The sequence below is a fragment of the Falco peregrinus genome, chromosome 2, assembly GCF_023634155.1.
Source record: "Falco peregrinus isolate bFalPer1 chromosome 2, bFalPer1.pri, whole genome shotgun sequence".
NCBI classification, from domain to species: domain Eukaryota; kingdom Metazoa; phylum Chordata; class Aves; order Falconiformes; family Falconidae; genus Falco; species Falco peregrinus.
In genome coordinates, this window is record NC_073722.1 from 125,508,007 (window position 1) to 125,787,189 (window position 279,183).

At 55.1% G+C, this 279,183-nt stretch overlaps 8 protein-coding genes and 2 long non-coding RNA genes across 24 annotated transcripts in view; 4 read left to right on the plus strand and 6 right to left on the minus strand.

Moving 5' to 3' along the window:
* Positions 1–18,103: 18,103 nt before the first annotated feature.
* Positions 18,104–75,206, minus strand: LOC129783813 (uncharacterized). The gene is made up of 2 exons (XR_008745755.1): positions 74,989–75,206; positions 18,104–19,028 (listed from the first exon to the last, which is right to left on the minus strand). It is a non-coding gene; the product is annotated as an uncharacterized LOC129783813 (long non-coding RNA).
* Positions 49,408–55,093, plus strand: LOC114012204 (uncharacterized). The gene is made up of 3 exons (XR_003554510.2): positions 49,408–49,894; positions 53,150–53,299; positions 54,319–55,093. It is a non-coding gene; the product is annotated as an uncharacterized LOC114012204 (long non-coding RNA).
* A 14,762-nt stretch (positions 75,207–89,968) lies between the features above and the next one.
* SLC39A11 (solute carrier family 39 member 11) lies at positions 89,969–188,418 on the minus strand. The gene is made up of 10 exons (XM_055795633.1): positions 188,340–188,418; positions 187,308–187,421; positions 186,259–186,297; positions 178,537–178,695; positions 160,394–160,538; positions 135,013–135,183; positions 115,827–115,896; positions 93,174–93,272; positions 91,885–92,043; positions 89,969–91,734 (listed from the first exon to the last, which is right to left on the minus strand). The coding sequence occupies exons 2-10, from the start codon at positions 187,413–187,415 to the stop codon at positions 91,656–91,658; spliced, it is 1,029 nt and encodes a 342-aa protein (XP_055651608.1). The 5' UTR covers positions 187,416–187,421; positions 188,340–188,418; the 3' UTR covers positions 89,969–91,655.
* A 6,435-nt stretch (positions 188,419–194,853) lies between these two features.
* SSTR2 (somatostatin receptor 2) lies at positions 194,854–202,188 on the plus strand. Its single transcript, XM_055797908.1, has 2 exons — positions 194,854–194,975; positions 195,457–202,188. The coding sequence occupies exon 2, from the start codon at positions 195,516–195,518 to the stop codon at positions 196,629–196,631; it is 1,116 nt and encodes a 371-aa protein (XP_055653883.1). The 5' UTR covers positions 194,854–194,975; positions 195,457–195,515; the 3' UTR covers positions 196,632–202,188.
* Positions 202,189–203,998: 1,810 nt separating this feature from the next.
* Positions 203,999–213,178, plus strand: COG1 (component of oligomeric golgi complex 1). 3 transcript variants are annotated; one of them, XM_055794734.1, is made up of 14 exons: positions 203,999–204,636; positions 205,056–205,237; positions 205,613–205,783; positions 205,884–206,037; positions 206,927–207,137; positions 207,306–208,094; positions 208,413–208,559; positions 209,566–209,727; positions 210,046–210,173; positions 210,750–210,858; positions 211,333–211,442; positions 211,548–211,623; positions 212,004–212,043; positions 213,004–213,178. In XM_055794734.1, exons 1-13 carry the CDS (start codon positions 204,011–204,013, stop codon positions 212,019–212,021), a joined length of 2,883 nt encoding a protein of 960 aa, XP_055650709.1. In that variant the 5' UTR covers positions 203,999–204,010; the 3' UTR covers positions 212,022–212,043; positions 213,004–213,178. The 3 variants fall into 3 exon arrangements, with proteins under 3 accessions (XP_055650709.1, XP_055650707.1, XP_055650706.1); XM_055794732.1 differs by lacking the exon at positions 212,004–212,043 and having other exon boundaries at positions 203,999–204,316; positions 204,392–204,636; XM_055794731.1 differs by lacking the exon at positions 212,004–212,043.
* A 551-nt stretch (positions 213,179–213,729) lies between these two features.
* FAM104A (family with sequence similarity 104 member A) lies at positions 213,730–222,245 on the minus strand. Of its 8 annotated transcripts, none has more exons than XM_055794738.1 (5): positions 222,066–222,245; positions 220,306–220,402; positions 216,380–216,421; positions 216,042–216,104; positions 213,730–214,381 (listed from the first exon to the last, which is right to left on the minus strand). In XM_055794738.1, exons 1-5 carry the CDS (start codon positions 222,110–222,112, stop codon positions 214,139–214,141), a joined length of 492 nt encoding a protein of 163 aa, XP_055650713.1. In that variant the 5' UTR covers positions 222,113–222,245; the 3' UTR covers positions 213,730–214,138. The 8 variants fall into 8 exon arrangements, with proteins under 8 accessions (XP_055650713.1, XP_055650714.1, XP_055650715.1 ...); XM_055794739.1 differs by lacking the exon at positions 222,066–222,245 and adding an exon at positions 218,464–218,576; XM_055794740.1 differs by lacking the exon at positions 216,380–216,421.
* A 60-nt stretch (positions 222,246–222,305) lies between these two features.
* On the plus strand, positions 222,306–225,954 carry C2H17orf80 (chromosome 2 C17orf80 homolog). Of its 3 annotated transcripts, none has more exons than XM_055794736.1 (4): positions 222,307–223,628; positions 224,039–224,146; positions 224,350–224,466; positions 224,988–225,954. In XM_055794736.1, exons 1-4 carry the CDS (start codon positions 222,392–222,394, stop codon positions 225,011–225,013), a joined length of 1,488 nt encoding a protein of 495 aa, XP_055650711.1. In that variant the 5' UTR covers positions 222,307–222,391; the 3' UTR covers positions 225,014–225,954. The 3 variants fall into 3 exon arrangements, with proteins under 3 accessions (XP_055650712.1, XP_055650711.1, XP_055650710.1); XM_055794735.1 differs by having other exon boundaries at positions 222,308–223,628; positions 224,985–225,954; XM_055794737.1 differs by lacking the exon at positions 224,039–224,146 and having other exon boundaries at positions 222,306–223,628; positions 224,985–225,954.
* A 1,235-nt stretch (positions 225,955–227,189) lies between these two features.
* CPSF4L (cleavage and polyadenylation specific factor 4 like) lies at positions 227,190–229,486 on the minus strand. The gene is given in 6 exon segments (XM_055795122.1): positions 227,190–227,307; positions 227,671–227,764; positions 228,050–228,145; positions 228,410–228,562; positions 229,034–229,084; positions 229,384–229,486. Coding segments are annotated over 6 exon segments (615 nt in total).
* Positions 229,487–232,177: 2,691 nt separating this feature from the next.
* CDC42EP4 (CDC42 effector protein 4) lies at positions 232,178–239,505 on the minus strand. Of its 3 annotated transcripts, none has more exons than XM_055797582.1 (2): positions 239,391–239,505; positions 232,178–234,131 (listed from the first exon to the last, which is right to left on the minus strand). In XM_055797582.1, exon 2 carries the CDS (start codon positions 233,994–233,996, stop codon positions 233,112–233,114), a length of 885 nt encoding a protein of 294 aa, XP_055653557.1. In that variant the 5' UTR covers positions 233,997–234,131; positions 239,391–239,505; the 3' UTR covers positions 232,178–233,111. The 3 variants fall into 3 exon arrangements, with proteins under 3 accessions (XP_055653557.1, XP_005237563.2, XP_055653558.1); XM_005237506.3 differs by lacking the exon at positions 239,391–239,505 and adding an exon at positions 238,386–238,675; XM_055797583.1 differs by lacking the exon at positions 239,391–239,505 and adding an exon at positions 238,081–238,345.
* Positions 239,506–245,066: 5,561 nt separating this feature from the next.
* Positions 245,067–279,183, minus strand: part of SDK2 (sidekick cell adhesion molecule 2) — a 51,292-nt gene continuing 17,175 nt past the window's right edge. Inside the window, exons 2-45 of one of the 2 annotated variants that reach the window (XM_013299209.3) lie at positions 274,926–275,085; positions 267,166–267,272; positions 265,614–265,761; positions 264,639–264,772; positions 263,461–263,572; positions 263,109–263,299; positions 262,849–262,932; positions 262,583–262,777; positions 262,270–262,386; positions 261,898–262,065; positions 261,511–261,613; positions 261,075–261,251; positions 260,852–260,988; positions 260,498–260,645; positions 260,287–260,427; positions 260,012–260,193; positions 259,609–259,724; positions 258,725–258,920; positions 258,377–258,475; positions 258,057–258,248; positions 257,846–257,967; positions 257,667–257,776; positions 257,427–257,577; positions 257,045–257,282; positions 256,845–256,960; positions 256,417–256,606; positions 256,104–256,202; positions 255,575–255,769; positions 255,285–255,486; positions 254,958–255,061; positions 254,783–254,853; positions 254,536–254,671; positions 253,791–253,847; positions 253,448–253,549; positions 253,134–253,249; positions 251,432–251,618; positions 250,802–250,939; positions 250,561–250,722; positions 250,296–250,421; positions 249,295–249,459; positions 248,810–248,950; positions 248,015–248,153; positions 247,558–247,684; positions 245,067–246,440 (exon numbers count right to left, since the gene is read on the minus strand). In XM_013299209.3, coding sequence (XP_013154663.2) covers positions 246,087–246,440; positions 247,558–247,684; positions 248,015–248,153; positions 248,810–248,950; positions 249,295–249,459; positions 250,296–250,421; positions 250,561–250,722; positions 250,802–250,939; positions 251,432–251,618; positions 253,134–253,249; positions 253,448–253,549; positions 253,791–253,847; positions 254,536–254,671; positions 254,783–254,853; positions 254,958–255,061; positions 255,285–255,486; positions 255,575–255,769; positions 256,104–256,202; positions 256,417–256,606; positions 256,845–256,960; positions 257,045–257,282; positions 257,427–257,577; positions 257,667–257,776; positions 257,846–257,967; positions 258,057–258,248; positions 258,377–258,475; positions 258,725–258,920; positions 259,609–259,724; positions 260,012–260,193; positions 260,287–260,427; positions 260,498–260,645; positions 260,852–260,988; positions 261,075–261,251; positions 261,511–261,613; positions 261,898–262,065; positions 262,270–262,386; positions 262,583–262,777; positions 262,849–262,932; positions 263,109–263,299; positions 263,461–263,572; positions 264,639–264,772; positions 265,614–265,761; positions 267,166–267,272; positions 274,926–275,085 — 6,455 coding nt within the window. In that variant the 3' untranslated portion in view covers positions 245,067–246,086. Of the gene's footprint in view, positions 246,441–247,557; positions 247,685–248,014; positions 248,235–248,809; positions 248,951–249,294; positions 249,460–250,295; positions 250,422–250,560; positions 250,723–250,801; positions 250,940–251,431; positions 251,619–253,133; positions 253,250–253,447; positions 253,550–253,790; positions 253,848–254,535; positions 254,672–254,782; positions 254,854–254,957; positions 255,062–255,284; positions 255,487–255,574; positions 255,770–256,103; positions 256,203–256,416; positions 256,607–256,844; positions 256,961–257,044; positions 257,283–257,426; positions 257,578–257,666; positions 257,777–257,845; positions 257,968–258,056; positions 258,249–258,376; positions 258,476–258,724; positions 258,921–259,608; positions 259,725–260,011; positions 260,194–260,286; positions 260,428–260,497; positions 260,646–260,851; positions 260,989–261,074; positions 261,252–261,510; positions 261,614–261,897; positions 262,066–262,269; positions 262,387–262,582; positions 262,778–262,848; positions 262,933–263,108; positions 263,300–263,460; positions 263,573–264,638; positions 264,773–265,613; positions 265,762–267,165; positions 267,273–274,925; positions 275,086–279,183 lie in introns of both variants that reach the window. The other variant, XM_027786940.2, reaches the window with a different exon arrangement.

Consider the following 279,183-nt stretch of genomic DNA (forward strand, 5'->3'; position numbering starts at 1 on the left):
AGTCACAAAGCTAATGCAGGATCTTCCAAAACGCCAATTTAAACTGCCCAGCAGGAAGCAGAGGCATCCTGCAGCCCATCTGCGTAGGCTGGAAGAGCTGCTTGGCCTGCCAGCAAACCCTCTCCAGCTCAACCCAAGAACCTGCTGGTATGAAGCTTCAGAAAAAGCGGCTGTGAGGGGAGGAGGAAGGACCCCACTTTCAGATCACCCAAAGGCATCTTCCTTGGGCACATGAACTCAAAACAAGGAGGAGCTGAGCCCTCCCTGCCAGGGCTGGCCAGGCTTGTTAGTAAACCCAGTGCTGGGTGGAAACACAGCTGGGAGAACAATTAAGCAGCAGGCTGCAGAGAAACCAGCCTGCTCATTTCTGCAAACAGCTCTCTAATAGACCACAGAAAGATTTCCTTGGGGAACAGGGAGCACGCACATCACCTAAGGCGCCTCAAACTGTACGGAAGTAGGATACCTCAGAGAACAGCAGAGTTGGGCTGGATTTAGATGGCCAGATAGGTCTTTTCCCAGATTTAATCTTTTTAATTCATTTGTCATTCCCACAATAATGCTCTGTTTTTAATTAAGTAAACCACAATATCATTTCAAGGAGACACATGAACAAAGGGCTGGCTTGCTCTCAGCAGAGCTGACGTGTGTTCCAGCTCCCAGCTGGATGGTGATGTTGGAGATGCAAATTGCTGACAACCTGGCAGGTAGCTGCTGCAAGGGGCTTTTCCTCATTGCCCACACACTCCAGCCTGCAAGCTCCTCCAAATCAGCCTTGGGAAGCTGACAGCAACCTATTCCATGAGGGCTGTCAGCATCCCCTCGCATTGCTAAAGCGAGCTCCAAAACACAGTGCCAGGCACAGGACAACAAACATGAGACAAAGAGGGCCACTGGAAGATTCTGACCCACAACATCCCTAAACCCCCACGGTGGGTAACCCAGGAGCGCTGGTGGCAGATACCACTGTTCCCCTTTCTATCCTGCTCCCATTTGGACAGCACTGGGGAAGAACTGCACATACTGGTTTCTTTGCCTGCCTGGGGCTTCCCTTCACCAGCTGATTCCTGTTTGGTTTGGAGGTTTTTTTGCCTGTATCATGCCTTGAGAACTCCTGGAACTGGAGGTACTTCAGCAGCTTCTGCTAATAAAGCTTTGCATCAGTTTTTGCAAGGTAAGAGCTTGAAAAGCAGCTGCATCTCTCTACTAGGTGGCCCTGGCAGCAGCAGTAGTAGGGGAAGGAAGATGAAGAATGACATGTCCCTGCTCAAGCTGCCATGTTAAAGCAGGAAGAAAAAAACCACAACTGAGCGTGATTCAGCCTACTGCGAGCTAACGTGTAGTCTGTTACCAAAACCCCATGGGATCCACAGGGGCTTGGAGCAATGAGGTCTTCCGATTCACAGCTCCATCCAGAACTACTTTTTACACAAATTGCTCCATTATGCATATTCTTCCTGTGCCAACATACCTTTTGATTAGCAGTTTACGGTACTCTGTGTAAACAACTGCTCAAAGGAGAAGCGATCTTCCATGCTACTTACAAACTGCAAAGAGACTTGCTGTGAAGCCACCAGCCAGAGGCATCCCTACATCAAATGGTAATGCTGCACCACACCATCTCCTTTCCTGCCCTGTATCCACTGCATTTTCCAGGCTCCTTTCCCAAGGAGTAGCTGGTGGCGTAAGTCATGAGCAACAGCCTACTCAAGGCAGCACATGCCAGCTCAAACAACCATGTACATACTCATCCCCTTGTGCTCAGGGTCTGCCATGGCCTGTCCAGCCTGGTGCCAACACGCATTGATTTCCCTAGAGAGGGGAAAAGCCCCCACACACCAGCACTGATAACCAAGTCTTTTTTTTAGTCCTATTATAGACCATATATTTCAGATACTGCTCAGCAGAACCATCTGACAGTTTTCCCATTGCTATGATCTGTGGAAAGAGGAGAGAAGGGATATTAAGACCCGACCATACTATTTTAGCAAGTATCTGTGTGCCGACCCAACACTCCCCTGCCTGCATGACCTAAGCACAAATCCAGTCAGCTCTCCCAAAAGACAGGAGACAACAGCTTCCTTCTCTCTAACGTCCAGACGACAACTAGAAACAGGGGAAAAAAAAAAAAAAAAGAGGGGGGCTAAAGGGAATGATAAAAACAAGTCTTTACTCGGTGATGCACCTTCCTAAATAGTTTGCTTTAAAAGCAACACTCCCATAGAACTGGTGAGCTCTGCAGCATGTTTAAGGTTCTTTTCTAGGTTGGTTGGTTTATGTAATTATTTTTTTAAAACAAACAAAAAAAAAAAATCACCCTTCCCTCATTTAATGACTACAAAAAAAGTAAGCAATTAGTCACAGAACTATCTGCAGGTCAAAGAGATGCTCCCTGGTCAACCAGGTTAGAAGCCACCAAAAGCATCAACAGAGCAATGAGGGAAACCCAGCAGTCCTCTGGGCTCCTCTGTTAGCTGGGAGCGATGTGGGGAACCGAGCGTCCCAGCCCTGGGATTCAGCAGCACCTTCACCTCGGGCACACACCACAGCAACAGTCAGATGGACACCAAGAAGCACCCAGCTGGCTGCACCACGCTATTGCTTTCCCCAAAGAGCAGCCAACCTTCGCGCTTCTCATCCCAAACCCCTTCCTCCATGCTATCAGAGGGGCATCAAGTTTTCAAAAATCCCTGTTTTTCTAAAAAGAAAAAAAAAAAAGAAAAAAAAGGGGGGGGGAGGGGTCCAGAAACATTTCTTCATTCTTCAGGAATGATTAATTATCTGCCTTGGCAAAGTGTAAAATACCTCACTAGAGCTGTAGGCTGGGCTGAGTTATTGAGTGAGAGCGCTCTGAAAGCTCCCCCCGCCTCCAGATTACACAGCGAGGCTGCAGTCAGCATGCTGCTGAAAGGTAAGAGGCACAACACCCCTTTTGTGGGGAAAAGGGTTTGGGGACTTGCCCTGTAACAAGGGGCCAGTTTCTTAAAATAAAAGCAGTTCTTAATAATCTACAATTAAAGCACATGGTGGCTGTGTCAGCAGAAACACCTTGCTTGAAACTGGGTTTGGTCCCACATACATCTCCCCAGGCACCGGCATGGAGCAGCTTTCCAGACCCAACCTGCACCCCAGGGTTGCTCCACCACCAGCTACCATCCCACCAAGAGGGAAGGATGCTTCCCACCTCCTGGCACCCAAGGGGTGGGCTGGGATAAGGGTGCTGCCCCTCAGGAGGATGTTAAAATGAGCATTTTTAAAGCAGAAATGCAAAACACTGAGTAGTCTGGGAAGTCAAGCTTGCATTGGGTCATGGCACTTGCTTCGCTGCAGCACTTACCAGACGAGATGTGGCTCAACTCAAAAAGATGATGAGAAAACAGGTGTCTCACTTCTCCTTCCCTGGAATCACTCACCAGGGCCCTGCAGCACTGCCCACTGCCCTCACCCCAGCATTGCTCAAACCACCGCTGCCGGACTCAGATAGGTGGGGATTTTAATTTCTCCTTCTGCAGAAAGGCTCCCAGACCTCCCAACCGCACAGAAAACAAAAAAGCTCAAATTTAAGCTTAAAACCCATAAGTTAAACAAAAAGAACCTCAAAATATATTCTGGGTTTTTTTTCTTTAAAACTTTGTGGTTTGGAGTGCCTGGTCTGTGATTTGCACATACCCAAGCCTGGCAGCACTGCTTCAGCCGTGTCAGGGGAGACCTCTCAAGCATGTGGGGGTGCAGCTCAAGGGCTGCCCAGAACACCCCTCTCTATCGCATGCTCCAGCCTGGCCCCAAAGGCTGACAGTCCAGCGTGGGAAGTCACAGCAGGATGCAGAAAGCACAGAGGCAAAAGTTCCAAGGAAAGCCACATGTAGGGGAACCAGGATACAAGAGATGATGTTTCTCAGGAGAGGAGGAAAGAGATTTCTCCATCAGGATCCAGCAGCTGCAGGAGAGACAATTCATGGGGGAGCGTCACTGTGCAGAAAGTCAAGACAACCACAAAGCAGGCATGGCCATCGCCTCACGCAGACCATGCCCAGCCCCACTCCATCCTGCACATCCAACCCCAGGCTTCCAAATCCCAGTTACCAGTCCTGAACAACCCAGGCAGCAGAGGCCTCAGGGTTTGCAGCGCTTGCAAATTGCAAACACTATCCGCTATATTTCTTCCCGAGTGCAACCTGGCCAGCAAACAGCTGGGGCAGCATCTCAGCCCCTTCTGGCAGCTCCACATCCTCCAAGGACGTTCCTGCAACACTCGGCATTCAAGGCAAGAGGCCACCACATCAACTTCCCTGCAGTCAGCCCTGGCCCCTCTTAGTCCCCAGCAGTGGCGATGCTGTCCCCAGAGGCGCGAAGCTCTTCAGTAAAGCCAGGATGCTCTTACTCCTCGAAAGAGAAGAGCAGTCAGTAGGGGGGGTTGAGTTTGAGGTTGTTTTTGTTTTTTTCTTTTTTCCAGACCCAACTTGCTGACACAAGCTTCTTTTTCAATCACTAAGGAAAACAGCTGTTCCAGTCCTGAGGAAATAAGCCTTCAAGGACCAAAAGGAGCCAGGCAAATTAGGTTAGAGGTATCCCCGGGACAAAATCGGCAACACTGCTCTACATTGCACACCTGAGCTACTGCAGGAAAGGAGTGTGATTGCACAGAGAGGGGAAAAGCACCCTAAACCGAGCAATTTCACGAAAAACCTACATTGGTAGCAAAACACACCAGTGCCCAAGCAAACAGCGGCCAGTGAAGAATGTGCTGCCCCTGCCAGCACCACATGGGCCAAGCGGAGACGAGGCTCCAGAGCTGTCAAGCCATCACCTTTCACCAGATCCTTCTGCAGGATTTACAGTCCCCTCCCACACACTCCTGCCCTTATCCAAAATCTTCCTTGCCAGCCTTTGCAGGATCTGGCCTTGGCTTCTCCTCCACCCCAGGCTGGGTGTGTTCTCGCCCTTGCCAGCTTCAGACAGGGTGGGAGGTGACATTTCCACTGGTCTCCCTGCCACCCCAGGAGCTGCAGAGCAGTAGGCTCCTGCAGGGGAGTAGGTGTGGGAGCACTGGGGGAGGGCAGTGTGGTCAGTGGACCATTAACCCCCAACATCCTGAAAAACACCAGTGCCACCAAGAAGCAGGTCCTTTTGCACTGGCAGGAGGGGAAGCCCAGTCTGGGTAGATACAGGATGGAGTTCATCTGCTGGACAAGCAGGTCATCACAAGGCACCAATAAGAATTTTACAATTAATTACTGCATCCTTAGGATCTTTTATTTTCTCTGCCAGACCAGAACATCCTACTTTACATGAAAAGCTGCGACCCCCCACCCTGTACATTACCACAGGTAGCCTGCAGACCATACCAGGTGAACGTGAGGCATGTCCCTCCCTCCCCAAAGCTGCCACGTAGGGGGAACCACTACTCTCCCAACTTCCTGTGCCTTCAGTCTTATCTAAAACCTGTCCCCTTTTGTCACCTTTGAGCACCCAAAGACATCCACAATCACATAGGAGAGGGACAGGAGACCTGCAGCCAAGGTAGCTCTCCACGCTGCTGCACCAGCTGATGTGGACCATCCCTTGGATGACAGGAGCATCTAGAAGCCAACATCCCACTGGCAGGTGTCAGCATGTGGGACAGTTTTCTCCTTGAAGCAATGGCCTTTCTCTGTTACGAGACAACACTTGCGAAGGAGGAAGCTGGGTGACAGTTACACTAAAAGCCCAAGGCAATCTGCTAAGGTTCAGGACGGGGAATCCCGAAGGGCACATTTGCACAGAGCAGCTTTGCAAGTGGAGACACACCAGAGTACGGGGCTCGAGCCACCGCGGCAGGAGCATGGTACCCAGAGGAGCCCTTTCCTCGACAGACACAGAGCAAGCTGCGGGAGCCAGGACCCATTTGTGCCTCAACTCTTTAGGATGTCTGGAGCTAATTATTTCCCCCCCACACACACATTTATTTGCTAGAAGCAGTTCTTTCATTTGGGCTTAATAATGTCTAATCACCTTCACACTGTGCAGCTGCTTCTGACCTGCCCAGAGCTCTCTGGCTTCCTTGGGACACCAGACACATCACTCCCAACCAAACCACCTCTTTGCCTCAATCCCACCATCTCCAGAACTCCCAAGCAGCTCTCTGCAGCAAAAGGCTGAGGACCCCACCCCTCTCCTATCGCCAGGACCCACCACCCTGGGTGGGCAGCTCGGGTCCCCCCATGCCGCTGCTGGAGCGGCCTGCGCCTGGTGCTGCCCTAAGCCCATCATGTGCGGCAGGCGCTCATGCCAGTGGCAGCCGCTGCACCGCCTCCCCTCTCCAAATCAGATTAAACCCACCGAGCCGCTGGGGCCATGCAGGTTGTGTCATTGTAATTAAATCAGATTTACTCCCTCCTCACCCTCTCCCCTTTCCCAAAAGGAATCCTAATGGCTGGGCAGGGGGAAGGGCCGCTAGCATCACACCAGCCTGCTGAAAAGAGAGAAATCAGGAAATGCAATGCTTAATTCTTCACTTCTAATAATCCTCCACAGGAGCTAAAAACACCCAGCTGGGGCCAGGACTCGTGGCGCTGCTCACCCACCAACGCAGGCAGCAGTGGCTACGGCCAGGCTGGGGTTTCACGCTGGGTTTGATGCCAGCGGAGCCCAGAGCATCAGCAGGTTTACTTTGGGATACAGGGTAACGCAGACTAGTGAAGGATGGCTGCAAAGCAAGAAGGGTGGGTTGGTCCTGGTCCACACACACCACCCTCTCACTTCTGCCGTTGACAGCAGCGTTCCCACCTCCACGTGGCTCAGCAGCCCAGCGGCACACAGCGCTTTTCAAGCCTTCGTGGCGAATTCACACCCAGCTCAAATTGCTCAAGACCAAAGGCAATTACAGGTTTGGTTTTGTTGTTTTCTGATGGCGGGTTAGATGGATCACGTTCCAGAAACCACCAGCACTACTTTTCCAAAGCAAACGCTGGTACAGGGCAGGAAAGCTGGAACAGCAGATCTGGCTCGTGAGGACACACGCGCTCCTGGCAAAGGAGCTGTTGCCCAAGCGCAGCTCAGAACACCCCTGTGCATGGAGGGACCTCGCTTTGTTGCTCTTCCAGGAACAGAGGCCCTGAGCCAGGCTTTCTGCTGGCATCACCAGGTGACCATCGAGACAGTGGGTTTCTTTTTCTTTCCTGGGATGAGAAACACAAAGCCAGGAGCCCTCCAGGATCTCAGGGATCCAAGGTCCTGCTGTCTGATTTATTGCCAGCAGAGCTTTGGACTTGCTTTTGCTACAACCACCTAGATGTGGACAGGGCTGGGACCAACAACTACTGCAAAAGGGAGACCAGAAGCATAAGCCCAGCAGGAGCAGTCCTGCCTCATCCCACAGCTTAATTGATGGGTCAGAAAAACCCAGCCCTGCTGAGAACTAAGAGCCAGCTATCCTTCCCTTTGCTCCTCACCAACACAACCACGCTGGCAAAACCAAAGGGCAGACCAGACTCAGAGCCTCAAGGTTCATCTCGGTCCCACACCTCCAGCACCTTTGGCACCAAAGGTGAGGTGACATTGCTGCCCTCCTGTGGGTACAGACATCTCCCCAGCCTGGGCAACCCCAGCTCACGCTCCTCCAGGTGGCCAGCAAAGCTCTTTTTGGAGGCAGAGGGCATTGAACTGGGCAGGGAGGAAGAACACCACATGCTCTGAATTGCCAGGTTTGCCTGGGGAGGTGGTGGTGGGCAATTATACCAATTAACATTTAAATATCCATTAGGCTGTGTTTTAAGCCTACAACAAGGAGATATGTTTGGTTTTCTCATCGTTCTTTTAGCACATGAGCCCAAACCCACAGTACAAACCAGTTACCACCATTATAACCACAGAAGCACCCTCCCCTTACCGCAGGGGCTCAGCGGGGAAACATTCCTCCATGCATTTCCACACTGGCAGCACACACCCACAACCCTGGGAGTGGGAAGCCAGCCTTCAAATTACAGCAATTAACGTTATGTATATTAATAAATTAGTCTGGTTTTCCTAACAGGATAACCTGCAGGGGCTTGTTGGCAGAACCGGGAGGCCTGAGCCCTTTTTGCAGCGGACGTGTGAATCGTTGGCATTGCAGGATGAGACCACGGAGGGCTCCAGAGGTCCTGGGAGCACATCCTGCCCTGGTGCAGGGAGAGATGGAAGGGACCATAGGTGTCCTCCCCTGTCCGAGAGCACCCGGGAAGCATCAGCTGCAAAACCTTGAACCTAGGGAGATGAAGCTCCATTTCCAGCACACAGATACCTGCAGGGACTTTGGAAGCCCCCTCTGCCCTGCGCTCAGCACTCCCTAACCAAACCAGAGACCACCCCAATCCCCGGCAGCCCCGCACGCTCCTGGCACAAGCTGGCTCTGGCAGCGATCAGGCAGCAAGAGGAAGGGAGGGAGACAGGTAATATTTGCAATAACTAAAACACTAATCGGCAGGCCACACGCCTCTTTCTGCCTCTCCTGGGGCCAGACCAGCTCTCATCCCACTCCAGCTGTTTCTTTCCAGGCTGGGAAGGTTTTGTCTATTTCTTAAAGGCACAGGGTGGATGCAGTATAAAAGGAGTCATTTACTCCAAGCCCTGCCCTTCCTCATCCCTTTCCAAATATTTCACAGCCTGTTTTCCTTTTCCAATCAAGAAAGAAAATGCTCAGCAAGCAAGACTAGACACAGGGAGAGGAAACAGCGGTTTACTTCGTCATCCAAGGCAAATTATGCCACCTATTATGCAAGCCACCCATTCCCATTGCCAGTTGCATGCGAAGGATGGGGTAATTTCACCTTCCCTGGAGCACCAGCGAGCCCTCCTGCCACAGCCCCACAGCAAGCAAACACCATGCAAGTCTGCAAACCTCTTATCCCACCGAGGGGAATTAGGGCAGGAGTTTAAGGAAACATCTGAAATTCATCCCAAAGGATTTTTCTTGAAGTCAGTAACTTGCCACCATGCCCGCAAGCATCCCGGCTGGGATTCCCCATCTAATCCCTTAGGCCACCTCAGACCTGCCACCCGCCGTGGGGCCGCCCGTGCCGGTCCCCTCCGCTTGGCAGGCTCCCTCCTGGGCTGGGCTTTCCAGCTCTTATTGCCCCCCAGAGCACAGACAATAATATCACATTTTATATGGAAAACACTAAAATGGGATCACACCTTTTAAAAAGATATTTCCACCTCGCTGCCTACAACCAGGCTTTGCTTTTCCCTCCCCCCCCCCCCCCCCCAGACTTCACTATCAGGCCTCTAAGCCTGTTTAATTGAAAAAATGTGATTTAGGCTAATTGACAGCAGATGAGTTACACTGCTAAAAAGCAAGGGAACATTTGATCAATTTGATTTATGGCAGCAGAGAACCAACCATCCTGGGTCTTTGCATCCTACTTGCAGCCCTGCTGCCAAAACAGTTCAGCTGGCAAAAAAAAAAAAAGTAATTAGTGTTTAATTTCTTAACAATTTTTTTTACCTTCCTTTTAATTGTGCTACATAAAACTGCCCTAGAATTTTACAGCCTCCAAAGCTATGTCCCGGACCAGTCCTCTTTGCTGGTTTTAATTAGGGTGAGACACGGCTGGCACGTTAATGTAAAGAGGAGGGGGAGAACATCAGACCATGCTGGTGGAAGGTTTCGCCGTTACAAGCACCCAGCTAACGTCACCAGGCACTGTGTGAGCAGGGGGGAGCAGGGCCACCCACCCCCCCCCACCCCACCCCCACACACCCCCCCCCCCCCCAAGCGCAGTAACTAACTGCTGTAGCTGGGGCTAATGCATCCTGCTCACAACAGCAAAGTTTGGCTTCTGCGCACCAGAAAACTGCTCTGCTGGAAGGGAGCAGAGATCATAGAACCGTTTGGAAAGGTTGGGAAACACGTTTAAGACCATCAAGCCCAACTGTTAACCCAGTGCTGCCAAGTCCATCACTAAACCATGTCCCTAAGCACCGCATCTATGTGGTTTTTAAACACCTCCAGGATTCCACCACCTCCCTGGGCAGCCTGTTGCAACGCTTGGCCACCTTTTTCAGTGAAGTTTTTCCTAATACCCAATCTAAGCCTCCCCTGGCATAACTTCAAGCCATTTCCTCTTGCCCCGTTATCTAGGAAAAAGAGGCCAACCCCCACCTGCCTACAACATCCTTTCAGTTGCAGGCAGCAATAAAGTCCCCCCCCCCGAGCCTCCTTTTCTCCAGGCTAAAGGCCCCCAGTTCCCTCAGCTGCTCCTCATAGCACCTGTGCTCCAGATATCCCCAGCAGGAGAATTTCCTCCCCTTGAAGGTAACCAAAGCACAAAGGCTTAGAGGGAAAAACTGGCTTAGCTTTGAGCATTTGCTACCAAGCCGCTTCCCAACTAATCAGCATTCCTGCAGGATTGGGTCTGGAGGCACCCCAGCGCTGCTGCTCCCTCCATGGAACGGGTTTATGGAGATGCACAGCACTGCACGCCAAGCCCTGGGGTGGGGGGGACTGTGCAAAACATGGTCCCAAAACACACCCACCCAAAGCAGAGGGAGCTCACAAAGATGAGCCAGACTGTGTTCTTGACCATGGTGGGTACCAGAGGAGGAACAGGAGGGGAGGGCTGGGCTGCAGCCCACCCAGTCCCACACCATCCCAGAGGAATGGGGGTATGGATGGGATTGCAGCCTCAGCTCAATTTGTCCCAGTTTGCAGCCGACTGCAGAGCCACCAGCTTGGTGGGAGCAGGACACAAGGCACCACCCAGAAACGGGTAGAAGCCACCAGCAGCCACCTTCCCTCTGCTGTCTGGTGGTTTAAGAGTTGAGCGCACTCTGCTCCACTCCATGTCAAGTCTCCAGTTGGAACAAGAGTTCCCACTGCTGAGCAAAGGAAAGCAGAGGAAAACACCAGAGGGAACGATCCACCCCATACTCCCACGCAGTTCACACGTTGGCCGCGTATTTACCTCCCTTCGCCCCGGCCATCCCAGCAGAGCCGTGCACCAGCAGGGACACAGCAGCCAGGGCAGCCTGGGGCACAGAGCGGGGCCAGCTCAGCACCATACACACGGGGCTTAGGGCTGTAAAACCCTGTAGTTATTACAATTAAAAACATGGCTGGGGAGCGTCTTCCTAGGAAGGCGTATTAGAATTAAAATAAATGAGAGGCATCCCCACGGCAACACCTCAGCCTGTTCATACTCTGTGATTATTTCCAGAGGCGAGGGGGGAAGAGCACACTGCAAATGTCATCAGTTTGTGTCAGGAGATAAGTGGGAACAGACCACCTTTCCCCAGCCTTTGACTTTTTGGGAAAGCCTTGGCTGGTCAGCTGCAAACAGGGCAGGGATCTTTCATCAGCCCAGTTGCCTGCCCCACACCCCTCCTAATTTGACAAACTCGTTACTACAGGTTTCAAGAAAATCTTCAGCAGGGTAGAGGTGAGAGACCTTCCCGGGGGGCAGTGGAGACATCAGCTTGTCCCCCTGTAGGACACCAGGCCTTCCAGAGTCCTCCGTGCAGAAGGTGGAAGAGGAGAGAAGCACATGTGGAAAAGCAAGAGCGGGGAAATAATTGAAGAAATAGCTGAGAAATACCTGACGTAATGGGAAAGGGGCATATTTTCCTCCATTTTCTAAGACTAGCCCTACTTAGAAAATCTTGGGATTCCTGGAAAGGATTTTTCTAGGGGAAAACAAAAGGATTAGCCCTTAATGAACAGACAGCAGGCTTGGATTTGCTCAGCTGTGTTGTCTGAAGAATGAAAAACAATAATCAGCTATTTTCATATCCTGGGTTCAGCCCTCTTCGCACACTAAATCCCTTGGCAACATCACACCGACGTGATAGCTGAGGCATGTAACCCCCAACCCCATTTATCTGCAGCTTACACAGACCTCAGTCAAGTCCAAGAGCCCAGTACAACATGCAAAAACCAGAAGAGGTTCAACATCACTTACATCCTCCAACACCTTCCTCCAGTGCACAGAACACTGCTCGGGCTCCCCGCATCAAGCTGCTGCTCCTCCTGCAAAACCCACCACATAAACAGGGCTCACCCTCTGCAGGGAACTTGTAACTGATATGAGAATTATGGACACCTGGATGGGCTTTGAGAGTTACTAAGAAAGGTGGGAGACTGCTGGGGGGGGGGGAGTAAAAAATTGCTCCCAGGTGCTCTGTCTGGCTCAAAGGTGTGGTTTGCTCCAAGCAAGAATTAAACAAGTGAGCAATGCTATGTGTAACCCAAAAGTGCATCTTGCAGAGGGGGGAAACTGCTGTTCCATAGACAGCCCCTGCAACCAGGACTTGTTTCAAACTCATATGGCAATCACAAATATTCTTATTAGTTAGTTTTGTTTGCATAGCATGACTGCAAGAAGCTCTTAGGCACCGAATATATCCGGTACTAAGCAAGCACAGGCAATGTGGAGTCTCCAGCCTAAAGAGCTTTTGACCTCCCTGCAATACTCCTAGCAAGGAGCTATTCTAGCAAGGCCAAAGAACTTATAAAAGAAAAAAAAAAAAAAAAAAAACCTCAACAAAAAATGTACAAACAGAAAGCAAGAGCCTCTTTCTCATGGGCCATGAAAAATACCATGCACCATTCATGTACACGAACACACCCTTTTTTTTTACTTTAAATGAAGAAAATTCTACTTACAAACTAAAAACCACTTTCTGAGCCTTTACACAGCAGTGGCAAGGGAACACAAGTCCCCGTCACAGCTCAGCCTGCTGAATGGGACAGAGCTCTTCCTCCAAGGAGGTGGGAGAAGTCCAGTGCAGAGACCGAGGCTCAACTTCTGAGCATCTTCAGACTACGTTTAAGCCCAGTTTGCATCAGCACGCTTTCTCCTAGCAAGGAAACAAAGCCAGACTTTCCCCTTCTGCTTGAAGCTAAACTAATGGTGAAATTCGGCATTTTAGAGAGAAAAAAAAAAACCAAAAAACAAAAAACAGATGGCAGGTTAAAACATCTCCCCGGGCAGCAGAGTAGCCCCTTTCCCAGACAAGCCCAGCACATCTCTTCCCTGCTCCATTGAAAGGGTAACCCCCCCACCTTTGGCCACTGCAAAGGGGCACCCTGACCTCAGGGAAAGGGGGGTCCCAAGCACTGTAAAATATACAAATGTGAAAAGTGTCTCGGGTCCTCCTGAGCAGTGCCAGCTCCTGGGATCCCACTGCCAGGGAGTGATGGTGTCTGCATGACGGCAGATGTGGGGAGGAGGAAAGACAAGAAGTTCTGGCCTGACCCTAAACAAGTTAATCGAGAAGTTCCTCTTCACTTTAATAGGCTTTAGATCTGGCCTTTAAATCCTAATTTTCTGATGGGGAGGTAACACCCACACCCTTTTTAACAAATTAAAAAAAAAGAGGTTTATAGAAATTGCACCAGGGAGGTTTAGATTGGATATTAGGAAAAAATTCTTCACCAAAAGGTTTATCAAGGACTGGAAAAAGCTGCCTAGGGAGGTGGTTGAGTCAGCATCCCTGGAGGTATTTAAAGGATGTGTAGACATGGTGCTTAGGCACATGGTTAGTGATGGACTTGGCAGTGCTGGGTAAACAGTTGGATTTGACGATCTATGGTGAATGATGGAAAAGTGGCTGAGAACCAGCATCCCCTCAAAGAGCTCTGGAGGCTTTTGCTGAAGGCGCAACCTGTTAGACCAGGGGTATCTTGAGGACAATTACAGAGGGTCCAGTGTCAGCACTCCCAGCCTCTTCTATCCCTACTTTTCATTGGGGAAAAAGTACCCAAACCAGGCATGAACAGGATTGTTAGAGCTGCAGAAACCACCTGCACGTGGATGTGGTGAAAGACTTCCATGGAGCCGTAACCTGGCCCAGCCCCAGCAGCAGTGCAGGGGGACAGTGGGTCCAGACAGCACCCCCAGTCCTGCCCAAAAGCTGCATTCAAATGTACAACTCAATGCCACCACCGCTGTGGCGGTGCCTGAGAGGAGCAGTGGTGGGTTCACCCAGCTCTAACCATAGCCATCATGGCCCCAGCTGCACAGCCCAGAGGTTTAAATGCTTTAATTTCCCCCAGGGTTCTCCTGGACGATGCATCATCACAGAGGAACACTGGTCTGGCACCTCCGGCAAACTGTGGGACCAGAGCGGAAGAGCCCTGGGTCACCTTGCTGCCGTGCTCGGGGCCAGCATCTCGAGGCTGAAAGCTGGAGGATGCCAAAGGGCTGTGTCCTTGGCTCCCTGCTTGCAGGGAAGCCTTGAGCTCTCCCCCCTTGAACTGCTCGAGCAAAGGGTCCATGTCTGACACACACATGCACACTCGGAGAAGTATGTAGGAAATGAAAACTGGTATTTCCAGCCACTGTTGTACAGATTTCTGATATTTTGGGAGTTTTTCACTCTTTCAGGGGAAAGGGAGCAAGAAAATTTAAATAAAATGAGATATGGGAAAAACTGCATCTTCAGAAAAGCCCATGCACCTGCAGCCCAGCCATGATGGAGTTTGCTAGAAGCCTCTGAGCACTCTGCTCAGCCCGATGCTGGGTCCCTGTCCACATGCCCCTGCAGCATCCCAGGTGGGATGCATCCTGCGCACACCTGCAGCCGCAGCCCGACACCGCTAAGCTGTCAAAACAAACACGGCAACGAAGCGCACGCAGCTTCCAAATCCGCACACCATCGGTTCCGGGACCAAAGCAGGGCCTGGAAATTCCCCCCAAGCTGGCCGGCAGCTCCAGCAGATGGGATTTACAAGCCTCACAGGAAAAATAACATCTAGACGAGCATCTCTAACTGCCTGTAAATACACACCAGATGATGCAGGGACAGATGAAATGGGGCAGAGACAGGGATGAGAATGGAAAACAGCAAGTGGGGGTGGGTGGGGGTGGGTTTGTTCTGTGCTACCCCTCCCAGCTGCTCACCTGGCTTCTTCTCCTCCTCTTCCTCCTCCCTGCAATGGCTCCTGGCTTCTAACTTTGTATTTATTCAACTTCAAGCAAACAAAATTAACCACCCACTGTCCCCAAGCCCTTCCCATCCCAGCTGGACTCTGCTCCCCCTTTTATCCAAGCAGCAGGATGAAAGCAAGCAAGGGGCCTTCCACTCGCTGAGCCTTCTACAGAACAGGATCCTCACGTTAGCAACACAAGGAAAAACAAATCTGGCTTCCCCAGGCCATTGCTCACATCCCTTTGTCCCCAGCAGCATTGCTGCCAGGCTTGGTACCCTGCACCCTGGGGCGCATCCCTGCCCTGAGCCATCCCTGCTCCTAACAGCATCTGCACCTTGGTCCATGCCTGGTGTGGTCATGGATGCTCTTCTTTGGAGATGGAGCTGGCCCAGGCTCAGGGCTTACCCTGCAGGGAATTACTGAACCGCACACTGGGCTTTTTGCTGATGAAGGAGCTGGCTGCAAAGCCCCCTCTGCCTCTGGTGCACCCAGGGATGGAGGCAGCTGTAAAGGTGCTCTAAGCAATGCTCAGGATGAGTGAAAGTGAAGCAAGCACTAAAGAAAGCGGACAGATGGGGAGGGGAAAGAGGCAGTAATTTGGCACTGGGGTAGCAAAAAGGTGCTCTTTAAAGCTGGGCTGGCACGGCTGTAGGTGCAAGCCAGGCTGGATCAGAAGCTTTTCTTGCAGCTTTCAATGCAGGAGTAAAAGGGCCGTAATTGATGGGGCAGGATCATGCATTACCCTTTACAGTGAAAATAAGCACAGGGAAGTGTCCGCCTGCTCCAAGCTGGCCCTACAAATCCAAACGTCATCTGAAAACTGTCCCAGGGCCCACGGCAGGTCAGGGCACGCTGGTGGGGAGCTCACCCGGCACAGGGAGATGCTGCAGGTCAGGGCTGGGGAGGCTGGGGCACAGCAAAGCCAGCCAGTGCTATGCCCTGCATCCCTGCCAGGTGCTCAGCCCCTCACAGGACCAGGCCTGAGCAAAAAGGACACAGAAGCAGTTCAAAAGACACTCCTTGAGCATAACTGGCTAAGCATAGAGCACACCCTTATCAGCACCCATAGGCGCCAGACGCTGCAGCACACACAAAAGGCAAAAGGCAGCCCTTGGGCCAAACCAGCTAGTCTTAATATTTACATTTGGTAAAGCAAACCAATAAATCCCCATGAGTTTATCCATGCTTCCAGTTTGTATTTATTAGGAAGAATGACAGGCAGGTTTTCCTCCTGGTTACACAGGTAAATAGCAATACAGCTCCCACACCCTTCCCTTTTCAACGGCCTGGCTTTCTGTTTGCTCAGTCTCTGAACAAGCTGGGACTGTATGACTGACCGACACTAAAGGCAACCAGCCTTTGAAGTAAATATTCATTATGAATTCCAAAAGGTCCTCATCCAAGCACTGAGCTTCCCCCCTCCATCCCCAGAGCAGGGTCTGCAGCCGCAGGGCAGAGGACAGGCAGCACCAGTGCCCATCAGCAGGTCCACGCAGGCTGGGATTAGCAGGCTGCTCCCAGGAGGGGGGATTGCTGCTAAAAAGGATGCCACAGCATGAGCATTGGCTGTGGCATCGCTGGTGTGCACTGGACTCCTCAGGTCTGAATGGCCCAGAGCCTCTGCTTTCCCCATGGGAATTCAATCTCCACACGCCTCAGCTCTCCTACACGGACATCGAGGCAATTCACACACGTAGCTTAACACAAAGTGGCAAGGAGAGATGTAGGGAATACTGCACCTGGCAGCACCACGTCAGCCAGCATCACTTCTGGCACACTGCCTGGCAGGGGTGACCATGGGACCATCACTTGGGGTGCCCCCCGTAGCCACAGCCTGTATTTCCATCTGGAGAGGTACACTGTGGCTCCCCAGCAAGCCGAGACAACGGGTGTCACAGCCAGCCCAAAAACCCAGGTTTGACTCACGGGTGAGAACCCCATAATTTGCCCGAGGACTGTTCCTACGCGCTGCTGCTGTCTGGGGCACAGCCCCAGCTCCACCGCAGCTCCCAGACCTGAGAGGAGAAACTACTAGGGAGAGAGTCCAGGGGAGCTCAGGGCACCCAGTACCACCAGCCTTACCCTTGTGCTGGTTTGCTTGCCATGGCTCCGCTCTGCACAGATGAGCAAAGGCACCGTGTGCGGCACAGTAACTGCATCCTAGCCTCCTCCTACGCCCGCAGGACCCACTTTCTACCCAGAGAAAAGGAAGAGCAGGGTCACCCTCTGCTTTGGACCTACCTTGAAAAGAGCAGCGGCGAAGGGCAGACCATCACCTCCATCCCACCACGCTTCAGGGTGTCCGTGCTCACCACCAAGGCTCTGCTGGCCTGCAGGAACCAGCTTTGGCTGCCGGCAGCTCACCTGTGCCTCCAGGGTGTCATTTAATTGATGCAAATTAGTTTGACATTGGATTTTGTTAGGGCCTCCCCAAACCCATCATCACCACAACAAAAATCAAGTGAAGTTTCATGCATTTCTGGGCTTTGCTGTTCTCTCATAGTTTTGCCCAAGGGCATAACATGGCTCTTAAACTCTCCGAGGTGCTTGTGAGCTGAGTAATGGATTTCAAAGGAAAGGACCCAAGATTCCATGTTTCTGACCATGTTTCCGCAAGTTTGTCCCAGTGGGGACTCACCATGCAGAGAAAAGAAGCCAGGGCTATGCAGAGAACCTACCAGTTACAGCAGTGAGTTTGACAGAGTCACCGCGGTTGCACACCGAACAGATACACTGAATCCATGCTCATGAGGCTACTGTGCTTTTTAAATGAAAGGACACCTGTGGTTCTTCCTCAATCTTAAAAAAAACAATAACAGGCTATTTCCATTACATAAATATCCTTTTTATGTTGCATTTCCACACGGCACCTTCCGGTGCTTCGCATCAAGTCTGCAGGGTGGGAGGGAACACACGGCCAGAGACATGGAGCAACACGATTTAAGGGGAACTAATTTGGGTTTCAGTCGCTTTCAGAGCAGGAGGCGTGCTAGGGGAAGCTCAGGCGGTGATGGTTAAGGGTTGCAGAAAGTGGAGGGGGAAAGGACAGGGGAGAAATTTTCTGCAAAGCAAAGGCATTAAACTCCTGGCCTGGCTTCGTTAGGGCAGAGCCGTTTGCCAGAGCGCTGGTTTCCTGTACAATCAAACGCATCCCCTCGATAGGGCCATGATGTAAGTGTGGCTGAGCCAAGGCAAATGGAAAAGAACATCAAGCACTCACAGAGGCAACGGGTTTTATTAAGAAGTTTGTTTCTGAGGGTGACATTTTCCCCCATGTTGACGTTCCCCTCGCTGTGGTTTGGCATGCCCCGCTCCTGCGCCCACTCCCCAGCACCATCTGGGCTGGGGTCCACAAAGGATCTGCTGGGGCCGAGGGGGCTCAGTCGACTGCAGCAGAACGACCCTCCCCGAGGCCACCCAACACCCATGACACAAGATGAGACTCTGCCAGACAGTTTTAAACCCCGGAGCACCACAATCACCAGCTCAGCTTCTGCCCCATGGCTCTTCCGAAGGGTTTCACCCCTCCAGTTCCCACCACAGGCATCAGCACTTTGTGACGCCACGTGCTGTGGGCTGGGCCCAGCCATCCTCATGAAAAGCCCAAAACACCAGCAGGCATCAAAAAAAAGAGCAGAGAGGTAAAAAAAGAAAAAAAATCCACAGCTGGTTCCCTGGAATCAGGCAAGCACTTAGTCCTTCACAGAGAAAAGCATGGAGCTACTGTTTGACCCACGAGCATTTCGCCAGTCATCGCCAGCACTTCCCAGCCAAAAGGATAATTTCCAAAGCCCAGCAGCTAATTAAGTTCTTTCGGCTCTGCATGGGGCTGGGAGCGAGGTCAGTGCTGGGAGGAAACCGCCCTTGCTGGGCTGGGGACATAGAGCCCAGTAAGTGTACGAGGGCAGCTGGTGGGGAAGCTGTTTTCGGTGGTGGGCACTGGGTGAAGGAGCTCCTGATGCTCCGTTGCTCCCTGGTGAGCTCAGGGAGAGCTGCTGGTCCCTGCTGTCCCTCTCTCTGCCCTTGCAGCTGAAGTGCTTATCCTCAGGAGGATGCTCCGGGGTGTTCTGGTCATGATGAGCGCTGCAGCACCTTGCTGTCTCCTCTCAGGTCCCCACACCCCGAGCCTTCACCAGGGACCCTGTGAAGGAAAAACACAACGTTAATGGAAGGTCCCAGCTGGGAGGCAGCTGGTTGTGATGAAGCAAGTTGTGGTTCCTCTTTGCCAACAAAATAAATGTTTGGAGCAATGCGTAAAAGAGGAGACACGCCAGCAGCCCCAGCGCCTCCCCTAAAAGCACCTTCAGCACTGGTGCCTTGGAGCTCACCCTATGATCAGCAGCACCGATGGCCCCATGCTTTGGAGGCTGAAGCCCATCCCAGGCCCTGGATCTTGGGACTGACAGGGACCAGTTGTGGCTGCAGGGGCCACATCTAAGCAGGCTGGGAGGAGCTCTGCATCCACAGCAGCTCTCAGTGACAGCTGAGCTGCCGGCGCTGCCATCCAGATGCCGAGAGCAGAGGATGTGCTGACAGCACCCATGGCAAAAGCAGCATTACTCAGCCACGTCACTCCAGAGAGCCCAAAAGCAGCAGCAGCCCCAAGGCTGGGCTCCCATGGGATCAGCAGACATCACATGGGGCTGTGGGATAGCACAAGGGTGGATAAGAGACATAGCCGGGGGCTGATGGAAGAAAATCAAATGGCCATTTCCTTGCGGCCAGCAAAACAACGGCATCTGGGAACACAGAGGAAGGGAAAGCAGCTCGTCTTGTTTGTGTGTCCGTGGGCTGCACTACGCGGTCCAAGGGATGTGCAGGTCGCTGATTTAACATCCCAGCGCTGAGCTGGGTGAGCAGCAGTGAGACCACCGAGGACTGCATGGGGAGGGGGGCCACAGGCAGCTCGGGTAGCTCTGCCTGAGCTCAACCTCCTCTACATACCGGGGGGGCTGCAGCCGGCCCATGCCCATCCCTGTGGCCTCACTGCTGTCCTGGGCAGCCCCAGAGGAGCCGGCAGAAAGGGGGTCCTCTTCCCAAGCTGCCACAGACGTTTGGAAGGAGACAGGGAGAGGAAAACAGTCAGACAGCAAAATGAGAACGGATCTCATTTGTCCATCTCTGTCCACGGGCTCCTCACTTACAACCTCTCAGATCAGCTGCAACATACTGGAGGATCCAGACTCCACCATTAACTGTGGCACAACCAGGTCCATTTGGCTCAGACAAGCTCTTGGCCCATTTGGGGAGGTTAATCATTTCTCTCCTCTTTGGTTCTGACCCTGCTCACTCCGTAGGATCATTAAACAGCTTTTCTCCCAGTCACACCCCACCTGACTCCCCGTTCTGCTCCAGCATTAACTAGAGGCACACAGAAAGAAGGATAGACGTTTATACTCATTTATCGTGCAACACTTATCATCTGTTTGCTTTGGACTTCTCAAGGAATATGTGGAAGCAAGATTGGTACCTCCTGGCCAAGATATCACACCCTCAGCAGTGCAGTGTGGAGGTATAAACCAGCCCCCAAGCCCCTTCCCCAGGGGAAAGCCTGACAATCAGCTTTGGGCTTTTGGAGAAGAAAGAGCGCAGCGTCTCCGAGTTTGCAAAACCCTGTGTGCAAGTGTCCCTGGCTCTTGTAAATGTGTTAAAAAATAAAACCCTTTAAGAGCTTCCAGATGTTCTGTTTATGTTGTGGTGTTACCCAGCTCCATCCTCCGGAGGCCAATACACAGCCTCAATGAAATTGCAGCAGCCAAGGGGAAGGCAGGGGGAGTGGAGGAGGTCGGAACCCTTTTCCTCCTCTTTCCCCCAACTTCCCAACTTTGCCTGTTAACTCCCATGCCACTGGCAAACATGCCGAGAGTGGCTGCAAATCCTCCCTCCTGCTGTGAGCATCTCCCTGCCTCACAAGCATCACTGGGGTTTGCAAGGCACTAACCCCAAACACCCAGACTCTGGGGATCACTGCACAGCGGGGTCTGGGACAGGGCAGGGAGCTAAATGCATCGGTGGTGCCATCCCAGAGGCACCCAGTGCCCACCAAGAAGGTCCAGAGGGTCCAACCCCACTGCATCCATCTACCCAGCCACCTGAGCAGGCCTTGAATGTCTACCAAAAACTACCTGATGCTGGTGTCAAGATGTGACAGGGCAAAAAGCCTTGTCAACGAGCCTTGGGCGTAGCTGAACACACGTAGGTGTGTGTGCAGAGAGCCCAGCTCAGGACTCTTTGCACAGGGCGGTGCAGGTCCAGCGCACTGCTTTTGAAGTTCCCTTGAGTGAGCTGCATGGTTAGTAGCAATCAAAGCTCCATAAAGGAGCGATAGCACAGCTATGCGCGCAGGCTCTGATGTGTTATCTCCCCTCCCCAGCGGGGAGGAGGGCAGTCATTTCTGCGGCTCATTTGAAAGCGTGTTAGTGCCCAGAGATCAAAGGCGCTTCCTGATGTGCTCCACCCCAGCGAAGCCTTTTGGCCAGCGCGGTCCCTCCTCGGGTCGGGATGCAGCTGAAGCAGCGCGGGAGCATGGCGCGGTGCAGGAACCGCCATACAGCCACACGGATGGGAACACCAGCAAGAGAAGCATGTCCAGCCCGGGCAGCCGCTGCAGGATGTGCTTCTGCCCACGTCGGGGACATTAGCACATCCTTCCTGCATGGATTAGGTACTTGTTTGTCTTCAGCACTTCAGAGCCCAGGCAGGTTCAGTGCTATGTGGGTGCCCCAGTTTAATCACACAGAGCACTCCGTTTTGTCCCAGAGACACCCTCAGTGAAGGACCATCCTCCCCAGACTCTAGTGATCTGAACAAAACCAACTCGGGACAAACCTCCCTCCTTCCCCCCTCTGCACATCTCCCAGCACTAAACCTAAAAAGACAGTAACGTCGCAGGTGCAGTTTATTTTTTTCCCTGGGCTGGTTGCCTCCCACAAACCCCATGCTCCCCAGCGAGGCATCATCTGCTTCCCCGCACCCTGGACCGCTCCAGCCCTGGGAGGACGAGCAGCAGCACAGCCAGGCCACACACTTCGAGCCCTGAGGCCACCGGTGCCTCCTGGACACCAGCCCCCGCGCTGCTGTTGTTCTCTCCATGAGCCCCGCGCAACGCCCCGGGAGAGCAGGGGCGAGACAGCAGGCGCTGGAACCAAGGCACGAGCTGCCTCCACGCACAGCAGCAGCCTGGGAAGAAGAATTCATCTGTCCAGAGCAAACAGAGGAGGAAGCACCGAGTTTGCAGCAAGAACGTTGATCATGTGTGCATTTGGAGATGGGGATCTGCCTCCTGCCCCATCCCCCCAAACACATGTTTGCAAAGGAGCAGAGCAGAGCACAGGAATAGAAACAGGACTTTCGGCTATGGAGGATGGGAGCATCGCGTCTACAGACAGCTTGAGCACAAACTGTGTGGGCAGCAAAGCCAAACAGGAAAGGAAACCAAGAGGCAGGGAAACTATTCTGGCAGAGCTCACGTTATGGCTCGCTCGGCACTCATACCTCCCTGCTGCTGCCTCTCCAGGGTGTCCCTCCCTCAGACCCCTCGCCCTGCTCAGACATGCCCCAATTCCACTTATACTGTCAAAACACTTCCCATCCAAAGAACTGGATTTAGAAAAATGCAGCTGGAGAGCTAGAGCCTGTTTGCAGGAACCGGTCCCAGCACCGCCGCGTTAGCACCTCGCTGCGCTGTCCCCGTGCATACCCGGGCAGGGCTCAGCCTGGCCCCAGCCCCCGCAAAGGGCAAGGGCAGCTCCGACGTGGCCAGGGCTGTGGAGAGGAACGGGGACCTGGACACGTTAAGGGACCTGCAAAGGGATGGGGCTTCAGACCGACACAGCCAGGTTGGTCTTACCACTTCCAAACTTCCAAACTGTGGAGGCGAGGGGCGGCAGGAGGGACACACGGGGCTGCGATGTGCCCTTCGCATCCCAGCCAGCGGTTTGGTACCGGCTTTAAAGCGATTTACAGTTTGGAGATGCAGGTTTATTCACATGCCCCAACGTGCTTAATGACCAAAGCGCTCTTCAGTGAACCCAGCAGTGGATTGTAAAATAAAGTCAATGAGGCAAGTGGATTAAAGAAAAAAAAAAAAAAAGGCAAAAGATCTAAGAAAGATGAAACGGACCCGTTGAGTCACAGCCTTCGCCTGCCAACGTGCCGTGTCCTCCCGAGCCTCGGCAGCCTCCTGCTAGGGGACAGCCAGACCTCCTGCAAATGGACCCCCGCTGCCACCATCCCCCCCTGTGCAAGCAGCCCCCCCAGGCAGGTCAGGGCAGGGTTTGAACCCGGTGCTGCCGAGGGGACCCATCCATCACTCCCTGCTTGTTTTGCACGTGTCCCATCTCACACGGGGCTCCTTGCAGCTCGTTCCTCCTCTCCTCCTACCCACCGGCTCTGCCGAGCCAGCCCCGCGCCAGTGTCAGCAGAGCCCCCCACGATGGGCCATCCCACGTCCACAGGCCAACAGTTATTGTCAGGAAAAGACAAAGCTCGACAGCGCTGCTAACTAACCCACGGCTGTGCTTGAAACACAGCAGGGGCTGCAGGAAAAACTGGACCTTTGCAGGGTGCCTGCCCCATGCCCTCCCCGCGCCCCAGCAGGATGCAGCCTTCCCAGTGCAGCCACTGCCTGGGAGTGCTGGCTCAGCACCGCTGCAGAATGACTCCCAGCAGCATACCATGGGCACACACTCCATTGGGGTCTCTCCAGCTCCACCACCATGGCACAGCAGAGGTGACAACCCCAGGAGGTGACCTGGGGTGGGAACCTGGGATCCTTGGGGAAAAAGTATCCTTGCCATGCTGCTCATTCCACCACCAGCACTGTGAGATGTGCTGCAACCCAGCATGGCACGTGGCAGGACATCCAGCACCCCCCTGTCTGAAACTGCTGCCTCCAGCTACCTGCTCACACACAGTGGCAGCGTGGCCACTGGGCTCCACAGAGGGCTCAGACTGGTCCTGGGGACCCCTCAGCCCCGGTGGCATCTTGCAGCTTCAGCTGGTGCAAGCAGCGCACTCCCGCCATGGACCCCACCAGGCACTCCTGCCAAGGGGTGGGTGAAGCCCATCCGAGCGTGGGTGGGTGGGTGGGCATGCGTGGCAATAACCCACAAGCACCATGCCAGGGGGCCACTTCTCCCAGTGAGGAGCCAAGCTGGCCACAGCACAGGCACCAAACCCCAGCCTGGTGTCCCACGGAGACCCTCAGGTGGTAGAGATAAGGACCCCAGCAGTGACCAGCCTGTGTGACCCCATCCCACACTGTCCCCAACCTGCAAATGAACATACAAGATTTCAGCATCCAGAGCTGCGTGAAAACCACACTCAGAAGGGATCATTCTTCTAAGAAAGCCGAGTGATCCAGAGGGAAAAGTGGGGGGCAGGAGCGGGGAGCCCAGCCTGCCCCCAGCTCTGCCTGACCTTGTGCACCTCAGCAAATGGCTTCTCCCCATCTCCCCATCCTGCCCCCTTGGACACATCTTTGTCTCACTCAATGTGGCTTTAATCTGGCCACAAAGAAGCCCCCAGGCTTGGGGTGACCCTTCGACACCGCTGCAAGACAAATGAACCTTCTCCTTAAACCGCCAGACTCCGTTGCCCCGTTGCCAGAGCCAACCTAATTCCCAGAGTTTCAATCCAAAGAGATTATCTTCGTTTACTAACCTAAGCATGCGATACAAAAAGCCTTGCCAAAATCCCAGCCAGCCTCAGGAGCGATGTCATTAAAACTCCTTCAGCCAGAGGAAGCGAAGCAAGTGTTTTGTTCCCATGCCGCCCTTTCTGGTAACGTGTTAATAAATAACTGTGGCCCAGACAGGTGCTGTCAGCTTCTGCCATGAGTCATCGACCTGCCACGGTGCAAACCACCGTGAGTCATGGGGAGACGGTCCCTTTAACCAAACGCACATCCACGTGCCTGCCGAGTGCCAAGGGCTGAGGGGGGATGCTCTGTGCTGGAGCATGGAGGGGTCAGGCTGTATGAGATGCCTCTCTCAATACTGGCTGTTTAACCCAAAGATAGCAAAGGGTATTTGTCCAGAGCTCGCTGTAAGATGCAATGCCCCAGAAAAACTTGCAAGGTTGAGATGCAGCAGGTTGAATTTGCAGAAAGGGTCCCGTAGCTGCTCCCAGCATCACAGCAGCCTCCTGCTCTCTGGAGAAATGAAAGGCAATAGCTGCAATTACCAGCGTGCACCGGCTGCATCCCGGAGGATCAGGGTCCAGGAGAGATGCTGCTGTTTGCTGACCCCACCAGGATGCACTCAGAGCACAGCATCTGCTGCAGCCCAGAAACATCGCTCCCAGCACCAGGTGCAGGTTTCCTCCTCAAGTAACACCCTGATCAACACCCTGAGACCTAAACACAGGCACTCACCCTAGAATAAGTAAGACTAAAAATACAACTTTTAACCCCCCCCAACAGAAACACCTCTGAGGAATTTCTTGTTGCGCACACACTCCAACCTGTTCTGCATGTGGGATGAGGCTGCCTCCTTCTCTGGCTCTTTCTAGCAATTTTCCCCCCTCCTTCCCCGCAAGAAAAGGCCACTTTTTTTTTAAAGCAATGTGTCATGTTGAGACTGACAGGCAGCTGAAAGAATGAAGAAAGTCCCATTCTCCTTCATTTTTGCACCAAGACGATAAGCACAGAACGGTGTTGGGGCTTGGACAACACGGACTCCCCGGAGAGGCTGCAGGCAGGTTTCGGGCAGGCTCCAGCACCCGGTGACAGTTCTGGCTCCTTTATTAAAAGCATCCCCAAAGTCATAACCCTCTGACAGACTGATCGATGGGCCTGAGCAGCAAAACGATGTTCCCCGAGCATGAACTGTTTACCTCCCAGCATTTTTGCTTCTCCTGCTGAAATCCAGCAGTCCCCACTGTGGGCCAAGCAGCTACCCCTTGGTTTCTGCCATCAGCGGGAGCCCCTGATGATACCATCAGATACCATCCGATACCTGGGTTCTTCCGAACGACGTGGAGGGCTTTTTCCCCTCCTCTTCTCACCAACAGGGAGAGCAAAGCCTGAACCCCCCCTCTGGCAAAGGGGATGCCCGAACCGCAGAGACCACATCCCGATCGACCATGGGGTGGGTGATCTCCAGCACAGACATAAGGGCTTCCCACAGCCCCAGGCAGCCCCACATTGCTCCCCCACCACCTAAACCCTCCTTTATTAGGACCAAACTAATTCAGCCTTAACGCACAAATGCCTTTGGATCTCACTTAATCCTGTAGCAAGCTCTTCCCCATTGCAGGCTACAGGTGTAACCCACCACACCGGCTGCCTCCCTGCACCCTCACCCGATTTGGGCACTTTGATACCCACCAGGCTGTGGTGGGCTTTGCAGGCAGGGGATGGGGCAATCTGCCAGGAATCACCCTCCGGCTGACCGGCAGAGCCTGGGGAGAGGGGCCACGCGCTCTCTCCTTCCCACAGCAGCCCCCTACCACAGCAGAGCTGCTCTCCCAACTTCCCCGAGCGGCTCCTTTCCATCCCCCAGGCTCAGCCTTGCCATCCTCTGGGTTCTCACACTGAAAGAGACACAGATGCCAGTGCAGCATCACACAAAGGCACAAAGCAGCATTTGCTCTCCACCAGCACAGTATCTCCCCATATTTTGGGCTGCCTAATCCTAGAGAGAGAGAACAGGGAACACTCAGACCCTGCATTCGGGCTCCTCTTGAGCATGCTGGGGTCCCCTCGGAGCAAGACCTCCACTCCCTGCCTGCTCCAGCAGAGGCAGAGGACGGTGGAGGAGCTCCTGGACATAGCGGGTGGGATAGGACAGCACCGCAAAACCAGTCCTGGTGCATTAATCCCAGACTATTTCCAAGGCAGTTTGTGACCGCTGAGCTGCCCCCCGGGCTCTTCCTGGGGCTCCACATCCCACGTTTGTGCAAGACAGGCCTGAACTGGCCCGGCTGTCCAGGCAGGGGTTGCACGAACTGCCCGCCCCCCACCGCCCCCCCAGCACTGCCAGCGTCCCCCCGGGCTGCTCTGCAGCACCTCATGCATCCAAGCAGAGGCAAGCAGGGATGGATCTCCAGGATACAAAGGATTACAAGGGGGTACCATCCTCATTCCCACACACCTCCCTGCACACCCATGCTGGTGCAGCATTGCACTGGCTCACAGGATGGGAAAAGTGCTGCAAAACCTTCTGGGTTGGCTCCAGGGAGGTGATGCGTTCAGCCACGCAACCCACAGGGTCCCATCTTGAGGATGAGCTCCTCTTCTCATTGCCTGGTGATGTTCAAAGTCCTCACATCTGGGTCAGGGTATTTTTTGGAAAGCTTTGAATCAGGGAGTGAACGTAGACAAGGGTGCAAAAGCCTCCACACTGGATTCCTGCCCTTGCTGGAGGCAGGATCCCTGCCACAACCCCCTGCCCTCTGAGAACAGCCCCGTCAGGGAGGCAAGAGAGGAAAAACCATCCGGCTGCACATTTATTTTGTGGCTTTGAGCTGATTTCTATCCCCAGGGATTACCAATTTAAGCAGTGTTTTTTCCTGTTCTGACCCTAAGCTGATTAATTCTCTGTGCCCCTTTCTCCCCCCATTCCCCTGCTTCCTTTTGCATGAAAAAATGAGGATATGAAATGCTGGCAAAGTGTGCCACGGCAGTGCCATGCACGCGGGGAGAGCAGGGCTGCAGCCGCTCAGTGCAAGCCCAGCAAAGGCAGGATGCTCCCCCAGCCTGCGGCGGGCCAGATCCTTCCTCCCCTACAGGGCTATCAGTCCTCTGGCTCTGGGTGTGCAGTCAGGTTCAAACCCCAGTTTTACTGTCTTTATCTTCTTAGCGCAAAGGAACAGATATCCCCGAGGGAGGGGAGAAACCTCCCCATCCGCTGATCCTAGCCCGTCAGGGTAAGGCCCATCGGCACCAGCATCACTCTCCCAGCGCAATGGAAACAACTGGCTTGTACCAGAGACGCTGGTGCGGACTCATCCAAGAGGAGTGCAACTTGCCCTGGCATGATCCAGCTGCTGCTTTCCGACTGTGGGAGCCTCCTCTTCCAAGTGCCGTTGCTCACGGCGGCACGTAGCCCAGCACACCAGCGAGCCCCATGACACACCGGGGTTTGCTGCTCTGAAGGAGAGGAGTAGGGGATGCTCCGTGACTCTGGGGTGCAAAAGCTGCAATTCTTGGGGAGCCTCCAGGGTGTTGCCTTCAGGGCTTGTCTTTGCTGAGGTGATGCAGGAGCTCAGGGACAGGCTCCGATGGGACAAGCCACCTCCCATCGCCTGCCAGCACCATGCCTACACAGGGGCTCCTCACCCATTTGGCTCTAGCAGCCACAGAAAAGGAATTTTGTTTGCAGAGTCTCTGCATGAGAGTGTGGTCCCTCATGGGGGACAGCTCAGGTCACCCTTTCCCCGAAATCCTGTGCTAAGACCGGCTTTCACTCCCAGAGCTGATCCATCACACCCAGCTAACCGAGGCGGATTAACCCTTTGCCACCTTAGGGCAGCTCTGCAGCCACAGACACTCCCACACCCTTCAAAATCCAGATGCCATCCCACGGGAGCCACCAAACACTGACCCATCCACTGCTCCTCTTTGTGGTACCACCTCCACAGCATCCCTGGCTCCACCGAGCCCCAGCACCCCTGCGCTGGAGGGAGATCTGTAACAGACGATAATCCCCAGCTAATTGTCTCCAATCGCCCAGCAAACCCAGAGCAGATGCCAGGTACGGCAGAGCATCTCCTACGCACCGACACAGGCACCGCCAGCTCTGCCCCACGGTAGGAAAGCCCGGCACACACCCATCCCTATAAAAAGATAATTATACAATCTGCGGTGGTAAATTAGCACAGCAAAACGCTGTTTAATTCTCACAATGGACCTCAACACCGGATCAAGGGGTAAAATTACCTCTCACCTGCAGTGAGATGGGCCCCCGGGTCAGGATTAGGGCTTATAGCTGAGGCAGGGTGGGAAGATTCAAAAAATGCCCTCACCCAAAATTTGGCCTTTGGAGAGGAGCGAAGTTGGGCAGTTTGTCCTTTCTGGATGCTTGAAACTGGTGAGCAACAACAACAACAAACCTTCGTGGGCATAAACTGAGGCAGAAATCTGAACCACGGTTTCACTGGTCTTTTGGTTTCAAATGGTCAGGCATAAAAGTTGGAGATGTTGGGTTTTTTTTAAATCACTACATTTAAATAACTTCCCTTTAAGTGGAACAGAAAAAATGCATAGAACAACCAAGTCTCACAGTTGGTCCAGTCCAACCCAAGGACATGCGGCCAAAAGAACAAAATAACCCCGTTTCAGATACACGCACAACTCACAAACCATCCTCAGGGGACACAGAGCCCCATGTCCTCCCTCGGCGTGACAGCCCTGCCACCCCCCCACTCCTGCCCTGGGCTCTCCCCATCGCAAACAGGGACAGAGAAACAAATCTGCCACCTCCTGCCCTTTGGGGCCTGAAGCGAAAGGGAAAAAGTGTAAGAAAAAGGTCTTTGTTTTAATTCAAATTTGTTGAAAGTGGGAAAGGCTCTGGGGGGAAAGCAAGTTTTTAAAAAATAATTTTAATGGATATTAAAAAAAATTACTCTTATTACACCCTCACTAACACAAATCTATTGCTGATAATTCTGCAAATGGAACTGAACCACACGTGGCCGCGTTTGGGATGATTTGGCATCACCCAGGGATGCCATGCTGTGTCTCTCGTGGGCAGTCCCACGTGGTAACATCCAACATTGACCCTCAGCAGGGGACTTCTGCACTGCCATGCTCGGCAAGAGAGCTCCCAAATTCAGTTCCTGGGATGGAGGAGGTTCACGGTGAAGGTTTGGTGACCCCTGGAAATCCCTCGGGACCATTCCCAGCAGAAGGAAAGCAAGCAGCACCCGCCAGCCGGGCCAGCCATGGGGGTGACCTCGGCAGAGGGCACACAGAAATGTACTTTCAGCCCAGCGTTTCCTAGAATTAGTCAGGAATTTTTTGAAACTGTTACTGGCTGAGAAATGCCAATTGGTTGAAACTTAAACTTAATGCAGGAACATAAAAATGTAGGTCAGTAAAAAAAGCATCCAAGTGAAAAGCTCCTTGTTCCTCAGCGCAACACCTCGTCCGACCAGCCCTGCGGTGCCATCCCCAGGCAAAAGGCGTGGGGAGGGCTCGAGGTGAGGGGCACCTGGAAAATGCCTCAAACCTCAGGGTTTTTACAGGGCACAGCAGCCGTTCCTGTGGTGCCTGCGGCCAGAGGACAGCAGCAGTGCCATCGCAGTGGGGCTCGTGCTGCCAGGGCATGCTCAGCCCGCCCCGGCTTGCCCTCAGCCACAGGGCAGACATGGATTTCGCACAATTTCTATGTTTTTCTTAGTTATTGCAGGTACTCTGCTCTTCAGTTTAAAGCACAGACTGCAATGGAGCAGTAAATACCTGCTCCCATCATCGGGACAAAATCAGCCTGGGGTTTTCTGCATCCCCTGGGGCAAAGCAGGGAGGGGAAAGCCAAAAGGCAGCAATTTCCCAGCACAACGTTAAATGCCACCAGAGCAGTGCTACCACCCCTCGAACAGCGTCCTGACATTTGATCCCAAAAACCCACCAGCTAGGGTATAAAGGCAGTGCAGTTTCATGTGCCCCGTGAAAGAGTCCGAAAGCATCCCAGAGTCAAATGGGGTTTGCTTAGGCAGGGGCGCATCCGAGGATTTGTCATCCAAACCCTGGCAGCAAACAGCGGCAATTCTGTGCTGACCTCTGGGATAAACCCCTTCGGCTCAATCGATCCAGCCACACGAGCATCTTCGCCCCCTAATTGATATCCAATGGGAGATCGACACAGGAACGGATCTTCAGGAAAAATCCATCTTACAGAAAAAAATGGATGATTACCCCAGCAATCGTGGGGCACCCCCCAGCCCTCTCCCCTCCTGAGCAGGGAAATAGCTGATCCCTTTTCAACACTTCCACATATCCTAGCTGTAATTTACAGAGCTAACTTAACCACACGCAGCCGCGCCTGCGCCCAGCACTCACCATGCAGCACTGAGCTGAGCCCTCTGCAGCACGCCGCAACAGCCACCTCCTGCAATTTGATTTTTGTTTGCTTTAATTGAGAAAGCGGAAAAAAATAGAAAGAAGGAAAAACCCCTCTCCCAACCCCATGGTTTCATTTTTCAGGTGCCTTGATTTATCGATTGGCCTATTCCCTTTTAATAGGCGCTCCCTGTCCGGAGCCAGGGTGTTTCCTGCGGGAATGCTGCATGCACTGTGGCTCGAGGGGGTCCTGCCACATGCAGCCCAGGTTAGGGCCTCTCCTGCTCCCAGCAAGGAGACCAAGTCCCCAGCATCATCACTTTGATTTGAGGAGGAAGACAGCCAGGTGCAGCTGCATTCCTTCTGGATGCTGCTGTGGCCTCCATCCCTCCATCCCAAGCAGGCTACGGTCCAGCCCTGCTCAGCCCCAGAGGTGGGTCTCCCCCCTTGCAGGCAGCAGGCACCTTTCGGGTCTCTGACCCCCCTCTTCCCAGCACCCAGACAACAAAAGCAAGTCTACAGCAAAGAAAACTTCCAAGAGAAACACTTTCACGTGATAAGGAAAGAACCACAGGCACAAAATGTGATTTTTTTCAAAGCTACACCCACTGCTATGTTGGTTTAAAATCCATCCTGTTTCCTCAGAGACAAAACGTTGCCAGTGCTCCAAGAAACCCAACTGCTCGTCCTGCAGCCAGCGGGTGACCCTCACCCCATGCTCACCAGCATCACACCAGTAAACCCACGGCATCACCTATCGGGGTGATGAGACCTGAACAGCTGAGGCAGCCGAGCAAAGCTGAGGCACCTGGAAAGTTTGCAAGAGATGCTTCAGATTCATATTTCTTGAATTTTCTTGAGTTCATTTTGTTTCGGAATACAAACGTGCGCTTCTGCATATAACATAGAAAATTAATGGGGTTAAGCTTTCAGAGCTGACTCTCTCTCCAGCACATAACCATTCTCCTTTAAACACCTCAGAAAACCAGAGCAGCACTAACTACGCCACACCAGCACGGAGCTCATGCTCCCCTAGGCACAGCACGCTCCCCCAGGAACCAGGACCAGCACGAGCAAGCATCTCCCCAGCAGCCCGGTGCAGGATGCGGGTGAACCCCTCACACTGGAACGTTACCCCCTTCCTCCCGGGTGCAATTTTATGGCTGAAGCCACCAAGCCAGGGTTTGGGAGGGGAAGCCCGAGGGCAGAACAGCTTCACCTCAGCCCCATCCTTAGGGCAGGCAAGGAGATAAACCCGGCTAGCGCCGGGCGGAAGGTGAGATGAGCCTGGCACTGCCCAGCTTTCCTCCCACCACCCTCCTCCCCCAGCTCCCTTTGTTGCCTTGGGCATGATCCACGGCACGGTGCCCACAAGAAGAATTCCCAGCGGATGAGATCTACATCTCATTTAATTAAATTTTTCCTTTTAGATGAAATAAGAGGACTCTGCTGAGCCAAGGGCTGGAGGAGTAGAGCTGGCCAGCCGCCAAGCCCTGAGCCCACTGGGTTTTCCCTCCCAGGTTGGATGCAGAAGCCGGAGGAGAGGCTGACCCAGCATCTAGGAGGGTGCTCAGAGGAGCTGGAGACCTTTGGATACATGGCCAGGGAAGATGAGTGAAAACGCATCCTTTAGCACTGGAGATCCACATGCAACCCAGCTAACCCATCCCATGCGCTGGGTTGCTGAGGGCAGGGAAGGACTCGATGAAATGCATCGTTTGGGGGTGGGACAGCCCCCGCGGTTTTCCAGCTTTTCGGACTCTCTTCCACAGATTATCCCCAATTCCAGACCTGGGCCAGGCAGTCATTTGGGAGCCAGATCCCCACCCTGCTACCCATTAAGAGCAGTCAAAAACCACACTGCAATGTGCAGGACTTCAAGCAGCAAAACTAAAGGGGAAAACTGGACACCTACCCCCACCTGCACCCCTTCACCAGCCCCTGTGACAAGGGGGAGAACCACCAGCTATTCAAGGCTCCTTGAAGCATCTCACTGAAGATGGTGATGTTAAATCTGCTGCTGCACCCTGCGGAGCAGCGGGTGCATCCCCCAGCTCCCGCCTGCCCACTGGCACAGCTCCACCAGTTCAGACTGGGTAAAACTGCTCGAAGCCGCATTTTTCATCAGCACAGGGAGCAGGCTTGGCCTCTCGACAACCAGAGCTTTTTTAAATAATATATATATCAGTCTAGCTACGCTACTGGCTGAGCCCCAGATGACTGCAACTGGGGCCAATCCCCAGGATAAACACAGCCTACCTGGGTTTATAAGTGCCAGAAGCATGTAGGCACCATGCACGATCTCTTATATAAACAGCACTGCAAAAACAGCCCTGAGCACTGTAGGAACACTTGTAGTACGCACCGTACACGAGATGAAGTGTTTGGGAACATTACTGCAATGGATCCCGGGGGGGAGATGCTTTCCCTCCCTCCTGCCTGCCCCATGCATCAGCCTTAAAGGCAACCCTGAGCACGAGGCTCGGTCAGAGGAGGAGGATGGTGTGCTGCAGCCCAGGATGCTCTCAGCCACCCAGGGGTATGCGACATGCAGGTGGAGATGCCTCCACATCACTTACACCTGCTGGGGAAGGTACAATCCTGGGCAACCAGCACAGCAAGGGGCTGGGATGCCGCGGAGCAGGCAAGGTTGGAACCAGCCCTTTGGATGGGCACAAAAGGAAAAAAAAAAAAAAAGCTGCAGAAAAGGCCACAGGCTATGGGAAACCCAGGACTGAGGTCTCAGGCACACTGGCCCTGCACGAGGTGCAGCTGCTCTGCGTCTGCACTTACAGAATGAAGGCTCCTGGCTCCAGCAGCGCTGGTCCCCACCGTAACACCTCATCTTGCAGAAGGAGCGAGGAAAGGTTCCTGCCCGCCAAAACTTCACAAGCAGGTGCAACAGTTCAGGCTGTGCCAATGTTTTCAAAGCTATTACAAATATCTGTGCTTCCCCACCCTGTCTCCTTCTACCTGGGCTTGCCCTCTAACCCTTCATTTTCAAGCCAGCCGGCAGCTTTCAGAGGGTTAAAAAGGTGTGTGCACCCGCAGGGCTGGGTTCCCCTCCCTCCTCGCCCCTCTCTTCCCGGCATGGACTTGGAGACCGAGGCTCTCCAGATTTAATCTCCAAGACAAACACACTGTAGCTGGAGCCTGCTCCATTTGCACTTACACCACAGATATTAAACAGCAACAGCCAGGCTCCCGGCTCTGCCCACCTCACCCCGCAGCATCTCCTTCCATGCATGCCATGTCAGTGAATTGTCATCAGCTTTGCAATGAAGCTGGGAGGGATGGTCTGTGGCTGGGAGTGAAGAAATACCCACCCCAAGGGCCACCGTGCCTCTGGGGGGCGAGGAGCTGGGGCTTGCCCAGGGTCCCCTCTGCCCAGCCTGAGCCAGCAGCACGGCCAGGTGCAGGCGGGAAGGGTGGAAGAGCAGCACAAACCATCAAATGTGACTGACAGCGTGGCTCAAGGTGCTGACCCGGGGAGGGCCACGCATCAGTGTTTTGCAGAATCAACACCCTGACGAGGTGGTTCATCTCAGAGAAGCCACGGTTTCATTCCCTTTCCTCCTGAGGTCCTGATGCGGTACCCAGAAACATCAGGTCCCCCCACCAGACACCAGGAGGAGGAGGTATGGAAGCTGCTAGAAGACACTGGATCCAATCCAGTGGTTTGTACATTGTTCAAGGCAGTTATTACTGTGGCAAAGGTGAAAACCTCATGTCAGACCAGAACGTGCTAAGCACTGCATCTCACAGAGACGCAGTTAACACCTGGACCGTCTCGTTCAGAGGAGGAGGAAGGAAAGGGTCTCCAGGCTATTTGGCAACAGGAGCCTTCCAGTAAACACTTATCTCACATCTTACATTTCAGTCGGAAGTTGAGCGATTTGGTTCATTTTCCATGGGGAATGAGAGAGGCGAGTCTGGTGGCGCTGCCAGGCTCAGCCCCAGAGCTGCACGACAGGGCAATACCCAGCCAGGCCATACCAAAAGCCACCTTCTGTCCTTAAAACCTCCAGGCAAAAACCTGCTGTGCGTGAAGTTGGTCTGGTTTGCTCTGTGTGCTGCCTTTCTGGGCAGGTAACTTATTTCACCACTGAGAAATGTATTTTCCTGTGACAACATGGGACTTCGAGGAGAGAATAACTCACCCAGCCAAGCTTACAGCCTCCACCACAGCCTGGAAAACAGGAGCCTGAATTAGCTCCGAACAGGGTGAAAAGCTCAAGATCAGCCCGGAGCTGGCACGGGACAGCGCAGCAAGGGGTCCGATGGCAGTCAGGATCCCAAGCACCGTCTGCCGCTGCCCAAAATCCAGCTATAAAAATCACTTTCTGAAGATGATGCATGGATTAATCACACACACATACACACTGATGTTTTCATGAAAAAGGCTATTATATAAAAATTGTGGGAGCAATAAAAATATAAATAGTCCTCAAGGCACCGCAAAATGATGCCATTTTAAGTGCATTTATTTTTTCCTTGAAATCTGTGGGATGGTATTTAAAGATGAAGGGAGGAGGAGGAATACGTGCTGCTCTGTCCAAATGCCAAATAACCCCGCAGAGCTCTGGTGGTCTCCCAAAGCCAGCCAGGGGCTCCAGGTCCCCCATTTAATGACCTCTCCACACCTTTTATGTGCCACCCCACTGACATACATCAAGCATTTCGTCCCAACTGCAGGCTGTGCGCGGTGGCTACAGGCACCCGAGAAATGCCCAGCCCTGCTCCCCCCCACCCAAAAGGGTTTCTCAATATTTGCCTTTGCGATATCAAAAGGTGGCCACAGCCCGATTCCTGAGGTGCTCAGCAACTCGCTGGTGGTCCCTAAATAAGCAGCCAGATGATCTCACACCAAACATCCTCAGGTCCTTGCGGGCAGCCTTCATGCAGACCACAGAAACCTTCAAACAAGCCCTCTGAACAGCAGAGGCACAGTTCCCTCGCAGCCACCATCCTTCTCCAGCTGGATCCACCCAGGGGGACATTTCTCGAAGTAAACTCAGTGTTCTTGGGGTTTACCCAAAATACAAGCCAGGCAGGGCAGACAGACGCTGGGAAGGCAGGCAAGAGGGAAAGAAGGAAAACCCACAAGCCCTGTTGCTCCATCCAAGTCACGAGTCCAGTGAGTTCCCTGTGGTTCGGTCAAGGGGAAGAGGATTTTTCCCAAATGGTACGATTCCCTGCTCACATCCCCTCCTGAGCCCAAGGAGGCGCACAAAGACAACAGTGTCCCTCCACTCCCACCTCTCCAGGAAAGGGGGGACTGACCAAACACTTCTGATACCCCACGGCAGGCAGAGTGCCCCGGGGCCAGGGGTCCCCCGGTTCAGGGAGCTGTGGCTTGGTGGACCAAGAAGTTCCTGTGTGTTTCCTCATCCTCTCTGGGACAGAGCTGCTCATGTCCACAGGGTCTAGGAGGGATGGACTTAGGAAAATGAAAGCAATTGTGTCTCCTGCAGCAACAGTGATAGTAAGCAACTGCCACTGATGTGCTGAGATGTCCTTGAATCAGGTCAGTGAGAGGGGTACCACCAGCCAGGATGAGGGAGAGAGCATGGAAACTGCCGTACAGCCCAGAAATGGCAAAAGCCCTCAACCTTTTACTGTGTCCCAGTTAATTACTGCTGGAAAAATCATCAGCAGACCCTGCAAGTCGTTCACCTCTGTTTATCCTGGCACATGGGGCACCCTGAGCCACAGCCACAGGGGCCACCGTGCCATCCTGCAGCCTCCACTCACAAGTGGCACAAGGAGCATGGAAACCCTGCAGCAACATCCATCTCCGTGCTGGGGAGAGCACGGCGAAGAGTCTGCTCTTGCCTCCAACTCCACGAGTGGAGAACACGTCTCAGGATGGAGTTTCACCCTCCACACCTTCAGGTCAGGAGAGCATGCAGATGAGAGCAGGCTGAGGCTCCCTGAGCCATCACTTAGTGGTGGTCTTTCTGAAATAACTGAATACCTGCCCAGCAGCTGTCATACTTTAAGAGGTGGTACAACAAAAATCCTTCTCTCTTCCCACGGGTTTGTTTCCTTCCAAAACACTCAATCCAGCTTTTTTTTTTTTTACCTTCCTCCACTATCACTGAACTCTCTAGGTTTTCACATGGGCAAAGGATAGAACTCCAGCTCTTCTCACTGCTTTACAAAGCAGCAGCCTCACTGTCCATGTCACCCAAGTGGGGAAACTGAGGCACAGGGAGGTGGTCGACTCCAGAGCATTTGCCCCAGACCCCGAAAGGCTGCCCGGGGCTGCAGTGCCATCAGCTCATCCCTCTCAACCATGCTCATCACCAGGGAAAATGCCGCCAGCGTGATGGACTTGTTTTACCCCAACTCCCACGGGCTCCAGGGAAGCTGAGGAGTTTTACGAGAGCTCTCCTAAAGCAAACAGCTTCACCTCATCCCATGCATGCAAGCAATAACCTCGTCATTAGAAACTGCAGCGCTTCCCTGCTACTTCGTCAGAGCTCGCCCCAGAGCGATGCTGGCTCCGCACACGCCCCGGCTGCCCTCTGCGCTCCCCCTCCACCGCGGCACTTTCTGTCCAACCGGTTCTGCGCTTTATTTTTGTTTCAGGGAGGATTATCGCCCCATCGATCTCCAGCTGACAGGGGCAGAAAACCCACCTGCCACCCCCGGCAAGCGCGCGTGGCCAGAGGCGGGAGCGGGGCAGTTGTCCCAGGTCCCACATGAGATCGACTAAGGAACAAAATCACCTCTTGCAAACGGAAGGCACTTACCAGCTGCGCTTTTTTAAGGCCAAGATAACAAGAGACCAAGCTGCTTTTTCCATTTGAAGTCTCAGAAACCAATGATCCAGGAAGGAAGAGTTTCTGCACTGGACAGAGGGGACAGCTTTGCGGTCTTTAAGCATCTGGTTTGCAACACCCAGGAGCCTGTTTTGGCCAGCAGCCTCATGGCTGGAGCACAGGGGGTCTTTAAAGACTTTGCAGCTGCTGGGGAGAGCCTGGCTGTGCTCCTGGCGTCCTGTGCCACACCGCAAGTCCCCAGTCATCATCCACGGTAAATCTGCACAAGGAGCCCAAGATGCCATTGCAATTAGTCCCTACCCCAGATTACCTGGCCTGAGAGCCGGGCTGGCTTTTCTTACCTCCATTTACATGTAAAAGAGTGATGGCAGGTAACAGTTTCATCTCAGCACTTGACCCTACTGACCACGCAGCAGCCCTGGGCTGGGGTAGAGCAGGCAAGTGCCCCGTCCCTGCCCACGAAGACTCCGGGCACCCAGGTTGGGAGCCCGCGGGCAGCAGGATGGCATGGATCAGCCCACGCAGCAAGAGTCCAGGCTGCCTCACCCAGTCTGAGCCTTCTCTCCATCACTGCTGGAGCAAAGGGCCTCCCGCAGCCTGAGCTGTTCAGCATGATTCGCCACCCTTCAGGCACTGGAATACACTGTCAACACATGAAATTTAGAAGAAACTCCAGCCCACAAGGCAGAAAGACACCCAAAAGCCAAATTAACCTGGGACCCCCGCACCGTCCCGTGTCCCTTGGGTGTACGAATTTCAGTCTTGCTCCATCCTGGCCTGGGGACAAAGTGGAGATGGATCTGCAGATCCAGGCACTTTCCCTCCTTACCTCAGGGAACACACATGAATTTTAAGATTTCCTGCCAAGTATCAATTGTGCAGATGTTGAATTCTTGGCAGGGACCTCGAATGTGCTCCCTGAGGTACTAAAGAAAACTCTCCCGAGCACAGGCTTTGGCCAAACAGATTTCTGAAGCCCTGTACCCAGACACTGGGCTTGCACAGATGTCCATGCAAGCAACACTGTGCACAGGAGCAACACCCAGGAGTGGAGCACAGCAAGTGCTTGCTGTCTACAGGATTTCCATCCTGTAGCACTTTGCTTTCCAAAGGTGTATGCCTGCTAATTAACTTGGTCCTGGCCCCACATGAGGAGGCATGATACAGAGCCAGAGCATCACCTCCAGGGACCCAGCTGGCTGGCTGAAATCCGTCACACACCTTGACGGTGCACATAACCTGAGCAGAAACCACCAGAAATGCATGCAGGCAAGCACGCACGTCCACGCACACTCCCTCCCCACGGCAGGGTGACCCCAGCTCCCAACGCTCCATTTAGGAACTGTAGGAAAGATAAAAGGGGCTCTGCAGTAAGGCAACCTGCTCGGCAGGTCGACTTAGTTTGCATAAGCACACCTAATTTTCCTGAATAATCAGCATGAAAACCAAGAGCAGAAGCAGCACACGAACAGGACAGCAGAGGCATGGAGAGATGGCTGGGCTGTGGAGGGGAATGAGCCCGGTGTGGTGGCTGTGAGCAGTGCCAGGTGCCCAGGCTGGGGGCTGAGCTGCTGCCCGGGGCTTAGGGCACATCCTGCAACTCGCAGCGATGCCTGTGACGCTCTCCCAGACCCAGCACGCACCAGGGATCACCGCAGCCATCGGAAGGGCAGAAAACGATCCTCTCGTTATGTCAAGCTCTTGGCAAGCTCCCCCCGATGCATCCTGTTCACCGCTTCGTATCCGGCTTGGGAATTCCAGGAACATCTGCACGCCTCCCTCGCCCAACTGCACATCTGCGTGTCCGTACCTGCAGCGCAGGCCATGCTCCCATCCCGCCAGCACGGTGCTTGCCCTGCCGTGCCCTCCCGTGCCTGCAGCAGGCATCCCCTGCACCAGCCCCACCGGCCCTTCCTGCTCACCAGGGGTGCAAAAAGCAGGGAGCCTTCCCGAGCATCACGCCGACTCCCTCAGGAGCCAAAATGTTTTGTCCCCGGCCAGTCCCCTTGGGTAAATAAATAAATCAGCTAAGCCGAAATCATCACTGCTCATAAAACATCGTGCAACATCTGGAGAGGAGCCCCCACACAACTGGGGTCGCTTGCAGCATGTATGGCCATGCATGCAGCATCTTCCCATCGCCTGAACAGATCTTGTCCTCTCCAGGAGAATAACTAGCAAAAATATGAGCATCACCCCCAATCGCCAGCAAGGAAGGGGCAGAGATGATGTGGCTGGGGATGCAGTGCACCCCCACGTGAGCCACCCTGCCAGGCATGCAGGATGCTTGCAGCTCTTGCGCAAATCAGATCGGTGATTTTTGAAAAGGAGCCTGTAAAACACCAGTAATCCTGCCCCGAATGCTTCATGGCACAGCGGGTAGAGCAGGAGGGCTCTGGAAGCCATCCACCGGCACACCAGGAGAAACCTGGGAATTACTCTCCTCACCAGGAAGCAACAGCACCGGCCCTCCCATCCTGCCCCTCTTGCTAGGTGGGAGAAAACTCCCAGTGGCAGCACTGATGGAAAAGGGGCCTGGCTGGGGCAAAGGAGAAGGAACAGCTCTGCCCCTCCGCCCCAGCACTCGCCATCCCCTTGCCCAGAGCAGATGGACCTGGCAGAGCCATGTTTTCCTAGCGCCTGCCTGAGTTTTATGGAGGAGCAGAGCTCACCTGGCATCTGCAGGCTGAATAATAAACCCTTTTAGGAGCAGGCTGGGTGTGTGGGACGGCGGGGGAGGCAGATCCCAAACCCACACGCCTGAGTGACTTACACACAGCCCAGCAGCATCGCAGACGCCGTGCTGCAGACGTGGACGGGACTGCAGGGCAGTGACTGCCCCATGGTGGGGTTCAGCATCCCACCCTGCTCCTGTTCAAACCTCAGCACTGGACTCTCCCAGTCTTCCCTCTAAGCCAGCCCGGTCAGACTCACATAGCTCCAAATTGTGCCCAGCTGGGAGGACAGGAAGGTCTGACCCCACAGCCATAAGCCATGCTCCTTCATTTTTCCCATGGGCATCCCAACACCCCTCTTCTCCATGGAGGTTCTCCATCCTTCACATACTTAAGGAAAACTTTATGCCACCCACCCCACCAATTTGCCATTCTTCATTCCTGCTGTCCTGGCCCATGCGCGGCATTAAACCTCTCCAACTCCTTTGTCCTTCCTTGGTTGATGCCCCTTCCCCAGCTTGAACCGCCGCACCGCAGGGATTCCCCCAGAGCTCCCACTCCCAGCACACACACACATCGCTCTGTCTCCACTGTCAGCAGGAACAGCCCAAACTGCAGAGGCTCCACTCCCCCCCTCGACCCCCACCCCGCAAGGGTTTGTACTCCAAGGCCACATCCACTTTGTCGACACTGAACAGTACATCCCTCCATCCCCAGAATTAAGAGGGCAATGAGAAGCTCGGGGGGGGGGGGGGGGATCGGGAGTCTGCTCAGGGGTACATTAAGAAGGAAAATGTCCACTTGAGATGTTGCAGGCTGCAAAAGTAGCCTCATCTCTTCTGAAAGCCAAAACATGAATTTACTGTCCCCTCCACAGAGCAAAGCAGCCGTAAGACCTGCCCCTTCCCCACGGCTCACTGCCGCCAGCATAGCACGCTGGGGCTGGTAGCAGCTCACTACAGACCTGGCAAGCAAAGGATGCGCTTTGGCACTGAGACCCAGGACCTGGAGCTGGTGTGAACAGGGCTAAAAACTGCTGGTGTGAAAATATATATTAAAAAAAAAAAAGTACCCAAATTCTGGGGGGTGGCGGGGAGAAGCTGTGAGCCAGAATATCGGTGATGGGGTGTGAGCAGCTGCCTGCAAAGCGAACACCTGCAGGTACGTATGGACTCACCCTCCCTGTGCCTGGACAGATGCCCCTCTGCAGACACACTTTCATACCTTTAAGGCACGCGCCTGCCCAAAAAAATCTGACGCCACATTTTCTATTCTCTTTACACAGCAGCTGAGCATGGTTTCATGCGAGCAGCAGTTACCCTGTGTTTATTTTAGCACTGTAGAAAGGTTCAGTTTTAAAAGGAAGGACTGTTTTTGGTGGCTCCAATTTGAAATTTTGTTTAACAGAGAAGGAGCAAGGGGGGAAATAAGGCAAGAAGGGGAAGAAAAAAGTTTGGGTGATATTTAAGGAGTCCCATAAACTTTGCTGAGTCCTGTAGAACATCCCTTGCAGCCCCACACTCCCACTGGAGCAGCTGAGGCTGCCAAGGGAGTGAACAGACCCCGTCATTATTAGGTAGGCCAGACCCTGCAAACACTTCTGCTCACAAGTTCTCCTCCAAATTGCAAGGGCTGGAGCAGTCACATCCCTGCTGCCCGTACATGCATGGATAGGTACAGGTGTCCTCTGCCCCACCATTCAGGAGAGGAGTGGGCTGAAGGGAGATGGGTTCATCGGCATCAAATACACAAAAAACTGCTACAAAGAGGAAGGAGAAAACCTGGCAGAGGCAGGACACAGCGGCACCAGCCTGGGCTGCAGCAGCAATGGGGTGGACTGCCAGGACGGTGCCTACAGCCTCCTTGGAGAAGCTGGATGAACCCACCAGGGCTGACACAAGTAGAGCAGCTGGACCAGAGCTGGGCAAATACTAAATGCCACTGAGCTCCTTCCCAACCCTGTTTTTATAGTTTCACATGTCTCTGCTTCCATCATCCATCAGCAGGGATGAACCCCACTGTGCAGAAGAGCATCAGGGCTGCCCACAGGCTCTCCACCCTCATCCCATCAACACAGACCAGTGCCAGGGACAGGCACAGAAAGCTGGGTTTGGTTCCCAAGAAAGAAAGGAGGGTTTGGCACGTGGCACACCTGCTACGAGGAACAAGGCTTCTCATTTCAGAGCTCATTTGGCTGCTGCAGGTAAATTAAGGGGAACAGGGAGATAAGAGGGAGGGCAAAGGGATGCGCAGCCCTGTGCCCCTGCTCCACCCCGGCCACCAGTGCGGCTCAAGGGCAGGCGATGCACGCTCCCGCGCTTCAGGAATGAGATGGAGAAAGACAAAAGGGACGCTTTGTGGAGAGGCTAAATTAATTCAGTTTCATGCAAAAGGAAATTTGTTCCCTCTGCCAGAAAGAAAACAAAATGGAGCAAGCAGCGCAAAGGAGCGGCTCGGCACGGCATGGCTGCCTGCAGCACCCCGACGGCAAAGCGGCTCCTTCTGCCGAGGCAGCCGGCGCTGACCCTGTGCACCACGCCAAAGGCACCCGTGTCCCCCCCAGACAGCCGAGCAGGGTGCAGCGCCTCCAATTAGGATGCCAGGGGACAGGGAATGAAAGGCAAGAGAAACTCCGCTTAATTGAGAAACGGCAGCCAGGCCATGCTTGCCTAAGATTATACAGAGGAATGCAAGTCTCCTTTACAGCGGGTTCATTCGCTTGAAACAGAAATGAATAGAGCAGACTCCAGGCGGGAGAGGAAAAGAAAAATAAAGATTCATATGACCTGGATTTAGGGTTGAGATGAGATCTGGTGACTGCCTGAGGACCGGAGAGCGGTTGCATGCTCCTGCCCCATCGCAGCCCCATTTGGTGTCTTCCTCCAAAAGCCTCAAGCCTGGCCACAAAACCTGCTGGGTCAGGAGCACCGAGCTCCTCACAGGCCCCCAGGCACACAGAAGAAAGCCATCTCGTTTTCTCCCTAGTCCGTAAATCCAGACAGTCACCAGCTGGAAGGAGCCAGCTCCAGCTGCAAAGCGACACACTCCTGTGCCTATCCTGCTGCAAAGGGAAGGCAAAAAGCACCGGCATCCCCCTCTCCCAGGCAGTTTTACCAGGTCCCCATCCCAGTCAGAAAGCCGAGAGCCCTCAACCACCCTGCAGCCCCACGTGCCGCCCCGACAGCCCAGGAGGCACTTGCTTAACCCTGCATCCATCTAATCTCTACTGGATTATGCCCATGGGGGAAAATTCATCCTCAGCATGGACAGGGATCACAGCATCTTTGGAAGAGATCGCTACTTAATGCTGGCCAGCAGCCACCTTGCACCCACGAGCCGGATCCCCAGAAAAAGGCTCCTAACTCCTCCTTCAGCACTTGAGCTCCCAAGGAAATCAGCGCAAAGAGCCCAAATCCTTCTGTGGATCTTGGCTGAAGGGACTATTATCCTGGCCCAGGCTCGGCAGGCACAAGAAGGCCATGTTCTGTGCTCTGGCAGGGAGGGCAGCCCCCAGTCTCCCCAGCAGTGACCCTGCACTGCTGCATTCCAGCAGGATTCAGGATCTGGAGCAAATCATGCCATGTATTTGCATTTCCAAATATGATCTTTGGTCCTCGATATCCCTACCCTGAGCCAGGCAGGGCCAGGAAAGCTGCCTGCAGAGACACACTCAGGGGCTGGGGCAATGCCTTGGAGGAGGGAGGGCAAGCACAGCATGGGACTGCATTTTCCTACTCTTTACCTGCCCCTCTATTCTATTAAATACTGTTTTGTTTTGTATCAGGAGGTTTGCAAAGCTTCCCCTTCCCACAAACCTCCTCATCACCAGCAAGGCTCCAATGCCAAGGAGAACATCCATTATTGTCCACAACCCTTCTGCCCTCCTTCAGACTTCAAACCCACCAGATTTCTCCTTCAGAAAAAAAACCCAATCATCAGAAAGAGAGGGACCAGCACACAAGGGCATGCAAAGAAACAGCGGCACCAAAATCTTGCAAAACTGCATTTCAGAGAAACTGATGGGGAAAGCTCTTGGGGTGCCGGGTTTGGAAATGCAATACACAACGATCCTGCATGACAGAAAAACCCACGAGCATTTGGCACTTGCACAGACTGGCTGCAAAACCAGACTTTTTTCCTTTTGTTTTGCAAGTCTTATCTTCCTTGGAGGAAAAAGAAAGCGCAGTCACAACATCCCATCGCCACCAGTACTATGTACACAGACGTCATGGCTCAGGAGGCAGCCAGGCTCCTCCCCTCACGGATCCTGCTCACCTGTTTCAGTGATGCTTGTGGGGATGGAGAGCAAGCTCACACTCCAGAGCAATTATCTGCATGGCTTCCAGCTCCCACTGACGATACAGCAGCATTTAAGGCTCTCACTGGAGAACACTGAGCTTGTTCTACGCTTGTAGGTGTAACAGCAACATATTTCAAAACTGTCAGCAATTTTGGCTGTGAAAAGTGCTCTCTCCTGTCTCCCATCCTTAGCTCTGAGAAAAATTGCAGAATCATCCTAAAAATTGGTTACCTGATGGCATCTCAGGGCATCGCGTGCCTGCAGCAGCAGGAAGCCAAGCCCCACGGAGAAGCCTCCCCTACCCTTGGCCACACCACACTCAAGCACATCTTGTTTTAATGCCATCCACGCTGGGATAAAGGCGCTTTGTGTAACGCTCATCTCTCACCACATTCCCATATGGAATTTGATCAAATTGGACTTAGCAGAACTTTGAAATCCCCCCTTCTCCTCTGCTCCTGGCACAACCGCGGATGTCAGCTGTGACGCTGAGGGGAGGCTAGCACCCCGGCAGCCCCCGCACCGCCAGCAGCGAGCGGTGCTCCTCCGTGGAAGGTTAAGCCCAGCTTAATCTCTTGGTGAGGGGCAAGGCAATGCCACAGAAAACAAACAGGACCTCAGATCAGCGTGGGCACGCTTGGAGCCACGGTGGCCTCATAGCCCCCATCCCACAGGGCTGGTGTGCACCGGGCTCCCTCCGACCCCCGCACCCCCATGCAGACACCCCCCCTCGCCCAGCACAACTGGGGATTAGCACACAGCCCCACACCGAGAGGCATCTTCCCATCAAGGACCTCAAGAGATCCACCTCACTGCCCCTTCCCAAAGCTCCTCCTATTCTTCCTCCACAGGGACTGGAAAATGGTTTGCAGGGACCTTGAGGTGCTCACAATAGAAGCGCTGGCTTAAAGATTCACCGGATCCAACTTAAAGAAATAGAAGGTTAAACAAGCAAAGAGAAAGCAATTGTGAGTCTATCCAAGAGCAACATCATTTGGCAACTTTGTTTGGAAAAATTAATAATTCTACAAAATTTCAAGAGAAGGGAAGTGGATGGAGAGAGGGAAAGAAAAGGCAGTCTGGAAACCCAGAAACTCCCTTCAACTTTCTACCCACAATCAAAAGCAAGGCTGGGAAATAAAGAGAAACACAACATGTTGTTGATGACTTTTCCATTAAATACGCACATTTAAACCCCCTCTTTGTATTCCAGTCTTTGCTTGCAGCCTCAGCAGGCCCCACTTCTTTTTTTCCTCCCCTCCCTCCTTTTTAATAATAATAAAAAAAGTTATATGACTTTAATTAAATGTACTTATTAAAAGGGTGAAATATTTGGAGAGGCTGTTTTTACGCTGGAGGCACATTTTCCAGCATGCTGCAGAGTGTCTGCATCCGCCCGCCCCAGGCAATTTTTAATGCACAAATAAATCCCCACCTGAAGTGCTGACAGGTTATTATGCAGTGTGGCAGCCAACTAAAGTAAACACAGGGGCAAAATTTTAACCTCTTGCAGTCGCAGAGGCTCTCCCCCACCGAGTCGGGCTCAGGTGTAAATGACCAGCAGCAAAAGCATCTTCCTCCAGTCCGCCCAGTGAGCCCTTAACAGGGACAAGGCAGGTCGGTGTGTGAGCACCAACCCGACCAGCCAGCACAGGCTAACAACCTCGAGGCATTTTCAGCTGATGTACCAACTGATAGTAATCAGTAAATAAATATAATAGATAAATATAAATAGAGTAATAGGAAAGGGCTGCCTGTCCCAGGTGGCACGCAATGCTTCGGAGGTGGCAAGTGATGGAAAAAATGGGATGAGCAGCGGAGATGAATGTTTCCCGCTGAATCCCGCTGGGGTGTTCCTGTGTCAGCATCCAGAATAAAGAAACTCAGCTCACCCAGGCTCTCCCGATACCGGGAAAATATTAAACAAACCAGAGCTCAGTGCATGGCCAGAGCATTGCTGACCCCCAGTGATGCCGGGCAAGCTGCAGGGATTTGGGGACAGCAAAGAAAACTCGTGCTAAACTTTTCTTTCTGCTCAGCACCATATCACGCCTGGCTGTGCCATGAAGAAGTTCCAGTTCCAGAAGATGGGCAGCTCCCATGGGTGCTTCCCACCCAGCCCTGTGCTTGCTGCAGTGGGGCTGGAGCTTGGGGATGCCAGGCTGTGGGTAGACCTGACCTCCTGTATGGTGGAGACAACATCTTCAAGTTAACCACGTCTGATTTGCATCTGTGTTTCAAAAGCCAAGCCTGGGGTTTGCATATACCTTCATCAGCGGTGAAACAAAGATGAAGCAGATAATTGACAAACCACAATCAAAAAACCTACAAACACAGGGAGGGAAGTAACCAAACCTACAAGTTGCTGCTTTTTTTTCAGGAAACCAGGGGGACACGTGGCAGCTCCCCCATTACTGTGCTGGAAAGCATCCCCTGTCAGCCTGGGAAACACAGGAGTTTCACCAGGACTCCCACACTTGGAAACAGCAGCTTTTAATTCCGTGCAGCCATGTCCAGGCACCAACTCCCAAACCTCCTACCGCAATTAACAGCGACTAATAACTCCGTGCGCTCAGGCCCTGCAAAAGCCAAACTGTACGGGTGTCTTTGGAGCTCAGCTGCCAAAAACAGCAACTCCCAAAGCCAGTGGCCACCTCTTCCAGTTTGCAGTTGATAAATTAAACTGTTCTTTCCTGCGGCTGGAAAGATGCTGCAGCAACCTCTCTTTTCAAGGAGACTGAAGACCCTGGTACAAAGAGCAGCACCCCAATCTCTCGCACAATGTCATACGAGGAATTCTCAGCCAAAGTAAGCTATTTACACAGAAGAGCCGGAGCTGGAGGAGGCAGGTCAGCCACCTGCACGGCTGCCTTTCACCATGGCCATGCACAGCCTGAGAGCACCAACTCGTCCTCCTCAGAGGGGACAAGAGACCTCGGGCCCTTCCAGCCCTGCGCGGGTCACTCGGACAGCACGTGGCGGAGACAGACTTGAACAGAAACATCCCTCTTGTCTTAAAAAATTAAGGCCTCCACTTTGCTTCCACATCTGACAAGACGCCGCATGCTTTGCTAATCCTTGGAGGAGATTAACTTTTTATTTAGAATTCCTTCCTCTGAATGTGGCAATTATGAAGGGTGGTTGGTTTTTTTCTTTTTTTCTTCAAGCTCTTGGCAAGGAGAACACTTTCTCCAAGTTGGCTGAAAACGGTTAGTTCAAAGTGAATCTCAAGTCTGGTTTTCCCTCTCTGATCAAACCCATGGGCGCCTCTTGCAGAAAGGGATGCCTCGCATCCCATAACCCCAGTCTGTCATTGTGCACATGGAAATCCAAAGCTACAGCACATTTTTGGAAGAAGAAGGGAGAAGCTGTCCCAATCCTGGCAGAAAACTTGGTACACAAATCTAATGCTATGGAACAGGCATGCTGCCGGCAGATCCTCATCAAAGGCATTTTAATTGCTGCTCCTCCGCTGGGCTCAGAAACCAGCAAAGTGCTGTATTTCACTCTGAAATAGCTGCAGCTCACTGGTGGAGGAAGCCAGGCCCGGAGCATCCACGGGGACGTGAAAGTTATCATCTGCTCCAGGGAATCCCAAAAAAACAAGGCATTCAGTTACCTCTGCCAACATCAGAAGGGGCTCGCCCTGCCGAGCCGGTGCCTGGGGACAGCCGTCCCCGCTGCCACCCCTGCCCACAGGCTTGGATGCTGGCTGGCCAGTGCCCATGGATGCTAATTCCTGACCCTTGGACCTGACCCACTTGGAAGCTGATGCTGGAGTTATGTGACCATGAGCTTCACCTGGAAGGAAGCAGCAGCAAGCTCCTTACCCCTGGGGATGCAGGGATGAGCGTGCTTTTTATGGCGCATATATATCTATACATATCTAATCTCACTTCTCACTGGTGGTTTTCAGGGCTTCACATCACAGCTGAAGGGCTGCCAGTGCCAAATGAGAGGCCCCAGCGCAACACCACTAACGCAGACTCACAGTCATTACATGGCTTGAGCCATGGTCAACCAGCCCGAGGACAAGCCTGGCTGCCCAGCATTGATGTTAAGGAGACCTCTGGGCGCAGGGAGAGTTTGGACCCACCTGATTGCTCCAGGTTCAGCCAGCACATCATTTTCACAAAACAAAAATTCAACACAAGCTAAGACATATATATAGCGTATAAATTTGAAAATACGATGACACAGTATTTCTGCATGTGAGCACCGAGCCCGCTCCCACACAGACACCAGACCCTGCGCCCGCAGCTGTGCTCCAGGGCAGCTGTTTCCACTCAACAGACAGAAAGCAGCTCCAGCAGTGGTGAAGCAGTTTACATGAAACTCGAGGAAGGATGCCCCGAATAGAGCAAAAGCAACCCTTACTGTACACTAAGAAAAATAAGAAAAAAAACCCCACCACACATATCAAGTGCCTGTAGCTGTCAGAAAGCATTTCTGCAGCTTTGGCAACTAATTTAGCACGGCCTCGCTGAGGTATATTAAGCTGTCAGTCTGGATGATACGAATTTAATCACTAGGAGCAGATCAAAGCTCTGCAGCACTATTGGTGGTGGGCTGGACACACAGGGATAAAGCAGAGGATGGATGTGCACGGAGCACGAGGAGCAGGAAAAGCCCATATGACATGCAACAGCCGCAGCGCGCTCCCGGGACATCACCTGCCCACGGGGATTGTCACTGCGGGGTGTCAAGTCTCTACTGTGCAACGTGCCAAGGGGAGCTAGAGCTGAACAGTCCCTGCCTGCGACCCGAAGCCATCAGCTGGGCTTAGAGCTGGCCCTAAGGACTGAAATGCCAGCAGAGGGAGGACAAGCCACCACCGCTCCCAAAGGTGAAGGCTCGGGACAGCAGCGACCTCCTCTGCATCCCTGCTCTGCCGTCACAGCACCAGCCGCACCAGCCTGACCGAGCCAGCGCCGCGAGGACACCCCGATCCAGACCAGCCCCTGCATCCTCCGCCAGCACCGATGCTCCGCGCCGCAGCAGGAGAGGTGCGCGCTGCTGGCCCGGCTGCTGCTCCCGCCCTCGGCCCCTGCACACCGTGAACAGGGACATCACCCACAGCCACCGTTCCTGCTCCTGCTCACGCAGGGTACAACCCACAGCAGGGGTGTTCAGGTGCTGCCCCGATTACCCCCCCTCCCAGGTGAACATTCCTCTGCCAGGGAGCGCGGAAAGCCCAGGCTCCAGGAGCATGCCCTGCAAACCGGCAGCATTCATCGCCATGTAAGCATCCATCGAGGGGGGGGGTGGGGGGGGGGGTCTTCCTAGAGGGCAGCTGTAGCATTCCCACCGGACCTCCTATTACTAGGACCTGCCCCAATTTAAATCCCCGAGGGTCACACCAAGGCCCTGCACCCCATTCCCAGGGGCTCGCAGGGTGCTGGGTGGGGACAGCATGGCTCCCGAGGGGGGTGTGCTGCAGCTCTGCAATGCACTGATGCTCACAGACCCTGCCCGCTGCATCGCACTGCCACAGCCTTGGCATGCAGGACACGCGGGACGTGCCTCGCTGCATCCCCACCTCCACCCTCCCATTACACCTAGCAAAACCCACCAGCTGCACAAAGGCTTTTCTCCCCGCCCTGGCACCCCAGAAACATGCCCCGGTGAGCAGTCCTCAGCCCCAGCTGATCCCCGTCTCCATCCCACCTATGTGCAGGAGTGGCAGCTCTGCCTCTTGCTATAGAGCCCGCCAAGCTGTCACAGAGCCAGCTCCTTTCCCCTGTCACTGCGATGCCAACGACGTTCCTTTGTGCCACTCTCCCTCATCGCCAGCAGAGGAGGGGGAACAGTGGCCAGGGAGCCAAAGGGAAAATTCACAATTCCATCACAGCTGGAAGAAAAGTCTCCCCTTGCTGCAAGGATTTAATCTACATTTCCCTGGGATGGATTAGCCTTTGACTACTCCATTAATTTTTTACTGAGGTTCGCTGGGCAATTTTTACTGGAGTTTGTTCAGCAGGAGGGAGCGGGCTGGCTGGGCCATCCAGATGCTGCGCGTTGCCTACCCAGCCGGGAAATTGTAACTGCACCAACAGACCCGGGAAACAAAGCATCTCCCACAGGAATCTGCCCGCATCTGGGGCCCTGGCAAAGCCCACACCTCGCTTTTGGGCAGGAGTTGAACCGCAGTCTGCAGTACGAGGGGTCCACCGATGCTCGGCTGTTGCACGCACCCACGACCAATGCCGCATGTTGACACAGTGCCACAGCCACTTCAATTAACCCCGCAAAAGGAGGCAACACTGGTGGGAGAACCACCTTCTGATGATGCTTCACCTTCCAGGTGCACAGGCACCTAGTCCTGCGAGACAGGCAGAGGCTGCCCAGCAACGCTGAGCAGGGCAGCACGGCCAGGGAGCAGCTGCAGCCTCTGCGCTGCCACGGTCCGGAGGAAAAGGTGCCTGTGACACGAGACAAGAGGTCGGAGATATCTCCAGTCCCAGCAACAAGCAGAGAACAACGGTAGCTCGATTGCACAGCACGCATTTCTTGGTACTGCTGGAAGCAATGCTTTGCGATGCCTTTTTTTTTTTTAATTTGCAGAAGTTCAGCCCAGACTTCAGCAGTTCCAGTGGTCCCCAGGGACCCCAGCGTGCTTCCCAATTAACCAGCACAGCCGCCCCAGCTCTCCCCCCGTGCCCCTCACCGATTACAGGACGCCATGCGAGCCCGTTACATAAACCTAATTAGCAGGGCTCCACTTTCAGCATGGCAAATGGCTACGCTAATCCGGGATTTGTTCTCCTAGAAACTAATTTAATCATACAGTGCCAGCCAGCCTGCTCACGTGGCCGAGAGCAAACCCAAAATCCCCAGTAACGAGCCGTTACAGGTGAGCCAGCCTCGCACGCTGCCTTCCTGTACCGCGGCAGAGCAGCACGCACTTGGGGATATTAATCCTCTAAAACAGCCCCGGACAGAATCTACCACTCAAAAAAAAAAAAAATAAAAATCTTGAGAGATGTGGGGAGAAAGGCCCGGCCATAATTAGACTGGAGCGACCTGACAGCCTCCCTCAGCACTGCCCATGCCAGCAAGCAAGCACCCGGGCTCCGGCGGCTCCTGCTTGGGATGGTGAAGAGGTCACGGCCACCGCCGATGTCCGGTTGTCACCTCATCCCAAAGCACGTGGCACCTCTGCTCCATGTTCGTCCAGCATGCAAGCTGGTGCATTAAAGCAACCAAAGCGGTCACCTGCTGAGACGCAGCCACACTGCCTGCCAGGGGGTGGGAACGCAGAGGGCAGAGCCCAGGCACCCCCCAGCAATGGGGGGTACCGTGATGCCCAGCCGCTGCAGCAACAGCAGCCTGAGCAAGGCTGGGGTTTTGCTTCTTTAGCACGATGACACCACTCAGCCATAGAAGCAACATCCAAAAGCCCTTCCAAACATACTTGTGGTATATGAAAAGGAAGTTAATGTGCTGCCAACTTCAGTAAAAGCAGCTCTTTTTTAAATTAAGCTTAATTAGGTATCCCCAGGATAACCCAACATCAGGCTTCCCCAGGCACTAGAGCGTATCAACAGTGTAAGGTAATTGTACCACTCCTCAAGCTCAGTGGTGAAAATCACAAGATGGTTTTTTTTTTTTTAAAAAAAAAAAAAAAAAAAAGGAAAAAAGAATCCTAACACTTGAACATACAGAAAATTTTGTTTACATCCTTTTCATTTGCTTTCTGGCTTTTGAGACTTCAGGGTTGTGTTTTCAGACTTAACTTTACAAAGCAAAGAGCTACAAAGTTACTTAATAAAAAAGAAAAATGAGACTAATGAGACTACAGTGTACTGAATCAACACCAAAATCTCTGATTTTAAGAAAAAAAACCAATTATCTCCAAACCTTTAATAAGCATGAAATTCCAGAAATTGCCACGGCTGCAGTGCTCGCTGCTTGGCTTGGAGCAGCACAGGGTGCACAGAGCGTATGGGGCAGGACACCCCCGAGCAGCAACACCTGCCCAGCAGCACTCCCAAAGCCTCTGCAAAAACCAGAAAGAGAACGAAGCACCGCACAAAGCCAACACCAAACTATTTTTAGTATGAAGTTTCCCGAGCACCAGGGGCTGCAGTACCTGTGCTGGCTCCCATCGCCCCAAGTGTGCTGGCACCAAGACTTCATCCTAAGTGACAGGGCTTTCTGGGATGCTGAGCTGGGACCAGGCTGGCCACCCCCCACCGTCCCCAAGCACAGCGATGCCAGCAGCCCCCAGAGCAGCGCTGGGGACCAGGCTCGGGGCCTGGCTGCATCTCATATCCCCAGGGCACAACCTGGCTGGCTGCCTGGGAAGACTTCTGCTCTCTCTTGGTGGTCAAACAAAAGCCTGTCGCTCCCCGTGCTCTCATTCCTCCCCACCATCGAGGGACTTCCGAGCCACAGAGCTGAGCCGGGGTCTTTGGCAGCCCGGTCACGGAGCAGCTTCCAGGGTGCTGGCCCAACACCCACTGTGTTTAATTTCCTCCTCTCATTTCTCTGTAGTGTCTATTGAGCCTCGCCGCCGAAGGAGAGCCTTTGAGCCAGCTCAAGAGGTAGCACAAGCTTCAGGAAGGGAAGACAAAAGGGAGGCCGTGCAGTCAGCAACTTCATTTCAAGTGTAGGGGCAAGGGGAGATGCTGGAGCCCTTCACAGGTACCAAATGGCTCAGGGGGGGTGGGGAAAACAGGGGAATGGCTGGTGGAGCTCCTGCCCACAGCGGTGGGATGCTGGGGGAGCCGCTGGCCCTCTCCCAGGTGGCTCCTGGATTTCAGATACTCAGGAATATAGAATCATTTTGGTTGGAAAAGACCTCTAAGACCATCAAGTCCAACTGTTACTCCAGCGCTGCCAAGCCCACCACTAAGCCACATCCCTAAGCACCGCATCTATGCATTTTTTAAACACTTGCAGGGATGGTGATTCCACCACCTCTCCGGGCAGCTGGTTCCAATGCTTGAACTGAGCTGGGTTTTCGTCCCCCAGCACCCATGGAGCTGTCTTTCCCGCTTCCTCAGGGCACTAATCCTGCCAGGAACAGAGCTGTGAGAGCAAAGCCCCACTATCCAGGCTCCAAAACACAATACATGTAATCACAAGCTTAGCATCTTCTGGAAGGATGAGGGCTGGTAACTTCCAAATCCCTTGCAGCTGCAGTAGGGCTAGAGGAGCATGGGGTCCATGCTTCGCTCAATCTGCTGCAAGGCTCCTTTCGAAACCAGAGTGAAAACCTGCTGTCAGAGGCAGCAAAGAAAGCCCCATAAGCACAGCTGTGGCATCACAGCCCAGGCCTTGGTAACATCGCATAGAAACAGGCTTTAATTGAAAAAAAAATTAAGAAGATGGGAAGAGATGGGTGGTCTCGCTAGCAGTGGAGGAAAACGAGGCCACACAGCGCTGCCTTCAGCCTGCAGCACCCAGCGCTGCCGGAGAAACCTCCCCCAGCAAACCCAGCACCCAGATCCGTCCCAAGTGCCGGACCAGGTCAGGCACCAGCCAAGAGCCAGGTCTGCGCTGGAAGGTCCCAGCACAGCCAGGGCTCTGGGGCCAGCCCAGCTCCTCGCTCGGAGCCCAGCCCCAGCGAGCGGAGCGGGGCCAGGCTGGGGGGCCCGGCTACGTGATGGGTTTCACAGGGCACCAGCTCAGTATTTTACTATTTACACTCTTTTCTCTAGCCAAGTGTAAACGTTTTTTTCCCCTCGACTGCGGAAAGGTGAAGCAAGGACATCTGCAGCCAAGCGGCATCCAGACTTAGAGAGCTCTGGCAACAGCATTCAGTTCTGCAGCACTTTTAATTTATAACTGTGCTCACGGTAACCTTGGAGAAATTCAGAAATTTGACTCCTAATCCCTAAAATTAAAGACTATCCAGAAATCATAATTTGGGAGTTTTCTTCCTTCTGAGCTTTCCACTAGAGGACTTTGTTTCTGGCTTAAGAAAGTTGGCTTTCACAGACAGCCTTAAGTATTAAATCCATCACTGACATATGGCTCATCATTCCAGAGGATCCCAAAGCCCTCTGCAAGGGAAACTCCACCTCCCGGGCAGACTGTGTGGACTGAGTTCAGAGCTCCTGGGATGTAAAACCTGACTTGCCTGTTCGCTTAGAAGTAGTAGCAGGTCTATAAACCTCTTTATGCTGTCCAAGCACGAAGCTTTCCAGCACCGAGATGCTTGAAACGGAGCCACAGGCACCTGAACCAGTGCTGCGAGGCAGCCACCTCTGGGCGGGGGGAAGGGGCGATGCGTGGGCAGCACAGCCGTGCCACCACACCTCTGCCTTCCCCAAAGGTGAGTTATCACCCCACAGCACAGCAAACAATAAACCAGAGCCCGTGTTTTGTGTGGCTGGCAGGTGACAGGTATAGACATCACTGCTGGTCTCCCTGGGCGTGCTCCAGATGGGAGCTTGCTTTCACCCCCAGGCCCCGTGTTTAGCTTAAAGCCTGGCAAAGACTTGAGCACAACAGTTAAAAAAAAAAAAAAAAGAAACCACACAAAACAAAACAACAAAAACAAAACAGGACAGGCTTTCAGGCTGACAGGGTCCTTGGAAATTTTTTTCCTCACTAGCACCCATCCATTGGGCAGAGAAAGGCAAGCTGGGCTCTTCTGGCACACATGCCACATGCCCTGCCCCATCCCAAGGATTAAGGATGGCTCTGGCAAGGGTGTGCTGGGCTGTGAGAGCCCCATCACCATCTCACGAAGGAAGGACCCGGCCCATGCCTCCAGCGCACGCTCCCCGCAGGGCACTGGGCAGGCAGGGAGAGCCCAGCCCATACACTGGCCGTGAGACCATTTCACGTGGGTGGAGAAACCACCAACCTTCACCGCGCGGCAGAGGTACGGCTGGAAGGGACTAGCCTCGGCAAGGGAACAGACACAGCACCTGCCAGCTGACCTGCTCCAACCCAGGCACACAGCTCTAGGACGTGCAGCAAAGCCCAGGACCCTTTGACTTTGCCCATGATGAACGTTTGGTCTCTGCTTCCTCCATCCAGAGCCAACTGTCATCTCCACTCACAGCCCCGTGCGGGCAGGGGGACAGTGGGGACACCAGCACTTGGCCAGCTCTCCTGTCCTAGACTTGGGTGAGCATCTACCAACAGCCTCAAGCTTCAGCAAAAAAATTAAAAAAAAAATATTCAAACAGCAACTTAGAACAAGCAAGGAAAAAAAATACCTAAGGAGTGGGAATATTAAAAAATGTAAGAAGTGGAACCTCCTTTCATGGGTAGACCTTTCCTTTGACCAGAGTTTCTGAAGACACAGCAACACTGGTATTTAACTAATCAGAGCAGAGTAGAAACGCATCCAAAGGGCAGAGGCTGCTCCAGACACGTCCCTTCCCAGCACTGGCCGCAGGTGCTGCTGTGCCCCGTGGGAAGAGCTCTGCCACTGCAGCCACATGTCACACGCAAGCGTCACCCCATGGCCTGGTGACTTGCCCTGTCTGGGCACGAGCTGCCCATGTCCTTGGTCTACAGCAAGCAAACATTCGGTTATCTCCCCTTGGCAAACAACCGGGCCATTAAGTGACGGGACTCAGACAATATTTAATTACCCTGATCGTGGGAAGGGGGCAGCAAGGGGGAGGCAGAAACTGCAGGGGAAATTCCACAACCAGAGATTAAATGGAGCTGCAAAACAGCGCTGACAGGTTAACAGACAGGTAATATCCCAGCAGTGTTTGCTTAACCAGGCGAGCTCCCCAGCATCCCAGAGGAAGGGTGCATGCTGTACCCCAAACGCCAGAAGGAGAGCACCAAAACCAGCACAGGAGAGCTGGACATTTCTCCTCCACCAGGCAGGGAGCTGCTGCACAGGGCCGGGACTCATCTCCTGGGAGGTGGGAGCTGACCCGGGGGGGAAACAGGGTCCATTGCTACATCAACATGACGGATACAGAAACCTTCAGTGCTGGATCCCGCCTCAGTGGGGTCAACCCAGAAGACCTTCCCTTGGACCTGCCCTCTGAGGTGGTCGTTGACACCCTAAAACCTCTCCCAGCAACGTCTCCATCCCCAGCTCCTGGGGAAGAGCAGAGCATGGGGAGGGCACAGCACCGAGCACAAGCGCTGCGGAGCCTCCCTGCTCTTCGCGTGCTCTATGGGGCTCCCCACCAGCCCTCGCTGGGTCCCCCGAGCAGTTGGGAAATCCTGGCACAGCAGGTGAGGTCCACAGGCTGCTGAGCACCATCCAAGCCACGTTCAGCAGCAGGAGCTAACAGGTGATTAATCGAGGTTACAAGGCTGCATCAGACAGACAGGAATGTGTTATGAAGGGCAACGAGCACATCAGCAAAAGGTGTTAAAGAGCCCGACAGGTTGTTTATAACCCTCCATGAACAACTGATTAACCGTTAATCCTCCGTTAGCACCGCTCTTTATGACCGAGGACTCTCCCCGGCAGGGGAGCCCACCAGGTCTGTAGAGAACCAGAGGCACTTGGGCAAGAAACCCTGAAGCACACAGAAACCCATCGGCCTTGCTGGTGTTGTCCTCGCCCAGCAGGGCTCAAAAACCACGTGCTTTTTTGAGGTCAGAGTACAGGTAATCAGGGGGAGTTTAAAAAAAAAAAAAAAAAAAAACACACAACAAAAAACAAGCAATGCCAGTAGTCAGATGTTTGTCATGTAGCTCCCACTCAGGGCTGAAGATGGACCATGGCCGAGGGAAGAACCGACAGCAGTGTCCTGCTCTAAGGGGATTTCCTGGTGAAATCTTGTTTCAGATGCCCACACTCCTGACCTTCAGCTTCCCAGCATCACCACCCTGTGAAAAGCACAGTTGAGGTCACCCAGCTCCTTCCCAGCAGCTGGTCCTGGCCTCACCTTGGGATGGTGTGGAGACCTATACAGCCTCTCTCCACCTCATCCCAGCAAGGATGCTCTCGGCAGGCCTCAACACATTTTAAGAATGAGTCGCTTTTAGATTCATTACCAAAACAGCCGCCTCTGCCCTCACTCGGGGCGCCAGGGAAGCAGCATGCGGCCCAGCTCCCTGCGGCAGGCAAGGATGGTGCTGAGCGAGCGGCCGGGCAGGGCTGCAGCTGGGCAGTGCAGCCAGGGCTTCACCTGGAGGGCGGGCAGCCACCCCCCAGCTAGCACACACTAAACGCTGTGCCCCGTTGTCTTGCAAATCTTCATGCCTCCCAAAACCAGCCAGAGCCTCTTGGAACAAGTTTCAGGAGCTGGAGAAAGAAGTTTTTACGAGCATCCGGCTAAATCCTGGCCAAGAAGGGGAGGTCAGCACAGAACTCGCTCTACCTGTACCGACATCTCATCATCCTTCTTCCAAGTGCTGGAAGGGATGCCAAAAACCATCAAAACAAAACACAGCTCTTGGGCAGACAACTTTACCCGAATGTTGGAGCAGGAGATGCCCCAGCAGGGACAGGCAACAGGGCTGCTCAGCTGAGTTGGTCTCTTGCCCTCCTGCCTGCAGGCTACTCTGCCCCTGCCCTTGGGGATTTTAACTGTATGAACTGGAGTTATTTGCCAGATACCAACTTCACTGCTGCCAGCAACAGCTGTTTCCTCTCATCCAGTCCCAAAAGACAACCAAAGAAGAGAAAGCCAAGCCCTCCCCACCTCAGAAATGACAAGCTGGACCATTCCCATCCTCGGTGCCCGCAAGGCAATGCATTTCTCGGGACCAAAGGGAAGCGATCACCACACAGACTGCCCAGGCCCAAGGTGCCTGGCTCCACGGCCAGCTATTCCCATCTCCCAGCTGGAAAAACAGCCCATGCTAAAAACTGATTTCAGGTTTACTCTATAATAAAGCTGCATACACAGCTCTGATGCCGTGAGTCAGTGGGGCAGAGCAAACACAAACCATCTGTAATAAACAGCGTACAACAGTCCTGAAAGCAAGACGTCATATTTTCACATGAAAAAGCACAGGGGAACGCAAGAGCAGCACCAGCAAAAAGCCTCCAGCAAGAAGAATCAAGCAGGAGTGCAAAAGGTACAACAGAGCAAGCAGCAGCAGCCGCCTGTGCGGGTGAGGGAGGATGCCACACAAAGCTCCCCCAGACACAAAGAGCATCAGAGCTCCTCCCTTTGCCTTCACACACTGCACAGGTTGCTCCAAGGTGAGCCGTATCACCAGCTAAGGGATTCTACTCTCCACTTGGTCATACATTTGCCTGAACTTTGTTTTCAAAGATTTGCTTATCACCCCCACCCCATGGCATCTCCCCCTGCTCCTGCCAAGCCTCTCCCATCCCATCCCAGCCACGAGGCAAATATCAGGAAATGAAAAAAAAAAAAAATTAGGATGGAAACCTTGGTAGGTAAAACTCAAGGAGGAAGGAGTGGTCCAAAAAAGGTGTTTGCAATCATTGTGGTACCTTGCAGCTGCTGAGCAGCTTGGAGTTACTGGGCCATCACAGACCCAAGCTCAATGTTCTGCTCCAACCAGAAATTTTACACACGGGCTCTTGAGTAACTGAAGTGACTTGCAAGTCACAGCCTTCTTAACCAGGAAGCTTTAGAAAAATCCCAGCACTAATCCTGTGCTGTATTAGCTGCCCTTCCCTTCTGTAAAAAGGGGATAATATCTTCCTGCCCCAGAGGAATATTGCTAATGCCATTTTCGAGCTGCTCAGACGCTGGCTGCAGTGATAAGAACCTTGCAACAAGCTGCACATGGAGCTCCACGAGGAACTGCTCCCCAAACACCGCTTCAGCAGTGCCTTTCCCTCTGGGCATCCCCTGCCCCGGCAGCGACAGTGTTCATGGAAAGAGGAGAAGTGCATCCAGAGATACCTGCGCGTCTTGCTCAAGACCAGGAACAGCAAGGCTGGGTGACTGCTCTGCCCCTCCGTCCTGAACACGGCATGGGCAAAGCACAAGGAGCAAAGCCATCAGCTCAGCCACAGCAAGACCGAAGGTGCAATCTTGCAGTCTCCACAGGGCTCTGTGCTTTGCCATCATTTCCCTACGTGATTTCTGGTAAGTTACTTCAGCTTTTGGAGCCTCAGTTTCCCCTCTTGAAAAATTAAAGAGAAGCAAATGCTGCTTCACCTGCCTGCCCGGAGGGGTTACCAGCCAGAGTCTGCAAGCAGTTTACGAACTGCTTGGAAACTACAGCAGGGAAAGCGTGAGAAAAGCCCAAGACATGATGGTTGTTTATACGATGAAGAAATTCAGGCTGAGTCACAGAGTCAAAGCTGTGTGTTCCCAGAGGCAGGGAGCACACACTAGACACTCAACAAACTGGTTTCCAACGAAGGGATTTTGGTGCTCGGCCCAGAAGGGACTGAACAACGGCACATGGCTAACGGGGACCCTGTATCCCCAAGCTCCCATCCCCCCAGCAGGAAGGGGATTTTGGACCACCACTTGCAGGGGAGGTGGGATGCTTGGGGGACACACGCCATATCCCAACACAACCCAATTTTGCTGAGAGGCATTTCCAACCACACACTCAAAAATGAACTGTTTTATCACACAGGTGCCTCCTGCAAAAGGGGGCATAAAAGCTTGACTCACCCCTGCAAAAAGAGCGCTGCCCGTGGGGAACACACAGTTTTTCTTGCCCTTTAAATCACTCTTCTCCCTCCCTCCTGCCCACACCCACTCATTCAGCGATATTTATTATCGCTACCGATTTCCTAATCTCCAGCACATGATGCAAGAACAGAACTCAGAACAATGTTAGACATTAAAACCCAGCCACAAACAGACGTAGGAAAGCTCTTCTCTGCACAGTAAAGTCACTCGGAAAAGTGGGATCAGGGCAGGAGCTCAGGGCAGGAGCACTGGCAGCAGGTACAGCCCCAGACTGGCTGCCTAGGGAAGGATGTCAGAGGTTAAAAAAAAAAGTAATAATCCCAAGTTGGTTTCCCTGCTTCCCCCGGGACAGCCTCCAATGAGTCACTGTCCCATGACAGAGCGAGCAGCCACACAGGACTCCATGCTGGGGACCTCCAAGGCGAGCTGGAGGCTCCCATACTGCCACAGAAAGGATTTTTACTGGTGACAAAGTCCAGAGGACGCTGGGGCCGACAGAGGAGATTTCATGGTGCACAGGTGGGAGCAGCTCTGCAGCAGACTCCATCCCCACACCGCGGGACACCGAGACAGTTGCACCCTTTATTCTTTTATAGCATTTATTAAGTTTGGTCCAAATGCCCTCCTCTTTCCTCCAAGGAAAGGTGAATCCCCCTGCAGCTGGTCCAGCCAAAGCTCCTTCCGGAGAGTGAAGCCTGAAAGCAAAGCAAAGGAACTGCAGAAGAGCAGGTCAAGAAAAAGCCTTTAGAGCCCTTGATGCAGCTCCTGCAAATGCAGCAAAGCTTCAACAAGAAAAGCAAGTGCCAGAGTTTGGTGGCCAGAAGACACCACCAGCAGCCCTGGAAGAATGAAGGAAAACAAAGCAGAAAGAAAAGGGAGGGAGGGAGGGAGAGGGTGAGTGGGACAGCCGAGGAGGGCACGGGATGGAAAGAGGGGGTAGGATCTGCTTGAAGCAAGATCTACAGCCTGTTCCTGAAACTTCCCGCTTGTGTGCCAGGCACTCCCGAATACTAATCAGAACTGAAAAAATATCAAACAATTAGGAAGGAAAGTCTCTTGGCAGGGTTTCTCCTGGAGACGTCGGGCTGGTTTTGTTTATGAGCTAGAGGAAGTGGTAACCGCTCCTGTTTGTTCTTCTGAAGAAAAGAGAAAGCTCCAGTGTTTTAATTTCTTCGCTGAAAACCCTGGAGATTTTGCCTTAAATGGATCAGAATGGCTGATCTAGATTCACCCTCAGCCTTTTGTTACAAGAAAATATTTTAGTCATTTTCTCCCTCCCCTTCTGCGTGGGGAAAGAAAGGGGCAGGGGAAACAAAGCAAGCATTTTTGTTCTCAGAAAATATCAATGAAAAGAGCATTCCAGAGGACAAGGGTGCAGCACAGCTCCTGGGGCGCAGGAGATGTCCTTGCAGAGCAGCTGGGCAGACGCACCCCCGAGGAAGGGCAAATCCATAAACTCAAAACCTCCTTCATGTCAGAAAGGCATGCGAGGCAATGCATGGGAAGCCTAGATAAAGTTTTGAAACAAGCCCTTTGCCTCACAGCTGACATGTGCAAGGCTGGGAGGGGGTCGGGAGAGCGGTGCAGCACGGTGGGGTGGGCACACACACATTTATTTGAAGGTGCCACTTGCAGCTCATTCCATGCAAAGTCCCTATATAAACATTTCATTTGGTTTTCATGCAAGTCGTGTCAGGAGGGCTTGAGCTAGCACCTTGGCAAGTTAAGCCAGGTTTATTGCGGTTTGTAACAGCAAGTGGAAGGCACAAGGCATGCATAGAAGGAGTCAATACATCTGCCTGCTGCATTGCACAGGGACAGGTCCCAGCATGAGAAAAAAAAAAGTCAGTTCCCAGGACAGACCCATACCTCAGCCTCACACAGCACCCCAGGGGCAGAGGTGTGTGCTGGAGCCCACAGCAGCGTAAGGACAAAGCTTGTGAGCCTGTCCCCAAGGCATCAGCTGTCAGAGGCCTTTGAAGCATCTCTGCTGGGCAGGCAGCTCTCCCCCAGAAGGGAGCAGCCAGCCAGGGAAAGCCAGAGGACCTCCTCCGGAGCAGCACGACAGCCCAACAGGCAAACAGTGACACTCATGGCAAAGAACTTCCCCAAAGCTCCAAGCTTTTAGGTGCAAAACCAAAATGCATTCACCATGGAAACCCAGTTCTGGGGCTGGTAGGCTGGTGGAATTTACAGTTGGCTGCAGCCATCAAGGAGGCAGCCTGGACAGTGAAACCTTTCAACGTGAATGGTGCCGACCAAGTAGTCTGTCACTGCTCTGGAAGTGCTTTTCAAGGCAGCCAAACACGCTGGTTTATCCAGCAATAATTCACCCGCTTCCAGACAGAAGGATATGGAAGTGGAGCCAGAGCCAGACAGCGCTCCCAAGCCCCCCTTTCCTGGGGGAGTCAGAGGAGGGAAGGGAAGGATGATGAGAAAGGGAGAGGCAGAGCAGGTGGTTTTCAATACTTTTTCCTTGGAGAAAGGCTGCACATTGATCGTCCCTGCACCAGCCATGCAGCTCCAGGAATGCTGTGTAGGTGGCCTGCTCAGAGCACACTGGAAACAGGCAGGGACAGCAGATGCCTCCGCATCACACCCCTCAGGCAGCCATCACCCAAGCATCAGCCTCTTGCTCTCCCAGTGTCCTCCTGCCCCTGCGCACACCAGCCCCAATTCCCAAAGCAATGCCCCAGGTATGGTCCGGAGTTACCATGCGAGGAGTCCTCAGGACCAGCCCTGCCCTCAGCACCCACATTTCCAGGTCACGCTCATGGATCAGCAGCTTTTTAGATACAGCTTAGCATCTTTCCTACGTGTCAAGTGCTTTTGGCTAAAACCAGATCCAGAGATGTCATGTTTTCCAACCCAGATCTGCTCCCTCCCCAGCCTCATCCCTCACTGCTTTGGCATCCCAGTATCAGCGCACTTGCCTGTGGGTATATCCCTCCCTGAGCACCCCAGGATGTTTGGAACAGCTGGCAGAAACAGGGCTCAGGCAGCCCTGGAGTGGCCTATTGGGTACCCACCGTCACAGAGGATGCCCTCATAGGGGATTTAATTCAGGTCTCAAAGCACCAACAAACGCCCTCAGCAGCGGGTCAGCCACCTGCCAAGCCCACCCTGGGAGCTGCCGTGCCATAACCTCCGCTCCAGCCAGCGCGGGGATGCTGCTCATCCAGCAGGACCTTCCGCTCCCCTGCCCTCAACAAAACCACTTTCCATCTCTCCCTGCAGCCGCATCCAAAGGCAAACCTGAGGCCAAGCACGGCTTTGCCAGCTGCACCCTTGCACCCAGCCTCCGCAGGGATGGGACCGGGAGCGCACGGGCTGGGGAAGAGGGGGGGTCCGGGAGGGACAAGGGCTTCGCACAGCGGCGGCACCCACTGGCACCCCCCGCCCCCGGTGGCAGCTCCGGTGGGGCGGTGGGCGGTGCGCGGAGCATCGCTGCCATCCAGCGGCCGCGGCCCGGGCAGCCCTGCCGGCCCCCCCCCGGGCAGCGCCCGTCACCCCCCGCCACTTCACCCACAACAGACAACAATCTTTTTTTTTTCCTCCCACTATACCCCAATTCAGACGGCTGGGGATGGAGCAGCCCTACCCCACTCAACCTCCGCTCCCCGCGAGGCTGTGCCCCCCATGACCTGCCCCACACCTCCCCCCCCCCCCCCCTTTTTTTCAGCTCAGAGAACAAGGGCAGCCTGTGGCATTTGCAGCAGGGATGAGCACAGGCACCGCAGCAGGATGTTTATACTGATTTTTTTCCTCCCCTAATAACATCCCATCTTCCAGTTTGACTCCTACTTGTACTGAGAACTATCTCAAGAAGTCTGGCTCCTTCTGGAGCTTCAGGCCCTCAGCACGTACCTACAGGTGGGATTCGCTTCCCTGTGAGGAGCAGCCTGGCCGCAGGCTCCTTGGGCGCACCCAGGGGAAGGGCCCCCAGGAGCTCCTGCAGATACGCACAGGAGGGGCTGAGCAGCAGAAGGGAGAGGGTTGGGGGGCTCCTGGGATGTTCTCCCAGCTCCCAGGCACCGCACAGAGGCTGCCCAGGCTGCTGTCACAGAACTAGTACCGTTTGCCACCTGACGCCAGCAGCAGCAGGGACAGCCCTGTACTTGCCGACTTTCTGGAAAGAAGCACCCACTTGGTACCCGAACCGAGCCCCCACAGGGTGCTCAAGGCTGTGAGGAGATAAAGAGGAAAGGAGCACAGGGAGGATTTGTCCCATCTGTCAAAGCACCAGTAACATCAGAACAAAGAGCATGCTGTTCATACCGCCTCTCAGCCTCATTTATTTTTTTATTAGAGATCCATCTTAAAAATTCACTGGGTAAGAAGAAATGTATCTGTTCTGCCACTCCTTTGCATTGACCACTTCAGTGGTTTGCAAGCACACCATGCTCTCCACAGCCATCTTCTCTCCTACCACCCAAAATCCTCAAAAATGGACTTCCAGCCTAAAACCCCTCAGATAAACCCCCCCACCAGCAATCACCACCTCGCCTTCGACACCCCCCTCTCAGCCCGAGGAGCCGCATGGCAGCTGGTGGGTTCCTTCCCTCCCTGGCCCCGGCAGAGGCTCACGCAGAGCTGGGGTCCGAGGTAGAATTTGGGGGAGTTTACCCAGAGAAAAGGGGTGTGAGGGGGGAAATTTGGCGTTTCCCAGGCCGCCAAAGACGCGCGCCGCCCCCCTCCCCCCCCCCCCCCCCCCGCACCCGAACGCCCGGGCAGGCAGCGCCGCCTACCCTCGCCCGCCCCCTGGCGGCTGCGCGCGGCACTGCCGCTGCTGCCCGGTCCCTGCCCGCCGCTGCCGGCAGGGGGCAGCGCGCACCCAGGAGCGCCGCCCGCCCCGCCCCGCCTCCCCCCCCCGCAGCCCCGGGAGAGGGGGCTCGGCCCCCCGAGGGGGGAACAGCCCGCGGGGGAGATGCGAGCAGGGAGAGCGGGGTGCATCAGACCCGAAAGCTTTTTGCCTATTTGCATGGGAGTTCCCGGGAGCAAACACCACCAGGCACCCAGCAGCACCCCTCAGGCAGAGGGTACCGGGCACGGCGCGGGGCGGGGGCAGGGGGAGGTGGAGAGGCCAGTCCGGGGATGCCACTGAGCAGTTAAAGGTGGCAAAGCGCCTCTGACAGGCCAGAGTGCGTGACGAGGGATTGCCACTTAAGCTCATGTTAACAAGCTATTGCTGCCTGCTGGCAGAGGCAGGGATCTCCGCAGCAGGCTGCGGTTTATGCTTCCTGCCGGATCCCTGGAAAGAAGGGCAGTGCCAGAAGGGGCTGCCCCAGCCCCGCCAGCAGCTTCACAGGAGGGCTGGCATCTGCACCAGGGACCCAGGCTCCCAGCAAGGTCCCTAGCGCAAGCAGGGCTCAGTGCATCACTTACTGCACCTGAGAGCAGCCAAGCAGACAGCAAAGGCATCCGTTCACAGGACATCTCTCCAAAAAAGCTGAAGATGCAAGAAATAAAACCAAACTCCAAGTACCAGCCTGGCCCCTTAGCGCAGAAGCCGGTGCAGAGCCAAGCAGGCCTGAGCTGCGCTATGCTAGTCCAGGGTGGAAAGCCTCTGCCTTGCCTTAGCCCCTCAGCTAAGGAGCTCGGCACTCAAGAACCTGCTGTGCTACCAGCGAGGGCACGTGCAGTCTCACCCCTCCTCCAGCCTGGGTTTCAGAGGCCCGGACAGGACAGAAACCCAAGAGACTCATGCTACAGAGGGATGGAGTCATGTACTTGGTACATTCAGATGCTCATCAAGGAAAAACCACAGTCCCAAGGGGCTGAGAAAAGGCCGAGATGTAACAGCACCAGTCAGACACTGACAAGGGAAGGAAATTAAAGCATCCAACTCTGTTCAAATAGCTGGAAGTTTGCAGTGCAGAACAGAAGTCAAGTGAGCTTCAGCCACTCAGTTCCTCAGGTTTGCATTTGCCATCTCCCTCCATCCTGAAGAGCACCCAGCTGGCAGAGCTGTCTCTCCAGGGAGGCCACGCACCTCATCCTCCTGGATCTGCACTCAGTGAAAGTGAGTAACAGCAGCTTTACAGTTCTTCTCCATTTCTCTTTAACCATACTGGCACAGCCCACTACTCAGCTGCTGCAGAGCATGTCCACAGCCATACTGGACACCAGCATAGACCTCACATCCCTGCCAGCCTGCATCAAACTTCTTGGACTGATTGATCACCAGCAAACAAGAACAGATGAGCTCTACCCAAAACCAGAAGTGTACTTTAATAAACCCAAGTCTCTCCCAGCAGCCGTTTTCCCTTTATTCATCACATCTCAGCCTTGTTCTCCCAGAGGAAAGTTCACGACAAAAATAGCCCCACACATGAGAAAGCAGTCTAAGCAGGGTGAACCACAGCAGCTTCCCAAGTGGAAGAGCCACCTCTGCTCCATGCCCCAACACCGAGCTGGACCCACTCCAGTTCAGAGCAAAGGGCCGCAGCCGCTGCAAGCCTGCACAGGGAACTGGGACCAAAGGAGGATGTCCTCACCAAAACACACAGGGACCACAGAAGTCAGGTGTCACTAGCAGGCCAGTCCCAGATGAAAACAAAGACAGGACCACTGCATTTATTTACCTCCAGACAAGAGACAGCACAAAAGGCTGGTGAGGGCAAACTCCATCTCCCCCAGCACAGGAACCACCAGCTATTCTCCACCGAAGCAGAAATCCCCATTCTCCCAGGCCACGTACCCTCACACATCCACAGCTGCTCCTGCGAAGCCCCTTGGGCACATCTCCCAGCATCACACCCCTGAGATATCAATGCTGCTGCAAGTCCCCTCAAAATACAAAGCCCTGGCAACATTTTCTAGCAGTCCCCCTGCTAGAATCCCCAGGAAAGTGGATATTCCATTGCAAGGAGGTTGACGCTGCCCTCCCCTCCAAAGGGAGCCTTTCAGCTCACACCCCCTGCATCCACCCAGGCCCCAGGAGCCCCGCGGTACCCCCAGGACAAGCCCCACATTGTCCCCAGTAAGCCCAACAAGCAGCAGGCTCCCCTGCACAGCCACCACTGCTCGCTTCGACACGTTCCAAGTGGGGGAAGCCAGGGGGGATCCCTCTTGCTGGGGAAAGAAAGGAAAACCTGCTTGGGGACTGCCTCGCTTTAACTCCTTTGTCCATTACTCAGCAAGGTAACTCCAGGAAGAAAACTCTTATTAGAGATTTCAGGCTCAAATAACACTAAGAAGTTAGCGCTTTGGTTAAAACAGGAGGGGAAAGCCCGTTCAGCTGTCAGACACAAGCCTGTCTACTCTCCTACTGCCCCTAGTGCAGCAGGTCACTGGATTTTGCATTTTCCCTACAAGTGAGGGAAAATATAGTTTTCTAAGTAGCCAGTCCCACAGGAAGGCTTTTTTTTTAAAAAAAAAAAAAAAGAGGGGGGAGGAGTACATATTCTTGACTCACCTAAGGCCAGCAGGATTTGTCCTATATGTGCGTATGGACTCCTTCCTCCTCCAGAGCCATGATGCTCTAAATAGCCCAGAACAGGAACTGTAGCACTGGGCTGTAACTGCTGCTGTTCCACATCTGTCAATTGGGAGATCTCGCTGAACGAAGCCAGTTCCACCAGATCAGTAAAAACCACAGCACTAGCTGAATAATACCAAAGAAATAATCCACCAGATTGAGAGAAGCAGATGTCCACAGCCTTCTGGCCATGACATTCCCAGCTACAGACAGAAGGGAGCATCCAAAACCCACACCAGTCCACAAGAGCTTATGACTTCAGAGATCCCAGCTGAGAGAAAACATCCAGAAACAAATCCTCTTGGCTCAGGATCATTTGCTTGGTGGAGCGGGAGAAGTCCCAAGCTTGCACATGGTCTGACTCTTGTTTCCTCACTTCTAGGTATGAAGACAGTCCAACAGCTATTGTGGCTGGCAGCATCTGCCCCTTTCAGTAATGACAAGCTACCAAAACCTGTAGAGAAACAAGCGTCAGGACAAGGGAGCAGCAGTGACCCTCGGCCACTACAGCACAGTCAAGAGTTGCATCTTGTTCTCCAGGTCTGCCAGCAGCTGCAGGAGTATCTGAGGGCATCTGAGCACATCCCATGTAGCACAGCTGCAAGATATTCCCAAATTCAGCATTAAGCAGCCAAGACCGTGCCAAGATGAAGAAACATAAAGCAGGATTTTTCTTACTACTGCAGAGCAGAGGTGCCGGCCATGCTGGTGGACACGTCCCCAGGGAGCAGGCAGCACCAGCCAATCCCTTGCTTGGATGTTACTGTCCCAGTTGTTTGGTCAGCACTGGTCACGCTGGTTTCTGACACAGAGGATGACAGTTTAAATCCATCCACAGAAAAGAGACAACGATTTCTTCCCAGGGCAGCACGTCTCCCCCGCTCAGCACAAATCCAGCCACAAGGCTCACAAAAAGGCGGCAGTTCACACCACCAGTAGCATACCAGCTGCAAGGGCGTGCAGTGCCCACAGCAGGGCAAAGAGCTGAATTCTCCTCCTGCAACAGTTTCTTGATGAAATGAGCACCTGCAGCAGCGCTCAGCTGCGCTGAGCCCTTCCAAAGGTCTGGTCAGAGCTACAAGGGTCTGCTGAAGATGTGGCCAAGCACAGACCTCCCACAGGCCCCTTACCTCTGCTGACAACCTCAGCAGAGCACCCAGGACAGCACCAGCATCTTCCTCCCCACACCCCTCTTCAAAAGCAAACCCACGGAGATCACCAGCATGCTGCCCAGAGCTAGCGATGACCAGCTCTGCCTAGAAAGCAGTGGGCACACAGGATGGCCAGCATTTTTTCGGAGGGATTTTGATTTACTGCTCGTCTGCCAGGTCTGCGCACACACCATCACGTGTGCATGCACACACAATTTTATTAGAGATACATTAGTACGCACACTACCCAGCTTCGTTAGGGCGCTGCTGCTCTCCAGCACAAAGTCCGTATTTGTTTCCCTGCAGGGGTGGAAATAAAGGGGGTTTTGTATTTTCTTCCTCTTCTCTTTGCAGGCTGGAGTGAGTTTATTTGACACTCCAGCACTCTTTGTGAGCTGAGTGCCTGGGGATAAATGCTACCCTTAAGAGTTACTTGGCGTTAGACAGAGGGACCCTCTTCAGAGGAGAATGGGGGCTTGTTGGGATGGGGTGGGAGGGGGCACGGGGAGGGGGCCTCCGAAGAGCGCCTATGCAGCCCTCATAGAAGGGTCTCTGTCCTGGGCTTACAATAGAGTGAATTCTTAAAGATACCGGGAGCTGAAAGGAAGGAAGGAACTTTCCTCCTTTTAAAAAGGATTTTCAGGAACAATTGAAGAAGCTATAAAAAGGGGATCATTATTTCCCATCCAGTCTGCTGGGCTGGGAAGGCCCCCTGCCCCCTCCCGAGTCCTCGGCTGGGAGGATTTGACATATACCATTTGGACAAACGTAAGAGGTAGGACGACTGTCACCATCCAGTTCCCCCTTTGCTGAGGGAGCTGCCCGGACCCTGTGAGCAGATGTCTGCCTCCCTCCCACAGACAGGTACCAGCTACACAAGCCACCTTCTCCTCCCCAGAACCAGCTGCTCTGCTGCTTCCAGCTCCTCCTGCCTCAGGAGCAACAAGCTGCAGAGAAAGGGATCTCCCAGGAACAATGTTTGACTCAAATGCCCGCTGGTGGGCCAGGATGCCACTGTCCTGCCAGTGATACAGGAGCAACTGTGTGAACCCCATGCCCCCAGAGATGCAAGCCTGCACCATATCCCTGGCAAGAGGGGACAGCACTTCCATGGCCAACACAGCCTGCCCACCGCTCACATGGACAGACACCTGCCATCCAGCTGCAGGCCAGCAGCTCTTCCTCCCTGACTGCGATGATGAGTTCTCTGCAGACACACTCAGTCTTGCAGAGCTAAAGCCACAGCAGTTCGGCTGGTGAGCTTCAGCTCCAGCTTAGCACCATCACAGATCCCAATTGCTTCCAGAGTGACTGGTATCAGCTGTTGCTCTGCTCATGCCCACTGGTGACAGAGTCCCCCCCAAAGCACAGCCTAGCAGGACACTCTGGTACCCCCAAGGGCTGCATTGCAGTGTTTCTGGTATCTCACACAACACCAACCACAGCCCATATACCATTTTTTTCCCCACACACCCAAACTGAGCCCTGCTCATCATATTGTCACCCCAGAGGTACGCAAGCATCTCACCAGGACCTCAGTCCACCAGGCTCCCTCATTGCCTCCTCATTTTCAACTTGCTGAGGTGATGCTGGAACCACATGTGCAAAATTTGGTCCATAGCAGAGCTCCAGCTGCCCACGAAGCAAGCTGCTACAACTTGCACACAAAACCCTCCCCAGCAGGCAAGGGGACCTGCTCTCCAGAGTCTTGGAAACAGAGAAGCTCCTGTCAGCTTTAATTCCTAGAGTCTACTTCCAAGCTCATTGCATCAGAGATAGGTGTTTGGCCATCCAGCTACAGAACAAGTCAGGCTGCCTCTTGGTGTCACTGGCACCCTAGGTCCCAGACGCTGGCAGGAGGCTCCCGTCCCTCCAGCAGTGACAGAGCCCACCTGGCCATGGGCCAGCCCTGAGTTTATCTGCAGAGAGCAGAGACAAGCAGAGGAGAATGCCACCTCACAGAAACACCACGACCATCCAGCCTACAAGACCCAAAACAATGCTCTGCCTGCCAGTGTGAGCCCATGCACTGAAAGTGTGTTTTCTCATACCAGCTTTGGAAAAAACTCCCAAATTTCAGAAGCCACTCCTGAAAGACACTGGCCTGAAAAGTGCATTTTAAAGGACCACCAGTGGTAAGAGCAGAAGCAAACTCCAGCAACAGCAGTAAAGCCCCCATCCATCCCAGACTGGAGAAGATGTGACACCGAGGTCCAGAAGCACCCTGCCTCCACCTGACCCAGCACAGGACACGTGTAAGCAGTCCACGGCAGCACTTCAAAGCCAGCCTAAAGATCCTGTGCAGTACCATGCAAAAACACCCTGGCCCTCGTGGCCAAGTCATGTTGCTTGAGAGGTTCAAGGCTGTCTTAGGCTGAGCTTTACTTAGAGCCATTGCTGTCAAGTTTTGTCCTTTGCAAGACCACGGAAGGTTTTGCTGCAGCTGCACCAGATAGATGACAGCTCTGGTGCCCCCTCAGGGAGAAAAGGCAAGAATAAAACCCCAGAGGAATAAGCTTTAAGAGCCTGGCTAGATAACATTTGCTTCCAGTATGAAACCCATTCTGGGCTCTTTTTGCAGGAAAGCTACACAACCACCCAGGGATCAAACACATTTATTTAAAGGCTTAGGGTTTAGCCCTCAGAAAACATCTGTGGCCTGGCAGAAAGAATCAGCCAACTGAAGAAAAAAAAAATGTTACCTTCTTAGGGCATGGGTGCAGCACAACCCTGGGACCAAGGTCCTTCACACCTCATCAGCTCTGTTTGGGAGAAAACACACTTACAGATGAACTAGAAGCAAGAACAACCTCCTTAACCACACGCATTCCGGTTTTCCTCTCGTGTGTCAGTCCTGGAAAGCACTGCCTGCAATTCAGATGCTGCCACAGGGGGGGAAAAACCCAAAAATAAGAAAAGGGGGAAGCTTTGAAGCACTGAAATCAGGCTGCAGAGCAGGACCTGAAGCCACACTGAACATGGGCTCTGTCCCCAGGGACTAATAAGGCAATGCACTGTAAACCCTAATCCTGTGCTAAGAGCTTTCATCAAAAAGGAACAGTATTTATTAGGGAGTTATAGAAGGTAATAAAAGTGTTTTCATGCAGTGTTTATACTAACATGGGGGACTTTATGCTAGCATTTGCCCCTTCATTTTTATTTTAAATACATCTTCCTGATGAAATAAGCCACTCTGAACAAGGCCGCCCTTTGTAATGTGGTTATAACTTTCTGGCTGGCCGTGGTAACTGGCAAAACACTGTGCTTTTCTTGCCCTCTCTTTTGTTGCTTTGCTTTTCTGTTCAAAGTTCAAACAAACAAAAAGCCCCCCAGCAGGCTGCATTGTGCTCCTGGCATTATCCCCCCATTGTCTGGGGCTCAGCGAGCCAGAGGGAGGGGGAGCGGGTGTGACCCAAAACTTTTGATCTCCTAAAATTTAAGGCACTCCGATCATTTCTTATACAGAATCCCTGACAGAAGAGCTTGAGCACAAGCAGTCTAGACCTGAGCCAGCTGCTACTAAAAAAAACACCCATCACCAAGGAGAAGTGATGCTACTACATCAAATATATTTAAAAGCAAGCACAAGAGGCATGCACAGCAAACCCCAGCGCTCAGAAAAGCTGGGTCAGAGTCCAGGGCTTCCAGATTTCACAGCTGGGCTTTGCTGCAGACAGAAGCTTTTGCTTTGGAGGGAGTCGGGAGTCACGAGTCGCAACATCCCCGAAGCCCTGTCTGCTCCACAGCCTGTAATCCACTGAGCCCCCCCAGGCAGGCAAGTGTAGATGAGACGGCACCTCAGTCTGGTTTAGCAACCTCCCTAATACATAGTTTATAGTAATATATTATTTTTAGCTGGTCCTCAAACAGTTCATGATGTCCACTGCAAGCAACAGCATGACCATCAATTTTCCTGGTCTGTTATAGGGCATCCCTCCTCTGGCAGCGCAGAAGGGGTGAACGCACCTTTCCCAGGCCACAGCTGCGGCAGGGCGGTGGCCGAGGGCTCTGCCAGGGTCCTTCGTGCAGCAGCAGCTCAGTGTCTGTGAAACAAGTCCTGACAGAGTCCCCTGAGCTGTGGGGGTGAGACCGCCTGGGCTGTTGACCCCATGGCTCATGCAGCCCCCATTGCTGCAGGCAGAAGGATCCATTCTGGACTCTGCTGACACCAATTTAGGGGCTCAGCAGAGGCAGCGACACATGCCTGGTCCCAGCCTGTTGAGCAGGAGAAGCACCAACATCCCCAGCCGCTGTAATTCAACCTGCCAGAGCACAGCACCCGAGCCCAGCAGAGAAACCCGCCAGGGACCACGGCCCACCGCAGCCAGCATCTCCCCTGCCAGCTACAGCCTTCCCCACGCTCCGCAGCGGGTTTCTGCCATGCAGAGATCAAACTCCAGCAGCACAGCCCTACCAGCCTGCAGCCTGGGAGACACCATGAAGGGAACACACCGGCTGTAAGAGCAACTTCACCTCCTCCTGCCAGCGCAAGAAGCGGACAGGACAGTATTTCCCTTCGCATACGTTGTACTTGACAAAGCACCTTCATGCTTCACTTAGGGACCCTCTCCCCACCAGAAACCCTCACAGCCCCACTGTCAGGAGGGCTGCAGAGAGTCACCCTGCTGCCACTCAACAGCACCCCAGAAACAGTTATCACCAACATGTCACACGAAGCTTGAGGGGTGCCACATCTCAGACTACCTTTTGTTCGAGACACCTGAGCATGGAGAGCAACTGGTAAACAAGCAGCTTCATAGAAAGAGCAAGTTCAAACAGTTCTTTCTCAAAGACTTTGCTGCAAAAAGAGCCAGGAGAGCACAAAAATATTGCAACACCCTTCTGGGCCATGATGTCTCCTTGTTAGGGGGCTCAAACTCACCACAGCTGCAGGAAGGACATCCATCCCTAGTTTTACGGGGAAATGAGAAAGTGGATGCCCTGAAAACATCACCTGCCTGACAGTAGAGAAGAAAGGTGTCCTTGCATACCCTGCTCCAGCCTCCAGGCTGGAACCTCCCCTTCACAGTGCCAGGCAAACAGAGATGCAGCTTCTTCCCAAGGCCTGAGTCACTGCACACAGCCCTCTCCCCCCAGCTTTCATCCCACCAGCTGTGACTGTGATTATAAAAAGATGTCTCAATTAGCAAGAGAGCTGAGCAATTCCTCCAGTCTCAAAACCCTTCAGAGGAAATGCATTTCAAGCCAGCAAAGAGCAACACTAACAATGTCTGGGCAATAAAAGCTTCTCTTGTTTATATCAAAGTAACCTCAAACATCCTTTCCCCAAACAAGCATCCCTCGCCTTCCGTACGGATCAGCAGGCTCACACACTGGAAGGGCTGGTGTTCTCCTCGACACGCTGGGTCCCTTGGAGCAGACAGCACTAATTTTTGTGTGTGTTATTGGTTGCAGGTCTAGACTGGTGTGGTCTTTTTGTTGTAGCGAGCAAAATAAGGGAGTCATTCATATTTTTCCAGAATTCACACAAAAGTGCTCTTGTGCATCACAGATACCTTGCATCACCAACCCCGATCAAGTGTTTCTCGCTCCCGGACTCATGCCAGGCAGCACCAAAGGCTGGGGAGACCCCCCAGACCCCCAGCAGAGCTGGGGAAGGGGCTGCAGGCTCACCAGGGTTATACCTCACCCAGGCACCTGCCCAGGCACACGGAGCCCTCGGGGACCTTTCTAACGAGGTTTTCCCACAGGAAGGGATGGAAAAAGTCATGTAGTGTCCCCCCACCTCCCAGAAAAAAAAAAAAAATCACGAAGAAAAACACGCCACACACGTTTTTTCTTAAGAGAGCTGAGGAACCCCCCTCCTCCCTCTGCCAGCCGGGACCGCGCTCGCCCTCCCCCCGCGCTCGGCTGCGGAGCATCCCCGGGTGGGAGCCCCTCGCCCCCGGGGCGGGGGATCCGGCGGGACAAAGGCGGATGGTGCTGGGGGGTACCGGCACCGGGGGCACCCGCAGCTCGCCCAGCCCCGCCGTACCGGGCCCCCCGGGGTGCACCCACAGCTGCCCCCCACCCACCCCCCCCACGGGGGCCGCGCCGACTAACGGGACCGGGAGGCGGCAGGAACAAGTGCCCGGCGGGGCGCCCCGCGCGGGGTCCCGCAGCCCACCGTGGGCCGCCCCCCGACCCCGTTCCCCCCGCCGCCCCCCCGGGGCCGAGCAGGGCACCTACCTCCGGCGGGCCGCACCGGCACGGTGCCGGGGCTCCGGCATCATCCTCACCCACGGCCCCGCTCCCACCCCCGGTGCGAGGGACCCCCCCACCGCCGAGGGGCGGGATAGCGGCGGGGATGGCCCCGGGAGCACCGGGGCAGGAGCCGTGCGCGGGGCGCGCAGGTGACCGGGGGGGGCGGGGGGGGTGGAACCGGGACCGACTCCCCGGCGGGCGGGGATGCTCCGACTGCGGCGGCCGGGCCATTCCCCCCTTATATAGCCCCGGGGCGGCGGGCGGGCGGCGCGGCTTCACGGGACTTGTAGTTCCTCCCCCCCCGGGCCGGGAGCCGCCTCCCTCCGTCCCTCGTCCCTCCCTCCGGCCGGCCGCGGGGAGGGGCGGGCGCAGGCGGCGGGGGAGACCCCCGGGCGGGGCACGGTGGGGCTGGGTTTGCCCTGCAGCGGGCCCCGGGGCGGGGGGGAAGAGCCGGTGGCTTCGCCGGGAAAAGCCCGGCAGATCCCCGGGATCCCGCAGCCGCATCCCGGTGGCACGGCGCAGCCATCCAGGGCAGAATCCGTCCCCAAACCGCTGGTGAATGAATAACCCCAGCAAGCGCTCAGCACGGAGACCGATTACTTCAATTGTCCCATGTATTGGTTATTGTTTAGTTTAATTATTCTCCCAATTATTAATTTAACTTAATTATTAACCCATCTGTGGAATGAATGAGCAATTAACTGTGCTGTTGACTGAGGGGCTAATTTAAGGCCCATTCTTGCAAGCAGGCTCCGTCCAGGCAAAGTCACCTGTCTCTCCCCGCGGGACGGGGCCCTGTGCCACGCATTTCCCCCGTGCTTTTGCCTCCAGCCAGCGAAATGCCCTGAAGGGGACACAGGGCACAAGGTGGGTGGCAATAGCAGGACCAACACCACCATGCCCCCGTGCCTTCTCCAGGCACAGCCCCTCTGCCGGAGGGACGACCGGATTTTGGGCAGGGGAGAGGGTGGACAGTGCCAAAGGGGGGGCATCTCGCACACCCCTTGGGCTGGCTGGCCACTGGGCTCGGCTCTGGGTGGGCAATGTCCCACCCCACCAGCTGCGCAGGCGCAGGGACCTGGATCCAGCGTCTTCCCACCTGCAGCAGGTCGGGATTTATCCTCGCATGCTCAGGAGAGCTGCCAAAGCGAAACCACAGAAGTTTCCCAGGACAAGTGAGCAAGGAGGGCTGGGGAAGAAAGAGGGAGAGCGAAGGGGAAGGAAAAAAATCCCTCCTGGCAGGTTTTCAGGGCCCAAAGCTGGGGTGGAAATGCTTCCCTTCCCTTAATTGCTTCGAGACCAGATGAATTTCTTGAAGAAACCGCAACTGAAATGCTGCACAAATCACATTGTTGTGCTTGTGTTGGCTGCCTTTTTAAGGAGGTAAAAGGTCATCATTTATGGTATATTAAAAAGAAAAAAAAATAATATTTTAGGGCTGTGGAGGAGGGGGGTTGTGTTGCTTTTTCATACCCATGTTCTGGAAATTAAAACCTGTTTGGCAAGCGCCAGATTGCAACTTGCAGCAAAGAGCAGAGCTGGGAAAACGTGTGGATGCGGGGCAATGCCGCAGCCCCCGTTTGTCCCCCAGAGCCATCCTGTCCCCCGGCCGGGGGCGATGCCCATGCAGGGGCGTGGGGCTCTGGGAGCTGCTCCCACGGGGTTCGCCAGCCCTGCACTGCGCCCTGCAAGTCCCTGCAGCTTCAGGGCCCAGAGGGTGCAGCCAGCACTGTCTGTCTGACACCCCTGAGCTGCTGCGAAGTGGCAGGAAAGTCCTGATTCCAGCCTCCTGAGAGCTCCGCTGGTTTTATTCAAGCACAGAAATTTGGCTGCTCTCTTTTTCTCCCTTTTCTCACCCGTCAGTAAAATGATGGAGCCTATTCTCCTCCGGCTGGCTGCGTGTGAGCAGGCACTTGCTGCTCTGTGAGTCACGGGCAGAAGAGAGCTGCCTGCTCCTCTCCTCTCCCCTGGGCGCGGGAGCTCTGCTTGGCTCCAGCTGCCCTTTGCTTTTAGGAATCCTTCACCTGTTAGAAGCTGCACCTTCCCAAGTGTGGCAGGACTTGAACCAGCAAATGACAAACACAGGCAGGCAGCCTGCCCTGGGCACCAGGTGAGAAACCTCGGGAGCAGCTAACGAGCATGGAAAATAATAGCACCAGTGCCAAAAATGGCAGAGGCTAATTCGGTATTTATTGCAGGGAAGGAAGTGCTGGACATGCCCAGGTCCGGCGCGCTGTCCTGTGCCCAGCTCAGCCAGGAACCCCTCCTGAAAGCGGCTCAGGACTGGGCTGCAGGCGGACAGGCACAGGGATGCAGAACTGGCCCAGCTGCTCTGCAGGAAAGCCCTGTCGCACCAGGCAGGATGGAAGCACTTGGCCTTGTGATGCTCCCGGGCAGAATGAGACACAGAGCTCACTGGAGTCACGGGAATGGCTGTTGCTGACCCAATACCTGAACTGGGTCTCTAAAGGGCTCCCATCAGCTGGAGCGCTTGGAAGCACAGAGCCACATGGCTGGGTGGCCAGGGATTTCAGAAGGCAAATTACCATTTTAATAATTTAAAAGCTTTGCTCCCTCTTCTAGTGGCATTTCCTTCAAAGCCACGTGCCCACAGGCCGCGGCACTGTCAGACATCACCACCAGAAGCGACTCGCAGCGCTGTGAGGCTCTGCCACGGCTCCACAGGCTTTTGCTGGCGACATCTGACTGGTGTGAAGGACCATGCCAAGTACCCGGGTGGCGGTGAGGTACCCCTGCCCTGCACAGAGACCCTCAGTGGCCTCTGAGGGTGGTCTGAGGAAGGAATTGAAATGGAAAGGTGCGCAAATCCTTCACGGAGGAGCTTGGCATTGATTTATGGGATGCTCCCAGCCCTGGTTTTGCAAGAACATGACGTGATGGTTAAAGGTTTTAGAAGATGCTGAACTCTGCCAGGCCAGTGCCAGGTGAGGCAGCAGGCGAGCAGGCGCAGAGCCAGCAGCCCTGCACACCCAGGCATGGCTTTGCGTGACTACAGCTGGCTGGAAACACAAAGACATTGTTTTTAAGTGATAGCCAGCCCCCCCTTCCCCAGCTCCTTGCGAGAGGACAGCATTCCTGTCTCGCATTCCTCAGCCACTGCTGAGATGGGGAGGGGAGACCTGAGCCAGAGGAAGAAAGCACCAAGTTTTAACTAGGAAAGTGGCCCGTGTGCGTGTGTGATGGTGGTGGGTGGTGTGGGCAGGGAGGGAGAGCAGAATTGCCCATAAAGCAAGCTAAAGTGCATGCAGATCAGGTAATAAGGGTAATTACACAAGAGCCTGTGAATATAAGAATGTCAACCAGATGTTTCCGAGTCACGGAAAATCCGTCGTTTCCCAACAGATCCACTTAGAGCTGCTGAAAGCATCCTTTATCCCGCGAGGGCAGGGACTCGAGGCACTCCTTGGCGAGGAGGATGGGGCGGTTTGGTCCAAGGGCTGCCGAACACAGGCTAAAACACTGGCTACACCATCCCCGAGTTGCTTTGTGAAAGCTTTTAAGCAGAGGAAATCCTCAGTGCAATGGCAAGTGGAAAGGGAAGAGGGTTTTGCTGGAGAGGCAAGTTCTGCTCCTGGCTCTGGGCTGGCTTTGGGGTTAGGGGCTCTGTGTTCAGCCGAACGGGGCTGAAATACCACCGGGAGGATGAACGGGCACCGATTCTTCTCCAGCTGAAAATATCCTCGGGATACTGAATTGCCAATGGTCAGTGTTGGGCAGGGAGAAAGAACTGGGCTGCTGACTCCTCTAGACAAACAGGGCAAGCAGCACAAGACGGCAGGAGCCCCGCTGCCCTAACCTGCAGCTGCACCAGCCTTTCGTGGGAGGGTGGAGCCAGAAAAACTGCTTATTCTTGTAAAAGTTTTGTTAGTACAAACACCTTCTTGGTAGCACAGTTGGGTTCACAGCCTGAGGTCATGTTACTCTTACCACCCCAGTTTGTGAATGGCACATCTATAAAGTTCACCATGGACTTTGCTGTTGATTTTTACAAAAAAAAAATAAACAAACAAAAAAACCCAAATGCATTTAGTGACAGGCACCAGCATTGGCAAAATAAAAGCAAAAGGGATTTGGGAAGGGTGATTTGGGAATGAGTTCCCACAGGATGGCTGTTCCCAGGGCCTGGCCAGCACTGTAACCTCTGAAAGTCCTCTGACCTTCAAATACCCTCCCCAAATCAGTTAAATATATATAAATATATTGAAATATGGAAACAAAAAGCTTTTTATTTCATGCACTGAGAGTGCCAAGTGTCTGCAAGAGCCAATAAAGAACTGTTGCTCCAGGGAAGGGGGAGCTGCGTTTCAGGTAAAACACAAACAACCTGAATATTTACCCAAAACTTGAACCAATCTCAAAGTCCAAAAAAAAAAAAAAAAAAAGGAACAAAAAAACCTGAGGTTTTGTAAAAGAGGAGGAAAAGTGTGGTTATGTGTTTTCAGTGTTCTCTGGAGTGCTGGATTGCAGCCTGGACCACAGGCACACACCGGTGGGTCCTGGGGAAGGATGGGCTGCTCCCGCACTGGCACTGCTCCACATGCTCCGGCTGCCTCGGGCAGTGGGGAAAGTGGTGGGAAACCTCCTCGGAGGGAGCTGGAGCAAAGCTGGCCCTGAAAGCAGCCGAGAGGCCATGGGGAGCAGCGAGGGAAGGACAGCTACCCCTTGGTAAACACTCCTTTCACCTCCATACAGCTGCTGACGGTGTCAGCGTGCTTTGCTTGTGCAAAGCCAGGCTGTGTGATGTGGGGCCACGGTGCACGGCGGGGTTTGCCCCAAGCAGGTGCAGACAGGAACGCGTGAAAGATCTCGCTACCATCACTCGTCCCGATACATGATATGCTGCAGCTGGCTGGGTGATGGGGGTTCAGAGCGCTCGTACCATGCAATGGACAGGAGGGGCAGGGCCAGGCTGCCTGTCCTGTGCCCCGCGGCATGCCTGGGTCACAGGGGATGCCCAGGACCCCAGAGCAAGAGAGCAAAGCAATGATGTCCCAGTCTGGCTGTGGGGACCAGGAGCAGGGACTGCGACCTGAGCCACACAGGGACATGGGCTGGTCGGTGTGATGCTCCCTAGCACACAAGCAATCTCTGCCAGCAGATAACAAGTGTTACCTGTGCGCTTGCGAGGTGCACAGCTGGCCACAAGAAACTTGAAGGTTGACAGAAACCAAAGAATTCCTGAGCCACAGGGAGAGAAGTTTCAAGACACCCAGGAGCAATTCAGTACCCTGCTCCCGTGACTTTCTGCCTGCTCCCAACATCCCACCCACCCTCCACAAGCTTCCCAGCAGACTAGGAACGAAAAAGCCACTGCAAGTATGAGAAAAGGCACATCAGTCACCTGTTTGCATAGTGACAAAGGCAAAGCAGGGAAGAGAGGTTTACATACCATTGCCAAGGTCACACAGGAGATCTGGGGCACGGGACCCCGCTTGCCCGGACTGCTCTCCTCCACGGCACGCGGGTCTCCATCTCCTACTGGACTGCCAGCCCAGCGTCCTAGGGAAGACAAAACAGCCTTTAACACCAATGGCAAACGTGTGGTAAAACCCTCCAAGCCTTCATATAACAAAAGCAAAGGAAGGGAATAGGTAAAATTATGAACCGTAAGAGCAAAATGCGCTGTACATTGGGACTGGGACAAAGAAAATCCACGCTCCTGTGACGCTAACCCCATGCCAGTGTACATATAGGCTGTGTGTTTTAGACTTAAGTTACTTAAAGAGAACTTTAAAGCCAAAACACTGTTAAAAAGTACATTGTGTGCTCTGTTGTGAAGATAAATTCATTATTTAAACTTGAAAAGGTGACTCATCTAACATCTATTATAAAAAGGAATAAAAACACACACACATGCAGTGAGATTTTCAAGGAGTCCAGTGATTTAGTGTCTCTTTCTTTCTCTCCCCACACTTCTTGCCTCCTGCACAAGGATCTATTGAGAAGCTGCAGAACAAACGTTCCCTTATGCAGCTCCAAAAAAGTCTCCGTCAGTTTGTCTGAGACAGCTGCCTCCAAGCACGCTATGGTTACTCATTAACCGGGTCTCCCAGGGCAGGGGAAGAAGGAGTAAACTTAATAGACCCTAAACCAGAGGCAAAAAAAAAAAAAAAAAGAAAAGAAAATAAATACATCAGGTGTCCTGGAAAATGAAGTAGAAAAAACAGGTGGTAACCGTGAGCACCTCCAAGGCAGAGGGTCTGGCCACGATGGGCAGCCAGCGACCGGAGCAGAAGGGCACAATGACATGGAGAGTAAACGTATGGGGACAAAAGAGTAAGATTATTAAAGGGAAAGAGAAGAAAGAGACGGGACAGAGAGGCACTTGTGTTCCACGGCGCTTTATATGCTCAGGGTGGCGGGGGAGGATTACTTCATTGCGGCAGAGTTGCCCAGCTCTGCTCCCCAACGGAGGGATTCATTCCCTCCCCCCTTGCACGTTTTGCATGAGAATGAGGGGCTGCTTTGGCTGGGGAGCACTTTCCAGTGGGTCAGTCCACTCCCGAGGCCTCCCAGCTGCCAGGAGAGCTGGTCACCGCTCCGCTGCCCCGTGGCGAAGCGTCCCTCCTGGCAGGTGAGAAGGACGGGCAGGTCCCCTCCTGCCTCCTGAGCACACGCGTACGCTTGGCTTTCCGCTTCCACCACCGCACGCAATGGCTTCTTCTCAAGCTGGACCTTACAGACAAGATGCCTCATCCAGCCGAAGGCTGGGTCGGATTCTGCCCTGTCCACATGAGACCAGACGCTGCCCTGGCATCGCCACCTCCTTCGCCTGCTCCCTCCCCATCACAACCCTCTGCAGAAAATGCTCCGCCAGGGCACGGGGGACGCGCAGCCCCGGGCTGGCTGCAGCTCGTGCCTTCATTTCTCCCAGCCCCCGGGCAGGGGCTCTGGGGAGGAAGGCATCCCAGAAACATGCGCTCACCTGCACAGCAGCTCCGCGGCAAGGCAGGGGTCACCACCGGCTGGGAGCCAGCGCGTCCCCCAGTGCCTGGGGACACCAGGCAACATCACCTGCCCCCCTGGGCCAAGGCGGGCAGCCCTGCCTGCCCAGCCCTTGGTGCACGGGAGCAGGGAACGGCTGGTGCTGGCCTGACACCTCCACAGGATCCTGATGGAGAACAATAATTATAGTTGCAATAAAAAGCTGACTCTGTGAACAGCAGTAAATCAGCCCTGCCCGCCATTCAGACCCTGGTTCACCAAGCCTCGAGCCTCGGCCACCACCAGAATTAATTCTCTGTTTTCTATTTGCCCAACATGCTCCCCCCGGAGATAAGGCGGGAGGGGGAAGGGGGGCAAGGGACTGTAATTATCTCCCTGCCTTCTGTCATGTGCTTTTTTGAAACAATTAAGGGATTGCAGTCAAAGGAATGGGGTGGGGATGGAGCAGAGCCAGGCAACCACTCTCCTGCAGGACTGCAGCCCTCAAGACTTTGCAGGATCCATCCTGAGCTGACAGTGGCAGCCTGGACCCACCTTCTGGAGGAGCCCAGCACTCTCAGCCCCACAGCAGCACGGCGAGGGCAGTGGCACAGGCATCCTTGTGCAGCCTCAGCACCCGGCCGTGCTCTCGCCATGTGGAGCAGAGCCACCGAGCAACCAGGTGCCCAGGGCTGTGCCAGAGCCCTTGGGGACAATCCAGACCTGCAGACCGCTGTCCCCCAGGGCCAGCAAAATCCCTGGTATGAACCTTTCCAGCTCTTCTCCCAGGATCCTCTTGCTGAGGCAGCATCTCCCATCCCAGAGATGCCCATTTCCCATGAGCAGGGGCCACAGGTGGGAAGCAGATATGCCCACCCATGACCCTACCTGTAGGCACCCTCCGACAGAGCTGTCAGAGCCTGAGCCACTGCAGACAGCCCCTGCAAAAGGGATCAGCAAAAGGGATCAGCCCCTGTAGCCGCTCCAGCCAAGCACATCCCGGACCAGCTATGCAGGGCACCCACCCGCAGCGCCCCGAAGGGCAGCACAGTGACTCCGAGTCACCTGCGATGCACCAGGTCTTTTCTGCTCTCATGGCTGGGATCCGCTGGCAGCTGCCTGTGAGAGGGAAGGCAAAGGCTGGGAGGCAGCTCTCTCTCCCCATCCAAGTCAGCTGGTGCTCAAGTGAAACAGGTACCTTATGATTAAGTTTTTTGTGAAATGTTAAACATCTGGAGCTCAGCGGTACAAGGCGGCCTTTGTACAGCTGGTAAATTATCTGCAATAAAACAGCACTTGTTTTGGAGAGCTTCAAGGAGAGGGGGAGGGGGGAAAAAAGAAAAAAAAAAGAGGAGAGAGAAGCCACCCCCACCGGAGGAGGAACCTCAGACCTCTTCTGGGGTCTCACCAGCATTTTCCACGCTGTGCAGGGTGACTTGCTGCATTCACAGCAGCCTAAGACCCTGCAGAGACCCCTCTGCGTTGCCTGCAGACCCTTGCAAATGGGGTCTCTCAGCCCAGCCCAGCAGTGCCCCAGCCGAGGCACGCGGTGCTAAGCAGCCCCGTGGAGCAGCCTCCAGCTGTATTAAGTATTTGTGATTAAATACTCAGCATTTGGCTCTGGAAGGGACCTCGTCTCCTCCCAGCTTGCAGCTTCACAGCAGAAGGTGGTGTTTCCCACTGGTGTTTTCAGATTTCTTGATTTGAGAAGCGCTGATCAAATAATAATTAAAAGGGACCTGAAAGGTCAATGTCCTTAAGAAATGAAGGGCTGGGGTACACGGACAGTATCAAGCACATGGGGCTTGGGGAAGCTGGAGCTGGGGGTCCCTGTGCCTGGCAGAGGGTCCCACTCGCTCCCGCAGCTCCTGAGCCACAGCATCCGCACCCGCTCGCCATGGGAGATTGCAGTGCTCCACCTTATCAGCTTGTCATCTTGTCTGAGCACGGTGTGTGTCTAACCGTGGAAATTAAGAGGCAGACGAGTTCAGGAGTTTTGCATCTTTCCTTGGCCGAAAGGAAAGGCAAGGCAAGGCAGCAGCTCCTCTGTTTCTTTCGGCAGCTCTGAGGGGTTTAGATAAACCGCACTGGCATTTTGGTGTGGAGGGGGACTCTGCTCACCTTTGCACAAAGCACAAGGGAAAAAGATTTGCACAAGTAAAAAAAAAAATTAAAAAAAAATCCCTTTTGCTCACAGGCCTCTTCCAAGCGTGGGGAAGCAGCAAGAGCAAGGAGCCGTCCAAGAGGCAATGAAACACCTCGGTGGATTTTAAGCCAAGGTCCGTTTAAAGAAACCATGCACACTTGGGAGGGCTGGGGAGCTCTCCCTCAGCCCCAGCCCCGGGGACAGGGACAGCACAGCACCTTGCTGGATGGGAGCATCACGTCAGGTGTCCCAGCCTGGGCTGGTGGTGCCAGCATGGCTGAGCCCCCAGCACCCCATGCCACCCAAGGGGGCTGGAGCTGCTGCTGGCTGTGCCAGGGGACCTGGGCGGGAGGAAAAATCCCCCAAAATCTCTTTGTCTCCTTTCCACCCACCAGTGCTGCCTTTACACAGCAATTACTGAGGCCTCAGGGACTTTCACACCCAGTCACCTGGGCCTCGTGTTCTAAACAACTTAATTTGTTTAATGACTTGGGAGGCCCCGGGGCCCCCTTGCTGTCTGGATTTGTTTCCCTGGTCTCCCAAAGGTTTTTGTGGGCGGTAGCCACCACCCAGAACTGGAGGGCACTGGAGAGCTTCTGTGAAACCTGCACCAAGACAAGTTTTAAGACATCTCCCCGGAATTCCTGGAGACTTCTGACATGCCAACCCTCCTGGAGGGTTGTCCATCCCTGGGAAAAGCCAAGCTGGTTGGCAGGGCCGGAGGCAGAGCAGCTCTGGGATGGACCGTGACCTGGAAAGGAAGAGGGAAAGCAGCATATTGGGAGATGCTGCTTCATGCTCCAAGTCCAACCTCACACCTGCCCCTGCTGCCCCCCCTGACTGAACCACCAGCCTGGAAGAAACTGGGATGCCCAGCCCTCACTGTCAATTCAACCTTGGGAAAGAAAGGGAAATAAAGGGTTGGGAGAGCTGATGCTCTTTGCCTGGCCTGTGTGGAGCTGGGGGAGCAGCACTGCAGCTGGGGCTGGCACAAGTGGGGGTCCCAGCAAAGGTGGGGGCCCCGTGGAGGTGGGGGTCCCAGCAGAGATAGGGGTCCCTGTGGAGATGGGGTCCCAGTAGAGGTGAGAGCGCCTGTGGAGGTGAGATCCTAGGGAGATATGATCCTGGTGGAGGTGGGGGTCCTCGTGGAGGGGAGAACCTTGCAGAGATGGGATCCTGGTGGAGGCAGGGGTCCCTGGGGAAGCCGAGGGCGGCGAGGAGCCCTGCACCCCAGCCGTTACCAGCACCTCCCTCCATTGTTTCCCAGCCGGCATTTTTCCCTATGACCTAATCTTCCCTTGGCTCTCACTGGTAATTTTATGGCAGGGAAATTATTTTGCAGTAAAAGGAAAGCAGATCCAGGCCATTCTCTTCTCTCCTATTTTCATACGGAGTTTGGAGCAGCGGTTTTGTTTTCTGCTTCAGGCACAGCAGCAGGATTGTGAGACGAGATGGGGAGTGAGCGTGTGTCGCGTCTGTAATGCCTTAGTTGTTCCTGTAAGAACACGAGAAGGCAACAGTGAGAGAGAGATTTAAACAATTCCCCATGCAAACCAGCTCTGGACACAAAAGCTTTTTAGTTATCATCAGTATTTTGTAAGATTATATTAAAATAAACCTTCAGGCTCAGTTTCCTGCTCTCAAAACCCCCCTCATAGGATTATAAGGCACAAAAACATATCCCAGAAATCTCAACCAAGGACATACTAGGAATATTTTCTCCATGTTCTCGCACAAATGACTGCCCTCAACACTGCAAAAGCCTTAAAATAAGAAAAAGGTACTAATATTGGAGCTGTGCAATATGCAGGTCCCACAGTGTGTAATTTTCCCTCTTTTTCCCATTAGGAACAACCCTCCGGATAGACTGAAGTGTTTGCAGCAGAGCCGGTCCTGCAGCGATGGCATTTCACCCCCGTGTTGGCCTTTCGCACCTCACACACCACGTCAGGCACCACGTGGAGAGCATTCCGCCGAGGCGGCCAAGGAGCCTTCGCGCAGCCACCCCCTTCGGTTGGCCGGCTGAGATGAAGGGGGTTCGGTGGAGCAGCCAGAGAAGGGCAACCAGGGGATCACCCATGAGCCACAGTCCCAGCACCCCAGCACGGACACGAGCACGTAGCTTTCCGTGGGCTGGATGACCACGCAAGGCTAAATACACTTACAGTGCCAACACCTGCCTAAAAAGAGAGACAGGCATTAGATCTCCTCCAGGAACTCAATGACCCCACATCTGCCCTAGGAAAAGGGCACGCTGAGCTGAAATTCCTTTTCTTCCCTCCAGCCCCCCAGAACCAGGCTTGTTCCTGAGGCTGGGGGTCCACCCTGGGGCTGAAGCAAGGCAGCGTGGCACAGGCAGGGCCAAGCGCCATGGGCTCGGGGCGCCCGCGCCAGCCCGACGCAGGGAGAGGAGCCGCATGTTTGCTCCCGAGCTCGGAGCTGGGAGCCTGCGTGTGTGCGCACGAGAGCGAGCGTCTCGATTTTAATTGCAGCCTCGTTGCCAAGTACAACAAAGTCCGCGTACAAAGAATAGAAGTCATTTTGTCTTAAGGTTTGAATTGTTTCTTTCCTAAGGGGAGGGGAGGGAGGTGAAATCCATTCTTTTATAAGCAATGACTCAGGTGCTACGATCTACCCTGGGCGCGCATCTTGCAAGCCCAAGTAATGTTTTGTGCTGTGTTTTGTTTGACGGCATGGGCCCTAATAATGGGATTATTGTTCGGTTGCGTGCAAAGCCCTCGCTTGGGGTTTTGCTGTCCCCGCCCAACCCTGCAAACCGCAGCCGCCTTCGCCTTCCCCAGCACCCCGGCACAGGCTGGCGAGCGCCCGGCACCGCGGAGGGCCCACCCGCCCATTCCTGCTCCCTGACTCACGGCACCACGCACGGGCGACGACGTGAGCCATGTCATGCCAGTGCGGGGAAAGGCGTGCTTTCCCTGCCCCGGTTGCACAACCATAACCGTAACCCTTCACCGTGCTCTCTCGGGCTGGGCGCGAGTGAGCTGGGTAGGCAGAAGGAGCTGCCAGGGAGGGAAGAGCGGCAGCCGAGGCAGCATCATGCCATGAGAAGAGTGGCAGCTGAGCCAGCGTCGTGCCACAGTGCCAGCCTCTGCGCTTGCCACGTGCTTGCCACGTGCCACCCTGGCACCCACCGGGAGATGCCTGGCATCGTGCAGAGGCAGGGAGTAAGGTGGGATTTGCCTGGAGCAAAGGGGACGGTGCTTTCTCCTCGCACCGCAGCTCTGGGAGGGATGGAACAGCCACATCCCCGAAGCACGAAGCCCAACGCTTCACACCGCACACTCACCGCCCCAGGTAATCCCCTCTCCAAAGCCCTAATCCTCGGGCAAACACATCTGCAGTGCCTCGCACCCGAGCTATCAGCAGCCTCTCCATCCACCACTTAGTCATACGCACAACCTGCTGCCCATCCCCCACAGCTCTCCTGGTTGCAGAGGAGCTTCCCCATGGACTCCTCCGCCGCCTCCTCGCCAGCCACCAACTGCCCGACCGGGTACCGTCCCCACGGCCATCCTGCGGGACAGCACCTCGGTGATTCAGCCTCTGAAAGAAAAAAAGAAAATAATCACAAGAAAAGCAGCAAAATATGCCCAGCGCTGCATCGCTGGGCTTTTTGTCACAGCAATACGCTTGGCAAAGCTCTCCAAGCACGAGCTGCACAGCCGGGCACACATGCTTGCACACGTAGTGCCGAACCCCCTCCGACTCCGCGCTGCCAAACGCAGCCACCTCCAGGGCCGTTAAGAATTGGGGGAATTTCCCATTTTCTACTAAACACTCGGGTCATCCCCCTTCATTAGCAGGGCTTGAAAAACCTCGAAACATCCACAAAAGCATCAGCAGGCAGACTGCAAACTTACGCTGGGGTTTTGGGTCATTTTTAAACCCCATTGCAAGAGCACATACATGCACTGCTTAGGAAAAGATCTTTACCGTTCGGGGTTTGAGGCTTTTAGATGGAGAGGAGCCACAGTTTAAGTTTTCCTCCAGCCAATGCAAAAAGTTATTACTGTTTCAAGACAAAACTCAAAAATCTGAAGTTTTTTAATTTTACTGAAAAATTAGTAGGGGGGAGAAATCACTGCAATTAGTATTACGCTTGTGAGGGGGTCAAAGGACACTTCAAACTGGTTGCAGGCACCGCTGTGCCCCTCCGAAGGCTGCCTGCCACCATCAGAAGGATGGAGAAATAGAAAAAAACCCTCCTCCTGTGCTCACCATGAGTGTATGTGTGTGTGTGCTCCGGCCAGGGGGTTCTCCCCATCTCGCAGAGACACAGGACGGCTTCACCGAGGGGGCTCGGCAGCGCTGCCTGCGATGGGGAGGGACCACCTGGCTGCCAGAGCCCTCCAGGAGGGCAGAGCCCCCCTGCATCCCGGCACGGGTTTGAGGCCAAGCACAGCCTGGTCTTCCGAGACCCAGCTCCAGCCACGGGATAACTTTCCTCTTTTCCCTCCAGCTCAGTCTCTGCGTGAGAGCCGGCTCCTCCCTGCCGCCGAGCAGAGCCCGGCTCCATTTTGCAGGGCTCGGCTGTGTGTTTATATTACCTTCGCTCCCAACTCCACCTTTCCATTGACAACTATTGTATCCACGGGTAATTTCAGGCCTGGCCCCCAGCCAGCTTTTCAATCATACCAAGGAATAGATATATAATTTCATTCACCTCCAGGGTACAAACAGAAAAGAAGAATTTTCATATGTGCTTTCTGCATCACCCTCCCCACTCACTTCCTATGGGTCCAATGTACATAATTATCTCGGCTGGCTACATCTAAGCAGGATTAAATGCTTTACGTGATATTATCTCCCAGCAATCTGATTACAAGGCTGCCTTTAAATGTATAATGTGGGTTTTTTGTACCAGCTTACACCACACGCCAGAAATCAAATAAGAAAATATCTCCAACAGTCTGCAAGAAAACCCGACCCATGGACACCCCTGAGGTTTTAAAGTTTCAGGAAAAGGCTTTCGGCTGAAAACAGAGCGCTAAAAGCTTTGCAAACACTTCTACTGTGTCTAGAAACAAGGTGAAAAGCAGTGGGAGATCGCCCAGCCTTCCCACTGGTGGCACTGGGAAGGAGCCACTGGCTGCAGTGCAGGGAGCTCTTGTTCCCAGCCATGGGCAGGTCCCTTCCCTCTCCCTGCCCTGGGGCAGCAGGGACAGCCCTCGCCCACTGGTTTTAAGAAGAGGGTCCTGACACCCCTCATTTTTCCCACCAAGGGCCATAACCCCAAATTCCCCCTGTGCCCGGAGAGACCCAGCTCATGTCCGTAGCCCCGCGCATCCCAGGGAAGGTCGGGTCCCCGTTCCCATCCCTGTACCACAGGACAGCAGCTCTCTGGGCTGCCCCAAACGAGCATCACCCCTGTGGCTCATCCTGGGGCTGCGGGATGCAGGCACAGCATCCCACGGGGCTGCGATGAACCAGGGAGGGCACCCACCCGTAGGTGCATGGGGGAATACACCCCCGCGTGTGAGCGTGGTACCGGCACCCCCGGGTCAGTGCAGGCAGAGCTGCTTCCCCCTACCCCGAGATTTCTTGCCATTGCTTTTTTCTGAGTCATAAGGCATGAACCAGTGACAGGCATTGCACCTGGGGGTGAGCTGGTCGGCTGCAGCAAACCCAGTGAACGCTAAAACACACTCACGGGTGCCTGGATGAGGCACTGCAAAGCTGCCTTCAGCTTTTTTTCCCCGTTTTTTTCCTTCCCTGAAGAGGCTGCCCTCCTGGTTGAGAGGCAGGACCTTGGAGAAGCCAGGAACAATTAAGCTGGAGAAAAGAAACGTAGCAGAACGGAGGAAGAAGCAGCAAAAGTATGGCTTTACAACATTAAAATAAATTAGAGCAAACTCTGAATTTCCCATTTATTTGAAAACAATCACAGTTAAAAGGTCAAATCCATTGGCAAACAGTAGTTTTGTATCATCCAGAGTGACACACGAAGTACAAATGAAATCCAACCAAAAAAATAAAATAAATGAACCAAACAGAAATGCATGGCTCTAGCTTAGCTTATTCAAGCCCGTTCCCTTTGGCCGCCCTTCCTGCAGCTTCTCCAGCAGGATGGAACGGTGGTCCCTGACCCCCCCACCCGCAGCCTCGCTCCCCCGAGAGCTGCATGGCCATGGAGGGACCGAGATGCAGGCAGCAGCCAGGCAATCCAGTTATTCCTGCTGAGGGGACTCATGAAGCCCTTCTTACCACAGACACGAGCATCCCTAGCGAAGAGGGAGGTGGGGTTCACAGCATCCTTCCACCTTCAGCATTTTGCTCCTCGCTTGAGCCTGCAGCAGGCACAGGGAGGGACGGGCAAGGCTGGCTCCTCAGCCTGGAAGGGACTAATCCTGCCTGCTTGGGAACAGCCGTTCAACAAGAGATGCTTGAAAAGCAAAGGGTGAAGAGGCAGGTACGCACGGTGCACGTTTCTGGCTCCTCAGGTACGATAATTAATTCACCCTGATGAATTATTTCATCCTGACGCTGCCCAGTGAGATGAGGGCTCCCAGCACGCTCAGGTCCTGGCTCAGCTCTGAGCTCTTCTGTGGGGTGAAGCGCGACCAGGGCCACCGCTGGGAAAGCCCTGCGCTGGTTTTCTGGGGAGTTATGAACCATTGGAAGCAGCAGCCGTAAACCAGCAATCGCTCAGCAAGGCCAGACACAGCCACGGGCTCGTGTGGAAACACATCCCGCTCTGCACCACGCAGGCAGCACATCAACGACAACACTGGTGACCACATCTTGCCTTTTCAAAAAGTACATGCTAGAAAACGCAAAAATTCTTCCTTCCCATTTGTTTGTTTTTTGGTTTTTTTTTTCAGAGAAAGCCTTGGGATATTGGACACAGTGCAGTGGATCAATGCCCCACCTAGGAGATAAACTCAGGAAAAAATGACATTTCCCTCTTACAGAGATCCCAAGACAATTCATTTTTATTTGCCTGGACTGTTTGCATCCATCAAAACAAATACCCTAAAACACTCCCAAGGCCCAGCGGGATACACGAGACCTGCGATCCCACAGAGGACTGTACGTGTTATCTTGGCCCTAACACCTTCCACCTGCCCTTCCAGGACAGTGCCAAGTTGAGGCTCTGTGAGGAGTTTACTCCATTCAAATGCCTTGGTACTTAACCACAGACCAGCTTAAACACGCGACATCAAATTTCTAATCTTCTACAGAACAAAGATGACCAAAACCCAGAGCGACCTAACTCAGAAACCAGCCCAGCGTGGCAGGGAAAGGACAGGGTGACCTGCAGCCTGGCCAATGTGGGGTCCAGCGACCCTCCTGGGAGGAAAAGAAAATCTGGTGGTGAAAGGAAACCAGGACCTGCACGGAACCACCCGTATTTGTGCTTTGAAAACCATCAACATGACATTGGAAGGGAGGAAGAGATATAAAATTATAGGAAATCAACACCGAACCAGATCCAAAAAAATATATATACAAAAAAAGTCTAGAGGATAACGTGTGTCCAGTTCCAAACACCGCTGCACAAATGGCTCTGAAGTCTTCTCCTGGGGAACGGCACGCTTCCCTACCCCAGCCCAACGTCCAGGGACATCATCACCACAAATCCTAATATCGAAGTCCAGGACGCCAGCTTCCCGTTGCCACTGCAGGGAGAAAAGGGGAGGGTGTCAGCTCCTGGGACTGGCTTTTCGGATGGGGGAAACGCTGCTTTGTATCTCATCCAGGCAAGGGAAGGGATCTTCCAGTTCCCCCGTGTCTATCTGCCTTCCGTGGTTGTCACCGAGGGGCCTCACCTGGTCTGCGCCTCGGGGATGATATCGTCCATCACCACGTAGACCATCGCTCCGGCAGCAAAGCCCAAGGCGTAGGGGAGTAGAGGCTCCGCCACCACCACGGCGAAGGCACCAAAGATGCCAGCTAAGGGCTCCACCATGCCGCTCAGCTGCCCGTACCTGCAAAAGACCGAGACTAAAAGCCACCGCAGACCTGGCACATGGGTGGCACAGCCTTCCCGCGGAGCTGACGGGCTCTGCACTCCCCGGCCCCACTGTTTTCCCCAGTGCCACAGTGGCCAGGAGCAGGTTGGCCACCCTGCCAAGTCACCCAGGTTATTTTAAACGGGCAATGAAGGTGTTTTGCCCTAACCCAGCTGCTTTTTCCAGGAAGGGAATTAAGGCACGATCTGATTCCTTCCCCCAGGAGCCCTGCAGGACTTGGGGATCCAGCTTGCAAGCAGGGATGGGTCAGAGAGGAAACATTTCCAACAGCATAGCTCAATCCCAAAGAGGCCATCTGGCCACAGCCTCAACCAGGATGAAACTGTGCTCTTCCCCCTCGTTGTCTTTCCCTCTAGGACTGTTTTAACTCTCCGGACCATGGGAACTCCCTTCCCGGCAGCAGCAATCCTGGTGCAAGTCCCAGCACCAGCTGCGCTTACTGCATTGGAGGTGGGTGGGAGGAAAAGAAAACAAAGCTTTGGCGGGAGCAGTTTCCAAGCCGCCCCCCTGCCCTCCCAATCCATCACCCGGCTGAGCACACGTGCACGGGCAGGAACGCAGCCCTGCGCTCGCAGGGTTCATGCCCTTGGCTTTTTCACCTTAGGGAAAAGAAAAAAGAAAAAGTGGGTTTGAAATCCAGCTTGGAGTGAAGTAAGAGGAAAAACACAATAAAAGAAAAATGAAGAAGAAAAAAAATCCCACCAAACAAAAACCTGTTTAGTGCAGGATCTGGGAGCTCCCCACAGGCACTCGACAGGCAGCTGAGGCAGGATGGGGTGACCTGCCAGGGTCACCCATACATCCATCCCCTGGGAGCCGGAGGCTCGGACCTGAGCTCAGGCACTGCGGAGGGAGAGGGCAGTGCTCACCACCCTTCCGCAAAGCTGGAAACCAGCAGCGCGCCCGGCAGCAGCTCTCTGTGATGTAGGAGGGGACCAGGCAGGTTTGGAGTAAGCCCAGCCCAAGGGCAGCTCAATGACAGAGAGATGCAAACATATACAGGGATGAGATCTATAGGCACCCGCTCATCGGGAGCTGCTGGCAGAGGGCTCTCATGTCCATGGGTGAAGAGGAGCTCAGCTTACCAGAACGCTTTCCATGTTGAAAATCCCGCACCGCGTAAAGGCAAGCTGACAGCCAGGCCCTCCGGGAAATTCTGAATCCCAATCCCAATGGCCAAGTTCCTACCCACACAAAAAAAGCATAAATATATATATATATATATTAGTGGAAAGTACAGCCTGGGGTAGGCTGCTGGGAGCTAAGAAGAAAAAAAAAAAAAAAAAGGCGTTATTAAAGTATGCCATTTGAATGGAAGTGCACCTAGCCCTGGGGCTAGGCATGTTAATATTTAACATGAACACAGCAAATTTCATCTTCAAAGAGCTCCACAGCATTTCACCAGCATCAGCACCAGCCCTGGGAGCAACAGAGACCAGACAGAGAAGAAGCTTATCCAGGGAGGCCCCACGAGGCGTTTCCAATCCAAGCTTCCCGGGAGCTGCAGCATCCCCGGGCCTTGGCATTTCATAGAATCACAGAAGGGTTTGGGTTGGAAGGGACCTTAAAGATCACCTAATTCCAGCCCTCTGCCACCAGCCCAGGTTGCTCCAAGCCCCATCCAGCCTGGCCTTGGACACTGCCAGGGATGCTCTGGGCAGCCTGTGCCAGTGTCCTGCCGCCCTCACCATAAATAATTTCTTCCTTATATCTAATCCAAATCTCCCTCTTTCAGTTTAAAGCCATTCCCCCTTGTCCTGTCACTACAGGCCCTTGTAAAAAGTCCCTCTCCAGCGTCTTGTCAGCTCCCTGGAAAGCGCTCTAAGGTGTCCCCAGAGCCTTCTCTTCTCCAGGCTGAACAACCCCAGCTCTCTCAGCCTGTCTGCACAGGAGACGTGCTCCAGCCCTCTGAGCATCATGCCTGGAGCACTCCTGGGATCACAGCTTCCCCCCTGCTGGGGGGGGCGGTTTGCCAGAGGGACCCCAACACAGCCCCAGCCCTGGGGGGAGCTGGTCCCTCTCCTGTAACCTGCCCCAGCTCCCACTGGCACCATACTTAACCACTGCCTTACAGCCCTGAGGCTCGTCAGAAGAGTAGCACGTTTTAGCCACAGGATTTTGCTTGCTTTCTCTCTTTTTTCTCCCCTCTTGCATCCCATGGAAAGGCAGCACTTGGACTTCCAGAGCCAAAACCAGCCGGAGGGGAGAGCCAGTCTGTCCATCACCAAAGCAACACAGGAGGAGGCAGGCTGCTGCCAGGACCGATTCTCCAGGCACAAGAGAGAAAAAGCCTGATAAAGGGGGTTAGGCAGGCAGACACGGTGAACTTGAACCGCTCCAAGTAAAGTCTCACGTCCCCAGCAGGAGACAACACAGCTCTTAAGAGTTGACAGCTGAAGGACAGCCAGAAGAGGTTCGAAGAGACAGCCAAGTGCAGAGAACGAGGTGAGGTTTCTCCTTGCTTGACCTCTCCCCGTTGATACTTAAACCCTGTTTCAGCACCCACCTTCAGAGCACCCACCCGCTGCTCTCCTGCCCAAGCCTCTCCCATCAGCAACCCCATGGTGGGACCAGCACATCACCCAGAGCTGATCCAGACCGGGAATAGCTCTGTGAACAGCTGGCGGTCACGAAAGCTGGATTTCCAGTGGGAGGGCTTGTCAGTTCTTCTGCACCTCAGCTCCGTGCACCAGCACCTCATTGAGCAGGGGGTGCTCTCGGCACCCCCCACCCCCACCGTCACCCATCCTCAGCTGGTATTTGCTCCAGCCTTGGGAACGGTCCTTCCCCTTGGTTTTGATTTTTGGTGAAAATCAAGAAATTGGGATAGGGAGTTTTCTCCTTCACCCAAGATACAAAAATATTGCAGGCACCAAACCAAATGGGGCTCGTTTCTTTACGGCGTGGGCTCCTTAGGTTGAGCAGCTCCGTGAGAGCGGACGGGAACTTGTTCCACACTTGGAGCATTTCTCCCATTGTGGCTTCACTGGTGTGTGTCAGCGGAGGCAGCCGCAGCCTGTCCCTGGGGGGACACCAAGAGTGTGACCGTCCCGGGGGGCTCAAAGCTCCAGCAGGGAGGTGCTGGGCTGCGACCTGCCCCAGCCCACAGCTCCAAACGGGACCCCAGCGCCTCCCCGCAAGGTCAGTTATTCCTTTGCCAGCAGCTGAAAGCTCCCTTTGCTGCTTTAAACACTTGTTTCCTATTAGTAAAATAAGACTGGTGAGAAAAATCTCTCTGGGTTGTTTAAACTTCTACCAGGGTTTACAGAAGAGGGGAGGGGAAGGGGGAGAGGCTGTGGGTTTCCCTAACCAGGACAGGCTCTTACAATCAAAAACATTATTCAAGGGAAAGAGAGAGAACGGAGGGGGAAAAACATCCCTTTTAGAAAACACTGGAGCTGCTGTCTGTGTGCTGGGTTGTTTTTTTTTGCTCCTTCCCTAGCCTTCGCACAAAGCAGCTATTACTGGCCCCGACCACAACAAATTAATGGGGTGGGAGAGGGAGGTGTGAATGGAGGGGTCTGTACGGGAAGGGTGGTGAGCCCCCCCCCTCGCCCCCGGTCCCGCCGGGAGGAGGGAAGCCCACGCTGACCCCTTGCCCTGCAGCAGCCCCGGGGGAGAGAAAGCCCCGAGGGGCAGGAGGAAGGGGAACGTACCCCAGGGAAAGATCCAGCCAGAGAAGCCCAGGTGGGCGGGTTTGCCCCTGCTCCCCTCTCTCTCCAGCACACACCTCTAGCAAAACCCATCCGGGCTCCCCAAAAGCAAAAACCAGCCCCAGCCGTACAGCTTGGGCCACCTCCCCAGCAGCACAAGATGCCCAGCGGGTTTGGCACGTGCTGGGGATGGGGCTGCAGCCGGCTCAGCAAGCACAGCAAGCAACGGGCTGCAACGAGCAACGTGCCATGTGCCATGGCACACACACGCCACGGCCAGCAACATGCAACGGCACGCAGCGTGCCACGCGCCACGGCATGCACACACCACGGCGAGAAACATGTGTGTGCAGTGGGTCACGGTGTGCTCCACACCAACATGGAACCCACTGGGGCCAGGCCACTCGTGTCCCCAGCCCTCAGCAGGTAGGCAGCACTGTGTGCCCCCTTCCAGGTCAAGATTTTAACCTGTTTTCCCCAGAAACACGGGTGTTGGCATCACGCCACGTGGGTGCTGGCAGTCGGGGCAGGCATGGGGCGCAGGCATGCGAAGCCTCAGCCGGCAGCACGGCAAGAGGCACAGGCCACCAGAGACCCATTGCCTGGCTGCAGGCGTTCCTGCACGTGGGGTTTCTTACTCCTGCCTTGGGACACCCACAGGCAGAAAGGACCTTCTGGGCTCAGCATCAGGCTCAGAAGGTCCCCATGTCATCTCCTGGCCTCCAGCCCCACCAGATCCCCACAAAGGTCTTCTGCTTGCCCAGACCACACTCCCCCACCCCTAAGACCACTCATTCCTTCAACGCTTCCTCCCATCACAACTCTGCTTAAATATTTCTTGGACTTTGGGGCCTTTTGAGCCTTTCCCAGGGACACTAATCTCACCAGGATGAGGATAACGCCATGACAACAAGGAGGCCAGGAACACATAAGCCTTCCTATTTGCTTTGCCTTGGTTCACTGCACGAAGGGTACCTCCACTCGCCTCTCAGCGGCCACCTCTGTTTGCACAGCACAGTGTCTCGGGAGAAGTCCAGGATCTATGGCAAAGAAGATTTACTTCCAGGGCCCAAGTGTGAAACAAAACCATCCCAAGAGACATTCCTCTCCCCCTTCACCACCGAGCTGTGCACACCTCACACCTTCTCCGCAGCTCCTGTGTCGAGCTGGCAGCAACACAGCGGGTGAGAAAGCAACTGAATCAAAGCTGCATTGTGCGTGAGGAAAACAAAGGCGTCCTTATTACGGAAATAGGTGGGGATTCTTGGAAGGCTTCCCCTGACTGCAAAGAAATACATTGTAAAACAGATGCACAGACTGCAGCAGCCTGGCCCAGGGGAGCTGAACCGCTGCCCACGGTGAGCGACTGGGCACAGAGGAGACGACAATGGGGAGACGAGCCAACGTAGCCAGAGGGAGAATCATCAGGATGAAATGTTCAGAGACCTAAGGGTCTCTAAGGGATGGCAGGTGGGGAATAAGTGATAGAGAGGTGTTAGAAGCAGATCCCACCTGGCCTGATGGGTCACCCATACGCAGCTAGAAGACATTTTGCAGACGAGGATAATCTGTGGCTCATCCCCAACCTACAAACGTGCATTGGTCTCAGTGCCCTGCCCAACATGAGAATGTCACTTGGGTGTCTTCTCCGTTTGGGCAGAAACAGAAAATTTGTTTCTCTGAGTCAACGGACTCAGGTGCCATTGGAAGCATCGAGGATCAAGGAACCAACATGCACTGGACATGTTACCTTTCCCAGCTCTCTCCCTCAGCTTCCCCATCTGTAAAATGGCCGTGACAACAGCGATGTCCTCCACAACCTTCTCAATCTGGGAACAGAAATACCACTAGCACACGTGCCATCTACACGTGAGCTCTGCAGAGACCCAGCAATGCCGGGATGGCTCTGCCCTTGCATTGGCTGATCTTCTGCAGCAGAGCCCAGTGTTGCAGTTTTAAGGAAGGAAAGGTAAAACCGTGGCATCCTGGTGGAGCTCCACTGAGGACCAGCTCCTTGTGGCAAGAGGGAAAGACTCCATGTCCCCCGGGAACGTACCAAGGCTGGACCTCCTACCCCCAGCTCGCCTGCCAACTGCTATGGCACCATGCTGGGAGACTTCAAGTTCACTTTCAAAAAAAAGTTGGCATCTCTGCATATTTGCAAGGTCAAGGCACAGAAAGCCTTCTATAAGCCTAAACCCTTGTTTTCAAGGGCCTATTCTTTTACAAACTGATTATGAAAGCAGGCTACATATTCTTAACAAGCCCCTTTTCACTACGGCTTTCAATTCCCTCCAGTGTATAATGTGCATGTGTATTCTTGCATGGCAGGCCCTTACATACTGTTTTGATTGTTATCGTCTTGCCATGAAAGGGCCGATTGTTTTGGGTTCCCAAGATTACATCATGGCTCCCACTCGGGCCGCCCGTCGAGGTGTTTGATCAGGGCTCGCAGGTGGGAAGGAGCTCTGCGGCCAGCGCGGGCCCCGAGCGCTTCCCCTACCTGCCCTACCTGCTCAACTCCGCTGCCGGCACGCTCTGCCCCGGCGCTACGGGGGGCTCTCACGCCTGGAGGCGGCCGGGGAGCGGCGGGGGGGACAGCGGACTGCCAGCCCCCATGTCACGGGGATGTGCTCCCACCCTGAGCCATCCACGGGCACACGGGGCTCCTGGTGACTCCGTTGCCTGAGGTGCTTGGCATTTTAAAGGTCAAATCTGCAAAAGCAGGTAGGAGGATGTTACTCCCACAGATTTACCCTTTGATAACACAGTTATCTTTCATCTCAAATGCTCAAACCCATGAAAAATAAAAAAAGAAAAAGTGGATACAAATCTACTATGCCTCCTCCTCTTGAGTGCAGCTACCAGCCCTGGGGACGCAGAAATGCATGGAACGTGTTCCCCCATCCCAGCCAGGGGATCCAGCACGTACCCCCATCCCGGGCAGGGGATGGGGCACGTACCCCCATCTCGGGCAGGGGATGCGGCACGTATCCCCATCTCAGGCAGGGGATGCAGCATGTGCTGCCCATCACACGATGCCTTGAGCCTGAAAGCCCTCAGGACCCCTCCACAGTGGCAAAGAAACAAGCAGGCTGGTAGCCACTGCATGATTGCCCAGTTACACAGACGTACAGACAGACTGGAAATTATATCTGAATGGAATCTGACAAAAATAGGCACCCTGTTTTCATCTGGAAGTCAACAGCAGAGCCTCCTCCCAAACCGTGCCATGAGCAAGGTGCTTTCCAAATGGCACCAAAGAAAGTCAGCACATCTGAAAGGAAACAAAGGGAAGAGGACAAGTGGCAGGAAGGAATTTGGGGCACAAACCCAGAGAAGAGCTGCAGAGATCAGGAGGCAGGAATGGGCTGGACAGTCACACGGACACCTATCTCCAATGAGAACAACAAAAGCACAAGAGGCAAGGGGCACAGGCTGGAGTGGTTTCGTAGGCTGTGCACCAGCCACGCCGCCAGCCTGCGCCAGGAGTGGAAAAGCACGCTGGATCCGCGCTAGAGCCATGCGTGGCAGCCACAATGGAAACAACACCTGCTCCACCGGTACTCAGCCATTTCGGCACTGCTCCTCTCAGTAGCCACTTCCATACCTCCTCCTGCCCCTTGCCTCCCTCTCCCTACCCAACTGCCTGGGCTCTAAGCAGCGTGCCGCCTGGTCTGTACCACATCTGCTCGGCTGGCCCAGCGCCAGCCTTAAATACACACCACCCTGGATCTGCATGCAGTAAACATTTACAATTTTAGGAAATTTTACCCTTAATTTATCCCAAAGGCACGTAAGCTAAGTTCAAAGTCATAAAACCTGCTCTCGCCTCTGACTACAGCAGCCAGGACGTGAACTTTAGCTGAAGAGCAAGAGATTTTCCAGTTTTCCCAATATAAATCCCCACCGGTGCCAGGCCAGCCCAGGACGGGGCTGCCACCCACCTCCCCTCTCTGGCAAACCTCAGCTCAGGCAGGGCTCGGGCTGGCAGGATGGGGAAGCCCCTGTGCCACCTGGCCAGCCACATCCTGCACCCCGAGGTGATGGGGATGAGTCTGTGCATGAAGCATCCAAACATGTTCACGTGCCTGAGCCGGCTCCATCTTCAAGTTACATCACTTTGCTAAAACACGCAGGACTCTTTTGTTTTTCTTTCCTTTCCCCAACCTGCCGTGTGTCGGTGCGCCCTGTGTCCTGCCCACGGCACACGGCCAGACTTGCACAAGTGCCGAGGCCCCGTCCTACCTCCCCTCCCAAATCCCAATCCAACCAGCATCAAACACAAAGCTCAGCTCCCCTCGGCATCTCGCAGTTGCTGCATCCTCCGGCACCCCCCCAGGAGGACTGCCCCCCCAAACTCTCCCCACATGGACCACCAAGTTGTTGTCGTTTGGCCGAGGAAACTGGGGACTGGCATGTGAAAGGCAAGTCCTGGGGGCAGCTGGCTCAGGGTGTGACAACACCCCACAAGGTGCGGCACAGCGCGAGCGAGGGCTGTCACACCGGGTACCAGGCGCTGCCAGCCCGGGCTCAGATACCCCATGGGGCTGGGGCACCTCCCCCCCACCTCAGAGAAACCAGGGGGGCTCAGCCAAAAGCAGACAAGCCCCGACACCCGCCTCCAGCCATTCCCCAATGCCAGCAGCTGCCGGCAAAAGCAAGTTCAAAACCTCGACGTCAGCCGGGGCGGGCGATAAGTGATAGCAACCGCGGCTGGCCGGCCGTCATTGTTCTGGTACGGCAGGCGCGTATCTGCCGCCGGATCACACCGAGGGCTCCCATTGTCTACAGACTATTTATTCCTCTGAGGTTTTAAAATCTTTATTCTTATCTGCCTGGTTATTTATGTAACTGTTTGATTTATGAGTCAGACTCACGCACAGGGTAAAAGTTCACATCTCCCCTGATCCGGGAAGCACAAAGACATGTTTCATGAGCTCCGTGCACTCCTGCTCTCTTCTCTCTTTCGCCGTGTTCTGACCTCAGCTGTGCAGCAGGAAAAGCTTGGGGAGCCTCAGCACTTTCTCCTGCTGATAAGAGCCTGAACGCAACCTGCGAGTGCAGGATCTGGCCAGCGGCGGCCGAGCCGAGCCTGCCTGCAGCTCACAGAGGCTGGTACCTGCAAAACCAGGAGGAGACGTGACCGAGCCCTGGCAGGAGGTGCAAGCTGGGAGGAATTACCCTTGTCCTGCTGCTTGCTCCCACGGGACATAATGAGACGCAGGATCCATCGCACGGCCAAATTCCTATTTGCACAGTTACGGTCTACCTAGCTAAAAAATTAACAGGTACTTATAAATGCATTAAGTCGTCACTTCCCACTCTCAGCATTGCTCCCCGGTCATATTTACTGTGGTTAATTTCATGCCCGAGGAAAGGGACCAGCAGGAGACCCAGATATTCCCAGGTCCGACGCCAGTGACATCACCCACACCCGCAGGGGCTCCCGGCAGCTCTGCCCAGCCAGGCGGGGAGTGGGGACCTGGTCCGAGGGGGCACAAAGCTCTGGCTGCAGACAGTCAGCCCCATGAGAGGTGCCCCTCTGCCCCTGCAGCAGGAGCTGCCTCAGTCTCCCCATGCATAAAATAAGGATAGGAAAGCAGCACTAAAAAGCAGCATGTAGAGCGGCAGGACCCCTGCCATTGCCACTATTCACAGCATCTTTCCTTTTTCAGAAGCGTCTTTGCATCACTAGGGGCCACCCCAAGCCCTGCAGACACCCAGCCCCCAGGCACCCTGGAAATCCCACCCAATGGTTACAAGCAGAATGGCAACGACCACAAAATGAAAAGTTTGCAGGGATGGCGAGAGCTTGCACCTCATCAGAGCCGGCTCCCAGAGGTGATGTCTTGGCCAGAAATTTCTCTGTTTTCCAGCAGAAACCCAGAGCAGCCTCACCCAGCAGGCACCGAGGAGCTGCAGGCAGCACCTTCCAGCTCCAACCGTCACCAGGAGGCTTCAGTTAAGACCTACAAACCAGAAGCACCTATTTTTAAATACCTTAAGACGACCCTCACGTAAGCCCTTGTTAACTCTATTTTAAACAGTGTCAGGCTCCAGATAATTTAAATTTTACATATTCATATAGGCACGCCCATAAATAAAGCAGGATTTAATGACGCGGCTGCATTGATCTCGTGTAGGGATAGAGCTGGAGGGAGATACGGAACGTTGTGAAGGTTATTAAAATATTTTCTAAAAAATTAAACACACACAGAAGCTGGGTGGTCTAAAAGCAGGGCTGGGATTATGACCCACCTATAAAAATTCCTAATAATACCTGCCAATTAATGTTTATAGCTTCATGCAAAAATGCCAGCCCTCTCCTTTTTGTATCAATCTTCAAATTGTAAGCACATTTCACACAGAAAATTATTTTACATGCCACGGAAATCTCAGTGCAAATAACACGCTGGCACGGGGGAATGGTTTATTTTTATGGGTATTTTTTAGGGTATTTTTTCACCTTGCCCTCTAGATCCAGGCAGCCACCGGCACACGCCCCCAACGCTGATAGAAAACAAAAGCCTCGAGCAAGGCAGAGGAAGGAGGATGAGCGTGGTTAATAAAGACACTATTCTTCCTCCCTGCTAAAGGGTGAAAAGAACCTGAAGGGAATCAAAACTCAGCTATACATACAGGTAAATATATATGCATGTATTTCATGCATCCTCTCTCAGGCGCCTGCAGTGAGGCTGTGATGGAGCTCAGCATCCCCCTTGTCCCACCCGCCGTGGGCAGCTCACTGGCCACACAAGCAGAGCTCGCTGCCGCGGCAGGGCTGCATTGAGGGGCTCACCAAGGACTCCCATGTGCCCACATTTTTGCATCCTGATGGGGATCATTAGCTAAGAGCAAAATTAAAAGAACTGAAATGGTTTCTCCTCTTCCTTCTCCTGCAGCATCGCTGTTAAAGCATGCTGGGGGAGAGTGTGAAAGCACCAGAGCGGCTCCTTTATGCAGCCTGAAAACCTGGAACTAAACAATTTAGTAACAGCTGTAGCTATAAAAGGCCCTATTATCGCATCGTGTACAGTAACAATGTCTTCATTCAAATTGCTTCCCCTCCTTGGAGGGTTTATTTTTAAACCAGGCTGCTAAAGAGAGGAATAGGCCACTGGGGCTGCAAAGATGAACCTGGTGTTCAAAGTGAGCTTGGTTTGGCATTACCTTGATAAGATACACAGGGATAATGGATTTTTCTTTCTCTTTTTTTTTTTTTTGCTCTCTTTATTTTATTTTAAGGTGAACAGGAACTGAACAGGTGCACTTTGCAGATCAAAGCTGGGCAGAAGAGGCCTTTGCAGGAAGGTCCCAGAGAACACTGATTGTCAGGTTTTGGCTTTTGGGTCCAGGGAGGGAACGGCACCCGCTGCTTCATCCCGTGGAAGTGGGGACCAGGTTGAAAGGCAGGTACCAGCTCACCTCCTCCTGACTAACCCATCCTCTGCAGCGCCCGCTGTGACTGCCTGGCTGTCTGTCCTCCAGCCAGAGCATCACACACAGCCCAGGCTGCCACGGAGACCCCAGGACCGCTCCATGGTCCCCCCCCTGCTCTGGGCAGCCTCCCCAGCCGCTCTCCTGTAAAACACCAAAGGATAACACAGACACCCAACAGGGCTGCAGTGAAACCCATGCATCACAGCACACTCAGCACCTCCTGCTTACGGGTGCTTGCAAACACAGAACCAAAGCCGCCTCCTCTTGCAGGACCATTGCAGGCTGCCGGGCCCTTGCAGCACCCAGCCGTAGCTCAGCCAGCACCCACTCCGTCGGCACAGCCGGGGAAAGCGTTGGGCAGCTCCCTGCGAAGCCCCCCAAGGGAGGTGAGAAGCCCAAGAGCTCCATGTGGGAGCTGCTCCTGGCATTCCCTGTCCTTCAGGCTGTATCTGCAGGCGCAGTGACCACCACAGAAAGCAAGCAACTATTACACAGACTTTCCACAGAGCCAGATGTTGTTTGGAAGGCCAGCGATCTCTCCTAAGTATTACAAATCAACCAAAAACCCTCCTTGGTCTAGACACTTGAGTGAGGGATAAGGAGGAGTGAGAGAGAAGAGGAGGGGAGCCTATTTATACAAATGGTGATGTAAACGCGAACAGCCAGCGAAGGATTCGCAGCCAGCAGCCCGGCTCCCAGCCAGGCTTTGGAGACCTCCCTGCTGACTTGGGAGGTCTTCTCCTCCTCCAAGCCAGGGCAATAAATAAAGGCTCAGCACCCATCCAGCCCCAGGAGCTGGGGCCCAGCGCAGGCTGGGCTCCCACGGGCTTTCAACCCCCCCATCTCAGACACAGGGTGGGCAAGCGAAGAAGAACGAGCATTGCCACTGAACCTGCCATCACCCAAGTGGTGAAGGAGCCTCCGGCACACAGACACAAGCCAACGAGCCCAAGGGATTCTGCTCAGCCTGGCTCTGCCATGGGCTGCACCACTTCGGGCAGGTTTCCCCTGCTGAGGCACTGACTGAGCGCCTTGAATTTTGGTTTGTGAATTTCAGGAAAGCACAGAGCACCTGTTTCCTCTAGCTGCTTTCCACCTCCTGCAGTTTGGCTGCTTCTGGAAGATTCTCCCCAGCTCCCTCACCCCCTGCCCAGCACCTCTGTGGGACTCAGCAGCCGTTGTGCAGCTCTGCTCTGCAATTCCTCCTTCGGCATCTCCACGTGCTCCGCAGCAGCATCACCAGCCGAGAGTGACCTCTGCCAGCCAGCTGCTGTGGAAAGAGCAGCTGCCCTAGACGCAGCCACGCAATGGGAAACCACCCCCGGGCAGCCAAGTGCCCATTTGCAAGACTCAAAAAGCGAAAAAAGCATCCTCCAAAAAGCATCCCCCCTGCAGCGGTGCACGGGGACAGGGGGAACGGAGCCACGCTGACCTCCCCAGCCTGGCAGGAGGCAGGACCAGCCTCGCGGAGCCAAGGTAAACCATTCAGGGACGGTTTGCTGCCAAGAGCTACCGAGGAGCTGCTCTCCCGGCTGGAACCTTGCCTGACAGCAGCTGCTGATTTCAAACGGGTTCCCTTTGCCAGGGGGGCTCAGCACGGCTCCCCCGGCATCTGCTCAATGGCGGGACACAAGGGTCTTCCCACCACCGCCACATCACCCAGGGGACCTGAGGCACTGCAAGCAGGCAGGGGTCCTTGCTGGTGTCCACAGACCTGGGTTGCATCAGGGAAGTCTCTCCCCCAAATTTAAATTCACCCTGAACCCAGTCTCTAGCAACCCAGGTTGCTGTGACCAAGCCAAGCGACCATGTTTTCTGAGGACCAGCAAAATGTTTGTGCTCTGCTCCCCATCCAAAGAACGGAAAACAAGGTCTCTGCTCCCTGCCTGCCTCTCTCCACCTAAAGGACTGAGCAGCAAAGCACTGTAAGACCCCAGATTTAACTCCCCAGCACTGCACCAAAATGGGAAGCAGGTCTGTCTGCAGGAGGACAGACTATCCAGGCACTGCAGGAGAACAAATGTTTTTGTGGTGAGGAAAACATCTTGTAGCTTTGAAGGCAGCTCAATAAAAACACTGCAGGCCACACAGCTTTCCCATGACATTTTTTTTTGGCCGGCCCGCAGACCTGGCCACGCAAGGTGACAGGAGCCATCGGTAGCTCTGGAGCTGCTTTGGGAGCGGCTGAACACGCTGTTGTGTTTGGTGTCACGCTGATTTCATTATTCACACAGCAATCATTTTTCTTGCATACAGGAGGAAACCAAGACATCACTGTCAGTCTGGCTTCTGTCTGTCCATGGTTTAAGTTTGTTTCTCGAGGATAAGGAGTGGGAAGGGAGGCTACACCACTCCGCAGCCATCCTCTCCGTCCAGCCTTGTGCCAGGGGCTGCCCTGTGAGCTCTCACCTCTGCTGCAAACCAAGCGCATCAAGGCAGTCCTGCAGCATCTGCTACAGTTCAAACAGGAACGGGGGAACTCCATCCAAGACGACAGAAATGCTGGGGAAGGTCTTGGGAGGGGTAAGCACAGGCAGAGGCACTGCCTCATACTGCACAGCCCTACACACATCTTCGGGGAAGGGAGGAAGCGGTCTGAGCCCACCTCACCTTGCTTCCCAGGCACCCGCTTCCTTTTCCTGATGGCCAAGAGCAGCTGTAATATCTGTTCCCAATAAAACCTGTTTTCTGATGGGCAAGGAGAGAATCACAAGGCTCTGGCAGGAGGAGCACACGCGCACCAGCAATGCTGCTGCGGCAAGGCGAGTGCGCAGCATCTGTTTCCTCACAGCCAAACCGCAGTCCCGGCTCTCCCGGCAACTGATGGTGAAGAGGGCTTTCCAAACATCCATGCGGCCTCATTTCATCTGGACCGAGACCCTCTTCTGCCTAAATGGTGCGTTTCTTCTCTTAAAGCCAATCTGCACGTTTGCACACAGTGGCTGGGACATCTGCCCCTGAGGCTTCTCCTGGGAAGGCGCTGTCGCCGCTGGCAGGACCCTCCTCTCCATCTCTTCAGCCAGTGCTGATGAGGTTCATGAGCCACGATGAGGAAAGCAGAAGCTAAGAAGCCACAATCCTGTTTCATGGCTCACCAAACCCTTCCAGACCACCTTCTTCCTTTCTCCTCCCAAGCACCAGTGATGGTGAAAACACACCACGGAACCATCTCCACCATTCACAAAAGCAAACCCTCGAGAAACCTACCCTGCTCGGTAACTCTCAGTAATAAACACCTACCTTCAGGAGCGACTAACTAAAAGGTGCTTAACAAGTATCTTCCAACAGTTTTGTTTTGTAACCAGCAGCAGTGCTGGGCTGTGTTCTGCACCCTGGACAGGAGCAGGATTTGTCCGGGATCCCAGGGAAATGTGGAAATCCCTGTGCAGCCCCCCCTCATCCGCCATCCGTAGGTGGGGGTTTCTATTAGGTGTTTCTGTGCACAGCCTTGATCTGATTAAGAGGTCGGGATTTGACCCCACAATTTGATCCCACCCCAGCAACCTCTTTATTAGCTCCACTGTGGATCTATTCATAAGCGAGACTGAGATTGCATGTGTGAGAACGAGAGAAAAACCCAGTGGGTCTTCTACTGTCTCTCAGACCACAATGATTTCCATTCATTCAAAGAAAACACAGTATAAAATTTTTGCCTGGTTTCAATCTCCGTACATTAATCAAGCTTTTGCTTTTTTTTTTTTTCTTCCCCCCCCAGCCTGAGAGACACAGCGTGGGAGGCACAGGCTGTCCCATGAAATAATATTTTCCAAGCCATAGTCAAAGTCTGCCTGTCAACTCGAAGCCTCTTTTCTGTCTGTTTTACCAAAGCTGGACAGGAAACAATCTGTGGGCACAACAGATCAAAACAAGGCCAGCATTCCCAGCAAAAGGGCTGATGAATGGGAACCATTGTGCTGCGGTGGAGGAAACACCACCAACATCATCGGGGGGGCGCAGGGAATAAAAAAATATATCTGTTTACATCACTTCCACACTCACACCCGCTCTCCAGCTGCCCTAAATAGCAGCTTTCATTCAGGAGATAGCTGGGGCAGGTGGGATGCTGGTGGGAGCTCCGGTGCCACGATGTGATGGTCTGTCGGCACCAAAAGCACTTTGCAAGCTGAGCTGTGCCGGGGAAGGGCAAGCCCAAGTTAAACATGACACCCACAAAACCATGCACTTTTCCCCTTCCTTCCATCCACGGTGAGCAGGGCTCAGCCCGTAGGCAAAACATCACCTGCAGCTTGCAGAAGAGCATGCAACAAGCTCTTTGGTGGGATTTGGGTGGTGCGGAAGGGGAGAAGCAATCCACCCCTGCCCCGAGGAGCTCAGATTTTCGGTGAGAAAAGCTTGTCGGGTGCAGGTCCACCTTCCCAGGAGGGTCCCAGCCCTGGCAGTGCTGTGCCCAGGAAAAGAGGGTGCTGAGGGGGTGACACCCACAGCAGGGAGACATCTCTGCTTGAGTGCCGAGGGGTTCCCTCACCCTCCGACTGCTACAGCTGCTAAAGGGCATCCCTGTGAACCCCGAAAACAGCTGCCCAGGCACGCAGGGAAAGCTGCCATCGTCACCATGAACAAAGCCCCCGCCGACTCCCTCTGCTTCAAACCAGAGGCAGCAACCAACACGCTGCAGCCCCCCACCCCTAAACATACTCACCTTCATCCTAAGGCAAAGGTTTGCCAAAAATTTTTAACCTGAATTATTTGCATCCGTGGTATCCTATGAGGACTCGGTACCCAGACCACCCATGGCTTAACAAAACATTTCACTTTATTTTTTCAAACTTTTAGTCCTTGATATATATCATCTGCTCAAAGTAATTTACAGCATTTAACTCGATATTGTTTCCACTTCTTTGAGCGTTCTCCCGCATCTGGAAGCGCGGCTCTCTGCTAGGCGGCTTGCCAGCCAAAAAGCCGCATTTGGGAGTCCCGTTAGCCCCAGACGTGCCAGAACAGGCCGATAGGAACATGGATGTTACCACCTAGTGTCAGATGGGAGAGGAGCAGCAGCCAGGGATGGGGACAGGGATGGATGGGGACAGCACGGCCGTGGCCCTCGCTCTGCAGAAACCACCGGTGCTGGACCTTGGACACCTCAGCTTTCCTGGCCATCAGCAGGGACAGGAGCTTTCTACCCTTGTAACAGGGATGGATCTAAAAATAAAAATGCGCTATACACTTTTGAAGGGGAAGAGTGCAGAAAAAGTCCATCTGTGTTTTATTCTCTCTTTTCAGTTCAAGCCAGATTTGCTGGTATTTCTTGCCTGCAGCCAGCCAAGTTATTCACCGTTAACAGTCAGGTCCACACAGTCCTTATTCAGCTCTTGTTTTTGATGGAAGAAGCAGAGAGGCAGCTCTGCCCATCCATGCCAGGAGCATGGGGAAGGTGTCCAGAGCAGCCAGCAACAAAAATGCAGAACATAACAGGTATGTAGGGACAGGGCACCAGGCTCAGCTGTTCAAACCATCACACAGGCAGATATTTAGGGAACCAAGCACAGCAAACGTTCACCAAAGGAGATAATGCTTTTTCAGACCAGGCAGGAGTCACCCGTGGCCTCAGCACAGTCTGCCCAGCACATGGCACAGCAAAGCCGAAAGGCTGCGGGTGCACCCACGTGGGCAGGAGCTCCGGCCCCAGGCTGGGGATGGCTCATGGCACTGGCTGAAATTAAAATTAAATGATCCCTCTGTCAAACTTAGACCTCACTGATTACCCAGGACCTGACTGAAAATGCTACTGCAGTTGAAATCATTTTTTTTTTTTTTTGATATTTTATTTTCTGGCACATACTGTCCCTTGTGACCGGACTTAGCCTCGGGCGGTGACAAAGGCTGCTTTCTTACAGAGTTAACGCTGCAGCACACCGTGGCCCGCAGCTCCTGCTCTGTGTCACATGAGAACAGACAACAGCTCCAGCCCTCAGGGACCCAACATTCCCCCAGGACCCCCATCCTTTGAGGATGCTCTGTCCCTGCCTGGGGCTGCTGCCAGGCACCGCGGAGCTCACGTACCCTCTGTCCCACGATGGGGAGGAAGCCTGAACCAAACTGCCAAGGGCCATAAGACAGACAGTGAGGGCCAGGGAGCTGGAGGGGGGAGAAGGGAGGGCACCCAGGCAAAGAGTGCAGTTTGCGACACATGCTTACAAAAATCCTAGCAAAAAGTGCACTGGCAATCCTGGTTCCAGCACTTCCCAGGAGCTACAGGCTTGATTTTTCCAGCCTCAGTAATAAACTACCAAATTTTTAAGATTATACCCACAAGTGATGTTAAAATAATACTGAAGCCACGAGATAAAACACTTGGAGATTACACCGACGCAGCCACCGCATGCTACACGTAACACGGAGCCTGGGGGCAGAGCCCCCACGCACCTGCACTCAAGGGGGAACTGGCACACAGAGATTATTTCCACTGGAAGAGTATCCCTAGTGCACAGGGTTCACATCCCAGCTGGAAAGCAGCTCGGCCAGGGGAAAACCATGACTATCAGCCGGTGAATCGCCTGTTGCCTGTGCTGCCAGCTGGTGACGCAGTGAATATCCTATCTGCTGGAAATACAGCGCTGTGGTTCCTTACAGAGGAGCACACTGGCCAGAGAGGGGTTGCCAGTGAAGATCCAGACAGTTCAAAGTTAACCGTGCAACAGATTCCCTTCTCCTCCCCAAATCAGCCAGCCAAGGAAGCTGTCCAGGTCCAGGCACCGCTCACCACACAGACGGGACCAGCCGCAGAAACTGTCCCGCTTTCACCACTCACCCCCGTCTCTCCCCGCTGCTGGACATCAGATGTCCAGCAGCAAAGCCCTCGCCCTCCGTCCGCCTCCCCAGGGCAGTGGCTCCATACCTTAAAGAAATTCCCAAATCCTTCTCCTGTTACAAGCAAAACTGCTGGCACAGGCTTTTTACAGGAGTTTTCTCTTCGCTCTGTGGTATAACACAGGTACGTCCAGGAGTTCCTGCAATCCTGACCAAGGAAATTAATATTACGGTGAATTTCTCTTTGACAAAAAAAAATTCGCAGGCAGAAGCAACACTGTAAGAAAATAGATTTGACTTGTGTGTGCTTGCATACAGCACGATTACAAGCTGCCTCCTGCTTTCAGAAAGCAAAAAGCACACAGAGGATTTCTAAGGGGCAAAAAGCCAAACCAGGCTCCCACATCCCTGCTCTCCCCCTCCCCAGGACCCCCCTTCTGCTCCCCTCAAACCCTGTCACCACACCAAGGCAATGGCATGATGCTGGATGGGATGGGGAGGGGGATGACCAGCCGCTCATGCTGATTCTCAAGGGAAGAGCCTCTGATGGGGCAGGGGGGAAAGAAAAAAGAGAGATGCCCACAGACCCTACCCCCCTGCTCTGCTCTTGTGGTTCCAGCCAAGGCAGGAGCTCTCACCGTGTGGGCATGGGATGCAGGAGTGAAGATGCAGGCTCCTGGGTGCCAACGCAGCAGCATGGAGGCAGGTCCCAAGGGAACGGTTGTGGTCTAGAGGGGACAGTGGAGTGGGCATGTGGGATCTTCTCCCTGCCAGCCCTGGCCCCCACCTCGCAGCTTCCCAGCATCGCAGGCATAACCCCCACGGGATGAGGGGCTCAGGGTCACCCCAGGGTTCACTGGTGGGTGCTTGTGTCCTCTAAAAGACACAGCAGGGACCTGGAGAGAGGAAGACCACCCTGACACACGGCACTGGCCCTGCACCGCAGCCCTGGGGATGGAGATGTGCAGAGCGTGGCCAGCAGCAGGGGCCTGCCCTGGCCCCTCTTCTTCCCACACACAGCCCCCCCAGGGAGGCCACTGCCAAAGCACACCAGCGCTGGATAGCCCTGCCCGCACCCCTGCCTGCACCTCTGCCCACTCTGCATCGGCAGAGCCGCCGAGGGACAGGCAAATTCAGCCCATCCTGGTCTCACCAGCAGCAGCTCCATCTGGTTCCTGTTAAATCAGCCACACAAGGTGGAGAGGGTTTCCTACCCCCACACTACGGTGTGCAAAGAGGGGGAGGTAAAACAGCTTTTTTAAGACATGGCTGCCCTTCTCTTTACCTTCCTGCCTGGAAGGCAGCCAGGAGCGGCTCATGCTCACATCTGGAGGGGACCTTCCCCTCCCAGGGCTCGCTGCACGCCCCACACCGGGCACCGCTCCTCTGCGCAGGCATCGCTCCTCCACCCCGGGCACGCACTCGCTCTGGGTCTCGCTCCCCTTCTGGCACTGCAGCAGCTTTGTCCTGAGCCACTATTGCCAGCCCATGGGACTTTCTGATGTTGTTATCCTTGTGAGGAACTGGGCAAGCAAACCTCAGTCCTGCAGCAGGGAGGGAGGGATGCTCCTGCCTGAGAAAGAGCAGCGGCTCAGCCCCCCAGGGGAAACACGCCAAAAGCAGACTTTAGGCCACCCTAAGCCCTGTCTAAACTGCCATAAAACCTACATCACCCTTCCAGAAAAGGCTTGAGTGTGCTGCCCAGCCAAAGGAGCACTGATACCCACCCATGCACAAAAGCAAAGATCCAGCCCCACCGCTGAGACCCACCTTCCTCTGGCACGGGACCGCATTTCGCTCACCTCCCCTAACAGGCCAAATAAAGCGGATTCCCCCCATGCTGCAACCAGAAATGAAACAGCTCGCAAGGTGAGGGGCTGTAATCCAAGGGCGAGCCCTGGCACCGGCGGAGAGGAGCTGCGGAGCAGCCAGATCGCAGGAACGGAGCTTGCACACCCGGTGGCAGCAAAGAAACGCGGACGAGTGCGGGCAGGGGCCTGGCAGGCAGCACCGGGATGCTCCGGGAGATGGGGTGGATGGAGAAGCCCAGAGGGACGGGTCCTGCAAGCACAGAGGTAAAGGGCAGGACTCCACCAGAGCCAAGAGCCCAGGGAGTGGCAGAGGTGACACCAGCACATGCAAAGCACCAGGTGTTTTAAAACGTGAGAATTCCACCCTGCTTCCTAATCGCCTTTTTTTTGGTTTTTAACCAAACCCTGAAGTGTCCCCTAGACTCGGACCATCAGCTGCGGATCTATGCCTGCACTGCTCTGCTTACACCGCCCATGCCGGTGCTCCCCAGCCACGGTGGCTCCCAGCCAGCTCCATCTCTGCCGCACACCTGGCCCCACTCGGCTTTAAAACCTGAAATCGGTCCCTCGGCACGTTCAGCCAGCGCTGAGCTCGACCAGCACATCCCCTAGCGCAGAGCCAGGGCAGAAGCCCCACAGCATCCCTCCTGCTGCAGGCAGGCAGGCAGGGCCGGGAAACCTTCCAACCACCGGCACAGGGGGAAAGCCCTCCGCCTAGGAAAACCCTTGCGGGATCCTGCAAGGTATCAGGAACAGGGTGTTAGCCCTCCTCCAGGCAAAGCTGGGGAGCATTGCTGTCTTACAGGAAAAAAGCAAAGCACTTGGGGCTGTGCCGGCCAGCCGGGGCAGGCAGGGACCCTGCTGCAGCACCCACCCTGCAGCTGCTGCGTGCGCGGGGGCTCTCCTGGAGAGCTGGCTCAACCGCAAAGTGGCCCAGAGCAGCGCCCAGCCGCTCGCAATGCCCAGGCGTCACTGCTGCAGCACCGCTGCGCTTTGCAGGGTGCCTGGTGCTCTCCCTTTCTTCCTAATTGTCTCTTTGCAACCACACCACGGACTTGCAAAGCCCGTGGCTCTGAGAACAGCCCCTCAGGATGCAGCACTACCATGTCTCACCAGGGCCCCACAGCGAGCTGGAATGAATACAGGCTCTCTGCCAAGACTTCACCCCTCTGGGAGCAATGCAATCGGGCAGCGCTCCCCCAGGCCAGCCAGCATCCATTCGTGGAGCGCAAGTCGGCGAGGAAGGTCCTCTGGTTAGCGTGGGCAAGTCACAGCCAGCCCCGAGACATCTACCAGCCATCGGAAACATCCCCAGGCATCTGCAGCTTTTGCTCGGGCTCCAGGAGCGTCGGAGCGTTCATAAATACTTTTGCACGATTTAAGGTTTGGAAATAAGCCTTCCTGCAAGGCAGCTCACCCCGGCTCCAGCTCAGCTCGGTGCTAACGCAGTTAGTCACACCCAGGGGGAAGCAGAATCAGAATGGAGAAGGTAAACAGAGTCACGCAGCCGTTTCATTAAAACACTATTTCAAAATAATGGACAAGAGGGGAGGATCCCAACTGTCGTGTCCGCTAAGAGCCGAGATTGGCCAAGGAGCAATTTCCCCTTCGGATGTGTCAAGAGTTAGCTATTTCTCACATTAGCTCACATCAAGTATCATTCCACTGCTATTTTCCAAGCCTACATAACGCAAATTAGCCACCTAAAATTTTATTCTTGGATATTTCCAAATAGCTTCACAGTGGAGTGGCTACACCGAGCAATTTTTCGGGCCGCCCGCAGATGACAGTGACAGACAGATTGATGGCAATGAAGTCATTTTGTCTCCTTTTGCAGCTGACTAAATTTGCATTGGTATTTTCATGGTACAGACTCCACCTTTCATCTAACATGATTAATGCTGTTGTAAATACAGAGAAAGAACCAGCTGCTTCTGGCTTCTTAGCTTCTACTGAGCAGCTGATAAAAAAAAAGTCCTTTTGTTCAAGCATCTCTAGAGCCTCTGCAGACTTTATGAAGAGCCTTTTATTTCAAAAGGTTAGAGAAACGTAGTGTCTAGAGCCGGTATATCCTACTTTTCTCACCACAGATCTGGACGGCATCTGCTGCCGTGGAAATGCCTGGGGCAGCACACCCAGCGCCAGCCCGCGCTGTGAGGATGAGCCCCCCATCAGCCAGGGATGTAACAGGGCATCGGGTACAGATGGTTTTGCTCGTGTCTTTGCAAGGTCCCTTTGAGCACAGCTTGTGCCCAGCCAGAGAAGGGGCTGGATAGCCTGGAGGGCTCCAAAACCAGCCCCAAGGGCCCCCAAACCAGCCCCGAGGGCTCCCACAGATCCTCTGGCAGGAACAAGGTGGCTGAGACATCACAGTACTTTCATCCACGAGCCGTAAGGGCTGGGCAGGTTATTCACGGACCAAACGCGCTGCGAGTCCCCAGACCACATAAACCACAGTGTGGGTCTGGGAAACAAAGGCATAGAGGAGGCGGTGTACCACGAGCCCCGGGAGTCTAATTCGAACAGAAAAAGAAAAGCTTTTGGTATCGGCACATGGAGGAGCCCCGGCAGCAGGATGCCGTTTGTGAGCCAGCCACCAAGAGGTGCAAGCAGCTCTTCCAGCTTCACACCAGATTTCTTTCTTTCTCCCATTTCTTTAGCAGTGCCCCCAGTCAGCCCAGTTTTGGCTCTGACACGGGCAGCTGGGCATGGGGAGGCGGCAGGGCTCTCCCTGCCATCACCCACTCCCATGCCCAGGTTTTGCTCCGCTTGGTGTGAAAATGCACCCAAAGCCCAACCCCGTGCTCCAAGCAGTTTGGAGGAGCTGGATTAACACTCCACCACCGTGCCCACACCAGTCCCAGAGAGAAGCACAAAAGGGTTTGCCTGATAGCATGGGGGTAACGCTGGCACTGCTGAAAACAGAGCTGGGCGAGAGTGGCTGCTGGCAAGGCTGGAGCAGGCGAGCAGGGATGCCGGGAGCAGGGATGCCTGAGAGATGATTGATGACTGAGATGATTGAGAGCCTTTTTTGCCACCAAGTACAGAGTCCAGTGGCCCTGCTTGGCAGGAATGGAAAACAAAGCCACCACACACTTTCCAACAGCTCCAGCAGCTGCTCCTACCTGTTGGGGATGCTACTTCATGGAAAATCTCAGCATGGAGAGCGGGGAACCTGTGCTGGGGAGCCTGCCTGCTCCACGGGGAGCAAAGCCATGACTGCTCCCAGCTCAGCAGTGACAGAATAAGGATGAGGAGCTGATGGCATCCTTGCAGGGAGCCACGGAGACACTGGGCAGGGGCACTGGGGAGAGGAGGGTGCCCCAGCTCCTGCGAGCCTCTGCCACTCGCAATCACCTTTAAACTCTTGCTGCTGGCCCCGAGGAAAGGGATTTGCTCAGGCTAAGATGTCACTCTACCTCATCCAGATTTACATGTCTCTAGCTTTCAGTCTTATCTTCAGGGGTTTTTCTCCCCTTCCTCCGAAGTTCCCCAGGGGTGAAGCTCCCCATACAGAAACAGCTACCAGTGTTCAGCTAAGCTGGCAGCATCACCAGGGATGTTTACTGGAGATAAGGGAGAGGGGGAAAAAAAACCCAGCGTGATGCACGCAAACCCCTTGGCAGTGAGGAGCACAGTGCCTCCCGATGCAGCCCAGCACCCCCTAAACCCCCGGAGGGACGTGGGCTGTACACACCTCTGCAGACCCAAGGTCCCCCAGCAGCACCCCGCAGTGATGCCCACACATGCTGCCCCCCTCCATCAGCCACCCCAGCTCCACTGATCTGCCCAGCGAGGCAGAAACGGAACCATTGCAGAAACCAGGCATCGATGCCAGAAACCTTTTTACACGTCTAACAAGCACAACCACTAGGAAAATGCAACAACACTAGGAATTTCTTCTGCTCCCTCTGCCCACGCTTGTGCTTCCAGACAAGTTTCAGCCAATGCATCTCCAACCACCCCAGCACAGAAGCAACGTGGGACAGACAGACAACCTCCAAGAGGCAAAGGCGCGCACAAAACCTGATGCACGCAGGGCAGAAATGGTGTTGTGGCTTACCTGGCACTGTGGAAGGTCGCAGATGTGGATTTTCCAATAGCCCCAAATCCAACTCCCACTGCCAGACCCTCTGAAACGGGAAGGAAAAAACCAGTAAGGTCAAACCCTGCAAAAGCCCTGAGACCATCCCTCCTCCTGCATTTCAGTGGAGCAAAGACTGATGTGAGCAGAACGCCAGGCCAGGTGGTCACCCTTCTCGTTTTAACCTAAGCGCATTTAATCTGAGCCCTAAAGCAAGACCCTGCCACACTGCCCGGGGTGCTTCCCCACTGTGAACCCAAACCAGCAGCTTCTCGGGAAGCCAACACAAGGAGGAGAGGTTTCTGTATTTATGAGTGCACTGAAGGGGAAAAGATCACAATTCCCACCAGCTGAAATGCTTTTTTAATAAGGAGCACAGCAGTGCAAACCACCAATGTCTGTTTAGAAAGATTCAGGCTCAGCAAACCTCTCTGCAGAGAGGTGTCTCTGCAAGGTGCAGATGGATCAGTGCCCCAGGGAACTGCAGAAGAACCAAACACCAACTTCTCCCATAAAGTCTCTGGGACCAGGCTCCCGGCAATGCCACCTCCCCAGTTTCTGGTCTCCCTGTGCCCAAATACCAGCACAACGCCTGTACAGACAGTCTCCAAAGCAGAAGGAAACCCAAACTCTACAAGAAAATTCCCACCTTACAGATTATTTTAGATTACAGTGAATCCCATAATTTTAGATTACAGTTCTTCCCATAAACCCCAAAGAAAACCAGCCAAGAAGCCCTCCCAGGAGGGTGGTGGGTGCAGACCTGTGATCCACCACTGCTTCTTCCATGCAGCTCCTCAGGGATAACTGCTCCATCCTTCCCTGCTCCCCTCCTGCCCCTTCTCAAACTTTTCCTACACTCCCACCACTGGCACAGCTCTTTTGTCCCTCCCGGAAAAAAAAAATAATCTGACTTTCAGGAAGCACCAAACCACTGGTACTTCTTTTCCTTTGCTCAAAATGCCTTTTTTTTTTTTTTTTTTTTTTTTCCCCCCCAGCCTTTCTGGTTCCACTCCCCTCCAAGCAAGGCAGAGGGGTAGGGAGGACATCAAAGAACAAAAGCAAACCTGTCTGTGTAGTGGCTGGGTTTTACTGCCTTCAAAGAAGGCAATTACCTGCTCCAGCTGCTGGAAACCATGCGAGAGGACAGTGGGGACTATTCAGATGAACATTCAAACAGGTTGAAAATGTCACTGAGAGTGTTTACCTGTGTACTGGAGGATAAGGTCTCAGAAGAAGACTGTGTCTGTGTTTGTGGTCTTCTGAATTTCCAGTTGCCTTGGAAACACACCATAAAAAGCAGCACTAACTCGGATAATCACGGCATTTGCATCCTCAAACCCAGGCTGAGCATGGCGAACTGAAACACTCGACAACCCCTCAGAGCCCTGATCCTTGTGCCAAAGCTCAGAGAAAACGACGGCAGCAGCCAACCCTTTGTACAAGGTTATGGGGTAAGGAGGTTCCAAATTATCCCTAAAACACCACGAGTGGATGGTAACTCATCTAGTGAGACAGCCAGAGGAACTGAGGCACACGCCAGAGCAGGGCTCACTCGCTCGTGCAAAGTGCTCACACTGCCCCAGCAGCACCCACCCGAGCACTCACGGCACGAGCAGAGCTGCGGAGGACTGCGAGGGGGAAGGTCTCCGCGCTGCGGGCACTGCAGCAAACTTTGGGAGGCAGATCTTTCCAGAGGCCTTTAACGGCTGTGCTGGGTACGGCTGCGAGGGTGTAACGAAGCTCCACACAAACGGGTCTGGCACTGCTCTTCCGAACAATTTCTTCTTAAGCGAGACTTGCTCGGAGAGCAAGAATCAAAGGACAAAAGTGCTCTTTTGTGTGAATAGCAGAAATGGCTTTGACAGAGGGGGAAAACCACAACAATTTCCTCACTGCAAAGCGGATCTCATGCAATAAGAAACTCAGCAGCACAATTAATGAAAGCACAGATCACATACACATGGAAACAAATTATGGGAAATTAAAATCAACAGATGGTGTGTAGTGAACTGCTTATTTGGAGAGGGAGAAGCAGCCGATGGTGGAAGCTGCAGCATGGTGGAGATGCTCACCAGTGCGAAGGGGAGGAGGTGACCCAGCAGCCTCCAGCTATGGCCTTGGCCAGGTCCCCACCTCCCAGGAGAGGAGATAAGAGCTGGGGCAGGTTGAGCGCGACCACGAATCGGCCAACAGGCTGCTGAGCCCAGAGCACCCCACGGGGACGCACAGCCAAGCCAGCCTGGGGTCACACATGGTCCAGGAACAGCAGGGACCCCTGCACATCCCACAGCCCCTGCTGATGCCTGGGAAGGCTCTCATGACAGACAGTAGATACTGTGCGATGTACTCAGCCCGTTGCTGTGATTTGTTTCAAATATTTCATTTAGAAAAGCCTGCCAAGTTCACACAATAACTCTGCCACTTCAATAACACACGTTCAGCCTCTTTCAAAGAAGATGTCAAACCGCAGAATTGACTCTGCTTTGCAGGTAACCAAGCAGACACACAGAGATTTTTCACGGAAAACAAACAAAAAGCTTGCTGCCAATTTACCCACACCCAAAGCTCACAGCCAGTGCTCAGCCTTCTGGTTGCAGTCCCTCTCTCGGGCATTCTGCACATACTCAAATTATAAATAGCCCAAGCGGCTTCTTCAGGTGGGCAAAGACACAAAAAGAGAAAGGTTAATGTTTCTAAGTCAACCACTTCCAGATGCACAGCACTGCAGGCTCTGCAAACGGATGACTGGGACATCAGGCCACTGAAGAGGGGGATGGCAGAGCAGATCTCATTACGCACTGAAGGCTCGGACATCAGCTTGAAAAATACACAGCCCTGTGTGATTCCTGGTTCTTGGCACCATCGCCAGCAAAGGGGCAGGGAGGAGCACAGTCCTGGGCATCCCTGAACCACCGGAGGATTTACCACGGGCCACCGTGCGGAGGGAAAGGCAAAAACCCCGCAGCTTAGCATGTGAAAGAAGGTGGAAGGCAGGCGCACATGTCCCATGGGAAACCCTTCCATCTCAGAGAGGGGTTTTCCAGGGATTTCAGTGGCCAAGGCAGTTGTCAGCCCCACTTGCAACCAGCGGCAGAGCTGGAAGAGCCAAAGGCTCCGCACAGCCCAGTGAGCCGGAGAGCTGGCATGGTGACAGCGCCAGGCTGGGTGTTAATTCGGCATCTCCCTGCAGCGCTGCAGAACAAAGCAAGAAAAACTACGACCAATTTCAGCCACTGTCAAGAAAATGCTTCTATTTAACCTAAACAAAGGGATTTTGCCTCTCTTGGGCTTCCTTGGCTTTACAATTCAAGACACTTTATCCTGATAAGGCATTACCCAGGGATCAGACTAATCCTACGCTAACTTAAGGATCAGCTACAAACCTTTAAGTCAACAGTGCTCGTTGCAAAGGCATGTTTTCCTCTCTGCTTGTTTTCCAAAAAAAAAAAAAAAACCAACTTCAAAACCTCTAGACTGAAAAGCGATAAAGTGCTGGAAGGTCACTACAGAGACTCCTGTTGTTAATGCCAGACGGCTCTGGGATGCGTTACGGTAGCCTGCTGATGGCAGCGGCGAGGAAAAAAGCATGATATCTGTAAGTCTCCTTACATACTACATCTGATACGCAGATCTGATCTAAACCAGGGTGTCTTCATAGCACCATGGACCGTCCACCAGCTCCAAAGCCAAGGGAAATCCATTTTCCCTGCCCTGGGAGCTCATATCATCTCTGGGGCCAAGCGCTGCCATCCTCCTCCGCTCTCCCTTAGCTTCTGGCTGTTGCTGAGGACAGGATCAGCTCCCTCCTCCGCAGCCTCTGAGGGCACGTTTGGAGCAACATGGATGGGAGCCATGGGCACAGCAGGAGAGGACCACGCAGGAGCGAGGACAGCATGCAGGTCTAGTAGGACCATTGCTCTGAGCCCAAAAAGCGTTTCCATTTCAGGTAAGACAACCAGCAAAAAATTAGAAAAGGAAAAGCCAAGAGGGAACACCGCAGCAAGGAGGAGTCGGTGCAAAGGGAAGGACCGTGGGAAGGGGAGCAGAGCAAAGCTAGATGAGCACCCAGTCACGTCAAGGCACCACAGGCAGGCAGAAGGTGATGGCACGGTACGACACGACAGCCACAGCACCGAGCAGGGCAGCTGAGGAGAGATGAAAAGCTGGCAAGGAGGACGTCAGCCAAGGAAGCAAAGTGACGGCCATGCTGCTCCCAGAGCACCTCTGACACCTTCACGCTTGGCCTGAGGTCCCCAGCACTCAGCCACCAGCATTCAAGCACCAGCAAGCAGAGGGGGCTCGATACATGCAGCATGCTGTCACAGCTCTGGTTTTATTTTCACTTTAATTTCACTTCGGTGCCCCATCAGCAGAGCTGCAAAACAGCACAAGATGTTCTGTCTCATTGAGCCAGGAAGACAGTGACAATGTTCCCATCTGCTCTAATCCACAGGAGCACATGAATTGGCTGGGATGGGCTTTGGGATGAGCCCAGCACTGATCCATATCCTCCTCTGCGACATGGAGAGCTTCACACCGGGATGTTCCTGGAGAGGCCAAAGCTGAGGGGACCACGTGGGTTCCCGAGATGGGCTACAGGAGGGTGTCTTGCCTTTGGACTACCCCAAACAAAAAGTGCCCAGTGCTGCACTTCCCAGGGAACTCTTCTTGGCAGGGATGAGAGGAAGGTTTGCTCTGGCAGGAGCAAGGTGCCCACAGCAGAAGTGGGATGGTCCTGGGGCACCTGGATGCAGCTCTGGGCTGCCAGTTCCTAACCAACCCTGATACCAAAGACCTGGACAAGAAAAACGTAGAAAATACAAAAAGAACTTTAAAAAGGAGAAATTTACTGAAGAGGTGCTTCTACTTTGAAAGCAGAAGGCTCAGTCGCTAACAGAGACGGCTCCAGGCAGCCCAGGCTCGCTGCTCAGGCAGGCAGTGATGGTCTGTATGTGTCTGATCAAAGGGGATGAAACCCCGAACTACGCAGAAGTTGGGAAACTAAGAGAGATCGAAATCACCCGAGAAGCTGCTTTGCCTTCCCTGGTCTGAAATCTGCTTTTGGCCACCTTCCCTGATCTGAAATCGCCTTCTGCCAGTGCCCACAGCACTGAACATTGTTTCATCGCTTTTGCGTTCTCCAGTATCTACTTTCCAAGAAGCACCACGGGCTCCAGCCCTGCCCGGAGCGGCCAGCCACGCCGAGTGCCCGCTTCCACGCTCACAGAGGGGGGCTCGTCCCCCAGCGCCTCCGGCTGCAAATGCCACGCCAGCCTTAAGTTCAATGGATCAACTTGAAAGCGGAATGGCTGATCCCATCCCATCAAATCTCTCCCTTATCACCCACCACCCGAGTCTCCGAGAGCTTGGCAAGCTGAAAGAACCTGGTGAAATTAAGCAGGCTGCAATTTTAAATCCTATTCAAGGCAGCTTATGCAGCCAGGCAGGGATCACAGCCCTTCGCCGCCTGCTCTCCATCTCAATCAGCAGCCAGAAACCGCCCCCTGCAAAGCCAGAGTCCGGGTTCACGGGGCTCACCGAGATCCTGCCCTCCTCGGCTCCGGTTTCGAGCATGAAATGAGCTTCACAGCCACTGTGGGAAGCCACTCATAATCCTTGGGAGACAGCCTGTTCACAAAACCAACTGAAAATAAAAGCCCTTCAGATTCCCTAGAAATCCAAACCAGTAAATAGCAAGCATCACTCACAGGGCCTTGATAAATTATAGCAGCAAGTAAATTAACCCCAGTTATTATGTTACTGTCATATGACATAAAGAGCAAGAAAATAGGCAGGGGATGGAGAACAATATCCTACAGGAATGTCAAAAAAACAGAATCCACTAAACAAAATTCGCTTTTCTCTGCAAATCAGTTTGTCATTGCACAGACAGGATTTCAGGAATAAAGCAAATGACGTCATAGCAACCCAGAGCTTGTGCCTTTCTGGGATCACGGCTATAACACGTGTCTGTTTTGCAGGCAGCAATGCCACTCGCCTGCTCCCTGCTCGGTCTCGTCTCCCATACGAACGCGGCAGCGGGCAGAGCGTGCGGGGATGCTGCAGGCAGACCTGACAGCCTGCTCCTGTGGAACAGCATCAAAGGTGTTAGGGTTTTGGTTTCCCCCCTTCTCCTGATGCACAAAAGCAGGTTAGGATGGCAGTGACAGGGGAACACAGACCGGCTCGTTACCTGTTAGCTTATCCCACGCCTCCTGCTCTCCGAGAGGATGCACTTGGCAGGGTGCCAGCAGCACAGCCCACCCATCACCCACCCATGGGTGTCTTTGCTTAAAATTACCCTTGCAGGAAACTCCTCTGGGGATGCAGCGTGGCCCTCCCAGACAGGCAGGGGAGGAGGAGGAGGATCCGTGGCGATGATAAAAACAAGCAGCAATTCACAGATCCTGCCGTCTGAGTAGAGGCAAAATCTTGGAAGGAGAGCAGAGATGAGAGGAAAAGCAGGGTTTGTAAGAACTTCTACCTACAGCACAAACACCGCAGCTCTGCCTGCCGGGGACATCAGGTTTCTGGGGCAGATACGGAGAGCACGGCTCAGCAGAGGTTTGTGCCTGCAGAGCTTTGAAAGAAATGGAAAGAATTACGGATTTAACAGCAGTAAGTGTCTTTCTTTGCGACCAAAGGAGAGTCTGTAATGCTGAGAAAACCCTTTGCATGAGCTGACTCAAACCTGATGACACACAGGACCGTGGGCACCAACACAGATGCCAGGCCAGAGACACGCTGGCAGGGTTAGCTGCAAAAGCATCCTCTGCTTAAAGGAAGGGAACACCACTGGGCTGATCGAGGGCTGCCCGAGCCCGCCTCACCAGTAACGCCAGGTATCGCAACAGCCGCACGTACCTTCGGGCTTTGCACCCGCTGACCCATGCTCTGCCTGCAAGGCTGGGGCCGCGTGTCCCCCACCGGCACCTCGAGCCTGGCAGCAGCGTCGGCAGAGCCGGGAGTGACATTATCTCCTCCTGCGAGGATTTACAAAGCTAATTCTCCTGGGTCAGCAAACGAACATGCTTCCTTTAGGAAGGTACTACAGATGCCAAGATGACATCAATTATTCATCCTGCTCTTTGAAGAACTGTTAAAGTCCTAGTGGGAAATTAATCTTGCTATAATGAGGTTTGTATTTCTATGAGAGTTTAAGCATGCCCCTGTTGCCACTATTCAAACTCCTAAGTATTTTCCCCCAAGACTGAATTCCAGTTCCCTCTAGGTAACATCATTTTGCCATTACTGCACAAGAAAGTGCGGAGAATACCAGATTTCAGTGATTTTCTTGTTTCTAGCTATCCACCATTACAAGACCAGCCAGCAGGAGGCTAATGTCATTTTAGAAAGACCTTTTTTCCTTTTTGAACTTAACCAAGCCAGAAAGCAGCGGAACTCACTTTGCAACAAAAACCCTACTGCTGCTCCCGAGGTGGCCTTGCTTAGCTGTCACCCGCACGCACGCGGCAGCACATCCCACCAGCTCCAGTCCCAGTACGAGGCGTTTCCCCCAGAGCCCCGGCTGCCCTAGGACCAGAGGTCCTGGGCACAGTGCTGCGAGTGCTCTTACTCTTGACAGCTGCTCTCCGCATCACATTTCCCTTCCACATCCATAACCACAGGCTCTTCCAAGCGAGAGCACCCAGATCTCCAGCACGACTTCCCCGTACGTAGCTGCCTGGCTGGATTTCCACCTCCCCGTGCAGTGCAGGAACCCTGGGACACCATTCACCTGCTTCAGCCCACGTGGCTGCTCCTCGGGGTGCCAGCAGCACCCTCCCTGCTTCCCAGGACTCCCAGCAAAAGGCACCAGCACAAGAGCGTGGTGATGCTACCCCCCCCCCCCCCCCCCCAGGAAAGCCCACAGCCCCAGCTCCCCAGCCCCAATTCCCTTAAGGGCTGTAAGGAGAAATGTGCCTTTTACAGACCCACATGAATTGCCCCGTTAGCACGTTAAGGTTCTCCATCCTCACGCTAGGAACTGCTGCCGCCCGTGCACGCACGTACAACACACCTACGTCTTCTGGTTAAACGCTCATGGCACCCACCACGGCTGCCGTGCTCCTTAGGGAAACCAAAGCAAGCCGCAGTTCATTGTGAAAGATCGCTGGTCCTTGGAGTTTGGCTCTGATTCAGCTCACCCAGGCGGGACGTGGCTCGCCGGGCTCAGGCAGGGTTGCCACGGTGGGAGATAACCCTGGAGAGGTCCTTGTCCTCTAAACGTGTACGTGAAGAGGGTGCGGGGAGCAGCAGCAGATGGTGGTGTGGGCAGAGCAAAGGCGCGGGAGTCCCTCGAGTGTTACATTGTCATGAATTATTATTAAAGAGTGGGAGCGTGCTTGACCTGAAGGGAGCCCTTCAGCCACATGTACAAGCTGTCCGTAGAGATCCCAAGGCCAACAGGAGTGGTGACAAAGTGACATTGGCCAAGCAGGATTTCAACTTGGTTTATGCCTTCCCTGCAGCCCTGCATTAGCAGCCAGCTAACAGGGCCACATCACTCCTAATTATTACCTTAACCAAAAATCCTTTCATCAGAACACAAAGATAAAATTTAAATGATTAATTTGCAGTTTATAGCGGCACGTATTATTATTTGTGGTATGAATTATTCACTTGTCCCCTCTCTTCCCCAGGCTCCTGACGAACAAGAGCCTTTGTCTGAGGAACGTACGGTGGGATGGGGAAGTGGCCCGGTCCCCTTTCCCCGGCAGATCCGCATGCCGCAGCCCACGCAGCACTTGCATCCTGACCCCGCCAACAGACAGTGACAGGACAGAGAAAACAAAACCCAAGGCACCAGCTGGATTAATCTGCTCAGACAAAGCAGTCCCGGGCAATCATTATCCTCACCACTATTTGCAACCACGGGCAGATGCAGGCAGCGAGCAGGCAGAGCCGCGAAGCCCCACGGATCCCACCCAGCAGAGCCACACCGCACTGCCCCTCCAACACGCCGGCTGTGAAAAAAGCAATAGCAGAAATAAACCCATTTCGGTGCTATTTTACACTGTGACACCCCAGAGGAAGGAAACAAATACAACATGAGAACGTGGCTGGGCTCATGGGGAAGCGAGCTGCCAGCTCGCACGGCTGGTACGGTGGGAAGCCCTGCAGTGCCTGCTCAGGTAATTCCATGTTCGTGGAGGGGGGAAAAAAGGTGTGTGGGGGCAACACTTGATAAAGGTTTGTGGGGACGGCAGCAGCTGGGGCGTACAGCAAAGCCGGGTGGTTTGAAAACAGACAAAAATTGCCTTTCTGGGTAGGGAACTGCAGGCAAGCCACCACAGGCCTGCTGCTGCATCGCACTTTTGCTCGGCTCCTCTCTCCTGCTCCAGGGACAGCTCTACAAACAACCCAGGAGCTTCCTCGTTAGAGGCATTAATAAAGCACCAATTCAGCAGCGGCTGAGGGCCATGATGTGCATACACTAAGCTGAAAGAAGGTGAAACACGTCAAAAGCTTCTGACGTGCCCAGACAGCTCAACTCCACCGCTTTGATTTTAAAAGATAAAAACTAATGGCACAGCTTTGCCCCCAAGTTTTCCAGGGATTCACAGACAGGTCCCATCAAGGTTATGCAAGAGATGATGAAAAACAGCAGACGATGACAGGGTCAAGCCAGCCATCACCTGGAAAAGCAAACAGTCGAAATCCCCAGCTTGCCAGTGCTTAACAGCAAATGGACACAAAGCAAGCCAAACCACACTGCTGCGTGCGATGCCACGGAGTTAAAATGCCATTAAAGGGGGACTTTAACCCCCAAGGGGTACCAACTGCCTTACCCGGTGGGGTCCCAGGCGGTTCCACAGGAGCTTTGTCTGAAAAAAGCCTCCAGAACTGGGCACTCACACCAGTGAACCCACCTGTGTGCTACCAGCCGAGCTGGAAGGGTTTGCAACAAGGAAGGGACCAGAAGCCTGAGGTGCTTAGAGCAAACCTGGTAGGATGTGACATAAGGTGACTCTGAGCATCTCATGGCAACAGATATGGGTGGAAAAAACAGCCCAAGAGAAGCCCATGGCCTTGTTTGAGGGTTTGTGCCCATCAAACAAGGTGGAACTTGAGCAGCATGAGGCAATTCCCCTAACGCCACCTCCTGGTTTATCCCGCAGGAGCCAGACCACCTACATCCCCACCCCACTCCGCTTTTCTCCCCTTTTCACTCAAGCACAACGACATGGAGCAAATGGTCCTTTAAATCCATCCAGCTGCAACAGCTTCGCAGGAGCTGAAGAGGCAGCATGCGGCCACCACTTACACCGGAGGTACCTGATGTTAAAGAGTAACTGCCCAACATCCCAAAGCTCCTTCCTCATGGAAATGCTTCTCTGGAAGAAGAAAATTCTTTCCCAAATTAACAAACCTGAACTACCCTAAAAGCAGGAACTGACCCGTGCTGGGAACAGGCTCTCCCTGACCCCACACAACCTGAATCCATCACAGGTATTTAATGTTTCATTTCTAGCACACAAATGATTTCTCAGGCCACTGCTCAGCAATGTTTAATGCAACAGACCTGCGAGATCTGATGGGAATAAGAAAGAAAAGGAGCTTTCACATGCATATTTCAGTGGACTTTCATTCCAGCTGGTGAAAATCCTGTGTTTAATTGGCTTTTGTCACCTCCGTGGCTGTAAGCGCTTACAAAACACTGATCACCAGATCAAAACGATACCGCAGAGATAAATGTACATTATCAGCTCTCTGCTGGCTTTCCAGGTGTCTGCCTACAAATTAGTTTTTGAAATACGAGCTGCTGTCAGTGGGGCATTAGAGACCCCGTGACTCTCACCCCCCTGCCCACACTCACCCCCCCCTTTAATGGTGCCAGTGTGATGGGCTGTGACACCTCCAGGCTGCAGAGGAAAACTTCCCAACCATGCCCACGTAATACATGAAATTACATTTACATCAGGCTGTTATTTACGCACAGTTTCCCAAGGCACCCCGGACCCGAAGCCTCAGCCTCTGTTTGCCCAGGAGGAGCACGGGGAAGTCCAGAGGGAGCTGAGCTGGTGGCCACAGAGCTGAGAGCAGCCCAGAGCCAGGGCCAGGGTCCTTCCCAGCCCCAGCAGTGACACAGCCCTGCTCTGCAGAGGGGCACCCACATCTTGGGTGCACGCCGAGGACATGGAAACAGCAATGCACAGCATGCACAGGCACCCAGGAGAGCCCTGTTGTGCCCACAGGATTTCTTTTTAGCCTCCACCTTTACAGGACCAGGTTTTTGCAGATGATAACTTTCTCTGCTGAGCAGAGGAGCGGGGCAGAGCCATCCCGCAGCCACTGAGAGCATCACCCGCAGCTAGGGCTGCCACCCACATCCTTCACCCAGTGCCTGCACCTCACCCCACCACCACCCTGCTCTTTACATCCCCTCACACAGCAGCTTAATGACTTTGAGCAAGTCGTTTCAACCCATCGAGGTGCTTAATAGATGAAAATGTCAAAATACGTGCTGATGAGGTGACAATTAATGGGAGATTTAATGAAAGGTTAAAGCAACCTTTCCTGGAGCAGGCACGTGCATGTGGCCATGCTGCTCCTAATCCCACATGAGTCACCGCCGCACCAAACACTCCGGTTAGAGCCGAGCACCCAGCTCGGTCTTCGTGGGCTACATCTGATCTGACCTTTCTCTGCTCACCCCGGCCGCTTGCGGGGCAATCACATCACAGCACCACTGTCAACAACAGCCACTCATCCCTGACACATCCACGCCCAAAGGGTCCCTCCAGAAATCAAATCTGAGACGCGATGGGCAGCAGCCTCGGAAAGCCGCATCCCAGGCTGGTTTTACTCCCCGGAGCAGAAAGCACTGTGAAAAATTCATGATTGTTCAAACAGTGCATCTCTCCATCCTTCTGAGCTGCGAGCGCAGGCTGAGCTGGTCCCAGGGCTAGTGCTCTCCTCTGCTCCCCTTGACCCTCCACAGCACTTGAACTCCATCAAATTGCTGCACAACACGCCCACTGCACACGCAGACATCCTCCCTTACCCACAGCTTCCTTCTCACTTGCTCGTCTGAAATGCAAGCTGCAGGGAAATCTTTTCCTCCTTTTTCTTACTAAAAATAACGCCTTTCAGTAGAACCCAAAAATGCTCCAAGAGCACCCAAGACTAACCGTTAATAGCAATGCAACCAGGAGAAGTGACAGTGGAAGGAGGTCTGCTGTAATTTCAGAAAGAAGCATCACACAGATGAGACACAGATTAATCGGCACAGCTAAATGGCTCCCACTCTCATGCTCTGCTGAACCCCAGTGGGTACCGAATGCATATTAAAGTCAACAATTGTAAAATAGTCTCAATTTTAATAGGCTAACAAAAAAACCCCATCATTCAAAATGAATGTTACCAACCTTTAATGGATTTCTGAGAATATTCATATAAATAATAATTTTTCTTTATAATTCAGATGCAATAGCACACTCATTGCTCCAGTCTTCTCTTGGGAGGCAGAGTGCATGGGAGCGCTTGTCCCAGGAGAATGAATCCAATCAATTTTTGCTAATGACAAAGCAGCCAGCCTGGAAATCACCCTCTCCCAAGGAACACCAATCTGACAGCACAGTATGCAACCTCTGCGCTGCTGCAGCCATCCACAAACCCCTCTCCCCACACCCTCCCCTTCAGCAGCAGGCAATCTGTTTGTATCCTCGAATTCACCATCATCTGAGGACCAGCTCCACCACAGAAAACACCAGCTCTGGTTTGGGTCTGACGGACAAGCTCTGTCTGAACCTTGCTGACTTCGCTTAAGGTTTAAAAAGCTACAGCCTTCAGCATCCCACCTCGCTGGCAGAGCATGTTGAACCTGGACTGTCAAACCACTTCCATGCATGCAGGATGCTCACCTGGGAGGCGTCAAACCACAGTGAGGTACAAACCTCACTGTGAAGCTCCCTCCTCACCGGTGGGAAGATACTCTTTTGTTTTGGACACGTCTCCACCAGCTGACAATCAAGCAGCACATTGCACACCAGCATCGCACCCCTACAGCCCTCAATGCAGACAGAGACCACTTGGCTAAGGAGTGATGGATGGGACTAAATCACTGTCCACCACTAGAGATGTCCACAACAGGGGACTGGGCCAAGGAATGACAACGTTGGGGTCCCCACCAGCTTCCTCCACCTGCAGCTAGTGGCATCCCAGCTGGTGGAGCAGGGTGGCAGCAGCTCAGGGGTTCAGCTCCCATTTGCAGAGCAAGCTGCTAGCACAAAAACACCTCTCAGCCAACAACCAGCACCAAAACCTGCTGCCTGCTCCTCTCCCGCAGACAACCATAAAGCAGGAGACACATAAAAGGACATTGAAACTGGTTAAAGCTGCAAGAAGCCATAAAGAAAAGCAAGTGTCCAGGCAGCTCCCGTATGTAAGTGGGCAGTTTGCACTCCTGGGGCTGTCCCCAGCCAAATCCCACTGTGCAGAGGGCAGCAGGCAGGTCTCACGCTATCTGGTCCAAGGGCACTCAGCTGAACCATCCTCCTGCCCAGGCAAAGCTGCAAACAAGCGTGTTTCAAATCAATTTGACATTTACCATCCTTTGGTGCAGACTTCCCTTGTACCACCGTTTCCTTGGGATAAAGCAAAGCGGCAGCAGCACTTGCTTTACCTTCCTTAGGGACAGAGAGGTGCCACAGAGCTGCCACAGGGATGGGCAGGAGGTGCCTGGCTTAAATCAGTCACCAACGTGAGGAACTGCCACCATAAGTAAAGGACTCAGCTGTGCCTTGATGCCAGCCCCGTGACAAGGACACCGGCACAGTGCCAGCACTGTAAATCCCTACCCTCTCCCCTGCACCGGCACCAGGCTATACCTTCCCCCGGGCATTGTCTCACCCCCACTCCAAGCATTGGCCAGACCCTGACCTACAAGTTTTGGGGCTAAACCTCTCCCTCTTTGGCATGCAGAGAAGAAAGGTCCCCGAGAACACTGCTGCACGCCAAAGCACGGTGCCGGTGCCAAACCGTGGTGCAGCTGGGTGCCTCTTGCTGCCATCTCCAAGCACAGTCCCAAGGGGGATGAACTGCAATGCTGTCACCTGGGGGTAAAGGGACCTCCCCCTCGACAAGTGCAGCTTCCCAGGAGACTCATTCGTCCTTCCCATAGATGTCATCCTCTAAAAATTTCTGCATTCAAAATTTTTTCCCTCCTGCCTGTAGCAATCCCCCCCTCATCCCTCCCTCCTCCCTGCAGCACCTTCACCACCAAGGGTGAAACTGTTCCGTATTTAGCTCACACACTTTGTCCTGCTCCTTGCTTTGTTCCTTCTCATTAAAAAAATATGTATTCTAGCTTATTAATGGGTTTCTGGAAACGGGAACCGGACAGAAAGCCTCAGGTGGAGCCATGCGAGATCTGGGGGGCAAGCAGGGGACATCAGTGCCACCTCACACCATGACCTGGCGGCTCTATGCACAGCACGGCACCGCTGCCACGTCCCATTTGCTCCCTCCCAGACACCTCCGCTTAACGGTGACACTTGAGGCAGAAACATGGCAGAAATAGAATCACGGAGCAAACACAGAGCGATAGGACTGAATACAGAAAAGCAGGATATTTTCTTGCAGGAAGGAACGGGCTGGAGCAGAGAACAATTCCAGCTCTGCTGGCAGCTCCTGGGGATGGGCTTGCCGCGTGTCCCGGGGTCTGGGGCTGCCCCGCTCTGCCCACCACAAAGCCAAGAAAAACGAAAATTCAGGTTTCCTTGGCAACGTTAGGGTGGCTAGAAGCATCACCTCATGCCTGCCAGCAACCGGCCCCAGCATCAGCCCCGCTGCCTTCCCCAGAAGCAAGCGGCAGCAGAGGAGGGTGCGCCGGCAGGGATGCTCCTCGGGGTGATGGAGGGATGGGGCACCACGGTCCCTGCAGCGAGCGGGATCCCAGCCAGGTGCCTGCCATCAGCTGAGCGGATTTTGTGGCAGAGAAACGTGCATTTCACAACTGCCAGAGGAAAGGCAGGCAGGCAGGGCATCCCACAACCCGACAGAGGAAACATCTGCATCCTTCCCTATCCTGCACACAAGCGTGTCCACTGCCATGTACGGACACTCACCGGGAATGGACAGACTCAGGCTCTGGTTAAGCCACCAAGGGTCCCAGGCAGGCACAGACCCCTGTGAGCACCGTGACTCCAGGGAGACCCCTGGGGCGTTTAGATGGTTGCAGAACATGGCCTTGGACCTGTCCTCCATCTCACCTAGAGCAGCGTGAACGTTGGGGGTTCCTGCAGCACCTCTATGCTGGAGGACTCCCCCCGATCTCACGCAGCAGGGACATCCCCACAGCTCAGCTCAGAGTGAAGCAGAGCCCTCCAGGACCACCCCTCCCAGGAAGCTGGTAGCAGAACCCCAGCCCCACAAGCTCCATCCTACCGGGCTCTCCTCCTCCCTTCTAAACGAGCACAAAGAGAAAGGCGGTTCAACTCACACCTCGGTAATTGTTATTTGTGATACACCAGTAACATTTTAATTAATCTGAAGTCTTCAGCATAACAGCCACCCAAGGTACAAAGATAAACCAGAATAAACAGGGCTTGATTAAATACATAATTAATGTTCCACTAAACCCAGCATATATGAATATTAATTAGCAGGAATACTCCACAGTTTGGCATCTCCTGTCATTATCAATTTATTCTTTGCATTGCCATTCACAGCTTTGGAACAAATTACCAAACCTTTTGCTTGCCGGCAGAGCCCACCATATACAAACTGAATGCAAGAGACTGGTCTTTATGTTCAATTCTATCACCTGCACATCGACCAGCTTCCAGCGTATTTGCCCGAAACCAGATAGATGCATTGCCAAGACTGAAACATGTTCATCCCTAAATAGGGCTCAAAGTAAATAAAACCATTCACTGGCGATTCTAAGAGCCCGTGCCACACCAGTGGGGGAGGAGAAGAGGGACAGACCCCAGTCCTTGCAAGGGTTTTACCCACTGGATGGAGGGACTTGGTAAAGTTTGGGCTCAGATGTGAAACACCGCACGTTTCAGAGGAGCAAGCCCATCTCCAGCCCGTCAGAGGCACTTGGGCAGCGCAGAGACGAAGCAAGATGAGCACGAACAGGAGCAGTTCCCCCCCTGCAGCTGCATCCTCCTTGCTGCAGCAACCCGAGCACTGCACTCCCCACCGAGGGATGTGAAGTTTTATGAAGCATTATGGAGACAAGGCGAGGACACAAAACCCTTGGGAACTACCTGGACAACCTCTGATGGCTCCACACAAGTGCGCTGGGCTCGCAGGGAAGCAGAGCGAGCAGCAGATGCAGCACCAGAGCCGCAGGTTTCCATCAAAGCGAGCAGTTTTGCAAGCCCAGGGGCCCAGTGAGCCGGCTACCCGCTCCTGGCAGCTGTGCTGAGGCACTGAGCATCCCCAACTTCTCTGCTCAGCACCTCCCTCCTCCTCCCCCGGCACAGGCACTGCCACCCCGCATGCTAAACCGAGGTGTCATTACGCCGCAGGAGCCTGCACTAATTATAGTGTCAGCCTTTCTGCTGGCGGGGATGATAATTGAGGTAGAGCATTACAGTGTTTCCAAACCCTGCGCCGCAGGCAGGGGCCGCAGCAGATCGGAGAAATGCCACTGGCGCTGCTGGGATCTGCTGGGAAAGCAAAAGACCTTTGGCAAAAGCTAAGCTGAGCCCTGTCCCGCTGCCCACCGAGAGCTGGACCAACATCTGCCTCACGCAGGAAAGACCAGAGACCCTGGTAATGCACACAGCAGGCCACCAGCTCGCGGTTTAATCATAACCTGAATCATTTATTAGGGCGAAATCGGTGCTGGCACCCTGCCATCTCAGGCAGGGCTCGGGGCTGCACGATGGAAGACGCAGGCTCAAGTCCAGCCTCCACAACATGAAACCTCTGGATTTGGGCAAATCCCGGCTGAACGGAGGACGGTGGTGCTGGGCTTTGCCATCAGTGAGCGGCCCCACCGAGCACAAACAGCCACTGCCACCCACCCAGCCCCACAACAGCGCTGTGAGGCTGCTGGAAAGGCACATGCTGATGGGAAAAGAGCAGGAGGGGGACTTTGGGGACAGGGCTTGGTAGGGACAGAGCCCCACCCTGACCCAGAGACCCCCACCGAGCTGAGTGAAGCCTCCGGACAGGGGCTGAGCAGCAGAACCATCTGCAGGCCACCGCTCCCCCACACCTCTCTGGATATTAAGCTTTAATATTGTGACCTTTAAGATGCAAGAGAGAATTTCTGAGCCTCTGTACCTGTCCAAGGGTGGCTTTGTGCTCTGGCAGAAGCAATGAAAGGTTAGACTGGCGTCCCTGCGGGAGCCAGGGCCATGCTGCCATTAACCTATTGCTACAGGTGATGCTTTGTTCACTCCTCTACAAAACCTCCTTTTTTGCTGGTGACAGAGCCAGGAATCCCCGGCTGACACAGCCTGAGGCAGCCGATGCACATGCCACCCAGCCCTTCACCCCAGCTCCCTGACACTTTGTTTGAAGGATGAAATCCAATTACAGTTCGCTCGGTGCAAATGCTTCCCCTTTTTCTGCGTGTGTGGCTAATTTAAAGCTCCTACTTGCCTTGTCTGCCAGGCATCTGCCTCCCCCAGCAACACAAGGAGCTGAACTAAGGCATCCGAGTTATCTATCTAGAACCAAAAAAAAAAAAAAAAAAAAAAGGATGAAAAGAGGAAAATTATTTTGCTGTTGCTGACCAAGACTAGAGCTAATGTACAGAAACAGCCCGTGTTGGCGATGCACAGGCACATCACACACAAAAGGTGCAGTGAAATATTAACTCACACACACTCTCAGGGTAACAAAAGCCTGGCTGACTGGGTGCCCCAAGCTGTAGGAGCAGGAGCACCCAAGGGTGCTGGGAACTGATGACTGGCTGGAAGGAAGCGATTACTGCCCAGAGAAAGCAAGTTGCAGCCAGGCTGGCACAGCCCAGCTCCAACACCGAGGCAACCCACTCGTTCGCTTCGTTTTTTTCCTGCCATTTAACCCTGGAGTGCCCTTGGAGGGGGAGAAATAGAGAATCTAGGATTACAGACCCGTAACGGAGCTTCTCACCTGGGAAGCCCAGCCAGCGATGGCATTTAAGACGGATGCCCTGGCCTCGGATGAAAGTCGCTCTCAGAACAGACAAGCAGACATGACCCCACGAGGCAGCTGCCCCCTCCCCAGCTCTGACGGTTACAGCCAGCCCTGAGCTGCTGCAGCTCTCGTGGCTGACAATAGCCACCTCCTTGCCAACAAGCCACGCGTTCACCCCAGCTCGGAAAACACGGCTCTTCCAAAGGCACTCATCGTTTTTCCCCACATTTACAGATCCAAGTTATGTAGAAAAGTGTTTTCCTATTCCACCTGAACCCAAGCTACAACCTGAAACAGGCAGAGACTGAGCGGAGAAGGGGGAAAGAAAAGGGGAGAGGAAGGAGAAGAGGAGGAGGAGGGAGGGGAGAGGAAACCAGGAACGCAAGCATTGGGAAAGGTTGCCTTGTATTTTTTACTTTCAACATCACCAAGAACTGCAAAGCAGCTGAGTGTCCTCAGCTGTTACAAATTTATCTCAGGGTTTGTTTTCTTTTATCACCTCTTTTTCCATAGTGTCAAAGCCCAGCCCCTGGCAGGACGCAGCCCTCTAAGACTCAGGGCTCTGCAATTTTCCATCTGATGGCAAACTCCATCCCTCAAATAAGAAAACCCCAACCGTATGTATTCCCGCAGAGAAGCAGCACCTTAAAACGCATCTCTTGCTGGTACAGAGATCAGAAGAGAAACTAAAAGAGACCAGAATTTGTTGTCTTTACAGTGTCGTCTTTCTCAATGTACTCTCAGATTTACAGTTTTCACCCACAACAGGCTGGCAGTAGTGAGCGAGGCTGCAGATGTTCAAGCCTGAGCCTACAGGCTCCCCCCAGGCCCCCTCCCCGTAAGGAGTTTTGCTGCCAAGACCTTGCACGGTTCAGCCCTACCAAGACAGCAAGATTCGATGGGACAGATCTTGCCAAAAGGCAACCGGGCACCCACTTGGCGAGTGCCACCTGCGAGCAGCAAGAAAAAGAAGGGCAAGAAGGCAGCAGCCCTGTACGAGCCTCCTGGGATGGCAGCGACCCCGGGAAGCGGCTGCCCATGAGCAGAGAGGGACGGACAGATGGACAGGACTTACCTGGGATGTTGTGGATGGTTATAGCGAGGATCATCAGCATAATCCGCCTCCAGCTGCTGCTGCCGGCCGACGGGGCACCGTCCCTGGCCACGGGGAACGCTGGGGGGCCGTCTGGCAGGCTGGCCCCCGCACCCTTCCTCCTCTGGTAGGGCTCCCCGTTCTCACCTTTGTCTGGGGGTACAGAAAAACAGCTGGGTCAGCCAAGGGGGCGACAGACGGACAACTGGGCATCTCCTGCCTCCCCTCCCAGAAGGAAAAAGCAGAGAGAAGGAATAACGCTGACCAAAGAAGGGCTGAAGGTGTGTGCGTCGCCCACTTCATTTCAGGTCAGGGTAGGGCATTTCCCCCCATGCAGACTGCAGAGCCCACGGGCCAGGGAGACCCTGAGGCAAAGCAGAAGTTCACCCTCCGCCGCCTCCTCCTCCGGTGACCTGCTCCTGGCTCCACACAGCGCCCCAGCATCTCCCCTGGGCTCACACCTGCCTGCAAAGTCTCAATCTGGGGGGGCCAAGCTCTGGTGCCGGCTGCTGACGAGGATGATGAGGACAGAGCTGCCAGGCAGCAGCCACAGGGACCTGTGGTGAGACTGTCCCCCCCCCACCAACCCCAAACCTGGCAGGTCTGCACTCCCGTTGCCTTTGCTGATGAAGGAAAAACCCTGCAACGCTTCATTCTGATTTCACCCCAGTCACCAAACGAGTGCTGTATTTAGCGACTGTTCCGCTACCAAAAGATTTGCCACTGCCGTTTGCAGATACGTCACTGGATAACCCCAGGCTCTCCTCTGCTCCCAGCAGGACCATTACTACCAGCTCTATTTCAACCAGTTATTTAAAACCACACCACTAAAACCCAAGCCCCATGGAGAGCTGCGACGGGTGGAACAAGCACCAGGCAGCACCGCAGTAAAGCCAACACGCACTGAGCCCTTCACTGTTCACCTTCAACATGAAAAGGTGAAAAGAAGCCAAGAAACAAGGAGCACAAATTCCTCAACATCACACAGCAACAGCTACGGCTTCATATTAAAGCTCTGACATTTAGACAATATAATTATCTCCCCCTGGATTTACGTAATTCTCTCTCCTGTCCCTTGACCCACCCACTCCCAGATTTTTTTCGCAGACAGTGTAAGAAGCCATCTGAAACTGTTTTGATGGAATGCCAGTTGCTTCCCCTGCTGTTTGGCGGCAGGACGATGCCGACTGTCATGCCGCACATTGCACAGTGTGTGTTCTCAGCACCAGTTAAGAGCCTCGGCATAAGGGGGCTCATGCAAACTGACACAGGAGGTCACCTTGGGAAAGCAGGCGTGTCAGCACCACTTCACACCTTGCCATCTGTAACACAAAGACGGAGATGTAAAGGCATCCCAAAATGGCCCTCAACACCTCAGAATACAAACCCAAGGATTTCATGTATTTTGATACCAAAAAAACAGATCAAAGATGAAACCCCCACTTGACGGCAGTGGGATGAGGCAGAGCTCTGGTGGATTCCCTCCTGCTGCCCCCCATGCTACAGGAGCATCCCTGGGCAGCATCGCCAGGGCTGCAACCATGACACCGGCAACTCTCGTGCCTTCCCCCAGAAGGCCACCACCGCTGCCACGCCGTGAACAGAGCAAGATGCTGCGCAGATAATTATTTTTGTTAGCTGTAAGGAGCCAGACACTTTCTGTCCCCAAATCCCAGCCCAGTCAATAACACGCAGTAACATTTGATGGCAGAGCTGCACTCCAGCCTGCGGGGACAAAGACAAATATTTATTTTTTTGAAGCAATAACAAGAACAGCCAGATCCAGCAGGGTGGCTCATCCAATTCACTGCAGGAACGCTGGCGCAGCAGACCCCTGGCAAAGGGGCAGCCAAGGCTAAAGCCACTTACAGATGAAATTCCCTCCTTCTGCCAGACCACTGGATTACTTTAATTGCTTGGCACATGTCCCCCTGGCCCCAAAAATAGCGTTATCCTCAGCTGACCCTGTCCTGGCCACAGACCCATGGACCAGCAGCCCCATCGCTGCAGCATGACGAGTGCAGCGCTGCCCGAGCTGCCTGCACAAAAACCAGGGTGATGCGAGGATGCAGAGAGGTGCAGGAATCCCCCTCTGGTGTCAAGAGCTTTCCAGGGTGGAGAAAAAACAGTTTACATGACATTTAGAGATGTGCACTTACATTCAAGTGACAAAACACCAGCATTTATCCATTTATAGAAAGCAACAAGTGTTCAATAAAAGCACAAGCGACCACGACACCGTGACAGCCTGGGCAACGCAGGCTCTCGAGGCAGTTTTGCGAAGTACAAACGCAGGATGAATGCTGAAAGCGGAGGTCTCGGTGGCTGCTGGGGAACCTTTGCATTTTGCAGACCTCAGGTATCTGCTGGGGGAATGCAGGGAAAACACAGAATGTGATTATCAGTGACTTATTTTTAGTTAAATCAGGCCCCCAAAGCTGCCTGCTGACAGCGCAGTAGCACCTCCACTGTGTGCTCGTCTCTCACAGCACCAGCTACAAACAGCGTTACTGACACCAGACAGGCCACCCCATCGCCGGCAATTTTTTTCTACTTTTTTTTTTTTTTTTTCCTTTTGCTCATCTCATGATGTGGCCTGGTCCAGTCCATCCTTCACATTTCTGACCTGAAGACTGTGCCTAAAACCAGACCCAGCTGTTCACTCATGTGCCGTCCGAGACAATGCCAGCCTGGGTCCAATGCATCTTCCTCTGCAATCTCAGATCTTCCCTTACCTCTTTCTCACCCACCCCAGCTCTACCCCTGACCAGGCTCAGGCTGGAGCCTGCCTCCACCTGCCCCGGCTTTATCCAGCCTCTTCAGCCGCAGCACAGCACGTAGCAAAATGCCAAGTCAAGGAGCCATCCATCACCCCGCGTCACTGCTCTGGCCAAGTCCTTGCCCGTATCACCCTCACCTTCTCTGGGATAAACTAAATAATGAGTAACCAGGGTTTTACTTTATCAGGGAAGCTCTGACCATTACAGTACGGCTGATGCCCACGTGCTGCCAGGCAGAGGATGGGCGCAGGAGGCAGGACCACCTCGCCCAGCGCCAGGCAGCAAACCCACAGCAGAGCCACGACGGAAACCCCAGATGTCAGTTATTCTCCCCATGGTTTAGGCAGAATGAGCCATAAAAATCAAAACCTCCCAAGCTGCTTTTCACTTGGCACTTCGCAGAACTGATAAACCAAATGTCATCAGCATTTCCAAAAATCTAGCTTTCCGGTTCTGAACAAAACAACCCTGCCTCGGCATCTGCTCTGCTTGCGAAAGGACGTTAATTTGCTCCCCTGCTATCACACTCCCATCTCCCTTTCGGCTATTTCCCATGCACCATTACCTGGGGAATCACAGCTCTCCCCGGACTGGCAGCAGGGAAGGGACTGCCCGCAGTGGCACCATGCCCAGGACTGCTCGCTGTCCCCTTGGGACGCGCACGGAATCCCCAGGAAGAGCAGAGCCACCTCCTGCTCCAGCCTGACCCAGCTGTCCAAACCCGCCCTGGCAATCGGGCTGCACTCACGCACGGGAACTCCCAGTGCTTTGAGCTGTTGGTTTGTCGGGCTTTTCATTGCCTTACTCCAGGCGTACTTTCTCCTTATTTCCCTTACTCCTGGATTTGATGGGTTCACCGTACAACTGCGCTGTCCCCCAGGACTCCTGCCGCAAGGCAGAGCAAGGCTTTTGCTGGTGTTTAAACATCAAAGCGAAGCCTTTCCAGGCTTTGATTTCAGCTCCCCCGACTCCCATTCGCGGGTGAATTTTCATGGAGAAGAAGCATGCTTTGCTAAGTGCCTGGCCGCAGCCACAGAGAAAGACCCGGCGAGGGGCAGCAAGCACCACGGAGGGACCCAGCTGCACCTCGGGGCTGCCCGCAGCCGCAGGCACAGATGCCCGAGAGCACCCAACATGGGCAGCAGCGCTCCCCCCGCACACCCCGCTCCGCTCGCAGGCACTCGGCTTCCCCAGCTCCGCGAAGGATCTGAGCAAGCGATGCAACAGCCGGCGTTCATCTGCTCGAGTGGCGTAACTGGGGAAGCTTCAGCTATCCCTGTTCTGCTGGGAATTCCCACAGTGCTTCGGCAGCGCTCCCTCCCCACTATCAAATTACCAGAAAAGATCCATTTCACAGCTCTCACTAATGAAAGCGAATGCCCAGACCAGCTCTGTTGCTTAATACGAACCCACCATCTCCTGGAGTACCACTTCTATTAGATAACTTTTTAATTTGTTATTTTATTTTACTTACAAGTAGTCTTCTTGCTACTGTTGAAAAAACCTTTAATGAAAATCAGACTTTTTGCAAGCATAGTTGAAGCAGATCCAAGGACAGCAGTGACAAAGGACAGGGGGGTGCCACGGTACCCACAGGGGCAAGGAGCTCTGCTCCTGCCAGCAGCAAATGGGGGAAATCTGTGGGAAATAAACAGAATAGATGCAGCTTTTCTAGGACAAGTTCCTATTGTGGTTTGGATGGACAATTTTAACACAGAATTGCCTCTCACACAAATTATCGGTGCATTAGCAGAGGATAAAGGCACCAACACCAAAGCCAGGGAGACAACCCCAGTGTCATTTTCCCGGTAGTGTCACATATAACAGTGAGACTACAAACCACAGATGGGTCAAGCGATGTGCTTTACTTCCAATTGCTGTTGGAAAAGATAAAAAATAATAATAATAAAAAAAGATAATTGCAGTGGAGCAATGATACCAGCTCACAGCGTCGGACACAGCCCAGGAAGGGATTTGTGTGGCTGTCACACAAAAAGCAGCACCCAGAGTGCTCCCAGCTTGAAACACTGCATCTTGCGCAGGCTAAGGGGAACAAAACAATAATTACAGCTAAACAGAGACTTGGCTGGAAATCAGGAAAGCCTCAACAGCAAATTGGCATAGTGATAAGAGCAGAACAAGGGGTGGTTTTTAAAGAATAGCTGACACAATCAGACAAGGGTACTCACAAGAGCGTTGCCAAGACAATTATTTGGCAAATAATTATCTGCGCCACATACATTATTTTAAATCTTGTTCACAAAAAAGTCCTCTATATATTCTACTCTATTTATCATTATTGAATTTCTTAGCAAAGCTGCAGGGCAAAGATTCTGCCAAAAGTTTAATTACATATGTGCAGCCTGCTGCATTTTTCATATCCTCTGCAGCCAGCACTGGAAAAAGATAAATGGCTTTGAGTATGGCTTAAACTGCTGGTGAAATATAAAAACCAACTGGCTTCTTATCAGCACGTGAAATGGCTTTTTATTTTTTATTATTTCTTAATGAAAACTGTTTGCATTAGCCGTGACCTCAGCTTTATTGCACTCGCAAGCAGTACATAAACAGACGAATACGCTATTTACTCTGTGCTCAAAAAACCCTCCTTACTGCATTACTTTAGGTCCCGAATTCAAACCAGTCTATGGAGCTCTTTAGCTTTTCACATCTGCTTTAGAGCCCTTGTCCTCCTCTCCAATTAGGCCTGGCTTTGGCCCTGCCTCTCTCCTCCTACAGCTCTCGCATGCTTGACGTTAACATGCTCAACCAGGCTGGGGCTGTTCAAATCCCCGTCGGCAAAGCCTCTGCGAGGAGCCTGTGCAACCCCTCTGAGGTGGCCCGAGACCCATTTCAGTCTCAATGCAGCTGCAAACCTCCCCCTCCAGCCCAGCCCCACAGCACCAGGGGGGCCCAGCACGGTGGGGGGACACAAGCTGGGGGACAGGAGTACAAGGGGGGCTGGAGGGACCTAGTACCCCCAACGAAGGTGTACCCTCCCTGGCAGCATCCTGGTGTCTCCGCGCTGGAGCGAACACACTCATGGGAATCTGGAGCTTCCCTTGGCTGAAAATGCTGGAAGGAAAATCACTTACAGCTCCAAAATCCCCCTCCATCTTTTCCCCATTGATTATCCCATCAAACTCTTGCAGTGTGACTCTGTCTCACCAAGAAGGGATCTGGAGCTGCCAGTGGCCAAGGGAGGGATCTCGGCTCTCACATCAGCCCAAGTCCCACACTGGGGGCTCCAGGTCTCTTCCTTCAGCTTAAACTTGCAAGGGATGAATCAGCACCCTCATTTATACAAATTTGTCCGCTCCCATCTCTAAAGTGTGGGAGAAGGGGAGACAGCACCAAGCACAGATGCACAATAGACTTACTAAAAAATACGATTAACTGCCACTTGCCAGCTCTTGCAAAAATTGTTTGCTGATGATGCGCACGGGAACAAGGCAAAGGAAGAAAAGCATCACACTCCTATTCTGAAAGCCTCCACCCAGCAATGTCTCTCTCTGAATCTCTCATCTGTTTCCATGATACCCGTTATGATGGCACCCGCGGGCGGCAGCCCTAAGCGCAGGTAACAGCAAAGCTCCAGGAGGGAGCAGGAGAGCAGCAGCCGCATGTGAGGCCAGCAGCCAGCCCAGCTCCAGCCAAATCCCTCTCGGCTCCGCCGAGCCCCTCACCGCACACCACTCTCATTAGTGCCAGCACCTGCTTGTTTGCAGCTGGAAATCTGTATTAGGCATTATAGCTGCTCCATCAAAACCAGGAGAGCTGGGGAAGTGGGCTGACCCTTTGTCTGGGGGTGGAGTAGGAAAGAAGGAACAATTTGCAAAAGAAAATGATCACAAGCAGTTGACATCCCTTCCCGAGGTACAGAAAATAATTGCACATTAAATTCTCTCCCCTAATGGCTGAGATAAATCAAAATCACTTTGAAAATTTCTAAGATTCCCAAAGGCTTGATAGTCAATCCAAGCCCCTTAGAGAAACGCTCGCCCATTAATAGCATCGCGCTTGCAGTACATCTCCCACTCTGCAAATCCAAGCCCTCGCCCCGCTCCACTCGTCTCCATAAACTCTCGATGCTCCATTAACTTTAAGCAGATGTGACCAATGCTCTGTGGCAGCTGGGCTTCGTCCCTGTGGCCCACGGGTCCCATCACTGCTCCCGCTCTGCAAAATCCACCCTGGACTCCACTCGTGCTGTAACAAAGGCATCGCTGGAGCCAGACAGGAAAAGCATCTCCATGGGTCCGCAGAGACCCCGGGCAGGGGGAGGACCACCCCTGAGAGAAGCATCCCTCCTTCACCTGAAGGCTACAGAAGGCAGCTGGTACTGCCCACGGAAGGGCAGGCAGCCCCTTCCCCCGTGCACCCCTTCACACATGGACCCGTGTGACCATCCCCTTCTCCCCAGCCTCTTGCTTTCCTGCGTTTTTTGACCATGAGGAAGCACCAGAAGAGAAACTGCATCAAAGTGAACAGCCACAGCCTGCGGGAAGTGGAGCCAGACACACGCACGCTCCCAGCAGCACCCACAAATTGCTCCACGTTACAGCAACAGCATGTTCTGCCCTCTGAGGACACTACCCTTATCTTGCTTCATCTTCTTTTTCTGTTTTTTTTAAAGGCCTTTTTCAAGGATGAAAAGCAACACCTAGGTTTGAAGCCATCAGTCCAACTGCTCTCCCCAGCACCCGGTGCCCATCCCATAGCGGATACAAGTCATTGAAACTATTCCTCACACACGCTGGCAGCGAGTGATGGGAGCTCACCCTCCTCCTAAACTTCTCCACATCCTTATTTCCCTTGTCCTCCTTTTGCCACTGCAGCAGGAATTTCAGGGAGCACAGAAAGGCCGTGATGCTGAAGAGCAGATGGGTGTTAGTGAGCATCTGCTCCCCGCTTCCGCACAGACACAACGCTCTTATCAGATACCTCCGTAAGAGGTTTTAATTACTGTAAGTAATTAAGCACAGCACCTCTTATGGGATAACTGCTATCTGCTTCGCAGACAGGTACGGGGAGAGGCAGCAAGTGCTGCAGGCTCCGAGCCAGGCAGAGGGGAGCAGGCAGGAGTCCCAGGTCGCACGTCTCTGCTCTGATCAGGTCTGACAGCACGGATCACATCGGAGCTGAAAATAAAACTGCCAAGGGAAAAAGGTTCTTTTTTAAGGAACGAGTTCCCAAAGCAGGGAAAATCCAGCTCCTGGAAAGCCTGCACACAGAGAACAAAGCTGCTGAAAAAGGAACTCCTTGGAGTTGCCCAACTATGGTCAAAATAAGGACGTATTTAAAAAAAACCCACCACATTAACTTACTGCTAGCAAAAGCTCGGTCTGCTTGCGCAGAGAGCACAGGCTGCCCAGGCTCTGGGTGCCCAAGCAGAGCCCAGTGCCACTGTGCTAGGCATTGTGGCCGGGATGGCAGCAGGACACCCGTGACACCCATTCGCATGTTGCGGCCCCAGCCTGCTGTCATGATCTCACCCCCCCACCCCCCCATACGTAACAAATTCATTTTCCAATGTTTCTGGCAGATAAAAAAGGCCCCTGCATCTGCTCAGGCTTTCAGCAAGGAAGATAAATAGAGTGTCATGACTCACTGTCTATTAGGCGCCTTCATTTATCCAAGCGTGCACAGGAGCTTTCATAAAAGGTTGTTTAATTCAGCATGACTGACTACACTTGCTCTCAGACACATGAATATTGCTGGGATCCATCTGAAGTTTGGAGTCAGGAGGATGCTGGAGCGCGCCAGGGCACCAGCCCCACCAGGTCCCTCCTCCACCCCATTTCCAAAGAGGGCATCAGCTAACGAGCGAAGGAGAGCTTGATACCCAAACCTCAGCTCAAACATCACACTGGTAACAACCCAGCCTGAAAAGAGAACCAAGCATGCTTTCAGCACTCCCCCACTGCTCCCTCGGGGACACAGGGCACCTCCTTGCACCGCTCCCAGCAATTGCTCTGGAGCATCCTTGCTGGTGCTGCACTGGCTTGGCTCCCTTCCCAGCCTCCCCCAACTTTGCAACCTTGTCCCCCCCCAACCTTGATCTTAATGCCTGACCTTCTCCCCCACTGCTCCAGCGATCCATCATAGATTCTCACACGGAATTACTGTTCCAGCCCTCTGTGAGCCATCATTTACCCAGAGCAGCCTGAGAAACCACGTACCGGCAGATACATAATCCGCAGATCTTTCCTGCTGTCCTGCTTTACCTCCTACCACCTTGATCCTTCAAGCTGCCATGTCATTCCCACACTCGGGAAAGCTCCCATCATCCCAGAGAGCAGCCAGCATGCATTCCGGTGCACTTTTATATGGGAAAATGAGTCCATAACGCAGCTCTTCATTCACAGGGAAAGGCGCAGGAGAAATGCAGCAAAGGGAAGGAACAGCACAGGTTGTCCCAAGTTGGCCCAGGCAAACCAACCCTCCGGAAATCTCAACTGGAGGCATTAAACCAGCACCTCATTGCTCCAGAGCTGCAGGGATTCACCCTCACAAACACCAAACCCCTTGTTAACATAAACACTGATGCCGTAGCAGCTGCTTCCATGAGGATGCGGAGGACCATGGCCACAGCACAGGCTCTGAAGCGGGGTCTGCCAGAGGAGGGTCCCTCACTGCACCCACTGTGTGCGGCAGGATGCTCACGAGGAAGATCCCAGACTGGGAACCACCTGAGCCCCATCACTGCACGCTCCTGCCCCAGACATCATTGGGAAATCTCCCCGGAAAGGCACGGGACCTCCCGGTGAACAGTACCACCTTCACGGTGAAGGACCAAAACCCAGATGACGGAGGTGACACGGCATCAGTCGAGCACATGGTGACAACTCGCAGTAGTAGCAAGGTCAAGGTGTTGCTCACCCCTCAGGTGACACAGATTGCCCAGTGCCAGAAGGCAGCAGGAACACCAAAAACCTCACCAATTGATGTTTGCGGTGTTTACAAGATTAATTTCTTGGCCAAGAGCGACACTATGATGTTAAATGTAATTACATGCACGAGGTCCTTTTAAGCAAACTAATTCACACTAACTTCCAAGAGCTCTTTAAGGAGTTCCCAGTAGATAAAGTACATTGCTGAATCATTTTATGCTGAAATTTTACACTTTTGAGTTAATTTAATCACTTCATTTCGGAGGGCTGAGCTATGTTCGGATCTCTGATCCTTGGCAGGGAACAGCTTCTGATACGAGCAAGATCAAATGCACCAAATCTCTGAAGGAAGGGGGAAAAAAAATATAATCTCATTATCTGCTTAAAAAGAAAACAGGATTTTTTATCAGGAGCTGTTAAGGGACCAGGCAGCCCCTGCACCGGGCTCAGATGGCAGCCTTGCAGCGACGGGGGCAGTCGGGAGGACAGGGCTCACGCTGACCTTCCTCCGAGCACCCTGGTGCGGTGGCACAGGCTTGGCAGAGCCGCCTGCTGCTGGCACCGCCGGTCCCACCGCTGTCCCGGCACAGCGAGGCCACAGCTGCAGACGAGCCAGCGCTGCCTCCTGCCCAAGGATGCTCTGGCATCGCCTGCCCTCCGCACACACTCGCCTTCCCATCCACTTCTTATGGCCACATTACACCCCAGCTCATGTCCCCTGCAAGCTTCTCTTCCGCCTTTTTTTTTTTTTTTTTTAATTAGAGCTGAGTAAGAGTATGGAAATCCACGGAGCAGAAACTAAGGCCGGCGCAGCCTCCGTGAGCAGTGATCGGTACAGATGTGGCCATGCTGGAGCTGCCGGCATCCCAGAAGAGGCAGAACAGAACGGCAGTTGTTGCCACTTGCCTTTTACCACAACATCTCTCTACACAAATTTCAAGATGCCAAACCAGAGACAAGCAAGATGGGCTGCTCAGTTCTTGCTCTCCATTATTTCTCTTATTCTTTCACCCTAGCTTACCCATTTATTCAAAGTCACCCAGCCTCTCTTACTCAGAAAGGACACGGTGGCTTTGGCTAGAGAAATTCTTTTTGCAAATTAATTAAATTTGTTTGAAAATAAAAATCAATGAAAAAACGCATTAGAGCCCAAAGGTTTAACTCGAGGTGGAAGCAGCACTGTGGAGCGGTGCCCGTAGTGACAGCTGAGTGACACTGTCAGCACCAAGTGAGAGCCAGCAACTGCCCTGCTCCAAACCCAGCACTTCTCCAAGCGGCATCTTCCCTGAATTATTGCCTTTTTTTTTTGCAGACAAGGCTTCCTGGGGCAGGGGATAATTAGGAAAAATTATAAAGCAACAACTTTTTAAATCCAGGGGTGCAGAGGCCAGCTGCAGCCTCTGAATGGTCTGGGCGAGACCCCACAAAGGGAGGGGGGTTCTGAGGGGGATCTTTGCCATTCCCCTCGCTCTCTCCCACCTGCTCCGTGCCATGGGGTCCGGTACCCACAGACCCCTCCACCAGCTACGCATGCATCTCAGGGGACTCCACTGCCAGCCCCCACCGGGCAGCTTTGGTGGGCTCCGGTGCTGCGGCACCATCCCCCACGCCTCTGCCCACTGCTCTGCAGGGGGATTTACACGCCTGGAAAGGAAGGCAGGATCTCAGACCCATCCCCCCGAGCTGCAGAGCCAGGTACCAACCTCAGGCTGCCCCCAAGCCTAACGGGTGGCACCAGATATCGCCCTTCACACCGGCAAGCCACAGGCAGGGATGTTTCCCCAGCGTACGGCAGCTCCTCACAAGCCAGTTCCTAGAGTTTCCCCAAACCACAGGTTGCTTTTGCTGTTCAGTGGCTTCACGTGTGCTCTGGAATAAAGCCACCTCTGGAGGGACACAGCTGTGGTTCCCATCCTCGCCCCCCACCAGCCGCAGCCTGGCACGAGGGAAAGGCACTGACCCCCCTGGATCTGCCGCTGGCTCGGCCGGGCAGACCGAACACACACCTGGGGGAAATGGGCTGTTCTCACAGTCTGAAAACCAAAATTCAATAAATAAACAATTTCAGAGGAAAATAAACAAAGGGCTCCTTTGTTCTCAGCAGCTCAGCCCTTGGACTTACAAAATCAATCCTGGTTCCTCCCAAAGGGACAAACAGACTGGATCTTTGCCGGCTCTCCCGGCAAAACCAAACCGCCGGGCTGGAAGCACAGTCCATCATCCCCCATGCCAAGAGATGGGTGAGCTTCAGAGTGCGACATCCTGACGGTACCACACACACAAGCTAGGTTTCCTGAGCCACAGAACAAATTCCAGCGGAACAACAGTATTTTTTGCAAACAAAGCAGGTTTCAAATGGATGGCGGGATGGAAAGAGACCCGGCCGGCAGCCTGGAAAGGAGCAGCGCTGCCACGGCTGGTGCAGGGCTTGGGTGGTGGGACCCACGCGCTGTCCCTCCCACGGGACCTCACTGCAGCCGCATCCCCTCCCCACATCCCCCTGTGATGCCGGCACAGAGGAGCTGGATCCCAACGGCACCCGCGGGCACGCTCCCACCCCAACGGCCAGCCCGCAGCCGAGGGATGCTCATTAGCCAGCGTGTAATGAGCACCCAGGAAGGAGGACAGGATATTTCACTTCTCCCACTTCAGAGGAACCCAGCAGTTACAGCAGGGCAATGCCCTGGGGGAAGGAAACAGCTTTGAACTGAGACCTGTCAGAGGAGCAGAAGATGCCTTCTCACGTTAATGAAAGGATCCCAGACTTTTTCTTCTGTGTGACAGCACTATCTAACATCCTACTAAATTTTTAATTTTCCTATTTTAGGTAGTCCTTAGGGTAAAACCAGAAAAGCAAAACCAGGGCTCAGTCTGCAGCAGTATGTTGTGAAACAGGACTCATCAATAGCCTCAGATGCAAGAGGAGCCTCTTTGCTTAAGGTCTGGGCTTTTTTTCCATCAATACATTCTGATTTATGGATCTGGGATGAACGACTCAGAAATGAAAACACCTGTTTCTAGGAGAATTTAAGTAAGAACAGGCTGTGTGGCTACAGCCTTCAGCTCCAGCCTGGCTGTCCAGGATGGCTCGAGGGGGTCAGGACAGCCTAGCTCACACCTGGACTCCCCTGCACTCGCTCCAAGCCCTGAGGCAAGGACACACCAATTTTCCAGGGGTTTGACTGCACCTGCCCCCACAGAGAGTTATCGCTCAGCCCTGGCCATGCAGAGCACAAAGTCATGCCCATCATCATCCTCACCATCTACTAAGCTTGAGCTCGCTGCGGTCACTGGGGCTGGGGCAGAGAGGATGCTCCAGCAGGTCTCTGGTCCCCAGCATTTAGAAGATCTACAGGACCCCAGCTCCCAGGGGCTGTTCTCGGCTCAGCAGAGACCTGGAGCTAGGGGAGGGCAGAAAATACCTCTCAAAAAATCTATTTAAAAAGTGGGGACCTGAATCACCACCCATGTTTACGATGGGAAGAAGCTGGGCTCTTTTTTTCTCCTTTGAATCCAAAGCAAATCGATCTCTCAGCCTAGGGTGGGAAGACAGGGATGACTCAGCCAGCAGAACGGTGCTAAGCTCTCCTTCCTCCACTGCAGCACGGGAATACAGCTGGGAAGCACACATACATGAAAAAAAAAAATCCATTTCTTAAATTTTCCTCTAGTATTTCAATAAAGGATTATTTTCAATAGCCTTTATCTGTTTTTTTCACAGAAAAACCCTCAACACTAAGCCTCCCAGGCAACTCCTGCTTCCAGTTGAACGTATTTCTGATCCTTTAACGCTGGGACCACAATGTGTACGACACGCAGAGACACGGTGCGGGGGCCAGTCCTGTTGTCCCCAAAGACCAACCCCAGAACCAAATCAGCCAGAAACTGACACAGCGCATAAAGTGACGGATGTTTCGCTGGGCGCTCGCATCCAGCAGCAATGCACCTTCCCGGGCACAGCCAACATCCCCAGGCCTGGCACGGCTGCAGCTCCGAGCAGGCTGAGGTCTCCTCTGAAGCTAACGAGATGTTAAGAGTCAAGTGCGTGGGCCACCTGGCAGCGCTCTGGGAAAGCTGTCGAGGTCCATCTGGCAAAAGGATGTGCAACTTAAAACAAAAAAAAGTTTTTCTAAATTGCATCTTCCCAGGATGGGATACCAGGGGACAGTCCCCAAGCGCTCACTGGAGAGACATTCCCAGGCAGAAAGAGCCTAACAAATATTGTACTGATTGTTTTTAAATCTGAGCATTGCTTGCAGATGCCGTAAATTCCCACTGCCCGCCTGCAGGGAAAGCTGCCCGCTGCAGCCCACGGCCGGAGCCCCTCACACAAAGAGGAGAGCCGCCCATTAGCAGTGAAATAAATAAATAAATAAATAAGCACCATTTTAATTATACGTAATTGGGAATTCAGTGCTATTTCATACTGACTTTTAGGCGGTTCACACCATCTGCTGCCACAGATACATCTCAGGGCTTTGAAGAGAATCAGGCTCAGCTTTGCCTCCTCTCTCCAGATGCCCTTGGGGCCAAAGTTATCGCCGAGCAACACGAGCCACGGAGGGCATCACCCGCTCGGCTCGCACCCAAGAGGGCAAAACTGGGGCCCGGGGCAAGCACTCTGCTGTGATGTAGAGACACAGATGGCAATGAATACGCCGGAGCTCTAGGACCTGCAGATAACACAGTTGAAAAAATTGAGACTTTGTTTAAGCTTAGAATAAATACAGATGAGAAACCACTAAGTCTTTAGGAAGAAAAAATAAAACACTTTTTTCTGCGAAGTTCCTGAGAAGCTGAGTACCAAACCCTGCTGCTGCCACCGTCCCTGCAGTGGCTGCGATGCCAGCAGCAGGTCCTGCCCCACTGCCATCACCCCCCAGCACCCCAGCCCAGGCCCTGGTGATGGGGATGCTCGAGGGAACGTGTTCTCATCACACCTCCCTCGCAGGCTGCTGCCAGGCTTGGCTCCTGCTCTGGGTGCTGGGGCTGTTCCAGTCCCACCAACCCTTCTGCTTCCACAGCCTACTAGAAAAAAGGGGGGGAAAAAAGGCACAGTTTAAGATCTCTGCTCATATGCTACAGCTATTCTGCATCCAAACCCAGATGAAGTAACTCCCCGTGCAGCCTTCAAAGGGGAGGACAGCACCACTTCCCCGGATCCTGTTTGAGCCAGGAACTGTGCCGAGCAGCAAGCCAAGGAAAAAATAACCACAAGCCCAATAATAACTCATCCAGCCAGGCTGAATGCTGTTTGCCCCTCATACTGAGATGAAATAAAGCCCTCATTTACAACAGCCCGCTGAGCGGGACGTTCTGTGACGGACGGGATGCCTAAGCAGCTAACCCATCACAGGGCCTCAGCTTGAAACCAAAGTCATTCCAGTCCAGCAGTGCCTATGCACTAATTGGGATTATTTATCCAGCCCCTCTCCCGATGGCCAGGCAGACCAGGATCCCTGGTGCATGGACCTGCCCCAGCCCAGGCGAGGGTCTCTCCCCCCCCGCCCCACATCCCCCTCCCTGTGTCCCAGTCACAAACCACATTTCCAGCCAGGTCCCCTGGGCATTGCTGAATGGCTTTGGGATGCAGTGGGCAGCACCAGGCAGGCTGGAGGCAGGGAAGGCAGGACAGCTGCTTCAAAGCTATTCTCCCTTTCAAGGAAACAAGCAGAGGAAGGGGGGGGATGACCTGCAGTTAGGGTTCCTTCCTCGGGAACAGCACCAGCAGGAATTGCTTCTCTTTAGATGCTGAAAAATTCAAATTAATTAGAGCCATTGCAAACGTCCTGGTGGCCACAAATCTTCAGCCACAGCCTCAGTCTTATTAGGCAGCAGAGACACAGAGTGAGGCAGGAGCCACAGGAACACAGCTCTCATTACCTCTGCCCCTTGCAGAGCTTTTTCCTTTAAAAACATAAAAATCCCCCTGTAACCACACAGCATCTCCTACTCCAGCCCTGGGGGCCATCTGTCTAGCCAGCCTGGCCTGGGGGGCCCCCGGGGAGCGGTTTGAATCCATGGTCACCCCAGTGCTGGGAGCAATGGACCAGACCTCAGTGCCTCTGTGTCTCCCAGTGCCCCCAGATCATGGGTGGTGCAGGACTGGGGTGCACTGGGGGACAATGCAGGCTGGCTTGGTTCAGGAAGAGGCCACTAACCCCAGCACAGCTGCGAGTGGGTGATGCACGCTGCTGACCACAGCATCACCTTTCCTTGAAGCAGGGAGAAACCAGCTGCCGAAAAGCAGCCCAAGATTTTTATGGTAAACATTAGTGTTTGGAAAAGCCCTAATATTTCTTTCCTGCATCAGACACCCTCCACGGCTTGACTGCACCACCCCCTACGGGGACTGGGGCAGAGCAGACACCCACCAGCTCCTCGCAGGCTGGGTACCACCTCCCAGCACAGGGACCCCAGGAAGGCGCCCACCACTGCTGCAGAGCATCATCTTTGTGCAAGGAGCAGCTCCATCCCACGGCAACCACCCAGCATCCACCAGCTCCATGAAGAGCAGTTACAGTGTAAACCCACCAGCCCCACTGATTTAAAGAGCAATTACAGCATAAACGTGGCTTTTATCTGAATAATCAATACCTGTATCTGGGAAAGCTTCCTGACCAGAGGGGGGTTGGGAAATAAAACATTGATTCTTAGTGAAAAGGCATATTCCATCATCCTGTGCCATATACCACATGGAAAAGGATAAAACAGAGCCCTGGACACAAGCAACTGTCTCAGGACACAGTGAACTGAAATGAAAACACATTGAAATTGAAATCAGATGGGAAAGAAATCACAAGCATAAATCACATCAGAACCAGTGATTAGGGGAAACAAACCTGCTGCCTTCAGAAGGAAAAACGGTTCCTGAACCTCTGCTCCCAAAGAGGATGGGCTCTGTCCCCAGAAGCTTCCCCAGCCGCTCGGCAGCTGGCCACGATCTGAACTGGAGCCAAACGGGTGTGCAAGACCAAAACCCACCAGGAACAGCTTCCTGCAGCAGCCGCGCTGCAGGAGACCTCGCCAAGAGCTCCCAGCCACAAACAAGATCAAAATCTTCATTTATCCATCTTTCCGGGGCACAGGCTCAGCTCCAGAAGGCATTTGAGCACCCAAATGCCTGCCAGTCTCAGCTGGGACAGGGGGTGCCAGCCCACCAGTGGGTGCTGCCAAGTTTCTTGCCAGCTCTCAGCACCTCAGGAACCATTTACGCAGCCTTGCAAAGACAGAAAACCCCGCAAAAGCGCTTCATGTTTTTAGGCAATAAAAGTAGGGTTCATGGTACTCCCCCATGCCCCTCTTTGCACCCAGAGCGTAGCTGCAGTTTGGCTGAGGAGGTTTGCACCTGGTCAGAGCTGACTCGAAGCAGAAGCAGAGCCAGGATGCTCCCAGCACGCCCCGACCACCACCACACACCAGCCACAGAGGTGATGATTAAAAATCCCAAAGCAGCTCGGGCTTTTACCTAAATAGATCCCTTGATGGCCACATTGCAGAGAAGAGAACAGATCACCTGAAAGCATGACCAGAACCACAGAGCAAATTAGCAAATTACCATATATATACACATATCTGTCTCCATAGTGTGGTCAAACCGCTTGGCACAGATGCGCTGGGGACCGTTTCAGTGCCCTCCCTTAACCCCACTTTGGGATTGCTCCAATCCCTGGCCCATCCGTTACAAATCCCATTACACATACCTTCACACGCTTGAAGCCACAGTCAATCCCAATGACACAGCTGGGTTATAGCTTTTTATCTACTTTGTTATCCTTAAAAATTTTTGTTTAGTTTGAATGTAGGGAATAGCTTGCCTTTTTTTTTTTTTTTTTTTTTGATGCAGTTTATTCCCTTTCCTTCAAAATAATGATGATGGCCTTCCTACACTTCATGGTACATGCCCTGGCATCACTCCTCAGATAATATTGCTCCTGTAATACAGAGTGACTGCTAAAGCTCCTGATTTTCATTTCACTCTTCCAAAGCATCCTTAGGGTGACTAAAAATTATTCCCATCTCCATTCAACTAAAGAACCATAGCTAGAAAATAAATGAATTACTGTGTTTATTGAATGAAGACAAAACAACATCCACTCCAGAGGCAACGACACTGGTTGTTAGTTCAGTTTAATAAACCTTGAAATTTAAGGGTTTCCTGAATGCAGCTGCAGTGGAGTCTGCTAAGTTTCATTTGTGCTAATCCCCTTCCAGCCTGGAACTGGGCTGAGACAGGATTTCAGCCCTCCAGCCAGCTCCCAAGCCGCAGGACCACCACTCGGGGAAGACACGGGTTTGATGCCACAACACATCTCTGGAGATGTTCCTCAGGGGATGTTTTAACACCCCATTACCCTGCTAAGGCAGGAGAGTTACTTCTAGAAGACTAATTACAGCACCAGTGCCTACCCCTGCACACACCGGTCTGACTCTGCACCATTGCCACCCCCCAAGCACCACACAGAAGCCATCAGAGCTCCCTGCATCAACAGGCTGAGGATAGAAATGAGCTCCTGAGGAACTTATTTGATACAGCTGCAGAATTAAAAAGACTTCACAGATTGTCAGGTGTAGGCAGGAAATTAAAGCTCCTTGATAATATTGCAGAGCATTAATGAGGCTCAATTTGGGAAAGGACTCTTCTGATTAATGGCCATAAGCATCACAAAAAGCCTCTCTGCAGCTTCCACCTTTGCCAATAGATCTAATTTCAGAGCATGGGTCCTACCTAGCGTGTCATTCAACAGACTTCAATAAGCCTCGTAAATTAACAAATCGCCCTGAAACAGAAGGAGCAGAGAGCGGAGCAGCGAGCCCATGGAGCACGATGCTACGGGCAGCCCCAGCGCCCACGGCCCCCCAGGCTGGGTGCAGGGGTCACGGTGCCAGCTGAGGGGGCTGCCCGGGAGCTGCCACTCCTGCCCTGCCACGCACAGCGGGCACAAAGACACTCGCTCATCTGCCACCAAGCGCTTCAGATGAAGAACCCTGCTGCGTTGACGGACTATGCAGCCCTCTCTGCTTGCTAACTTCATTTTTCTAGGCAAAAGACATGACAGCAAACAGCAGCAAGGAAAGCCATGTCCTCAAACTGGTAAATCTCTGCCTGTGTTGACTTAGCCAGAATAAGAGGCTTACGGGAAAAGCCACCTCAAAGACAAAAGTCCTTCCAGTTCTCAGACAGTGTCTGTCCCCTTCTGCACCTCACGCACAGCACAAGGCATTGATGCACATTGCATCCTCCACCACAGCACCTGCAGAGCACAATTCAGTCCTCCAGCGACGCCACCAGCTGTACACCAAATCCCTAGCAAGCTAATTTTGTATTGACCTCTTCCACCCGCACCATCTCCCTCGGAAAGCTGAAATGCCACCTGCAGGTCCCACTGAAGGTCCCTTGTCTTGAAAGGGAGATGAGTCACAAGCAATAGGACAAGAGGAAACAGCCTCAAGCTGCACCAGGGCAGGTTACATCGGATATTAGGGAAAATTTCTTCACCGCAAGGGTTGTCAAGCACTGGAAGAGGCTGCCCAGGGAAGTGGTGGAGTCGCCATCCCTGGAGGTATTTAACAGACGTGTAGCTGTGGCACTGGTGGACGCGGTTTAGTGGTGGGCTTGGCAGTGCTGGGTTAACGGCTGGACTCGATGATCTTAAAGGTCTTTTCCAACATAAATGATTCTATGATGGCAATAAGGCTATAGCTCTCCTGCAACTCTAATAGTTGAAGAGAATTGAACAGAGAAGCCTGTAGGTAGGCTAAGCCCTTCCGGCCACATTTCACTTCGGAGGACACTGGACGAAGCCCAGGAAAGGAGGACACATTAACAAGAAGCCGTGAAAGAAGACACTTGCAAAGAACAGCAGGAAGCAGCACAAGATGCCAAGAGCACAGTTCACACGCACAGATGTCATCTGCGGAGGGGGACGTTGTTTCCTCTTGGCACGGCACTTCTCCCTGTCCAAGCAATCATGAAAGCAGCAAGCATGGAGGCAGCTCATGCCTCTCCAGGCATGATAAAGCAGCTTTCCACCCTTGCCAGCAGCTCTCACGCTCATTACAGCGCTGTTCAACTGAGAATGAAGCAAAGGACAAAGCAACCAAATGTTACACCAGGCTTATTCTGAGGAGCCATCCCTCAAGTGTCCCCCAGTCCCTGACAGCCTTCCATCTCCAGACTTCTCCTCCTCTCCAGAGGGGCTGACAATCTTCCAACTCAAGATTTCTCCTCCTCTTGAAAGGCCGGCTGAACTCTGTGAAGACCTAACACGAACTCAAGAGTATCTTGGAACACCCATTCAAGGAATTTTGAAGTTATTTTGCCAGTGCTGCTGCAGCCTGGCTCTCCTTCTCCCTATCAGAAATAACGTAAGCACCACGATGTGTGAAAACAGGCTCTGCTCCCCCGGCACGGTGGAAATGAGCAACAGCAGACAGATGGGATACGCAACACTAAGATCCCCACCTCGAGAGCCCTCGGAGGCGGACAAGGGCAGCCCTGACACACAGGTCACCCAGAGCCAGGGCTCTCTCCTGACAGGTCACAGGTTGACATTTCCTTAGGGATCAGGCTGTCTGGAGGTGGAAGTCCTAATGACTTACACCCAGAGCAACCTGCTGAACTGGGTGGTTTTATTTACCACAGGCTGCGATAAGTGGAGGAGTGCAGATCTGGGTCCTCTGCAAATACAACCAAGACATACGTATCTTGGAAAGCACAAGAAAGGCAGACATTTACATCCAGTGACAATGCCGACCGAAAACAAAGGAGAACAAACCATCAGGCTGCGTTTAGCCCTCTAAAGTCAAAATTCCTAATCCAAGGAGTAAGGCTGTGACCAGAATAACAGGGGTACAGATTTACGTGTGAAGAAGGCACTTCATCAGTTTATGAGGGATTATGTGTTCCAATTGTTATTTATTTTTTTTGAAGCTGTGCGTATATAAATTCATATTTAGTCATGACTATAAAAACCAAGTATGGAACCCAGCCTGACAAGGATGGTCAATAACCATTTAAAACGCTCCAGGAAGGGGCATTAGGATGTTTTTAAATCAATACAGACATCGCCAGAGGCATTCATCATTGAGGCTGGCTATTAAAATTCAAAATGAATTGATGTCTTTTGAAAGCAGCAGTTTTCTGGGCCAAGCACAGTATGAACGTGTCAAAGTTATTATAAATACACTTGGAACCACCTAAAACTGGTGAACACCCCATTTTGCAGAAGGAGCCTTGTATTATATAAATTGCAATGACTTAATGAACCTTTCGGATGCACAAGCTAGGCTCCGGCTGAATTACTCCATTGAATCACAAGGGGTTTCATGGCTGAAGAGGCTTTATACATCATCCCCCCTTCACAGCCTCTGCTTCTGCTCAAGGAAAGGGGGAACACGTGGAAAGTTTATAGGGTAAACATCTGCAAACCGCTTGTGTTCTTATGATGGGAGCTGGACACTTCTATGGAGGCGATTTCTCCTTGACACCAGGGGACAGTCGCAGATCAGGACAGCCTGAAAAGCTGGGACAAGGCTGGACTTTGTGAAGCCAGCCGGTACCCCAGCCGTAACAGGGCAAAAAGTGAACTTTCTGGCTGCAAGGACACAACCAGAGGCAGAGGCAAACCTTATCCGTACGCCGCCTGAAGCACCAGTACCAGTCCCACAACTTGGCTCACGCCCTCTCCTTGTACTGGTCCCTAAGAGGTTTTTGCCTCCTCTTACCTGCCCAGCTCCCTTCCTCCCTTTCATCAGAAGTTTACTACATCATCCCTGGACTCGAACTGCCTGGGCACCGACGACAGAGATGCTACATGAGCAGGGTCTGCTTCCTCTCATATGGATTCCACTCCAGCAGCCCTGATGCACGGAAACTTCCTTTGAAGGGGAAAAATAAATCAAAAATGGAAAAAAAAATACAGCCTCAGGAAGAAGGTAGAAAATCAGAGCAGGTGATGCTGCCAAAACTGGCACAGCAAGTCTTGGGGCAGTGCAGCAGGCTGGGCCCACGCCGGGTCTGGTGCTGGTGGTGCCCCCAGCCCACGCGCTGCCCCTGCTCCAGGGCTTCCCTAGCCAAAACGCCGCCTAAGCCTCTGCAGCACTGCAGCTAGTTTGATGCAGCAGCTCAAATGTAAGGGAAAAAATACAAATTTATGTAATGACGTTTCTCTACAATGCCCCCAAACCCCATTGCTCATTTAAGTAACAAGTTTAATGAAATTTCATTTCTTAAGTACACTATTTCAAACACTTTTTCCAATTACTAAACCCATCTGTATTTACTTACTGAACACCTATGCAGGAACACCAGAATACCATTTCCTAAATCACACCCCACCAAAAGGCAACTGAGTCATTACAACAAACCCTGGTTCCCTCAATAATATTAGTGACTTGGCGTTGGCAGCATGACACCACAGGCACATTGCACCCCTCGGCGCCAGCGTCTGTGCATCTGGGGCAGACAAGGCACGAGCAGAGATGCTGCTGGTTAGGCAGGTGCTTCAGTAGACATTTATTTGCAGCTTGGGTCAACAGCCAGCTCAGAGACTACTACTCTTAACTCCCAGGGGCTGGAGCTGTGCTGACCACTGAGGATGTTCCCAGCTGAGCACCAAAATGATATTTGGTGTTTTACTCTGAGCATTTACAGGCACATTGCTGCGCAGTCCCCTGCCCCAGCACACCTAGAAAGCATCTCCTTAGATGCAATCTCTCTCACCTGCAACAGAGTAGTGAGGACGTTAAAGCAAGAGTGGAAGAGGCTACTGTGGAGTATCGTTGCCCTCCTACTCCTCTCCATAACCGGATTTGGAGCAACGTGACTCATTCAGCATCAGGACACAATAAAGAATCAACACGCCTCGATGTTAAATATGCAGTTTATAGGAGCATGAGTCACAGCTCAGGTTTCAAGGTGCAATACTGTATGTAAATCCTTTCTGAGAACTACCCGAGAACACCGCGCACGTAGCTACAATTTCAGGGGTCAAACCTGGCCTTCCAGTCCTGCAGCCCGCGGTGACCCTGCCAAAACTATTTCCCCGGGGTTTAATGCCTGCAAACTCCAGCAAGCTGAGCTGCTCCGAGCCCTGGGCTGCAGGGGAGGTTTAGGGAGCAGGGCAGCCCCTAGTCCCCACAGCAGGGAGGGCACAGCCCACCAGGTCCCTCCACGGTGTCACAGGGGGCTTCGCCTGCACCCAGAGGAATGAACAACCCCCCCCTCGGCTTTATCTCTATCTGTTCCAAGGGAGGCAGAGAAATACAGCTTACATCCCTTGCCTACCCGGATATGTTAGAGACAAGGCTGTATTCTCTTTCGTCTGTAGTAATTAAAGCCCTAGCGATTATCCCACTCGTCGAATGCCAAGTCTAGACAGAGACTCCTCACTGTAACTCATACCAAATCTACCCATACTCCATTTCACATGGATACGTGTGCCTTACTTCCCGCATCCACGAGGCAGCCAGCTTTCAGCAACTCACATAAAAAATCTAGTTTTGATTCAGCATCGATGCCCGTGATCGCACGGCAGCATCAGGCTGGACAGAAGCCAGAGGACAAGGGGAGCAGAGCCACAGCTGCAGCGGGAGCGAGGGGTTCCCAGCTCCATCTGGATGGTACCGAGCTTCCTCACTCCCTACAAACCACTCACAAGTCATGGGAAACCGAAGGATTTGAGATGATGGGGAAAGAACAGAGCCACCCCAATGCATTGCTGACTGGGGGAGAAAAGCAGAATAAGACTTTTTTTCTCCCAACAGAGTACACGAGGGATAGATCTAACTATTGTATTTCCTCCATCACCCTCTCTGCAGGTCTAGAAGAAATCTTCTCACTTGCTTAGTGTCGTTACAAGAATCACACGACCACACAGTTGCTTCTGCTCCCAGCCTCTCACCCAGCACGTTAAATACACCTTTACAGCTCTAACACAAAGACCTCAGATACACAGGGCCCGGGAGAGCTGCGTATTTACACGTTCTCCAGCCACCTCCACACCAGCTCCCCTGCTCCTCACACCATCCCCAGGCAGCAGAGACAACTGCAAAACAAGGCAGTGGCATGCTTTGGGATTTTTTTTTTGTTTTCACAGCTTTAGCAATTTTAAAGCATGTAAATATGAAGGAAGGGTCAATGATTCAATAGTGATTAAGTCTGAAATATTCCACTTAGTACCCATTAGACTTCGAAAATACCCGTTATGTTCCCAGAGCATTCCCCAGAGCACAGCCAAGCAGTGCCCAGGGCTGGGGAAAGCTGCTTTCTCGGAAGGCTTGAGGTATCTTGTGAAAACACCAAGTTCGTTTTAGCAAGCAAGCAAATAAAAAAAAATAGCGAGAGACAATAAAAGAATTAATGTATTATAGATTCTTAATACCATTTCCCCAGAGAGAGCAAAAACAACCAAGTCTAATGGAAATTTTCTATTCTCAAAACCATTTGCACTGTTATTGTTTGCAACAAAGAGAAGATGAAAACATAAAACCCCAGCAGCTTAAGTTTCCAAAAATTGCAGGGCTGCCTACTTTTTTTTTTCTCCCATGAAGAATAAAATTAAACTGCACCTGGGATGTAAAGTTTCCACCTTACAAAAATATCCAAATCGTTGCAACTATAAAGCCTTATAGTCTGCAGGGCTAGAGCAGTTTTCAAGCTTGCACTTGCCCCAAGAGCTAAAAGGACCCAAAAGCCGATTGAGTCTAGCACAAATCTTCCTTCCATCCCTTTGGAAAAATCCAAGCTGGTATTTCAAGTCCTGAAAAATCCTGTGGATTTGAAACGCTTTATGAAACACGCAATTAAGCAATGCAGTTAAATAACGGAGCCTGATTTAAGAGGCCAGCACTATTCTTTGCAAAAAGAAGGATTGTTTCTTCATCTCAGTCTGCTCCCAATTGTACTCAAGATACCATAAACCGCTATTTCTGTTTCTCTCCAACCAAGAAAAAGCAGAGGAGCAATAAGATTATTTCATTAAATTACATTTTCTTTGTCTACTGAAAAGCTGCTGTTAAGAAGAGAAAAAGAAAATTGTGCTGCCTCAGAGGACGCATCCCCACGCGGCCGGGTGCAAGGGTGCCCAGCACCCCCCACATACACACCCTGGAGCTGGGGAAGCCTTGATGAGGCTCCACCACCTTGACCAAAAACTTCCTTCTTCAAAATCTATTCAAGGAGGAAATAGCTGCCAACGAGACATTTTATTCCACGCTCTGGCAGCTACAATTCTATTAACCTCCAAACTAAGGAGTGACAGCATGAACGCCAGTCCTAGTCTATAATTAGGGAGGGCCACCAAGGGTCAGTGTCATGAGGCACCTCCACCGCGGCGTAACACGGCAAGGGCAGGGGTAGCGCTCACTGCGCCCATGCTGAAAATAAACTTGTCTCAAAGCTAAGCTGATGATTTCATTTCCCTGGTGAATGAGATATCTAATTATCAATAATTCATAGGCACAGACAGACGTGCAAGTGGTTTTGAGAACTGAAGTAGAAACAGAAGTAATGATTCTTGGAAGAAGAGCCAGGAGAAAGACAGATCCAGAGAGGGAAGAGAAAGTGCACTCTGCATGCACATGTCAAAACCAATCTAATTTCAATCACATACATGACAGCTTAGGTGCCAGTTTAAGAGGGGTATTTTCCCCGCACACTCTGCAGTTGGTATATGACAGGATGCTTGCCTGGATGGAGCCCAGCTCTACCTATCCGGATGGACAACTCGCTCTCGTAGTCCAGGGGATGGGCAGGTTCATGCTCATATTTTTCCTTCACCACTCGTTGGTCACAGCTCAAGGCAAACGCTGCATGGGGAGGCCCGCTGAAACCCTGCAAGACAAGACAGTAATTTACGGGGTTTTTTTCCTCACATCTCTCCACCAGCCTTCTCCCAGCGCCATCCTCAGGGACTGCTCTGGCATCTGTGTGGTTGGGAAGTCAATGGGGGCATGTGTCACAGCAGCTTCTCACAGCTGCGTGGAGACGCGTCTTTTGGGTTCCACTCTCTCTCGACAGACTGCCTAGTTGTTTAGATTAAAATGTGCATTTCCAGCAGAAATGTCAAGGACAGGGTTAGGAGGAGCTATGGGCCAAGAATTATGGGGCTAAAGAGGGAGAGCCAAAATTCACATGCATTAAGAGCAAGAAACACAATTCCACAAACACAAAGAAATGTAATTCCATAAACGCAACCCCTCCAAAGTCAACCTGGAGGAGACCAGCAGACAAGGAGGGACATTCACTGCTAAGCTGCTCACAGAAGGTCAAGCTGCTGAGCCACCTCTGCAGAAGTTTGATTTGCAGTAGGGTACTATTTCTTCAACATGGATTGAGTTTGCACGGGAAACTGTTCAAAATTGATGCGAGCACCAAATGAGGCACCACATTCACAACCACCCAGCATTAGTTCCGTGGGACTCATCCAGATGGCCCGCTGAAACTTCAGACTCACTTGGAGCACAATCCGACACTATTTGTAACCTCCAGAAAGCAGAGGGGGACGGCCAAACCCAATGCTATCCAACTATGCATAAAGTCTGCAGGGAATCCAAGCAGATGCCGAGCAAGCAAGAGGGAGCAAGCAAGAGCTGCCGCCCCCATGAGTGATTTCTGCCAACCTGGACACAGCTCACAGAAACCAGCCACAGCTCAAGGATGTGCCAGTCTTTATCTGCATCAGCCAAAAAAACCCCAGCAGACACCACTTCTGCCTTTCTTCCGTTGGTGCTGGGCACGCGGCAGGAAGGTCGGTGTCTCTGGACGTCCCCAGGCTGCTCAAACCCACCCAGAGAGCGCTACAAAAACCAATAGGAAACACGGGGTTAGAGGCATAAGCACACAGCTGAGAGAAGGGAACCTATGCCATGGTGGCGGCTGGTGTAACCAGCTGTACCCAAAGCACAGTGAGCGGGACCGCAAGTCCCCATCTCCTCGCAGGGCTGGGAATCAGCCCCCAGGAGTATCCACAGGGAGGGACATCCAGGCTGCACCCCGTGTCACCGGCCAGGAACACCGGTATAGCTGTTGGATTGATGGCGGCAGAATAAACGAACATACGCTGAACAGCCAGAGATGGTAATGAGACACCGGGAAGGTAAGGTCACATTAAACAAAAATAAAGGTTAAAGATGAATAACTAAATCATCTCTTCTCCCACCATTTGCATAATATAGTCTGACCGGTACTATTAATACTAATCACATATTTGCTCTCTGCTTTCTATTGCAGTTTAATCAGGGTGCTTTCACCTCCATTAACCCAGCAATTACAAGATGCACCGATGAGGTGCTCACGTTTAAATCCCGCTGGGAGAAAGGGGACCCACACCACACCCCGCGCGGCAGGCACCAGCAACTCTGCGCCTTAAATCACGAGTGGTACCTGGAAGAGCAGGTAGAAATACAAGCATTTTCCAGCAAAATCTGGATGACATGACACCGCGAGGGAAGAGGGGAACTTCAGCATTGTGATCCAACTCGGATAAGGCAGGAAGAGTCCAAGAACAGAAACTCACGGGCTCGCCCTGCTGCTGGCACTTCTGCAGCGTGGTCTCCCTGTATCCAGAAGATACAGAGTCTGGTCCTGCTAAAGCTAAATGGCTTTTCGCCCTTGGACAGAGTAACATCACTTTCCAGAACACATCAACCTGAGGAGAAGCAAGGATGGGAATTGGAAGCTGCAGAAATAAAAGCCTCAACTGTAAGTGCCCAGGAAGGGTTGGCAACCATTGCCCCGGGCTCTCCAGCCCTGCTGCAGCCGCCAGCTGCCTCCTGCTTGCCATTGCTTTTGCCTTGGATGTGAGGAATGCCAGGTTCCACGGAGCAGAAGGCTCTCCTTCCACATAGCTCCTACCAGCATTTTGTTAAATGAGCCACAACCACTGCAGAAGCACCACCACCGCGTTTGTGGCTTTCCGCCCAGCCCAGAGACAGCTGCTCCTCTACCTGGCCCCGTCAGCGCAGGCAGGGAAGTGAGCCCAGGGCATGGCCAGAGCCCACACAACTCTGCAAGTCACAATAACCCAGCCAAGGGGAAAAGGAATCACCTGCACGAGCACGAGCAGGCGGGTAACATCCAGCTAAGCCCTCTGTTACCACTGCACAGCTACTGATGCAAACAAGCAAGGTCCTTGGGAGGGCAAGACCACTCGCCTCAAGGTCCAGTCCCGAGGAGAAGCCTCCCATAGTTATTTTCTGTGCCACCATTCTCAGCACGTTAAAGGCTCCTCAACGTGGTACCCACAGATCTGCTTGCACCGAAACGGAGGCAGACGTGAAGATATTTCAGATGCTTACTGTAAGGTCAGGTCACTTCCCTGTTGGCAGGCACAAATACACAATGCTGGCAATTTGAAAAAATATTAGTGACCTTCAGTAACGCACACGATTTATTCCAACTGTGACTGCTCTGAGTCATTTCAGACCGGTCCCTGCATGAGTCGCTTAATTGGAATGTGTCAGTGGGTTAAAAAAGCATTAGAAAGAAGAGGAAAGTCAACCCACATTAATTAGTTCATGCTAGTAATTAGTGTTAACTGAAATAACCACGGGGGCTGATTATTTCAAAAAGCAAGATGCAATGAGAGATTTGGACAGGAAGATCTTGGAGGAAAACTGTTCTGGGACGCGGGAGTCCCCACCGCACTCGTCTCTGCTCACGGAGCTACAACGGAAAAGTCATTAGACTGTTGTGGCCCCACGTGTAAAAGCAGACGAGAAAAAATAAGGTATCTTTGGCAGAGGGCAGAGAAGCACCCCGCTCCACACAGCACCCACCTCAACGGGCAGATCCTGCTTTTGTCACCCAAAAGCTGCAGCAAGCCTGAATTAACCCGTATGGAAACGTGCCCCTCTCCTGCCAGCCACGGTGCAGCCACCACCCCGGTATCGCAGGGTGAAGAGGTGAGGCAGGAGGAGGTGGCAGCTCCTCACTTGTAGATGGAGCAAGGATTTCAGATTGCACCCCGCTGCCCAGCCAGCCTCTTGCACAAGCTGCTCATTGAATTGAAACCAATCTTACAAAGAAATGAAGAGTGAATGATACCTTTGAGAAATAATCTGCTCTTCTCCACCTCAACAACGAAGGAGAATTAATAAAGAAACAGTGATGACAAAAGCTGATGGCCTGGCTTTGGGTAGGTCACTTGGCACTGAATTTGGCGGTGCTGCTCGTCTGGGAAGGTCAGTGACACAACTCTTCCTGTGCAATATCTTACTGGTTTTAACCCAGCAAACAGCCTGGAACAGGCTTTGCAAAGCCACAGGAAACAGACCATAATGCATCAACTAATGGCCGAAATCACTTCAACAGGAAAGAGAAATCGAAGAAGTTTTACTACTTTATAAAAAAAAAAATAAAATAAAATAATTCCTGGACAAGCTGGGAACAAACGAAGAGACAATAAGAGACAATAACAAGCCATGCTTTGATGGTGCCCAGAGGCTCCTGTTCACACTTATTAAAAGAGAGACAGCGATAACATGTAAGAGACCAGAAAGCAGTAAGAGAAAGAAAAGAAGGGAGGGAAGCAAGAGAGGAAGGGGAGATGCTGCGTCTCCCAGTCCACGCCAGCAGCCACCCTGGCTGTGGGGACGGACACAGCCTGTCTCCGTGGCCACCCCATGCCCCCAGCGAGCTCAGTGCATCAGCCACTGCTCAGCTTCGCTGCTTCTGCACATCTGCATCTGTGTCAGATGCTGTGGCCTGACACCTCGGGGGGCAAAGGCCATGCAGCCACAAAGCAGTGAGTCCCCAGCTTTTCTGAGGCTGATAAACAGATTTATGTAAAAAACATGAAATAAGATCGGATAGGAAGAGAGCTCCCTTAGAAAGCACTTAGTTATCAGACAGTGCCCATTTGCATGTAAAACAGGCTGGTGTTTTGTTATTTGAAACATATCAAGGGCTGGATGCTCCCAAGAGAACCTCTGCCAGCACAGCACCGGTTACGAATCCCCATGCCGGCAGCGCTCATTCGTAGCCCACGGAGAGCCGACAAATGTGCAAAGCGATGGCGAGCCACCCCGCGTGGCCCACCCTCCCTCAGCACCCTTCGGTTTCATCTCTTGAACTCTCAGCTGGTCTCGTTGCTCCCAGCGTCCCTGCAGGGGTGCTCGAGGACAGCCCCAGCAATGCCCAGGGAAGCCTGTGTCCCATGGGACCTGCCGAGCCCCCGAGCAGCCCCGCTCCCCGGGCAGCAGCCCCCTGCCCCAGCCCCACCACCAAGGGTGCAGAAGGAAGGTCCTCCTGCTTGCACCCACACGCCTCCAAAGCTCTCCTTGTTTCAAACTACATTTTCTTTTTAATAATATCTTTTTTAAAAAAAAAAGGCAAACAGCACCTGGCCACGCTGTTTCCCATCCCAGCGCTGTGCCGGGGCAAGCAGCAGGCTGGAGCTCCTTCCAAAGGCTCCGTGTTGCTCTGTGGGATGAGAAGCCAGAGCTCATTAGACGACCACGAACACTTGGGGTGGTGACGACACGCCTGGGAGAAGGTTTAAAGGCTGTGGTGAGTTGTGCTGCCAGAAGCTGCAATGCCAAGCATCCCACCAAAAAATGGTCAGCCAGCTCCATGTTCCCCCAGTACAGCATCCCTACCTCCTGTACGGGGAAAAAAACCCAAACCAAAAACCAAACCAAAACAACACACCATGGTTTTGGTCAATATTGACCTGGCACAAAGGGATGGGTTAAGGGAAGGAGCTGGCAGGTGCACATTTAAGAGGACTTGAACTGCAGCCCCTCTCAAAGCCAGGATCACTGGCAACCCCCCACTCAAAATACCAAAATCAACAATTCAAGTCCAACTTTAAATACTCCACATGATAAAAAAAGGCCCTTCTCAACGCTGAAGTGGGTGCAGTCATATTTATGATTAATAGCATCCAATACGCAGCTCTGAGACAGAAGCAGATCTCCCTTACTCCTGTCCCCACAGCGCCTGGCAGCCCTGCACCCCAGCACAGCACAGCCCCACTGCTTGGGGTCACAGTGGTCCCACCAGCAGCACCCAAACCCCTTTGATCAGACAGGCTGTGCGCCCATAAAATAAACCTGGGGACACCCAGCACAACCTGGACCACCTCTACAGCTCCAGCTGGCAGAGCAACAGTAAGGAACCCCAACATCCATAAAACCTCACGTAACGAAGACAGAAAATCAAATTTATTTTCATATGAAAGTTTAAAGGTCTCCAAGTATTTCAGGTACATGTCAGTTTGCATTTTTAATTTGGTGATTGCTAATAAAGGAGCAGCAGCAACGGGCACAACAGATGGAAAGGCACTTTAATGCCAGTTCTTTTGGGGCTTGTTAACGAGAGCTGGGTCAGTGCTGTCTATCACGCCGAGAAACAGCTTTCTTGCATTTTCCCTCTAGAGTTCAACTAACTAAAGTTTCATGAAATCTAAACCACAGCATGTGCAACCAGAGGCCATAATCAGAACCACCCTCTGAAGCCTCAAAGTGCTGCCAAATACAGCGGCAGGAGAAGATGAACCACACCGGAGAAAGTAAATAGAAAAGATGAGCACATGGGAAGCATTGCACAAGTGCTTGTGCTGCTGGTGGACATCAGCAGCTTGGGGAGTCTGTGAATCCACCCCAAGCCCTCATCCCAACAGCCAGGTCCTAAACACATCCTTGTCCCATCACAACAGCAGTGCAGAAGCTCCAGAGCCGAGTGCTGTGTACCCAGCCAGCGAGGGGCTGCATGGGAATTGTTCCTCAATGACAACTGGAATCCCCGTGGAAATGCACTGGCACCGGCTCGGCACCAGGCAGGAGCGGGGCGACCTGAGCAGAGGCATGGTTTCAGCTTCAGAGCCCAATGATCAATCCAGCAGTCGCTTAATGCAAGAGCATCCTCACGAAACTCAATTTCCCAATGAGGAACAGACTCCAGGGGCCTGATCCTGCAACCCACTGAGCACAGCAGCCCTCCCTGCAGCTCGGCAGTGCATGCCCCCCACACCAGTCCCGCTGCCTGCGCTGGGATCACCAATATTTTTCCAGAACCACGGCAGGGGAGGCCCGAGGGCTCCCCACTTCGCACGCCGAGCATCTTCCATCTGGCTCCCCCAGCCCCACATCCTCCCCTGGCCCAGCACCCACCCTGCCTGCAGCAGGCGGGAGGCTTGTAGCTATGGCAGCACTGCCGCGGGAATTGGAAAGGGAAGGTACATCCACAGACAAAAAAATTTCAGCATTTTTACAGCAGATCTGCTCCAGTAGTGCCTTGCGAGCAGCTCTCATCGAGCTGGGAGGCCTTTCTCATCCTGACAGTGCAGCTGGCAGCAACACGACACCAGAGCCTTCCCCTAATAACTGCAAACAGGGAAGCATAAGTGAATATTAAGGAAGGCTGGTATCAGTTTATCTGTAACTAATGTCATATTATTGCAAGTACATTTTATTCACTGCTAATTATCAGCCACTTTGATAACTCATAATTCTTGAAAATTGCAAACAGCAGCTTTAATCACCAACCTCTGCTGACGGGCTGCCAGGGCAGGAGGAATAAATCAGCTCTCTTCTGTGTCACCAGTAGCGTGGGGACAGCCAGGGTATCATGCAGGGTGACCCTAGAGCAGCCCCGGCTGGGGAGGCTTCCCTGGGAGCTGCCTCATCCGAGAGCAGCCGACGGGAGACCTTTAGCAGTGCCAAAACCTGCGGGGCTCTCACGTGCTGGCAGCACCGAGCGCACCCAGAAACACCAGTCTGGTGACCCTAGGGAGGGAGAAAGGTAAATTTACCAAAACCTATGCCAAACCCTCAAATACACCAAGTCTGTCCTCCAACAGGAATGAGAGGAAAGCATCCCACAGCGCTTCCAATTCAAGGGTGCAGGGTACCCGCTCCCAGCTGGTACATGGCATGGCTGGGCCACGCCAGCATCGCTGCCAGGGAGCGGGCACGTGCCACCGGCCCCACAGGAGCCACACAAGGGGCTCCGAGGGGAGACAGGCACAAGCCAATCCATCTCTCTGGCCAAAGCAACATTCATATTAAAAACAAACATACAGATTTTTCTCATTGGCACGTCCAGGGCTTTGACCCTTCCAGGAGGGAGGAAAAACACAGCAGGAATGTTGCTGGCAGCCGGTCTGGGAAGGACAGTGCAGGGCCAGGGCGAGCGCTGCCGGGGAGGAACACACATGCAATTCTCAGGCTCCTTGAGAAACCCAGAAGGTTTGTTACAAAACCTGATGTTTTGCAAGAGCGATGTTTTACATGGCAGAAAAGAGGTCGTTTTTGCAACCTTTGCCATTACAAAAACAAAAGCACAGGAATGTTTTCGCTGCTTTTGCCACACAACCTAGCAAAAACCCAAGCTTGTTAAACAACCAAAACCCACCTCTGCAACAGCAGCAGACAGGTTTCATGTCAACAACCTCCTGCCCACCAGGAAACTCAGAGAAACCTCGAAACACCACCAGTAAATTGATTTTTCAAAGGACTGGTTGCACCAGGTGGGGCTTTTGAACACCCAAGTGCTGCCCACCAAAACCAGTTAGGATGTATATCCACTTCCAGTTGTTTGCTGGGAGGAAACTTGCCTATTACAGCCACAGAGGATGTATAACCACTTCCAGTTGTTTGCTGGGAGGAAACTTGCCTATTACAGCCGCAGCCAGATCCTAAGGGATATTTTCTTAAGGACTACTCAACACATCACCAACCACCCAGACGCCGGCAGCTTGCTCAGCAGGACACGGCAGAGAGGTTTGTGGCATCGAGTCAGCACTACAATATGAGATTTTAATTGTTAGCAATAAACCTTTAAGCCTCAGATGGGATTAACAAGAGCTTTTTCTCCACATGCTTATTAAAGTCTAATGGAGACCAGCTTTGCCTCTTTCCTCTCTCCCTGCCCCCTTCCCACCTTGTGTATTTGTAGCATGGCAACATATATTTTTACAGTCCTTTTATCATGCAAGGCTTTTTGCAAGGGTAAGAGAAAAAGCAAACAAAACTTCAATTAACAGCTCATTTTTACACAATATACTCCTCAGTAATGATTTGCCATCAGCACAGATTGAATTAATGGGAAAGCAGGGAGAACAAAGCGGGTGGCTCCTGCTGCAGGGTGGGATGTCAGGAGCCCTGGGAGGGGAACAGCAGGGCCTCCTCGGAGGGCTGGTGGGATGTAGCAGGGCTCAGCCAGCGATCCATCACCCCTGAAATGAAGAGCCGCACCACGCCATTGCTGCCTAATTACATTACATGAAAACACAACTTCCTTTAGGCCCGCAATTAGCGGTGCGGACGGTGCACGAGTCCCCAGCAGATGGATGGAGAAGCAGCACTGCTGGGGCACAGCCCCTTCCCACACCCCCAAGCATCGCAGCCACGTGGGTACCAGCCCCAGCCTGCAGCCAGCTCATTCCCAAGGACACTGTTTCTGCTCTTTCTCCCCTCCACATCTTGTAAATCCCATAATTACCAAAATAGCACCAAAGCCCAGGAGAGACACCAACTCCTCTGCTCATCTGCAGGAGCTGCGGCAGAGTCAAGGGAGTCTCAAACACCTTCCTAAAGCACAGCGCAACAAATCCACAGGAGAGGCCCTTCATTCTCTTCAGCTAGTGCAATTAATTTGTTAATTCATTACAGAAGAGAGGAATAATAAGGGACAAGGCATTTCCTGATTACCACCACCAAGAAGCTAACCAACTTCCCTTCCTCTGGAAGCTCAGGACTGTCCCATGGGCACCGCTGAATCCTGAGCTGGGGAATGAGCTGGCTCCCCACGGGCAGGGCTCATCCCAGGCTTCCATGGGTTACTCTTTTGGGTGCTGAACTCCAACCAAAACCACCTAAAGCTCAGAAATTAAGCTTGCAATCAGCCCTCATAGCATTTATTTACATGTGTAGCATGTACCCCACCTATAAAGTCTTGACAGGCCTTAAAAAACACGCACAAGATGTAAACCAACAGCAAGATGCCTTCCCAAGCCTGCAAATAGCCTGAAACTCAAAGAGGAGACTCATCCAGTCAATTTTTCAGTTTGCATTAGCTCCGAAGCCTGTGGACAACAGATTAAAGTCACATCACCTTTACCACCTCATTGACAATTCAAGCACGATGGGGGAAGACAGCAACACACATCACGAAGGTTTTCACACCCTGATGCACCCCACCAGGACCAGCACAGCCAGAGGATGACACACCCCACGCCACAGCCACGTACCCAGAGCATCCAGTGGGTGCAAAACCGGAGACACCCACAGAGTCCCAACACCAGCAGAGCCTCAGCCAGGCTGAGCAGAAAGGAACAAACAAACCCCACACGCACACTTCCCCAGCGGCATGCTCCTCTCTGGCAGGTCGTCAGCCTAACAAGGCATGATGTTCCACCAGATGAAGAGCAAACGTCTGTTTTACCCCACTCACCACAGCCACCCATGGCACCTGCGAGCCGGGAGGCAGCGTGTCAGCCGGCGCGTGCAGAGCCCCTTGCACAAGGGCCTGCCCCCCCTGGGGCACAAGCACACAAGAGGCACAAAACTGACTTTTTACAGCTCATCTGCAAAGCAGACAGCAGTGTCATGTCAGTCTGGGTGAGTCAGAGTTTACCCTGAGAGCAAGTTGGCATTGTGCTGCAGTTATAGATCTGTGCACATATATTTTCTTGATCTACATGAAAGCAGCCTTCCTCTCCCTGACATTCACCACCCAACCGATTGCAACCTCTCTCACTGCTTCTCTGTCATTTTAATAGCAGGTTTACTTTTCACAGTGGAGGCATTAATTTGGGGTTATGCTATGAGCAAATTCAAAGGCAGATTTTAAGATCAAAGAACAGCCAAGGAACCATCCATAGCACTCTGCGTGCCTGCGGAGAAACGGGGCCTCATTCAGGTGTTCAGAGTAAGAGCATGGATCGTAGAATCACTTAGGTTGGAAAAGACCTTTAAGATCCTGAAGTCCAACCCTTAACCCAGCACTGCCAAGTCCATCACTAGCCACATCTGTGAGCACTGCACCAATATGGGGGGTTTTAACATTTCCAGGGATGCTACAGGAACGACTCTTACAGGCAACGCGATCCTGGGGCAGCCGACTCTTTGCTATGAACCAGCACCACAGCCACAGGAGGCGGAGGCAGAGGGCTCCTGACTCCTTCCCCGAGTCTGCCTGGATGCAGGCAGGGCACAGAGCATCACTGCAGCAAGGCAAGGAGCTTGAAGTTTCTCAAGCACCAGCTTTTACAGCCCAGGAGGCTCCCACCAACAGAGCCCACCCAACCTGGAGCACGAGTGCAATGCTGGGGCACTCTGAGCACCCAAGTCCCCTCCCATCCCCACTCAACTGCGAGCAGTGGGTCAGCACCCACACCCTGCTCTCCCCCCTGGGAGCTCGTTGCCTGCCTTCTGCTTATTCCAGAACTAAAACTTCACACACATGCTCAAATCCAATCAGCAAAAAGGTCAGATGCCGTCCAGGATCCAGCAGAACCCCCAGAACAGCAATGCATCGCTCCACATGATGCCAGCCAGACTCTTTTGGACAGCACGAGGCAGATCCAGTATTCCAGTGTGCTCTTCCTTTTGGAAAAAAATTATCCTCTCTTACAATTCTGAGTCTGGTCCCAAACAGTAGCTGAAATTCAATCAGCAAAGGCTGAGCCACAGAGGAGAGAAAAGCCCCATGTTCCATTACCAGCCTTATCAGTCAGTAATAGCCACTCGAGGCAACCAGCGGGGAAAGCGGTGCTTTATCGCGGGCGCATAATGGAGAAGGGAATAGTGGTGAAACATGCATCCAGTGCAGGAGCTCACGGAACAAGGATTTAAGCCAGGTTTTCCTCAGCCCTTGCTTTTTTACAGCAGGATTTTTTTTTATTTATTTTTTTTTTTATCTCCTTGCTCCCCATGCAACCCCACTGGCAGCCCGCACAGCCACGCTGCTGCAATGACTTGGACTGCTCCTGATTGCAGCTGTTGTCAGCAATTAGTGACTGTCCCCATAAACCTAATGAGGGTGGGAGGCGAATTTAACTTGACTCAGATCCAAAGCACCTCTACTGTTTAGCTCTAACTTTGGGGCTCCAAACGTAATGGTTTTTTTTGAAATGCTTAATCCATAATAAGAGAGAGAACTATAATTAAGAGCAGCTGACAAATTGCACTCTGGAAGTAAATAACCCTTTACCTCCATTAATAAAACAAAACACTTTTCTAAAAATTAGTATAATTACAACTTCATGCTTTTTTTTTTTTTTTTTTGCAAATAATTTCACTCTATCTAGCAACAACTGGATTTCCATCACTAAAACCACTGCTCGTGGGCAGGGAAGGGTGGGAGGCAGGCAGGCTTCCCACAGATCATACAGGCAAACAGATTTTAAAGTAACCTTCAGGGGTTTCTGGGTGCCGGCCTCAAGAAGTGGGACTCTAACAAGAGACTGTCAGAGGATCCCATGGGTGGGCTTTGTGGTCTGCACCAGGGATCCTGTTTGAATCCTGCCCTTGTCACCTGCCCGGGACAGGACACGGGGAGCAGATCGTAGGCATCAGTCCCACGCGGATCCATAGCTGGCCTTGGGGAAGGGTGGGGTAGGGTTTATTTGATGAAGTAATCAGACTCGTGCGGAGGTACTCCTGTTTATTTAGGGTTGACAGGGAAGGACCTTCCCAACAGAAGGCTTTGCTGCGTTCCATGATGAAGCTCCCAAAGTTTCCCTTCTTCTGTCCTCACAGCCGGATCCTTCCTTCCAGAGCCAGTGGAAAAGGGCCAGAATGCCACAAAACAAAACAAACAGAAGGGCTGCTATTCCCCCCCCCCCCCCCCCCAAGCAAAGGAAATCAGAGCAAACCAGGAATGCACAAGTCAAGCTGTGGCTCACACAAGCCCGTGTCACCGAGTCCCCAGCCACAAGGCAAAGGCCCACCTCCTGCAGTCCCTCGCACAAGCGAAATGCCGATTCAGGCTGGACCTGGTGCAACGCCGCCGTGGCAGAGGGGTGTGAGAGCACAGTGATGGCAGCAGGGCTGTCCGGCTCCAGGGGGGCTGTGCTGCCCCCGCTTTGTGGGGGCTAAACCCCTGGCTCAGGGCAGCACAAGCACGGCACAGACACGGCTTTGCCATCGTGCATTCACGTGTTCCCCCCCTCTGCACCCAGGCACCCCCACACCAGCTCAGCTCTCGCCAGGAGGGATGCCGAGATGCGGGAAGGCTTTGCAGGCAGTGGGAGCGAGCAGCAGGGCTGCGGGGAGCACAGACCAGGAAACGCTGAACACATTCTGCATGTAAAAATGGGTAGAGGCACATTGCATGCTCCAGGCCACCAAAACCACCTCACTGGACCCCCTTTATTTGACCATTTTCCCAAAATTATGTGGCCTGAGACATGCAGCTGCTGGACTGAGCTCTGCGAGATGCCACCCACACCACCGTGCCTGGGTCCCTGGGCTGCTCTGGACAGTGTTTCAGTCCCACACTCAGAAATTTAATAAGCCAGAAAATACAAATGCCCCACAAACAGGCATGTCCCTTGGTTAATGCTCGAATCAAAAAAGCCTCTACCTACTATGGCAAAGAGGATGTGCAGCTAATTAACTTTCTAGGAGCCACAGATGAACAGGAAAAAGCACATTAAGAATGGAAACTTGTGACGGGCATGTCTCGAAGGAATTAGCAAATTGCATAAGATGAACCTTTATTCCGATTACAAATTAACACCAGCAACAAGATCCAGCACATTTTTACTGCCTCATGAAATAATTAACCCATCAAATCCAGCTCCATGCAAATCAGAAGGGAGAGGAGAATTAAAGGCTTTCTGTCTTCGCTGGGTGGAAGCACACACGCTGCCAGTGCCAAGCTGGGAGCACCACTGACACCCCTGAACTGCACCCACACTGCTAACCAGTGCCCTGCCTCGTTACCCTGGGACACCAGCTATGTGCCAGGAATCGCTACCTTGAGTTGTCCCCCCCAGAAAAAATGCTTCCCATGGTCTAATCCAGCTGTGGTTTAGCCCCGAGAAAGAAATTACTAATTTAAATAACATGCAATGATGCCTGCAGCAGGTACAATGGTCTCTCCTCCCCCTCCTGCAGCTCCACCATCCACGCACTATTCCCAGCTTTCCCTCAGTAAGTGACTTGCACAGATTCAGCAAGAAAAATACACATCCTCAAGGCACATTCTGAGCCAAACAAGACATCATCGTTATTAAACAGGAGAGTACCCCTTGGATATCTGTTTACCAACTTCTCAAATCCTTCCCCAGGGTGCTTGCCAAAAATAGCCTAAAAGTCACTGTGTAAAATGCCCAGTCCCAGACTATGATCCAAAAAAGCCTGCAAGCTTCATTTGCTAAACTAGAGAAGGGCAGGAGCACAACACAATTACATTTTGAGAGGGTTAATGGGATTCAGCCTCCTACTATGAACATCCACACATGCACCCGCTCCGCTCTCACCCATCCCACATGAAGATCCTCAGCCTGCTCATGAAAACTGTCACGCAGCTGCAAACCACAGCCCAAAATATTTCAAAACCAGTATGAAATGCAAGCCCCAGACCCCAGGCAGGGGTTTCGGCCACGCTGATCCTTTTTGTGGCACAGGGGGCCAGTGCTGACACCAATCACACGTCAACCCAGGCAAAAGGCTTTTAAAAGGCACTTTGGTTACTATTTGTTTTAAATCGAAGGAATGGTATACCCATCACACGTGGCTTTATTGATTCACTCTGTTCTCAGAAAAAAAAACCCACCCAACCAAAAAAACAACAAACCCTGTATCTAGCTGACAAGAAAAAAAAAAAACAAACTAATCCAATTGAGATGGTATTTCCATGACAGAATTACAGCCCTGGCTCCCCATCCTCCCATCCCCAATCATCTTTTACACGAGAAGTATTGGCAGGCTCCTAGTTATAACTGAGTAGTGGCCCACCCGCAACATCTGCTTTCCCCTCCCTCTCGACCACCACTCAGCTCTCCTGGGGGGGACCCCGAGGCTGCCCCGACCCCACACACCACGGCATCCATCTGGGCCCTGGACCGAGCCTGGCTCCCACTGCAGACTTGCACCCACCACAGCTGCTTTCTGTATGTGGACAGATGTTTGAGCAAAATGAAGCCTAGAGGTAGAGGAGATGAAGCTGATTAAGCCTCATTATTCTATTTAGCGTAACGAGGGGGGAGCCATGAGGACGTCATGCAGCCGGGAAGCGGAAAGAACAAGACTGTTAATAGAAGCGCGCACACACACGTGGGCAGGCAGGTACAGCCGAGCTGACATGCAGCCTGCGAGGGGCTTATTACCTCCGCTTTGACCAGCTTGCTTTCTCCTCTCCCCTGCCTGTGCCACATTCCCAATGCCACCAGCACAGTGTCTGAATTCCCACTTGCTCAGAGAAGCGGTCAAGGGCAGTGATCTGGAATAGGCAGGAGCCAGGGAGCTCCTGGGAGCCACAACTTCAACACAGGTGGCTCTGCTGCACCCAGCCCCAGCATCCCACCCAAAGCCCACCCGCGCGGGCACGGGAACTCCACCAGCCTGCAGCACCGCCAGGAGAGATCTTGAGGGTCCACCGGCTCAAAGACAAATGCAACACATGTGCATGTGAAAATTCAGGAGCCAAAGCCAAAGTCTGTCTGAAAACTGGAGTCAGGGCCGGATGCATCCTCTGGACTCTTGTGGCACTCCTCTGGGAAGAGGGAGGCCGGAGCAAGAAATACATCACAGAAACCCAATAAAACATCACACTGAACAAAACCCAGCCAAGTCAACAGAGCTGCAAGACAGATTTGAATGATGAGAATAATAATACTTCATTCCAGCATTCCTATACATTACTGTAGGCCCAAAATAGCTACTCTGTGATCAGAGACTTACTGCACTGAGCGATACTTTCAAGTAAGGTCTCCCTCAAAAGCTCCTGGCAAATGCCCTCAACCCCAACCCCTTTTAGTAGACAGGAGCATCTCATACACCCCTCCAACACCTGTCAATTCTCCCCATCCACCCCATTAAATACCAGTTGAAGGCCAAGTTCTTACATCAAAAGTAGCCATAAGGTTAAACTAGAGCAAAGGAAGGAGAGAAACCTGTTGTGGCATCACTGGGGCCAGGGAAGGAAGAGACAGACAGCCCATTTGTTAGCAGTTTAAAATATTCCAGAAACTACAGCAACATCCTGCTGCAGAAGCAGCTCTGCCACCACCTCCCCAGCCACCAAACCAGTGCAGCTGGTAGAGACACACTTTGGCTGAACACCACATTTGAGGAGGTGGTAATCAAAATGAGGGAGAGCCCCTTTTTTTAGGGCTCCTGAGGCCTCTCTGCAAGGGTCTCGCTCTCCAAGCACACCCAAATGCCCTGTTGCGGTTTGTTGTCCTCCACCAGCCCAGCCAAGCGCTCACAGGCCAGCATTTATCTCCTCTTCCATAAACTCAGCTAAAGAATGAACAAACATGTTAAAGGCTTCACAGAGGGAAATGGCAAAAGATAAAGATGTAATAGATTAGATCTGTCTTTTGTAAGGAATTTAATGACTACAGCTGTTCAGCATCATTAACCAGTTTGTCTTGAAGTTTTAACTCTCCCACCCGTTTGAGCAAACACTCGGGTACCACTGCAGCCACCCAGCTCCTGATGAGGCTGCAGCAGGAGTGAAGCCTTGCTCCCTCCTCAAGGAGGGGGGCTGGGATGATAAGGAGTCATTAAAAGCTTTTACTACCTGTTGCTATCCAGCACACCAATTACAGAGGAGTGCCAGGCAGAGAGAGAACTCTCTGCAAAGAGCAACCTGCTAAAACCTGATCCCTTGTCCTGCCCTCTCAGGGACAGCGTGCCCCATGGTCCCTCCAGCATCCCTCCCCCACCCAAGGGGAAGTGGGGTGGGGAGGGGGTGTACAAAAACAACCCTGAGATTTTAACTGACTTTAGAAGAAGCAAGAGTTGTTGGAAGTGCAATGGCTTAACCCTTGCCTGAGCAGCACTGGCTCCTGAGAGAGAACTCTGGCCTCCAGCTGAAAGGAGATGCATCTCGAGCTGAATTCCCCAGCCAGCACAGCCCCAAGGATGGCTCAAGACTGACCAGGCACCGGCCAAATTTTCATTTCAACACATTCAGCTTTAACCTCTACTCACACTCCTTCCACAACATCCCTCATAACTTCACCAAGTCTCTGGGCAGCCTGTCCTTTTCCTAAAGCATCCCAGAAGTCACATCTCCTGCTCATTGCAGGGTCCCTGAACAGCCCCAGGAGCCACCACCACTGCCTCTGGGCAGGGAGCACAGCAGCCCCCCGCACCCCCAAATGCCAGCTCTCCTGACCCTGCCCAAGTTATCCAGGGGAAGGACAAGCAGCACTTAGCATCTGCACAAGCTCTAACAAGGCGGGTGCTGCCTACTATCCGGCTGGAGGAGGCACCCCAGCTAAGGGACACCCCCTTTTTCTGGAAGCAAACCCCACAGGCAGCAGCACCAGCCATGGGGCATAGATCCCCTTCGTGCTCAGCGTTAGCACACGCACCAGCCACCAGATTCCCTGTGGGACAAGCATGCAGGGGCACGTGCCCTCCCACATGGCACAAGTGGCTGTGTCAAGCCAGAGGAAGCAACAGCTCACCTCCCATCAGTGTAAAGCAAGATATGATTGTATATTTTATACATACTCCACTGCTCCCTACAAGGCTGTCACCCTCAGCACCTTGCCACCACTCCATCCTGCTCTTCGCAACACAAGAATTTCACTGCCCCCAATGCTCTTCCCCCTCCTCACGCTCCTGTTGCAAAACTCAGCGGAGAAGAACACCAGCCATCCGGAAGAAGCAGGTTTTGTGGTGCAGCCGTTTGTCCACCCTGTTGGGAAACATCAGCTTCAGGCAGCTGATCAAACACATCCCCGGCTCCATCCAGCGCCTCCTAACAAGGGCGATGGCTGCGATGGCCAACGCAGGAAAGAGACCTCGGGTGACAGAGCAGAGGGAAGAAGCTGGGTTTGACGGCAAACGGCTTCCAAGGGCTCTGGCTGACTGGTGGCAGCACCCAGCCCCCACCACATCCTGCAAAGTGTTCAGGACCCCCAAGGAGAGGCAGGACATGGGCAGGCAGAGCGCAGAGCAGGGCCAGGCTTTCAGCAGTTTGACACCACTGTCATTTTATTTGTTTCTTCTTTACTTCAATGCATCCATTTGCACTGGAAGTGACACACCATAATATCAAGCAATTTTCTTCATAGGTGAGGATGTGTTTGGCTGTACCCGTCAGGAGAGGCTCAAAAAGCAAGGGAGCGGGGAAGGCTGATTGCTGCAGGCTCCCCTGGACACCGGGGTATCCAGATGCACCGCTCTTCAAATGGAAAGCCTCACACTCCTTACTCATAACCACAGATAATCCCCCCTTCCTCCAAAATCAATACAAAATTTAAAAAGCTCTTTGCAAGTTTTTGAAAATATCTCTACTAAGCCATTCTTCTGTTTTCAGCTGTACAAATCCAACAGCTTCCAATTTATTTTTTTTTTTTAATAATACTCCTCGACAGTAGGATGGTTCTTTCAATTTTGAAATGCTTAGAGGGTTGGCAGCTCTGTGAATTAAACCCCTGGGCTGAAACAGAAGGTCACACCTGAACTGTTTGCAAAGTGCTGCCAGTGAAAAGAACAAAAGCAGAAGCGTGAAGGGGGGGCGGGGAGAAGGAGGAAGGAAAAAAGTGCAGACAGCCTAAAGCTGCGTTCAGCACTGGCAGAGCCACCCAGGATCTCGGAGAAAACATGATTTCATTAAATCTGTGATAGAAACCAATCTGTATCTGGCTTCTATCACAGCAGAGCTGAAGCCCCCCAGCCCAGGAACACCCACTTACCAGTGCCGGGATGAGCAGGTCGGCGAAGTACACAAAAGCTGCTCCCAGAGCGAAGCCCACGGCCACTGGGAAGAAAGCGAAGGCACCGAAGCTGCCGGACTCCTCTGCCATGTCGATAGCCGGGGCCAGAAGTGACCAGTAGGAAGCGGCCAGCATGACCTGGGAGACAAAAGGGGAGCAGTGAGAACCATGCAGGCACCGATGCCACGAGGATCTGACACCACATCTGACACCGACTGCTGCACGGCAGCACCACCGGCTCCCCCCGCCAGCTGCCCACCAGCCAAGGAAATCCCCACGCTCACCCCCACTGCAACCCAGCAGAGCCATCCAAACCCGCTTCCCAACAGGACAAATCCCTGAAGGATGGAGAAGTGAGGGTTCTTCCCCATTTTCACCAAGGCTCTTCTTGGCTCCAAAGTCCCAAGCAGCAAACAAACACCACAAGATGATCAGGGCATTTTTCTGTGCCATTAACACAGCCACGACCGCCATCCAAACAGGAATGGCAACAGTGGGAGCAGGAAAGCCATCCTCTCCTTGGGTGTTCTGCAGTGACAGGAGTAGGTCCACGACCCTCTCATTCACTGCACCCCAGCCAAAGCCAGAGCGAACCAAATCCTTCTGCGCCCAGCTCTGGGCTTCTCCACAGAGCTGGCAGGGGACGAAGAATGCACAGCCTTGATCTCATGCAGAAAAAAAATATTGGATAGCAACTGGAACCAAAGAGCCATCGCCAAGCTGGCCAAGGGCACGTCACAACTTTGCTATACAGTTTTAAACCTGCTGCGGTTTAACGGCCAGCATCCCCATCTCACCACCCCAGGCCAAGGCAACTGCAGCACGAGGGCTTTGCAACTCCTCTGCTTCTGCACGGACCAACACTTGGGCTGCTCCTGTCCCAGCATCCAAGCCAGAGGGCCCAGCCTGGGAAGAGAACAAGTTCCCACCCTGAACCGCAATGCACCAGTTCCCAGCACAAACCAGTGCTGCCAAAGTCCTACCCAGTTTGCACCAGGAATAATAAACCTTGCCAGCAGCAGAGGGCTTTTTTCCTTGCTTGCTGCCTAGCAGGGAGGGAGAAGGCACATCTACCCAAAAGACCACAGAAAAACAGTATTTTGGACTTGTGGGGATCTCCAACCCAGCCCTGCTCAGAGCTGGTTGCTCAGGTTGATACCCAGCGTGGAGAACAGAAAGCCAAGCGAGACACCAGTTTCACAAGCTTATATTAAAGAACATAATATTAACATGCATTTTATCACCTTATCTCTTCCCCTCCTCTGCGGCCCAACATACTGGGCTGGGTTAATTAAACAGTCATCAGCTTAGCGCAATGCCCTCGGCAGCTGCCAGTTTCTCTCCCTGCAGCCATTCAGCTCCATGGGAGCTCAGCTGTGACCAGCTCTGGGGACCAGTCCCATCACACACAGGGAGGAAGCAAGTGAGCAAGACAAGCACAGATGGGCTTAAAAATCACACAGATCTGTGTCAGGCTTTGGGAAACTGCACCAGCAAAGGGTAGGGATGCGGCAGCACCCGCTGCCCTGCCGTGGGCAGACGGGGTCCATGTTGCCTTAGGGTGGTCCAGGCAATGCTCCGAGCTCTCCCCCAGCCCTGCCTTCGAGCGGTGAAGCACATCAAAGGGGAGCTCTCGCCAGAGGAAGGATTGTGGGATCAGGATCCAGCAGGAACAAGAAAAGCAAGCCTGGAGACAGCAGTGGGAGGGATCTCCCTCACCTGTGAGGAAAGGTGACCCTGCCTCTCCATCCAGCAACCCACCCCAAGCACCCCACAAAGCCCCATTTGCAGGATGCTCAGAGGAGATGCTGCTCAGCCTGCTCTCACAGTATGGGTATTCGCCTGCGGAAGAGAAGTGCGTAACAAATTATTACATTTTAAATCACTTTTAAAGAAAGAACGAGATGCCTATTGCTGTAGACACCAGTCCCTGAGGGATTGTGTAAATCTCAGCTCGCTATGAGTAAGAAGAAAGCAGGCTGTCATGTCAGGCTTAACCACGGCTGTCAAACTTCATATTTCAAATGCCACCTCCTTTAAAAAACAACCACACACCCCAACATGGAAACACAAGCAACAGGGAAAGGCTCTGCAGAATTATATTGTCATCTTATGTTAAGATATCATTTCTCCATGGAAAACAGAGGCCTGACACTGCTCAGCCTCCAGATCCTGTCACCACTGGAGTCAGCAACGGAGCTCCCACCAGCTTCACTGGTACACGGGCTCTGGGGGAAGATGATGACAGAGCTTTAAGCCACCCCAGCCTCACCAGCTGAAGGAACAAACTGCTGGGCTGAACCAACCAGCTTCACTTGCTTGGTAAGGAAAAGCAATTTATTCCTACACTCTGATGCAGCAAAACCCCTCAACTCCACTTGGTGGGGGAGCTGGAAGTCGTCACCCTGCAGCAGCCAGCAGAAGTGACAAGGTCCCTGTGCCTCCCCTCAGCCCACCTCAGAGCCCAGGTGTGAGCTCCCGGACACGGGCTTGACCTTGAGCCAAGGTCCTGCTCACCCTCTTCAGCATCAGACCTGGAATTTACCCCTCTGATTCAGCACCATCCCTTATCAGATGACGCTCCTGAACTAACAAAAGGGTGAGGATGAGGATCTTTTTTTGTTGTTGTTACTTAAATCAGGCTGCTGGCAAAAAGAATAATAAAAAAAAAAAATCACACTTCATTTCAAAACTTTGAATTCTCCAGGGACAGGAACCCAAACCCCACCAATATCACTGAGCAAGCCAGCATCAAAGACAGGAATAAGAGAGAAAAAGCCTGCCTGGGCTCTCCTCAGATCAATAAAACATGAAGCCACTTTGGCGGAGTGTACAATTCTCCGCACAAAGCCTTCCCCTCGCACCAGCCCTGCTCAGCCCAGCCAAGATGGGGAGCAGGGGACCCATAGCGCACCGGCTTGCTGGCACCAGGACACATGCCTCCTGCCAAACTGGATTTGGACATTTTTGCAGAGACTTCGTGCTCCAGAGCCAAGATGCAACAATGCTGTAAATCTACCAGCTCTGGGGAAAATAAGCTGTGGTTGATGGGGGAGGAGAAAGCACACAGAAGGCAGCTGCGTATCTAAAGCATCCCTGGGTTGCCGGGAGCCCAAACCCTTCCCTGGGATACATCAGTGAAACTGGAGACAAAAGCCAGGCTCAAAACCTGACTGCCTCATGCCACGGAAGATGACTGAACCCAGATCTGTGTCCTCATGCTAATGGGAAACCCTTGAAACGTGCCAGGCAGCAGGATTTATGACGACACTGTGCCCCAGCACCTCTCCCAGGGTTTGATGGGTCTCCATCACATCCCCTTCCAGGCAGGGACTCACTGTGGGTGCCCTCACTTCTCCCCACCCAGACCACAGAGCCAGCACCGCCTCAGCTCAGCCCACACGGCTTCAGAGCCACACAGGAGCTTTTTTCTGCAAATAATCAGGGCAACGATCTTCATCCCCAGCTGCAGCTGGCCCTGCTGGACCTCAGCATGAGGGGGAGCATCCTTGTAAATCCAAGCCCAGTACCACACCACTGCATTAAAATTAAAGCCCTCATCTTGTTTGCTGTGAGTGGCAACATCTCACAACACTCCTGCACGATCATCAAGATGAGAACGGCAACTTCAGGGGAAACAGCCACGTTAACAGCGTGCGGATCGGAAAACCCAAGCCACTCACAAGCGAAGGAGATCCCCTTGGCAGGACAGGGAAGTGGAAGGTGAGAGACCAGCAGGACACCTTCCCTGCCAAACTTTTCCACTTGACTTCATTAAGGCTCCAACAACGAGAATCAGCCTCAGTAGACCTGTGTAAATTACTGATGCTGTTTTAAGCAGCACTGAAAGAGAATATTCAATACCAGACGTGCCTACTGCAGTTTAAAGAGCATGTCTTTCTGATTTTCTGCTTCACCTGGGACAGAAGAAACCAAACTGCGACCCAGTAAGAGGAATAGCCATGCGAGGCTGTAGGGAAGGAGGACTGCAGGTTTCATGTAGTGTTTATGATGTCCGAGAGTACAGCACCTCCAGGATAACACTGAGATAACAGAGAATATCAGAAGGAAAAAAAAAGGTCTTATTTAAGAATATCAAGATGTAAGAGAAAAGCCAGAATTCCACATCAGATGCCCAAGCAAGAAAAGCCATTTCTCCATAGAAAAACATCGCCTCAGAGGTTTTCATATACAAAGCCCTCCATTATCTATAATTTCCAGAAAGGGAACTGAGGCAGAGAGAAGCTAAACACATGGACACCCAAGCAGAGGTACCAGGCTGGAAGAAGCTGAGCTCCTTCACACTGCAGCAGCCAGCCACACAGGCTCCCTTCTCCCGAGATGACACTTACGCCATCAGATGTGGTCAGCTTGACCTGTGCCAAAAGGGGACATTGCTTTGCAGTCCGGATGCTCCCGGCACACCCCAGCTCAGGGCACGGCAACTTGACCACACGCCCAGGCTTACATCAGCTCCCCCAGATCAGATGGATTCTCTGAAGGCAGCGCCGAGCCGTAGCTTTCTGGACCCCAAAGGAACACTCTGCATCCCAGACCATCCTCCTTGAGGTCACCTAGACATCCCTGTCCCACACCCTCCTCCTGGCTCAGCAGCTGTAGAGAAGCTTTTAATTAATTCTGGTTTTATTTTGCTTTGCAGGCTCACAGAAGATGAGCAGGCAAATCATTACCAACAGGAGAGACAACCGTCTGTTATACCCTGTTTCATCAGCAATCCTGGTCTTGGAGAGCAGCGTGCATGCTCCCTGGAACCCAGATGACTAACAGAAATCCTGAGCTGAGCACCAGAACAGCAAGGTTAGAAGCGATACCTGCCTCCAAAAGCACAGGAATTGGAGTTTTGCTGGTTCTGACAGAGTACAACAGAAGTTTAATTAAACCTGGCAGCCCAGATTTCACAGCAGAGATAAAGAGGCAGTTAAGTTCTGCCTCTCGCTGCTCCAGGGCTCAGAGCAACAGCCCATCCATATCTGCAAGAGATCGACATCAAAGACATGGTCTCTACAACAGAAATCCCTTACAGCAAGATAAGTAGTCCACAATCAGAGCAGCACTGCCATCAGAAGAAACACTTCTTGAAGGGAAGAAGAGGGAGAAAAAACAGTACAAATAGGTTTCCAAACACTGCATCCTGCTTTTTGCCCTGCATGAAGCCAGCCTGCCAAAACACCAAGCGCCCACGCTGCTCCTGAGGTTCCTCCAACACCAGTTTTGCAGCACAAGCCTGGATGAGGTAGGAACAGCCCCTTGTCCCAGCCAGCCAGGAGGACTTCACAGCCCACCTGGGTTCCCTTTCCAGGCAAACCTGCCTCAGGCATGCCACCTACTTAGCTCCAGCATCACATCCCACCTCCACAATCCTGCAGTGAGCTGCAAGTCAGCCATGGTCCCTCTTGCCAAAGGGCTGAGTCAGGAGGCGGTTTCTCCTCCATCTTTTCCGTGGACTCTGCAAAGCTGCCAAGCACACACATCACTAGTGCTTCCCTTGTCTGTACAGGGAGGAAAATGTTTCTCATGTTAAAACCTTTCAGGTAAAGAAAAGCTAAAGTCAATCAATTACAATGCTGTCCAGCTGGGAAAAGAAAACCATCTGCTAGGAACTCAGGGGGAACCTGTTACCTGGGGGTAACATCCAGCAAACCCCTCCTCGGCGCCGGGCAGCTGCACTGAGGAAGCATGAAGGTGCAGGGTTGAGCACAGCCCTCTCAGGGGGGGTATGCCAGCCCCATGCCACGCAGCAGGCAAAGAGCTACAGGCACGTCTGGAGCAAACTAAGGCAAAAGGAAGATAAATTTGGTGCTTTTGCCATGTCACTGCCACCCAAACACTTGGCCACCGAGCAAGAACCTGCTTCTAGCAAGCCCAGCAGCCCTAGAAGCAACCATGGCACAATCACCTGCAGATCTGTCATCTTCCTCCAAAAGAGCCATCCTGGCCATGCAGCATCAGTTCTCTGCAGTGACCCTGGGTGACACAGGCAGCTCAGCTCAACCCAACCAGCACCGGCTTCAGCAGCTCAAGCCTACAAACGCAACTTAGAAGCCTTCACAAATCTCAGCTTGTGGGTGGTTTAGGTGGCAGCACCTCCAGCCAGCAGGATGTGCCACCACAGGCTCCCTCACTGTCATTCCCCTCTAGACACTGCAGCAGCCCCAGGGGGAAAAAAAAAAGTTCCCTTTCCTGCTCCAAGCACAGCAAACTGAAAGAAGCCAGGGGAAAAGTAACTGTTTGTAGAACTTCTGCTTCACCAGCCGAGCCACGCCTCTGCTGCACAGGGATGACTCAGTGCTCCTGGCAGGGTGACACTGCGGCCACAGCAAGGACAGCATCATGCCGTGCTGGGGCAGCACCCGAACCAGCCCTTGGACAGGGCAGACACCCCACCATGCCCTGGTACCTCCCCAGATGCAGGACAGTTGTGCTGGCTGCTTTTGCAGACAGCAGTGCCACGTCAAGGGGACAGCCCAGCGCACGCTGTCCCCAGGAGCATCTCCCTGACACCACAAAAGTGGCTCCAACTTGGCTTGTAGGGACAAGGGTGTGTCTTGCAGAGAAAAACAGCTCAGAAATCAAACCACAGGGGAAAGCTCCAGAACAGGCAATTCCTAACGCAAGTGATCCATTTATAAATGATGGCCCACGAATCTGCTACAACAGGCAAGCTGAATTATTCACATTAGCAGGTTGCAGGCACATTCCAGGAAAGCTTGTTAGGGAGCAAACCGAGCTCTGTAGCCTTTCATGTCACCCGCCACAGCAGGCTCTTGCTCAGTGCAGCTGGGTTTGCTCCAGCCACTGGGAACAGCAGACCTGCAATCTCCACAGCTGCGAACAGTTAAATTGCACCTTGATTAGCAGCATTGTGGCACCTGGGGGTGCACAGGGAGGAAGGGGCACAGCCTCGGCACAAGCAGCATTGCTGCACGCCACAGGATGGCTCACCCATGCTGCCAGGCTCGTGGTTCACCCTGAAACCTAGCAGTGTCGCCCACGCTCCAGGTGCCAGCTACACAGCCAGGACACAGCGAGCGGGGCCTGGCAGAGCCCTGCGCCCAGGGAAGATGCACCTTCCACCCAGAGCACATCCCCTGGGCTCTCAGGCACACTCTAGCACCTGAAGGAAAACTAACGTGATTTAACAAGTCTGAATGAGCCTTCCACCTGCTCCCCATCACAGCAGGAGGTCTACATTCACAAGCCCCACAGTTTCATGTCTTCCTTCAAGAAGGACGCAACAAACCCCACATTTAGCATGCGCCTTCAATGCAAAGCTGCAGTGTCTTTATTCTCCCTTCTTCCAAGGGCTTAAAGCACCCACGCTCTGCAGGAGAGCAAGAAGCACAAAGCCTCCAGGACAACGGCTCTCCTGTCCACCTTCATCGCACCACTGCTCCAGGAGGAGCAATTCAGAAGCCCAAGAAAGCAAAAAGAGTTTAACTCAAGAGATCCAAATCCTGCATGGGCAGCTTGACATCCTTGTGACCCTCCTCACCAAAGAGGCACAGAGACGTGACAAGACCTGAGCAGTACCACACCATGCTCTTCCCTGCCCCACCTACACCTCAGGCAATTATCCAAGAAACACTAACACAAGCAGGCAACCAAAGGAAGCATGGTAGAGCTTCAGAGGTGTCGGCAGGAGAACAAGCAGAGACAAGGAGTAGAAGGAGCTGTACTTACCCCCGCAGCAAAGCCTAAGCTCCCATCTAGGATCCGCCTCTGCAATAAAACACAAAATACACCATTTACTCCCAGTAGAAGCAGCAGAGTCAACACCACCGTAAACCTCGCAGACGAGGGAAGGCAGCTGCACCGCTACCACACTGAGATATCTTTCTTCTTCCCATTTCTGTAACCCAAGTGATTTCTGTGCTTTGAGGCAAAAGCCATGCTTTTCACACAGAGCAGCCCACCATCACCAAAAGCCTATAGTGCATCCTGGCTCCCTCAACCCACTGGCAGTGCCCAGATTGGGCTCAACCCATCCAGTGCCCATGTCAAAGGATGCAGAAAGGTAAACCAGAAACTCTCCTGCCCAGTTGTACATGCTGCCCTGCATTTCCCCTCCCTGAACATTTTGATTCCTGTAATAACGAGCTGCTACAAACAAAGCCATTACTCTTCCAGTAGCCCAGCACGTACCCTGCCCACCTCACTCCCAGTGCAGTTTTTCTTCATTAGCACATCATCCTCCCCCAGGAAGAAAACTAACGTGCTACTGCAAAGGGAATCTCACTTTGCAAAGAACTCCTGAATAAATCATCACAAGAGAGAGCCATAAATAATAAATCCATCCAGGCAATTTTGAACACAACAGCAAGGAGGGCCTCTAATTCTGAAATACAAGATGACTTAAAGAGCAGCACTTGGCTTGCTCTGAGCATGGGCTGACCCCAATCCTGCACTGGGGATGCAGCAGCAAAGCCAGGTTACAGGAGGAGAACCTGCTGTTCCAAACACAGAGCCCTGCCTGCAGCTCTGCCCCATCTCCCAAGTGCCGTGAGCTTGCTACAGCACATACCACAGCCTGGGTCAGGAATTTGATTTCCTTCTCCTCTTCTGTGTTGACAGACAGGATAGAAATGAGCTGGATTTTTTTCTCCTCCTGTCCCAGGACCAACATCCAGTCCCTCACACTTGGGACCAGGCAGCCAAACCCCACCACGAGCATAGCACAGCCCCCTGCCCCACTTGCCTCCCAGGGACAGAGGAGTGATCCCAGCACCCACCTGCCCGCTGGAAAACACAAACACCAGCGCCGAGCCAGCAGCTGTCAGCCCCCAGGTGAGGAAGGTTCCCAGCACCGCCTGGATCACCGGCCCGTGCCCTGGGATCATGCTGACCTAGGAGAGATTAGTTGCATCAGGAGAAGTGTGTGGTATTTAAAGACAGAGAATACCCCCCCACACACACCCCTCCTCACCGAAGAGGTAAGTTAACCATCCTCCCTGCTGAGCCTGTCTAAGCTTCTCTTCCCCTCAAGTAGGGCTTTGCAATTTAATCCAAGCACAGAGAAGAGGGACCAAGGAGGGATGGGATGCTCCACACCCCATCCGGTGCACGACCCCATGCCGATTTGGGGCTCAGCCCCCCAAGCTGGCACCAGGGCAGAGCAGCTCCAGAGAAACACACACCGCTCAAACCTCACCGAGTGAGGAAACGCTCCATCCCACATCCCCGGGGCAGCTCCCAGGCACGTGCACCACATCCCACTTCTCGGTGCCACTTACTTACGCCGAAAACCCCCGTTCCCGGCGCTGGAGGCGAGCGGCCTCACAGCACCCCGCTCCGCTCAGCTGCCGGGACCAGGCAGAAAGGGGAACCAGGCCCGGGGCTGGGCCACCGAAACAGGGCTCGGGGCTGTGCCCGGGGGGGGTGCCGAGGGCGGGGGGGGACGGACACCTGAGTCCACCCGGCCCCGAGCGACCCGGAGCCGCGCTGCGAGGGAACACACGCGTGTGTGCAACTACCGACACGTCAATAGGTATGTAAGTACATACATATTTATACGCTTATATGCGAATATATCAAAATACAGGTGTATTTAAACGTTTATAGGTAGATTATGAGAAATACACACACCGTTCCCTTCCCTTCCCTCCCCCTGCCGGGCCCCCCCAGGCCCCCTGCCTTGCCCCCGGCCCGCTGCCCGGCCCTACGGGGTGGACGCTCGCGTCAGACCCCCTCGGCTGCCCGGCCCCGCCAAGAGGGAGCCCCCCTGCCACTAACCCGCGCCCCCGGGGGACCCCGGCCCCGCTCACCGCCCGGCGCTGCCCGCCGCGGCCCCGCCACCACTTCCTGGTGCCGCCGCACGTGTCGCCGCCGCCCCGCCTATCAACGCGGCCGCCGCCAATGGGAGCGCGGCGGGGGCGGGCCGCCCGCGGCTCTGCGGTTCGGGAGGGGGAGGTGCGGGGACAGTGAGGCGGGCGGGCGGCGCGGGCGGGCGCGGCAAGGCGCGGGGGGAGCTGTCACCGCCACTGCCACCCCCGGGCACGGCGCAGCCCCCAGCTGCAAGGTGACCCCCGGGCAGGCTTCCCGCTGGGCTGCTTAAAGGCAGCTCCTGGTCTTTGGATTGGGGTGCTTCCATGGCGTGCCTTCCTGCCACCTGGCAGCTTGGGAGCATGGCCGGCATGGTGAGCTGTGCTCGTCAGCCGCGCTCATTAACAACCAGAAGTTGCACCTTAATGATCAGTACGTGGCAGCCTGCAATACCTAACAGGACCAAACAACCACTGTCCATCCCCGTCACAGCCTTTGGAGCATGCATCCGGCATCACGGCATCCTCCCCCAGCCGTTAACATCCCCCCAGAGCATCATCACGGGCAGAAGCAGCTCTGGCACCGATTCCTGCCCCAGCAGCTCAGCCACCTTGGCAGGAGTGTGAGGGGCTTACCCCAATGGCCATGGAGCAGAGGGAGCCGGGCCAGCCTCAGGGCTCGCTGGTGTCTCCTGCTTGTGCCGCGCCAGAAGGTGCAGGAGGTGGCAGAACGTCACATCCAATTCTTTTGCAACATAACCCTTCTTTATCAGAGTGTTTATCTTTTAAAAGCCTTTGATCAACCTCCCCTGCCACAGCTGGGAAAGGTCAAGGCCACTTGAAACCTCCCTGATTTAGGATTTAATCAATCTCCCCCTGTAATTGCCTGCATCCTTCATTAGCTCCCATAACAAGGCAGATGCAGTGCAAGGTGCCAGCTGGGAGGGACGTGGGGACAGAACAAAAAGGCTCCCCCCACCACCCCAGGGGTCCCTGACCAGCCGTGATGGAGGGGCTGGCAGGGCTGGGGACAGCTGGTGAGCTGGCGGGGCTGGCCGTGGGGACAGTGCTGACACGGGAGCCAGCCTGGCAAGCTGCCATGGGCTGGGGGCGGCTGGCAGGGATGTCCCTGCCTGGGGATGTGTGGGCAGCCCTGGGCACAATGGGGACAGTCGTGATGGCAGTGAGACTCCGTGCAGAAGCATCAGCAAAATCAATCGCATCCACCCCCCTTCCCCAGTGTCATTTCTACGTGCAGGGACACCTCCATGTCACCTTTTCCAGGAAAACAGGGCACCAGCTGTTCCCCCTCCTGCCTGCCTGCACAGTCCTGCCTGTCCTGCACAGCTCAGCCCCACAAGGGACAGGGACAGGGTCCAGGCCAGCCCTGGCCCCACAGCGGGCGGACGAGCCTGCTGCACCCAGTGCAGGCAGGCAAATGCAGCACCGGCGAGGGCTGGCAGCTCCTCTGTGGCCTCTGCCTGTGGCAGCACCAGGAAGGATGAGACCAGTGGTCAAAACCATAGGTTACCTAGAGCCCCTAAAATGCATTTTAAAAAACAAAAGGGGCACAAATTCTTATGCAATCTCTCTCACAAAGGTGTGTGAGATGCTGCAAGGGGCAGCAACGCAGTCCTGGCTCCAGGGAGTCCTGGGGCCACCAGGCAGCCAAGACATAAATCCCTCCTTTTGTTAGTTTGTTTGTTTGTTTTTTCAATAAAGCTCCTTAGTGATGCCTGGGGTAGCTGTAGCAGGCAGGCGATGCAGAGAGACACATCCCAGCACAGCGATGGCCCAGGGCACTGCAAGCTGAGGCAGGTTTGGAGAAGCCCCAGACACGCCTCCCGCGGGGCACAGCAAATGGGGTCCCTCTGCTCCCACCCCGTCTCCCCTTTGCACCAGCTTGGCTCATTGCTGGGCTCTTTCCCAACCCAAATCCATCCATGTCAAGCTGGGGCGGTGGACAGAGCCAGCCTGGACCTGTACCAAGGCGCGGTCTGAGCCGAGGGAACGAGGACATCCAGAGACATCCCAGAGGACAGGGCAGGGGAGCAGCACAGCAGCACAGGCAGCGCCAAGCAGGGGTAACACCATCTCCATCCATCTCCATCCTACAAGCTAATGTCACCTATTAGTCACAGGGCACAAAGTGACAGCTTTGTGCTTCTCTGCTGGCTTTCAGCTCGCTGTGAGAGACACGATGGACCCCGCGTAAGGCTGGGACCCGCTGCTGCTTTGAACAGGAGGGGATGCGAGTACCCGCGGATCTGCACATGCTGTAACTATCCCTGACATTTCAAGCTGGAGCAGGAAGCCTGACTGCCAGACACAGAGTACTGTTAAGTCCCGGTTTAATGCACACGACCCTCCAACAAGGCAGGCACAGCAGGGAGAAGCATGGGCAGGAGCAGAGATTTCGGTCCATGGTTGCCAAAGACTCATTAGCGTCAGGGGTTTAGCAATATGATTCACAGGGAACCTGTACAGCAGCTTTCACTGCAGCTCAGTCCCGGGTACCCTCGGCAGAGATCAATAAACTAATTACGGAGGCAAATAACAGCAGGGTGAGAATGGGAGAGGCGGGAGCGGGAGAAAGGAGCCGGCTGCAGGGAGGTCTGCGGGAGCAGGAGGCAGCCCCGGGAAAGGAGCCGAATGCGGATGGTGCAGGGCTCCCCTGGGAGAGCCTCTCACCCGCCAGGGCTGCAGAGAAACCTGCATCCCGCGGGGTCTGGATGCTGCAGGGATGCTACCGCCTGCCCTGGCTGCAGGTGAAGGCACCAGCACTTCTCCTTCCCCATCAATCACCGCTGCAGACACTGCCCGATTAAATCTGGCAGCAACCAGCCTGGTTCTGCCCTGCCTCAGGGGTGCAGGGAGACGGTCCAGGCCTGTTTGTCTGGCTAATTAGCAGAAAGCAAAGCCTCCCCCCATTCCCATTCCAGGCATCCCTGTCATTGAGCCAGGCAGCCTCCAGCCAGGCATCAGCAGAGCCACCAAAGCTGCTCATGGCTGCTGGGCTGGAGATGGGATGGGAAAGGGCAGGGAAAGGGCAGTGCCACCCAGAGCACCCATGGGAGAGGATACACCACAGTCACCCCTGCCTGCACTGGCCCTGGTCCTGCAGCCACGGGGGACAGCAGGGTCCCCCAAGGGCAGCGTGCTGGGGAGGAGCAGGCTGGGGCAAGGCTGCCCAAGGAGGCAGGAGCTGCTCAGGGCCGGCTCACCACTCTGCAAAAGCGACGGTGAGCTCCGGGGCTCCTCGGGCTGGCGCTGCACCCTGCGCGCTGCCAGTCGGGACGGTGATGGGGACAGTGACGGGGCCAGTGAGGCTGCGCAGCATCACTTTTCTCTCTTCAAAGGTCCTTCCCACCACGCCACGGGACACTGCAGCCAGGAAGCCAGAGGAAAGGAGATGAGAGGCCGCTTTAACCCCCAGGGACCTGTCCCCCAGCACAAACAGGGTCCAGAGCCACGACCTGTTTTTTTTGCTATCAGTCATTAACAGGTAACAGGAGAGACCAGCAGAAGGGCTGTGGGCAGGGATACTCCTGAGGACAGCAATGGACAAGGCTAAAACAGGCAGGACATGTGCAGGGACCCCATGGCACTGACTTGGGACCCAAAAGTGTGTGACCAGCCCCCTGCAGACTCATCTCTCCCACAGCAGTGTGGGGTGGTGGGTGCAGGTGAGCAGAGTCCTGGGGGCGCAAGCTGCAGGGCGAGCTGTACTCAGGACCAAATCCTTTCCACTGACTGCTGGAGAACAGCAGCTGCCTCCCAGTTCCCCCAGTTCCCTTCTACCATCTCAGTGCAGACCAGAGAGTCCCACCAGTCCAACACAGCCTCCTTCATTCCCACAAAATACCGGAGATCTCCCTGCCTCCCCTTCATCTATCGGGGAGAAAGGCTGGATCACCCTACCCCTCTGTTGGCAAACAAACCCCAGCTCCTCACAACACTCATTTCCAGGACAGGGGTCGAAAGCACTGTTTTCCACGGGGAGTCTTGCAGAACAGCTGGGAATAGATGGCAGAAAACTTGGAAGGACTTTAAAAATCACTTTGTGGTCACGTAATCCCCATGTCCCTCTCCCATGGGTTATATCGGCCCTCGAAGCCGTGTGGGAAGAGGCCATGCATTTCTCCTATATACAGCCCTGCCAGTAAATCGCTTTTCAGCAGAGTGGATGCTTCCCAGGCTAAAGGACAAAGAGGAGTTTATCTGCCAGCACCAAACCAGCTGCTGGGGTACAACAGCTCTCCAAACCAGGGACCACCCAGAGATACAGATCAGACTCTACACTAGGGTTTAATTCAACCCTATATCTAAGCAGAATAAATAAAAAAAAAAAAAACAAAAAACTATCTCCAATAGGCTTAAGTATGGCTTCCTGATTCAGCTAGCTGCTGCTGCACTCCTTACTGGATGTATATCAGCTCAGATCAGCCCTTTAATACACACTGGCCCATCATTTCATTAGTTTTGGGGTTTTTTTAATGAAGATCAGATCTGGTTTTAGCCAAGCAAGCTTGCTGGACAAGTTCACACAGCTCCCTGGCCCCTGCATCCAACACCAGCTTCCCACGGAGGCGAAAGCAAAGGGCAGAGGGCAGCTGGAGCCCTGACACTTGGCAGGCAGCTGGAGCAGCCCCACAGCCAGACAGAGGCACCCCAGGACCCCCCCTCACCGCTCCAGGCCCCCGGCACAGCGGGAAGTGCCACTGCAAGCCTGAGCTGAGGTGGTCTTGGTGCTGGGGCAAGGGGGTCTGTAGCACGCCAACCCCCCACACGCAAGGCTTGCTGACCGCAGGGGCTGTGTGCCAAGGGACCCAGGGGAGGCATGCGGCAGCGTCACCTATTCAGGGGAGACATTCAAGGAGGCAGCACTGGAAATGCGCACCGCAAGGTTTCATACTGTCCTTCCCGCTGCTGGCAACGGCTGCCCATGCGGCTTTGAGGTAAGGACATGGTCAAGACATCCCTCCTGGGCACAGGAGCCAGCTGAGAGAGGATAAAACAATGAAAAGGTCACAAGTCATCAAAACGCTCTCTCCTATGCCACACTGGTGTGCTGCACTGCCTCCTCCCCACACCTCTGCCTGCGTTTCCAGCAGGCAGAGCACCGCGGTGGCCCTGGGGACACGTGCAGCCACCCTGCCCAGAGCAGCATCCCAGGGAGCTGCACAGGTGACACTCAATGGGACACCCCAACCCCAGCAAGCACCACCCCACAGAGATCTGATCCCCCACCCACATTAGCCAAACCATCTTGCTCCCTATCCTCCCTCTTCATGCACCTTTACTGGGATGTTAATTTCCACATCATCTATACCAGAGGAAGCTTTTTCCAGCATCCTAAAGATTTATGAGGCTGATAATGATTCTCACTCACGCTCCAGGACCTGGTGTCTTCAGATCCACCTTGGGAAGTGGATGGCTAAGTGCAAATGAGAACCTCCCAGCCTCTCTGGCTGCAATCAGCAGCCTCGCTCTGGGCTCTTTGTTCCAAGTCACTCCTAATTTCCTGCTTTCTATTGTCTCTTTGATAAGTGATGGGAAAGGGGGGGGAGAGGAATCGCTATTATTTAATTGCTTTCAAGATCTCAAACAAACCAGAGCAGAAGGTTATCTCCCCCAAACCTCTCTTTTTTGGTCTTCCTCCTCCAGCCATTGTTACTGGGTAACTGCAGAGGGAGGGGCTGTGGCAGTAGCCACCTGTATTGCACAAGTCCCCAGAGCCCCCAAAGCTGTGGGCAGGCACCGCATCACCACCCCGCCTCTCCCGGGCTGTGCCAAGCCAGCAAGGACCTGCCTTGCCTTGCCTCTGGTGGCAAGGTGCAAAATCCTGGTGCCAAGGTACCCCCAGCTTCCTGGGAGGCTTTGGGACTCTCAGACCCCTCTTGGGTTCTCCAGCGGGGTCACAGCATGGCCATTGCGCTGCCAGCACCTGCCCTGCTCCGCCCCGTGCCTCCCGTGGCCCTGGAGACATTAGGGGAAGCTGAGCCCTTTGCACCGTCACTGGAAGCAAAATGTTGCTTCTGCAGCAGGAGCCAAGCAGCAAGGTCAAGGTCATGCAAGGGAAAGGAGCCAAGGGGGGTGTGATCCGACGGGGTCTCTTCTGCTGGAAGTCCCATGGAGTCAGGCAGGTCCCACCACACTCGGGGGGGATCCAAGGTCCCTGCACCCACGCACCCACCCTGAGTCCCTGGTTTTGAAAGCCCTTTGCCGTGCACCAACAGCCTCTGTGGGCAGGTGATGCTCCGCTCCCCGGCACAAAGCCTGGGCCACAGGGCCAGCTGGACCTCCAGGAGCAGCACCCAGCACCACAGGCTGCCCTGCCTGGCTCCCCTGCTGCGGGCAGGCAGGGCAAGGTGGGCAGTGCAGGTAGGGCAGTGTGGGCAGCGCAGTGTGGGCAGCGCGGGCAGGACGGGCAGGGTGGGCAGCGCGGGCAGGACTGTCTCCGCCCCGGCCCCCGGAGCCGCCCCGCGCGGGGCGGGGCGCAGCCGGTGCGCTGGGTCCAGCGGCGGAGCCGCGCCGGGGACGGCGTGTGCGCGGAGCCGAGCGGAGCGGAGCGGTGCGGAGCGGAGGGCGCTGCCGGCGCCTCCCGGTGCCCCCGGGCCGGGGCGGCGGCGGGAGCAGGTGAGCGGCGGGGCCGCGGCCGGGGCAGCACCGCTCCGGGGCCCGGCTGCAGCGGCGGGAGCGGGGCGGGATGGGCCGGGGGCTGCGCCCGCCCCGAGTTCATCGGCCACGGGAGCCGTCCGGGCTGGGGTCCCGGCCGGGGAGGAGGGGGCTGGCAGCCCGGCGGAGGGCGAGGCGAGGGGAAAGGCTTTTCCCCAGCGCGGTGCTTCGGGCACCAGTCGTGCCCAGGGGGGACTCGCCGGCTGGATTTTGAGAATCACGAGAACTCCAGCGCCAGGCGAGCTGTGGTGTGTCCAGGACACGCTGCTCGGCACCGCAAGGGCTGCGGAGGGGAGACGAGGGAGGTGGTTTGGGGAAAGCCCCTCTGGGAAGCATCTCTCTCCCACGGAGCTTGCCAGGCAGGATGGGCAAATCCTCCCCAGGAATCCCTTCATTTCTATTCATTCCGTGATTTCTAGAATCTTCTCCTCTGTCCCCACAGCAAGGGAAGATGACATCTCCGCTGCTCTGAACCTGCAACGCCGAGGGACCAGCAGAGCCATGGAGCTGGAATACGAGCTGCCCAATGCCACCGCATTCTGGTTCTCCCCGGCTTCCCCCTTTGACAACTTCTCCGTGGAGGCACCCACCAACGGGTCACAGAATGCCACAGGCCAGCACTTTGACCTGACCAGCAATGCCATCCTCACCTTCATCTACTTCGTGGTTTGCATCATAGGGCTGTGTGGCAACACGCTGGTGATATATGTCATCCTTCGTTATGCCAAGATGAAGACCATCACCAATATCTACATCCTCAACCTGGCCATTGCAGATGAGCTGTTCATGCTCGGTCTGCCCTTCCTGGCCATGCAGGTCGCCCTGGTACACTGGCCCTTTGGCAAAGCCATCTGCAGAATTGTCATGACGGTGGATGGCATCAACCAGTTCACCAGTATCTTCTGCTTGACGGTTATGAGTGTTGACCGGTACCTGGCTGTCGTCCACCCCATTAAATCCGCCAAGTGGAGGCGGCCCAGGACAGCCAAAATGATCAACATGGCCGTTTGGGGTGTCTCCCTGGTGGTAATCATGCCCATCATGATTTATGCTGGAGTGCAGCATAATCACGGCAGGAGTAGCTGCACCATCATCTGGCCAGGAGAGTCAGGCGCCTGGTACACAGGCTTCATCATCTATGCCTTCATCCTGGGCTTCCTGGTGCCTCTCACTATTATCTGCCTTTGCTACTTGTTCATCATTATCAAAGTGAAGTCCTCAGGCATCCGCGTGGGTTCCTCCAAGAGGAAAAAATCTGAGAAGAAAGTTACCAGGATGGTCTCCATTGTGGTTGCCGTCTTCATCTTCTGCTGGCTCCCCTTCTACATCTTTAACGTCTCCTCGGTCTCTGTCCTGATCGTGCCCACACCCGTCCTCAAGGGCATGTTCGACTTTGTGGTGGTCCTCAGTTACGCCAACAGCTGTGCCAACCCCATCCTTTATGCCTTCTTGTCTGACAACTTCAAGAAGAGCTTTCAGAATGTCCTCTGCCTGGTGAAGGTCAGCGGCATGGATGAGGCGGACCGGAGCGACAGCAAGCAGGACAAATCCAGGCTCAATGAGACCACAGAAACCCAAAGGACCCTGCTCAATGGTGACCTGCAGACAAGCATCTGAGAGGGCAGCAGGGTTGTCCTTTGCTCTCCTCTCCCCACTTGCTCCCAGCTGCAGCAGGGTGGTGGCATGTATGGAGCCAGGGCAGGAGTGCCGGCTTAGGGGACGGCAGTGCACACACCGATGGGCGGCGGGGGTCCTCAGCTGGGCTCCTCCTGAGCTGCTGGCGGGTTGGCTTTCAAGTGCTGGGAAGGGTACGGTTCAAGAGGAGCTGCCTCGCCAGGGAGACAAAGACAACTCATAGCAACACAGTGCATTTCAACACCAAAGTGCCACTGTGGGACACAGGTACTGCTGGGTGGCTCTGCTGGCTTCCCCAGCTCGGGGATGGTTGGCTTTGTGTGCTTTGCCCCAGAATGGGTGCTTGCACATGGACACACACGCACAGCAAGGTGACCTCGGGAGGAGCTGAGGCCACAGGTGTGTGCCAACACGTGTGCTGCCATGGAGATGCACCGGTTTATAGCAAAGAGCTGGTGGAAGCTCCCTGGAGGGTCCAAGTGTGCTCCCACAGTCACTTTCCCAGAGGAGACAAGGATATTTGGGGCTGCATTTTGCCCAGCTTATAAGTTACTCCATCACCTCCCCTGAAGCTTCCCTGCTGCTATTTGACTGCATCGTTTGCAACAACTGTGCTGCCTGGAGGTGGCACGCCAGCACAGAGGTGGCTGCCCTGCAGGAAGCAGCTCTGCCACCCTGGCAGCCCCTCTGGTCCTGCCGCACTCCTACCCTGCCTCCTCCAGCCCTCATCTCCCGCTGCATGAGAGCCCCTTCCCTCCCACCGTGACGTCACCTGCCTGCAGGTTTTCTTGTTGGATGGAGGATTTCCCCCTTTCCTTCCCCAGTAGCTGCTGCCCCTCCTGCCACTCGTGTCTCCTCATGGTCAGTCCCACACTGCGCCAGCAGCAGAGATCGCTGCTCTCCCTGACAAGCCGCGTCTGGGCGGGCTGAGCAGCCACGGCTCGATCGCCTGGCACCCGTCTCTGGTGGGAAATCCTTGGAAGCATTTAAACAGCAGCAGCGCATGGGGTTTGGAGCACCGTGGCATGGGCTGCGGCACATCCCGCTGCCAACAGCTCCTGCACCTGGGTGAGATCTGGGCTTGTCCTGTCCCGGCTATGGCTCCGAGGATCGCCGGGGCTGCTGGCCCCACGGCAGGGTGAGCAAGCATCGACTGGCCACCAGTGACGCCTGCCCTGCTCCTTCCAGGCAAGTCATGCTGGAAGAAGGGGTGATGGAGAGGATGGGGGACGGGAGGTGGGAGGTGCTGGGGACTTGGCCCCAACCCTTGTCTGAGCCAAGGGGACCAAGCAGAGCAGATCATAGTGCTTCCAGCACCAAGCCATGAGGCAGAGCAGGGCAGCACACATCCAGCCCCCCAGTTGCTCTTCTGCACCGCAGCACGGGAAAGGGGACGCACAGGACGCAGTCCACAGTGCGAGGGGTGGCAGGTCTGGGCCAGCATTCACTGCATTTAGCTGCTCAGGACTGTCCTGGGGACGGTCCACGTCCACCCTTTCCAGCTCAGCACGTAAACCCAGGGCTTGGGAGCCCTGACCGCCTGCTCCTGCCCCAGCAAAGCCGCCCTCCTCCGCCAGCACAGCCAGAGCACAATGGAAAGCCCAGGGGAGAGGGAGAAGTGCCGTCTTCTTGCCGGAGCACCCAGAGCAGTTTCTGTGCCAGAGGCCAGACTCTGTTCACAGGCTCTTGCTCCAGAGCTGAGCCGTGGGAACACAGTAGTTTAGGTGGAGAAAACAGCTGGGTCCCGCTCACCCTCCCCTTTCCCATCCCACCCGGGCATCCCCACACCAGCCCCACTGCCGGCAGACATGGAGCCTTCACCTTGTGCTACGAGCACTGCGGGAGGTGAGGATGAGCATTGTCCACAGGATGCCACCCACTTTGGGGTGCTGCCTTGCTCAGACATGTATTCCCAGTCAATGTTGCGAGAGCACCAGCTCTGGGAGAGGTTCTCCCATGGCTCTGCCCAGCCCCTTCAGCAGGTCCCTGCCTGGGCATCACACGTGGGGCTGTGCCACCCCAGCATCCCCCACCAGCCCCACAAAAGGGCTCAGTGCCAGGCTCAACACCTGCTCCCCAGCACAGCTCTGTTGGACACCAGCTCCGGCATGGCAGCAGGGGCACTGGGGACACAGCGTAGGGCTCTACAGGCTTTGCAGAGCATTGTCAGCATTGATTTGCTTTTAACTGTTTACTGCTCCTCCGAGGAACATGTGTCTGCATTCAAGTGCTCGGAGGCACCGCGTGGGCTCAGCGCCGAGCGGGCACCTGCCTGTCCCCTCGCTGCCTGCGCCGGGCTGGGCAGGCAGCTGCTCGCCAAGCGCATCCCCGCACCAGCTTCAGGGAGGGAAGTGAAGCTGAACCCGGGCTCCGGGCGCGCAGCTGCCCTGGTGATGCAGTGGGAATTAAGACACGAGCAGCGTGTCACACCACAGTGAAACGCTGGGGGGTGGTGGCTGGGTGGGGTGCTGCTGGAGCCCCCTGTTAGGATAAGGCTTCCGTGTCATAGCTGCAGCGATGCGTCAGCTTTGGGTATTTCATATTTGGTGGGCGGTGAAGGCATGATTTGTGTGGCAAGCGTGGGAGGCGGTGGGGAGGGGGGGCTGTTGAGCCCCCTGCCCGTCATGGGAGCTGACGTTCACAGCCCCCAGCACTCACCTGCAGTGGGGCCAGACCCAGACCTGCCGGCAGCCGCCTTCACCCCAGTCCCATCCATGCAAGGCCTGCCACCAACACCCCGACTAATGGTGGGGGGAGATGCCAGCTCCTGGCTGCACACCCATGGGAGTCTCCAGCAGGAGCCCCCAGCCAAGAGCATCTTCTGTCTGTGCTGGTTTAAAGTTGAAAATGCAGCAAGCCTGGACTTTAAACTACGGCAAGCCTGGCTTTCTAGTGCTGGGAAGGGCCCATGACCAGCACTGCATGTGTCCAGGTCAGCTTTGTCCTGGCAACCCCCCCCAGCAGTGACACCCCTGCCAGCTCAGGGCTGTGCAAGGGGACTGTGATCTGCAATACCCTGCTCCACCCTTTGCACCCAGGGGCTCTCTTGGCTGGAGATAACAGGGCTGCAGGTGAGGAGCAAGGGGCACATGGGGCTGCCACCGACATCCCAAAGGCCACCAAGGTGGGATGCTGCAGGGCAGGAGCACAAGGCAGCTCCTGGGGGCTGCCAGGGCACCCCACAAGTGCCCTGCTACAGCTCACCCCGGGGGAAAGGGCAGGAGAGCAAAACGTGCCACCTTGGTGGAGCGAGCAGGGGAGGGAGCCTCAGCCACAGCCCAACGCTCACAGTAAAACCAGCAAAATAAAACCTTCTGCTGGTTCGTAGCTGACTAATAAACAGCAGCACCATTGCTGCTGCAAGTCACAAAGTTTTGCCTCCCAGCCACTTGATTTTAGTGGAAACTTGACCTCCTATTGCATCTGTTCTGAAAAGCTTCACAGGGCTGCTGGCAGCGTAACGAGGCATCTCTCCTGGTTATTGGAGAGTGAATAGGCTGATCCTGCAAGTGCTGGAGTGGCTCTGCTGCCACTTTACACACAGACTGTCCTCAGGCAGGCGAGATTAATTACAGCTCCTGCCTGCCTGGCTGGAGCAGCAGGAACAGATTTATCACAAATCGGAGGCGATGGGAAGCAGTGTCCCCCGTAGAGCTCCCCTGTACACCAGGAGCACAGACCTGGCCCCGTGCACCTCGGAGCAAGGCTGGGGCTGGTGGCTTTGCTGCAGAGTTGCATATGAGACGGCTCTGCCTCGGCTGGAGCTGTCTGTGGCACTGGGGCTGTCACCAGGGGTGTTTGCAGTGAGTTATTCTTGCAAGACTGCCAGTCCCAGCACCTGCGTGGCTCCCCAGCGCCTGTGAGAAACCAACTCCCCTTCCCCTCCCTGCCACTGGCTTCCCCCCAGTACAGGTGAGGAACCCCAGCGAAGCTCCACAGCTTTCCCAAGCCCCTGTGGGACTGACCTGCGTGGAGGCATCCTTGCTGTCCCTGCTTCCTAAGCCCTTGGGGGCCAGGGCACAAAGCCTGGCGCTGTGGCTGGGCTGAGCATCGCCCTGGGCACCCTTCCAACTGTGCCCACCTCAGACCGAGCCTGGCTCCTGGCACGGTGGTGGCCAGTGTCCCCCTGGTGCTCAATAGCCAAACCTCACTCTGATGGGCAGGGGGAGGCTGGGTTTGGACCTGGAGCCTTCCTGTTGCATCTCTACAGCTCTTCAGCACCAAAGCTGCCTTGGACTTCTTTAAAATAGTGATCTCCTAATGAGCCACACAACCACGCTGTCATGTCTCTGGAGGGCTTCCTGACTTTCATCTCAATGGGAAGAGCCTTGTCTTTGTTGGAGACTCCACGGAGAAGTCCCTTCCCTCCCAGACCTGCGCAGATGCAGCCGGCCTCGCGGGCAGTCACGCAGCCTGCGGTCCCCAGCCAGCTCCGTGCCCTGCAACAAGAACTCCCAGGCCCCAGATCTGTGCTGCTGCATTAAAGCGGGGCTTGACTCACATCTCAGAGGGTTCTCTCAGCCATCACCATGAATGAGCCGATTTCAAACTGCTCTGGGAGAGGCTCCATCCCCTCTGCTGGGGCTGCACACCCCGAAAGCCCCCTCAAATCACCTGCAAGGCACGAGCAAAGGGCACAGCAGACCCCAAACTGGGATTCCTGCTACTAAGTCCGAAACAAGAGCTGCCACTTTCCAACCCAAGGACACCTCTGCCCTTCTCAGCCAGCCTCTGACCCCTAGCCTTGCACCCATGTCTCCTGCCAGATTTCAGCTCGCTCCCTGCCTGCTCCAGGACCTGGACTGCAAAAAGCCGGGGCAGGAGGACAGCCAAGCCACAGCTGAGGTTTGGGGGAACCTGCCTCAAGCTGTGTCCTGACCAGGAGATAACAAGAGGCGCAGAGTCTGGGCACCCCAACCATGCCACCCCATGCTGCGCAGCCAGGAGAAGGGAAGGGGTGGGTGATTGTACATATATGTATATACTGCACATGCCAGCAAAGGGGTTTGTTATACTGCAGAGACACTCTTTAGCCCCCGTTTTGCTGTGGCTGCTGGAGCAGCCCCTGCACGCAGGAGCAAGTCAGACCTAGCACCTCAGGGGTCCCTTGTCTCCCCCTCCCTGTGTGCTGTGGGGCTGGTGGCACCATGCACGATCCAGGAGGGATCGTTGAGGCCGCTCCCACATTGACAAGCAGCTTCTGCAGGGCAAGGGAAGGTGAGCTTTGGCTTCTACTAAACGCAAGAGCCCTTCCCTGTAGCAATCTGGGGGTCATCCCCTACAGCAGCACTGCACGGTGCTGCCCACCTCCTGTACATACACTTCTGCATCTATAGCTGTGCTCTGTATAGTGTGCGTGGGTCTGCTGTACAACACATTGTGACTGGAACGCTCCAGAGAGTGTTTCTCTGCTTTAAGTCTTGCTTTCCTCCGTAGCAATTGTTTTTCAGTGTCAGTGTGGAACTAAGCCTTCCCATGGCGAAAGCTCCCCACTGCCATGGCCTGTGCTGTGGGGAGGGAGTTGTGGATGGGGTGGAATTAAAAGACTTTTCCTAGTTTCTGGCTCCGTGTGCGTGTCTCAGAGCTGGGTGGGAGCAGCAGGGTATAACCCAGGCTTGGACACCTTTCTGGGAGAAGAGACACCAACCCTGGAGTCCCACCAAGGGGCAACAAAGGAAGAACCAGTTCTTCCCCACATCCACCATGCCGTTGGTGAGCAATACACCAGGTTCTTCACCCACAGGGTGGTCTCCACTTCGGAGGGTCCATGCAGCAGGAGAGCTGCATCTGCCCAAAAAACCCACAAGATTGCTCCCTGGGCAGCACAAACGTGGGGCACTGAAGCACAGGCATGTCTGTGCCAGCGTCAGCCCCTCAGCTAGATGGGTCACAGATGAAGCATGACCGCAAATAGCTCCTCAAGTACAAAGGGTCACAGAAATTCAATCTGAACTGCTGGATGGGAGAAGCTTCTCTTCCCAAGGTGACAACAGTGACAACACCTCCAGGCTTTGGTTTTGGTGAGATCAAGGGCATGTAAAGTGCCGGAGAAGTAATCTGCTGGAGAAACCAGCAGCAGGAGGGGACACGCAGGCACGTGTTTTTGTGCTTAAAGAGGGGCATTACCAGAGAAACACCCTGATGTAAAGAGATAAGCTTAGCTATAAACTGAAAGTTTGGCTCTGACCAGTTGCACAGGCCAGCTTTGCCACCACGTTTCCATGCAAATAAACACTTTCACTCTGAAACACCTATGATCCCCCCCCCCAATTTGCAATGTAAACAGAGTTTTGTGGAATTTGAATATAACCATTACCAAGAAAAACCCCAACAGCCTCTCTCCCAAAACCATGCGCTCTGGTTACACCAGCATGTCCCGTGGAGCTGGATGCGCTCGTGCCCCTGGGGGTCTGCCTCGCGGGGGGCAGCAGCAGATAGCTGGGGCAGGATTTTCCTCTGGGAACAAGCATTTGTAGGAAAGGAATTACCACACTTACGGTGACACTGCATTGTATCTGGCTGAGTCAGCATTAGGCGCTAAACGGGTAGCTGGTCTCCAGGGGAGTTTTTCTGGTCAGATGTATATATAAGTAGGTACGCAAAGTGATGGCTCCGGGTTTCTGTCAGAAGGTATTAAGTCTTTACACGAAGGCTAATACCAGAGAAGGCTGCAACTGCCCAGGGAAGATTTTGCAAACAAAAAAAGCAGATCGGGCTGATTTCATCCTGCCTCCGCAGGCTGAAAATACAAGTGATGGAAAGCACAGGTATTGCAAGTTCGAGCCACATAAAAAAAGAGGGAGATAAAAACCGACTATTCAGAGGGGCCTTTTTGTTTCCGGGGAGCATCCCAGCTGTGCCTCCCCCGACACAAAACCACTGGGGACGATTTTGCCAAAGCTGAGCACGAAGAGCACTTTTTTTGTTGTTAAAAACACGTCAGATGGGGCTGGGGGCGTTTTGGGGCTGTTGGAGGGGCCCTCAGCGCCGGGGGGCAGCTCACGGGCCGGGGGGCCGGGGCCAGGACCCCCAGGGCAGACCCGCCGCGGGGGGGCCCTGGGGGCTCACCGAGAGCTGAGGGGCCCGCTCGGCCCGTCCGGGAGGGGGGGGGGGGGGGGGACACGCGTGTGTGGAGCGAGAGCGGCACCCGCAGGCCGCGAGGACCGGCCCGTTTCCCCGGGAAACGGGCAACAGCAATTAAATAAATAAAAATTAAATCGGCGTTTTCTCCGCCCCCGTTCCCCCCAGCCCGGCCGCGCCGCCATAGCAACGGCGCCCGGGCGCGGCCCTGCCCTGCACAAAGATGGCGGCGCCCCGCCCCGCCGCCAGCCCGGAAGCGCCGTCCCCTTCCCGTCTCCAAGATGGCGGCGGCCACATCGGCGCCGGCCGCGTCGCGGGCCGGGCCGGCCATGGCGTCGAGGGGCACGGAGGCCGACGCGCTGTTCGAGGCGCACACGGCGGCCGAGCTGCGGGCGGTGGAGCGGCGGCTGCGGGCCGGCATCGAGCAGAAGCGGGAGGAGCTGCGGCAGATGGTGGGCGAGCGCTACCGCGACCTTATCGAAGCGGCCGACACCATCGCCGAGATGCGCCTCAGCGCCGAGCGCCTGCTGGGCGCCGTGCGGGGCCTGCAGCGGGGCGGCGCGGCGCGGCCCGGCCCCACGGCGCCGGTGAGGTGGGGGCGAGGAGCTGCGGCGGGGCGGGGGGCGGCCGCGGAGCCCCCCTCATCCTCTTCTCCCCTCCAGGCCCGGCCGCCGGCTCAGGAGAGCTTCTACCGGGCGGCGGCGCAGCTGAAGCTGCTGCTGGACGTGCCCGAGAGGGTGTGGGGGGCCGTGGAGGCCGGCCGGTACCTGCCCGCCGCCCGCCTGCACCTGCTGGGCGCCCACCTCCGCCGCCAGCTGCAGCTCGACGCGCCCCGGGCCCGCGGCAGCCCGGTGCTGGCCCGCTTCCCCATCCTGCTGCGGCAGGTGGCCACGGCCGGCCACCTCAGGTGGGCCGCTGGCGGCTGCGCGGTGGCCGCGGGGGGGTGTTGTACGAGGAGGGTGGCGGGAGAGCCGAGCGGGCTGCCCGGAGAAGCTGTGGATGTGTCTCGGTCAGGCCGGGTGGGGCTCGAAGCAAGCGGGGCTAGTGGGAGGTGGCTGGGCTGGGGGGGCTTTGAAGGGCCCGTCTGACCCAAACTGGTCGGTGAGGCTATGGCCCCCGACCCTGTGGCTACCCGGGGCTCTCGCTGCCAGCCACCCTGCCCTGTGCCAGCCCTGGGGCAGGGGCACCTCACCCGGCCCCGTAACACCCAGGGAGTCCCCACTGCTGTCAGGGAAATGACACCCATGCTTGGGGGGGTAGCACGTAACCACACCCGAAGATCGCGGTCGAGCACCGAGACCAGTGACTGCCTCGTTCCCTTGCCAGAACCACCATCCTGCAGGAGAGCAAGTCCCTGCTGAAGAACCAGACCGTGTCGGACCAGGCGGTGGCAGAAGCCCTGTGTGCCATCATGCTTCTGGAGGACAGCTCTCCGCGCCAGGCCCTTGCCGACTTCCTTCTGGCCAGGAAGCTGGCCATCCAGCAGCTTCTCAACCAGCCGCACCACGGTCAGTACGACCAGGCTGCCTCCCTTTTAAAGTTGGGGTAATCACCTTCACTTCATCTCCATCTTGCCCCACAGAAAAGCAGGTGGGTTAGTCCCATAAAGCTCATGATGGTGGGGACACAGCCACATCACGCTGCTGCAGTGGTGTGGCTGACACCGCTGGCAGTGTTTTGACCCAGTGGCAAAATACCACAAAAATTAACAAGCTGAGGGTCTTAAGCCAAGCCCATCTGTAATGGGGAAGCAGGTGGTGCACAGGGCCAAGCCCTTTGCACTCCAGTCCTTGCCTGGAAGGTTTCACTAGAACCACAGGCCTTGAATCACAGGGCTGCTCGTACTGAAGGGGCTGCCTTGGCTGAAAGATGTTTCTCTGCAGGTGCAGGTATAAAAGCTCAGGTGTGTTCGCTGATGGAGCTGCTAACAACTACCCTGTACCAGGCTCATGCTCTCTTCTACACCCTGCCTGAAGGGATGCTGCCAGATCCAGCCCTGCCCTGTGGCTTGCTCTTCTCGACTCTGGAGAGCACCACAGGCCAGCACCCAGCAGGTGAGCACCCAGGGAGCTCTGCATTAGGCCTCTGCCTGCCCAGGTGTGCAGGCAGGGGGTTACACCATGCTGGGCTGAACCCCTGACCATATGCTTTCAGAAAGAGGTGGGGTTCTGGAGGAGGAGGTGAAGCTGAGCAGCTGGTTCAGGTACCTCCCCAACTCTGTGGTGGAGTTCCAGCCAGCCCTGCGGACCTTGGCACACCCCATCAGCCAGGACTATCTCAGAGACACGCTGCAAAAGTGGATTGCCATGTGAGTGTGACAGCGTGCCCCTTTGCAGAGCTCTCCCAGACACCCCACGGCCTTTCTGCTGAGGCAGCAGCACAAAAGAAACCCAGGCTTACTTAATTCCTCACTCACTCCAGCCTGGCTGTGCTGCCTTCTGGCTTCCTGCCCAGCACCCCCTCTCCCCAGCAGTTAAACAGCCAGAGGCAGCATACCACCACCCGAACAGCCAGGCTGTAACCCTCTGACAACAGGCCCCCTAGGCTGCACAAAGATGTTTGTCTAGAGCCGCTTTACACTGCCATAACTGCCAGCAAACAAGCACAGAGTGAATGAGAAGATAATCCCTTACCTGGCTCATTTGGGTCTTGATCCAGCACATCCTTTCCCCTTGCAGCCCTTCCCTGGACCGTGTAGGGGCAGCCAGATGCCCTTTATTAGAGTGGCCAGCTCTGCCCCATCCCACCTGTGGATGGGGACGGACCTGCAGCCCTGCCCACCCCTCAACAGCCTTGTCAGTTGTGTCATTATCTGATGGAGCCGGCTGGTCCCTGCTGTCAGCTGCAGCCCCCGATGGTGCGCTTCCTGGCCCTAGGCTATTTCCCCAGCAACCTTTCCCACAGCCCCCACCTGCCTTCGCTGTCTGCCAGCTTTCCTGGGGCACCATGCTCCCAGCTTCGACACCTGCCACAGCTCAGGGTTCCTGCCAGTGGGCATGTGGCTTTCCTGTGGGGTCCCATGGTGCAGCTGCCTTGCCAAAAGGCAGAGGTACCCTCAACTCCACAGGTGGTTCTGCAGGCAGAGCCTCCTACAGACAGATTAAGAATTCCCCCACCTTGATGTAGCCGATGTTCTCTCCTGCCTTCCCCGGGGCTGCGTCTGAGCAAATCAGACTGAAGTGAGACGTTGCCTTCAGGTGCAGCGATGACGTCAGGGCCGGGGTCAGCAACCTGCTCGTCTATGTGAAGAGCATGAAGGGCCTTGCTGGGATTCGCGATGCAGTGTGGGAGCTGCTCACGAGCGAGTCCATCAGCCAGAACTGGGAGGCAGTGTGCCGTCGCCTTTTGGACGAGCCTGCGTCCTTCTGGGAGGACCTGCTGCAGAAGCTGTTCCTGGACAGACTAGAGGTGGGCACTGTGCTGCGGCAGTTCATGGGGAGCCTTACTCTGTGCCCCCTCTCGTCTCAAACGGTCCACTGGTGTCTCTTAGCAGCACTAAGTGTGCATTTTAAGTGCTAGGTGGCAGGAGGCATGAGTAAAAGGTGCTTTTTTTCTTTCCTCCTGATTCTGTTCCAGACCCTGACCAAAGAAGGGTTTGACTCCATCTCGAGCAGCTCCAAACAGCTGCTCACCTTAGCCTTGCAGGAACTTGATGTCAAATCCAGCACCTCTGCCCTGAGCAAGCACATCCAGTTTGAACACAATGTGGCCCTGTTCCTATGGTCGGAGAGCTCCAGCGACCTGCCTTCTGATGCTGCATGGGTCAACGTGGCAAACCGCGGCCAGTTTGTCAAGAGTGGCCTGTCCATGAAGGCCCAGGCACTCACACCATGTGTGCAGAGCTTCTGCTCGGCTCTGGACTCAAAGCTGAAGGCCAGGTTGGATGACCTCCTGTCCTACCTTCCCACGGACTCCTCAGCTGCCAAGGAGGCTGCTCCCACAGTGCAGCCACACTCTGCCTTTGACCGCTATGCTGATGCTGGCACGGTGGAGGGACTGCTCCGTGACCACTGCATCACCTGCATCCATCAGATACTGGGCTGCGTGCGTGAAGAGCTGCAGAGTGCCCAGAGCCTGCTGGGGGGTCAGGCAGGTGCTCCCAGCGATGCCAGACTCAATGCTGTCCTCTTCATGGCGAGACTCTGCCAGTCCCTGACAGAGCTCTGCCCTCATCTGAAGCAGTGTATCCTGGGCCAGTCGGGCAGCACAGACGTGGCGCTGAAGGAAACGCGCCCCACCAAGAAGCTGGGGAAGGGGAAAGCCCAAGAAGTGACCCCTGTGCAGGCCAAGTGGCAGGGGGTGAAGGCAGAGCTCCTGCAGCAGAGCCTTTTTGCTTACCAGATCTGGAGCTCAGCTGTCACCAAAGTAAGGAGCTGTTTCTCATCACAGCTGCTTCCTGCATAGGTTTCACTCAGCTCCTTGTGATCAGTGCTGCTGCTCCTTAGCTGGCTGCTGAGAGCTCGCCTTGCTGCCGCTGTGCTGCTCAGTCAGCCTGCAGGGAGAGGAGGTGGCACCTAGTGGAATGGTCTCCATCAGGTTCACTCTGGGAGGTGCGGGGGGATGCAGGTCAGCCGGGGGGATGCAGGTCAGCCTTCCCGCAGGCAGGAGCAGGCTGCCCGGCCCTCGGAGTCCTGTTAGAGCTGTCTGTCCTGTGACTGGGTGCTTTTGTGTTTTGTGCTCTAGGGTCTGGTTCAGTGCTTTACCCACACATTGCTGCTAGGCACAGCTGGCTCTGTCTTGGCCACAGCCACCAACTGGGATGAAATTGAAATTCAGGAGGAGACTGAGTCTGGAAACAGCGTGACGTCAAAGATCCGGCTGCCTGTGCAGGTACGAGAAATATCCGCTCGGTAAACACACAGTTGGGAGGAGAAAAGCGCAGGTTCCCAAACCCACCGCTTTTGTCAAATGGTGCTGACCTGCTGTGGAGTTTGCTTGGTGTTACAAGCAGAGGGTAAATGCTCCCTGGTGTTCTTATTTGCTGTTTGAGATACTTGCCTCCTAAGGACAGAGGTCACAGGAAGGAAATAGATAGTTGCTGTTGTATATTCAAATGAATGCGATTGGCCCAGATCTTGTAAAACTGAGCCAAAGAAGGATTTAGGCCTGGCTTATACACAGAGGTCCCCAGGAGAGAGATTTCATGGAAACTGGATGCACTGAAGGACAGGGCTGCAACAGTGGGACTGTGCAAAGTCTAAGAGAACTCTGAAACAGTGGGACTGTGCAAAGCCTAAGAGAACTCTGAGGGCTGCAGCCTTCCATCGGCGGGGTGGTGGTGCGGGAATGGTGCTCAGAGGGACAAAGCAGGTGGTGATTGTGTGGAGGGAGAGGAGGGCTGGGGCAGGAGTTCTGTGCTTGCACGGTATGGGAGGGGCTGGACAGGTTAATAGTCTTTTGTAGTCGACCTTGTAAGCTGAATTTTGTTGATTCCTAAGGAAAAAGCAGCCAGATGAGAGCTTAGGATATCTGGGAGGCCCAGGAGAAGGGCAAGGGAGTAAATAATGAGCCCAGGTAGCGGGTGGTCAGAGCAGGGTCAGTGTTGACAAAACAGGAGCAACAAATATTTCTGTTCTGACTACACTCAGGTGAAAACGTCTAGTAAAAGTACTTTTGGAACTCTGAGGACTGCTATAGCCAAAAGCCTGGTGTGTCAGTAAATAAAAACCCAGGAGATAGTTGAGCCATGCTATAGGAGCAGGTAGGTCTCAGCAACAGAGCTTTGTGGTTGCTGAGGAAGTAGGAAGCTCATGTCCCGAGAACTGAAGCAATGTTGTGCCGCTGATAAAGCTAACAGAGCTTACAGACCACGTGACAGTAACACTGCTTTCAACAGCCATCCTGGTACGTCCAGTGCCTCCTCTTCAACCTGTGCCAAGAGGTGAACCGGGTTGGTGGTCACACACTTCCAAAAGTCACCTTGCAGGAGCTGCTGAGGACCTGCATGGCAGAAGTGCTTGCTGCCTATGAAAAGCTTATGGAAGAGAAGCAGGAGAAGGTATGTGAATAGAAGCCCTTCCTGCAGCTGGCGTGGGACAGGAGGGTCGCTGGGCACGTGGTGATGCACCACGCTCCTGTCCCTGGGAACAGAAAACATCTGCCTGTGAAGGCTGGAAAGGGCAAGTACGTTCTTCCCCTGCTTCCCCAAAAATGAGGTCAAAAGGGATCAGAGACCAGGTTGCATGCTCAGAACGGTTCAGTTAGCTTGGTGGTTTCTTGGTGGTGGTGTTTTTCAAACGTTTCCTCTGAAGCAGTCCTTTGGCAGTCTTCTCTGTGTGAGCGAAGAGCCCTGAGTTCCTGACTGTCCTATCTGCAGAAAGCAGGCACCTTCCCTGTGACGCAGAACAGAGCTCTGCAGTTACTCTATGATCTGCGGTACCTGAGTATCATCTTGATGGCAAAGAGCGAGGAAGCAAAAACCAGCAGGATCAAGCATGACTCCAGGTGTGGTCGGATACCAGCAGTAGTTTGCGGGGCCCTAAAACAGTTTATACCTGACCAGCCGTCAGGAGGACGCCTGAGAGTGGTGCCTTTGTGCCCCACAGGAGAAGGGCAGTGCAGGCTCTGAGCTCTGGCATCTTCACTGATACTAATCATAATATAGAAGAAGGGGTGGGATTCTCCGAGAGCTTGGAAACAGTGGGCTGGTCCCCCCTTGCTTGCATGCACAGCGTGCCTGTAGGGCAGTAGGGATACTGTCAGAGTATACCTGTGGAGAGCAGTTAAGCTTCCATCCACGAGTTAAAACCTTGTGTATGCTCCAGTCTTGAGAACTGAGGCATCTCTCTCTGAGGCATACCACAGGGAGAAGGTTCCTCTGCAACAGTAGATGTTGTAGGTTGTATACTATCTGGAAACCCTTCAGGTAGCTGCTGTTCTGCCAAGTAATTCCTGTTTTGATCAGTCACCTCTTGAGGGCAAGTCCCTCACTGTTAGAGGGACCAGTGAAACCACCCTGTTGGCATCAGCAGCTGTGGCTCGGCTGGAACCCCTGACAGGCCTCCTCTGCTCTGCTTGTAGGATTGAGAAGGTGACCGACTTTCTGGAGGGACACATAGATCCATTTGACTTGGACGTTTTCACTCCACACTTTAACAGCAACCTTAACCGCCTGGTTCAGCGAACCTCTGTAAGTTTAAGGAAAAGGAAGTGATGGATCAGGAAGCAGAGCTGCAAAACACGTTTTGAAGGGCAGCTGGGGGATGGCTTTACACACTGCTTAATGCCTAAAGATAACCACTGGCTTACACAGAAACAGGAAGAGTATTTAATGCCAGCTTAAGATAAGAGGAGCTTGCTGAGCTGGCTGCATAGCAAATAATCGTGCATGGAGTTGGCTGAACTTAGTATCTAACAGGATTCACTGGAGCCTGTGAAATGCTAATTGAGTTAAGTAGTGCTGAAACAGGCCTAGAACTCAACTATGGTAATAACAAATAATGATAATTAAATGCAAGAGTGAGTTAGAGGGGGGAAGGGAGATCCTTTGTGTTCAAACTTAAAATCGGTAACAAGTGGTGTGCCAATAGACTTGCCAGCAGCATATGGTGTGGTCAGCTCTGCAGTTGCCCCCAAATACAGGCAGCTCCTTTGTGCCTTCTAGGTTCTCTTCGGCTTGCTGACCGGGACAGAGAACCAGTACACAAGCAGGAGCGGCGCTCTGAGCTCCCAGGAGCTCCACAACATCTTGCCGTTAGCATCCAGCCAGATCAGGTAAGGTGCTCTCCTCTTCTGCATGTTCTCATGTCTCTTTGGGAAGCACGCCTAAAATTGCTGCTTCCCTGTGACGGGCCACATTTCTTTCCTCTGTATCTTAAGATTTGGACTTCTGCCGCTGAGTATGTCGAGCTCACGAAAGAGCAAGTCTGCTACCAGGAGCACAGAAAGAGTTCAGGTTGGTAACACTGTACCACCTTTTGTCAGTATTTGTTCTCCCACCAACACTGGAGCTCAAGGGGAATGAAGAAAATAGCCAAACAGTTAATATTTAACCTGATTTTTATTTTCGGTAAAATGAGAGAACTATTACGGCAACACAGCTTGAGATTGTTTGGATTTCCCCTTGACCCTCAAACCCCCCCCCCCCCCCGATGGCCCCTGTTTTTTGGGCGCCCACTGCTCTGTGGTAAAACATAGGCAATAACCACCATGAAAATGCAGCGAAGACTTATACAGATGAGGCATTTTGAGGTCAATGCATAGAAGACAATTCATGTAAAGATGGCTGCAAGAAACATTGAAGGATGCTAGCTAATTATTTGAACTCCTTTCCAGTGTGATGCTGACCTTTAACTCCTGATGAAGCCTGGCTTGGGTATTGACACCTGTGTGAACAGAGTGGCTCGCTTCTTTCGCAAAGGCTCGGTGTTGTCCTGCTTCTATCAGTAGACAACAATTATGCTGTTATGTTTCCCTCAGTTTAAAATATCTGCTTAGAGGGGAGTTCTCTATGCTGAGGATTGAGAGAGCCAAGGAATACCTCATTGCTACAGGAAGCAGTATTTAGTAACCAGTTTCCTTTTAGCTATTAAGCTAATAACTCATCTGTGGCAATGTCTTTTCAACTGGGACAGAGGAGTAAAGGTCTGGTTTTAGCACAGCCAAGTGCTGAGATGTTGATGTTTACTCTGCAACTCTTGTTCTCCATTATTCAGACACATTAAGGACCATGTTGACATAAGGGTTGTTTAAAAGCCCAAAGCTTCCTCATATTAAAGGTATTCCTTACCTCTTACACCTCAGCTGTAGTAGAGCATAGAAGTGTGTGGTGATGTGTGGCTCACTCCTACCACTCTCCTCACTTGCTCTGGTGGCAGGTGTGTTCTGCACTAGCTATGCTTCTCAGTCCCCAAGAGACGCTTGCTCCTTTTTTGCTAAAACAGTTCTAGAAAGGCTAAAGTCCATAGTTACTAAAGAACAGCTCTTTGCAAGAGCTACAGCTGTACAGCTGTACTTCTACCATGCTGCTACCCCCCTTGCTCAGAGAGCAACAGCCCCTTCCCTGCAATTCAGAATCATTTTTTTTTGAGGACTGAATGACATCTGTAAAGTTACCTGTTGCTAACGGCAAGGGGCTGTGCTTCTGCTACTCAGCACTGCCTCTGGCTGTCACTAACCAGGAGTGACACTGCTTAGGTTGTGGTTCAGGTTGCCTGGGAAGAGCTGTTCTGCTGTAGTCTACACCACCTTGCAGCTACTATAGATGAGGGGGTATGGAGAATGTCAAGGGTATGCTGTAATAGTTACTGATGCATTTGTTTTTAAAAACTAACAGGTTCCACCTCCTGCTCTCACACAAGCAGAAGATGAAGTATCACGCCCTGGCTCTTTATTCAAGCAGCTTGTAACAGAGGAGGAAGACACAGCTGCACCTTCTCTTTTCAAGCTGGGATGGCTTTCTGGTATGACCAAGTGATGCAATAAAAATAAAAAAAGTGTGTCTGTGTGTTCATCTACACTGAACTCACTCTCTCCCCATGGCAGGGACTGGTGACAGAAGTGAAGTCCTTTTCCATCCTTAGCCAGATCACAGCATGCTACTTGAGCCAGGCACAGGTCAGGATTGTCCTTGCACTCTGGCTGCTGGAACGGAGGTGTAGCTACTCTTCCACCTCCTATTCCTTAGAAAGCATTAACCTTAAAATCAAACTAAAAAAAACCCAAAACCATAACCAACCTACACCCTGTAACAGAAAACAAAACATCTCCCAGCTAGAAGTAGGTAGTAGAGCAACGTAAGACTCCTCCCTCCTTTGAAAACCCCTCCCCAGGCTACTCACTACTCTTCTCAGTGGCAAACCCAGCAGGCACCTGACACTGGCTACAGCTGCCTCCTCAGCGCTCCCAGTTCTAGTTTCACATTTTCTTTTCAGTACTGCAGCAGTACAGATCAAGCAAGATAAGGCTCATCACATCCTAAGCTGCACAGCTGGGGCATTCCTAAGGGATGCCAGTTACTATCTTATTAACACTAAGTGCTCAAAAAAATTGTGTTGCCAAATAAGTTTTTTACTAGTTTATTGAAATTAAAAAAGACTTATAAAACTGAAGATGAACGCTTGAGAGAACTTTACATAAAGCAACAAATTGCTAACAAACAGATTAGGCAGTCTATTGGAATTGGAAATTTTGCAATACTATAACACAGATGTGGATTCCTCAGTCTCCTCTTGACACATACTTTATAACCACCCCAAAAAGAATCCTATAAAAATTGCTTCAAAGCCCCTTTTGCATTGCAATAGTGCAGCAAACCACAAGTAAACAATTTCCTGTTAACCTGTTATTTCAAATATAGACTGAAAAGGCAACAGGCATTTTGTGCAACTCCATTTTAACAAACTTTTAAGTTGAAATATCAAATCTACACAGTGCTGTCCCTTCACAGAAGGCAGGGAACTGCTGGTCCATCATGTAGGAAGGCGTCCCCGGCTTTGTAAGCTGTGAAAGTGTGCCTCCTTCAGGATCTGGTTGATGTGGAAGTAAGGACCTTGGCTTAGTGCAGACTGCTCATGGAAGGACTGAGAGGAGACAGGGCTGGATCCTGCAATTATCGGGTTTAGGCTGGTTTCTGCACCGCACACTCTGTCAGGGCTGTTGATGCTACTGCTACTACAGCTGCTGCTGCTGCTGCCGCTATCGCTGCTGGAGGACTGAGACAAAGAGAAGGTTAACAGCAAAATCACACAGTTTTCTCTCTTGTCCCTAATGAAACACCGCAGGTAAGCAAACAATCTTTACAGTTAAGTCCCTCCCTTCCAGATTTTTCAGGCTCACATTCAGCCTGATGGACTAATGTAAATCCACCAAGTGCTTTCTTGGCATTCATAGCTTCTGTTATTGCCAACACATGAAAAGCGTCACAGAGCTGAAGGGATGAGCAAGCCTTCACCCAGAGGTTCGCTGACCTCCAGCACATTGGATTTCAATCTTTTGGGTTTAGGCCCACCAGCTCTGTCCCCATGACCCACGTTAGCACTAGTGAAGTTTGCTGAATTCATCCGAGAATTGGAAAATAAAGAACATTCCTACTGAACTGCACGTGTCAGTAAAAGCAGGCAGGGCACAAGGAAAGTTTATCACTTCTGTTCTAGCAGACATTCTAGGTAAGCACCATGCAAAGCATTTCCCTACAAACTGATCTTTCTAAAATGAGATCTGAAGCATCCAAAGCAACAGGCTGTTAAAAACAAATGCAACAGGATACCCATTTTAAGTCTTTGAACACCTTGACAAACATACAACTACTCTTCTCCCAGTTAAGTTTTTCATAATAATTTACTTTCACTGTCATGTCAAGAGCAACAGGCATTGAAAACTTCCACATGCAGAGAAGAGAACTTATGATTTAGCTTGCGTAGAGGACAGGGCTCATTTGCTAGCATTTAGGATAAACACATTTCATGGTAATGACTGGAAGAGCATTAGCCATCCTTTTCAGTGTTTCAAAGACATAAAACTGTTCGGCTTACACCATTTTAAGGGCTGCTAATAAAAGGTTCTATTAGTTACAGCTGAAATATTTCATTACTGTGCAATATGCTGTTCAGGACAACACTGCAAATATTTAGGTGCTTAAGAATCAATGAATGGCTACTTTGCCATCCCATAAGAAATAAATTCACAAAAGCAGCCAACATAAGTGACAGCAGATAAAACCCCCACCCAGATTTTTGTAAGTATTAAAATAAAACTACAGAATTCAAAGCTTGGTGGCTACAGCAGAGGAAGACAAATGTAAAGAAGTCCACAGTAATTTAACAGTCAGCACCACATCCAGAAGGCCTTGCTTTGGAGTAAATCTGAAGAATGGCACAAACTGCACCCCACAAGTCAATGAGCAGTGAGAAAGGCCCAGGAAGGCACTGTATGAATGTGTGAGGTGGACCACATCTCAGCGCCAGCTGGAAACCCCGCAGCACTGATTCCACAATCGATCATGACAATTCAACGATATAAATTTCCTTGTTTTGCTAAGCACCAAAAATGCTTCAGTTCTGTTGTAGTACAGCAAGCAAGACAATGGCACCAAGGCTGCACCCACAGCTGGTGTGTTAGGTTCAGCTAGCAAGGAGAAAACAACAAAACACATGTGAAGTCATTCTTGAGGAAGCAGCAGATGTAACTATATGAGCAACCAGCTCCTTTTCCTAATGCTGCTAACACTAGAGAGGGAGAGAGAACACTAGAAGGACAGAGAGGAGCCACAAAATGGTGCTTGCTAGCCCACCTCATTTTGCATAGAAGCACAAATAACTGAAATGCAACGCTGTTACACTAAACAAGTCACAGCAGCCTTGGAGAGAAACCCACCGCACAGGACACTTTGTTTCCTTTTAGTCTGTGTTCCTTACTGTTTTTCGTTACAGCCACCTTCTGAAAATCAAGGTAAAAATTGAAATGAGAACCTGGTATTACTTACTACTAAAGTCTCACATCTTAACAAATATTTCAGAGTGGTTAATAATTATTACTTGATGCATATCTTAGGTTTTTTTTTAAAGCTGAGATTGTGTCCTGGGACGTGCTTCCTACATCTAAGGCTGTTGACAGATCTGGTTTGTCAGACCCTCTTTATTTCCATTTCTCTAATGCAAAAATTCACTAGCACGTGAAGCCCGTTTATTGCCCAAATCACATCAAAGACCTACCATTTCCCCAGGCTGTGGTGCACATTCTGTTACGCATTTGGACTACAATTAGACAAAAAAAGAATCCTTAAAGTCATCATGTCAGCAATGACAGGCATCTACACAATGAAACAAAGTTTTAAGCAAAAGGGCAAAGGAAAGTAGCCCAACTAAAGTTTGAGTACTTTAAGTATCAAAAGGGCATCTTCAAGGTTTACCTGACTTATTAGCCCCTCTTAACATCACACTGAGTAGCTACAGAAGTTTTAAATAATTTCCAAACAAATGTCCTGATAAACACCTTAATCTGCTGATCTGTGATGTAGCACCTCACTCACTCATGGCAGGAACTTAAGAAACAGCCCACTCAGACCCTGCTGCTCTCAAAATCTTTCAAGATGAGTTTAACAGAGATGTTATCTGGTTCCAGTTAGAATTTAAGACCAGCCCTTCCTCAGTCATGTAATGCTAGAGTGGCACTGCTGCAATACTAGACAAAAACTTTGATTTGAGGGAAGCGACTGCTGCCGTGTGTCAGCAATCTCTACCAATAAACCAACAGTATTTCTAAGCTGTGGGGAACCCTGTCATCGGCCAGAACAACAAAGAGGAACCACAAGAAATCAGGTTTTACAGAAGTTATTTAGGAAGGAAAAGTTAGCCAGAACACTGCAGACTCCCTTCCTTCCCAGGGAAAATCTGAGCAAAGGCCTTTTCACTGGTGATTCCCCAGGTTGCAGAGCACAAGTGCAGGTTCTCACAATTCCCTTGAGCAGCTGCTTGCAGCTGGCCCCTCACTACAGCTGTGCCCGACTGGTGTACAGGCCAGCAGTGACGGGAGAGTAGGAAGGGCTTTCACTGGATTTATTGAGTACCAGGGAAAATACCACAGCTAACCTGGTAAACAAAGGACAGGCTGAACAGGAAGTGAAATGCAGTTGCAAACGCTCTGCTTCGCTAATGTTTAATGCTCGCTGTAGTTCTAGTCTAGCGTTTTCGTTGTGTGCCTGTGCATGGACTGAACTGCAAAGCAAAAGTTTACTGTCATCCCCAGGGTGGCTGTCACCTAAGGAGCGTGGGGGTGGTTTGTTCCAGGAGGAGCAGGAATTGCACATTGTTACAGCAATCTGCCAAGAAGCAGGGCTGACAGGTTGAAGAGAATCTCAGGTTCCCCCTGTGAAAGTCAGAGGCAAGAATGATGTCTACTCTGGGTGAAAGGACAATCTAGCGGGAGAAAGCAGCAATACCCTTTTGTATTAAACCTAGCTCACGTGAGCAGCAGGATTCGAAGTGAGGGACTGAGGGACAACATCACTGAACAGCCCATGTTTGAGCTGCCACCAAGAAAAAAAATATCTCCCCTCATCTTACACATACTGTGGTCAGCTATGAAGAGCAAGACATTAAAAAAACCCAACAAAACTGAAAGAAATCCTGACAAAAGCCAGTTTTAGTAACAAGGCTGCCTGATTTTCATACTGTTATGCTTTCAATTAAAGCACACTCTGTAAGAGAAAACAGTCCACTTTCAACTGAACGAAGGCAAAGGAAATCACCGATTTAGCTAATGTTTCACAAAAAGCAGGTGTGCATATGCCTTTAGATGAAAAGCAATTCTCTTCTCCTGTACTCTTTGAAGTTACAAATTGCTCCTACACACACACTTTCTCTCCTAGTTCAATATCCTAAAGCTAGTGAAGATTTTTAATCAGCAAGAGCTGTCTTTGCAAATGGTGAAGTATCATAAAACTAAATAAAAGCACTGCAAATGGCCAAGAATTTTGAAGTGACATCAATCACAAGCACTTGTGCACTGTAAGCACAGTAATTTCTCCATTTGGCACAAGAAACCCTTAAAGAAACATTTGAATAGTACTGACTTCAGTTTCTGGGCATGCTCAGTTCAGTAATCCTACATTACAAGAAAACAAACAAACAAACAAAATCTATTCATCAGTAGATGACATTGTGAATTTTGTTCCCTCAAGAAAGGGAACATTGATTTTTGTAAAACTGTGTCCAGCAGGCGCATTCCCCCACTTTAGCATCAACAGTAAGAAATTATCCTTGTCTGCACATCAGGGTTTAATGTGTTAAAAACATACCTGTACAACACAAACGCATGCATGAAGCAGGAGTCCTAATGTTAGCCTCAGCAACTGAGCTCTGCACTGCCTGCGCTGGTGGCGGGGCAGACAGCTCATGCCCATGCTGTTCACTTGCAGGCACCCCAAACAAAACAGCCATTAAGGACAGAGTTAAGGTCATCCGCTCTTGTGTGGCTACTACAAGACTATTTCCATTTCTGCATTTTAGCGGCTTTGCCCAGTCAAACGCCAAGTGTTCATGTGACAAGCAAAGGTGCTTCTGCCACTCACCATTAAGGTTTTTCCTGATATTCTTAATTTCATTACTCCTACTTCAATCCCTTGTTCCACACTAAATTCTTCCTCCTCCCGCCACAAAGCTTGTTTAGCCATTAACTACTCTACACATGAAGAGGCATTTAACCTGTTGGACAAGTGATTCAGTGTCAGATGGCAAGCAGCTATTTATGATTCTACCCGTTATACCTGAGAAGCAACACCAACTTCAACCCAGCAAGTCTTACTTCTGGCAAAACAGCAATACAGGAACCAGGAATGTTTTTCATCATGGCAAGTTTCTTTGTGATGAATGTCTCGGCTGTTAGAGCACTTTCTATACAACATCGCCGACTACCACATCAGCTACTTGCAAAGGTGTATGGGTTAAAAGAAAGTCTCCCTCACAAAAGGAACAGTGGGATACAGAGCTTTGTATCATTTTAAATGTCAATCTACATTTGAAACCATTATCATATGATAAAAGATATGTTGCTCAAAGTTACACAGCACTAAATACTTCCTGCAAAGTACAGTCAGTATTTCAATATAACCACAGTAGTTTGTAACTACTCATTACAGTCAATCCTCAGAGTGAGAAGGCTGTACAAAAAACTATAAGGATATTTCAAAACACTTAGAGAGAAATCCTTTCCATTAACTTCCAGGAGTTATTCCTTTAACAAACCAGGAGGGAGCCTCTGCTCTGCATGATCTTTTTCATTAACATTTTGCAACAGAACTACATTGCTAATTAGAAATGCATACAGTGAATTTTCAGATGATTAATACAGGCAACAATTCAGGAAATCTGGCAGCAGTTTGGAAATGAGCATTTTTTTTTTTTAAAAAATAATCTCATAGCCAGCAAATTGTACTATCCTGGAACACCTGTCATGCAAGCGATGAGAGAATAAGTGACAAATTATCCCACGTCCAGCAAAAGATCACGGTAAATATGAGTAGAAACCAAATAGTTTGAGTTCCAATGTTTCAGCTGTGAACAAGTGAGTCTTGCTTAAACCAGCAAGTTCTGTCAGAGCATTTTTTAAACATCAGATAAGCACTACTGCTTGCAACAGGCACTTTGTGTATCACACTAGTTGGAATGCTTTTTGACTTTCTACCACAAATAATCACATTAGTGTAAGTAAATGCTAAGTTGGAAGAGTAGATGACCAGGCAAAGTGACCACATGCACTTGTAATCTACCCTAGTCATCTCCTTGGCTCTGGGTATGTTACAACTCATTTCAGACAGCAGAACTAGAAGTGGCAGCAAATGCTTTTCCTGTATCTTCACTTGGGTGCTACACATCAGTATTTGAAATACTTTAACAGAAATATTCAGGTCAAAAATAACCAGGTTCACTGGAAAACATGCTGGTTTCCAAACCACATTTCACAGATTTCAATCTCTTAAGTACCTAACAGAGTCAAACCTCATGACCTCATACACAAAGCAAAAAAAAAAAAAAAAAAGTGTTTTCATTAACTACTGTCCGTGAATAAAATTTCACAGAATATTCAAACCATTATTTAAATCCAGCATTAAAGGAGACAATTTGCCCGAGAAGGCTCTCACCTCAGTGTCCCAAGAGTCCTGAAGGACAGTATTCCTGGTACTACGTTTTGTCTGGGGAACATGACAGTCATCCTCATTGCCATTCCGTCTCCTCTTCCTGAAGAAAGTTCAGGAAGAAAGGAAACAAAAAATATTATCAGCTTACTGAATATGCCTTCTGTTTTGTTCTACAAAAAAAAGCGGGAGAACTTGAGAAAGTAACAATGGTATATCTAAACCTCTAAGGTGCTGTGGACTTTCATATTCTTTTTAGCAGTTGTCTACAGAACAGAGAGAAAACGATTACGTTTCTCACCAAGCAGCCAGGCTGATGCTGTTGTATCAGTTTAAGGGACGTGGAGTCACACCTGCCATTCAAACCAGTGCTGAGCATCTTTCTAAAACTCGTTTGACAATTCTTAGCCTTGCAACTGCTCTCAGTACTCGGGCATGTCTAAAAATAAGCCTGGGACTTTGACTGACACCTGACAGGCTGAGAAAAGCAGCCCGGAAAAGTAGCTGTGACCATACTTCCAATAAATACCTGATTATGTTGATCTTGCTTACATAGGCCTACAGTTAGCGCCTATGTATCATTTGCTTTATTCAGTCTCTCCACTCTGACAGCATTTGAAGTCAAGTTACGTTCCTGAGCAACATTGCTTTCCATGTGGAAAGTTCTGTCAGAAAACACCTCATGGAAGACAAACCCTTCCCCGCTTCTGATACATTTGCCATCCTCTTATGGCATCAGTGTTGCTTCACAGCAGCTGATCAACAACAGTAACCTAGAAATCCTGCAGACCAACATCTCTCAGTGTCTGCAGAATTTTAGTATTAATATCAAATGATTTTTCCCACACTACAACCACCACAGGTCACCCAGGACCTCAGTGTGCTGGGTACTATCCGAATTATAGGATAGAGCTGTTTGGTGCCTGAAAATGAGTATGTACTCAAATGAGTCAAAATGGACTCAAGTGAGGTATTTATAACCAAATCTTTTCTTACAGACAAGCTTCTGCAGCAGACTCAGCTACCAGTATTTGGTCCACGCCTACAGACCAGGCGCTGCCACCTCACTCTCCCATCCCAGGGATGCCCACAGCACTCTCAGCCGCTACCCACCACCGTCCACTGGCTTCTCCCTCTCCTGGAACCACTCTTCTCAGAGAAGCCATTTCTCTCCCTGCTCCACACCGGCGTCGCCTCCAGGCCCCTCCTTCTCTTAACGCCGGCAGCCCACAAACAAAGTCAACACCTCAATCGCCCCGGTCTGCCCTGCTGCCTCACAATGCCGGGCGCTCACGGCCCAGCTCCTGCGGCTTCACGGTCCCTCCTGTCTCTCCCCCACCACGCAACAGGGCCCGCCTAGCAACGGCCCCCCAGCACACCGCAGGCCCCCCATACCCTCGCCGTTCTCCACGCCCGTTTGATCTCCCGAAGGCAGCCAGCCGCCCCCCCGCCCCCGGCTACACCCTTACCGCTCACCGCCGCCCCAGCCCCAGCTTAAGCCCCTCCAGAGCCCAGGGGGCTGCCCCTCCCCAACCGGCCCCCTCGCAACTCGGCCCATCCGCGCACCTCTTCGCTCAAGCCGGCCCCTTTGGGGCAGCGCAACCCCCTCGGCCGCCACACACCCTCCCCACCCCGAGACACCCCGCCGCGGGGCCCGAGGGCCTGCCCCCGCGAGGCCGAGCCCCCGCCGCTCGGCCCAGGCCCCAGCCCAGCCACCGCCTCCCCTCAGGCCGCGCTCCCCTCCCCCACCCCGGCTCGTCCCCCACCTCTGTCTGGCTCCTCGCTCGCTCGGCAGCGGCTGCCGGCAGCTCATGGCGGTCTGGGCTGAGCTCTACGAGGCGGGACGGAGAAAGGCGAGAGGCTGCGGCGCGGCCCCGCCGCCCACCGCTGAGGAGAGCCGACCCCGTCCGGCTCCAACCGCCGCTTCCGGCGCCTCCGCCTCCTGCGCCTGCGTAAGGCCCTCCGCGGGCCGGCCCCGCCCCCGGCGTCACCGCGCGCGCCGGGCGGCCGCGCATGCGCAGGGCCCGGGCCCCGCCGGGGGTGGCGGCGGCTGCGGCTGACGGCAGCGCGGCCCGGGGAGGGTGGCGGGGCCATGGCCGCCGCGCCGCCGGGGCGGGAGCTGTGCCCGCACTGCCGCAGGCCCTTCAAGCGGCTCCGCGCCCACCTCCCGCATTGCAAGGCCGCGCCGAGCCCGGCCCCCGGCAGTGCCCCGCGGCCCGGCCCAAGCCTAGGCCCAGGCGCTGGGGCCTCCACGCCCGGCGGCGGAGCCGGCCCCGGGGCGGGCAGTGGGCCGCGGGCGGCAGCGGCCGGTAAGAGCAGCAAGCGGCCGGCCGGCCCCAGCGTAGGGCTGCCCGCTGCGGCCCCCCGGGAGGCGGCGGCCCGGAAGGGGAAGGCGGCGGCGGCCGAGCGGGGTGGGGGGCCCGGCCCTGAGCCTCGCCGCCAGCCCGGTGGGCGCGGCGCGGCGCGGCAGGCGGATCCCGCGGTGCAGCGCGGAGCCGGTTGCCTTGGTTTGCTCCCCGAGGGGATTAAAGATCCACCTGAAACGCTGAGAAATGGGCTGAGAATAGTCACAGAGAAGCAGCGCGCCGGGGTGACCGGGGAGAGGAGCGGGGGCACTGCCGCCGGGAGGCACTGCACACACTGCGCCCCGGCGGAAGGGCCGGATCCAGGCAGGCTCCAGCAGGAGGGAATAACGGTTGCAGAAACCACACACAGAGAGACGCACAGCCATGGAGCTGTGGAGAACGTGTCTGCCAGCAAAAAGGGAGAAAAAGGCCGTAGTTTAAAAGCAACAAAAGCCCACGTACTTCGAGATCCCCCTGAAACTGACTGCAGAAGTGGCCCTGGTGACCTCATTCAGCAGGAGGGAACAGACAAAACAGTGACAGAAGAGAAGCAGGTGTGCCAAGAAGTTGATGTGGAACATAAAGCCCCTCTTCCTGCTTTGCATACCAAGAACCTCCATCTGTTATTGACAGAGCAATTCAGAGGTCACGATGAAGGGACGTCCAACAATTACCTAACCAGCATACAAAAGCATAGAGAGCGCAAGAAGCAGATGGCTGTAGTTTCTGAGCCCATCCTGAATGCAAGGAGGGACTCTGAGCTGGCACTCCCGCAGTTCTTGCTCCACACCTCCAAAAGCCAACCCATCTGTCCATCCCAGGCCTCTGGCAGGAATGTGCAGGCAGGTGCCATGGGCTTGGAGTGGTTTCCAGACTTACATCCTAATTATGATGGGCTGAGCATTTTTCCAGGGAAGCCTTTCCAAGAAGGCAGGAGGATCACAGTGAAGACACCAAAGGGCAATTTTGCAGAGGGACAGCAAGGTAACATGAGAAACAAAAGTCTTCGTTGCTGAGATTTACTGTGGTGTCAGGCTAAACTGTCCGATAGGAATGGGAAAGGAGGGGTTGGGAATTCTAAGCTGCTGGGCTTGTTCAGAGAGGAGTCCAGGAAGGATCCAAGGCAGTTAACTGTTCAGCCCTCCAGCCTGCAAAACCAAAGGTTTATGTTTTTATTTAGGTTTAAGTCAGGCTTTTGCATGTTTGGGCTGATGGAGTGAACTCACTTTGTGGTAGACATGATTCACTCTTCATTTCTGAGGAGTCAGCCTCAAGCCACTTGCAGCCGTGTCAGATACCAGGTCTGTGCTCACCGTGCAGCACAGGGGACACAAGCACCACAGGCATTGCCCTCTCTTTCCACCCTTTGACCACTCTGACTTCTCACCACACAGGTCCCCTCTCAGAAAGGCATCTGATGGATGTAAGGCTGGGGGAGCTGCCCATGTGGCTGGCCACCTGCAACTTTTCTCCCCAGGGGCTGCTTGGAGGAGTGCAGAAAGGTGAGGCTAAATTCCTGGCTCTTGGGGCAGAATTGTCCCACTTCATGATTTAGTTGCTGCAGCCTGGTCCAAGTGGCCAGTCTGGATCTTTACCAAGAAGTAAATAAAGAGAGCCCAGCAATTTCACTTTGAAAAGTTACATGGAAACCAATGGATTCTTAAGGCCTGTGCATGATTTGACCTTTGCGTTTCTGTTCCAACAGCCTGGAGCAGCTATTACAACAGATACATCAACATGAAGAGGGGTGGACCAGTTGGGATCTCCATGCTGCTGGCTGGATACTGCCTCCTCAGCTATGGCTGGAACTATCAGCACATCAGTAAGATTTCCTTCTTGGTGTCTGTCTTATGTCAGGAATTCTCACTTTTGCAGCATGTCAATTCAAGCTCTGAAATAATTTAAATACTTCACAGTTAAGATTAATACCAGAGCTCAGAGAACAGTATTCTGACCTGGCTTAGGTAGGCAGAAGAATTTAGCTAACAAAGGCAGCAATAGCAGTTGCTGGTTCTCACCTTCTCCCTGGAGAGCACTAGGAACAGTCAGTAGCACTTTTAAACCCTGCATAAAGCAGAGGGAGGAGATACTCCAACACTAAGCACCCATTCCCTGGATTTACTCATAACTGACAAGGGATTTACTGGTGTTTGTGTAGTTTCCTTAGCAGGATTTGCTCTCATGTGCCATTCTACAGCACATGAACAGAGAAGACTGCCGTCAGTTTCATGCTCATCACTGCTGGGCAAAGCACATTCATGTAGTCCCTGAACATAGCACTGTGCTAACACTGTTCTTTGTTGTTTGTTTTTTTTTTCCTCCTCTCCCCTGTTTTTCTAGAAGGTCGTCGCTGGCGTAAATACCACTGAAAGAAGCTGAAACAGCACCCAAGGAACCATCACCAGTGTTTGACTGTTGAGTCATCAGAAGTGCTCAGAACCGGTACCCCAACAGGGATTCAAATAAGCAAAGGCCCATTTACTGTCAGAGACAGGTTATGTAGTTGAGGGCTGCTCTTCAGTTACCCTCCTGTAGATGCCGACAGTAACAGCCTGTGGTTACTGCTTTGTTCAGGCAACACTTTGTACTGAAAGAGGTGTTGAGAGCCACCCATCCAAGGTCTGGATGTAGTAGAGTTGCTATAGCATGCAGAACCCAGATCTCTGGCTTTGGGACAACACAATCTATATTAACAGCACAGGTCAAGGAGCTGTCCTGTTAACTGACACATATGTTGTAGTCAGAGTGTTTGGCAGTACAGTTTGTGATGGGTTGTGGCTTCAGCCCTTTAAGTTAGCAGAGTTGTACCAGGCACAGCCCACCTTTTACTTACCCTTCTCCACAGGGAGCGGGATGGGGTTTGCTGCCAGCTGGCAGGAGAAGGGTGGTTTCTGCAAGGCCTTTCCACAAAGGACACCCAGCCCCCCGCTTTGCCGTCAGCATGGCGCTAGTGGGACTGCTGAGGCTCTGAGGGAGGGACCTTTGTGAAGGCATGAAAGCAGCAGCACTGAGACCACAGCGCCCTATTTCTGGAGGAATAAAAGTCCATTGGATTAGCTGTTGTGCCCAAAGGGCAAACCGATGTCTGCATCAGACAAATGAGGACAGTTATGAGAGTGCTAGTTGTAGCCTGCCATCACCAAACATGTCTGGAAAAGGATTGGTCATGTGACAGGCATGAAGGGTAAAAGAAAAAAAGCCAAGAAGCCTGAACTGTTTATTCAAAGAGCAGTGCAGTAGTACTGTGTCAGAGGTGTTTCACCAAAAACTCCCTCTCACCAGCAGTAAAAACCTTTGTGAGTTTTCCTTTCCTGCTTGGTGTCATGTGTTCTCAAACATGGTGCTTCTTACCCTGTTTTGCAGGGGATTAGCACACCCACACCCTCATCTGCCCAGGACCCCAGCACAAGCTGGTCCCACACCCCATCAAACCTGTGATTGCATAGGGGCAGCGGGAGCAGTCACTGTCCACACACAGCCGGCTGCATGGGAGGGAACAGAGGCAGCTGTGAACAGTCCCACTTCAGTTGCATTAGGGAAGCTGTGACCTCTCTGCTGTTTGTGCAAAGACCTGTGAGAGCTGGTGCTGAGCAAAACCAACTGGCTTTTCCAGTCCAGCAACTGCCGTGGTAGCTGTCTCACTGGCTTCATTGCACTGTATGGTGTCCTTCCACAGTCCATGCGGGAGCACTTGAGTCACTTCCCCAGCAGGATTTCCAGCTGCATCTTCCACACTTGGAGCCGTAATGACTTTCTCTCCACACTGAAGGGTCAGGGAGAGGCAGGCATCAATTTGTGCTGGATCAATCCATCGCCACGTTACCACACGTTCATTTTCACACTGGCAGCAAGCAGGCTAATGGACCCTGCCTCCTTCCAGCATGGCTCTCGCCTGCCAGCAGCAACCCAAGACCTCCAACTGCAATAAACCAACCCAGAGGGACACTAGGGTTCACTGATCTCCAGGCCTATTCCACTGGATGCCAAGTATTTATTACCACAGAAGTCCCTTCACATGCTGCCAGGTTATTTCAGTCCGAGTACAGCTTACAGCTCTGCCCAGTTGGTTCACACACCAGCTGCTCGAGGGGGCAGGCTGCAGGGCCAAGAAACATGGCCCAGGGAGAAGACAGACATCAAGTCAAGAAAGCTGTGGGAGCCCCCATGCCACACCCTGCCCCTTGCCATAGCACTTCACCCCCCCCTCCAAGGTGAGGTCATTGCTCCCAGCCCACCCAGTCCCAAAAACACTGACCTTGACACAGGTACCTTGTTCAAGTGAGCACTATGGGCCCAGGGAGCAGCTGTTGGTGTCCCACAGCTGTGCTGCCAGGTGCTGGGTAGTGCCAGTGGCTGGCAGAGTGGTCTCCATGGGCGGCACATCCTTGCATCCACTCCCCTCACCAGCAGCCAGATCCAGCCCCCAAGGATACCCAGCTCCCTGGGGGGAAAACGGTGGGAGAGGCTGTTGGCAACTGCTGTCCTGCAGGCTCGCACATGAGCTGGGGCAGAAGCAAGAGCTGTGGGGCAGGGGCAGCTGGCGCATCACCCCGATGGGCAGAGGCACAGAGCGAAAGGGCCTCGACTCGAGAGAATGGCATAGGACCTTCTCTGTATCACCTTGGATGGATCCGTGCTGCTCGTCATCAGCCTGGCCTTGAGGCTGGAGAGGGATAGAGGACAGGCAGTTACTCCCTGGGACACGGCAAGCGGTACCCCCAGATCCCCCTGTGGCTCCCACAGCCTCTCAGGGCTATCCCAGGGCTCAGGCAGCTGGTCCAGGCACCCCCATGGGGACCGGGGCTGTCCCCTGCCCACCCACCAAAAACCCTGCGGTCACCAGCTCAGGTTGGACATGGGGAGAGACCAAAGGGGTTCGGTGAGTCCAGACAAGGACCCAAAGCAACCTTGCCCTTGACCCAGACACTGCAAGGGCCACAGCCACCTCCTCAGCCTCGGAGAGGGGGTTGTCCCCCAGCTGCATGCTGAGTGCCCCCCCCCCCCCCCCCCCCCCCCCAGCACATACTGCATGAATTTGCACTTGGGTCCTTCTGGGCAGAAGCCAACGAGGTAGTTGGCACACATCACCCTCCGTGTGTGCTTGTACTTGCACAGGGGACCTGCAAAGGAGAGGTTCTAGTTTACGGGGGCACAGCATCACCCGCAGCCCTGCAGGGATTTCGGGAGCAGCCCCATTCCCCTTCAGCTCTGTGGGGTCTTTGCTGCCTCAAGCCCAGATCCCCACCGGGCACCTGGTCCCACTCCCAGGCAGTCCCCAGACAGCCCACTGGTTCACCCTGCTCTGGCTCAGAGGTGGCAGGAGGTCGGGCCAGCAGTGGGGTCCAGACCCCCCATCACCGGTGGGCAGATAACACGGGTGGCCCCTGCTCACCCCAGCAGCTCACCCTGCCTGCAGAAGCCACGGTCGTACCAGGGACAGCCCACGGTGCTGGCAGTGGCATCAGTGTGCTTGAAAGGACAGTCCTTGTTGCTGCACTGGCCTGTGGGAGCAAGTGATGGGACAGTGCTCGCTCAAGCCAAACACAGTGGCAATCACTCAAGGATGCGCCGAATGAGAGGAACCAAGGTGCCCCAGGAGCACTCCAGGCTTGGCTTGGGGACCAGTGGCCCTGCGTGGGTGCCAGTGGCATTTCTTCCCACAGACAGGAGGTGGCATCAGGCGCTTGCTCGAGGCCAGACCCAAGGAACATGGGTGCTGGGGTGGGAGAGGCTCCCTGGGGTCCCCAGCCCTGTCCCACACCTACCGAACTTGGAGAGGAAATAGCACTCGGGCATCTTGGTCACATCGTACTCATGCAGGAAGTCGCAGCCATCGCCCTTCTTGCGGAGCCCACACAGCCAACGCTTGCAAACCACCATCTTCGCCCCGCTGACATGCTGGAAGGGGCACTGCACACCTAGCCACGGCACACACCCACTGCCACAGCCCGCCTGCGCCCCCAGCCCCTGCCGTGGCAGCCCCTCCAGTCCTGCCTGCACTCAGGACCCACCTCCAGCCCCAGCACCTTGGCTTGGGACATGCCAGCAGGAGCTTTCCCAGGTGTGTGGGAGACTTGCAGCACCCATGGGGTGCACAGCACTTGAACCCTCCCAGGGGAACCAGACCTTGGTAGTGCCTGGGGGACCAAGCCCTCCCCAGTGCAGAAGAGTAAAAGTATTCATCCAAAGGGCCAGGGGAACAGGGGGCTCTGAGCAGCATTAGCATTTTGGGTAAAAACTCTCCAACCCACTGGCCATGGTGTCATGGAGCGATCTGCCACGGACGTGGGCTGCTTGTGGAGCAGAGGGGGGGCCTGTCTGGCTCCCTGGTGTCCCCATATTCTTGTAGGGTGGTGCCAGTCCCATCCCTGTCCCTTCTCAGCACTCGCCCCTGGTGCACAGCCCTCAATGGAAGAACTTGCAGACAGCTGCCCTCAGCTCTGTGGGGGAAAGCAGAGCAGAGAGGTGCTCACCCACTGCCCCCAGTACTGGCACCACTGTGCCATCGTGGGCAAAAGCATCTCAGCCCTCTCCACTAGCAGCCCCCCCAACACGGTGCCAGATGGATCCATGAGTGAGCAATGCCCGGAGCAGCCTGGCCTCAGGCAGGAGCCCAGCGAGGAGGCAGGACAAGAAGCACCCAGGCATTGTGGTGGATGCAGCAAGAGCCAGGAGCACCAGCAAGGAGGAGAGCCCCAACACCTCCCAAGGATGCCACAGGACCTTGTCTCCAACTTACTGCCCATACCTGGGAAGGGCAGGGGCTGAGCTCCTCGCTGCTGCTCCACATCAGCCTCCAAGTCAAACCTGATCTTCTCCACACCAGCCACCAGCTCCTGCATCACCCCTGCTCCAGCAAGAGTCACCTCCAGCACAGCACAGGCAAGGAGCACTGCAGCAAAGGGGCTGCTCAAGGAACACACAGATGTCCCAAGGGAGCACCACACTCTGCAGCTCATCAGGCCCCAGCAGCACTCAGAAACCCTCCTCCTCCTCCCCAAGCCAGAGCAAAACCAACACAAGCAGCAGCTCAGAGCACTCAATTTAGAGAGAGGAGCTGCCCACATCTGATCTCAATTTGCAGCCGTGATTGCCTGGTGCCGCAGCCCAGCTGCAGGGAGCTCAGCCCCAGGCCCCCATCCCGTCCCCCGTAATTGCCTCTCAGCACCGACATCTGCTTTTCCTCCAGCCTCGGCTCTAGGGCAGAGCAGCTGGCCCACATCTCCCCAGGAGCAGTGAGGTCTTCTGGGGCTGGCCATGGGCTGGGTTAACCCCCTCCCACCGGGGCTGCTGCTCAGCCTTGAACAGAGCCACATATGGCCTGAGTGCCATAACAAAATGTTCTGACAGCAAGGGACAGATCCTGGGTGGGTTTTGTTGCCATCTGAGTGTTTTCAGCATTGCTGGGTGCACAGCATCATCATCCCCAGCCCCGCTCACCAGCGCCTGGTGCCCAGCAGGACAGACCCACGTCCCTAGGCTCCTGGTGGGGACAGCTACGTCACACCTCGCATCCTGATGGGAAGCCCCTTTGGTCCCCACTGCCAGGTTGGGGGCTTGTATTGCATGCCAGGCTGCAGCGGCACGTGCTGGGCACAACCGTGGTGCCACACTGCTTCCCGGAGCTGCTGGGAGCCCACGCAGCCCTGGGTGGGTTTAACCTAATGCTTCGTCCCTCCTCCATCACGCGGCTCTTCTGGCCACGCACATCCACGGCACGCGCCCGGAGCGACGTGGCCTGACACATCGGGGATGGAGACCTGCTCCCATTCTGTCACTACCTATAAATGCACTGGACCAGTGCTGCCCGCCTGCCGGAGCACTGCCTGCGGGTGCTGTGGCCGCAGCCCTGCGCAGGGTGCTGTGCACTGACCTGACACCGAGTGGCCATGCCGTGCACATGCCAGGTCCCACACCAAGATGCCCACCCTGTGCTGTGCAGATAGAGGGGTTTTGGGGAGTCTGCGGGGGCAGCCCAGCCAACCTGCCCTCCCCTGCAGCAGGCACTGGCTGGACACAGCTGGCATTGCAGTGGTGCTGGCATTACTCCCCACTAGACCAGGACCTGTTGCACTGGCCCTGTGCTTGCTCATAATGTGCCAGGGCCACCATCCTGTCCCATCGAGTGGGGCCATATCCCGTGTGCGCTCAGCAAGCCAGCGTGCACTTTCTGCTCCATCAGCTTGCAGCAGCATGATGCTGCTGAGCAGAAGGCTGGAGCTGACAGGTGTCACAAAGATCACCATTGCCAAGTGACAGTCATAGGCGGCTAGTGCCAGGGGGCCCAGGGCCTATCCTCTCCTCACAGCACCAGCGAGGCCCTGGGGAGCAAGGAGGTCCCAGGAAGGGGTGCAAGCCCCAGTGACCTACCCTGCCTTGCCTCTTTCTATCAAGCATCCATAAGGGACAGGAGGAGCCAGGTCCGCCCCAGCAGCCTGCTGATGTCCCAGGAGGCAGGGATCAGGACCATCAGCTCAAGGGATGCATGCCCAGAACGGGGCAAGGGGCAGCGGCGCCAGGACCCTGGCACAGGGCGGGGGAGCTGTGCTGCAGTGACCAGGGCAGAGACAGCCCGGTGAGCTCAGAGCCACCAGCTGCAGCTGCTGTTGTTCTCCTTGTCCCAGACAATAGCCCAATGTCCCACGCAGCAGGGTGTTGGGTTGGGTCTGTGCATCCACAGGACCCTATTGTGTCCCCACTGGGGCACAGCCCTTGCCCGCTCCCACCTGCTTCACCAGGGGAGACCCGCCACAGGAGCACAGGGGCGCTCAGCCTCTCCTAGGGCCAGAGATGCTGGAGGGGCCAAATTTTTCCTCCCTTTCCATGACCAGTGAGGAAAGCCTGGCCAGTGCTCCTGGCACAGCCATGTTCTCCACCGGCTGAGGGAAGGGCTCTGGGCTGCTCCCAGTGCTTTGCCCCATCACAGCCAGTACTGGCTCCATCAGAGGGGCTGGGGAGGGAAGGCAGCCCCCTGCCTGCACAGAGTGCTATGGGAAGCCGGCTGTGGAATGGGAACGACCTGCCCTACTTGCCATGCTGGGGTCGTCTGTGTCCACAGCAGCCCCGTGGGGCTGGGAGCACCCAAGACAACCCAAGCCCTGGCCCCCAGCCCATGGGAGCAGGGACAACCAGTCCTGCCCCACCATCACCTTCCCCTCCTCCTTGGCTAACAGGGAGCAGGGCTGCAGGGAGGAGAGCTACATCTTGGCAAAGCCACCCTTGGCAGGAGCTGGCCTGGCCGGAGGGTCCCAGCCCTGAGCCAGATCCGGCCAGCAGGAGCTCGCCCGCTTCCTCCCACCACAGGCAGCCCCGTGCCACGGTCAGATAAAGCACGGCCGCCGCAGGTGTCGAAACGCTGGCCAGGGACCCGCTGCCAGGCAGGACTCCAGCCAGGGACAGGCAGCAATGGTGGAGGCAGCAGGACAGGGTCTGGGGACAGGGGCAGCACAGAGAAAGCTGGCCCCCACTTGTACAGCAGCCTGCAAACACACACATCCCTACGTATCTCCTCCCCCAGGAATTCAGGCCACTGCTGTCACTACCGTTTCCTTTTATTCTTTGCATTTGTACATACATGGTATAAAACCCTCCTCTTCCACCCGCCTGCACCAGGCCAGCCTCAGCACTGCATGGCCAGACCGGCCCCACAACAGCAGCCGCCTGGCACGCAGGATGCCAGGGCTCACCCTGGCTCACAGGGAGTTCCAGGTGTTCCTCCCACTGGGAACAGACCCACGCTCCCACCAGCATCCCTGGGAGCTGGCCAGGGGCCATCCCTGTGACCCCAGGATGCTGGATCAAGCATCTGGGATAGCTCCATCCATCCATCCGAGGGATGAGGAGCGAGTGCCCAGCACAGCATGGGGCTGGAGGCGCTTGGTCTGCAGAAAGTCCCCAAGAAATGTGGGGAGCTGGAGCTGCCCACAGCCCCAAGCCCCCTCTGAGCTCTAGAGCCAAGTCCTTCCTCATGGGAAACTCCCCTCCATTAAAACCAAAAGCAAGAGTAAAGAAAGTTAAGTACAAATCAGAGAGCAATAAAAACCAGACGGTGGGGAAAAAAATATATTACTAAAGGGGCTAAAACTTTGAAGCCTCGTCTTGTTTGATCCTATATTGCTTTACATGGGTGGGTGGGAAGAGCTAATATCCAAAGTCCAACAGAAAGAACCAAAATAGAGTCTGCTTTCCCCTCCTGGGACGTGCTGGAGCTCTCCAGGGGCCGAAAGGCGTTGGGGCTGCCCCCAGCCCCGGGAGCAGAGCGCTGTCCTGCCACGGCACGTCCACCTTCGGATGGGGAGAGGGAACGAGTGAGGAGTTGAGTCTTCCCTGGTGCCACCCGTTGTAGCACTGGGGTATTCGGCTCCATGTCCAAGAAACCACAAATGAGAACCAGACCCCTTGGCTCAGCCGCTCGCCTTTTATACTCTGATCTCGTCATCATCTTCATCGGCAAACGAGAACTCCTTGTCAGGGCGTTTTGGGCCCCCCCCCCCGCTGGCTCGGTGGCCCGGGGACAAGGCTGTGCTCCTCTGGCCCCGAGGTGCAGCTGGACACTGAACTACTGTCCCTGGGACAGCGGCCACCAGCACCGCGGGATGGGCTCTGGCTTGGCAGGGCTGCTGCCACTGCCGGGGAGCCAGGGAGGGTGGCATCCGCCTCCTCCTCACAGCTCTCCTCTGCCTCGGGGTCTTCATCCTGCTCCCACTGCTCCTTATCCATGATGCTCAGGACATCCCCGAGCATGGAGGGGCCCAGGTCGATGTGGAAGGACATGATGGACTCAGCATGCTTCATGCCTGCCCCGCTCTTGGCCACCATGACGGGCAGATCCGTGATGTCCCCGAAGTCGCGCTCATCCAAGCTGGGGCTCAGCGGCCCAGCAGCTGCTCCGTTGGGGCGCTGCTGCTCTTCGGGGCTCACCTCCTCCGGCAGCTTCTTGACGGGGCTGGAGGAGAGGCTCTTGGGCAGCTGCCCCGCGCTCCTGTCCACCTCCTTCTCGTTGAGCTGGGGCAGGGAGACGGCATTCTTCACGAAGAGTGCCGAGTCCCGCAGCGAACCGAGCATGTCCCGCCGGTCACCTCGTGTCACCGACTGCGAGCGCTTGCTGCTGCGGAAGCGGCGGGAGAGCAGGCTGGGTTTGGAGGCTCCCGGCTCCTCACCCAGCTCTGGCCCCGGTTCCCCTGCCTTGCTGGTGAGGAAGGAGGTGTCCCCAAAGGCATCCCCTGCCCGCCCCACGTGCATGGTGTGGCGGAAATCCCCCAGCGGCGCGCTGATCATCTCAGCCGTCAGGTCAGCCCGTGAGCGACGCTTGGAGTGGGCAGAGTTGGAGACGAGTTGCTTGAGGATCGGCATCACCGCGGCGGGGAGGGGTTGCACTACGCTGCACCGGGGCGGCCGAGACAGAGCTGCGTGTCCCACAGACCCAGCTGGTGCTCAGACCTGGTGCTCTGCAGCTGGGTTCCCACCGGTGTCACAGACAGGTCACTCCTAAGGGACAGGAGAAAGGGACACAGTCAGGCTTCGAGGACTTGGGTGGGCACAGCCCTGCCAACACCGGCCCTCACCCCGCCAGGCTGCAAAATGTGACCCTGTGCCCGCCAGCCACTCTGCTTCCTTGGGAACTGCCTTCACACAGCATCGCTCCACAGGGAACAAGCCCTCAGACATCCCCGAGCTCCCCGTGCCCCTTAAATGAGCAGGTCCCAGAGCCCATTCACGGAGTATGTGCGGAAAGGACCACAGGAGAAAGACCTGGGCACAGGGATGTCACAGGACAGTCCCCGACCCTCTGCCTCACGTGAATGGCACCAAAGGGATGTGGGGCACCGCGGCACCCACCATCCCCTCCCAGCGCAGCCGAGCCCACCGGAGCAGGGTTCGGCAGCGCCTGAGCCTCTGGGAGCCACATGCCGAGAAGATGCCTGGAATTTTTTTTTTATTATTTTTTTTTTAATTGGAAGAAAGCAGGGAGGAGCAGACGCCAGGAGGAATTGGAAACAGACGGCAGGAAGTGTGTGAGGAGGGCGTAGAGCCCCCGGGAGGCACCGCCAGCCAAGCGGTGTGCCGGGGGGAGCCAGGACGGGGGACCGGGACGAGCAGGCACGGCTACCCCTCCGCACCCGGCAGGATGGGGACTGGGGGTGCAGCCTTGCTGCTGCCCTTGAGCACCCCAAAGCCCTCCGTGCTGCTCCTCACAATACCCCAGTGCTGAGCCCATGCTGCCATGCCCACCCTCAACAGCCACCTCGCTGTCACCGCTGTGACTCAGGGGTGGCAGTTAGCAACAGACATGAGGCATGTTTCTCCTTCCTGTGGCCACCTCGGTGCCACCGGCCAACCTGTCCAGCCCAGCGCCCATGGCCATGCAGAAAGGGCCACAAGGACAGTGACCACGTCACCGCATCCCGCGCTTCCCCTGGCGCCAGGCAGCCCCAGGTGGTCCCGGGAGAGGCTGCCGAGGAGGAAGGGCTCGCAGCCACCCGCTTCCTCCCTTCGGGCACCACGGCAACACCGCGGTCCCATGACAAGCACGGGGAAGGGACTGGCGTCTCTCCTCTGAGCAAGCCTCGGGGTGGGCGTCACGCCCCCCATTGCCCACCCAGCCCCAGGGTGCAGGTGAACGGCTCCACAGGGTTGACTAGAAGTGAATCCCAGTCCCGCAGCCCACGGCCAGCGATGGCAGCTTGGTCCTGGCACAATCCACTTCGCCGGACACCGCACGGGGCCACAGCAGCCGCCCCACTGCTGCCAGCACAGACAGGGGGAGGGCTCCTGCCCCCCCCCCCCCCCCCATCCCTTCCCAAACCTGCCCTGCGACACCCGTCTGTCCCCCTCCGGGGCAGCAGGACCTCAGGCAGGATGTGCCCAGGAGTCTCATGCAGGCAGGATGGACTCTGACCCCACACGGGTGCAAAGTCCCAGCGCCCAGCCCTGCTGCACACAGCTTCTGTATGGGGCAGCCAGGGTGGGCATGCCCCACGGCGCAGCGCCGGTGGCACACAGCCACGCTCCCCATCCATCCTTGCGCAGGATCCCACTGCCCGACTCCACTGCTGCAGAGCCCTGGGGATGTGACAGCACATGGGGTATCCAGCCAGAGGAGCCCCTCAGTTTATCCCCAGGAGCTGGGGGATGACACAGAGCAGCCACACCGCCTTCTCCACACCATCAAACCAGGAGCCAGGTGGACTTATTTCCCCCCTCGACGCATCTGAATGTGGACAAGCAGCTCGCTGGAGCCCCAGCTCCCCTGGCCAGGATCTCACACAGCCCAGCTGAGCGCGTGTGCATGGCACAGACATTTTCCCCTTGCAAGGTCTCCTTTCAGGCCAGCATTCCTCCAGCCTTTGGTTTTACATAAAACAAACACTCCCGGCAAGCTCCCCAGCTGGGCCAGGCAACTGTGCTGCTGATTTAGGCCATCTGGGGACTGTCCCTCCCTTGTATTTAGATTTTGTGGCCAAGTTCAGCATTTGTGAGATACTTTGCAAGCCTCGGCAAAGGGGCCACGGGGAGGTTAGAGTGTTACGGGCGTGCCACGGCAGCCTGCCTGGCCAGCAGCTCTCCAGCACCCTCACAGCTTCCAAACAAGCCACCGCGTTCCCCCTTGGCGCTCCAGCACACGAAGCCTTTTCGCAGCGGCCACAATCTCCCCCATCCCTCAATGCTTCTCTCACCCTGAGAGGCGGCAGCGCGGTGGGATGCTGCTGCCCCACAGCCTGGCTGCTGGCCCCGTCCAGCCCAGGGGGGCGCAGGACACAGAGCCCCTTTCTCCTCCTCTTGCTCAGGGGAGAGGAGCGCGGATCCTGTGACATTCCCACTGCCGGCACTTTCACAAAGGAAACCAGGCCAGGCAGGCTTCGCCGCCACCGCCTCTCCAGCTCCCTACCAGGGAAAGCAGCTCTGTAACCCGAGAGACTTTGCAGGCAGGCTGGCAGCGCTTCGTCCTGGGGCAGCGAGCCCAGAGCACTGCCAAGTCCCAGCAGGGCTTTGGGGAAAGGGGAGGGGACGGGACCTGCAAGCGCAGGTTGAGGACAAGAAGGATAAAGTGTACCAACAGACCAGGCGCTGCTTCCCGCCTGCCTTCTCACTCCTTTGGGACCACAAACTCTGAGGAGCGAGAGCCTCAGGTCCCCGGGGATGTGATTTCCCCTGCGAATAGGTGTCTGCTTGCAGGACAGCGGGGTCCTGCCGCCAGCGTGGAGGGTGGGACGGGCCTGGCCAAGGGCAGGGCAGGCAGGGGGACCGTGCGCAGGCCTCCCATGAGCCCCCCACATCCTCCCCATCTCACCCTGCTCAGCACCAGTCACCACGGGGACCCGAGGCACAAGTGGCTGAAAGAAAGAGGCCAGTGAGTATGTACACACAGGAGAAATGCCGAGTCCAGCCACGCTCCCACGCGTCCTGCCCCTAACTTGTCACGCTCACAGGCTGGGAGAGCCAAACCTGCAGAGGGTGAAAGCATCCTGGCTGGCCCAGCCAGCTCCAAACGAGCTTCCCCGGCTTTGCCATACGGAGCACCCCAGGCAGCACCCTCCAGCCCAGAGATCAGAGGATGCTCTCCCCACCCTGTCGAGTGCTGCTGGGGCAGGGGCTGTGCTGGACCAGTCAAGCCCCCAGGTACTGCCCGGGGCCAGGGAGAACCCGCACACCAGGCAAGAAGGACACGCTGGCTGCTCAGCCCCACTTTCTGGTGCTGTGCCCCTTGGGGATCCGGCTCAGGCGGCCCTTTGATGTCGGTGCCTGGCAGACAGCTGCTGGAGACAGGGCACGAATCACACCCTGCCACCGCCGGCCCAAGAGGGGAACCAGCCCAATGTCACACCCTCGTGTCAGGCTCCCCAGCGAGTCTTCCCAGGGCTGGGGGCAGACAGTCCTGTTAGTGCGGGCAGCCCAGGCGGCCCGGTGACCACCTCCTCCCGACACAGGTGACAGGTCTGGTCCTGTCCCTGGCATCAGGACGCCACCAGAGTTCAGCCGTTGGATGCATGGAGCAGCCCCAGCAGCACCTCTGGAAGTGGCAAGGCAGCCAGCCCCAAGCACCAGAGCTGGGGATTGTGAGACGGCTCGCCGGGGCTGGAGGAGCTCAGCTCTCACCGGGGCGATCGGCACACCGAGCAGCACCAACTGGGGAACTCACCACCCCAGCACTGGCACACCAGTGCCAAAAGCAGAGCAGCGCTCCCCGAGGGACTGCCGACAACGGGGAGCTAGCCAGAGTTCAGCAAGGAGCTATTGGCAGGACGTGCCAGAACACGCACAGGACCATAAATCCTCCTGCTACAGGGCCATGAACCAGCCCACAGCTCTCTGCAGGGCGAGGAGGGGACAATCCTGGGGGGAAAGGTTATCTCCTCGCTGGCCCCGGCTTCGTCTCTCACAACAACAGGGGCTGGCCGGGTCCGACAGGATACCGGGTCTAAACAGACCTCCTGACCTCTGCCAGGCTCCGAATTCCTGCGGTTTTGCTGGGGTGGACGGGAAGTAAACAGGCAGGCTTCCCACGGCTCGGCCACTGCACCCTACCTGCCGCCGGGGACGGCACCCCGCAGCCGGCCAGCTTGGGGGGCCCGCGGCCGCGGCGGCTGTTTGTGCTCAGGACAAAACCTGGGGAACAAAGGGAGAGACCGCCACGGTCAGCACAACCGGCAGTGCGGCCGGGGAGGGAGCCCGCTGCCGGGCATCCCATGGCACAGAGCCAGCCTTGCCCTCCCCCCGCCGTCCCCCAGGACCCAAACCCACCGACTGCTCAGTGCTAAACCTCAGCTGGATTCGCTCCACGGTCTCCGAGGCAGCTGCGTCCAAAACAGACTTGTTTACTGTGCACCCAGCGAGGGAGAAAGCCCTGGCCCGGGGCGCAGAGAGCTGTGCTGCCTTCGCCACCTCGCTCCGTGCCTCAGTTTCTCCCCCAGACCGTTAACGATTCCAGCTGCCTTTAAAGCAGCTTTCCTGATCTATAGATTCGGCACTCGGAAACATCTATAGTTATCGCTGCTACCGCCGGGGTCAAACCAGGGCAGCGCAGGCCGAGTCCGGCCCCCCGCGAGCGGCCGCTGCCCCCCAGCCCCCGGCTCTCCGAGCACCGGGGCGGCTCTGGGAGCCAGCCCCCCAGCCAGGCAGGTCCCAGCTCCCCGGGCCACCCATGGGAGCCGGCGTGTGTCCCCCGCGGGTGGCCAGCAGCGCGGGGGGGCAGGCTGGGCGCTGGCCGGGATGCCCCCAGCCCCGGCCCGGCCCGCAGCAGGATGAGCTGGAGGGGGATTTCGGGCGGCTCTGACTCAGCACCCGCCTGCGCCCAGCCCCGGCCAGCCCAGGGGTGCTGCTGGCCCCGCTCCAGCCCGGGGAGGAGCAACCTTTCCGAGAAGGGCCGCGGGCGGCCACCGCCCCGGCTGTGGCCACCGCCGTCTCCGGGCACCACCGAGCCCCCGCCGGGGCGTGCAGAGCCGGGCCAGGGGGAGCCGGGCCGGTGCCCCACGCTGGGCAAGCACAGCTCCGCACCCCGCTTAACCCCTCCGCCCACCCGCGCCGTGGACCGGCCCCACGGACCGGGGGTGAGTAGGAGGGGGTGTGAGGGTCACCGCCGCCCCAGCCCGCTACCGGAGCGGGGCTCGGGGCAGCCCCGGGGACCCCACCCGCCACCGGACAATAGCCGAGCTGGGGCCCGGCTGCCTCCGCCGCGCCGAACCGAACCGAGTCGAGCCGTGCCCAGCCGAGCCCAACCGAGCCGAACCGAGCCCCGGAGCCGCCTACCTGCGCTCACGGGCCGCGCTGCCGCTCCATGGCCGTGCCGTGCCGGGCCGGGCCGTGCCGAGCCGAGCCGAGCCGAGCCGAGCCGGAACGGAGCTGCCCCCCCACTACCGCGGCGGCGGGGCATGATGTCATCGCCCCGCCCGGGCCAATGGCGCGGCGCCACGTCACGGCCAGTCCCACGCCCTCCATTCAAACCCGAGTGGGGCGGGGGGAAACTCTTGCCTTGGGCGGGGCCCCGCCCATGGGGGTGCCCCTGTGTGGGGTCCCGAGTGGGGTCCCCGGCCCCTCCCGAGCGGGGCGCAGGGATCCGCAGGGGTGGGGGGTCCCGGTGGGCAGAGCAAGGGGCTGGCAGAGCGGCGGGTGTTGAGGGGGTGGGGGGTGTCACAGACTGATTAATGAGGGGGAATTAAGAGCCGAACTAAACTGCCAGGAGGAGGCGGGTTCAGCCCCAGGGCAGCACCGATGTCCCCGTCCCACTGGTGACCGTGACACCCACGAGGCCGCAGCCCCTACACCCACCTTCCCCCACCCCACAGCTCCGTGCCCCCAGCCAGCCTCGCTGCTCCGTCCCCCCCGGGGCACAGGACCCCCCCAGGCCGCGGGTTGGGAGCTCTGTGGCTGGGCCAGGGGGGCACCATGGCTCCCCCAGCCCCCGGCCCAGCGATGCGCTGAAAGGGAGAGTGCAGGGCTGCACAGCCGCTCTCGGGGATTACAGCGAGACCTTTGTGGGAGAAAAGGGGTGGGGAGGATGGGATTATCCCCAATCTGCCTAATGCGGCGTTTCTTGCATATTCCGGAGCGTCTGGTGCCTCTGTGGAAGGAGCCAGTTTAGGTGTGGGGGGTGGCGAGCGGAGTGCTGGGGTGCCCCAGTCGTGCAGCCCTGGGGGCTCAGGTGCTGGGGCACGATGCTGTGGGAGGATGAAGATTTCTCATGTGTCCAAGGAGCTCCGTTCCCTGGGCTCGGCAGCACCCACCCGGGGGGCCATGGGTGCAGCCCGGCGGGCTGTGGGTGCAGCAAGCAGCCAGGGCTGGGCAGCACCGGGCACTTTGATGGCTCACCTGGTGCAGCCACTTCCCTCCGTGGGAAGGGCAGGAGGCTGCTCGCAGCATAACCACGGAGCTGCCACTCCTGCCGGCAGCTGGAGCAAGTGTGGCGCTGCGGAGGTGCTGGGGTTGGCGCGGTGGAGAGGCTCCGCTGGACTGAGCACCATGGCCAAACCATCCACGGCACAGCCTCTTCCCGCAGCCCGGGTGTCCAGCATCATCCTGCCTCCGCCGGTGCCTGCAGGCTCCTTCCCAGACCGTGCTGCTTCATCGGCTCATACCAGTGCCATTTTCATAGCTGTTTGGTTTGGCAAATTTTATTTTCCTTGTTTTCCAAAAGGGGAAATTGAGGCAAGAGGCAAAGCTCTGTGCCCGCAGTTGAGCAGGGAGCCCCTGGGAGCCACCGCTGGATGCAACAGTGGTTTGTCAGTGGGTGAGGAAGAGGAGGGTTTTCCAGAGCTCCCACCAGCAGCTCTACCCACTCGTGTGGGGTCAGTGCGTGTTAATCAAAGCCCGTGAGCACCAGTACAGCCCTGCTCACCTCACCTGATGCTGTCATGGGAGCACGGCGCTGGCTGAGACAGCGCAGTCGGGAGGGATTAACATCAGCTGGCTGGTGGGAGCCGCCGGGAAGGCTCCCACGGGCTGGCCTAACTCCGGCTGGGAAGAGCAGGCACCCACTCAACTTGAAAAACTGCCTGGGAGAGATGGGCCCCCTCCCCTCCCCAGCAGCTCAGCAGAACCCCCAGGGCTGGATCCGGCCTTGGGGAGATGGCAGCAGTGTCGGGGTGCTGGGAGGCTCAGGAGCACGGAGCGGGTGGCTGCATCGCTCCCGCCCTTCCCAAACCCTCTGCCGGTTCCTTTTACTGCTTCTCAGTAAGCACTAGCTTCTCAGCAGCTTTTGAAAGCAGAGAAGAAAAAAGGCTTGAAAAGCTCTTTGAAAAGCAGGGCAGGGAGAAGCGCCCGAGTTTCCCGGCAGCCCCATCCCCTCCTCCTGCTGCCAGCGCCTGCCAGCTTTGTCTGCCGACGCTGCCTTGGCCGCACAGGAGATGCTGCCGAGCAAGCTGGGTGCTTTCCCGGAGGCCAGTGCTGCACCAGGGTGTGGGGTTCACCGTGAGACACCCTAGCATGCCAGGAGTGAGGCATTGCCCCCACAGCCCCCCCAGATCCCACCAGCCCCAGGGCCCAGTGCTGGCTTCTGCCAGAAGCCTCTCCAACAGCCCCACCAACACCCACGGATACCAGCTTGCACCCACAGATGTGGGGTTTCACCCGTTCCCCAGGCTGTTCGCTCAGAGGTGGTTATCAGGCTAACTGGCGCACCCTGGCAGGACCACCCTGCCTGCCCACCACTGGCACCTCGGCACCCGTGGGTGCACGGGTGAGCACCAGGACAAGCTGTGCACAGGTCAGAGGCTGCTGCAAGCAAGCTCTCCGTGCAGCCGCCCCACCTTTCCCAGCCGGCACGCTCCTCTGGCCAGCAGTGCCTGGGAACAGGCTCGCACGACTCGCCACCTGCCTGGGAACCCATGGCTTGGCCACGGTGCAGCCATCCTGGCTTCCCCCGGGGGATCCCATGTGGAGTGTGGCTGCTGTGAGGACCCACCGCAGCCAGCAGTGCCCATGGAAGACCCTTGCCCTGGAACAGCTTCAGTGCAAGGATCCCTTCAGCTGGGGTGCCACGGCATGCACTGGGCACCCCCACCTGTGGGACAGGGTGCACAGACCTGAGTCCATCCTCTCCAACGCTCTCCTCTCCCCGCCGCCCCAGGAGGGCTCCGACACCGTCCCTGCTGCCAGCCACTCTGCCCGTGCCGCAAGCTTCGCAGCCCGGCACGGCGCAGGAGGCAGCAGGGCCTGGGGCACGTGGGGCTCTGAGGGTGCGCCAAGTCCTGTCTAGTCCCCGGCATGACAGGAGGGGTTGTCCCTGTCCCCACAGCCCAAGGCAAGGGAAAGGTGGGGAGACTCGGCTCTGCCCTGGGAGCTGGCAGGGAATCTGGGATATCTGGGGGAAAGGGAGAACCCAGGCTGCAGGGCTGCTTCTCCTCCACCACACACCAAACACTTCTCTTTGCTCTGATTACTGCCTGCTTGATCTAATCTCAACCTGGAAAATAAACTGTTACTACCTGACTCCAACACCACCACGACTTCAGTTTAAATAAATAAATAAAAACAAACCACGGAATTCAGCCTGGCTTTAGAGGTTGCAATCCGCATTTCTGGCACATAATCATCTGCCCGTCGCACCTGGGTACCGCTGTGGTGCTGCCCTGTCTGCACAGCGAGGTCTGGGGGTGCAGCTGCTCCCCTCTGCCCTGCTTCAGCTCACCCAGCCCTGATAAGTGAGTGGCACGCTGCCCTTGGGAGACCCGCAGGCCACTGCCGAGCGGCAGTCAGGACATACGTCAAGGCCAATTCACTCCCCAGGGACTGATTGCTGCCGACAGCTCGCCCTGCCCGTCTGCGGCACAGAGCAGCCTGGAGAGCTGGCAGCGGGGCTGGGCACCGGCAGCCCAGACCTGCCTGGAGGGGCCAGGGTGGCAGAAGGGACTTTTGGAAAGAACTGGTTGTGACGGCAGCGTGGTGAAAGCTGAGGCTGGAGGAGGTGGTTGTGCTCGGCAGGGAGCACGGCATCTTCCCCCATGAGCCCAGCCAGTCTGGTTGCATCTGTGCTGGGGAGAAACTGAGGCAGCACAGGTGAGCAAGAGCTCCTGCTAGTGCCACCGGCACTTGGCCCATCCTTGCTGTGCCCATACTGGGCTTTGTGCCCCATGCAGCCCCCAGACCATCCCAGAGAGGTTCCCCAGGGAGCAGAGGGTGAACCCAACTGCTGTGGTGGGATGCGGGATCTGCCACTTCCTTGGGTGCTGCATCCTTCAGTTGTGGGAAACCATGAGTAGAAAGGGCTAGTCCTGGCTTCACCACCATTGCTGCCACAGGGCCCCAGGCACGCCGGCCACCTTCACCTCCCAGCACAGCACCAGCTCCAAACCTGCTGCCGATGTTGCTGCACCCTCTGGCTTCAAATGGTGGCCAGGGATGAGCTGGGCCAGGGCAGGCAAGAGGGGCCTGGGCTCTGCTGTGCCCTGGCTGCCAGGGCTCTGGCACACCACCATGCCAGGGAGCACACACAGACTGATGCAGGCACCTCCCAGGACCCGCATCCCATTGTCCCTGCAGTGATGGACTGGTCCAGGGGCAGCAGCGGTGCTCCTGGGTCGTTTGGGCTGGCACATGTCCTATGTGGGAGGGGAGCATCCCTTGCACAAGGAGCATCTCTTGTACAGGGAACATCCTTTGCACAAGGGGCATCCCTCACACTGGGAGCATCTCTCGCACAGGGAATGTCCCTCACACAACGAGCATCCCTCGCACAATGAGCGTCCCTTGCATGGAGAATGTCCCTCGCACAATGAGCATCCCTTGCACAGGGAGTGTCCCTTGCACAAAGAGCTCGCCTGTATTGCTCAACTCCCCAGACCTGCTCTGCCCCGTGTCTCTGGCAGCTCCATGTCCCAGCCCCAGTGGGAGGAAGGTCTCTCTTGCACAAGCAAGGGTGCCTGGGGCTGGAGCTGATCTACAAACAAGAGGCAAGATTTGTCCTGCCAAACACACACCCTTTTTTGCCCCCATACAAATGTCTCCACCTGAGTGGGTCATCAGGCTCGCCTTGCTGCCCAGGGATGAGACGGGCACCCCTGGGTGCTGCGCTCCCTTCAGTGCCAGCTCCCAAGTAGGTCAGATAAGTTACTGGCAGAAATGCCCTCTGCTCCCCGCTGCTCCGGGGCCGCAGCGATGTGCCGAGGTGGGGACAGTGCTTCTGCCAATGGCTGCAGCTCGGCAGCAATGCCACTGCAGCGTCCCCCATTTCTCCCCATCCCATAGGATGGGCGAAGGGGGCTGCGGCATGGGGTCACACCCCCCAGCTCCAACCAGTCCCCAAACCAGCGCCTGTGAAATGCTCCCTCTGGCAGCCCCAGCCCATGGCCATGCCGGGGTGAGGGTCCAAGTATATGCCTGCAAGAAACTCCGAGCCCCTGCCCTGCAGCGAGGGGCTGTGCAGACCCCACAGCCCCTGGTCCTGGTAGCCCCCAGCGAGGGAACAGCCCTCGGCCAAGGACGGAGGTGCCGGTGCCTTGCTGGTGCTGCTGGCAGGCTGAGACTTCCCCAGCCTTTGGCTCCAGATCCGCGCTGTTTGCTGCCGGAGGGGTGCTGGGCGATGAAACCCAAGCACATCACCTGGATTTTCCTGACAGGCCTGAAGGGCAGAGCAGGCAGCGAGGGTGGCTGCAAACCACTCCAGGAGAAATCCCCACTGCCAGTGACACAGGGCTGCTGCTGGCGATGGGGTCACCTCCCTCCTTCCCTGTCCCACCCCGTGGTCCCCTTTCCCTCTGGCTCCAGACCCCACTGGGCTGGAAACATGCAGGGATACAGCCATTGCCACTCCCTACTGCATTCTGGGCCCAATCCTGGCACTGCAGCCTCTGGCACCCTCTGCCTGGCTCCTTCCCCAGTGCCGTAGGGCTGGCAAAAGCCCTGCCGGGGCAACTGGACAAGCGGACACATCCCGCTGGCCCCTTCTTGCCACAGCACGGTGACAGAGAGGTGAGACGTGCTGATCCTCAGGCTGTTTATTGGCATCTCCCTCGGTTCAGCCCGGGTGCCGCGGCCCCACCGGGCTGGTGCCTGGCTCACCGGTAGGCACTGCAGGGGTTTTGCTATGCAGAGACCACCAAAATGCCCCCAGCCACAGACCTCCCTCCCCAGGCATTGCCACCCCTGCATGCCCGTTATGGTCCCAGGCCTCTGCACAAAACCCCATTTAAAAAATCCCCAAACCACGAGAAACGCAGAGGGGTGGCTACAGTCACTGCATCGCCCCCTCTGAGCCCTCACCCGTGCCCCTGCACAGCCCCAGGGTGCAAAACTGGGGGGGGGGACATCAGCACCATATGCACCCTGGTCGGCTCTCCTGGCGTTCCAGTCCTGGCTTCTCCTAGGGGGGCTGTGCTGGGCCAGGCACAAACGAGGATAAGAATTAATTGTCCCCTGGGTTCCTAGCACAGTGGGTGCCCTCTTCTCGCAGAGGCTGGGGGGTCCAGGGTGGGGGTTTCATGTCCAGAGGTTTTAAGATCAGCAGAGCTCCTCTTCCTCTCTGCAGCTGGGGTCTCCGTGTCACCACTTGTTCCATGTCCCGGGGGAGCTGCAAACAAAGGGGCTGGGGTTTGGCATGGCAAGACCCCCTGCGCCCAGCCCAGCAGGTGCCAAGGGCAAAGTCCCTGCAATCCTGCTGGCACGCCGAGTCCTCCTGCCCCAGCTCAGCCAAGGGCTCCATAGCACAGAAAGCTTTGGCCAAGAAGAGGAGCTGGGTTTTGCTCCCCAGCCCCAGGGAAGGCGCTCGGCGTTCTGTTCCGGCTCTGCCGAGGAAGCAAAGCACCCGCTGCGGCACCGAGCCTGAACCTGGGGCCGCTGCCCACCATGGCACCACTGCCATGCCTGGGGCCCTTCGGCCTCTCCACCTCTTCCTCCTCCTCTTCTCCCCCTTGCCGATTTTTAATTTTTCCTTAATTTCTTGGGGGTTTTCTTTTTTCTTTTTTATTTTTTTCTAATTTTTTCCTCCTGTTTGTTTTTGCTTCTGTTTAAATATCAAACGAAAGAAGAAAATCCAGCGATGGGGGCTCTGGAGCCAGGGGCCAGGCTGCTGGGTGGGCGGTAGAGGGTACCGGGCTGGCTGGGGGGGTTGCCGGGTGTCTGGGGGGTGGGAGTCCTGCTGGCTTTGGGGCGGAAGAGGCTGCCTTGCTGCGTGGAGGTGCTGTTGGAGAGGGGTGCGTGGTCAGGCTCCCCTGAGTCGCTTTCAGTGTAGCTGTACGCCTGCGCCCGTGAGATGCCCTTCTGCTGCCGCCGCCACGAGTTGTAGTAGGTGGGATCGCTGATGTAGTGGTTGACAAAGGAGTGAGCTTTCTGGTGGCCGGGGTCCACCTCGTACTCGCTGTCACTGCCCTATAGAACAAGGTAGGGGAGTGAGCCTGGGGTGGGGGGCATCACCCACCAGCCCCCAAAAGAGGGTGAGCTTTCCCAGCGCTCTTTGGGGGATGCTGGCGAGCACATCCCAAAAGACATCGGGGGCTGGGACGGCTGCAGCACCACTGGGGTGTTTCTGCCTCTTACAAAACAAAACCTCATAGAAAAGGGTTGCAGGGTCCTGGGGCCCCTCGGAGGGGGGATCCCCGAGGCTGTGAGACCCCCAGGCTGGCGGGGAGGATGTTTTTGGGAGGCGGGTGCTGGCAGCCCTGCCTCCCCCTTGGCGGTAATTGGATTCAGCTTCCCCTGGCCCTGCACAAAGGGCCCATTGAGGGCGGTGGGGAAGCTGCACCGCACCAGCGCCAGCTCCCGCCGCTCTTCACAGCTCCTCAAAAGCCACTCAAGCCCCGCTCCGGCAAGAGGGAGCAGAGCCGGCATCTGCCACAGAAGGCAAAAGAAACAGCCGATGCAGGCAGCGACAGGGGGGCCCCCTGGGGCTGGTCCCCCTCCTGCTCGGGGACAGCCACGGAGACCCCCAGGACCTTTCCCTGGGCTTCAGCCTCGGTCTTTTCAGATGCTGCCCAGTGTCGGTCCTGGGGGTGATGCTCCTGTGGCCTCGCTGGAGGCTGCCTGCCTGGGGAGCTGCCCGTGGCCGCGCTCCTGCCCGGCCACAGCTGCCCCTTTCTCCGGGAGGAGACAAAGGTGCCATTTTGCAGGGTTGGCAGAGCTGTGGCCGTTGCCACCAGCGACCAGGCACAGCAGGACAGTCCCCAACCCTGCTGCCCTCCTGTCCGCTGTCCCCAGCAGCCCTGGGTTCCCCCCCGCAGTGCCACATCCCCCCAGTGCATGGGCTGTGGGCTGTGCCAGCTTTACTCCAGCTCTGTGCCGTGAAGCCATGGGGAATGCTGCTGCCTAAAAAGCAGGATGGGGTAGGAGAGCAGGATCAGCATTGCTTTTCCCAAATGTGCACCAGGACCTGCATTGTGGTGGGCAGACAGCAGGGCCGATGCTCAGGGAGGACTCCCAGCATCTTCCATCCTGCCCTTGTTGCCCCTGCCCCAGGTCCCCATCCCCACGTGCAGCCCCGGGTGGTCACCTGAGAGTCGGAGACCTCGGAGGGCTTCTCTGTCAGGCTGCTGCTCTCGGCGGGGATCAGGTCGTTGTACTTGGTCACATCCTCGTCCGAGTAGTGGAGGCTGCCAGGGCTGGGCCGCGGCGGGGACCTTGGGGAGAGGCAGGTGCTCAGCGCAGATCCCCCCTCGGGGCTGTGCCATGTGGGGACGAGCCCAGCTGACCCCCTGGGCAGGCTCTGGGACCACCCATATGCTGTGCCAAGCTCCCCCTAAGGACCCTGCCTGTGGTCCATGGGCTCTCAGGCATTCCCAGCTTTTCAGGCTGGGGGGGCACCGGGCAGAACAGGGTCACCCCGCTGGGGTGCCAGCCCTCCCCAGCCCTGTGCCCATCCCATAGTGATTGCATGATGGAGGGATGGGCTTAATGACTTTAAAAGCTCCCCCCTGCCCAGGGAACGGGCTGCAGCGGCAGGTCCTTACCGGGTGTAGATGCCATTTTTCCGGCAGAAGGAGTTCTTGACAGAGAGGCGCCGGTTGTTGAGCTCCAGGGCGGGGAAGCTGCCCTCATCCAGGCTCACCATCTCACCGTGGCTCAGAGCGGTCGCCTTGGAGCTGTTCCCTGGGGGACGGGATGCTGAGCCTCCCCCAGACCCTCCCCAGGCAGCACAGTCAGGGGGGGCCTGGACTCTGCACAGGGGGGCTGGGGAATGACCCAGGGAGGGTTGTGCTGGCTCCGCATTAGAGAGACCACAGCCTGGGGACGGCCACGAGGTGCCAGTCCCGGAGCAGCAGCCACGCATCAGCCCCGCGCCCAGCACCGCCAGCCGTGCCGAGCCTGCCTGCCTTGGCTCGCACCCTGACCTGCCCCATCGCCTCTGGCTCCCGGCTCAGCGGCTCTGTTTGCTTAATGAGGAGGTCTGGATTTTCCCCACAATTTGAGCCCTTGATACAGCTAAGAAAACAGAGCTGTGTTTGACTAATCCCAATGACCTCTGCTGAGCCCCCCAGGCTGTCCTGCCTCTGCAGCTGACAGTGGGACAAATCACTTATTTAATCTTTAGCTCCCAATGCTCTCTGGGAAGCCCACAGCATCTCTATCAGATGTCACTGGGTCCATGGAGGAGCCATGCCCCGAGGCAGGCTCCCACCACCCTACTCAGACCCCAAAGGCAGGCAGGGAGGCCCCAGAGAGGCTGCTACGGGGTCAGGACTCTGCACCCCCTGGCTGGCACCTCAGAGGGTCCCATCACCACCCACTACATCCCCAGTGCTCACCTGAGTCTGACTTCTTGGCATACTTCTTGCTCTGCCCACGGATGATGAGCACGAAGACAAGCAGGAGAATGAAGATGAGCCCTACCAGGGCGATGACCACCAGGAACCACCACTCCTCGTAGAACGGGTTGGCTTTCTGGGCTGGGGCACAGGAGGGAGGATCAGAGGGGGACAAGCATGCAGGGCAAACCGGTATGGATGGGGAGCCCCGGCTGCAAGGCATGGGGTTGCCATGGGGAACTTTGTGAGACCTGGATCCATGTGAAGGAGTGGGTTAAAGGGGTGTGTGTGACAGGGGGCTTTGCAAGGGGAGTGCTGGCAGATGCTGCTGGCAGCAGGATGTGGGGCTCTGTAGGAGCCAGGCAGGGTTGGGGAGATGGGTTTCAGTGGTGGCCACAAGGACAGAGCAGCACTGGGACTCTCCCTCCAGCACAGGGGTACCAGCATCCCTCCAGAGACACCCACGTGCTGCCCCCACTGGCTACCTGACACGGAGGGAGAAGGTGTGCTGGGGGTCCCATAGCCATAGTCATTCACAGCGATGACACGGAAGTCATAGCTGACCCCCTGCTTCAGGATGTCCATGCTGAAGGTGTAGGAGGTCACTTCCTTGGGGATGTCTTTGATGAGGATATCCCAGAGTCCCTCATCTGGAAGAGAGGGGGAGCCTGGGAGAGGGCGACTGGCTCTGTGGGGCCCCCCTGGGCGAGAGGCTGATCCCCCCCACCCAGGAGCACCTGCCCTCTGCCCGCTGCCCGCCCTCCCCTTCCAGCCCCAGCAGGCACTGAGCTCGCTCACTGCAGCATCATTAAAAAGCCCCAGTGATGCACATGCCTGATTGATCACCTGCCCTGGCCAAGGGCAAGGCACCTCCCTGGAGACCTGCTGCCACCACAGCCCCAGAGCACCCCTGGCAGCCCCACGGGCTCACGGGAGTGAGGGGTTTCCCTCCTGGGTGCTGCTCCCCGACACGACACGGGGAGTGGTACCCACCCCTGTTAGCGATCGATTGGGTTGTCTGAGCTGCGGTCTCTGTGGCAGGAGAAATCATTAACTTGGGGCTGCAGGAGAGAGCGGGGCCATGCCTGCTGGCTCCCTGCCGCGGGGATGGGGAGTCCCGGCTGCCAGCCCTGCCTGCACAGGAGCAGGGCCCTCCTGTTTTGGGATAACCTTGGTGCCCCTCGGCTCCCCCTTGCCCGGCTGGGGGAGCATCACAATTTCCATGCCTATGAAAGCAACAGCACCAATGAGTACTGCTCCGCAGCTCATCTGCCCCATTCCATCACTCCCAGTCAACACCTGCTCGGCAGCATGGTCCTCATGGACCAACACATGGCCAACACCCCGGGCACCCGGGTCCTAATCCCCAAGCCTGTCAGGTGGCCTGGGTGAGATCAGCACTCCCTGCCTCAGTTTCCCTTTTTCCTGAATCCAAGACACCACTGGTATGGGGGTGGGGGTGGAAAGCAGAGAGGAGCTGCAGTACCTGAAGGACGGGCTTCGATAACGTATCTGGTGATGGGCCCTTGGCCGGGGTCCCCGCTTGACCAGTGGATGGTGATAGCTGAGCCGTAGCGGGAGATGAAGGGCTCACCAGGTGGGCCAGGGGCACCTGGGGACCCAGAGTGGAGCTTGTGGCGCGGGGGCACAAGCTGGCACGTGGCCATGCCGGCCCCAGTGGTACTGTGGGAACTGTCCCCACTGCATCTCCTCCCTTGCCCCCAGCACAGCATCCCACATGTCCCCCCTACCTTCCCCAGGCCCCGTGGTGATGTTTGCCTCAACGTTCGGCCCGTAGGCGAAGGTTTTGGCCCGGATCCGGAACCGGTATGTCACACCCTCTGCCAGGTCCTTCACCTTCATCCACAGTGGGCTGTTGCCCTTCACGTCCACTGTCACAATCTTACTGACACCTGCAGGGATGGAGGCTGAGCTGGGTCCTCCCCAGAGCCCCCCCCCCAGCTTCCCCTCATGTCCCAGCCATGTCCTCACCGTCCACGGGCATGCAGGGCTCATAGACCAGCCTGTAGCCCTCGAGGATGCCGTTGGGCAGCGGTGGTGGCTCCCAGGACACATTCACCGAGGTGGTGGTCAGCTCGCTGAACCGGATGGAGCCGGGGGCACTGGGAGCTGTGAGGGAGCAGAGCGGCCGGGGACAGCTCAGTGCTCCCAGGGGACACCCCCAGCACCAAGCCAGCCCCTCTCCCTGCCTCCTCCCTAACAGGGCCGGGGTACTTGCCATCACCATCTCACACCACCCTGGTGCCACCTGCCTGTGCCCCCATCCCCACCGCAGCAAAGACCCTGCCAGGCTCAAAGACCCCACACAGGGCTCAGGGAAAGAGCCTCCTTCTCCTTGTCTCTTCTCCCGAGACCTTCATTCTTCTCAAGTCTCAGGCAAGACCTTCATCTCCACGTGCCCCCAACCCACAAACCCTCCGGAGTGAGCCCAGGGCTGCTCTCTGCTTGGAACTGCAGCAGCAGGAGCCATGGTGCAGCTGGGATGAAGGGGCATCAGCCAGACATCACCAGAGCTGGACCCATGGAAAGACTTCCCTGTGCAGCCCAGGGGCAGGAGGGTGCTGAGCAAAGGGCTGGGGGGAGCCATGCCACGGGCCCCACCTGCCTGCTGCGTCCGCCCCTTGATGGGGGTGCTGCGGGGCCCGTCTCCTGCGGCGTTGAAGGCGGCGACGCTGACCCAGTAGGAGGTGTACCCCGTCAGATTCTTCAGCTTCACCCCATTCTCAGGCATGAAAAGTGTCTTCACCCGTGCGCTCTCGTTCTGGCGCTGGGCCTCCCAGAAGTGGATCTGCAGGAGGAGGAGGGAGCACGGAGACCTGGGTGATGCATGGATCCAGCACACCTCGCCTTCCCCAGGCCCTTTGCTTTGCTCAAACAGCCCGTGCAGCTCTGCCTGGGCTCCTAAGCCCCTGTCCCAGCGTGGCTGGGGGCATGTCAGAGGGAAAGGAACTGCCTCTCCTCCAGGATGGCTCCAGACTGTGCTGGTCATCAGACATGACCCCCGCTCGCAGTAGGCTCAGGGCTCAGCATCGCTGCACTGCAGAGCAAGCACGCTCAGATGACCCTTGAGCTGTGCCTAATTCTCAAAGGACAGAGCCAAGCAGGAGGAACCACCACGGATGTGGTCAAGGAGGTGCCTAGAGCATGGGGATGGGCAGCCCGGCAGCACCCTGGATGTACGCCAGCTCCATCCGAGCACCACCTTGGGTGCACCCCAGCTGCACCCTGGCTCCATCCTGGCAGCACCCCAGCTCCATCCCTGCAACACCCCGGCTCGATCTTGGCACCCCAGATGCACTCTGGCTCCATCCTGGCAGCACCCCAGATGCACCCTGACAGCACCCCGACTCCATCCCAGTTCCATCCTAGCTCCATCCTGGCAGCATCCTGGCTCCATCTCTGCAGCACGTGGCAGCACCCTGGCTCCATCCCTGCTGCCCCCGGCTCCATCCTGGCTCCATCCCGGCTCCATCCTGGCTCCATCCCTGCTGCCCCCGGCTGCATCCCGGCTCCATCCCGGCTCCATCCCTGCTGCCCCCGGCTCCATCCCGGCTCCATCCCGGCTCCATCCCGGCTCCATCCCTGCTGCCCCCGGCTGCATCCCGGCTCCATCCCTGCTGCCCCTGGCTGCATCCCGGCTCCATCCCGGCTCCATCCCTGCTGCCCCCGGCTGCATCCCGGCTCCATCCCTGCTGCCCCCGGCTGCATCCCGGCTGCATCCCGGCTCCATCCCTGCTGCCCCCGGCTGCATCCCGGCTCCATCCCTGCTGCCCCCGGCTGCATCCCGGCTGCATCCCGGCTCCATCCCTGCTGCCCCCGGCTGCATCCCGGCTCCATCCCTGCTGCCCCCGGCTGCATCCCGGCTCCATCCCGGCTCCATCCCTGCTGCCCCCGGCTCCATCCCGGCTCCATCCCGGCTCCATCCCTGCTGCCCCCGGCTGCATCCCGGCTCCATCCCGGCTCCATCCCAGGGCCGACGGCGCCACCTGCCGTCCCGCGGCCGCTCGGCACCGGGCTGGGACACCCGGCACGTCCCCAGAATTCCTTCCCCAACGACATGTATAGCATCTCCCAGGGCACCCAGCACCCCAAAGCGACACCCTACACCTCCGCAGGGCACCCAGCATCTCTCCAGATCCGACACCACACACAGCGTGTCCCAGGGGACACAGCAACCTCCAATGACACTCAGCACCTCCCCAGGGCACCATGTGCCCCCCCAGGAACCCAGCACCTTCCCAGCACACCCAGTGTCCCTCAGCCCCGGCTCCCTGCCAGCTCCCAGGTGACAGGGTGCAGGTACCTTGTAGCCCTGTATGTCCCCGTTCTGGCTCTCGGTGGGTGGCGGTTCCCAGGTGACATCCAGCTGGGTGGCTGTGGCTGCCTGTACCGCCACGTTCTGTGGCGCACCAGTTGGCACTGTGCCAAAGGAGGGGACAAGTGTCACAGCCCAGCTGAGACCAGGGAGGGGAAAGCCCCCCCCCCCCTCCCTTGATGCATTGGATGCACTGCCTTGCCTTGGCACGAGCTGGGGGTACCAGGGCAGCAGAGCCCCCTCCCCACAGCTCCCAGCTGCCGGCAGCCCCTCGCAAGGCAAGGCCATGCCAGAAGACTCACCCGCTTCACCCACAAAGACCTCCTGAGGGGGGCTGGGGGGGCCCTCGCCCACAGCGTTGTACACGCTCATGCGAATCTCGTAGCGTCGGTGCTTGTTCAGGTCTGCGGGGGAAGGGGGAGAAGGGGTGAGCGGGCCCCTCCCTGCAGGCAGAGGGGTGGGGGTCCTGGCAGAGCCCCCTTTGCTGGGGAGGATGGGGGTGTCCCCAAGGAGCAACAGGAGCAGGTGGGCAGAGGTGTCCCGGGGCATTCAGCTCAGCCCGGTTCACCCCACAGCACAGGCAGGCGGAGGGAAGGACGCACAGGGGGTGGCAGCGAGGACACAGGTGGGGGAGCGGTGACTTACTGTCCAGCTCGTACTGGGTGAGGGAGACCTCGCTGAGGTTGTGCACGGCGTAGATGGCTGGGCGGCATGGGGCAGGGAGAGCAGGCAGCTGGTTAGTCCCGCATGCAGCATGGCACCGGTGGGGTCCCGCCACCAGGTACCCACCCCAGCATGCCTGCCCACCCCAGCGTGGGCCAGGGGTCCCCTGCAAGGAGCCTGTCACCCCCAGAGGCCAACGGGGCTGTCACAGCACTGAGGAGCCTTTCCATCCTCCAGCTCCATCCCCTGAATGGCACAATCTGGGTCTGGGCATGAGGGTTTCCTCAAGGGTCCAACCGCAGCTGAGAGCAGTGGACATGGCAAGGTCCTGTCTTGGGGTCTGCACTTGTCACGCATGTCCCTGCTGCCCCCAGAGTGATGTGACCCTGTTCCCTTTGGGGCCTGAGGACAGCAGTGCACCTGGACACACACAGTGGGATGTCACGCAGACACCCATGTTAGGTGCAGACACGTGGACACCCACGCTACAGGGACACAGGGGCTGAGCACAGGGGGACATCACAGACGAGCATGCTAGGGACCACAGACCTGGTGGCACGAGGGGGCTGGTGGCAGCTCCATGGAGCACAGCCTGACCAGCTCCAGGCTGGTACCCAGGAGAGGACATGGAGCACAGGATGCTGCCGTGCCCCATCTTCCACCCACCACCACTGCGTCACCTGCCCAGCCACATGTCCCCAGGCGTGGCAGGGCCACAAGCACTCACGGGTGAGCTCGGCCCACGTGGTGCCAGGGCTGCCGATGCTGCGCAGGGTGAAGCCGCGCAGGCTGTCGTACACCAGCTCACGATAGCGGAGACGGAAACCCAGCAGGATCCCATTGATCTTGTCCTCGGCCGGGGGCTGCGTGGGGAGGACAGTGAGGGGCTGCTCTGACCCAGGCTCCCTGACACCCCGAGATGGCTGTCCCTGGCACACCTTGGTGCCACCACGCAAGGCAGAGGGGACAGTTACCTGCCAGCGGATGAGCACTGATGTGGTGGTGTGTGGGGTGACGGAGAGGATGGTGGGGGCTTCCTCGGGGGCTGTGGGGGAGAAGCAGGTGGTGAGGCTCCAGAGATGCCCTGGGCACTGGAGGATGCCCAGGCCATGGGAGACACCCTCTGTCCCTGGTGCAGCCTGCGCTGACCCGCCTGCAGGGTGGTGAGCGACTCCGACTCCTCACTGTACTCGCTGTCCCCGATGTCATTCGTCGCCTTCACGCGGAACTTGTAGGAGGTGAAGGGCTTCAGCCTGCACGGGAGCAGAGCAGCATGGGGACAGTGAAGCCCCAGGTGAGTGCATGAGCCACCCTCCCTCCCACAGGGCACGCTGGCCAGTCTTCCCAACGCTGGTGCAAGCACTCCTCATCGGATGGGGAAACTGAGGCACGGGGCAACTGCCCAAAAGCAGAGCCCATCACCTCCCTGGCCCCCCATCACCCCACAGCATGGCTCGGGGCCGGCCCGTGCCTCACCGGTCCACGACGAAGGCGGTGGTGTTGCGGCTGACAGAGGCGGAGTGTAGTGCCCACTTGCCGTCGGGCAGCTCGCGGGTCTGCACAGTGTAGTAGCGGACGGGGGAGAGCCCGTCGCTGCCCGGCTCCCAGGAGAGCAGCACGCTGCGGGCTCGTACCTCCTCCTGCTGCGCCAGCGGCTTCCCGGGGGGCTGCGGGCGGTCTGGGAGAGGCGAGGGGCTGGGAGCGCTGCAGGCACGCCACGGGCATGCACAGCCCCCTGCCACGGGCTGGACCCCCCACCCCGTTACCTCTCTTCTCTGTAGTCACCACGAGGGCTTCGGCCGCCTCGCCCCAGCCCTTGCGGGTCTGTGCCGCGATGCGGAAGAGGTAGGTGGCCTCGGGCTGGAGGCCGGTGGCTGTGTACTGCCGGGCGCTGGGCTCCAGCACCTCCACAGCGGCTGCATTGACCGTGGTGGTGTTGAGGCGGTGGGTGACCTGGTACGCTGCGGGGAAGGGAGTGGCACGGTGGGGCTGGCAGAGGGGACACCGTCTTGGGCTCCCCCTATGCATGCCTTCCTCCTCCATCCCTGCCCACGCACGGGGCCAGCAACAAGGGGGTTTTGGCTCCCTGCACTGGGAGCTCACACACAGCCAGGGACCCAACGCAGCCTGCTGAGTGGGGAGACCCCAGCCCTGGGGGCAACGGGTGCCACAATGCTCAGGGGATCTCAGGGAGCTGGTATCTGCCTCCCTGTGTGGGTCCGTGGTCCCATGGGACCTCTGCACCCCTCTGCAGAGCATCCTGGCATGGCACAATCAGGATGGCTCCCCACATACCCAGGATGATGCCATTGGGTGCTGCGGGCGGCTGCCAGATGAGCCGCACCAAGGTGGTCCTCACTTCAGGGAAGAGGATCCCCACGGGGGGGCCGGGCACTGGAGGGAGGAGAGATGGGTTCACCAGGGAGTGCACAAGTGCACGCAAAGCACCAGTTCCCATCCCACAGGAATGGGAGCCCTGGGTGTCCTGGTCAGGGGGGAGAGGGATTGCCCCAGTGACCTGGGATGGGATGGGATGGGATGGCCTTAGGCACCCAGGGGACCTCCAGCCCACTCAGGTCTCTCTGCCCATCCAGGAGCTGTTACCCACCGTCATCCAGTGTCCGCTCGAGTATGGGAGGCCGGCTGGGCACGCCGTCACCGATCCTGGTGAAGGCCAGCACACGGATCTCGTACAGCGTGTATTTACCCAGCCCGGTCATCTGGGCACTGCGGGAGGCATTGCCCTCCGCCAGCCAGAACCGGGCACGCACATCCGAGTCCTTCTCCTTGTACATCACCTGCAAGAGACCCCGTGTGACATGGCCGGGCAGGGCCACAGCCCCAGGACGGAGCACTGTGGCAAAGGCCAGCACCAGATGGGCACCATCTCTTGGATGTGGCACAACAAGGGACCTGGCAGCCTGCAGGGCGATTCCTCCCCGGGAAAGCCATGCTTCCCAGGTTTGCACGATGCTGCCATGATGCAGGGCTGCTGGCAGGCAGAGCCACAGCACCAGGGCTGTGGTAGGAGCTCACCTTGTAGCCCAGGATGAGGCCATTGCAGTCTGCCTCAGGGATGTCGCTCCATCGGACCAGCATGCTGCTGGAGGAGGTGGCCAGTGCTGACACGTTGCTGGGGCCAGAGGAGGGCACTGGAGGGGGCGGTGAGGGGAGGAGTGTCAGTGGCCAGATCCAGCGGGGGTGGGTGCCCGGCACTGCAGGGTGGGCAGCGGTACCTGACTCCCGGGTGCGTCCCACCACCGAGTGGCTCCAGGGCCCCGAGCCGATGGCATTGAAGGCTTGGACCTGCACCCGGTACTCAGTCCACTCCTCCAGGTCCTCGATGGTGTACTCCCGCTCCACACGGTCATGGATGACGTGCACCGCTGCCTGCCCTCGCCCGTCTGAGCGCACGTAGCGGATCCTGTAGCCCACTGAGTCGGGGTTCCCGTTGTACTCCTGCTCCAGGAGGGGCTGGCCCCAGCCCACAGAAACAGACACCATCACTCCTGATGTCCTGCAGCCACCCAGCTCCATCCCCCTTCAGGTCATCACCCCTCCACCGGCCCTGCACCCAGAGACACAGACACCCCCGCATCATGGTGTCCCCCCCCTCACCATCCAGCGCAGCCACAGGCTGGTCTCGCTGGCTGTCCTCAGGGTGACGTTAGCAGGTGCCATGTCCGGGGGGGCCTGCAGGGTCTGGATCCTCCGGGAGGGCAGACTAGGGGGGCTGGTGCCCACGATGTTCACCTGCCGCATGCGGAAACTGAGAGAGGAAATTGGGGAGTCACCATGGGGGGTGAGAGGGCTCCAGTCCCCCGGGGAGGATGGCACAGCACCGTCCCGGCCACTCGCCTGTAGTAGGTGAAGGGCTTCAGGTTGGGCACCTCCATGGAGCGGGCATCGGGCTCGTTAGCCAGCTGGTGGATGAGCCCCCACTCTTCGGCCTCGCCGCTCTGGCCCACCTGTGGGACGGGAGTGGGGTGAGCTGCTCCCCTGGCACCCCCTCACCACCCCCTGGAGCCACCCCATACCTGTGCCTCCACCTGCCAGCGGGAGATGGAGGTTTTGCCATCGTAGCCCGGGCGAAACTGGAGGGTGACAGAGCGGGGTCCAATGTTGGAGATGCCCAGGTTGGTGGGGGCACCGGGGAGCTCTGCAGGGAGAGAGGAGGATGGGAGGCACCGGCCACTCACCCCCAGCACCACCGGCAGCCTGGCAGCATCCCTGTGCTGCCGCGCTCACCTGGTGGCACCCCCGAGGAGATGGTGGAGGAGGAGACCTGGCCCTGGCCCTTGGAGGTCATGGCAGCCACCTCGATGGTGTAGGTGGTGAGGGCGGTGAGGCCGGTGACGCGGTACTCCAGGGTGACATTGGGCAGGTAATGGGTGACCCGTGTGTTGGTGCGGTTGTACTCCTCCCAGGAGATCCGGTAGCCTGAAAGCACTCCACGTTGTCAGCCCCCCTCATCCCCCACCCTGGGGAGCTGAGTGGGGCTGGGGGAGATGCTGCAGGGCAGGAAGGGGGCTGATGTGGGAGCTGGGTACCCACCAGTCCTCCCTTACCTGTCAGGATGCCGTTCTTCTCCAGTGGTTCCTGCCAGCTGACCTTCAGGGACGTGTCCAGGATGTCACTGAAGCTGAGATGTCCCACGGGACCAGGCACTGCCCAAAGACACCCAGGGGCTCAGCACGCAGCCACGCGCCCAAGGGCAGGAGCCCTCGACACCCACGGGACCCCTGCAAGGAGCGAGCGTGGAGGGGGCTCCCCAGGGACTGGCAGCACCACCATTCCACATCCCCACCGGCAGCACCAGTGGGACCCAAGTCCCCCATCTCGGGGCTGCTCCCACCCTCCCCAGGAGCCGCACATGGGCAGGGGGCATCCCGCGGGAACGCAGAGCCTCCCCGTACCATCCTCGTGGGTGCGCACCAGCTGGGGGGGGCTGCGCGGGCCGTCCCCCGGTGTGGTGAAGCACAGCACCGAGGTGAAGTACTCGGTGAATTTCCGCAGCCCCACCACGTAGCCCACGTGGATGCTGTCCTGGAAGTTGGGCCGCACTGTCACCACCGCCGCCTCCTCCTCGTGCTCCGGCTCCCAGGCGATGAGCTGCGGGAAGAAGGAGCTGGGACAAGGATGCTGGGTACCAGCGTCCCCACCACCCGCATCAGTACTACAAACACCATCCTCCAGGCACCTCCAGCCTCCTCTTATTTATTCAGAGTTGATTAAATATCAATTAACAGTGCAGGGAACACTTGATGCCTTTAACCATGCATGTTTACCCGTAAGAGCCGATACGGAGTGTGCGCTTTGTGATTAACTCCCATTGATAACGACGCGTAATCGCCCACTCACCCACATTTAGGAGGGATGTTTGGGCATTTAATTGGTATTGTGCAAGATAGCCTATAGCAACTTAATTAAATACTAATTAGGCCCTAAAAATACTAATCAAAAATACTAAGTGGCATTTAATAAGAATGTTAAATATCCTACTTGCTCTGGTTATCTCATTCAGCGGCAATTAAATTCCTGAACTTCTTTTGAGTGGATTAAGAAACAAGTTTAATGTTTTAATTCAATTTCATTAATGTAAATTCTAATTAATTGCAATTTGGAATTAATTACAGAGCATGGAAGACTCCAAACCCATGCAAGTGTTAAATCTCAGTAAATATTATTTTAACAGTCAGGCTGGGAGGAGGAGTCAAGCCAATTTGTGGAGGCTGGCCGACGAGTTTCCCCAGCCCTGGCTGCCCTGTTTTTGGGGAGACCCATGGCAATCACCCCTTACCTTGTACCCCTGGTTGATGCCGTTGATGAACTGGGGGCTGGGGGGGTTCCAGGTGAAGCGGATGGTGGTGGAGTTGGTGGCCTCAGTCTGCACGTTCCCCGGAGGCACCGTGGGGACTGCCGGGATGAAGGGATGGCTTGCAGCAACTCCAGCTCCATAGGGTCGCCTTCATCAGCTAGGTACCAGCACCCCAGGAGCATAGGCACCCACAACGGGGAGCACCCCAGGCACCCAGGATGGTGCCCCAAGATGCCCCTGGCTCTGCAGCCCCTGATCACCCCTCCCCAGCAGGTCCCAGTCCTCCTAGGATCCTCACACCCATCCTCCTGCCACCCATCCCCATCATCCCCATGGCACAGCCTGTCACCACTGTGGTGAACACCAAGCCCCTGTCCCTGCCTACCTCCCTGCAGAGTCCACTCGGTCACCTTCATGCTATACACCCCCAGGCCAGCGCTGTTGTATGCCGCCACCTCGATCTCATAGTTGGTCCAGATGATGAGGTCCTCCAGGAGTAGGTTGTTGACGTCAGCATTGGTGATGTTCTTGAACTGGTAGCCCACAGGCAGCCCAGCCAGGCAGTATCTGGGGACCAGCTGCTGTCAGAGCTGCCAGTGTCCCCACCAGTGCCCTGGGATGCTGGGAATGGGATGCCTGTGTTCCCCCACCCGTGCCTACCGGATGATGTAACCCTTGAGGACACCGTTCTGGTGGCTCTCGGGGGGCGGCTGCCACTGGATCATGATGGACTGGTTGGTGCGGCCGCTGGCGATGACATTCTGAGGGGGTGCGGAGGGGGGCTCCTCGGGCAGGGACACCCTGTGAGGGACAAGGCAGGAGTGAGCACCCAGGGCCGCCGGCTCCCCCAGGACCCCTGGCTGCAGCTCACCTCTCCGTGTCCTTGCTGAACTGCCCCCTGCCCACGTCGTTCACGGCGCAGAGGCGGAACTGGTAGGACCGAGCAGGGACCAAGCCCTGCACCGCCACCGTTGTTGACTCGGGGTCCACACTGGCCAGCAGCACAGTCCAGGGCGCATCTGCATGGGGAGAGGGGGGAAGTGGGGTGGAAGAGCTGACCTGCAGGGTGCTGGGGTCCCCTGTCCAGCTAATGAGCCCCGGTGTCCCCAAACTCCCCGCAGCATCCCCTTGTGCACTGCCCTGGGGTGATGCTGGAGACTGGACTTTGCCCAGTGCCAGCCTCGCCAGGACCAGCGGGGCCGGGGAGGTGGGAGCAGCCTCTTACTGTTCTCGGAGACCTCCACAATGTAGCGGAGCAGGGGGCTGTTGCCGTCGAAGGGCTTGGCCCAGGTAAGGTTGATGGCCCGTTTCTCCAGGGGGCTGAGGGTGGCCACGGGGCTCTCAGGGGCGTGGGGGAGCTGCCTGGACACGGGGGTTAGGGAGGGGGCAGTTAGGGAGGGAGCACAGCCCCGGCATGGGGTGCCGGCAGGGATGAAGGGGTGTCTCACCGGACACGGAGGTGGGCACTGCGTGAATCGTTGCCCCCGGCTGAGACCACCTTGCAGGTGTAGGTGCCGATGTCACCCGACCAGGTCTGGGAGATGTGGAGGCTGCCCATCTTGTCCAGGCGCACCCTTGGGCCGCTCTCCGGGCTCAGCGGTGCCCCATCCTTCTCCCAGATGTACCTGTGCAGGGGGGCACAGACCTGAGCCCTGAAGCACCCTGAAGCTCCCCACAAGAAGAGGGGACCGGGGTCCCACCAGCGCGCCGGGCTCCCCGCGCACGGGGCACCAGGTGGCACTGCAGGACCACCAGCACAGGGCTGGGGATGGAGCCACCCCCCTGCCCGCTCCTCCCCAGGCAGGCAGGCAGGCAGCGGTGACAGCAGGCAAGCAGCCTGGGGGTGCCTGCACCCCCCGAGCCTCCCAGCCCCGTAGCACGCACCTGACATCCACACTGGGGTCGTGGGTGACCCCACAGCTCATGACAGCCTTGGTCCCTTTGATGACACTCTGGTCCTGCGGCGGGTCGGTGATACGTGTCCTTGCTGCAGGGGGGCAGAATGAGCCACCAGCACTGCCCGGAGGGCTGTGGGGGTGGCATCGGCAAGGCCAGCCCCAGTTCGCACCCACACAAACCAACCAGCCACACGCCAAAGCCCATTTGGCACCCCCAGAGAGCTCCATCCCACACCACGCATGGTGGGAGGCAGCACCCAGCCACCCACGGAGCTGGGCAGGGTCCACCCTGCACCATGCGCCTGGCAAGGTGGCAGACAGAGCCCAGCTGCCACAGAGCTGGGTGACACTGGCATTCTGGCGGGTGCCTTACCCCAGACAACCAGGTCGGCAGATGCTTCATCCACGCCACGGGAGTTGGTGGCCAGGCACGTGTAGGTGCCGGCGTCAGCGAGGTGCGCAGGGCTGATGAGCAGGCTGCCCGACTCCAGCAAGGTGAAACGCGGCAGCTGCACCGAGCCGCTGGCCAGGATCCGCTCCCCTGGGTGACACGGGGAACCACATCAGCTCCCACCACCCCAGCCATCGGCCATCGGCCAAGACTGGTGGCCATGAGCCTGGTGGGCCATGGAGCTCAAAGAGCCACAAGCCCTGGGGCCGTGTGGGCAGGCAGGGATGGGCAGGGCAGGGACAATGCTTGGAGGGCAGGCTTGCCCACCCCCCAGTGCCCCCAGTCCCTTTATACCTTTCTGCCACGTGATGGCCGGGCGTGGAGCCCCCGAGGTCTCGCAGTTGAGGATTACAGACATGCCATCAATCACCGTGCTGTCCTGAGGACCCCTGGTGATGTTGGGTGCGATGCCTGTGGGGCAGAGAGATGCACAGCCTCCCCTGAAGCCCTTCCCAGTGCCCAGCCCGGAACTGACCCATTCCCAGGGCATGGGGGGGGTCCCATGCCCACAGGAGGGTTTCCTGGGGTCCCCAAGCCCCCTGTGGAGCCCAGCCAGGGGGTCCCAGGCACATCCCGGGCTCCAGGGCGGGCGGGGGCTGGCACCTACTGGTCACGGCCAGGTACGTGGTGGTCTGCACCTCGCCAGCCGCATTGCGGGCGAAGCACTGGAACATGCCGGTGTCGTCGGGGACCAGCCCACTGATCTGCAGGCTGCCATCTGCCAGGAGCTGGAAGCGGGACAGCTTCTCCAGGTGGATGAGGGCAGCGTCCTTGTACCAGGCCATCTCGGGGGGGGGCACGCCTGCAAAGCCCAGGGCCATGTCAGGCATAGGGCTGTGGCAGCACGGGGAGGGCAGCTGGGGAGCAGCTCACCTTTGGCTTGGCAGGGGATGGCCACCACCCTCTCCATCTCGGCTGTGATGTGCCTCTCCGGCTCCTTGATGAACTGTGGTGGCTCTGCAAAGGGAAGCACAGCAATGGGCAGGGGCTTGCGTTGGAGCCGTGGTCCTCTGGCCCCACTGTCCAAACACCCCCAGTGACGCCTGCCTGTCATTTCCCACCTCAGCCCCAGGGCTGAGGCTGCCCCAGCTCACTGCACACATGGTTTGGGCTGCCTGCAGCCAGGTCCTCACCCAGGACAGAGAGGTAGGCGCCCTCAGCCACGGCGGGCACGCTGCTGCTGCGGAGCACAGCCTCGCACTCGTAGTAGCCGCTGTCACTCAGCACGGGGTTGAGGATGGTGAGCCGGCGGCTGTAGTCACTGATGCCGCTGGAGAGGGGCACCCCATCCTTCTTCCAGATGATGTGCAGCTTGATCAGTGGCCTGGGGAGCCCAGGAGCATGTCAAGAGGCAACCCCAGCCCCCATAGAGCCCCCACACCTCCCTCCATCCCGGAGTCGTGGTGGGAAGGGACCTGAGGACATCCAGCCCTAGGGCTGGGTGATGCCAATGGGGAGATCCCCCATCCCCATCCTGCTACTCACCTGGCATTGGCCACGCACTCCATAGTCACCTCTGAGGTCCCGGCCACCACACTGGTGTTCCTGGGTGGGACAATGATGGTAGGTGCGATGGGATCAGCCGGGCCACCCACATCTGGGGAAGGAGGCCAGAGGGACAGACATCAGCACCCCCTGTTCACCCCCGGGTACCCCAGCTCCCAGCGAGGCTGACAGGCACCCAAAGCCTTGTGCCTGCCCTGCCTGACATGGAGGTGACAAAGGTGGCAGGGACCAAAGGTCCATGGATTCTGCTCTCCCATGGGTAGGAAGGGCACGTCCAGCCCATCACCTTGGCATCAGGGTGCCTTCATAGCTCTCCGTAAGTCCCCTCCTCCTGCGGGAGCCCACAGGACCAGCCTGGCCCCCAGCCTGCACGGCAGCACCGGCTGGCCGGGAGGAGGGAGAAGGGGAGTATATAAAGCAAAATGATTGCAACAATAAAAAACCCTCATGTAGGCGCTGTAAAAATGCGATCAGCTTGAAAGCTGCTGATATAGCTGAATCCATAAACATGGGCTCCAGGTTGTTTATTGCGCACCAGGACGCTGAGGTACAGAAAAACAGATTAATGGGGCAGGAGGGGAAGGGGGACAGGCAGAGCCCTCTGCAGAAAGGGATAAACCCCTCCACGGAGCAGCGGGAGGGGAGATGGGATAAGAGTACCCACAGGACTGATGCCACTTTGGGGCAGCTTCTCTGAGATGGGCTGTCACCACCTGAACAGGGGCCAGGGGACCCTCGGCCAGGTCCTGCAGGGTCCCAGGGGACTGGAGGGATGGAGGGGCCACAGGGGTGTCCCCCAGGCAGGGGCTGATCTGGAGCAACATGGGCTGGGAGGGGAACGTGGGCAGGAGTGGGGCAGGGTGTCCTGCCGCAAAGCTGCTCCCGGTGGGGCTCCATCGCACCATCCCATCCCGCAGACTGGTCCCGGGGCACGGCCGGATCCAGCCCCGGCAGCAGGGATGGAGCGGGAGGCTCTGCCCGTGATACAATTAGCGCCTGCAACACAGCCCGAAGTGCCTAAATAAATTTTGAGGCAGCTGAACTGTTAAGTCAGCAGAAGCTGGAGCCTCTGAAGAGATTTACTGCAAATTAAACTTGGGGGTGAGCCAGGCAGCGCAGGGGGAGTGGGACCAGGGGGCAGTGACCCCCGCACTCACTGGCCACGGTCAGCGTGATGGGCTGGCTCGTCTTGTTGTCCCCGTTCTTGTCATTCACCGCCTGCACGTAGTAACGCCCTGCGTCCGGGGCCACCGTGGAGAGGATAACGAGGGTGTTCTCCAGCGTGATGGCTCTGTGGGGACGAGTGGGTGGCATGAGATGGGGATGCAAACCCAATGGGGACACTGATGCAGTGAGTTGGAACCCCTGCTCCCCCACTCAGCACCCACACCAGCCTTGGGGCACCCACATGGGACAGGCAGGACCCCCAGCCTTCCTCCTGCCTGCCCCAGGAACCGGCCACCAGCCCCACCCGGGGCTCTGCACAGCCACTGGCCCGAGACGGTGCCAGGACCGAGCCCCACACCCCACCCCGTGCCAAGCAGCGCACATCGGACACTGCAGATTAATAGGACTTTTTTTTTTTATTATTATGATTATTTTTTATGGAACGATCTAATCTGCTGGAAACATAAAATGGTTTGGGGAACATATTTTTTACCATTAAATATGAGATAAAGGAGTTTTATCTCCTCAATCCTGCTTTGCAAATGGAAAGGAGACCAGTTCAATTCCTGCATAATGCGGGTTACAAATTCAATTCCCCTACACTGTGTCTGCCAGCACCAGGCTCACTGCTCTGGCAGCACCGGGGTCTGCCATGGCCCCACTGGGACCCCTCGCACACATGCGTGTGCCATGCCCACCCCCATCTCACCAGCTGCTGGCCCAGCACATGCTGCACCCCTTTCACTCACTTTCCTCCCTCTTATTTTCATTTTTTTAAAAATTCATTCCCCCAGTGACAGAGCCATTAGTTGCCAATTCTCTCTCCGGGTTTTAGCATGATGTGCTCAAGACATCTGTTAAACATCCTTATTGCAAGGACAACGGCAGTGAAGGGAAACGCAGCCCGCCCCCCGGACGCTGGGGGGATGCCGGGGGGATGCCAGGGGGATGCTGGGGGTACTCACATGCGGCTGCTGGGGGAGATCTTCCGGCCCTCACGAAACCAGGTGACCTGCGGCTGGGGGAAGCTGGCGATGCGGGGTGCACGGATGACAGCCGCCTCCCCATGGGACACGCTCTGCTGTGTCTCGCTGTCCTCGAAGCTCCCCATGTCTGCAAAATGTGCAGGAGAACCATGTCAGAGGCTGGGGAGGGGCCAGCAGCACACCTGGGGACCCAGCAGGATCCAGCCCCGGGTCTGGCTGGGGAGCAGGCTGGAGGCCATGGGGATGGGCTCCCCCAGGGGATGCAGAGGGGCTGCCCTGGAGTCTGCTCTCTGCTCCCCTCCTCAGCTGGGGTGGCTTGGCTGGCACAGGGCATGGGATGGTGGTGGGGCAGCTCAGCCCCATCCAGAGCAGCACTGCATGCCCGGGGCTGTGCTCCCACCAGGATCCACCCCTGCAGTACCCAGAGCTGCACAGGCCCATCACCCGCATGCCAGCCTGGGGAACCCTGCCCCTGTGTCCCCCACCAAAGATGGGGTGCAGACACAGTGAGGCGGGCTCAGTCCCAGAGCTCCCCAGCACCTCTCCCTGCCCCAACAGAGTGCCCAGTGCCGGGAGCATCCCAGCATGATCTTGCTCTGTGGGCCAGGATGGGGCATCCGCTGCCTCTGTCCTGCCCAGCTGCTTGCAGGCTGGAAGTGCACAGCAGTTGAGGAAAGCAGAGTGAAGCAGGGTGCATGGAGAAGGGGGGGCAAGGGATTTTTATTGACTTCCCTTAATTGCTGTAATTAAAAACATGTAAAGAATCTTTTTTTAACGACTTTGCCATTATCATTAGTTGTTAGCACAGCTGCCTTATTAATTTCTCATTAGCTCCCTGATTTGTCATTGCTTTTTAGGAAGGCTTTTAAGGGGATGGGATTGGGGACATCCTGGAGAGAAGGGGTGATGGAGAGGGGCAGGTCCCCTGAGGCACAGAGCCAGCGTCCTGAGCCTCAGCACCCTCCTGTCCTGCTTAACCCCCCCCCGTGGTGCCTCTGCATCACCCCCCAGCGCAGACCCCGAGGTCTGGCCCATCCCGCTTGGACCTGCTCATTCCCAGGATCCATGCCCAGCCATGGCAGCAGCACCCAGGACCGAGCTGCCCCCCCAGCTGCCCCTTCCCCTGCGCTGATGGATGCAGCCACCCGGCCCCATGTGCTCCTGGTTGCTTTCAGAAACAATTATCAATGGTGTTTGCTTTCAGCGCTCCATGCAGGAGAAGCGGGGCTGCTTTCATGCTGCAAAGTGTTTCAGCGTCCCTAAAGCCAGAGCCAGCCACCCAGATAGGTGCTGTGGGTTTCCCAGCCCTGGTGCTCTCTGCCTGCACCCTGGGGTACCCCCCTGCACCCCAACCACCACAGCCTGACCGGGCAGCAGAGGCAGCAACAGCCCTGTCCCTGCCAGAATCGCCCTAGGGGTGCTCCGGACACGTGTGTGCTGGCCATGGGCTGCACCAGTGCCAAAGCTGTCCCCAGTGCTGGGGAGCTGGGCGTCCCCAGCCGGTCCCCCGCTGAGCGGAGCTGTCACTTACAGGCCACCTGCACCTCGGTCTGGCGCTGCAGCAGGGCTCCCATCCGGTTGCGGACAATGCAGCGATAGAAGCCGGCATGTGTGCGGTCCAGCGACGTGATCATGTACCTGCAGGAGAGAGGATCCACCTCAGTGGTGGTGGGGACATCCAAGTCACCATCACCACCCCCGGAGAGGCTGGAGGTCCTATGTAACCCCCCACTTACTGCTGGGCAGCAACTCCTGCACCAGGTGCTGGGTCCTTCCCCAAAAGCGGCTGCTAGAGGTGTGTGTCCGTGCATGTATGTGCATGTCTGTGCAGGCTTGTTTGTGTGCACACACACACACGTGTGCGCGCTGGGGAGACAACAGTGTCCCTCACTGCTGCATAGGGACTCATGGCCACGCACACAGAAGGTGCTTTCGCTTCACCACGCACATGGCATGAGCCAGTGCTGTCACCCACCCGGTGCTGGGTGTGTGTGTGTGTTGATGGTGACTCAGTGACTTGAGCAGGAGGCACTAGGCAAGTGGCTTCAAGCTGTCAAAGGTGGAGGCAGCTGCTGGGGACCTGGTACCCACTGTCCTGACCCCTGTGCCAAGCCCCACACCGAGCCCCAGTGGTGTGTGGCAGAGGGACACAGGGGTCTGCTGGTGTCACACAGCCTTGGACCCACGTGCAGCTGATCCCAGCACCACTCCGATTAGTCAGACAGAACTGCCTTATCATCCCCAGCGCCTGCTCTTATCAGCTGCCACCACCAGCAGCTGATAAGCAGATAAAGGAAATAACCATGTCTCAAATCGCCCACAGCTCCCAAGCATTGTCCCCATCCCCAAGCCAGACCGCACTGCCACCAGACCTCCCCGAGCAGTCCCCCCCCAACAAGGGATGCAAGCAATCCTGCTCCATCACCCCCCAAAATAGGCTGGATGCCCCTGGCCTCAGCCTTGCAGATGGGCAAAGCTCTGGGGAGATGGGCAGGTGCTGCATCATCGCCTCCCCTGATGGGGAGCACTCCGAGATAAAGCAGAAAGGGAATAAATAAGCTCAACCCCCCCTTGCCCAAAATCTAATCTTGCATTAGAACATGCTGCGGGCTATTTCATCACAGCTTTATTTGTTCTTTTGATAACCAAGCATAAATTAAACTTTCGTAAGACAGAAGGAACATGTCCCCTTTGCCAGGAAGTGCAGCAGGCCCCTGTGCCCACCTCCCCACCATGGGAGATGGGTCTGGGGACATGAGGCTCCTGCTTTGCCTGGTGGCACCACCCAGCCAAGGTAGGCACAGCAGGGCTGGCATCAAACCCACCCGGTGTGCTGGGGGTCACCCACCCCTGCGGGAGAAAGGAGTTCCCCCTTTGGGAACGAGTCCTTGAGTGTCACAACTGATATTTAAAACTGATCCCCAGAGGCTTTAAATAAGATATTTCAATTCCACAGAGCTGTCAGGAACTGATGCAGACACCAGGAATAATGGGCTCACTCTCCTTGTGGTGTCCTCGTTAATAAATTACACGCACACACCGCGACTCCTGAACACACACATGCATGCCAGTGGACAGACAGATGGATGCTTGCGGACGCTCACCCCTGCTCAGCAGCAGAGGGGCACGCGTGGTCCCCACACAGACCCCCCTGTGCATCCCCCTGCCACATCCTCATTGTCACATCCCCTCCAAACCCTCTTCCTGGGAAGGGGCCAGTGCAAAGCCCCCAGCACAGCCCATGAGCCACCCTGTGGGACCCAAACCACCCCCATCCTTGGGGCTCACATGCACCCATGCCTGGAGCACCCACCGATGCGCAGCCCCCCTGCAGCACCTTGTCCCCAAGCACTGGGAGCCAGGACACCTCTGTGGGCATGGGCAGCACCCCCCCCCCCCCCCCCCCCCGGTGGGGACACCCCTGCAGATCCAATTAACAGGCCCTGGTCCCCGCGCCAGTGGAGCTATTAAGAAGCTGAGCATTTGCACACACCTAAGCGGCTGAAAATAGCCCGGAGAAAGGAAATCAATTACCGGGCGAAGCCTGGCCCGCAGTCATTAACCAAATATGAGTAGAGACTTTGTTCTCCGCTGCTCGGCTTCCACGGAGGCTTTTATCCAAGACTGCTCTGATTTGATTTCCTTCCCCCATCACGCCCAGCTGTAAGGGGACGGTAACCCATCTCACCCTCTCGCAGCGGGGGTGCTGCAGCAGGACGAGGGGTGAAGCATGCTGCCCCAGCACCCCACGCAGCCCCCCCAGTTTGAGCAAGGAGGAGATGCCACAAGCCCCAGCGGGAGCTCCCAGCTCTGCCATGTCGTGCAAACAAGCAGCTCCTCTTCTTGGGGCCGAGCGGGGCTGCTTTGCCCATCCGCCAGCCCGGAGACGTGCTTTGGGCCGCTGAAGCCAGGACGGAGGTCTGGCCCTGCTCCCGGCACAGCCCTTGCTGCTGACTCCACTGTTTGGTTTGTTTGTAAAGACAGAGGTTGACAGGGCAACGTCTGTAGGGAAAAGCACTTCCGAAGCGAGGACTGACCCATGCTTCAAAAAAATGCACTGCTGGAAAACAGCAGCAGTCCCCAGGCTCGGTCAGAAAGTAGCTCTGCCACGCTTGGCCCCAGGGTCAGGGAGGGGACTCCGGAGCCAGAAGCCCCATGCCAGGGGATCGGTGGGCTTGCAGAAGCAGCCGGCCAGCAGAAGGCTTTGGCACCAGATTAATCTGCCAGATGGATGGGCTGCACGTGGGGAACAACAACTTACCCACCCAGCCAGCCAGCCCAGCTCCCACCAGCAGCCTGACCGTGGCAAGGCAGGGCAGGGCAGGGCACAGCCCCGTGACCAGCCATAACCACGCTACACCCAGCAACTCTGGGCAAGGCACCGGCACCACCGATACGCTCGGCACACCAGGCTGCACATGCCACCTTGTTCTGGTAGGGCTGCTCCCGGCACGGCGATGCCCCGCGCCCGGGCACAGCCATGCCCCAGCCTTGGCTGGTGCTTGCAGCTCTATTATTGTAGGGTTGCTGAGAAGCGTGGGGCTGACGCTGCTGAATTATTATTAGATTGAGGGGGTGGAGAGGGGCTGGGAAAAGCATCAGCCAAAGGATTTGATCCATCAAACTGAAAGCCAGAAGAGTGCAGAAATCTGTGTCGTTCTTCCAATGCCGCCCAGTAACAGCAACAGCTGGATCGGATTTTGGATATAAGCACATTGGCACGGTCCCCTTTGATTAATATCCTGTATAACGACTAATTAATTCTAGAGGGGATGTGTATTTGAACAGTTACTATGTGATAATGAAATGTCAAGTGAGCATTAAAACACACTTAGCAAAGGTTTAACGACTCCCAGCATCTGAGCCACGCGCCCCAGCACCTCCACTCGTGCCCAGCTGCAGCGTTGGGCTGCCGCTCAATAAGTTTTTTAATACACCCCCCCACTCCCACCCCCCACCCCCCCCAGGTATTTCATCAGCCCCTGTTAACTGTATTATTGGATGTCAATTAGCTCCTCATTGGAAAGGGTTCTATTTTAACACACATGGCCAGAGCCATCACCCCTCCGCTTGGCAAAGTGTTTTGGTCAGGGGAATCCAGCAGGCGCTGGCGGCACCGTAAATCGCTGCCTCAATTGGCCCTGCCAGAACAATGAGCCATTTAATAATTAACGCCTACCACCGCACCACTGCCCTGCGCCTGGCAATCGCGGTCGCTTGCCCACACCAACCCCTCCATGTCCCCCTCAAAGCCAGACGAGGCACAGAGAAGGGCAGGAGCCCTCACAGCGCAAGCATCACAAGCAAAGCCCACCCCGCGCTGCCCATTACCGGCATGGTGCTGCCTCACCGCCACTCCTGGAGGCTCTGCCCACACGCAGCGATGCAGAACATGAAGCCAGCCAGGCTGGAGCCACAAGCACCAGAAATTCACTCCTGGGCTCCCACTAAGCCTGGATGCAACCCCTCTGGTGCTCATCAGCTCCCATTAATTATATTATTGAATGGCAATTAGCTCCCCAGGGGAGGGGGCTGTGCTTCACACCTGCGCTGGCAAAAAGCTGGTCCCAGCCGGAGCAGGGATGCGCTCCCAGTGAGCAGCGGCACAGGCTGGGTCCCAGCGGGGAGCTAGGGGTGAACTGCCTCATTTGCCCCCAGGTCTGTGTTTTTCAGAGGGTCTTGGCTCTACGTTTTACATAATTTGGGGACACAGTATGGGCATCAAACATCTGGAGTCCTCAAGGGGCCATAAAGGCTTGACAGGGTCCCGTGTGTGCAGCGTGCTGTGTTCCCTGCATCCCTGGGGGACACGCAGCCCAAAGCATCCCCGTAAGGTGGGAGGGCGTTGGAACAGCCCCAGCCCAGGGGTGCACCCGGAGGCTCAGTCCTGCAAACCTTCTTTTGCTGGGGGGAGGCATGGTGAGCACCACTGCAGCAAAGCCAGCCAGTGTCGGAGATGTAATTACACTTTCCCAGGCTGCGAGCTCCCGGCAAAGAGGATCTGGGCTCTTGGGAAGAGGCAGGAGATCCTTTAGTAGCTGCTGGGCTCCCGCACCAGCTGTGGAGGGATGTGGGAAGAGGGCTGATTTAGTATAGAGAAGATGCATCTCTTGGATGAGAGTCTGTCCAGAGGTAATCTATGTGTAAGGTAATTTCTGAAGGCAGCAGGACTCGACGCAGCCCTTAATAGGGCAATCTCATGTGATAAATTACCAGACCCAACTAATCTGCATGTTAAATTTCTTGTATGAGAAATAAATATCCTCAATTCACCAGAGAAGCGCTTTCCTTCCGAGGATTTCATTAAAGACATCAAGCTGCCTGATTTGCATGTTATGATTCCTCGTACGAGAAGAAGTCAGGCTCTGGAGAGCTCGCAGGAGAGCCCAGCACCGGCGAGATTATGCATGGAAAAACAGAGCTGGCTCTGGAGAGCATGATGCCAGCGTGCCGGGGCACAGGAGCGGAGTGCGTGGGCAAGCCCCACTGCCCGCCCTGCTGTCACCTTAACGAAGGTCACAACGGGCATCAGAGGGGATGGGGCTTTGCTGTGGGGTCCCCAGGCACAGGATGCAGCTGGAGGCCCATGGGAGGACATCTCCATGCATCCCACGCCAGCGGCAGGCAACAGAGGCAGCAAGTGGGTGAAGGCAGGCTGGTCCCCAGTCCCCTGCGGTCCCCAAGGATGCTCCCAAGGGGAGATGGCTCCACACACACATAGAGCCAGGCTGGTCCTCAGTCCCTCTGCAGTCCCAGATCACACTTGATCCCCAGGGATGTTCCTGAGGGAGGATGGCTCCACATGCACATGGAGCCAAGCTGGTCCCCAGTCCCCCCGCAGTCCCCAAGGATGCTCCCAAGGTGTCGGCTCCACCTGCATGCAGAGGCACTGCCTTGGCCCTCGCCAGCTTGGGGCCAGGGACTTGCCGAGCCCATTTCCCACCTGCCCTTTGCCACATGCCAACAAGTTGCTCCGGTGGCAAGGTGGCAAGCTGGCGGCTGAATCGCTGCGGGAAGGAAAGGGCAGTCGCCATGGAAACATGCTGCCAAACTGAGAGCAGCTCCTTCCCTTAAAACGCTGCGTGAGCTCATCTGACCATCAGATGAGGGTTATCTGGGGTGGTTCGTGGGGAGCGCGGGGCTGAGGGGATGCAAGCCCCAGCCCAGAGCCCCCAGAAAAATGGGTAAAATGCACAAGAATGCCCTGCTGCAGGCAAGGATTTGGGGAGGAGTAGTGAGGACAAAATGCTTGGGTGGCACCCTGTCCTGGCCAGGAACTGCGAGGTGATGCCACCAAGCCTCGCTGGCTCCCTAGGCATGCCCCGCGCCCAACCCCCCCACCCCCGAGCACATGGCCCTGCTGCTAAGCACGGTGCATCCCGTCACAGGCCCTGGGGAAGGTCCCTCCTGCCCCCAGAGTGGGGACATGCCAGAGGGCACATGCCAGCCCCAAGCTGGGGGGTACTGGCTGCATCCCACATCCCTCATCCATGCTGCCGATGCACCCACAGCCATTCCTCGCCCCTACACGGACAGGAGCATCCCTGAACCTCCCCAGCCATTGGTACCAGCCCTCCCCTCTCCAAGGATTACTCTGTTTCTAAACTCGTTAACTTTTAATTACTACCTTCCCACTGCCTGAGCAGGCTGGCTCCGTGCCACCAACATCTCTATTAAAATTCAATTTCTGCCCATCATAACTAATTTTGGTACTTCAGCCTCCTCACCAGCAGCCTTCAATTCCAGGCAAGACATCCAAACCCTCATCTCGACACATTAAATCCCCGTGGAGACCTGGGGACAGGCAGCGCACACCGGGCAGAAGGAGCTGATGCCAGCAGGTTGTGTCCTCACCGCGGAGAGGACGGGTTAAAGCCAGGCAGCGATTTGCATAGCGGCTGTTTGCTTCATTAGCTGCGGCTGGGTTTGTTTGGGTTTTCCCCACGTGTTTGTTTATTTTTTCGCTTCCTTCCTTAATCCTTTCTGGCTGGATGCTGGAGCCAGAGGCGGGGGCTGGGGGCTCCAGGGAAAGGGAGTCACCTTGGCGCAGGGATGCAGAGATGCAGGGCTCCAGAGCTGCTGAGCATCCCAGAGCGGAGACACAAGCGCTGGCCCCTTTCCTACGGAAGGGTAAGCTGAGGCACAGAGCAAACCCAGGAAAGGAAGCCAGGAGTCCCCGTTCTGGGTTTGGATGTGCCCCCCAGGCCCCCCAACCTGTTCCAAGGATGGGGCAGAGCCCAGGGTCAGGGTCCTGACCCCCTTCTCTTGCCTGGGGTGGGTGGCTCTGCCCCAGCCCTGTGCAGCCACCCTGAAGGAGCCCCTGCATGGGCTCTGTGTCCCCCCATGCTGCTGTCCCCACAATCCCATTTAAGGGTTGACATTTTGCATTGTTCCCACTGCAGCCAACATGACTCCTGACAGGCACAAGCTGTGGGAACCGTGGGGCTCAACAGGTCTCTGAGCTTTTGACATGGGGCTAGGGACAAGGGACCTGTCCCACAGGACAGCCAGCACTGGTGCAACCACCCAGCACCAAGCCTGGGGCATCGTGAAGCTGCAGCCACCACGACTTAGTGGCGGACAGCCCACAGGGTCCCCAAGGAAGGCCAATGCTTCGGCACCCAGCATGGCACCGTGCTGGGGCAGGGACCCAGCACCCAGCACAGCACACAGTGGCGGGGAGGGGATGTCACCCAGCCACATTGTCTGTGTTCCTGGCATCCCGGAGCAGCCCCGCGTTGCTACAGCAACACGAAGCCTTTGGATTCAATGCCTTTAAACGGGGAACGGCTTGTCTCGGGCTGAATTATTGATTAAAACAGAGAGGATGACACACGCACACAGAAGAGACGGCGAGAGGTGCCCAGCTTGATTTAAAGGCGAGCTCTGAGCGGGCTGTGATGCGGGGCCAGCCACTCTGCGGCAGGATTAGTGGGTACCTGGGGCTGGATGCCCGAACGCAGGGCGATCTCTCATGCCACCCCTTCTTGCTCCTTCCCCCAGTCAAGCAGTTCTCGGAGAGCTACAAGCTGGCTGTGATCTGTGGCCCAGTGGTAATCCCGCTTGTGCAAACGCCTCCTTCCCAATGTTGACCTGCTTAAATCCACCGTTTGCTCTCCAAACAGAGGCGGCAGCTCCAGGCATGCTACCCGCTGCCTCCGCGCTGCCTGCCTCCCCGGGGTGGCATCCCCTCGCAGGGGCACTGGTGATGCCTGCTGTGCCGCAGCGGCTGCCGGCAGGGACCGGCGTGCCAGGTGGGATTCACCCTGATGCTCGGCGGCGGTGACTCACCGGTACTCCAGGGAGAACTTGGTCAGCTCCCGGCTGTTGTGCAGCCACTTGAACTCGAGGGGCCAGCTGCCCTCTGCCATGCACGTCAGGACCAGGCGGTTCCCCTCCAGATGGACCTGGCTCCGCACTGGTTCCGTCTTAAAGTATGGGGAGACATCGTCTGCAGAGAGAGGAGAGAGAGGGGGTGAGAGACATGCCTGGCCCCACAGCCTGCCAGCCCCACGGCAGCACGACCACTTCATCACAAGCATAACCATAACCCAGCAGCACACAGACACGTGGGCACGTGGGCAGGGGGATGCTGGTGGCCATCTCCCCGTTCCCCTGTCCCAGCCAGGGTCCCCAGACCTCTCCACTGGCCATTTTCCCCCCCCGGAGCCATTTCACAAGCCTGTCGACAACAGCTTAGCCCATCTAGGGTTTATCTAAGCTGCTTGCTTTGCTTTATTTCTGGCTGCCTTTGTAGCATTTCAGAAGCACTGAGCTTTTAACTCTGGGGGTGAAGGGGGCGGAGGGGCTGGGAGCGGAGCGAGACATAAACACTTACTCCTCTCCTGTTTTATTTGCTAAGTAAAACTATAAATCGAAACACACAGCTCCATTTTCTGCTTAACAAATGGAAGCCCTTTTACTTCAAAGACACATTCATATTCCCCAGCAGCTTTCAAGTGCGCTTTCAATCACGGCTTTGGGTTTTTTCTTTGGGGTAGGGCTTTGCTTTCTTGTGTGCGCGAGCTGAATTCCTGCCATGCTCTCCACACCAGCAGCCAGCACCACAGCAGTGCCCCTGCCCGTGGACTCAGCCTGCCCCAGTGCTCCACCACCCTGAAGGGGGGTCACAAGTTTGCGGGGGCTCAGAGGCACCCAAACACTGCCAGACCTGCACCGGGGGTGCCTCCCCTCGCCTCGCTGGCAGGGCCTGGCTCCTGCACACCCTGGGGTGCCCACTTGCTGCACCCACATGGAAATATTCATCTAGTTTACACCTGGCTGCCCCGTCCTGCCTGTCCCCAGGGTGGGCACGGTGATGCTAAATGCCAGGCAAGTCATTAGGCAGGGAAGGAGCAGATCACGGTTCCTTAATTTAATCCTCTCCTCTGACCTTTAGCAGTGCTGGCTGGTGTGGGCAGCCCGTATCCCAGTGCCCCTGCCCCAGGTCCAGGCTGGATCCCGGCATCGGGACACCTCACAAAGCAGGTGTGGGTCACCGGGGCCGAGCCCTGTGGCAGCCTGGCTCCCCAGCGAGCCCCAGACACCACGGGGATGGAGGGGTGCCCATGGGCCGCTGACTGTAGGGTTTGGCACGAAGGGCAGCTGGCTGCCAGCCCAGCCTGTGGCCATGGGGTTCCCCGGTCCTTGTGGCAGCCCTGTGGCGGCCAAGCTGCTGCTTTCGGGATGCCCAAGGAGTGAGCCACACGTGCTGCTGGGGCTGACCAAGCCGGGCTCATGGGAACATCCAGGGACAGGATCTGTGCTGGTGCACAGCGTGCACCGCCTCTGCACACGTGTGCGCAGGGGTGTGCACATGCGTCCCCAGCACAGCGTGGCAGGAGCTTGACCTGCAACACTGGGGCTTCGCCCACATTGGGCTGGAGACTTGTGGGATTATAGCAGCACCCGGCTGGGGCCATGGCACAGCAAGACACCAGCTCTGGTGCCAAACACCTCCTGCATTAAACCAGTAAACGAGCCACAGGGCAGACTGGGGGTCCGGCTGGGCTAGATGCAGCCAATGCATCACCGCAGCAAGGAGCCACAGCAACACGGGCTGATCCCCAGGCACCGGCACTGGTCACGCATGCGTATGCTGCACCAGAACCCATGGGAGCACAGAGCTGTGCTGCCAGGGCCTGGCTCAGAGGCACTGAGACCCGGTGTGCTCAGTGCACCCCCTGAGCCCAGAACCCGGATTTTGGGAGGCATTTGAGAGGCCGGGTGCCCCTGGCGCACCTTCCCCTGGGCCCACACGCCGTTTGCATACATCCTAATTTGATTTTAAGCAGCTAAGGCTCATCTCGCTTTGAAGCGCCCGAGCCATCTGTTCTGCATTAAGGGGTGAAAAACGGTGCAGAGGAGGAGAGGCGGCTCCTAATTCCACTATTGATTGTGCGATCGCTATCCGCCCGCGAAGGTCACCGCAGCTGCCTTGGACCCACCAGCTCCTCCAGTCCCCTGGGAAAGCCCAAACTGCCCCAGCCACAGCAGGGCACAGTGGGGCTGGGGGTACCAGGGACACCAGGTGTCCCTTGTCAGGGACGAAGGTGGCACCAAGCTCTGGCCGCACTCCCCTGGGGTGGCTGCATGTGAAATCCTTGTCATCCTGGCTGGCCAGTGCCTGGCAAGGGCAGCCACCCAGGAGCCCCGTGCCCTGCCAGGGACCCCAGCACTGGGGCCAGGGGCGGCAGGAGGAGAGGAGGAGTCTGGGGAGGAGAACTTGGCTGTTAGCGCTGACGTCTCTGGAGAGGACTCCAGGAACCAGACAGCCCGCTCCCAGTGTTCACCTGCCTACCAGCTCCTGGGCAGCTGCCTGTGCCAGCTTGCACCATCAGCATGATGGGCCATGGCTTGGAGGGGAGAAGGGTGGAGGGCCCTGATGCTGAGCCGTGCTGCACCCCCTTGCACCCCAGCCCCTCATGCAGCCCTCCTGCCTCAGTTTCCCTCCGCTCCCCAGCACACCAGCAGCGTGCACCATTTCAGCTCTGCTCCCAGCAGGCTGGGGGGAGCTCCTCTCTCTCATCGTCCCAGTAGCACAACAGGCCGTGGCACCACCAAATCCAGGGTGCAAAGGGGTGCCCACCACCTCACTGCCCCACCGCAGAGCCAGCACGGATGGGGTCTGCCATTCCTCTGGTCCTGGACCCAGTGGAAGGCTTCCTGGTTGGTGCCAGTCATGTGCCCCCCAAATGAAGGGTCATTACTGCTAATTCTGCCTCTCCCCCATCTGTTGTAACTGTTTACACTCCACTTGCTAATTAGAGACTAATTAGTTGGTGCAGAAATTCATCACTTTCCAAACACAGGCAGCAGAGAGAAGCGTCCCCAGGAACATCTGCACATCTGCCAGTGGCACGGGCCAGTGCTGAGCTCCCGGGGCTGCCAGCCAGGTGCCGTGCCATGCCGTTCCAGCTATGCCAGCCCAGCACGGTCCCCTCCATGCAGAAAGGCGCCACCAAACCATGCCATCCCCATCCTGCCCGCACCAGCACCAACAGCACTGGTGACGCCAGGGCTGAGCCCCACCAGGGAGCGGTGCTGGGGATGCTGCCTCCAGGCTGAGCCGCTCCAGCCAAGCTGCTGCCGGTGATGGATGGGATAAATGGGATGCCAAGAGCTGGCAACAGGGAAGGTGGACAGGAACAGGGATGACCCTGGCTCTCTCCCTCCACTGACAATGACATTTTAATGCCAGGGCCTCACAAGGCACTAATCCTGCCTAATGGGATCACAATCTTTACCCCTGCACTTTATTTACATAAAGGCTGCCGGGAGCTGAGTCTGAGCCTGGTGCATTAGTGCTGCGGAGGGGGCACGGATGTAGGGCAGGGGGCCCCAGTCTGGCCAAAAGAGCAGTAATGGATCCTAATTCCTAGATGTAATGGGCAAGCTGGGAACTAAGCCCCCTTCTCCTCAGCTTCAAATCCCTCTTGATGGGAACGGACGGGAGACTTAAGCCTGGAGGAATCCTGGAATGCCTGGCAAGGGCAGGGCTCCAACAGGCAGCTGCTGGCGGAGGGGAAGGAGGGTGCAGCCCCCCCACACTCAGCAAACCCCGGTGAGTAGAGACAAGGCGGGGATGGGGGCATGAGGCTAAAATCCACCGCTCCCCCCAGTCACCCATAAAGGATCAGAAGCTCATGGGACACCCAGGTCCTTCTCCCATCTTTGCTATGGATGCCTCGCACAAGCACCAAGCAGGTGTGGGTCCCCCTCCTGCCTGGCACAGGGACCATGGGGACAACATGGTCCCGCTCCCTGCTTGTGTTCAGCCCTTGTTCAGCACAGGGTCACCACCCTGCTGCCCCTTTAGGGACAGGGGGTGACATCCAGCTGCTCCCCACTCCAGCTCGCTAATGGGAAGCTGGTCAGCCCAGTGCCCGTGCCTGCTAACTGACATGAATCAGGGTGAGAAACACGGGCATGCGCTGGGCAGCCCCAACCCAGCTGATGCCCACCAGTGCCAGTGGGATGCCCTGAGTCCAGCTCGTCTGCCCTGTGGGCTCCAAGAACCCAGCAGAGCCCAACCAACACTGGGTACCAG

What these genes read in the sequence shown, in the direction of transcription:
- SLC39A11 (XM_055795633.1), bottom strand. Translation starts at nt 187,415, where the DNA reads ATGATCCCAGGGCACGGGCCGGTGATCCAGGCGGTGCTGGGAACCTTC. An exon ending in TTGTGTTTTCCAGCGGGCAG is followed by an intron (nt 186,298 to 187,307) that starts GTGGGTGCTGGG and finishes GTTTTATTGCAG; the next exon opens with AGGCGGATCCTAGATGGGAG. An exon ending in ATCCCCGAGGCGCAGACCAG is followed by an intron (nt 91,735 to 91,884) that starts GTGAGGCCCCTC and finishes TTCTCCCTGCAG; the next exon opens with TGGCAACGGGAAGCTGGCGT.
- SSTR2 (XM_055797908.1), top strand. Translation starts at nt 195,516, where the DNA reads ATGGAGCTGGAATACGAGCTGCCCAATGCCACCGCATTCTGGTTCTCC.
- COG1 (XM_055794731.1), top strand. Translation starts at nt 204,011, where the DNA reads ATGGCGGCGGCCACATCGGCGCCGGCCGCGTCGCGGGCCGGGCCGGCC. An exon ending in GCCACGGCCGGCCACCTCAG is followed by an intron (nt 204,637 to 205,055) that starts GTGGGCCGCTGG and finishes TTCCCTTGCCAG; the next exon opens with AACCACCATCCTGCAGGAGA. An exon ending in TGGAAGAGAAGCAGGAGAAG is followed by an intron (nt 209,728 to 210,045) that starts GTATGTGAATAG and finishes TCCTATCTGCAG; the next exon opens with AAAGCAGGCACCTTCCCTGT.
- FAM104A (XM_055794738.1), bottom strand. Translation starts at nt 222,112, where the DNA reads ATGAGCTGCCGGCAGCCGCTGCCGAGCGAGCGAGGAGCCAGACAGAG. An exon ending in GAGCGAGGAGCCAGACAGAG is followed by an intron (nt 220,403 to 222,065) that starts GTGGGGGACGAG and finishes AACTTTCTTCAG; the next exon opens with GAAGAGGAGACGGAATGGCA. An exon ending in AGGACTCTTGGGACACTGAG is followed by an intron (nt 216,422 to 220,305) that starts GTGAGAGCCTTC and finishes GTCTAATTGTAG; the next exon opens with TCCAAATGCGTAACAGAATG.
- C2H17orf80 (XM_055794735.1), top strand. Translation starts at nt 222,392, where the DNA reads ATGGCCGCCGCGCCGCCGGGGCGGGAGCTGTGCCCGCACTGCCGCAGG. An exon ending in TTTTGCAGAGGGACAGCAAG is followed by an intron (nt 223,629 to 224,038) that starts GTAACATGAGAA and finishes CTCACCACACAG; the next exon opens with GTCCCCTCTCAGAAAGGCAT. An exon ending in CTGGAACTATCAGCACATCA is followed by an intron (nt 224,467 to 224,984) that starts GTAAGATTTCCT and finishes CTGTTTTTCTAG; the next exon opens with AAGGTCGTCGCTGGCGTAAA.
- CDC42EP4 (XM_055797582.1), bottom strand. Translation starts at nt 233,996, where the DNA reads ATGCCGATCCTCAAGCAACTCGTCTCCAACTCTGCCCACTCCAAGCGT.